This window comes from Haemorhous mexicanus, chromosome 11, assembly GCF_027477595.1.
Source record: "Haemorhous mexicanus isolate bHaeMex1 chromosome 11, bHaeMex1.pri, whole genome shotgun sequence".
In the NCBI taxonomy this organism is placed as follows: domain Eukaryota; kingdom Metazoa; phylum Chordata; class Aves; order Passeriformes; family Fringillidae; genus Haemorhous; species Haemorhous mexicanus.
Genome location: NC_082351.1, coordinates 9821238 through 10091297, shown reverse-complemented (window position 1 = coordinate 10091297; position 270060 = coordinate 9821238). Strand labels below are relative to the sequence as shown.

The 270060-nt window shown below is 55.0% G+C and overlaps 13 protein-coding genes across 22 annotated transcripts; 8 read left to right on the top strand and 5 right to left on the bottom strand.

Annotated features, from left to right (window-relative positions):
• Positions 1-7595: 7595 nt before the first annotated feature.
• On the top strand, positions 7596-21804 carry SLC38A3 (solute carrier family 38 member 3). The gene is made up of 16 exons (XM_059856352.1): positions 7596-7767; positions 15018-15169; positions 15304-15388; positions 15482-15597; positions 16037-16110; positions 16189-16281; positions 16374-16455; positions 17009-17091; positions 17248-17306; positions 17751-17924; positions 18050-18129; positions 18703-18803; positions 18899-19023; positions 19376-19520; positions 19988-20091; positions 20198-21804. Exons 2-16 carry the CDS (start codon positions 15060-15062, stop codon positions 20300-20302), a joined length of 1536 nt encoding a protein of 511 aa, XP_059712335.1. The 5' UTR covers positions 7596-7767; positions 15018-15059; the 3' UTR covers positions 20303-21804.
• Positions 21805-23525: 1721 nt separating this feature from the next.
• GNAI2 (G protein subunit alpha i2) lies at positions 23526-38443 on the top strand. Its single transcript, XM_059856350.1, has 9 exons — positions 23526-23683; positions 32029-32071; positions 32250-32391; positions 32589-32749; positions 35194-35322; positions 36469-36598; positions 36822-36975; positions 37249-37446; positions 37559-38443. The coding sequence occupies exons 1-8, from the start codon at positions 23566-23568 to the stop codon at positions 37437-37439; spliced, it is 1068 nt and encodes a 355-aa protein (XP_059712333.1). The 5' UTR covers positions 23526-23565; the 3' UTR covers positions 37440-37446; positions 37559-38443.
• Positions 38444-39452: 1009 nt separating this feature from the next.
• Positions 39453-42711, bottom strand: GNAT1 (G protein subunit alpha transducin 1). Its single transcript, XM_059856351.1, has 8 exons — positions 42606-42711; positions 41152-41194; positions 40835-40976; positions 40606-40763; positions 40391-40519; positions 40180-40309; positions 39941-40094; positions 39453-39707 (listed from the first exon to the last, which is right to left on the bottom strand). Exons 1-8 carry the CDS (start codon positions 42709-42711, stop codon positions 39517-39519), a joined length of 1053 nt encoding a protein of 350 aa, XP_059712334.1. The 3' UTR covers positions 39453-39516.
• A 3270-nt stretch (positions 42712-45981) lies between these two features.
• On the bottom strand, positions 45982-67534 carry SEMA3F (semaphorin 3F). 2 transcript variants are annotated; one of them, XM_059856348.1, is made up of 19 exons: positions 67411-67534; positions 64268-64431; positions 55763-55923; positions 55551-55613; positions 55014-55133; positions 53542-53622; positions 51419-51512; positions 50975-51094; positions 49920-50059; positions 49716-49830; positions 49460-49529; positions 49209-49353; positions 48871-49093; positions 47952-48040; positions 47573-47614; positions 47260-47417; positions 47114-47181; positions 46544-46677; positions 45982-46470 (listed from the first exon to the last, which is right to left on the bottom strand). In XM_059856348.1, the coding sequence occupies exons 2-19, from the start codon at positions 64386-64388 to the stop codon at positions 46060-46062; spliced, it is 2355 nt and encodes a 784-aa protein (XP_059712331.1). In that variant the 5' UTR covers positions 64389-64431; positions 67411-67534; the 3' UTR covers positions 45982-46059. The 2 variants fall into 2 exon arrangements, with proteins under 2 accessions (XP_059712331.1, XP_059712332.1); XM_059856349.1 differs by lacking the exon at positions 53542-53622.
• An 18639-nt stretch (positions 67535-86173) lies between these two features.
• RBM5 (RNA binding motif protein 5) lies at positions 86174-101239 on the bottom strand. Its single transcript, XM_059856347.1, has 24 exons — positions 101082-101239; positions 100534-100978; positions 100187-100342; positions 98213-98282; positions 97664-97737; positions 95268-95351; positions 94785-94845; positions 94562-94627; positions 94254-94414; positions 93123-93220; positions 92556-92643; positions 92249-92326; positions 92083-92155; positions 91483-91568; positions 91083-91161; positions 90733-90824; positions 90025-90189; positions 89416-89562; positions 89265-89336; positions 88342-88521; positions 88056-88130; positions 87529-87626; positions 87313-87442; positions 86174-86793 (listed from the first exon to the last, which is right to left on the bottom strand). Exons 1-24 carry the CDS (start codon positions 101096-101098, stop codon positions 86668-86670), a joined length of 2721 nt encoding a protein of 906 aa, XP_059712330.1. The 5' UTR covers positions 101099-101239; the 3' UTR covers positions 86174-86667.
• Positions 101240-102197: 958 nt separating this feature from the next.
• PARP3 (poly(ADP-ribose) polymerase family member 3) lies at positions 102198-106818 on the top strand. The gene is made up of 11 exons (XM_059856346.1): positions 102198-102432; positions 102958-103195; positions 103393-103518; positions 103916-104107; positions 104463-104598; positions 104834-105051; positions 105191-105343; positions 105493-105570; positions 105826-106003; positions 106219-106365; positions 106480-106818. The coding sequence occupies exons 2-11, from the start codon at positions 103013-103015 to the stop codon at positions 106647-106649; spliced, it is 1581 nt and encodes a 526-aa protein (XP_059712329.1). The 5' UTR covers positions 102198-102432; positions 102958-103012; the 3' UTR covers positions 106650-106818.
• Positions 106819-108065: 1247 nt separating this feature from the next.
• Positions 108066-109602, top strand: GPR62 (G protein-coupled receptor 62). The gene has a single exon (XM_059856946.1). The coding sequence runs from the start codon at positions 108152-108154 to the stop codon at positions 109379-109381; it is 1230 nt and encodes a 409-aa protein (XP_059712929.1). The 5' UTR covers positions 108066-108151; the 3' UTR covers positions 109382-109602.
• A 1059-nt stretch (positions 109603-110661) lies between these two features.
• Positions 110662-119918, bottom strand: LOC132332255 (poly(rC)-binding protein 4-like). 7 transcript variants are annotated; one of them, XM_059856340.1, is made up of 15 exons: positions 119472-119911; positions 119033-119257; positions 115066-115181; positions 114715-114738; positions 114603-114635; positions 114229-114345; positions 114015-114143; positions 113644-113772; positions 113316-113390; positions 113102-113146; positions 112885-112960; positions 112459-112511; positions 111885-112054; positions 111479-111573; positions 110662-111349 (listed from the first exon to the last, which is right to left on the bottom strand). In XM_059856340.1, the coding sequence occupies exons 2-15, from the start codon at positions 119238-119240 to the stop codon at positions 111258-111260; spliced, it is 1362 nt and encodes a 453-aa protein (XP_059712323.1). In that variant the 5' UTR covers positions 119241-119257; positions 119472-119911; the 3' UTR covers positions 110662-111257. The 7 variants fall into 7 exon arrangements, with proteins under 7 accessions (XP_059712323.1, XP_059712322.1, XP_059712320.1 ...); XM_059856339.1 differs by having other exon boundaries at positions 110662-111573; positions 119033-119344; positions 119472-119914; XM_059856337.1 differs by having other exon boundaries at positions 110662-111573; positions 119472-119910.
• An 86-nt stretch (positions 119919-120004) lies between these two features.
• Positions 120005-121810, top strand: ABHD14A (abhydrolase domain containing 14A). Its single transcript, XM_059856345.1, has 4 exons — positions 120005-120397; positions 120528-120643; positions 120936-121171; positions 121437-121810. The coding sequence occupies exons 1-4, from the start codon at positions 120183-120185 to the stop codon at positions 121617-121619; spliced, it is 750 nt and encodes a 249-aa protein (XP_059712328.1). The 5' UTR covers positions 120005-120182; the 3' UTR covers positions 121620-121810.
• ACY1 (aminoacylase 1) lies at positions 121688-127887 on the top strand. Its single transcript, XM_059856336.1, is given in 17 exon segments — positions 121688-121850; positions 121853-121925; positions 121927-122047; positions 123251-123395; positions 124000-124064; positions 124659-124763; positions 124871-124965; positions 125150-125226; positions 125473-125562; positions 125785-125841; positions 125951-126024; positions 126125-126174; positions 126362-126506; positions 126589-126657; positions 126759-126838; positions 127115-127175; positions 127315-127887. Coding segments are annotated over 17 exon segments (1635 nt in total). The 3' UTR covers positions 127480-127887.
• Positions 127888-129248: 1361 nt separating this feature from the next.
• SEMA3G (semaphorin 3G) lies at positions 129249-141113 on the top strand. Of its 2 annotated transcripts, XM_059856335.1 has the most exons (17): positions 129249-129382; positions 132726-132886; positions 133928-133990; positions 135491-135610; positions 136217-136307; positions 136393-136509; positions 136761-136903; positions 136983-137097; positions 137180-137249; positions 137425-137569; positions 137828-138059; positions 138173-138264; positions 138511-138552; positions 138725-138950; positions 139242-139381; positions 139473-139975; positions 140155-141113. In XM_059856335.1, the coding sequence occupies exons 1-16, from the start codon at positions 129295-129297 to the stop codon at positions 139935-139937; spliced, it is 2310 nt and encodes a 769-aa protein (XP_059712318.1). In that variant the 5' UTR covers positions 129249-129294; the 3' UTR covers positions 139938-139975; positions 140155-141113. The 2 variants fall into 2 exon arrangements, with proteins under 2 accessions (XP_059712318.1, XP_059712317.1); XM_059856334.1 differs by having other exon boundaries at positions 139473-141113.
• A 2867-nt stretch (positions 141114-143980) lies between these two features.
• On the top strand, positions 143981-156005 carry BAP1 (BRCA1 associated protein 1). Of its 2 annotated transcripts, none has more exons than XM_059856333.1 (17): positions 143981-144109; positions 146454-146483; positions 146582-146636; positions 147295-147427; positions 147786-147905; positions 148378-148439; positions 148510-148652; positions 149207-149285; positions 149927-150050; positions 150368-150485; positions 150854-151041; positions 151389-151522; positions 152127-152599; positions 152707-152810; positions 153584-153676; positions 154187-154259; positions 154535-156005. In XM_059856333.1, the coding sequence occupies exons 1-17, from the start codon at positions 144073-144075 to the stop codon at positions 154666-154668; spliced, it is 2100 nt and encodes a 699-aa protein (XP_059712316.1). In that variant the 5' UTR covers positions 143981-144072; the 3' UTR covers positions 154669-156005. The 2 variants fall into 2 exon arrangements, with proteins under 2 accessions (XP_059712316.1, XP_059712315.1); XM_059856332.1 differs by having other exon boundaries at positions 152707-152864.
• Positions 156006-156137: 132 nt separating this feature from the next.
• DNAH1 (dynein axonemal heavy chain 1) lies at positions 156138-223940 on the bottom strand. Its single transcript, XM_059856931.1, has 77 exons — positions 223829-223940; positions 221185-221359; positions 220528-220684; positions 219866-219998; positions 218743-218904; positions 217969-218221; positions 215959-216116; positions 214937-215148; positions 213405-213700; positions 212256-212406; positions 211468-211661; positions 210380-210605; positions 209645-209764; positions 208786-208868; positions 207235-207376; positions 205984-206139; positions 204808-205006; positions 202664-202917; positions 201561-201773; positions 200699-200863; positions 199881-200002; positions 199209-199314; positions 197926-198105; positions 196831-196971; positions 196065-196228; positions 195567-195680; positions 194772-194960; positions 193641-193746; positions 192454-192567; positions 191976-192125; positions 191404-191490; positions 191113-191299; positions 190908-190999; positions 190273-190427; positions 188529-188706; positions 188219-188413; positions 187437-187556; positions 186656-186814; positions 186276-186380; positions 184977-185117; positions 184325-184485; positions 183502-183659; positions 183196-183369; positions 182785-182823; positions 181523-181701; positions 179494-179724; positions 177955-178151; positions 177434-177569; positions 176116-176324; positions 175181-175352; positions 174627-174818; positions 173966-174076; positions 172798-172983; positions 167821-168012; positions 167195-167362; positions 166732-166923; positions 166183-166314; positions 165844-165969; positions 165325-165444; positions 164397-164546; positions 163835-163995; positions 163492-163717; positions 163207-163402; positions 162569-162720; positions 161895-162095; positions 161358-161498; positions 160767-160925; positions 160198-160329; positions 159841-160011; positions 159250-159429; positions 158996-159172; positions 158646-158816; positions 158316-158446; positions 157826-157970; positions 157369-157575; positions 156767-157001; positions 156138-156413 (listed from the first exon to the last, which is right to left on the bottom strand). The coding sequence occupies exons 1-77, from the start codon at positions 223938-223940 to the stop codon at positions 156292-156294; spliced, it is 12498 nt and encodes a 4165-aa protein (XP_059712914.1). The 3' UTR covers positions 156138-156291.
• Between the last annotated feature and the right edge of the window lie 46120 nt (positions 223941-270060).

The following is a 270060-nucleotide window of genomic DNA, read 5'->3' as shown; positions in this document are numbered from 1 at the left end:
TGTTTTTCTTCTGTGACAGTGGCCAGGTGCTGACATGGCTGTGCCAGAGGCTGCAGAGCATCCAGCCGTGAGGATCTATGCCCAAGCAGTTGGCACCAGCTGAGCCACTCCTGCCATGGGATGGGCTCAGGACAGCCAGGGACTCTGCCAATACGGTGCCAGCCCCAGCCTCCCTCCTGGCAGCTGTGACCATGCAGGTGGAGAGGGTCTGGAGCACACGATCCTGGGATGTCAGTGCCACCACAGGGCTGAGCTCCTAGCATGTTGTCCCAGAAGAGACAGTGTATCACTGTGCTATGCCGTGTGGCACCAGGTGAAACCAGAGCTCCACACATAGTGTAGTGGAAAGCACTAGGGTGGCCAGAGGCCTCAGGAAACAGACGGCACCCACTGGAGATGTGCGAGGCAGCACAGCCAGCACTGCCCATGGGATAGACTGAGGGATTGGGGCCGTCCCGCAGAGGGGCAGGCAGAGTTCTGAGGTGCAAGTGGGGGGAGAGGGCTTCTTGGGACACACATCTGGGGTGACGTGGGCTGGACTCACACGGGTGAGACAAGGCAGGGGGTGCTGGGGAAGCCCCAGTGGGGTCTGGATGCAGGCACAGAGCAGGCAGATGTGGGCAGGGTGCGGGCAGTGGGCAAGCAGGGGTGGGAGGGGGCAAGCAGTGGGGGGACAGGCAGGGCATGGGCAGCGGGGTGGGCAGGCTGCAGGTAGGGAGCGGACAGTGAGCAGGCAGTCGGCAGAGGGGTGTGGGCAGGGCGTGGGGAGCGGGCAGGGTGCGGGCAGTGGGCGGAGTGCGGCCAGTGGGCAGGGAGCGGGCAGTGGGCAGGGTGTGGGCAGTGGGCGGGCGGTGGGCGGGCAGGGGGTGGGGAGCGAACAGGGTGTGGACAGTGGGCCGTGGGCCGTGGACCGGAGGCAGGGGGCAGTGGGCAGTGAGCAGGCAGTGTGCAGTCTGTGGGAAGTGGGCAGTGTGTAGGCAGTGGGCAGTGGGCAGTGAGCAGGCAGTGTGCAGTCTGTGGGAAGTGGGCAGTGTGTAGGCAGTGGGCAGTGGGCAGTGAGCAGTGAGCAGGCAGTGTGCAGTCTGTGGGCAGTGGGCAGTGGGCAGTGTGCCGGGGGCAGGGCCGGGCCGGGGGCAGGGCCGGGCCGGGGGCGGGCAGGGGGCGGGCAGCGATCGGGGCCCGGCTGTGCCGCCGGCGGCCGCCAGAGGGCGGTGGCGCAGCGGTGCCGGCCGTGCCGCTCCGCCCGCGCTCGCTGCCGCTGCCCCCGCTGCCCCCGGCGCTCCCCGGCGCTCCCGGTGCTCCCCGCTGCCCCGACGCTCCCGGGCAGGACATCGCCAGCCCACAGAGTCACGGGGCCGCCATGTCCAGCGTGGGTGGTGTGCGGTCACCAACGCCATGCCCGTCCCTCCAGCCGGTGGGAACCGGGAGCGGCAGGCCGGCGGCGGGGGGATGGCGGGACCGCTGCTGCCGTAGCACCGCGCTGACCTTGCCGGCGGCAGAGCGGGAGCAGGCAGCGCTCAGGGCAAAACCGGCGGAGCTGGAGCAGCCGCCCGTGGCCTGGCACCCATGGCCTGACCTTCCCAGGGACAGCTGCAGTGCCGAGAGGGCAGCTGGGGGCTTGTATCCCCATCCCACCCTGGTATGGTGTCACCCTTGTGTCACCTTTGTGCCACGGTGGCTGCTCCTGCTGGTGATGGCATTCCCCATACCCATGCCATCCCAGCACTCATCTGTGCTTCCTGCCACCCACCAGGCCAAGGGCTGGTGGAGCATAAGTGCTGCTGCTCACAGGCTGGGTGGGGGTCCCAGGAGTGCCATGGAGCAGGTGGTGGGACTGTGGGTGGTGTGGGATGTGCCCAGGGGGAATGGGATTGGAGCTGGCCTCAGGTATCCCCCGGCTTCTGGTGGGACTGGAGTGGTTCTCCAGCAGGGGAGCTCTGGGAAGGGTGCCAGGGGGACTTCTGTGAAGCACCGTGCTCTACAGGTGGGAAAAGGTTTCAGGGAGTTGGGCTGTGGGAGAAACATGTGAGGTGGCTAGGCAAGGCCATGGCACGTGCCCTGGGCTTGTGCTGGCCTCCTGCCACCAACCAGCTGGCCCCAGCCAGCCTGCAGCCCCAGGGACTGGCCCAGCCCCATGGCAAACAGGGCTGAATTGGGCGAGCTGACCCTTGGACTGGGCGACGAGGGACGACCCCGCACGCAGGGCCAGTGGTCACAGCACCACCCTGGCTGTGCCTCACTTCACCTGTTGGGGACAGCCCCTCTGCCAGCTCGGTGGGTGCTGATCCTGGTTTCTGTTTCCTCCTCCTGGCTCAACCCCTGCAGCCCCGGGCTCACTCCCAGCTGTGGGGCAGGTGGGTCAGTACCATTAGCCCCCTGGCAGCACCAGGCAGAGTGGTGCTGCCAGCCCTGCCGGGTGGCAGAGGTCCCGGGGACAGGAGCCCTGCTTGGGGGTGCCGGGGCTGGCTGCATGCCGGCGGTGGCAGGAGCCGGCCGGGGCTGTTTTCCTCTCTGTTTGCTCGGCCCTGGGGACGGCCAGCAATGCGGATCAAGGCCGGCGTCCTTCGGGCAGCCAATTGTTGTACAGCTCAGAGGGGAGGGAGAGGGGCAGCTGCCCCGGGGCTTTCCTAACCCTGGAGAGGGCCACCATGCCAGCACTGCCCAGCCTGAAACAGCGCAGGGTTTGGGTTTAGTCCACCCAAACTCAAGGCTGGGTGGTGCCAGCAGGGACCAGGGGTGCCTGCCAAGACCCAAGAGCCGGCGGTCCCCAGGGGCCCCCTGGATGGGGCAGGCACCCCACATCCCACCCCTGGGGCAGCTCAGGAGCCCTGGTGCTGAGGGACATGGCAGCCTCAGTCCCAAGTGCCAGCACTTCCTTTTGTGCTTCTCTCGCTGAATCCTTTCTCCTGATGGGCCATGAAAGGGCCTTTATCCCCTCTCCTCCTGGATCACACCCGGCAGGAGCCTATGGTGGACTGTCTAGCCCTGGGACTGACAGTCACCCCACCTGGTGAGGGGGTTCAGGACAGCCCTCTGGGTGCCTCGGTAGGGAGCCAGAGCAGGCTGCCCTTTCACTGGGGCTGCAGGGACCATATCTGCTCCTTGGTCAGCTCTGGACTGACCACAGCACCCTGGGGAGAGGAGGGACACGGCTGTGGCCACATCTCAATTTTTGGCCCAGTTATATATAACTCTAAACAAGGATGCTACAGTTGTCTGGGCTGGAAGGTGTCCCTGGTCCTCCCCTGCTCCCTGGTCCCCAGCTCCCCAGCCATCTGCCACCCTGCTGCCCAGGCCCTGGGCACTATGCCTGGCATCCCCCAGGGACCTCCCAGCTGGCTCCACACTCCCTGACATCTTGCAGGGAGCTTGGAGATGAAGAGGAGAGCGCCTCCCCAGGGACTGGAGACCCCCAAACACTGCCCCACATTTCCTTCCGCTGCCCCTTGCTGCACTGCTGCCATCACCTTGTGCCTCCTCTGAGGTTCTGGTAGCTGCCTGAGCTCCCTCCCTGTCCTCAGGAAGCCTGGGTGGCTGCAGTGTGGAATACTGAGTTCCCTGAGGCTTGGGGAGCTGATGGAAGGCAGCTCCCAGCCTGGAGAGACTCAGGCCCTGTGCACATGGGAGGGTTCCCCTGTGAGCAGGGGTCCCCCTGCAGAGTGGAGCTGCATCACCGTCCTGAGGGATAATTGCCAGATCATCCCTCCAGCAGCTGATGGCACCCAACATCTCTGCCCACCCAAGAGAAAATACTGCTGGCCTCATGTCTGCCTTTCCAGAGGGATGTGGGGAGCAACAGAGCCCAGCAATTGGGGTCACTGGGGAAACAAGCCAAGACTCAGGGGAGCTGGGCACTGGGTGCTGGATGCTTCAGGAGCATCCTGGCTACCTGGGTTTGTTTGACTTGAAAGGCATTTGAAGGCATTCAAGTCCTTGCTAAATCCTTGCTTAATTACCTTAGCAGCATTTAAGCCTTTGCTGCAGGATTGTCAAGCCACAGAAACAAAGTCCCTGGCCCTGGTGGGGCTGTGGGTGCTGCCAGTGAGGATGGTGGGGACATGGCTGTCAAGTGTGGGTGGCAGAGACGAGCAGGCTGCCAGCAGGTGCCAGCCCTTCTGGAGGGAACTGAAGGGACAGTCTCCCAGTGCCAACAGGAACAGTTTATTCCCACACCTTATGGCTCAGGGCATCCTCCTGTTCAAAAATGCTCCCAAGCAGCCATGGTTCTTGATGGGTTGGAGCTGGGGGAGCCTGTGTAGGTCCCTCCAAACCCCTCAGTGGTGCAGGGAGAAGCATCGGGGTTACTCTGGGGCTGGTCCTGCAGCCCTTGGTTCCCAGATTGTGGCTTGGCAGGGAGATGATTGAGCACAGAGATAACCCACCCTTCAGGTCTGCTGAGCAGTGCTTTGCTTCTGGCTTCTGTAAAGTTAATTGGTTTCGAGGTTCCAGGAACAAACGAAGGAGAAAAACCCACTCTGCGATGTGCGGGATCATTGAATGCTCTCTGGTGAGTTATAATTGCAAATCATGTTTTGAAATCACATTAACCAATTAGCCCGTGTTGTTGTTGTGCCCTGCCACATGACAGCGTGTGCCGCGAGGGAGGTGGTCAAGGGCGAGGGAGGGGGCACCAGCTGCTCCCCAGCACCTCTGTGTGCAGCACCAGGCTGCTTCTGGGGAGGGAGGGCTGCGGGGAGGAAGGCTCCAGCCCTGGACTTGGCCTCGGGCAGGTGTCACTCTGGAGTCCACCCAGCCCATGCTGCTGGCCACAGGCATCCCTCTCCTCTTACAATCAGCATTCCTTTTGTGCCCCACCAGCTTCATGGTTCAGGATGCATAACCCTCTGCATCAAGAGGGCAGTGGGGGGCTTGGAGCCCCTGTGTGTGCTGGCGCTGTGTCCGTGGGATGCCCAGGGATGGGGACCAGAGGCACCCACTGGAATGTTCCTGGAAAGGGCAATCTCTGGGACACTTCTTGCTCAAGAGGTCACAGTGGCAGTGAGGGAAGCACTGCTTGGGCTGCAAATCTCACCATTATCTCTGCTCTATCTTCCTGCCATCTGGGCTCTGGGAGCAGCAGGCAGTGGCAGGCAGCAGCAGGCAGCGGGCTCAGGGGCCGGGGAGGAAGCCAAGCGTGACAAGGAGAGCGTGTCCTGGCCATACACAGCACCCACTGCTTTGTGCCTGGCTCCTGGGCTGGCCTTGTCCCTGCTGTGACATTTGAGGCCGAGGGTTTTATGGGTTCACTTTAATCTTTGATCTCAAAACACAGCTGAAGGATAAGAAATAGGGCAGCTTTTGGCTGGGGGAAATGGTGAGAAGGCAAGCCCCACGAGGGTGTGTTGGGGGCAAGGGCTCTGGCACAGCGCTCGGCTCTCTGCCATTGGTGAGGCTGCTGGAGAGATGAGCCGTGCTGTGCCGTGCTCCCCTGAAGGCTCCTCACATACGGGAATCCGGCGTCAAACTTTCCAGCCAGCTGGAGAAAACCGCACGACTGCAATTTTGCAATCTACTGGAGCCCTGACACCACCAGAGCCATTGGTGAGACTGGCCAGAGCTGCACTGGGGAAGCACTGTTGACCAGAGGGCTCAGGGGTCGAGAGCAGGGTCCTAGCCCACCCCTCTCATGGCTCCTCTGTGTGTTGCCAGCCCGGCTGCAGGAGCCTGCAGCTACCGTGTGCCAAGTGCTGGGACAGGCTTTGGGAGGTTCCAGGGACATCTTCACTCTCTTTTCCTCCTCTCCTCACTGCTTTGAGTTTCTGCAAATCTTCAGCTTGACACGGTGGAGCCCTTGTCCTCTGTCCACCCGGAAAGTGAAAATACAGGTGAGGCTGTCACATACTGGACAAGAGAGGGGACAGTACGAAGCAGACTTGGCTGCATTTGTGCCAATAGCCGGGGAAGGACATTTGGAGGCTGGGAAGGAGCAAACAGCCTCCATATCACTTCCCACAGGTCCTCCAGCACGCTACCCCAGGGCAGTGGCTGCACCCTGTGCCATGGGCCCACACTGCTGTCCCCAGGCCCAGCACCTGTGCTGTGTTTGCTTACAGGGCGGAAGCTCCTGGCTGCCTTTTCCAGCCCAGTGGGACACGTGGCCGCCCATCCCGGGACGTTTCTCCACAGGTGCCACGTGGCTGCACCCGCCTTCACCAGAGCAGGGAAAGGGTTAAACTGATGGCTCGAGGCCAGCCATGCCCATCCTCTGGGTGCCTCTGGCTCCCCCGTCACACTGCCAAACCTGGCTGCCTCCACTCCCCCGGCGTGCCAGCCAGCGCTGGTTCAGCACTTACGCATGCTGCTGTTATTAGAAATTAGTTAATGGATGTATGTCTGCAGCCAAAGGAGAGCGGCAGTAACAGGAGCCGCGGGATTGCCGGGAGCGGGAGGGCAGAACTGCCACTGAATATTTAACATCCCTCGATGTCCAGGCGAGAGAAAGGGTGCCTCTTCTCCCGATGGCGACGCTCACTGCTGGCTGGCAAAGCCGTTTCCATCCCAGGCTGCCCGAGGCTCCGCAAGGATTTATGAAAGATATGCATAACACAAATAAAACCTTCCAGCAGCGTGCGGAGCCATTCTGCCAATGCACAGCAGCTGGGCAGGGTTTACAACTCAGCATGGGAGCTGGGTGGACTCCCAAGCGTGGACCCTCAAAATTTTCCTCTGAAGTTAAAGCTGGGCAGGACAGAGAAGCAGGAGGTAGTTTATGGGTGGCAGACCTTGTAAAGGTACAGGGAGTCTTTGGGGACACAACTGGTGACTCCCCAGAGCTCATGGCTCTCTCTAAAGCATATGGGATGCACTTGGAAGAAATTTCCACTTTGGGGAACTGGGGATTTGTTTCTTCATGAAAATAGACATCTTTCAACTCAAATGGGGAGATTTGCTGGAGACTGGAAGAGGGGGCTGGCCCAGTTACTCTGGGTCTTTTTGGTATGATTTCATATGGGTTGTTTCCTCCCAGTGTGCTGAGATGCTGGGGTGAGAACTGTGGGGGCAGTGGGCACCATGAGCAGAGCAGCCAGCTGGGCAGGTTTAACGTGGGAGCAGCCTGAGCTTCCCAGGCCAGGGAGAGAATCTGCCTGGAGTGCTGCTGGGTGACCTGTCCCTGTCCAAGAGGGGGGAAACGCTGTGCCCACACTCAGCATGTATTGCATTTAGCCCTTCAGGTAGATTAGGGCGACTGCCCCAGCCCTGCTTCTTTAGAAGCAGCCCCTGGCCTCCTGCAGGAGCCTGCTGTAGGCAGGGGTGCCCGGTGGGGTGTCAATACCTGGCAGGATAGGGATGCCCCATACAGTGATCATGCCGTGAGGGGCACAGACACCTGGTGCCGTGTGCGGTGCGTTGGTGATACTTGGTGACTGCCGTATTCCAGGCAGGGCAGCGCTGCCGGGACACTGATGCCCCGAGGGGGATGATGCCTGGTGCAGGGGTTGATTCACTTGCAGGACGTGATGCCCAGTGGACACTGATGCCCGGCGGGGCGGCCGTGCCCCAGGAGCGGGGGTCCCGCCGGAGCGGGGCGGGGCGGGGCGGGGCAGGGGTCGGTCGATGCAGGGCGGTCGCTCCACCCGCTCCCCGGCGCTCCTCCCGTGCCCCGCTGGAGAGCAGATTGGGAGCCTTCGCACTGGGGGCGGGATCGGGTGCGGGTTTAACCTCGGGCTCCGCCGGATTACGGTCGCAGGATAGTCTCTAATCCGCGGCACCGGCCATCGGGGGCTGCTTGCCCCAGCCCGCAGCAGAGGCACCGCGGAGAGGGGGCAGGTAGGTCTCTCCGGTCTCCCCTGCTGTTCGCATTCCCAGGCTCGCTCCGCCGTGAAGCTCTGTGGTTGGAGGCTGCCTGTCGCTCGGACCCCTCAGCTCCCCTAATTCTCCTCCGCACTCCATCCAGTCCTTTCCGACCCATCTCTCGCCGGCCCCGCTTTACTCTCACAGCACGGCTCTATCTCCTCCTCCGTTTCCTCCTCCTCCTCCGGGCGCCGGGCAGCTCTGGCAGGTGCTAGCGCCTCGGGGCTGTTTGCTTTGCTGTACTCCTGCCACTTCGCAGCGGCTGGCACCTTCCCACGAGTGGGGGACAGATCCCGCGAGTGCAGGGGGAGGCAGAGCCCTGCCGTAGCACTGGGTACCCCAACGCCCCGACACTGCCCCTGCCCAGAGTGCGGTCTGGGGGCTTCGGTGTGCATCGTTCCGCTAATACAGTGACACCACCCCCAAACTCCCTTTACTTTCCCTTTTTTCTGCTTTAATTTTTAATCGCCCGTGGGTATGACATATGTTTCTGAAGGCTGGAAGCGGCTGTGGCCAGGATCGGGTGTCAGGGTGCCGGGGTGCCGGGGCGGAGAGCACGGGCAGGGAGAGCGATGCCGGCCGTCACTGGCACCGGGGCTGGCTGGGACCTGCGTGCGGCTATTCCATGGGCTGGGGTATAAATAGAGCCTGTCTGCCCGGGACAGCAGTGTAGAAAGGACACGCGTTCCTGTCGGCCACGCGTGTCCTGTGCCAGCCGGCATGGTGGTCCTCTCTGCCGTGTCAGCTCTGAAAATCCCACTGGAGAGAAACCTTCCCCAAGGGAAACTGAACCACAGCAGGTGGTTGCTGGACTTGGGGCCCCCAAGCCGTACGGTGGCACGGGTGAGACAGGGGACCTGGCAAGTCCCCAACAGGTGGGATGGCAGGGAGGCAGAACCCTGACTGGCTGTGGAGGGCATGGCTGTGCTGAGCTGATGCGGAGGAGATGGGGAATTTTCCACTGGTGTTGGACCAGGCCCAAGATGAGGTGTTAGAGCTGTCTGGTCCCTGTGGCTTCGAGGGGGTAACCCCAGAGAAAGACGTCTGTGCCTCGCAGCGCTGCCCTGTCTCCCAGAACAGAATGCTGGTGTGCCTTGGCTCAGGTGGCCAAGGATGCTAAGGAGCAGCAGGACACTCCATTCCACCCGGGGGTGGCACAGGGGTGCTGGAACTGCGGGGACCCTGGCTGGGGTGCAAAGGGCCCCACAGCACCCGGCCGTGCTGCAGCTGTAATCACACGCCGGGGCCGCGGCCACGGCAAACAAACAAGCACCGGCAGAGCCTATTTTCCTTGGCGCATGGGGATGGGGGAAGGAGTGGAATCCCACGGGCTCCTTTGGAAGTGCAACCCTTGAGAAAACAGAGGCGGGTCGGGGACAAAACGGACCCCCGTGCCCCTGGCTCTCCTCGCCGCGTGGGTCTCAGCCGCCGCGTGCCTCCCCAGCTGCTGACACAGCTCTGGGACTGGCTGGACCCCCATGCCAGTGGGGCACAGCCAGCCCGGTCCTGCTGTCCCCATGGAGCAAATGTCTGGCTGGTCCAATGGTGAGAGTGCCATGGCCAGGCACAGTGGTGGTACCACGGTGCTTGGGCGAATCGTGGCTCCTGATTGCCAAAGGAGGCTGTGCTGGGGGTGCTGGAGGCACGTGGTGATGTGGCAGAGGACAGTCCCTCCTGATGTCCCAGCACTACCAGCAGCAAATGGCACCTTGGAGGTTTTGCTGTTGACCCCTCTGTGTCATCCCACTAAGGCCAGTTCTGTTTTGAGGAGTGTGAACTCCTGGAAAGCATCTTGCTTCCAAGGTGAAACAAAACTCCAGAGGTGTGGTAGTAAACCCAACATGTCCTTTTCCAGGCACTGTCTATCCATCAGTCTCTGCAGTGCCACTACCTGCACCACCACCTTCCCTGGGTGGTCCCGTGTTCCCGGAGGGCAGTGTTTGAAGTTTATAGCAAAACTCATCATACAGCCTAGCACTGCCTGAGATGCTTTGGGCTCAAGCTGGTGTCTCACCCAGACTCCCCAAGAAGCACACTGAGTGCCATCGGCCTCGTGCTGAGCCCACCGTGTCCCCATCCCCACGCTGCCAGCTGTACCTGCCACCTGACTTTGTACCACATGGACTCAAGCTGGCAGGTGACAGCAACAGCCTGGGCTGTCCCAGTGCTGGACATGACTCCCCTTGCCTGGCCTCAGCTTCCTCACTGCTTTTCCCAGCTTGCCTTGGTACTGGTGCTTGGATGTTGGAGGATGTGGCAGGATGGTGATGGCTGATACCTGCAGCCATCCTGGGTTGTGTGTCTGGCAGGTGATGCTGTGGCTGAGCTGCACCATGGCTCTGGCACTGGAAAACCCTCTCCATGGCCCCACAATGATGTTTGGCTCTACCACTCCCTTCCCTGAGTTGCCTTTCCCCTCCCTGCTGTGTCCCAGACCGCATTCCCAGGCTCAGGTACAGCTGTCCCCCAGGTCAGGGGTGCCACTTGTGCTCTTAGAGGTAAGACCCTGAATGGACACCGCTGTCCACATGGTGCAACAGAGATGGCCAGAAGTGCTCAGGCAGGTGTAGGTGCTGCCAGGGCCCTGCTAGCCAGGACAGCAGCTTTCAGAGACACTTGTTCCTACTTGCTACTGCCAGTCCTGCCCTGGCTGGAGCACTGGGGGAATTGCCTGCCCCGAGGCTGAGCCATGGTGTGGTATTTGGGGCTGAAAGAGGTGAGGCGAGCCCAGGAGCAGCGGCTACTCTATCCACCTTATGCTGGGGACATGAATGGGGCTGGTTGGCATGACCAGCTGGTGGGGCTGTCAACTCCAGAGGATCTCAGGTGGACCTATCTCAGGAGAATCTCCCACAGATCTGTTTGGGGAAGGTCTACAGCAGGGCTACCCAGAGAGGTTCTCCGGCCATGCACCAGGCAGGTTGCCTCCAGCTGTCCTTTCCCACACCTACTGGGGTTCCCATGCCCATGTGGGCACCCCCCAGAACATTTGCCCCAAAGGTGAGGTGCCTGGGCCATCCCCTGTATGGCTGGTTTTCCCCTTTGGGTGCCCCTTTCCTCTGGGGGAGGTGGCACACTGACACTGCCTTTGTTAGCTGGGAGGTGGGGGGTGGAACACCACAGGTTAAAACCAGGTTTGTGTTGCTAATTTTAGGAAGACAGGCTGGAGGAAAGCTTTGCCTGTGTGTGCTTCAGGGGAAGGGCAGAACTACCCCCAGGGCAGCCGTGGAGAGTGGTTCTCAGTGGAAGGCAAGGAGAGAGGGGTTTCACTGCTGTGTGCCCTGCTGGGGTCAATTTCCTTGGGTGGGGGTTGCCCAGGGACCGCCCAGGTTTGGGCTGTTGCCCAGCTGTGCCTGTGTGCCCACACACCCTGTGCCGACAGCAGTGCCAGTGGCTGACCAGGGACCCCAGGCTGGGGCCACCCTGGGCTCAGTGCTGGGGCGAACCCCAGGGCTGGGGCTGATGGCAATGGGGGGGACATGACTGGCATCCCTGGCAATTGCGCTTGCTGCCCATCTCTCTGGCAGGGCTCGCTCATCAGCACAGCCTCAGGGAATATGAGACCTGTGTGCCCAGCTCTGCTGAAACCCGAAGAGCCACCTGGGCCGGCGGGCAGGGCCGGGGGGGCTGCCGTGCCCCTGGCACACAGCGGCAGCAGCGGGAGGGATACCTGGCTGCCAGCACGCAGGCCAGCAGCTGCGGCAGGCTTGGCGCTAAAGCCGGATTACCACCCGGAATAGTCCCACAGCTCCTGCTGGGCCGGATTAACAAGGATTCATCTACAAGGAGAGGAGATGGGGAGGGACTCTCTGCCCTGAGGGCGTCCCCGGCCTGGGCGAGCACTCACCTGCCGCCCTGTGCCTTGGCTCTGCACAGGTGGGAGCCGTGGGTTCTCACAGATGGGTGCTGTGGGGACACGGCCCCCCAGGCTGGCGCTGCGTGGCACAGGCAGGGCTGGCAGGCACTGGCCGCCTGTCCCCACGGGTGCTGCTCTCCCACCGGCACCGCGTGTGCTGCTGGGGACTGTGCCGGGCAGGGGCTTGACCGAGGGAACTGGCACAGCGCAGGAGCCAGGCTTGCCCAGGGTAATACACATCCTGCTGGCCACGTTGCCAGATGCAATGGACCTCCCATCCGACATATCTGCTGGCATTGCCGATAGAGCTCCCCTGCCCAGCCCCCCGCTCCCGCCCGTGCCTTCCTCCCGCTGGGATTTTCCACCTTTTAAATGAGGTGCGCGGAAGCGAGATGTGAGGCAGAGAGAGGGATGCAGTCCCTTCCAGGACTGAAACCCTCACCGTGGTGCCCTGGGCCCCGAGGAAGGCTGGCCGGGGGCCGAGGTGAGCCCAGGACTGCCCGTCTGCCGAGCAAGGCAGGGATTTGGGAGCCCTGCCGCCCCACACACGTATCCCCATCGCAGCGAGGGCGGGCGGGCTCTGTGCTGGCCGGGACGAGAGTGCGAGACCAAACGCAGCCTCCCCTGGAGCGCAGACGTGGCCGGCGGGACGGTACGTGCCGTCCCACGCATCCGGCTCCGTGTTCCTTCTGCCGGGACTGCGGGACAGCACCAGGGCCCAGCTCAGGCTGCCTGGCCACACCGCAGTTTTGGTGGGGTGTCACCAAGCTCTGGGAGCAGCCCGGGAGAGGTGGGAGGTCTGACTGCGGCGGGACTGTGGCTGTCCTTGTGTCCCAGAGCCCGGCAGGCAGCGGAGAGGCGCATGCCGGGAAATCGATGCAGCTTGCCGAGCACCCCCAGGAACGTGGCCCTGGGTGCCACAGCGGGGGGGTTCTGTGCCCACGCATGTGGCCAGGGCCACACCATTAGCTGGGCGAGTGGGTGCTGGAGCTGCTGGTCAGGAGCAGGATGATGCCAGGCAGCATGTGGGCTACCCAACATGGCAGCGAAGATGGCAGCATCCCATCTGTGTGGTGGCGCCCTGAGGGAAGAGATCCCTGAGGAGATGCTCTTTGCCCAGAGCAGAGGGTTCCCAACTAAGGTGGGCACACAGTGAGGCGGTGAACCCACCAACCCCACCTGGAGGGGACCCAAGCCACCCCTTCAGGGCCACCCGTCACTCTGTATTTGCTGTTCTGCCTTATCGCAAGGCAAACAGCAGCAGGCAGGGCTCACACTGCCCGATCGAATCGTCTCATGCTCCCTCCTCTTTCATCTCCCCCCTTGCCCTGGCTGCTGCCACCAGGAGAGCCTGGTCGAAGGGCAAAGGCCAGGGCCAGCTGGGGAAGTGGCAGTGAGTGGTGCTGGGCCTGTGCCAGGGTTGTGCCAGGGCTGCCCGGCGGGAGGAAGCGTCTGGGTGGCAGCACGAAGCCCGGTGCATGCTGAATGAGTCCGGCCGTGCCGCTTGCTATTCCGAGAGACGCTTGGGGGAAGAAGTTGGTATTTCCTGAGCTGCCCAGAGAGGTGTAATTATAACCTGGGAGAAGAAAGGGGCTGCAGACGAGAGTGCCCAGCCTTCCTGGCGCCCGTGGGGGAGCAGGCAGGGGAGTGGGCAGATGCTGCCTGCCACCAGCGTGGTGCGGTGAAGCCCTGCCCGCAGGCAGCCCAGTGGCACTGGGGGGCTTAGAGAGGTGTTGGAACATCACAGATCTGGTGTCCCCCCTCAATCCCATGCTGGGTGAGTGGTGGGTTCAGTGATGCCTGCCCTGTGGTGGTGGGAAGGCGCAGAGTTAACGGTGGCTTTTGGACGTGCTGGCAGCCTTGTTCATGCCTGGATCCATCCCAAGCAGAGGCCTAGTGGAGGGGATAAATCATCACCCAGAACCCGCCCTGCGCTTCCCTCTCGTCCCCCGCATGGCTGAACCTGCTCATTTTGGTCCCTGCTGGCCTGCGTCCTGCCTCAGCTTCCCCACCTGGCTGGGTGCTGCAGGTAGGGTGGCCCAAATACGTGCCCACCACCCTGGGCCAACCACAGGGGCTCGGCCCCCCTGGAAGTGCCAGCAGCCAGTGTGTGGCCTGGGATGACCCTGCCAGGTCTTTGTGGCCTGGATGGGCAGGGACAAGCAGGGCAGCAGCTCAGGAGACCGGAGGTGCTGGCACCCACACCCTGACGTGTCATCCTTCCCTTGCGTGCCAGCAGGACTGCTGGACCCAACTGTGCTGTGGGAAGGCTCCTCAGATTTCTGGGGACACCAACCCCCTGGGAGCATAAAGATGGGCATGTCCCCTGCTCACCCCGTGGCGACCCCAGGCAGCAGGGTGGTGGGGCAGCAGCATCCTCCCGGTATTGGGGACCACACTGCATCCCAGCCAGGCCTAACCTCCAGCTGGGTGGCAGCAGCTTCTGGCTGGACCTAGCCCCATTGTGGAGCCCCCTGGCCAGCCGGACAAGACCCCAGCCCCTCGGGGCAGTGGGGGGTGGCGGGACCCTGCCCCGGCTGCCAGCCTGCCCCAGAAAGCCACCCTGTGCCGTTTCCCAGCGGGGCGGGGAGGGCCGGGGCTCGCACAGAGGCGGCTTTGTGCGGCGTGCCAAGGCGTCCCGCGCTCGGCAGCCCGGCCGCCTTCCCCTGCCAAGGAGCTGTCTCCCGGCCCCGCGCTCTTTCCTGCTCCGTTTGTCCAGCCCTGACGTGCCCCGAGCCCCCCGCCTTGGCACCCCGGCAGCGGCGGGACGTGGGTGAGCCCTTCGCGCCGGGCAGCACCACGGGCTTTACATAACGGCGGCTGGGGGGTCCCTGAGCTCCCTACCCCGTCCTCAGCCGCCCTCCCAAACACCCCCACTTGCCTGCTGGCACTCGTCTCCAGGAGGGGAAACTGAGTCATGGAGCTGAGAGCTGCGGGCAGGGGAGTGGAGGTGGGCAGGCGGTGTGGATGGGGACTCTGGGGCTGCGCAGTGCTGTGCTGTGCTGTGCTGTGCTGTGCTGTGCTGTGCTGTGCTGTGCTGTGCTGTGCTGTGAGCAAGGGAACGGGGTGGGCTGTGGGATGTCTGGCTGGGAGAGAGGGCAACCCCATGTTGGGACTCTGGTGGGATATTGGAGCTGGGGCTGAGTTCCATGGGACATTGTGTGCTGAGCAGGCAGAAGGGAGAAGCACACCACCGTGATGCCTGGCTCGGTGACCCTCTCATCTCCGGGCGCCTGTCCCTGCCGTGCCACCAGCGATGGTGCTGAGCCCAGCTCCAGCGTCCCTGGTGGAGGCAGGACTTGTGAGACTCCAGGCCAGCCCCTCTGGTGCTCCTGCCCAGAGCTGGACCGCTGTTGCCTCCCTCTTGCAGAGCCTGAGTAGAGCCCATAGCAAGCCCAGCTGTCTCCCAGCCATGGATACAACGGACGTGCCCCTCCAGGCCGAGATGGTGGAGCTGGTGCCCAATGGGAAGCACACGGCCGCACTCACCGCCTCCACTGTCCCCTCACTGGCGGGTGACAGGTAGGGGCGTCCGGGCAAGTGGCTGTGCCAGGGCCTCGGGGGGTCCTCTGAGCTGCTCCCTGCCCTTGAGATACCAGCCACTGCTGATGGTCCCTGTCTCTGCTTTGGCTTCACTCCTCTTCCTCCACGGACAGATTTGAAGAGAACCAGACTGGCGTGGCAGAGATGGAGGAGTTCCTGCCCCACGGTGCTGAGAAGAAGCAGACACACTTCACTGATGTGAGTAGCAGCATGGGCACAGTGGTGGGAGTGGGATGGGGCAAGCTCCCAGTGTGACTGGTGCATCCCCTCCCTGTTGTGTCCTGTGAACAGTTTGAAGGGAAGACGTCTTTCGGGATGTCCGTCTTCAATCTGAGCAATGCCATCATGGGTAGCGGCATCCTGGGGCTGGCCTATGCCATGGCCAACACCGGCATCATCCTCTTCCTGTGAGTGCCATGGGGGTATGGGGGGGGATGTCCAGGTGTGGGGGGCTCCTCCAAGGGGATCGGTGGGTGCGGGTAAGAAAGAAGTCTCTGGCTTGAGGTGATGCAGGGACCAGTGTCCTGCTGGCTGAGTAATGCCCACTGCTGGCAAAAGCCTGCATGCTCTGCTGAGTGCTGTGCCCCACTTGCGGGGAGGAGGAGGAGAGTGAAGGTTTGCCCTCCTTACTACAAAGTCAGATTTTTAAAAGTAGCTTGAAGGACATGAATGATAGCTTCTTTTGGGTGTGGAGACATGGACTGAATCTGCCCCATGAACACCCAGCTGGTGCCGAGGCAAGGGTGTGGTATCCTGCCAGACCAGCTGCCCATAGGCAGAGCACATCTGGGTTTGCCCCACAGCCCTGTGCTGTGACCCACTGGTAACTGTGCTGTCCTCCTGCAGCTTCCTCCTCACAGCAGTGGCCCTGCTCTCCAGCTACTCCATCCACCTGCTGCTCAAGTCCTCAGGCATTGTGGGTGAGTGCCAAGTCCTCAGCAGGGCCGTGCTGGGGGTCCCACCCTGACTCTCACCCACCACTGCTCCCTGTCCTACAGGCATTCGTGCCTATGAGCAGCTGGGCTACCGAGCCTTCGGCACGCCGGGGAAGCTGGCCGCGGCCATCGCCATCACGCTGCAGAACATCGGAGGTGAGCGTGGCGCTGGGGACACCTGCCAGGGCTGGGGACACGGGGTGGGACCAGAGAACACCAGTGCAGCAAGACCTCCTTCTGCCCTGCAGCCATGTCCAGCTACCTGTACATTGTCAAATCTGAAGTGCCTCTGGTCATCCAGACCTTCCTGAACCTGGAGGAGAAGACCACGTGAGTGTCTCCTGCCCACGCTGCCTGCGTGCCTTCCCCAGGCAGGCGCCGGGGCTCTGGCTCCAGCTGTGCAGCCCGTGGCAGGGATTTACTATCATTAAGCCACTACTATTTTTGATAACTGTCAGCGCTGAATAAGCCCCTGGGTGAGATTAAACCGAGCTGAACTTCCAATCCCTGCTCCTCACATCCCCTTGGGATCAGGCTTTCCTCCTTGAGCAGAACCTGGGGCTGCAGGGTGGGGGTCTGGTTGGATATAGGTCCCCCCACCCCATGCCCACATCCCCACTAGCAACACTAGCCCTTGTGGGTGGTAGGCAGAACCCTAGCTCAAGGGCCCCTAGGGACAGTGGCCTCAGGAGTCCCCAAGCATGCTGTCTCAGGGGTCCCCAGGGATTTTAGCAGAGCAGGAATGTCAGCCTCAGGGGACACCAGTGCCCTTGGGATTTGCCAGCTTAAGGGTTCCTAGGAATGGCAGACAGCGCCCACAGTGGCTGCCTCTGCCCGCTCTGGCCCAGCAGACTGAGGTGGTGAGCAGGCCCTCTGCTTCCAGGGACTGGTACATGAATGGGAACTACCTGGTGATCCTGGTTTCTGTCACCATTATCCTGCCCCTGGCGCTCATGAAGCAGCTGGGTAAGTCAGGGAGATGCTACCCATGGCATTGGGATCTGGCACCCTGGGTCTCCCACAGGGCGATGGTGCCAGCCTGGATGTGCTGGGCAAGGAGGGGACACTTGGCCAGTGCAAGGGTCCCGCCCGCACCCTCCAGCCACTCTCCTCCCTCCCCAGGCTACCTTGGCTACGCCAGCGGCTTCTCCCTCAGCTGTATGGTCTTCTTCCTGATCTCGGTGAGCACCTGCTGGCACGTGCCGATGCCTTGGGGTGCCAAGCATCCCTCCTGCCGGGGTGTGAGGCTGGGCTGCTTGCTGTGGGGACAGCAGAGGCAGCAGGGACAGCGGATGCTTGGGGCTGCAGAGACGCTGTGGCAGGGCTGTCAAGCTGCTGGGTTATTTTTGGCTGAAGGAACCAAATGTTGTGGAAAGGGAGAGGGGGAAGGTGCTGGAGGGGCAACTGCACATGTGGCCCCTCCACGTGCTGCTGCCTTGCTCTGTCCCGCTGCCCACCCCCACAGGGACAGGCTGGGGGAGCCGCATCTCCACAGGGCAGCCCTAGCAAAGGGTGTCCCTAGGAGGGGTCCCAGCAGGGTCACTCCCCTGCTGGTCATGTGGGAAATGTGTGCTGGGAGTTGGGGGCACCAAGAACTGACAGGCCCCATGTCCCCCTGACCCCAGGTCATCTACAAGAAGTTCCAGATCCCCTGCCCACTTCCGGAGCAGGAGGGGAACATCACGGGCATCCTCAACGTCACCACTGTCAGCACTAGTGACTACCAGAATGGCTACACAGTCCTCCAGGCCCCTGAGCAGGACACTTGCACATACAGCTTTTTTACCCTGAACTCACAGGTAAGGACCTGGGATGCAGCCCTGGGTGAGCCCCCAACCCGTGCACCCAATGAAGATGGGTGGTCCCGGTGCTGGCAGCACCTGCCACTGGGCCCCCAGCAGTCAGTCGTCCTCCTCTTGCATAGACAGCGTACACCATCCCCATCATGGCCTTTGCCTTCGTCTGCCACCCCGAGGTCCTGCCCATCTACACCGAGCTGAAGGAGTGAGTCCTGGGTGGGGGCACCCACGGGGAGGGGTGGGCTTCATCCAGCACCCACCCAAAGGCAGTGCCATCCATGTGTGGGACCTGCCCCGGGCCATCGTGGGGAGGTGGGTGATATGACCCTGGGTGGGGGAGTGGGTGGGTGGATGGTGGCTGATCACCTGGGATGGGTGATATCAGTCTCAGGAGGTGGGTGATACAACCTGGGGTAGGTGGGCAGGTGGGTGATAGGCAATATCATCCCTGGGAGATTGGTGATATAACCCTGGGTGGGCCTATATCCCCTGGGTGGTGTGTGATATGACTCAGAATGGGTGCAGGGAGGTGGGTGCCACCCCTGGGAGGTGGGTGCCATGATCCAGGGTTGGTGCTGTGACCCCTGGGATTTGGGTGCTGTGACCCAGAGAGAGTGGGTGACTGGTTGGTGCCACCCTGCCCAGGAAGGGGGACACAGCCCCTCTCTGCACATCTCCCACACACCCCAGAGTGTTTTGGCATCACCCCTCCTCACTGGGTGGGTGCTTGGTGTCAGCGGGTGCCATGGGGCTGTGCTGAGCCCAACGTGTCCTGCAGCCCCTCCAAGAAGAAGATGCAGTGCATCTCCAACATCTCCATCATGGTCATGTACCTCATGTACTTCTTGGCTGCCCTCTTTGGCTACCTCACGTTTTACGGTGAGCCCTCGGGGAGGGGACTGAGGCTGGCACATCTGTGCCAGGGGGGTGATGGTGCTGGGGCTCACCCTGGGGTTCCTTGATGGTGTTCACAGACCGTGTGGAGTCAGAGCTGCTGCACACGTACAACAAGGTGGACCCCTTTGATGTGCTCATCCTGTGTGTGCGTGTGGCTGTGCTGACAGCTGTCACCCTCACCGTCCCCATCGTCCTCTTCCCGGTGAGTGGCCCCACAGGAATGCCAGGTGGCTTCAGCACCAGGCTTTGAGAAGGGAAACTGAGGGAAACTGAGACAGGGATTGGGGAACAGGACATTCTGGGTGGCTGGAGCAGGGCTGGGGCAGAGGCAGGGGTGATGGGGCGGAGGCAGGGCCAGAGACAAGGCTGTGAAGAGGTGACAGGAACCAGTGGGGCATCAGAGTCAGAGCTTGGGAAGGGAAAGGGGTTATGGTGACCTGCAGGGCCATAGGAACAGGGCTAGAGTAGGGGCGATGGGGACCAGCAGGACTGCAGGGACAGGGTATGGGTCCTGGCTCCAAGGATGGAGTGTGATACCCTGTCCCTGTCCCCAGGTTCGTCGGGCCATCCAGCAGATGCTGTTCCAAGGGAAAGACTTCAGCTGGATCCGCCACATCGCCATTGCTGTGATCTTGCTAACCTTCATTAACCTCCTTGTCATCTTTGCCCCCTCCATTCTCGGCATCTTCGGCTTGATTGGTGGGTGGCAGGGCCGGGCTCCTGTCCCTCCTTGATCATGGGGTGTTGTAGCTGCATGCCAGCCCGTCCTGACTGGTGGTCAACTGTGACTGACCCTGCCATGCCTCAGTTTCCCCCTGTCACCATGCCAGGACGAGGAGGTTGCATGGATGGCCGATCCCATCGCTGTTCTGGCAGGCTGGTTCCCACAGCGCAGTGCCGGCACTGCTCTTCCCTGCGTGTTTCACTTGATCCCCCCAGCCAGGCTCCCCCCGCTCAGCACTCAGCTCGGTGCCAGGGCCTGGGCTGTGGGAGGGGTGTGGGGACAGTGCCAGCACACTGCGTCCCTGGGTTCCTGGAAGGCTTTGCCAGGACTGGGGAGGGCAAGGAGGGGGTGGGGGTGGACAGGACCTGTCCTGGCAGTGGGGCTGGCAGGGCTGAGTTGCATGGTGGGAGGCCCCTACCCACTCTGTCCCTGTCTTCTCCAGGTGCCACCTCTGCTCCTTGCCTCATCTTCATCTTCCCTGCCATCTTCTACATCCGCATCATGCCCAAGGACAAGGAGCCACTGCGCTCCACCCCCAAAATATTGGTAAGCGTGGGCAGGGGTACAAGGATGGGGACAGGCATGGGGTTCTGAGCCTGGCTGGGAACCCTGTTGCCCTGGCCATCCCTGAGTCCCTTCCTTGTCCCCACAGGCTGCCTGCTTTGCCCTCCTCGGCGTGGTCTTCATGATCATGAGCTTGAGCTTCATCATCATTGACTGGGCCACGGGTGGGGGGAAGAGCGGCGGCAGCCACTAGCCACTGCTGGGTGCCCAAGCCAACCTCCCCCCCACCCACCCGGTGCCCCAGGGAGAGCCAGCCCTGGGCTCAGCCCCCATGCTGCAGCCCCACCAGGATTCCCTGGGGACTTCCGCTGTTGCTGCCCATCACCTGTGGTGATGGTGAGAGGGCATGAGCCATGGCAGGCATGGAGATTCCTCGACCTGTGTCCGGGATGGGGCAGTGAGCCCGGGGCGGGTCCTGTGCCCCCCAGCCACTCCAGCGGGCACCTTCCCTGCTCTGCGCCTCAGTTTCCCCATCTGTAAAATGGGGAGAATAATACTGCCCTACCTCACCCGGAGCTGGCTGTCAGGTGGAGCTCTTCTGCACCCCAAGAGCCACCAGCAGCAGGCACTGCCAGGGGCGCAGGGCACTGCCTGCCGTGGGGACCGAGGACCAGACACTTCCCTGGCCTCCCCCAGATAGCATCAAGAGCCTGATGAACAGTGTCTGTGGGGGCTGGAATCCAGCGGGGCAGTCGGACCTGTGACAGCACCTGTGCCCAAGCCACCCGCCCTCTCCCCTGCCATCCCCCCATCCCCAAAGAGATGCCACCCACTGCCCTGGCATCACAGGGGCACCCTGGTCCCTGTGGACAAGTGTGGCCCTCATGCTGTGGCTGGCGGTACTTAGCCTGCTGCTCCTAAGCCTGCCAGGGGAACTGTTGGCTTCGGGTGCCTGTGGATGGGACCCTGCTGACCCCTAGGCCATGTACAGGGGGACCAGCTGCATTGCTCCAGGGAGGTGGCATGCACACGCCATGGGCTTTGCATCCACTGGCATCCTGCCCATGCTGTGGCTTGGCTGCTGGGGGCCTGGTGCACCCAAGGGTCATGAGGGGGATTTGGGGGCGGGCTGGGGGCAGCACTCACTGGGGACGAGCTCAGGGCTCTGGATGTACCCCTTGTCTGCATGCCCAGATGCCAGGGTGATGGGCATCCCAGCAACCCAAGCTGTTTCTGCTCGCCTTGCACCCTGGGCCAGCACTCAGACCCCTACAGCCCTCACCCATCCATCTACCCATCCATGCCGCCGGGATCCATCTATCCAAACCATGCCAAAACCCGGAGAGTGGCTCTCCCACCCCCCACCTCCCCTCCCAGTACGGAGGGCAGCCCTGCAGGGTGGGTAGCACAGGGTTGTGGGGGGGGGGGGGGGTCTGTCCTTCAGCAAAGTACTAAGAGATGTATTTTTTTATGAGGTGGCGGAGGCTGGGATGCTTTTTATAAATACTGTACATAAGAGTAGATTTTTTTAACGTGTTGTGTTGCTCTGGGTAGCTCTGTATACTGTACATATCACTTGGGGGGGCACTGCTGCAGACTCTCACCATCGACCCGGGTCTGCTGGTTGCAGCGTGGCCCTGCTGTTCTTGTCACCAGCCTGGCTGCCCCAGGGCCACCCTGACACTTGTAAATTATTGCTGGGGGTGATGCTGGTGGTGGCAGGATGCCAGAGGTGAGAATAAAGATGTGAATGTGCCCAGGTCTCGGGCATCACTGGGGTGGGTGAGGTGTTGGCACGCAAGCTGGCACCTCACACATGGCATCCTGAGGTGGCACACACAGATGGACAGGAGCCACACGGGTGCACAGACATGCGTGAGGATAGCAGGGATACATGGATGCGGATGTGCAGGGACAGTGCACACGGATGAACAGCAGGACAGACAGCATGGACATACAGCAAGACAGCGCAGACACACGGACATGGATGGGCAGGGACCCTCATGGGAGCAGGGCCCCTGTGGGAGTTAGACCCTGGGGAAACTGGACCGCGAGGGAGTGGGATCCCTGGGGAGCAGGACACCTGTGAGAGCAGGATCCCCAGGACAACGGGACATGTGTGGGAGTGCGGTCCTGGGGAGTCTAACTCCTGAGGAGTGGGATACGTGGGAACAGGAGCCCCAGCAAGTGCCAAGGCAGTAGTATCCCTGGAGAGTGGGGCTGCCCTGGAAGCAGGGCTCAGGGAAGTGGCACGGGGGCATCTTGTGCCTGGTGCCAGGGCAGTGGGTGCCCCCAGTGCCCTCAGGGGCAGCCCCCAGCCCTTGCCCATGGCACAGCGTGGAGTGGGGGTGAGCCCCCCCAGCCCTGGCCCCTCGCTCCCCTCAGCTGGCCCCAGGCCTGGGCTCAGTGCCAGCTCGTTAGCAAAGCCTTATTAGCACAGCAGCCCGCTCCCACGGGAACTGCCCTGCTCCCCCACACCAGGCCCACGGGTACAGGCCTGCAGATCCCACGGGGTATCCTGTATCCCTTCCCCCTGCATTTGGAGTTGACAGCATCCCTGGCTGCTCTCATCCTGCTCAGCTGGTGCCGGTGGGGGTGTGTGGAGGGGCTGCAGGGCATGGGCAGGCATGAGGTGCTGCTGTGGGGCTAGCAAGGAGTGAGGATGGCTATCTGGGCATGGGCCAGCCCCCTGGGTCAGTGGGCACACCTGGATCCCTCCTCAGGAACTGTGGGGGGTTCTAGTTCCTAAGGGAGCAGCCTTGGGAGATGGGGGATAGGGCAAGTGCCTGAGGAAGCCCCTGTTCTGGGAGAAACCTGAAGATGCCCCATCCTGCCCAGTCCCATCCTGACCCATGCCCTGTCACAGGCACTTCCAGCGCCGGCACCCGCCAAGGAGCTCCCTCCTGCTGTGGCAGGGGACACGGGACCCTGAGGAGTGAGAGATGCCCAAGCTCTGAGTCATCACCCTGTGACACCGTGTCACCACAAAAGGTAGCCCTGAAACACAGCATCACCCAAACCAGGGCTCCCAGGGCTGCACCCACTGCTCTGCACCCAAAGGGCCCCAAAACGCAACACCCGGACTCCATCTCCCTCCCCGTGAGTGTCCCGGGACACAGCGTGTCCCACGCACACGTCTATCCTGGGACACACCGTGTCCCACCCGCATGTCTATCCCGGGACACACCGTGTCCCACGCACACGTCTATCCCAGGACACACCGCGTCCCTCCTCCTTCCCGTCCCTCATGGCTCGTGTCCCCCCGCCCCTCCCCCGCCGTTACCCGCCGCTGCCGCCTGAGGGCCCGCGCGCCGACAGCGAGCGGCCCAGCCCTGGAAAGCCCCGCCCACCAGTCCCGCCCCTCCAGCGCCCCGCCCATTGCCTACGCCCCATTGGCCCCGCCCCGACGGGCCCCGCCCTGCGCGCTCAGGGGCGGGGCCTGTCGGGGCGGGCCGGGCCGGGCCGGCAGAGCCGCGGGCGCGCGCAGCAGCCGCCGCCGCCGCCGCCGCCGCCGCCATGGGCTGCACCGTGAGCGCCGAGGACAAGGCGGCCGCTGAGCGCTCTCGCATGATCGACAAGAACCTGCGGGAGGACGGCGAGAAGGCGGCGCGGGAGGTGAAACTGCTGCTGCTGGGTAAGACCCCCGGGCCCCACCCCCGGGCCCCCCATCTTGGCTTCTTCGCCCGGGTCGGCCCAGCCCTGCCGGAACCGGGCGGCCTCGCCGCCTCCGCCCCTCGCTGCCCCGGGGCGATCCTGGGTACCAGCGCCGGGAGTGCCCCGCCCCGCCCCGGGGATCCCCCGTCGGTGGGATGCTGGCCCCAGCCCAGGCTTCGGCTTCTCTCCACAGTGAGCTGTCGGCTCCATCTCGGGCCGTGGGGATGTCCCCGGGAACGGGGGCCTGCCCCGCCCCAGGCTTCCGGGTCCCCTTCCACGAATGGAGCGGCAGGCCTTCCCCCGGGCGTCGGGTGTTGATCCCATCCCAGGTCGAGGGATCCCCCCAGGACTGGGGTGTTGATCCCATCCTAGGCATCCCCCCAGGAGTGAGATGTTGATTCAATCCGAGATCCTAGGGATTCCCTCCAGGAGGGGGTTATTGATCTTATCCCAGTTTCCACGGATCCCCCCCCTTCCCAGGAATGGGATGTTTGCCCCATCCCAGCTCCCAGGGTTTCCCCACAGGAATTGGAGCCCTGTACCCACAGCAGATCCTGGGTCCCCTCCACATTGAGGTTCTTTCCCCGCCCCTCTGTGAGTGGGATGCCAGCCCCAGGCATTGTTCCAGGCTTTGGGGATCCCCCTGGCAGTGGGATGCTGGCCCTACAGCAAGCCTTGGGTGCCCCTCAGAGAGGCTGCCACCCCACCCTGGGCTGTGGGGATCCCCCCAGAATTAGCTGCCACCCCACTATGGTACTGTCCCAGCTGGTCAGTCTGGACATATCCCTTTGGGACAAAGATGGGGGCATCCCACTCACCTGTTGGATATCCCCCCCCCCCAGCAAAGGTCCTGCAAGCTCGGGCACTTGTCCCACCTGCCCAGGATCCCTGGACTCCTCCATGGGCTGCCCTTACTGTGGCCTCTGGTTGTGGTGGAGGTAACAGGGCTGACAGGCACCCATTGCCCCGTGCCTTCCCCACTGGAGCCGTGGGTCAGGCCTGAGCCTCTCCATCACCCTGCCGTCTCCGTGGGGGCTTGGGGGGGCTTGGGCCATTCCCTGCCGTGGGCAGGGCCCCCCACAGCCCACAGGCTCTCTGCCTCACGGACACTCGATTTTGGTACTGATAACGGGCCAGCCACTTTCCTCTTCAAGGCACCCTGGTGATGCTCCCATGGGCGTTCACAGCCCTGCCCTGTGCCTGCGGGCAAGGCAGCACTTCGTTATTTTAATTCATTATTTCTCCTAATGACTCCCAGTTGGGCTTTTTATTCCTTTGTGAAATTCCCAGGGAGGGCCTCCCTCCAGGTGCGAGCTGGGAGCTTGCGAGGCTCCCATGGGACCGTGGGGCAGCGGGACAGAGGGAACCCTGACAGAAAATGTCTTTGGACTCATCTGCTGTCTGCAGAGGAAGCTGCCAGCAGCAGGAAGTCACGCTGAAATCCGGCAGGCCTTTATTTGCTCAACCCCTGCCTGCCTTGAGAAATACGTAATTAACGCCTTAAAATGCTCCTTTATCAGAGCGCATCTCTTTTTTGGTTTATTTTATTTTGATTCTTTTTGCCTTGGCACGATTAATGCTGGCAACAAAACCCATCCTGGAGATATTGGGAGGGAGTCTGTGCTGTCTGGGGGGCTCTATGGTTGGGCACACTCGCTGCCCCATTTTTTTTCTGTGGAAGGGAGAGTGAGGGGAGTGGAACCCTGTGGGATAGTGGAGGAGCATGTGGTGGGTCTTTGTAGTGAGCTGCTCCTGTGCTGGCTTTGCTGCCAGGTCTGCTCCTCTCAGCCCAGTGCTTGGTGGGGAGTAATGGGGAGGTTGCTGGCCAAGGAGATTTGGCACCTCCAGCCTCGGGAGGCTCCTGGGACCGTCCAGGCAGTATCACCCTGGTGCTGTGACCTCTGGGTGCCCGGGTAGGGAGAGCTCATGGTGCTGAGCGTCACCGAGGAGCATCTGGGGGCTTGCTGGGTGATGAGGATTATGCTGTAGGCTGAGTGGGTGACATCCCTTTCCTGGGTCTTGCTCTGTCCTGGAGTGGAGGCAGGAGGAGGAAGAGGATGTCCACACTCCCTTCTGCTGGGGCCAGTGTTTACGAGCGGCATTTCTGATCTCAGCTGCTTTCTAAAGCCAAAAATAGAGCAAAATGGCTCTTTTTGTACTTTAAAAAAATGGCTTTTTTTCCTCTTGCAGCTGTTCAGGTGTCAATAGCACCACGGCCTTGGGTCAGCACTCTCCATTTCCGAGCTGAGCCTTGGCCGGAAAATCCTCCCAAGCCGGCAGGGAGCTGCTGGGCAGGTGTGGCCAGCACTGCCCCCCCTGGGGCTTGTGACATGTCCCCTCTGAGGTGGGACAGCAGTGCTGGGGGGATGCTCCCACCTCCCTGCTGCTCACCCTTCGTATGGCTTATTTTTTTTCCCCATGGTCAGGGGAAATTTTGAGGAGACCTGAGGCCTCACATACTTTTTGGTGAGCACCACAGCTCCTCATCACTCTCAGTAAGGCAGAGCTCCAGGGTCCTCCGTGAGGGCTGCAGCCCTCCTGCCTCCTCCAGAAAAAGGGAGGCAAAAACTAAAGAGAAAAACAGCTTCACCCTTTGTGCTGCATCAACGTACAGCATGAAGAGAAAATGTCCCTTCCAAGCGTAGCATATTTTTTGGTGTCACATCATGGTGTCCCACAGCTGAGCTTTGGAGCTGGGGCACTACAGCCAGGCAGGGCTGGGTGTGAGTGGAAGGCACTGGTCTCGGTATGTGGTGATGGCATCAGCAGTGTAGGAGCAGAGAAAGCTTGGGGCTGACTGCTGCAGGTGCCTCAGATCTGTGCTGTGCTCTGTATGTGGCCATGAGCTGCCTCCTGCCTTTCCTCTGCTAAGGTGGGTGAGCTGGGGAGGAATGGACACACTGTCAGTGCACTGGGGACAGCCAGGACCCCCCAGTGGCACCCAGCTCTGCAGGCGTGGGCACAGCACTGCTCCTGCTGTGGCACCTGTCCATGCCTTCAGGTTTTCCTCTGCTGTTTGCTCTGGCAAAGTGAGTGTCTGCCAGATAGTTTGAAGCTCCAGTCTCTGATGGGGAGAAGACCCAGATGAAGCAATACCCCCAGGCATAGCAATTCCCCCCAAACAAAGAATGTGTCCCTCCCTGCTACTGGAAACCACCAGTCTCCCACGGTTTTGGTGCTGGGAGGGGCCAGGAGCCATAACTGACACCTAAAAGCACCTGGAGCATCTCCCCCATACTTCCAACACCTCCTGGTGCCGCTGTCAGCTCCTCACCGTCCCTAGCACACAAAGTCCTGCAGTCACTGGCTGTTTCTGCTGAGCAGCAGTGTTCTGGCCAACCCACCTCCTTGCCTGTGGGAGCTGGGATGCTCCAGAGGGATTCAGAGCTGGCAGCAGGCAAGTGATTGCTGTACTCAAATTCCTTGTCTTTGGAGGATTAGGAAAGTGAAGGGTTTCTCAGCTGTGTTAGAGGTGGAGAAGGCACTGGGGTGATGATGTTAATCCCCAGGGGTCTGCTCTAGGTGCAGACCCTGGGATGAGGACACTGCCCTTGCTGGCATGGTGGCACCAGGGTACGTCACTAAGGAACTGCCTGTACCAGATTCTGCCTGGGACAGACAGTGACCGGGCAGGGCTCGGAAGCAGCTTCTTTTTTTTTTTTTTTTTTTTTTTTTTGGCTTGCATAAAAATAGAGGAAGGGAGGGACCAGCTGTGACTTTCAGAGGTTGTGTGGCTCCAGAATTGCCCTGGGTTCTATGTGAGCCACCTACTTCACTGTGCTTGATCCTGTCTTGGGAGTTGTTTCTGCCCCCACTCCTTCCTTAGTCCTGGCTGTTGCAGGGGTTGGGTCTTCCCTTCACTGGGAACACTGGGAGCCCCAGTGCTGTTTTTTGTGATGGGCTGGGAGGTGTCACAGTGAGGGGGACCAGGGAAGAACTCAGTGCTGTTAGATCCAGAGGGATCTGACATCCAACCCCTGAAGCTGGTGTATCAGCTTGGGATAGGTTGGGATGGGATGGGTCACTACAATGCCCCCACTGGTGATGTCCTAGAGGCCGGCCGCTGCCCTCTGCTCCAAGATGAGCACTTAGACTTTGCCCAGGGGAAGCAGCAGGCTTATTTGTATATGTTTAACATATATTTTTACAGATGTACATTAGAAATGCATTTTATATTTTAATTTTTTTGTGTCTTTGTGTATACACACACACGCACGCACACACACGCACACTATCTTACTACTTTTGTGGAGCAACATATACATTGATTTAAAGCACATATAAATATATATGTCTATCTTCACCTATATATATGTGTAGCTTTATGGTGTCCCATGGTCTGAGCCTGCCCAGGGCTGGGATCACAGTGTCCCCAGGCGCTGTTGTGTAGGCAGGGCTAGCCTGGCCTTTCCGCAGCCACCGGGTTTCCTGCTCCAGGCCGGAGCGCGGCTTTCCGGCCCGGAGACTGCTTGAATCACCGGAGCTGGGGGAGCTGAGTAATTCTCCATCCCTGGTGGAAAACCCAGCCCGGGGGATTCGGGTGCCGGCAGCATCCCGGCTGTGCCAGAGGGTGAGGCCCCATCCTGTCAGGGCAGGGTGGACATGATAATGGCACCCAGGCCTGGGGACACATGGTAGCAGTGGTGCAAGGGGAGAGGGACCACTCTGGCCATGGCAGGGGCAGAAACAGAGCAGCAAAGTTTCAGGATTCCTGGAAAAAGCCCAGCACAAGGATAGTTTTGTTCAGCTTGTGGACACCGGCGGCCCTTGTTGGCACCGGGGGTGCATTTTCCATGCTCCCCCTGGGAAACCTTCCCTAGCCCACCTCCTCCCTGTGTGCCCTGAGCATCCTTTGTGCTGCCAATTTATTTCTGCTTTATTTATTTTTGTGGGGTTTTTTTTTCTTTTTTTTTTTTTTTATCTCTATCAGCTGCCTTGGACAGGGGGTCTGCAACCCCCAAGTTTTTGAGGTCCTGCCTGAGGACGTGGCATTCCACCAGCCAACGATGCATGGCTCCTTCTGGGAAGCAGCCAGCCCTGTGCTGGAATGGGATGGCCCTTGGGAAAAACGCCCTGTGTCACTGTGGGGTTTTAAAAAAATGTGATTATTTTTACAGCAATTTTCCATCTATTTTGGGTAGGAAAGAAAATGCTGAGGGGAATCTCTTTTTGTTATTGGAGTCTTTAGGGTAACTCTGCTTTTAACACACCCCTTTGTCCGTCCCATTTGATGGTGGGGACCCTGCAGGTGCCAAGGGGGGTGAGCTCTGCAGCCATCCCTCTGTCCTGCTGTCTGCTGTCCTGCAGGGAAAGGGATTGGTGGGTTTGTCCAGAGCTAAAACCCATCTGTAAATCCGTGCTCAAGTAATAGCTGCTGTTTGCCAAGTTGGGAAAGCTTGCCAGGACAGCAGCAGGGGATGGGCCTCTGGGTGCTGGGGATAGGGATGGCTCTGGACCTGCTGGCAGATTGAATTCCAGCTTTTCCCCCATAATGAAAATTTTCCAGCTATGCATTGCTTCCATCTATGCCTGAATATTTGAAAGTATGTGCTATGTGGAAAAATGGAAAATCTCCTGTCAGTGATGCGGGGTGAGGTGGATCCTGAAACCTGTGGCCAGCTCCTAAAATACAAGGATTACGTAGGTGCTGCCCAGAAGTATGTGCATATATTGCACTAAATATCTGCTGCCCAGAAAGCATCATAAATCATGGGCTGCAAAATATATATGTTGGCTCAATAAAGTTTTTGCCAGTGGATTAGCAGGGAGTTCTGGAGCCAGGCAGCTGCTTGCTTATTTTAAATTTTTGAATATTATTTTTAACAAAGAAAGGAGGAAATGAGCCCAAGAGAGAGCTCTCGTCCTGTTTTTGCCAGGCACTGCCCTGGGAACAAGCACTGCCTGCAGAGAGGCAGGGCTGGAGGAAGCACAGCCCTGGGGTCAGCCCATGGTACTGGGGGGTCTCCATCCCCCTCCCCCTGATATGCCGGCACAGGAGTCCAGAGCTCCTCTGACACTGCCTCATCCTGCCCAGGCTGGGCTGGAGGGTGGAAACTGGCAGTTGGCATCCCGCCCAGGAATTGTTTTGGGGCTGAATGGGCGGCAGCTGGGGTTTTCCGGGGATTGGAAATCCTTCCCCTCCTCTGCACTCATGGAGGGGGGTGGGGAGGGTCCCCCCTGTGGGCGGGGGGGGGGCTGTTAATTCACATCCAAATTCCTGCTCACTGCAAGTGTACAATATCCTGTGCTGGGCAGGCATCTGATGGGAGGCAGAGGTGCTGACTTGGAACATGGCTGCCTTCCTCAGGGGACTGGGAAGGAGCCAGGAGATGTGGAGGAAGTTTGCAAGGAAATAGCCAGCCTTGGTGACAGTCACCCTGTGACTGTCACCCTGCCCAGGGAAAGCAGGAGGCCCCGGCAGGGTTGTTCCCTCCTGGCAGGGAGAAAATGTCAGGCAGGGTCAGAGAGAGGAGGAGCTGGGGATGGCTGTCTGGCACCTCACCTCAGAGATGCTGATAAGCCAGGTTCTTGCTTGCCATGTGCCTCAGTTTCCCTGTCCAGGCACCCGCTGAGAAAAGATTGAGTGAATGCCACTGGCCACCAGACCCAGTGCTATGGGATGGTGTTAGAAACTAGAGATATTTAATGGAAAAAATGAAGGGCTATGCTAAATCCTTCCCCCCTGCTCCCAGCTCCAGGCAGGAGTTGCCAGCACTGACCACGAGCGCTGGCCGGGCTGCGCCGGGTGCCGCGTCAGCATCCTGGGGGAGGATGGGTCAGCAGTGCTGAGAGCCCCTACTGTGCTGGGCAGTGACCTCCGAGCTGAGCAGAGCCCCTCCCTTGGCACGTACAGCATGGGAACCACAGAGCAAGGTGCCTGAGTGGTAAACACGGGGTCTCTATAGCCTCAGTATGGCCCCAGCATCGGGGCGCTCTGCGCCCTGAGCACTGCCCCCAGTGATGTCCCTGGGGGTGCATGCCTGTCACCTGGTGGTGTTCAGGTCAGCGACATGTGTAGAAGGAGTTTGATCCCTGTCACCATGTCTCAGCTGGCACGATGGGCCCTGTTTTTCCCAGTTAATTTTAGCATAATCTGCTTTTTTTTTTTTTTTTCTGATTTTTTTAAACCTCCTCTGTAATCTCTGCCCCCTGTGTGGCCATGCTGGCACCATCCTGCTTGGGGCCCCCTGTAAGGGCAGCTCCATGGCCAAGGGCAGCATTGGGGGGACCCACAAAAAGGGCTGTGAGAGGACACAGGGATGGACTTTGCTCAGGAGATCCTCTGGGATTTGCACCTGGAGGCAGGGACCACACTTATTGCCCAAAGGGGCCTCATACTGCTGGAGGTCCTGGGGCAAGCCGAGCCAGGCACTCATCCATCTCGTGACACTCCCAGCACAGAGAGGGGACAAGGGACATGCCTGTTTCTTTCAGCTTCCCCTTTTGGCTTCCCCTTTCTTGCAGCCAGGGTGACTTTGCTTCTTCCCTGCTCTCAGCCAGTGGAGGGAGGGCTGGGCTGAGCTGCACATTGCCTGCGTAGGGTGGCGTCCCTAGGGGGAACAGGGTGGGGGAAGGAGAACCTTAGGCACCCTGAATGTCTCGCTGAACTCACAGAACCCTGCATTTGGATGCTGAAAAACAAAACGACCCCAAAAGCCATCGGCTTTCCCTGCTTGCAGCCGCCTCTGCAGCAGGCTGGGGCTCAGGACCTGGCAGGCTGGGAAGTGCACGCTATTTAAGAACCAACCTGGGGGCGGCTGAGCCCGCTGGGATCGCTTGAGCTGGCTGGTGGAGGTGGCAACTTATTCCCGAGTTCCTTATGGCACGAGCATCCCTGCATCCTGGCGGCTGCTGCCTCCAGCTGTGGATATGTACTGGGGCTGGTGCTCTATTGTTCCCTAGCACAGAGGGGATGTGGGATGCAGCATCTCAGGTTCTGCCTGCAGATGGGATGGCAGGTGATGGGCAGAGCTTGGCGCCCTTGTCACAGGGTGTCCCCAAGTTCAGCCAAAGCCAGGATTGCCCATCAGCTGTGGCATGCTAGGATTGTGGGGAAAATGTTAGTGTTTTGATGCCATTTTCCTGGCCCAGAGCAGATGTCATATCTTCCCTTGGGACCTATTGCGAGGGCCCCCCAGGCTCTCCTTTCATTCCCTCTTTTTTGGTCCTGACGTTTCCAGTTTACATCCAGTCATCTGCTCTGGCTAATGCTTCTCCAATGACTGAAGCACCTGCTGCATTCCCTCTCTGGGCTGGGCGGGTGTCCCAGTAGGGTAAGGGTTCCTGGCTTTGCACAGGACCTCATCCCTTCTCATTTCTCCACAGGTGCTGGCGAGTCTGGGAAGAGCACCATTGTCAAACAGATGAAGTGAGTGGTCCCTGCACTGTCACTGTGGCTGGCACTGCTCAGGCCTTGGCCACAAGCTCCAAAACCAGTGGCTGACAGGGAAAGCTCCCAGTCGGTGTTGCCACAGAGCATGGGGTGGGGAGCAGCATCCTGGGGTACCCCACAAAGGGCTGACCTTTGTGTCTCTTCCCTGCCCCAGGATCATCCATGAGGATGGCTACTCAGAGGAGGAATGCCGGCAGTACAAAGCTGTGGTCTACAGCAACACCATCCAGTCCATTATGGCTATCATCAAGGCAATGGGGAACCTGCAGATTGACTTTGGAGACTCCTCCAGAGCAGTGAGTTCCATCCTTCTCCCACTGTGCCTGGCAGGGGTGGGGTTCTTGGTGGCTAAAACAGATGTGCCCAAAACTGAAGTAGGATTAAAGGTGGCTCAGCCCAAGCTCTGCTGTTCCCTGGTGGGCTCCCATCAGGTCTTTGAGTGAGTGAGCTTCAATAAGTCTGTGCCAATGCTCAAGCTGTTTTATCCTGGCAGGATGATGCTCGGCAGCTGTTTGCACTCTCCTCCACTGCTGAGGAGCAGGGCATCATGCCTGAGGACCTGGCCAACGTCATCCGGAGACTGTGGGCTGACAACGGGGTCCAGGCTTGCTTCAACCGCTCCCGAGAGTACCAGCTGAATGATTCTGCTGCCTAGTGAGTACCCCCTCCTCTGCCCCAGCTCAGCTGGGCCCTGTGAGCCACAGTGCTTTTATCAAACAGCAGAAAATCTCCCCAGGAGCTGCTGTTCACCGTCATCAGGCTTAGGAGCTGGTGCTGCCACTTCCCGCATGGTGCTGGGGCTGAGCCCGAGCGGAACTGGGAAGGCGGATGTTTCAAAAGCTGTTTCCTTCTCTGGCGGGGTGCTGTGTACCCTGGGAGGGGGGCACTGGGGCATCCCCCTCCTGCCACTGCTCCGTCCCCACTGCCCTTCCCCAGAAGATGCTCTCCATTGGCTGCCCACTCATAAGCACAGCCCATCCTCATCACCCTTCATGGGCTGTCAAGGCAGGAAAAATTTCCAAGGAAAGCCCTGGGGACACTTAGGTCTGAAGAAGATGAGTAGGATGATCAAGAGTCTTCTCTTTTTCCTTTGACTGTTTTTATACAGAAAGACTTGGCATTACACTTGTGCATTACGCAGCAAATTGGTGTTTAGGTAGATTGTTGCAGCTGGTTGGGTTTATTCTTGAAGAGATTAATGAATAAAGTTAATCTGCCTAATGTACCATTGCTGGAGAGAGCAACACAGCTGAGTCTGCGTGAGCTCGCACAGTGCCCTCCCACCCTCTCCACCCAGAGCCCCTATAGTAAAGTAGTATGGGGGGAGCTCATGGTGTGCCAGGAACACCCCACCAAGCCTGGCCTTGCCTGGGATCTCTGATGCTTTGGACTCACTGCCATCCCAGGGCAGGTGGTTTCCCCAGTTGTCCCCTCACGCACCGCAGTGTCAGGTCCTTCTTTTGCACTGAGATCACTGTGGGGAAGAGACTGCAGGAAAGCTCCTGGCAAGCACCAAACCTGTCAGCTCTTTCCCCCAGCACCCGCAGCTTTCACTTCCTCCTGATGGGCACACACCCACCTTCCCCCTACCCTGTCTGCTCAGCCCCATCACTCCCCAGCCAGCCCTGGCATTTCCCTGGCAGTGGGTGTTGGTTTGGAAGCACAGAACACCCAGCAGGTGCCAGGGAGCTTGCACACACACTTGGAACAGGTGTATCTGCACAGTGTCTGCCAAGTGCCAGTCTCTGTCAGTGCCATTATGGAGTGTTTAGCACATGGTGGGGGTTGGACAACCATTAATTAGGAGCACCTTCAAGCTGTTGCTCCAGCCTTTTTCCAGCCCTGTGGAGATGCCTGCGCAGTGGCCAATCCCTTGCCCATCTCACAGGGATGATGTGCCCATGGTCCTGCTGGAACAGGACAGTGTGGGAAGGAGGAGCCCCGTGCTGTGCCCGACACACAGGCCACCTGTGGCCCAGCCCTCTGCAGCACAGCAGCCCCCATCCTGTTCCTCCTCTGCCTCTTGGGGTTCCAGGAGTTTGGGGTGCCAGGGTGGTGCTCACCAGCACCCTGGGGCTTGATGCAATGTCCGAGAGCCTGTGGTGCTGCGCAGGGCCCTGCTGTGGCGTTTCCTGTTTTTCGTAGCCAGAGGCCATGTGTGTTTCCGGCTGTTTTTGAGCTGCTCTGCAGCAGTAATGTGCAGGTCCTCCACCCTCACACCCACAGCAGGCTCCTGGGGCACCTCCAGCCCTGGCCTTGCCCTGACACGCTGCAGGGTTTCCCCGGAGCTGGCGAGTGGCCGTGCTGCAGTCGGAGCCAAGGATCCCTATGGCTTCGCGGGCTGTAATCTGGCTTTCACCAGATTACAGGGCCGCAAATGCCTTAATTAAGACAAGCCTAATTTGCTTAAAGGAGCCCGTTTGTAGTAACCCAATTAAAGCAATGTGAGCTGGAGAAATCAAAACCTGCCTTGATCCCCCTGGCCAGCCCTCATCAGTCCTGGTGGGTGTTGCACACTGGGGACCCGGCCACCTCCTCTGCCGGGGGCCCTGCGGGCAGCAGGGTGGGCGATGCTCCTGGGGGGCTCGGGACGCCTGCAGCCCCCCCATGGCGCTGCTCCCTGTCTCTCCAGCCTCCTGCTTCCTCCCAGGACGCTGTTCCTTTGTGTTTTTGACTATAAATGGCATGGCGTCATCGATTGTTTCCGCCGGCACTGTGGCTCGTTGCCATAGCACTGAATATTTTCCTCTTGCCATTTCCCCCCTGTGCAAACGGCCAGGGAAAAGGGGTGAGCCCCTCAGCCCCGGCTGCATCCTCTGCCAGGCTCCCAGTGCCAGCACACTGCCCCCAGTCCCTTGGTCCTGTGTGTTCCTGGCCACTGGTGTTCTGCACTGCCTGTATGTGACAGGGACATGGGGTTACCCCCAGGGTGCACATGGGGCCTCTGCTATGCATCCCAGCTTGGCACTGCACACCCCAACTGAACAATGCTGGGAGATGGACAGGGGACTCTGGGCCATCGTGGGGATGTCCCATGGGATCTGGGTGGGTTGTGCCCCATGGTCCAGCTCCCACAGCACCTTTCCTCTTGTCCCCAGCTACCTGAATGACCTGGAGAGGATAGCCCGTGCCGATTACATCCCCACCCAGCAGGATGTGCTGCGCACCAGGGTGAAGACCACGGGCATTGTAGAGACTCACTTCACCTTTAAGGACCTGCACTTCAAGTATGTCTGACATCTTTCCCTTTTGCCTTTTTGAAAGCAACAAAACCCCTTCTTCCCCATGGACCATGGGTGCACACTGTGTGCACTCCGTTCTCCCCACCTCCTGATTTGCTCATGGCGGGAACTGCTGCCTCAGAGAGCGGAAACCGCTGAAATAGCTGGAACAGCCTCAAAAACACTTCACAGAACTCAGCCTGGGGGCGGATCCAGGCTCTGGCGAGGAGGGGAGGGGGAAGGCGTCCCTCCTCCCGCTGCTGTGACGCTGTTTCCGTTGCAGGAAGGGCTCTGGGCGGGAGCTGGGGTCTCAGGGTCAGGCAGTGGCAGCGCTGCCTGCTGGCACCCCGTGGTTGCTTTCCACTGAAAACCCACAGGAAATAATAAGGGCTCCAGTTTCAGAGGCAAAAAGCTGCCATTGTGCACATCCCCAGGGGATTTAGTCCCATGGCAACAGAGCTGATGTCAGAAAGATCTGTTGGGGTCCTCTCTGAATGCAGGGGGCTCGCAGGGACCCGATGCCACCCTGGTAGAATGGAGACACTTGGTTGTGCATTGCCAGGGCAGCACTTCGGGGGTGGCAGTGAGGGTGGTCTGGGGGAATGCAGTGTGTCCCAGGGGAGAAGCCTTCCCGCCAACCAAGCAGTTGCAAATGGGCATGGCAGTTGATGTGGAATGCTACTGCTGGGCTCTTCTCCATGGAGGCAGGGCATCTTCTGCTGCCTGTGGAGGGAGAGGCACATGGTGCATCAGGATCATCCCTGAGCCCTGCTGCTGCTGCCACAATCCTGCTGAGCCCACAGTGACTTGGTTCCCCTTAGTCCAAGGTCTCTGGCAAAGCTCTGCTGTGCCTGCTCTGGAGCAGGTCTCTGGGGAGCATGACACTGACATCCCCTGGGAAAGGTGGCCTGATCCTGCCCCAGCTCACGTCAGGGATTTGCTTTGGCTGGGAAATGAGCCTGGGCACTGTCCTGGCAGCAGGAGCCGGGACAGATCCTCATTACTGGCAAAATCCCTGGGGCAGAGGCACTGTGCTCTGCCTGCACCACTGCTGCTCCTGCTCCGGGCAGCTGGGGACACTGAGACAGGGCATGGGGTGAGGGTGGTGTGGCTGGGAGCTGCCATCCATGCCGTGTCACCCCCCTGCTGCAGGATGTTCGATGTGGGAGGCCAGCGCTCGGAACGGAAGAAGTGGATCCACTGCTTCGAGGGGGTGACAGCCATCATTTTCTGTGTGGCCCTGAGTGCCTATGACCTGGTGCTGGCTGAAGATGAGGAGATGGTGAGTCATGGGGATGGAACCAGTGCCATGAGCCGTCCCCTCTGTGGGGAGCTGGGGGAGCAGCCCCTCCTCTGGTGGCCACCAGTTCCCTGGCCAGGGTGGCCCAAGCCTTGCAGGGCCATTGGCATCCCCTGCCGAGGCAGGCAGGAGCATGAGGGGTAGCAGTGGGGTGGGTGCTGCCTGGGAGTCCCTGCCTGGCTCATGCTGCTGTCTTCCCTGCCAGAACCGGATGCATGAGAGCATGAAGCTGTTTGACAGCATCTGCAATAACAAGTGGTTCACAGACACGTCCATCATCCTCTTCCTTAACAAGAAGGACCTCTTTGAGGAGAAGATTGTGCACAGCTCCCTCACCATCTGCTTCCCCGAGTACACAGGTACCACTGGAACCTTCTGTGCCTCCGGCCCTCCTGGCAGGAGCAGTGGGTTGGGGCAGCAAATGGGGTGTGATGGGTTTTTGGATTGCCCTGGGAGATGTGGGGGGACCCAGCACAAGGGACAGCTGTCCTGAAGGGGGTTTTCTGGGGCTCATTCTGCCTCTGGAGCCTCAGTTTGGCAACAGGACAGTGGCTGTGGATGGCCAAGCCAAGCCCAAGCCCTTTGGTGGCTGTGGGCAACTGTGGGGCAGCCCAGTGTCTCCTCTTCCCCAGGGGCCAACAAGTATGACGAGGCAGCCAGCTACATCCAGAGCAAGTTTGAGGACCTGAACAAGCGAAAGGACACCAAGGAAATCTACACCCACTTCACCTGTGCCACGGACACCAAGAACGTACAGTTTGTCTTCGATGCTGTCACCGACGTCATCATCAAAAACAACCTGAAGGACTGTGGTCTCTTCTGAGGCTCAGGTAGGTGGTGGTCCCAGTCCTGGCTCCTCAAATGGGGTGGTCATGGACCATCCTTCAGCTGCAGGCTGCCCTGTCCCCAGACCCTCCCCTGCTCACGACCTCTCTCTCCTAGGAGCTGCAAAAGAAGGACCGCACCATCTCCCTCTCCTGCTTCTCTTCAGATTCATTCCTCCGCCCACCACATAAAGAGACTTTTTGAGTGTCAGCATGGTGGCAGGGCCCATGTGCCCCCTGCTGGCCGTGTTTGCCCCCCACCATTGTCCTCCTCCTCGCCGGCGTTGCCCTTCCAGGGAAGACAAGGTTTTAATCTTGGTTTGTACCCCCTCAGGCGTTCCAGCCCCCATTTCATTCACTCTGAGCCCTGGTGCTCTCACTGTTTACATTGCAAGTGTTGCTGGCACGGGGTGGCGCAGGGTCCCCTCGGGGGTGCCCACCCAGCCACAAACACGACCGATGACATTCCTTTTAGTAAACCAGAAAAGAGAGAAGAAAGAAAAAAAGGAAAAAAAAAAAAAAGAAAAAACAACAAAACCAAACCCAAAACCATGCAAAAAAAACCACACCACACCGGTTGGGCACAGGTTACTTTTTAAAGAAACCTTTTTACCAAACTATTTAAAAGCATCAAGTGCTACGTGGTGGTGGCATCCTCCGTGGCCAGCCCACCCCCCAACCGTGTGCCTTTGGGGGGGAGGGTCTGCACCCCACCCCGCCTTGCTGCCCCCATCCCGATGGGCAGCTCAGGCAGGAGGGTGGGCAGGGGGTGCTGCCCACTGCCTCTATCCCCCCCCTCTTTCTAAGCCTAGTTTTTAGGGCTAGCTGTTGCGTTGGGCGAGAAGAGCCCGCTGTACAGAGCGGCCCCCGCTGTCCCCCCAGCCCAGGGGGACCCTTCAGCCGGTGCCTGCGGCCTCGCTTTTCCCACAGGATGTTTTACCGAATTGTTCACATGGTTTGAAATAATAAAATGTAGAAAGGAAAAAAGAAGAGAGAAACATTATATATACTGTAACTCCCTGTGTGACATGGGAGTGGACAGGGGGGTTTCACCTCTGTGGGACGGCTGGGGTGGTCCCCAGGGGTGGGAGAGGGACACAGGGTGGGTTGGCTTCCCCCTGGGGTCAGGAGAAGCCCCTGGTTGTGGGAGGTGACAGCAGTGGTGGGACCCTTGGGAGTGTAGCTGGGATGCTGCTGCAGGGTTGTGGGGTAGGGGGGAACAAACCCATGACCACCCCCTCGTTCTGCAGTGGTGACATGGTGGCACCAGGGGAACCCCAGCATCACACAGTCCCTGGGGGCACCCAGTACCCAGGAACACCCAATGATCTGTAGCCCAGGGTGAGATGTAGCACCCCTTGCACCCAGCAGCCCACAGGGACCCCCAGCCCCAGGGATCACCCATTGACACCCCACACCCAAAGGATTCCCCAGCTCTGAGGGATTTGTGGAGATTCCCAGCACTACCAGCTCCAGGGGTGCACCCCTGGACACCCAGCAGCATCCGAGGGACCACCCCAGCACCCAGAGCTTCAGAGGGCACCTGGACCCCCCAGCACCCAAGGGAACCCCTAACACCCTTTAGTTCCAAGGGGTGCCAGGGACTCCCAGCGCCAAGGGGCACCCAAACCCCCCCGTCTTCCCAATGCTCAGGGTCATGTGGGAAACCCAGGGACATCCCCTCAAATACCTAGGGTCACCCAGGACCCCCAAACACCCCTCTGCTCCAAGGGGTACTCAAGGACCCTCAGCACATAAGGGAACCCCCATACCCCACAGCTCTGAGGGTTACCCAGGGACCTGCAGCACCCAAAAGTATCCAGGGTCATCCAGGTACCCCTAGGACCTGAAGCCCCAGAGACCCCCAGCAGAACTGGGGGCCCCACAGTGGGAGAGTTGGTGGGGAGGGGGAGTAGATTGTGCCCCCTCTCCCCCAGCTCTCCCACTTCACCAGGGGTGGCTTTGGAGCTGAGCAGGTCAAACCCCAGGGGTCTGGGGCAAGCAGAGATGGTTGTGGAGGTGGAATGGGGTCAGCAGTGGGGCTGGTCCCCAGGGGAGGGGGTGCTCGGCTGGGGCTCAGAACAGCCCGCAGTCCTTGAGGTTCTCCTTGATGATGATGTCAGTGACGGCGTCAAAGACGAACTTGACGTTCTCGGTATCGGTGGCGCAGGTCATGTGGGAGTAGATCTCCTTCACGTCCCGCCGCATGTTCAGCTCCAGGAACTGCAGCTTGATGTAGTTGCCCGCATCGTCGTAGGTGTTGGGACCTGGTGGTGTGGCAGTGAGCAGGATCCCTTCCTGGGCTGGTCCCCCGCCAAAATGCCAGCCCGGGATTACCCAGTGCTCCCTCGGGTGGGTAAATCTTGCACGCTTCCTCAGCAAGGCTCATGCAGCACCACTTGCATGGGGTGCTGAGGACACCTGGTGGGGGACTCCTGCGGGGGTGGTGGCGCCCAGCCCTCCAGCAGCACCCCACCGCCACCAGCCCCCGCAGACTCACCGTCATAGTCAGGGAAGCAGATGCTGAGATGGGCCTTCTTGATCTTCTCCAGGAAAACGTCCTTCTTGTTGAGGAAGAGGACGATGGAAGTGGTGGCAAAGTAGCGGTGGTTGCAGATGCTGTTAAAGAGGTGCAGGCTCTCATGCATGCGGTTCTGCGGAGGGACACAGCCTCGTGGTGACGCCCAAGTCATGACTGGGGCAAAGCAGAGGGGGTGTGAGGTGGTGAGCGTTCCTCACCACTTCATCATCCTCCACCAGGACCATGTCGTAGGCACTGAGAGCCGCGATGAAGATGATGCAGGTCACACCCTCAAAGCAGTGGATCCACTTCTTCCTCTCTGAGCGCTGTCCGCCCACGTCGAACATCCTGGGCAGGACAAAGGAGGGTCAGCACCCCCCCTCCCTGTCCACCCCCTGGCACCAGCCCTTACTGGGGCCTGGCCCCCACCTGAAGTTGAGGTCTTTGAAGGAGAACTGAGTCTCGATGATGCCGGTTGTCTTGACGCGAGAACGCAGCACGTCCTGCTCTGTGGGGACGTAGCCGGGGGTCACCAGGCGCTCCAGGTCTGACAGGTAGCTGGCCAGGCACGCAGTGGGCATGAGACATGGGTTGGAACGCCCCTGATGCCTGCCCCACCCACACTCCCTGAGCCCACCACGTACTAGCCCGCAGAGTCGTTGAGCTGGTACTCGGAGGCGCGGTCAAAGCAGGCTTGGATGCCCGAGTCCTTCCAGAGCCGCCCGATGATTTCTGACATCTCCTTCGGCATGGTCCCCTCCTCGATGGTGTCCGAGAGGTGCAGCAGCTTACGGGCATCATCCTGTGAGGGACAGGGGTTCAGTGGGTCCTGGGGGCTGCGGGGAACCCCTGCCCAACATGGAATACCCTCACCTGGCGAGCCGTGTCCCCGTACTGGATGTTGAGGGTGGTCATGGCCCGCACGATGGCCAGCATGGACTGGAGCGTGTTGCTGTAAATGATAGCAATGAACTCCAGGCATTCCTCCAGTGAGTAACCGTCCTGGTGGATGATCCTGGCCGGGGAAGATCACAGGCATGGGGCTGAGCTGGGTGCCGTGGAGCTGAGCCACGCCATGGCAGTGGCACGGGGCAGTCAGGCACAGTGGGAGAGGGAATCCTGTGGCTGCAGTGTGGGACGGACACTGTGCATGGTGGGCACGATCAAGTGACCCCACCCTTGGCACTTACTTCATCTGCTTGACAATGGTGCTCTTTCCCGACTCCCCTGCTCCTAAGGGGACAAAACACGGGTCATGGTGGTGCCCTGGGCACTCCCAGCTGAGCCCTGTGCTGGCTCACTGAGAACCTTGGTGCCTGACGTGGCTGTGGGCACTGCTGGCTGTGCTGGGTCCCTGGCTCAGGGTGTGCAGGGGGATTAACAGCCTGGTGCCAGCGGCATTAAGGTTAGCCTGAGCTGCTGTGTCTAATGGGATCTGAAGCAGCTCAGCCAGGGACACTCTCAGGAGCCCAGGGGAGGGGTTGGGGACATAGTGACATCGCAACCTTCCAACCTACACCCAATGCCCCAAACTTGTGGCTGTGCAGGCAGATGTGTCCTGGGCCAGGCTGTGAGGACAGTGATGCCACCCATGGCCTCACCACATGCACAGCACCCCGATCCTCAGGCACCACTGGGGGACTGGGAAGGGCTGGGAGGGACACACAGCACAAGGGGGCTCCAGGGACAGACATGGGGTGGTGGAATGGGCTGCATGGGGGTCCCTAGGAGGATGGGGCAGGGGTGCTGACAGACTGAGGTGGTGATAGGTAGTGTGGGTGAAGGCTCTTAAGATGGGTTGGCTGGGTTTGGGGGACCTGGAAGTGGGAGGATGTTAGGTGGGCTGGTTGGGTTGAGGGATATATGGGTAAATCTTAGGACCTTAGGATCTCAGGATCTCATCTTCTTGTTGAGAGGGTCTGTTGTGTTTGGGAAGCCTGGTAAGAGGTGCTGAGCAAGTTGGGATGAGCTGTTTTAGGGGATCCTGGGAATGGGGGGGCTGTTGGTGTGGCTGGTTGGGTTTAGGGGTGCTGAGGGAGAAAGCAAACATTAGGTGGGCTTTTTGGGTTGGCTGGTTGGCTTTAGGGGTGCTGTGGGGGTCAGAGGACTGCTAGAGTGGTCTGACTGGATTTAGGGGTGCTTAGGAGCAGGGGCCTGGGGACTATTGAACTGATTGGGTTTAGAGTGGGGTCAGGGAAACTTTGGGTGTTTTATTGGGGAGGGGTTGGTTGGTTTTAGGGATGCCTGGGAGTGGGAGGCTGTTTGGGACACTCCTGGGTCGTGATGGTTTAAAGGTGCTGGAGGCATCAGGAAAACATTGGGTGGGCTCTTGAGAAGGGGAGGTTTGGTTGAGGACTGTTGGCAATGGGGTTGATGTTGGGGAGGGCTGCTTGGTTTTAAGGGTCCTGGGTGAGTCAGGAGAATGTTAAATGGACTGTGAGGGTGGGCTGCTTGGGTTTGGGGTCCATCTGGGAGCCAGAGGAATGTTGATTGGCTGGCTGGGTTTGGGGGCAGCTGTGGGGTGTGCTGGTTGGGTTGAGGGGTGCTGGTTGGGTTGAGGGGCACTGGGGTGCATTGGGTGGGCTGTTAGGGTGAGATGCTCATAGGATGGGTATGTCCCCCTGGGGTGTTGTGTCCCCCTTACCCAGCAGCAGCAGCTTGACGGTCCTGGCATCCTTCTCAGCATCTTCCTTGAGCTTCTTCTCCAGCTCTCGGGAATGCTTCTCCTCGGCACTGGCCCCGGCTCCCATCCTCAGCCCCGCAGCTCTGCGGTTCACCACCCGCTCCTTGGAGGTCAGCACCAGGATGGGCAGCGAGCTCCAGCCTCCCGCCGCCTCCAGCGCTCGCTCCCGTGCCCGCCGCCGCCACTGCCACCACCGTCCGCCGATGTGCGACAAGGACGGGGCCAAGGTCCCGCGGGGCCGCCTGCCGGGGGGCTGCGCTCAGCACCCGGGGCTTAAGCTGGGCCCCCCCGATAAACCCCCTTCAATCTGCAGCGGGCTGAGCTCAGCAATCCCGTGGTTCCCGGAGTCAGCACTTCTGCCGGGAGGGTGCCCCAGCCCCACCAGCCCCCAGCTTTGCCTCCACCCGGGGGCTGGGGCAGTGACCCGGCCACCCTGGGGGAAGTGGGACCCCTACATACCTCCAGCTCTGCTGTGGACCCCAGGGGTTCGGAACTGGGGGGTGGGATGGTGTATCTGCCGGGATCTGGTTAGAGTGGCTGCAAATGCCCCTGCTGTCCCCATCTCACCTGGTCATACGCCCTGCTCTGGATCAGTGCCCACTGTCCCACCCCAGTAAGCCATGCCAGTGTCCCCATGGGCCCTCCCCACACTGATAGAATGTCAGCCTCAGTCACCACACCCTGTATCCCCAGGGACCCTTCCAGAACCCTCCACTAATGTCCCCATGCCCTCTGGGTGCGCTTAGTGTGCCCGCCCAGCCACCCACCAGTACCCTCCCAGTGCCACCAGGCCAGCTCAGTATCACCTGCACAGTGTCCCCAGGCCCTCCAGCAACACCTTCACGATGTCCTCAGGGATACCCGCATACCCTCCACAAGGTTCCCAAACCCTCCCCAGTAACACTCCCCAGTGACTACAGAAGAAATCCCAGTGTTCCCAAGCAATTCCATGTCCCGCCCCAGTCCAAAAACCCCTGTCCAACGTCCAGGAACACTGCAGTGCCACCTCTGTGTTACCACCTCAACCGCAGTGAGCCCCCGCAATGTCTCTGCATCCCTCAGTGTGCCTTCCCAGTGCCCCCCTCTTATGTCCCCATTGCCACCCCCATGTGGCCACCGCAACAAAACTGAGTGTCCCAAGGAACTCTCCAGTGTCCCCGCACCTCCGGTGCCTCCAGGCCTTGCCAGGGCTGCCCCAGTGACCCCAGTACAGCCCAGTTCCCCTCTGTCCCCCCATTTGTCCCCAGCGCGCCGCGTCCCCGCACCGCGGCTCTCCTGCAGCGCCTCGCTCGGCCGCCAGAGGGCGGAAGCGCCCAGCGCAGCTCCCAGTACAGCCCAGCGCAGCTCCCAGTATAGCCCAGTGCAGCTCCCAGTATAGCCCAGTGCAGCTCCCAGTACGGCCCAGCGCTCCCAGTACAGCCCAGTGCAGCTCCCAGTACAGCCCAGCGCCCCCAGTACAGCCCAGTGCAACTCCCAGTACCGCCCAGTACTCCCAGTACAACCCAGTGCAGCTCCCAGTACAGCCCAGCGCCCCCAGTACAGCTCAGTGCAGCTCCCAACACAGCCCAGCACTCCTAGTACCGCCCAGTGCAACTCCCAGTACTCCCAGTACAGCCCAGTGCAGCTCCCAGTACAGCCCAGTGCTCCCAGTACAGCCCAGTGCCCCCAGTACAGCCCATTGCATCACCCCCAGTACAGCTCTGCACCCCACCAGTATGCCCAGTACTGACCCCAGCATAGTCCCAGCACACCCTGTACTCACAGCAGTGCCTCTCAGGACTGGCCAGAGGAGCACAGTACCACCTCCATTGTCTAAGTACTGAACTGAGTGCCCTGCTACAGCCCAGTACTGCCCACTACAACCCCCAGCCACTCCCAGCCACCCCTGTAGAACCATTCCCACTTCCCTACCACTGCTCCCAGTACAGCCCAGTACCACCAACTCCTACTAGCAAACCCTAATGCCTCAGTAGTTCTCCTAGCCCTCCCAGTACCAACATCCAGTGTGCCCAGTGCTGCCTCTGATACAGCCCAGGACCTTCAGAACTGACCCCAGTGCCTCCTGGAACTACTCAGAGGAGCTTGGTACCACCCCGGTATCAATCAAGGTGGTCCCAGTATCATCCACTACCACCCTCAGTGCCCTCTGTTAAGTTTCTCCCCTGCTCCATGCTGCCAGTACCAGCTCCCAGTACCATATCCTGGTGCTCCAGAACTTTCCTCAGGGCCCCCAGCACTCCCCCGTGGCCCCAGGAGTAACTCTGAGAGCTCCCAGTGCCTTCCTCAACACCCAGTGGTGGTGTCAGCCACCAGCCCAGCGTACCCCAACACCCAGCAATGCCACCCACTACTGGCACTCTCCACAGCCCCTGTCCTGCCCCTCAGCACAGTGACACAGAGCTCCCCAGGGGCAGCCCCGGCAGGGCTCAGGGGATGTTGTGCTGGGGGCCAGCCCATCCCTTACAGAGCACACGCAGGCGCCCACATCTGTCCCAAAGCAGGCATTTATTTGGGAGTGCCCCTGGCTACAGCAGGGGCACTTACTCAGCCTGGGTCACCCTGTGTTCCCATGTACAGCTATTGACAACCCTCCACACCCACCGGGGTGCCCAAAGAGGGTGGCTGATGGGCTGGGTGCTCCAAACCCCTCTGGGTGCCACGGTCACCAAACTCCAGCAGCTGCTCAAGGTTTTACACCAGTGTGGCCCCTTCTCTTTTCCTTCTCCATCCAAAGACCCTGGGGCCAAGCCCCCACTATTGCCTGAACACCTCAGCCCTTCCTTGAGGTCCCATCTCACCCCTGCCAAGCCCCCAGGGAGGGGACAGAGCCGTCTGCCCTTGCCTCTCCTCCTCAGCTTGCCTGGTGGTCTTATAGCTTCCCCACAGAAAGCACTTGCTCCTCCATAACCCTGTGGGGAAATTGAGGCACAAAACTATGATGGTCATGCCCAGCTTGTAGTGGACAGCCCTTGTCTGGCACTGCCTCCCCCCTGCCTCACCCCCTTGTCCTTCCCAGGGCATCATTCCCTCCCACACAAGGACATCCATGCCCCAGCACGGTGCCACGCCCCAGCTGTGTGGGAGAAGGGCTGTGGTGACCCACGGTCCCCGCACAACAGGATCTGGGGGTCCTTGGCAGGGAGGAAGACAGCGATGGTGGCTGCAGCCACCTTAGGGGTCCCTGCTCCTCCCTGGAGTGGGGAGGTGGGGGTAGCACCACACCAGTGACTATGTACAGTGTACAAATAAATACCACCTCCCGTGGGAGGGGGGAGTGCGTGTGTCTGCGCGCGTGTGTGTGCGTGGATGTGTATATATATATATATATATATATATATTTTTATTTATAGATATTTTTAATATTAAAAGGGGGGAAAAATAGACCACTGTACTAGCAAAGTCCCTGATGATGGTTTCATGTATGCCCATAGGTCTCTGGCTGGTGATTCCGGCGGTTCCGTGGCTTCTTCTGGTCCTGCTGCTCCTTGGCTTTGAGGCCAGCCAGTGGCTGCGGGGGGCTGGCGGCTGTGTGCCGCCAGTAGCCCTGGCAGTACTGGTCCAGGAGTCCCATTTCAGGCTGGCTGAGGAGCTGCAGCAGGTCCTGGTAGCGGGGGGTGGGGGCACCCGGCAGGCCGGGGGGGGTCTCCGCCTGGACCAGCACGGTGTGCACGGCGCGGCTGCTGAGGACACGGAGCTGCACCCTGGTCACTGTATGCTTGAAGTTGTTCTCGGTGGCGGTGCAGGAGTAGAGGCCGCTGTCGCTGAGCTGCAGGGCCCGCAGCAGCAAGCCCTGCTCCGTGCGCAGCACCCGGCCCTCCACGCGCAGCTGGGGGCACAGGGAGCACGGCTCAGCCGCTGGCACCCGGCACCCCCGCACCCCCAGCACTGCCCTGCCCTACCTCCTTCCGCCGGTCGCTGTTGTCCTTCTGCAGCAGCCACTTGATGCTGGCCTGGGGCGAGCGCGGCTGGCACTCCAGAAAGGCTGTGCTGCCCTCCACCCCGTACTGCACGGCCTCCACCGTGTTCTTGTTAGCTGCAGGGGGGTCATGGGCAGCCAGGTCACCCCCACCGCACTGCACATCTCCCCTGCCCCATCTGTCTCCAAGGGTGGGTGTCCATCCATCCATCCATCCATCCATCCATCCATCCATCCATCCATCCATCCATCCATCCATCCCCAGTATATCCATCTATCCATCCATTCATTCATCCATCCATCCATCCACCCATCCATGAACCAACCCATTTCTCTCTGCTTGTTCTCATCCCCAATGTATCCACTCATCAATGCTCATCTTCCTCCCTACAACCACCCACACATCCACCCACCCACCCATTCATCCATGTACCTTCCCATACATCCACCCACAAAACCATCCACCCACCAAGGAACCCCTGTGTCCCCAGTCGGCCCTGGCCCTCAGCCTCCCCTCCCAGCTGTCCCAGGCCTTGCCCCAGACCCCCCTCACCATTGGAGTTGTAGCCGCGGCACTGCCGGATGGGGTTGCCGTGCCGGACGTCCTGCCGCCGGCTCCGCCTGCAGGGAAGTGAGAGCTGAGAGGGGGAGCCTGTGGCTGGGGGATTCCTCCCTGCCCCTCCCTGGCCCTCCCTGTACCTCTTGGAGGAGGCGGAGTAGCGGGTGCAGGCGCTGCCATCCCAGGCACAGTAGGGGTCCCGGGCCAGGCAGCAGTCAGCACAGGCTTCCCCGTACACGTCACAGCGGTGCAGGGCCAGGTGGGTCACGCCTACGGCCGAGGACACATACAGCTGTTGCTGTTGGGAACAAGGAGGACAGGCTGAGATACTACTTCATCCCCAGTACATTAAGGACCCTGCAAACACCCTGTTCCAGTGCTGTGGTGATGCTGGGCAATGCCACCGCTGGGACAGGGATGGGATCTGCCCACCCAGCCTCTGCTATGACTCACCCTCTTGGAAGAGATGGTCATTGTCTTGATGGGGGCTGGCACCTGGATGAGAGCAGGAATGAAGAAGATGGAGGGATGACTGCTTGGACTGACACTACAGCCCTAGGGTGGGCACCCCAGACCCCCTACAGGCAACTGGAGCAGGCAGAGGGAGATGTGAGCAGGAGGACCAAAGCCTGGAGTCCCTCCAGAGCTGGCCAAGAGGTAGCTAGTGTCCCAAGGGACTGGCTGATGCCTCAAAGGGCTGGCTGCTGACCCAAGGGGCTGGCTGCTGTCCCAGGGAGTGGCTGGTAACTCAAGGGGCTGGCTGGTGTCCCAAGGCGTTGGTTGGCTGGGTCAAGAACACTCAGCAGCGGGTGGAGGACATGCCAGTCCTTACCTTGAACACTTCAATCTCCTCCAGCATGAGCTCCTCTGTCTCCATGTCATCCCGGGGGAGCACAATGACTTTCTGCACGGTGCCCCGATCTGCAAGACACCATAGTGCCCAGGTGCTCAGTGCTACCCTGGGCACCCATGCCCTCCCTGTCTGTGAAGGGCGTCTCTGCTGGGCCTGTGGAAAGGAAGGATCCCCCAGGCCCATCCCCATCTCTCTCCTGCTGTGGCAGCTAACTATGTCTGGGGTGGAGTGTGCCAGCTCAGGTAACCAGCTGTGTCTAGAGAGCGCCACCAGAGTTCCAGAGAGTGCCCAGAGCAGCATGCAGACATGCACCAGGGCAAGAGAAGGACCAGGATGTATCATGGGTGCTCTGGGATGCACATTAAGAGCAGGGGAAGCACTGGCCTGGATGGTAGTGCCCCTAGGATGGGCATTGAGGTCTGGGAAGGACAGGGCTGGATGTCAGTGCCTCTGGGATGGGCAACTGGGCAGGAAAGGCACAAGGCTGAATGATGACGGGCTTAGCATGGGCAACAGGAATGGGTGGGTGCTAGGGTCAGGAAAGGATACGGCTGGATGATGAGGCCCCTGTAACAAGCACCAGGACAGGGGGAGGACCAGGCTACATGGTAGAATCCCGAGGATGGGAAGATCATGCCGGATCACTGGCTTTGGGGATATGAGCTGGGCTAAGGGAAGGACCAGGCAGGAGGACAGTAGGGTCTGTGGGATGGCATCAGGACAGGGAAAGAACAGTCTGGAGCCTCGAGGAGGGGCAGGGATCTCAGGGGGGCATTCTCAGCCCCCCACCCTGCTCTAGCAGTGGAGGGCACCGTGCTCTGGCCAGCCCTGGTGGTGCCCGTGCCCTCCGGGGCCGCGCCGGAGCATGCTGCGTTCCCGCGGTGCGCGGCATGGGTACCTGTGCCCAGGAAAAGCACCTCATAGCGCCCGTCTGCCGCGTCCACCTGGTCCACAGCCACGGTGGTGAAGCGGTAGTTGACGTTGGTGCGCACCACCAGCGGCTGGCGGTGCGTGGGGTACACGGCGTGGTACATCAGCGGGTGCGCACGCATGAAGTTGATCACCTCGTCGGGGTAGTCCTTGGTCGACTTCATGGATGGGGTGAAGGTCCCCCCAGGGCACTGCGGCACAAACATCACCAGGGCTTGGTGAGTTGGTGCCCGAGTACAGGTCGGAGGGTGCTGGCTGGCTGGCAGGCACTGGCTCACCTATGCGTGGTGCCCGGGTGGTACTTACAGTGCCTGGGCGGGGGTAGGGCATTTTTCCTGTGTACGGCATCCACTGGTAGTTGGGTCCCTCCTTGTGGGCAAAGGGCCCATTGAAGACCATGCGGATGTCAGCCATCGAGTAGACACACACAGCAGAACCTTTGAAGACCGACCTGGGGGCAAGGACCTGCTGCCACCCTTTGTCATGGCATTGCCAGGACACCCATCCAGCTGAGACCCCCTCCTCTCCTGCACTGTGCCAGGAGGGTCAGCACTCACCCCGAAGCAGAGAACACAGCGTAGATAACAGGGTTCTTGGTGTCCTGAGTCTGCTGGATGAAGACGTCCTCTTGGGACAGAAAGATGGAGGCGTCACCATAGGGAAGGTAGGCAGGGACACCAGGGTACAGGCAGAGCAGTTACCCATGGAAGAGCAAGAGGCAGGGGGCAGCAGGGGTGTCCCCAACTCTGCCCAGGGTGCCCCTCAAGCCTGCAGGGGTAGAGAAGGCTCCCATCCCTTTCCTCGCACACTCACGGAGCTCGTCGAAGTGTGTTTCAATTCCATCGGGTCCCGGCACAGAGCAGACGAGCCGGGCCTTCAGGAAGGTGCTCCACTTGTTCACAAGGCAGCAGTGGCCCCCGTCATCATTCTGCAACAGTGAGACCCCTGTGCTCAGCCCTGCCTGTCCCCCTGCCCACCTCCTTGTCTGCTTCCCTGCCTCTCCTCTGCTACACCTACCAGGCAGATGCGCCCGATGCGGGAATAGACCCCAGGACTCAGTGGGGCATCAGCTGACTTCTCTCGGAAGAAGAAGTAGAGCTTGTCATCATTCCTCTCACTGCTGTCAGGGATGAGCTGGGCATGGACAAAGGCTGGGTCTGGAATGGCACAGCACAGCATGGCACCATCAGCCCAGGGCACTGCTGCTCCATGCCATAGCAGGATGCTGAGCGCCCCTCTGCTGAAGCATCACCTCACTCCTGGAAAAGCACTGTCACAGAGTGAGAGCTACTGGCTGTCTCTTGTGATGTCTAATGCACCAGGAGAGGCTTGAAGCATCTCTGGGGCCCCTGGGAGCATTCCTGAGGTCCACAGGTTGAAGAGATACATCAGCTCTACAAGCAAGGTGGTGGGAACCAGTCTTCCCCAGGAAGGAACCACACAGCATGGAAGCTTCTCAGGAAGCTTCTCCCTGCCATCCATCAGCCAGTGCCCAGGCTGTGCTGACAGCTCCCCCTCTTCGGGTTACCACCCCGCTGGCTCCCCAGCCCGGCAGGATCATCCCATCTGCTCTGCTGTGTTTACTCAGCTGCTGCCCCGCAGGCAGGGGTGCTCCAAGGGGGGCAAATGAACGTTCGGGGTCACCGACTGCAGGCGACACGGGTGACATCTCAGCACTGCACAAACCCATGCACTGACACCAGCAGAGCCAGCCCCATCTCTCACCAGTCTGCTCCTGCCGCCCAGCAAAGCTCCAGGCATGTCTGTCACTGCCCAACACAGCTATCCCTGCTCTTGTATGCCTTCCCATCCATCCATCCATCCATCCATCCATCCATCCATCCATCCATCCATCCATCCATCCTTCATCAATTCATCTATCCATCATCAATCTATCCATCCATGATCAATTCATCCATCATCCATCCATTCATCCATCATCCATCCATCCATCCATCCATGCTGGCTGCTGTCTCTGTTCTGGAGGAGGCAGTACCACATGACAGGTCTCACCTCTAGGCCTGGAGCCATGAGGTCCCCAGGGCACCTGGGCCAGTGTCACTTGAACTCACCATTGAGCCAGCGGGAGTTGTACTGGTCTGTCCTCATGGCTGTCTGCTTGCCCATGGTGCGGAAGATGGCTGCGTCCGTGCCCATGAAGTCGATGTACACACCAGCATAAAGCTCTTCATCTGCAGAGGGCAGAGGTCAGAGGTCAGCCAGGAATCTCCACCTCATCCCATACACCCACCTTCTTCAACTGCCAGCCCCAGACCAGGCCAGTAGCCACCAGGCAACCAAGAGCCACCGCCTGTGACCATCCCAGAGTTCTGGAGGTTGGCACTGGTTTGTAACCACGATCCCCTCCTCTGCTGGGCCAGGTGCCTGGCCAGCTGAAGCAGGCAGAGTGGTGGAGCAGGAACCCTGCTCCTGGTGGGAGCAAACGTTCCATCCTTCCTGCATATTCCCTCTGCCCAGAGCAGGAAGCACTGGCTCCAGGGAGCCACAGGACTCACTTATTAATGCAGAGACAGTGTCTACTTTGGGGTCGTAGGAACATTTTCCCTTGCCCGACTCCAGCTTGTCTGGCTCCAGGTAGAAGATATAATCCTGGAGAAGGAAGCAAATAGAGCAGCTGGTTAGACTTTCACTCTTCCACTCATGTGACAGCTCCCAAGGCCCACCAGGAGAGGCAGCCTCCTCCATGATGGTGCACAGCAGCGAGGACAGATGTGGAAGGCTGCAGGTCTCCTGAGAAGCTGAAGCTCCTGTGAGCAACTCTTCCAAAGATGCTGGGTTCTTCTCCATGCCCTCCACCACTTGGAGACTTGGCTGAGCCATCAGGCTGAAGTGGGGCATCCATCCCCCAGGTCTGGAAAAACATCCCCCTCTGACTGCCTCTTCACTCCAGCTGGCTGTGCTGCGCATTGCCTCTTGCCCAGCAAGGTCACACAGTTCCAGCAGCTTCAGCAGGCAGGGTCTGGCCTGCAGCACAGCTCAGCACAGCTTGGCTGCTGGATCCACTGCACTTCTCTTGCCAGGGGCATTTTCCAGTGCTTTTCTTCACACAGTAAGATGCTGTGTCAGCTCCGTGGGATGCCTCCATACTGTCGCTTCTGCCTTCCCGTGGCCATCCCTGGCACCATCACACATTCCCAGCCAGGAGTGAGACCCATACTGCCTCTGGATGCACATTCAAAATCCTCTGCCAGGGCTGGCTGGGGGCACACAGGGACAGGCTGGCCCAGCCAGGTCACTCCTCACCCTGGCATAGAGACCACCTTCAGCTGAGACAAAGCAGTAGCACAGACATCCACAGGGAGCCTGGGCATGGGGGGGGACCTTAAGCAACCAAATTGGGCAGATGCCCACTGACCCAGTGCCCTGGCTTTGGCACATGGGTGATAGACACAGTGACAGGCACCCTCCATTGAGAGGCCAGCAGGGTCCTGGTGGAGCCCAGGCTCGGGAAGAACAAGAGAGGGTGAGGGGCTGGGATCTCACCGTGGGCATCTCCCACTGGAAGGTTTGCTCACACCAGCTCCTCCTGGGGCACCCAGGCCCAGAGACGGGCACAGCCATGTTTCTCCATCTTCATTGCTGCCCTGTGCAGTCTGTGCCACCATCACCAGCACAAACACCTCTGCCCAGCGCTGGCCCCGCTCCTGAAGTGGGCAAACACCTCACATGGACAACCTCTCTCCCTCCAGCAGAGCCCTGGCACTGGCTGCACCATCTCACCCTCCTGGTCAGGCAGCACAGGAGCCATTGTGGCGCTGGCACTGCTGATCAGCTAAGGCACCTTGAAATGCACCAGAGCTGCCAGGAAGCATGTGCTGGCAAGCCCCCAGGGAGCTCCTGCTGGGACACACACCCTCTGCTCAGCAGGGGTGACCTGAGGGGGCTAAAATGGACACAGCCTTTTCCCAGCTGGCACTGGGGAACTGGCAGCAGGAGCTGCCCACAGTCTGGGAGATGCTCACTGCCAAGCATCACCCTTTGCCCCCGACCACCCGAGGAGCTGGGGGAGCCCCAGGCTGCACCAGGGTGCCCATGTCCCCCATGCTCCCGAGCCCATGCACTGACCCGTGTTAGTCCAGAGGGGAGAGGCTCGGGGGTGACACTGTCAGGGTGGGCTGCACACTGGGGTGCTCGCAGAAGCCGGGGATGCTGTCACCTCCCTGAGTCCACTTGACTTCCAGGATGACATAAGCCCCTCTTGGGGCAAGGTGAAGCAGCTTCTCAGTAATGTTTCTGTAGGCCCTACCCAAACACCTTCTGCATGTTACTTGGGCATCCTCCCCTGAATCACTCCAAGCTCTGTGGCTCTGCCAGCACATGCTCCCACTTCCAAGGGACACAGCAAGCCTGGAGTCAGGCAAAGTCAGCGGTGGGTGGAGAGCCACCATCCCTGACAGTGTCCCCCACGGGGGGGATCCTACATGGACTAGGAGGAAGGAGTTAGTGAGAGAAGGAGAGCCGACGCCAGGCCGGTGGCCGGGAGATGCTGCGCTGGGAGGGAAGGGGGTGGCGCCTGGCCCAGGGTCGAAGCATGCCAGTGGGATGAGGAGCCCGCGGCCCTGGTGTGCCCCTGTGCCAGGTGGGCACAGCTATGGCGGGCTCCCAGACCCGTTCCCACCTTGCTTTGTGCCGGTCTCGGGCTGAGGGGGCTGTCGGTGGAGCTGCTTTCCCGGCCTCCCGGCTGGCTCTGCGGGAACCCCTGGGGAAAAGGAGCAGGGCAGAGAGTTAGCGCCGGCAGGGGAAGGACCCCCAGGGCAGGGGTGAGCAGGGGACCCCAGGAGCTGGGGTGATGGATGCCCATTGAGCAGCAGCACTGCTGTCCCCCTGTGTTCCTTCCTGCTCCAGGCTGGGCTGGCCTCCAGCAGGAGCTTCTCTAGGACAGATCCTGCTCTCTCCCACAGAACTGGGGGGCCCTTAGCATGGAGTAGGAGAGAGTGGAAAGATGGTTGCCCTCAGCCAGCCAGGCTGGGCTCACACCTGGGGGCTCAAAAATGGCACCTGCCACCTTGCTCCTCCTATGTTGATGAGCAATGCCTCTGCATCAAAGCTATCAGCACCATGGGGTCACTGAACACTTCCACACTGCCACTGACCCTGCTGGCCAACTAGTGCTGTCCTCGACTGCACTGGCACCCTAGGTCCCCCTCATATGCTGCTACTCCCCTGTTCAGTCCCACTCCAATCCCAATTTGGAATGGTGTGAGCAGCATCCACCTCTCTCAGTGCCCATGCCAGGTTTGGGGGCTCTGAGGCAGAAGCCCATCCAGCGCCGTGATCCTCCATCACTTTGGGCTGGTGACTCCCTCTCCAGCCTCGGGAGAAGAGACAGCCTGGGACCTGTTACTCCAGTGCAGAGGGGACAGACACCTCACAGGGCTTAGGACCCCTGGGATTCTCATGCTGCTACTTGCAGAGACCAGCTCCCTCCCAAGGCTGTCCTGAAAATGCTCCTCTGTCTGCCACACCTCCTTCCTGGCATCATGCAGCTTTGATGCCACCCTCTCACTGCACGCTGTGGTCCTTGGTGCTGGGTGACATCCATCCGGGGATGTTCCTGACATGGCCACACGAGCTGGCACAATCCCCGCACAGCTCTCCCTGTGCAGCACTGGTGCTGGCATCCTTGGAAACTATGGTGAGGGGCTCAGCAGCCTGGCAGCAAGTGGGAAGCTGGGTTGACATGTCCCTCGTCCCAGTGGAGATCCAGCAGTGGCTGCAGCCAGCAGGGTGGGAGGGCACGTTGTGTGGAAGCTGACATCAGAGTACAGACAAGTTCCAGTGTGAAGAGAAGTCCTTGGTCTGTGGAGATGGCTTGGCCCCTCTCAGCAGCACAACACTGTTAGCCATGGTCACACCCAGACTGCCCTTGCCCACAACCTTCAGCTGCTCCCAACCTCCCCCAGCAGCCAGCAGAGCTGAGCCAAGCACCCACCCCACTGCAGTCCCCTGGTGACTGCGCCAGCACCCCCGTGCCAGACAGCAGCTCAGCACCCCCGTGCCAGACAGCAGCTCAGCACCCCCGTGCCAGACAGCAGCTCAGCACCCCCGTGCCAGACAGCAGCTCAGCAGCCCATCCCTCCCGCCCCTCACCTGGGCTTTGCGCCCGCGGTTGACGAAGGCACAGATGGGGTTGTAGGCGCCAGTGCCACACACGTAGAGGTGTGTCCGGTTCCAGGGCTGGATCAGGCGGATGAAGTTGCCACACTCCCCCTGGGAAGCAGAGGAGAACACATCAACCCAGGGGGCTGTAGACTGCCATGGGGCTGTGTTGGTGCAGGCATGGGATGGAACAGGTCATTGGATGGCACGTGGCACGGAACGGCATGGATCAGGGGTTGGCATGGGCCACGAGCTGGCAAGCTGGAGGACCCAGCCCTGGCTGGTAGGAGGAAGCAGCATGGGGAGCTTGGCCTCCTTCTTGCCCAGAAAGCTCTCCAGGACCTGCCTGGCTGGAACACAATGGGTGACAGGACACTGCAACACCCTGGAGTGCCACCCCATCTCAACACAGCTGTACACGCTAGGGGGTGGCTTTTCCAGAGGAGGATACAGAGACATAAATTCTACTCCAGTGCCAGGCACCAGCCCCACTCCACTACTAGAAGGGGGTTCATGGTGGTTACTCACATTACTGTTCTTGCCTGATAGGATGCACTCCTCGATCCTCTGCTGGGATGCGGGCCAATGGATCTGTGGAAACACCAACCCAGGGGAGACCAGGACTCCCACCTGGCCCCATCAGCACCAGTTATGCCCATCGAGCTCTTGCCCTGGCACCCAAGAGGTCCCCAGAGTGCCCCATTACCCCCTTCCACCTGCTCCCCCTGCCCTGAGCTTACGATGAGGGGCTCGCGGTTGATGTCGTGCAGGTCCAGCGAGAGGACGTAGTCCTTGCTGCCCACGTACATGCGGTCGTGGTCCTCATCCTTCAGCAGGATGCGGTAGTCGCTGGAGTTGAGGAGGAAGTTGAAGAAGTGTGCTGTGCCCGTGGCCTTCAGCTCTACAGGGGGAAAGGGGAAGGTGTCAGTGCCCCAGGGACCCCAGTGTCATCCCTGAGTCCAAGCCTGGGTCCAGCTGGAGGACAGCCCGTGAGAGGAGGTGCCCACTTTCCACCCCATGAGCACCATGATACTGCCACCTCTATGCGGGACAAGGGACAATGACAGAGATGCTCATGGCCAGCTGGGACAACCAAGCGTGGCCAGAAGAGAGATCATCGGAACTTGGGCTCAGGAGATGAAGCACCCCACAGCAATGAGTAGCGGTTGCCATTCAGATGGGGCAGGAGGCCAGAGCTCTCTGCCACCTCAGCCCAGAGACAACAGCTTCCAAAATTTCCAGCATCATCCCCCTCCTGCCCTGTGACCCCATGTTCCAGCCAAGCCTCTGGCTCCTAGGATGGGAGAGCTGGGACCCCAGGGAACCAGCTCCAGGGGAGGTGATGAGCCTCTCCCCCGCACCGCAAACCCCATCCCCCCTTGGAAAGTTATTTTTAGTCTAAGTGTGGGAGCAAGGAGTGAAAGAGGATAATGAGGGTCATGAATATTCACAAGTGCAACGAGGCAGCCAGATGGAAGGCAGAAGTGCTGCAGATGATGTGGGCCAGTGCCAAGAACCACGCGGCAGGGGCCAGGGCATGAGTAAAACAGAGCACCCTGCCCCAACAGGATATAATCTGTCCTGGAGGCCACCTCTTTGGAGATGCCACTCTTTGGAGGTGTCACTCCCCTTGGAGGTGTCACCCCCTTTGGATACCACCCCCAAATATCAGATGCCACCTCCATGGGATGACATCTGCCCTGGATGCCACCCCTTTGGATACCACTCCAAGCCATCAGATGCCATCCCTATGGAATGTCATCTTCCCCATATGCTTCCTTTTGGAGGTGCTACTCTCTTAGGATGCCATCAACAGCCATTGGATGCTACCTCCACGTGATGCCATCAGCCTCTGAAGCCAACCACTTTGGAGACGCCACGTTTTTAAAAGGTGTCACCCTCTTTGGATGCCACAAACAACAATCAGATGCCATCCTCAGCCATTGGATGTCACCCTCATGGGATGCCATCTGCCCCAGATGCCATATTCTTTGGCGTTGTCATCCTCTTTGGATGCCACCAACTGCCATCGGGTGCCACATCCATGATACATTGATCCAGTGAGCACCCTCACCCTGTGGAGTGTGCCCCAGGAGGCACCAGGAGCAGCTCTGGGGACCCTTCCTGGGGAGGAGCAGAGCAGGGTCCTGCAGGTCAGTGTCAGGAAGCATCACACCGGCTTCCAGGCAGCACCAGGCACGGCTCCAGCAGCCAGCTTCCATTCCCAGCACCAGGCCGAGTGCCTGCAGATCCCCTGACCTCCCGGCTGCACAAGGGACTGGAATGTCCCACAGGTGCCCCAGGGTCCCTTCCCAGCCAGGGCAGCCCCTCTGTCCCATGGCTGGCAGCTGTTGATGGTCCCCAGCGCCGCCCCTGCGCAGATCTGGACCCGCTCAGCTCCGGCAGCAAGGCCAGAGCTCACACACGGAGTGGGAGCCGCCGGGGCTGGCTGTGGGAAACTGCGTCATGGGCTGTGACAGGAGCCCCTCCTGGCTTGGGGGCTTGGGGCCTGCCTGTCTGCCAGGGCTGGAGGGCGGGATGAGCACGGTGGGCATGTGCAAGGGCTGGAATTTGGGCTGCAGGCCGGGGAGCCATTTCAGAGGTGCAGTGGAACAGTGCCAAGGATGGGGGGCCAGGCAGCCACTCACCCACCCACCCACTCACCCACCCAGGCAGGCTCCTCCTCCTGCCTGCCCCATCTGGGCTCCAGATGCTTCCTGTTCCTGGCGCTGGCTCACATGCCACCCATGGCGTCCCCAGCCTGTTCTGTAGTGGTCCCTGACTGTGCCATGCCACATTGGGTCTGCTCCCTGCCTGTCCTCTGTCCTGAAGCTGCCCCACTGGCAGGTGTGTGTACAGGTGTGTGCCCCATGCCCTGGGTGTGTGCAGGTGTGTGCTCCATGCTTTAGGTGTGTGAAGGTGTGTGCCCCACACTCCGGGTGTGTACAGGGGTGTGCCCCACGCTCTGGGTGTGTGCTGGTGCCTCCCTCAGTGTCATGCTGGTGTCACAGAGCTTGGGAGGCAGGAAAGGGCAGGGTGGCTCTGGCAGTGAGTGACACCGGCAGAGCAGAAGAGCTCATCCCCAGCTGCCAATGATGGAACTGCACACCCAGCCTTCCGACGCAGGACAGAGACACCTGGACCAGACAGAGATAAGGATGTCAATTAAACTGGACAGGAGCCCCCATGCCAGGACAGCCCCTCATCTGTCGTCCCTGCTAAGCCTGGGAATATCAGCACCAAGAGCCCCAGGATCCTGGAGCGCGGGGACACTGAGTGGTAGAGGGTTCCATGTCAGTGACAGTCCCAAATACCCCACACATCCATTAGGATGGGCGTCTCCAGGGCTTAGCAAGGGACAGGGCCGGTAGCACAAAGGGCCTTGGCCCCCCGCCGGTGGCTCCATTCAACCCCCCACGGCCCAGCGATCAGAGGGGCACTCCCGAAGCAGGGCGGTGCCGGACCCGCTGCCCCGGAACGCCCTCTCCAAAGACAATGGTGGGGCAGCCAAGACCCTGCCACAACCTCTGACCTCCCAAACCTCCACCGCACCGCCTAATCCCCCAGTGTCACTGTGCCCCCAAAGCTGCCCCCAGCAGCCATGGGGTGTCCCTGGGGATGGGGTGGGGCAGGGGCCCCGGCCGGGCTGCAGAGGCCCGCTCACCAGCCGATGCGCCCCGACGAGCAAATTCCCTTCTGCTTCGCCATTGCCAATCCCAGCACCGACAGAGCTTCCCCGGCTGGCCGGGAGCCTAATCCTATTTTAATTGCCGAGCACCGGAGCCAGGAGCCGCTCGGCATCACAGCCAGGGTGGCCTCCGTGGGGACCGTCCCCTCACAACATTCCGCGGAGCCCCCAGCGAGCCCCCCGGGACTCGCCTGCCCGCAATCGTTTTGTGTCCTCGGGCGCTGAGCTGTAATTACCCCGCGCCCTCGAGTGATGCCGGCGGCCAGGAGCCCCAGGGCTGGCAACAAGGCACGATGCTCTGCTTTGCCCGCGGCACCACCGCCCCACTGGATGTTCTGCAAAGCCAAATTCCTCCTGCAATGCCAATTTCGGGCTGCATTCCCAGCTCCGGCAGCTGTCCACCATTGCTGGCTGTCACCACTGGCCCCCATCGGGCAGGGGTGAGTGGTCCCTGTTCATCACCCACTGGCACGGAGACCAGTGCTGATCTCCAAAGCAAAAGGGAGATTTTGGGGGTTCTCGATAAACTGCGTACCCCGTGGGACTCCCCACCCCACCCCAGTCCCCCAAATCCTCCGACTCCCTCAAACATCACCAGGGCACCCGCATGAAGAGTTAATGCCATTACGACCCGAGCGGGTCACCTCCCCAGGTGCACCATCACTGCATTCCCCAAAACCAATTACAGGCGCTCTCACCTAATTAGATTCTAATTATGGGCTTGTAGCGCATTCAACATAATTAGCATGTAAATTACACGGCGTGTTTATATTCAATAACCGCACACCCGCCCCCCCCCAACCACCCCGGCTGGCGGAGCCAGCGCCTTTCGGGAGCCCTTTCTTTGCATGGGGAAGAATGAATTCACTTTAAATGCCGATGGAGAAGCCCAGCACTGATCCCAAGGGAGCCTGGCACAGCAGGGATAAATCCCATCTCCATCCTGCAGCGTTTTATCCCACAAATTTAAAAGCGTGCCCCAAATTTTGATTATGTTCCCTACTAATTTTTTTCCCTACTCGGAATTTGAGATGCAGCTTTTTAGGTTTGCGTCAGAGGGGCAGGATGGGGAGCAATGCCAGGAGAGGGATAGGGGGCTGGATGTGTCCCCTCTCGTGGTTAAAGCATTTGTTGTTATTGGGGCTGATCAAAGAGCTGGGTGGGTCGTCCGATGAAAGCAGAATTGCTTATTTGTTTGAGCGTCACTCTGCTACCCCTTGATGGGTTATTTATGATGTAATTAAGCTAATTACATGTAATAAGAGAGTTTCCGTGGCCCCCAGCCAAGCTCTTTTCCCATTTAACCGATTCACAGGTGGGAGGAAACCGAAGCTGCCTTGCATGGGCTCGGGAGATGAAAAAACTCCTGTTCCCGCTTGCTGCCTTCCAGCCCCGACCATCTCCAGCCCCCCCTGGAGCATCGCCCCGTGCCGGCACCCGCGGCAGAGGACGGACAGGTGCTGCCGCCGCCCGGCTCAAATCCCCCGGGATGAAAGAGGTGCCGGCCGGGTGCTCCCCGCAGCCATCGCAGCCCGGCCGGTTGGACGCAAGCCAAAAAACAAAAAAATAAAAAGAAAACCCACATTTTTTCAGCGGAAACCGCTGATTCATCCCCGGGCCAGCCTGCCCCAAGCGCTGGTGTGTGCATGTGCCCCAAGGAGCAGCGCTGCGAGGGGGACCCCGTCCCCACCGAGCATCACTGCGCAGTGGAGACCGGGCTCTTGGCTGGGTCGGGGGATGCTCCAGCAGCACGAAATCCCCTTCAGGAAAAAGCCTGGCTTCAGAAAAAAATACTTTAATCACCCCAAAAGCAAAGCGCTGAGCGGAGATGCCCCAGCCCATTGCTGTTTGGGCTCTTTTGTTTAATGTTTGGACATGATTTCTTTCCGCAGCCCCCGAGGGGAGGGCACGGTGCCGGGTGGAAACTGCGGCTGCTCCAGGCCCTTTGCTCTGTGCCCGAGCAGCTCTGGAGTGGGGAGAACACCCCTGCCAGGACCCCGGGAAGGGCCGTGCTGTTCCATAAGGAGCATTGTTAATTTGAGGGATAACTGGCTTATTAGATATAGGCTTGGGGGGGCTGAAATTGCACAGGGTTTTTGGGGGAGGGAGGGTTTAAGGAGCTTATGGAGCTTCGCAGCCGGAGCCAGGGAGCTCAGCCCCAGCAGCAGCCGGTCCCAGCGGGTGGAGGGGCTCTGCCGCAGCCCCCCACTGTCCCAGCCAAGGAAATCCTCTTAGGGGTCACAGGGTTCAGCCCCATGTCCCCGCCCCTTCGGGCACGGGAAAGGGGACTGTGGCATCCCCCTGACCTTTATTGGGGTCTGAGGAGCAGCATGGGGCACTCAGGCCAGGGTGGGGACCAACAGTGCCAGTGTTCCCAGCACATTCCTAGCACTGGCTGTCCCTAAGCCCTTGGCCCTGCTCGCACCCCCTGTTTATCCCATCCTGCTGTCACCAAGCAGTGCCCACAGCTGCAGCAGCTTAGGAGGGCGCCTGGGTGGCCCCCAGGACATGGTCCCCTGTCCGGGCTCCTCTCCAGCCATCTGCCACCCCCTGGCCCGGATCAAGCGTGCCAGTATCTCCTGGCCACCAGCAGAGATGCCAGCGGGGTGGGAGGGGAAACTGAGGCACGAGGCAGGCAGGAGCGAGGCCATGCAGGGGGCTGGCAGTGGAGCCCAGAGGAGACTCCACGCTCAATTCATTCTTTTTAAAGTAATTTTTTTCCCCTGCAGGAACTGCCCTGCCTCTCACCCTGCCCCTCCCCGCCGGGGCTGCCCCCAGTTGGACCTCAGCCACAGCTTTTCCGAGAGGGGCCAGCACGGCTGTTCCCCTTGCTGCGGGAGCGGCTCCCGTTTGGAAGCCCCACGGAGAGCCCTGACCTCGAGGGCTTCCCGCCGTGATGCGGGGCCAGAGCCCACCCTTCCTTCCCGCACGCTTTTCCCACGCTGGACAGGGAGCAGGACACGGAGGGATGAATCACCATCATCACCATCACCTCCTGCATCCTCGTGGGGAATGGGCCAGCCTCTCTCGTGCCCGAGCCCCCGGCCCGGAGGAAGGCCCAGAGCAGAGGGGACCGCAGGATGTGTACAGCAGTGTGGGGAGCGAGCGGATTGTTAGCACGGAGATGATTAAAAATATCCACCCTATTTCTGGCCAGCACTGGGCTGGGATCTGGGAAGAGCTGTTGGCAAAAGGGAGCTGTGCCGGAGCCGCTCCCAGCACTGTTCTTTCCATGCTGGTCACCTTCCTCCTGCCGACACACGGACAGGAAAGCCTTGAGAGGAGGACAGACGTAAAGAGACCACGGGGGTGACGGGATGGGGGGAGGACTGACCCTGCCCAGCCCATCACCCTGCACCAGGGCACTGCAGCTCAGTTCCCACCCCTTTCCTATCACTTCAGTATTTTACAGATGTATTTTTTCCCTGCACTCAGACACCGGGGCTCCGTGGAGGATGACGCAGGCCCCGGGGAGCTGCGACAAACCCCTGGCGCGTGATAACAGCAAAGGCAAACAAACCCAGAGACGCTCCCGCAGCTGGCAGCGCTCCAGGCAGCTAAGCCACATGGCCACGGCGCCAGGGGACATGCTTGGGGACATGGTGGCTCCTTCCCCAGCAGCCTGGCCACAAGGCCACCTCGATCCCACCCTGGCATTGGGATGCTTTAGCCAGAAGGATGCTGTGCTAGAGACCTGCACCCCAGCCCAGCAGCTGTGACAAACGGTCTCCTGTGGCAGCACAGCCAACCCTGACAGCAGAGCCCAGCCCAACTCATCACACCAATGTCCCCCAGCCCAGACACATCACACCCAACCCCACTGTCTGCAGCTGCACTGGGAGGTTTGGGGCCGGGCATTTGGATATCATCCCTGCCTCTACAGGCAGGAGAAGGGGCTGGACCATCCACCAAGTGCCACTGCCACCCCGTATCTCATGGTTCTCTGGCTTCAGGGAGGCTGCACACAGATGATCAACTGAGGAAGCTGCTCACCAGCAGTTTGGTGTGTGGCTCCCAGCAGGCCCTCGAGGAAGACCCTGGGAGAATCCTCCACCACTGCCACCCTTGTCAGAGTACAGGCAGGAAAGAGGTGAGTGGCACCCCTTCCCAACCCCAATCTGCTTGGATCCAGCACACCTCTGGCATTTCTTCTCCATGTGCCAGTGCAAATCAGCCCTTCTCCCACCACAAATCCCCCTTCTAGGCAGTGAGAGCAGGGGGAGCCCTGCCACACCACCTCAGGCAGGAGGGAGAAGGACTGCAGATCCTGAGCACAGCCAGGAACTATAGCTCCAACCAGCTGGGGCCAAAAAAAACCAACCCCAAACCAGCCCCTAACTTGTAGCACAGCAAGCTTAACCATGCCTATCCAGAATTAATCTCACTCCCGGAGCACACCATGGCAGTGGGCACCAGGTCCAGCTGGGACTTTGCTGGAGCCTCCCCTCCCCACAGCTATGAGGAAAAGTGTTTCAAGCCAAGGTGGAAAAGCATCTGTACAGCAGCTAAAGTGCCCCAGGAGCCCCCCAAACCCTCCAGAAAAGCTGTTTGGAGAGGAAAGCAGTGCCTGCCTCTGGGGAAGAACTTGCTCACTGCTTTCCAGCCTGGACTTGTCCCCAGACTCTTCATACCAGCCATTTTTTCTGTCAAGACCAGCCTGTAACACCCATGGCTATTGCTGCTTCACCGCATTTGCTGTCAGCCCCCCTGGCCCCTCCTGCCTGGCTCTGCTGTGCTCACCATCAGTTCTGCCACCACATCCCTGGGCTCACCCCTTCAGTAGGTGACCAGAGGGCAAAGGCACAGTGGGACAGCAAAGAAGGGCACAGGCAGCACAGCCCCAGCTTTCCCACAGACCCCAAGGGGAGGCAGACATGAGACTCCTCGTGTCTGTCACCTCCTGACACATCTAAGCAGGCAAGCCCCCAGCAGGAACAATTTCCGTTCCGCTCCTCAAGGTTTGCAGCCCTGGGACCTGCCTCATCAGCCTCAGCCTGGCCTCCTCAGCAACCTCAAAACATGAGCTCAAGACAAACCCCTCTGCCAAGGTGCACACCAAAGCTGACCCAGGGGTCCCCCCACAGCTCCTAGAGTGGCTGGGTGGGCTAAGCAGCCCCGGTATGAAAGGGTTAAGCCCCTTCCCCCCACCCAGCACCCTCCCCTCCTGCCTCTCCCGGCTCCCTGCCAGCTCCCAGGCGTTAATACCAGCTGGGGGGGTCGGGGCGGCGTCAAGCTGCTGTCTGGAATCGGGGTGCTGCCGGGGGGGCTTCCTGCACCTCAGCACCCAGCTTTGCCAGATGGAGGGAGCCACCCACCCACAACAGGAAGCAGACTGGGGGGACTAGGCAGACTACCAGCCCCCCAAGACTGTGTGTGCTTGTGCAGATTGGGAGCTCAGCCACACCTGAATATGGATCCTCGTGGAGGTTTCTGAGGGTGCAAATTGCTGGTGCCTCCCCAGTGAGGAGGAGGAGAAGGAGCCTGTACTGGGGTGCCCGTGGTTTCCTCCGCCTTGGGGTCCCCACCCTGCCCCCCACTCCAGCAACCAGACTCTTACCTTTGAAGGAGAGCTGCACCCTGGGGGTAGCGAAGCCGTGGTCTTTGGGATGGGCAGCCCGCCAGCCCAGAGTCAGCAGGGTGGCCCAGAGCAGGACACCGACCACGGGCATGGTGGGCATGCGCCTGGGCGCCGAGACCGAGGGCAGTCCTGGGGAGCCGAGCCTGCCAAGGAGGGCACACGTGGGAGGGATGTCAGTTCACTGCACCCACCACCCCCCTGAGGGGTACAAGCCCCACATCCCGCTCTCCATCACCGCTGGCACGCAGCATCCTCCGGGGAGGAGTGGGGGCCAGCCCGGGAGGCTGAACCCCGCTCTGCAGACTGGGGGTGGGGGGCACAAATCGGGGGACCACAGCCTCACCTCCCTGGCGAGCACGCAGGGCGAGGCAAGCGTAGTGAGAGCCGCTGCAGCACCCTCCTCCACCTCAGCTGGTGAGCCTTGGCCAGGTGAGGAGCATCCCTCCACCCCTCCTCACAGCCCCCCCTCAGCTGCAGCATCCCCAGCCCCCCACGGGGCTGGCTTTCCCTGCCCCAGCACCCAAAGGGGTCCCACTCCCAGCCCTTGCCTCCCCACCTCTCCTCCCAGCCCCCAGCAAAGCCACAGCAAGCAGAGCTGGGATCAAATCTTTCCAACATGAAGGAAATCTGGACTTCATTATTCCAAGAACGTACAAAAAAAAAAAAGAAAAAAAAAAAGGATTTTTTTTTTTTTCATAAATAAAAGAGGAAGAAAAAGAAGAGGAAAAAAAAAAAAAGCCCTGCCTGTGTGCCAGGCAGCTGGACTCCCTGGGGCTCCGGCACTGAGCGGAGTCCGCCAAGCTGCCTCCAGCAAGCCACACACACACCCCCAGCACGGCACGGGGCACCACGCACGGTGCCCCCCGCGCACCCCACGGCCCCTCCTGGACACACCATCCCCCGGGTCAGGCCCCTCTCCTGAGGCAGCACCCTCCTGGGGGAGTCCAGGGCACTTCAGGCGGGATTTGGGAGGCCCATGGTGGGAAGCCCCTCGGGTCCCCAGGGAGCTGGACGCCTGGGTGGGATGCACTGTGCCACAGCACCCGGGGGGGCACAGGCATGTGGGGAGTACCCAGCCAGCCCAGCCAAAGGGGGTCAGCTATGTGGGAATAGGGGTCCCCACCGTGACACCCCAGTGAAGCCATGCCCTCCAGGGCTCTGCCAGCTGCCTCCACGGAGCCCCACAGGGGACAGGCACACCCAAAGAGGCTGGACGGATGGCTGGGAACCCTTTGGGGCACCCCGGAGAGAGATGCTGAGCTGCAAGGGGGGCAATCCTGCACCCCACCCGGGTGGTCTGGCTGGCCTCTCCTGCAGTGCACAGCACCCACACCCCCAGCCCCAAGCAGGGCAAGGGCAGCAGCACTGTCACCAGCAGCAGGGCAAGACCCCGCGTGCGGTGGCACTGCTGCTCCCTGGGGCTGTGTATTTTTTTTCTCCTTCTTGCCTTTGGGGTCAGTAAATATTTCAATTTGCTCCTCTGTCCCTGAGCACACCCAGCTCTGCTCCATTGTACTGGTATTCGGTCCCTTTTCAGGCTGCTTTTCCCCTTCTCCCACCCATTCCCAGGCTCTGCCCTTCCCATCAGAGCCAGGCCGGGACAGCCTGCACCCCCAATTCCTCCACCAGCCAAAACTCCAGTTGGTTGCAGTTAAATAACCCCCCTCCATCCAAACCTCCCCCCTCTCCCCGGCAGCTTTAGGAAATAATTCTGGCAAATCCTACTATTGCATTTGGATGGAGCGGCGTACGCGTCAGAGACAGGGAGCGAGATGGCAAACAAAGGAAAAGAGGGAGAGGAGGGGAGCGCAGCGAGCGCAGGGCGAGGAGAGGGGAAAGGGCCGGCGGTGAGTGGGGGGCACATAGACCCGGCTGGGAAAGGCAAATTCCAAGGAAGCAAAAAAGGGAAACGGGCCACTGGAGTGCACCTTGGCCAGGAAATGTCCATTTCCAGGGTCATCCGCACTCGGGGGAAACGGAGAACTCCAGGGGAGAGCGGCCACATTCCTGCCCTCCAACCCCCGGGCCGTCTGGGCTTGGAGGAGTTTTTTAGCAATTAAAGTTTGGCCATTGCTTGTGCTGCCGCAGGAAGATCAAAATCCTACTCGGCTTTATCCCCCTTTCCCCAGGCTGGTCAGCCCAGCGCCGCCGAGCCCAAGCAATTAGGGAAAGGTTTTCTCGTCTGGAACAGGGACTCCTTTTGGGGATCGAACCCCCAAAGAGGGCTCAGGGGATGCCTCGGGAGAAGCCCGGGGGGACCCAGGGGTTGAGCTGCCTGCACGCCTGCTCCCCGTGGCCTCGGGAGAGAACAGGAAACATTTTGGGAGGGAAAAGCAATAGAGGCAGGATAGGCAGTGGGAGGGGAGCCTGGCCCACCTCCGGCCACGGCGCGCGATGCCATCAGTGGGAAGGGGGGGAAAATAGGGGGAAAAAAAAATAACATAACATAATACAATACCGCTAAATGCCCAGCGCGGCCCCGCGCACACGGGAAATAACTTTGCACAACTTTGCGCTCTGGAACGCCTGGCCTGTCCCCAGGGAGCGCCGGCTGTCCCCTGCGCCCCCCGCCCGGGCGTCCTCCGCGCAGCCCCAGCGCGCCGGGGCGCGGGCTCCTGCCGGGGCTCGGCGTCCCACCGGGGCGGGCTCCGCCAGCCTGCTCAGGGTGCCGGGCGTTCTCCGGCGTGTGAGTCTCCGTGTGTCTCCCCCGGCACCCCGTCCCTGGGCACCCGCTCGCCGCCGAGCCCTGCCGCAACCCCCATGCCCCGGGAGCTCCCTACCAGCCCCCGTCCCCTGCGACAGTCCCCCCGCCCCGAGCGGGACCGGGGCGCGTCCCCCCAGCCGCGGCTCCCGGGAGCAGGGGGACCGGCGGGGTCCCCCCACCTCGGTATAACCCCGCTGCGAGGCGGAGAGCGGGGGTCCCCAGCGCACCCGGCGCCGCCGCCGGCTCGGGGATGGGGTCCCAGCACCGCACCGCCGGCAGCAGCCCAAGCCCCACCTGCCCACTTCACCGGCAAGTTGCGGCGGGGGGGACCCACACGCGCGAGTTCCGAGCGGCGGAAAGTTTTCCCGGGGCGCCCCCCGCGCCGGGCATCCGCTCCGCCGCCCGCCGCCGCTCTTACCTCCGCGGGGGTCCCGGCGGCGGCCGGGCGCTGAGGAGGGCGGCGGGGCTCAGCGCCGCGCCGGGGTCCCGCGGCCCCCCGCCATCTCTCGGCCGCGACTGCCGCCGCGGCCCCGGCCCGTGAGCGCCGGGCGGGGCGGGGCGGGCACCGGGCGGGGCCCGGCCCCCACTGGGCCCCGTTGCGGGCCCGCCGCGGGGGGCGTCCTTCGCATGGACGCGCCCCCGGCCCCTCCCACCGCCCCAGGCTGCAGGTTCGAGCCCCGGCGCCGCCCCCGCGCTCACCTCCTGCTCCGGCCTTTTGTTGCGGGGTGCAGGCGGTGCTCCGCCGCGCCGTGCCTGCCCGCCGGTGGCTCGCCGCACCTCCGCAGCCCACCACCCTCCCGCCGGTCCCGGGAAGGAGGCGGATAAATAAGTGCCGTCCCTCCTTTGTCTGCCGCGGCGGGGGGCGGCCCGGGGCGGCGGGGTCTGCGGGGAGCCGAGCCCCGGCGAGTCGGCGGCTTTGTGAGAGCTCCGGCTCCGCTGAGAAACCAAAAGCGTCTCCCAGACACGACATCTCCAAATGCCGGGAGTGAGGCGCCGTCCCTAGCCCCACCTTGCTCATTCTGCCGCCCCCACCCCGGGTACCCCCACGGGTGACCCCCGGCCCTCAGGCCGGAGCAGGCCGGTGACCCCTGCCCCCTCTGGTTGCACAGCATCCCGCGGCCCTGGGGCTTGCTGGCACCTGGGGGATCCCCGCTCAGTACCTGTGCCTGGCATCCAGGATCTGCTGCTTCCTGGCTATCCCTTCCTGGGACCATTCCCTCCTGGGCTGGCACTGGGTGATCCCTGCCCGGCACCGTCCCCCCTGCACACCCAAGGCAGTGACTGGCAGATGCTGTGCAGCTGAGCTGGTCCTTCCTGCCTGAAGGGGACACTTTGGACTCCCCCAAGTGCCAGGCGTGTGTCTCAGTTCCCCTGCTCTGTTTCTGCCAAGCTAGTGGCCTCTGTCAGAGCCTCCTCACCCAGATATGGGTACAACCCCCTGCAAGCACCACAGGACTTGGCCCCATGCCCCCCAATCCCAACAGGACCTTCCCCCTTGGCCTAAGAGGACTCATGCAGAGGTTTGCAGCCTCTCCTTCTGCTTACCTGCTCCCAAATGGGGCAATGAGGTGTTTAGGATGCTGAAAAACTACAACAATGCATGCTGGAGCAGAAGGTGCCCTGATCTAAGACCTGTCATTTCCTCTGAGCCAAGGCTTCTTGGATAGGAGCAGGGCAGAGGGAGCCAAGGCATTCCAGCACAAAGACCAGGGAATGGAGAGCAGCAGCCACCCACAAGCAGATATTGCTGCTGGAAAATCCCCTCCCCTGAGCACAGACCCCTGCCCTGTCCCAGTGCCCCTCCATTGCCCTAAGTACCCCACAGGAAGAGGGGAAAGTTTGCAGGGCAGGGTTTCCCCCCCGGCAGGGTCACCTTGTCCCGCAGGCACTGCTGCTGCTTGAGGAGGAGGCAGAGAGGGTGTCTGCTCCCAGCCCCACTGTGATCTGCCCCCTGCTGCCTCTTCTTTTTCCAGGGATGGCTCCACAGAAATAAGCTGGCGCCGTCCTTCACCCTCGCACATCTGCTCTGTCTTCCTCTGAAAAATGAGGAGTTTGTCGCCGGATTCTCATCACCAGGCACTCTGTGTGCGGGAGGGCAGCAGCAATGGCCTCAGTCAGCAGCACAAATAAATGGCCCGAAACACGATACGCGGGAGCTCCCTGGGATAAAAGAATTTCTAAGGAGAGGTTTTATTTTCCCCTCGGAGCCCCAGTCTCTCGTGATCTGGTCCAAACACAAAGACTGTCCTGAATTTCCAGTCTCACTTTCTCTCCTGGCAGCTGGTGAGCTGGTGATGCTTTGGGGCACCTTGTCCTCTGTGCTGGCGCCTCGGCACACGGGGCTGTGGTGGTGGCAGGTCACCTGGCCCCCCCAGGCACTCCAGGGCCACTGGGCTCTGGTACAGCCTCCAGTCTCACTTCTGGGGGTGGTGACACACATTTGGTAGCGAATTAAAGTGGGGCAGCCACAGCCAGAGGCTCTCAGCGCCCCTGCACTCCCTGCTTGATGCTGGGGGGGCTGTGGGTGCTCCCCCCGGCTGCCTTGGTGTGATGCCAGGCAGGAGAGGGAGTGCCCACCCCGGGTCACCCTCCCAAGACGTGGCCTCCAGAACAGGTGTGGGTGTCCTGGAGACCCAGAAAGGAGCAGCTGGGTCCCCACCATCCCCTCTCATCCCCATGATCCACGGCTTGCTGGCACGGAAAGGGTCCCGGACCTCCCGGTGTATCATTAACCCAGAACTGAGCCATTAACTCTCCCAAGTCCCCATAGTTATAAATCAGCCTTCCCGTAACTTCCTTCTCCCCTGCTGCAGTTTAAGCCTGTGGCTTCCTGTCCTAATTAGCCAGTGAGGTTAATTGGCCCCCAGCTTCTTTACACTTCCAAGCCTCTCTGAGGGGTGGGTCACTGCATCCTCCATTCGTGCATTGACCCTTGGACCCTTCCCCACTCCATGAGCTCTTCCCCCAGCACCAGGGATGGGAAGTGCTGATGTGGCCACATCCATGCCATGTTTGAGGGTGACCGCCTGCCTATTCCAGCTCCTGCAAGCTCCTTTTTGCCTCCTCAGCCCTTGCCAGGCCTGGGGTAGATAGTCACTACCTACCCAGCACCCTATCCCTGTCTTCATTCCTGTTCCTGTCCCGATTCCTATCCCCATCTTTATCTCCATCCCCACCCCATTGTCATCCCTATACCCGTTCCCATTCTCATTTGTATCCCTTTTCCTGTCCCCATTCCCATCCCTATCCCTGTCCTCATTCCCATCTCAGTCGCTTTTCCTGTCCTCACCATGATTCCTGTCCCCATTCCCATCCCTTTCCTGTCCCAATTTCCATTCTCCTCCCTATCCTTGTCCTCACCCCTGTTCCTGTGCCCATTCCCCCATTCCCAGCCTGTCCCTGTCCTGGCCCTGCTGCATGGTGGTGCAGAGGCCCCTGGCAGCTCTCGGATGCCTCGGCTCAGCCCGTGCCAGCTTCATGCTCTGGCCATCTGTCCCCCACCTGCCTGTCGTCTCACGCCTCCTCCTCGAGGCCAGGGGTCCCTGTCTCGCCTGCCCCAGCCCGGGGATGCCAGCGAGCACCGGGGTGGGTGTCCCCAGGGAGTGCCATGATGCCGGGAGGGAGCGGGGCAGTGCTGGTGGCAGAGCAGCCCAGATTTGGTGCCCCTCTGAGCCAGCCTGGGGACCAGCCCACTGCCACCCACCGCAGGGAGCCTGCAAAGACCTGAGGAGCTGCTCAGCCCTTTGGGTGGTGCCTCGGCACCAAAGTGTCCCCCAGCACCCCGGGCGCCCTCGGTGTCACCTCCCGGGCGGTGCCGCCATCCCCTGCCGGGCTGGCAGGCATCGCCTGCCTTGTGCTGCTCTGGGAGAAGCATTCCTGCCTTTTATAACCCTGCTGAGGCTCCCCAGCTGCCAGCCCCGTGCCAGCCTCCCTGCCCTCCTGCCTGCTGCCTGCGCTGCCTCCCTGCCTGCTGCCTGCCTGCCCGGGCACGGCCGGGGAGGGGGTGGCGGGGCCGGGGGCTGCAGGGCCCGTCCGACCTGCACAGCTGCATAGCTTGTCTCCAGCTATTAAACAAACTCCTCCATCTCCCCCCTCCTCCCGGTCCCCTTCCCGCCGCCAGACGCTGCTTAACCCTCTGCTGCCCCGCTCCTCGTCCCGCAGCAGCAGGAAGCGGCTCAGCCCCTCGCTGCCCGCCGCAGGTTTGACTGCCAGCAGCGACCCCCGTACTGCCAGTGCCCCCAGGGCAGGCTGGGCAGCGATGGTGGCCACCCAGGTCCCCAGGGTGCCCGCAGCCTGGCACCATCCTGGGCACCCACCCTGAGGCAGCGCAGGAGAGCTGGGAGCTGGGGCTGGGGAGGGCAAGGGGATGCAGGCTCTGGGGGATACAGGCAGGGGGTTGTAGGGAATGGTGGATGCAGGATGGGAGAAGAGAGGAGCTGTACTGCAGGGCAGGCATGCTGCGAGGGCTGCGGGGCAGGCAGAGGGGTGATGAGGGGCTGGACCTTCCCTGACCCATCACCCTCTGCCCTTCCCACCCCTATGAAGCCGTCTGCCCTTCCCACCCTACTGTAGGAAGCAATGCTGGGGGGTCTCCCAGCCCCCGGGAGAACTCCAGCTGCAGATGTCCCCTGCAGATGGGGGCCAGTAAAGGAGGCAGGAGGGCTCAGCGGCCCCGGGATTCCCCCCAGGGTGGCTCCTGAGATGTGCACACCTCGGTGCACAGAGACAGCAGTGCCACAGCCTCCTCTTCCAGTCTGGCTTAGTCTGGAAATGCCACGAGAGCAGCCTCCATCCCCCAGTCCCCACCAGCTGCCTGTATCCCCCTCTACAGCTCTCAGCGACATCAGCTTCTCACGAAACCTTAGCAGCTCCCAGCTCAGGAACAGTTGCAGGGGATGGGATGCGAGGGAGGAGCAGGACTTGCCCCTCCAGGCTGAACTGAGCCCTCTGGAAGGGTTGACGTGGTGATGCCACGCTCTGCTACCACCATCTCAGGACACTGTGGAGAGGACAGACCCTCTCCGGCCCCTCCAGGACCTCCCTGCCTGCCCTCTGCCTCCCACGCTCCCTCCCCCAGATGTTTGGGATATCTGGTCCTTTCCCGCTCCAGCCCAGTGACAAATGCTTGCCTGAGCTCGGTTTATTATTGTAAGAGCCTGGAGCTGGCTCTGGCCAACTTTCTGCCTGGGGCTAAGCCAGCAGCTGCAGGGCACCCTCTGGCACAGCCACCCCAGGGACGAGCTGGCCCTGCCCGGGCACTCTCTGCATGCCCAGTGGTGGGGACCGACCCCCTGGCACTGCCCAGCACCTGGGGGCGTCAGGAGCCCAGGGCAAGCTCCAGCCCCAGGCAGGGTACGAGTGTGGATTCTGCACCCCTCAGCTGGCAGTGCGGGGAGAGGCGTGGGGGGCTGGTTGAGACCCCCCCAAGCCCCCTCTGCCCTGCTCTGCTCATGGATGGGATGCTGTGGGCTGGAGCACGGCGAGCTCGGTGATCGATGGCCGAGGCGGGGGCTTGCCAAGCCCTGCGTGTTTGGAAGGCGCCGTGTTTGTCTTGGCAGGAGCAGGGATGTCATCTCCTCTGCCTTGCACCGTGACGAGCTGGGAAAACCACCGGGGGGCTGTGCCGGAGCGGGTGCCCCAGCGGGACCCCTGGCAGCAGCAGAGGGGTCTGACCCCGAGGGGCAGAGTGAGGTCCCAGTGAGGTGAGAGGTCAAGCAGAGGCACCCAGTGGGTGTGTCGAGGGTGACATGGGGACAAACAGCCTGCCATCCCCTGGCAGAGCAGGTTTGGCCATCCAGGTGTGCCCTGCACCTGGCAGAGCTGCTCCCAGTCCTGGCGCTGAGGTGGCGCTGCCCGCAGGGTCACCAAGCTCTGAGCTCTGCTGCTGGGGAAACTGAGGCAGGAGGGTGACACCAGCTGGCAGCAGGGCCATGGAACTGGGGGCTGAGGGGCCGTGAGTATGGCAGGCACTGGGAAAAGCAGCCTCTTGGGCAGGGAGCAGCCCGGCGGGAGCTCTGCCGGGAAGGAGGTGCAGTGGGGATATGAAAGGTGGGGGGCGATCGATGTCCTGCCCAGCGCCGACGGCAAAGGCGTTTGAAGAGCAGCTCCTGCTGATGGCAGAGAGGCGCTGGGCGGTCGATAGCCGCCTGCAAGGGCGGGGTCACGTCCTGCTGGGGTCCCCAGGCACAACAGGAGACCGTGAGGGGGGGAGATGAATGCCTGGTAGTGTCTGCAGTGTGATGTACTGGTGAGCATGGGCTGGGAGAGTCTGATACTGAAACGGGAACTGCTGAAGTGAGCACTGCCCCCAGGACTGAGGCTTTTCACTTCCCAGCTGCAATCCAGGATGCCTGGGATGACAGTGCTGACACACAAGCCCTTCCCAGGACCGTGGGCAAAGGGTGGCTGGTGCTGTCTGCACCAAGCCTAACCATGGTACCCATCCTGCTCTGCCCCCATGATGGTTTCTAAGCCAGAGGGACAAGTGGGATGCCCACTCCTAGCATTCCTGCAGTCTGGTTGGCAGTGCTGAGGTCATCCATCCTCGCAGCTCTCCATGCTCCAGAGAAAGAAGCCATCACCTGCCTTTGGATGAAGCCAGCCCCACCTCATCCATCCTTCAGCCTGGCCCCACAGAGACAGCCCCAGGCTCTGCAGCAGCAGGAGCATCATGGTGCCCATGCCTGGCCAAGACTGAGAATTCCTGGTGTCCTCTGGCCCACATGAGCCACGTGGGACCATATCTGTGTCACCCCACAAGCTGCCATGGAAATGGGCAGGAGCTGTGCCAATGGAAAACAGACCTGCACTGGTGGCTCTGGGTCCCAGTGAGCCAGTCCCAACACCCCCACTTTGCCATGGGGTGCTCTGTGCTGGGGGGGCTGATGTAGAGGGACACTGGGGAACAGGGGTGTGCACAGGATGGCAGGGATGTGTCACAGTGTGGCTGTGTCCCCTCCAACACATCCCCATGCACACCAAATTTATGAATACCACTATTTTGGACACTTTTCCTGTTTTAGGGAGAGACTGGGGTCATGACTGGGACCACTGTCCTGTGGCTGCAGCGGCCATGCAGGAGGTGGCACCAGGAGCCAGGCCAGTGGGCCAGGAGGAGCATTATCCTCAGATCAAGGGCTGCACTGGTCAGCATCCAGAGGGGATGCTGGACTGTGCAAGCCTGGACTGTGCTTCACTGCTGCCTGGAGACATTCCCAGCCCCCACAAATATAGGGAGATGCTCAATGTTGTCTGTGTGGGAAGGATAACTGAATAACTCAACAGTTTTTAGATAACTTCCTAATTTTCCGGGGTGTCCAGGGGCTTTCATGACATGGGGAGGGAATGTGGGCAGAGGGTGGGGGCTAGCAGCTCTGTGGCACAGCCCTGACGTGCCGGTGTGCCACATAAGTGGGTCACTGGTGCAGCTGTGGGCATTGGTGTGCACAGAGGAGCTGGAAAGGACAGGACAGAGGCAGCTGGAATGGCTCAAGGGCTGGAAGAAACTGGGACACGTCCATGCACGTGGGTCCTCCCAAAGAAGTTGGTCTGGGAGCTGGATCAGCTCACAGGGATAAGAGAGCACCAGGCAGTTGGAGAGGATTTTTGGCTGCGTGACTCAGCGATCGCTCAGCTCTGAGATGCTTCCCTGGGATGTGTCCAGTGGTGGCTGCCTCATTCCAGCAAGGACAGAGAGATGGATGGTCACCGCCTGGCATGGCCCAGCCAACCCCAGCATCCCTCTGGGCTGGAGGAAGGATGGTCAGCCCAGCCCAGACCGGGTGTGTGGTGGGAATACTGGTGAAAGGGTTCTCTGTGGAGACTGAAGGAATTGGGAGAGCCCCATGCTGACTCCCCAGCCGTCTACGAGAATCACAACCTGCCTCTCCCTTTCCCAGCAACATCCCGTGGAAATGATGCTCCTGCTCCCGGGTCGCCGTGGCAACCAGCAGGCCCAACAAGAGCGGGATGCAGGATCTGAGCCCCATCCCTCCCTTCACCCGGGACCCTTCCCAGCACTCTCACAGCTCCATCTCCCCAGGGCTGGGTCCTTGCCAGGGGGCTGCCACCTCTCCAAGGTCAGGCTCCAGCTGAGGGTCAAGGGAGGCTCAGGCAGCTGATGCTGATGCCGATGCCGGCACGTGCCTTGTGGGAAGCTGTCTCCCTGCCTTGCCCTTCACCACATCCCTCCCCAGCTGCTGCCTGAACTTCAAAGCCAGTAAAGGCCACATGGCCTGGAGCATCTTCTCCATATCACTTCCAGGGAGAAGAAGATGCTTTGAAACCCCCTGGCCCTTCTCCCCTCCTCTGCAGGGTAATTTCCATTTTTTTCAAAATCCTGCAAAAAAAAGGAGCCTTTTTCCTCTTTGTTTCTCTTTTCTCTCTTTCTTTTCCCCTTGTCTTTGTCAGCTAAAAATATGCAACCCACCAGGGAGGGCGAGTGGGGGGAGCTGCTGCTGCACCGAAGGTTAGTGCCAGGCTGGGCTGGAAGAGCCACTGGAGGGAAATGCAGGTGCTCCCCACCACCTCTGGGAGGGCTCCTGCCCTGGAAGGCCCCCTTTGCTCAGGCTGGGGTTCAGGGCTTTGCCCCCAGTGTGCTGGGCATGCCTGGGAGGCAGCAGCCAAGTTTGAAGGCAGCAGCCTGCTCAGGACTTGGTGTGACACAGCATTCAGTGAAGGGGGCAGATCCAGATCCATCTGTCCCGGCTGCTCCCCGGGGAGCTGGGAGATACCGGGGATGCCCATCCAGCGGGGGCGGGATGTCCAGGCACCCCGCGGGGACGTGACCCCGCAGGGCAGGGATCAAAGCAGCCGGGGGCAGGCCCGCAGCTCCGGGCTGGAGCGTGGGAGGGAGGTGGGCGGCCGTGGCAAAGGAAGGATGTGATTTACCTAATATTCTCCTCCAACCAAAGAAGGGATGGAGGAGAAAAACATCCCGGGGGTTCGATGTCTTGGGGAGATGCTGTCAGGGGCTGAGAGGCACCGAGCAGTGCCAAAGGCAGCTGGGAAATTAAATTGGGATGAATCACCCAGAGCCGGGAGCGTTCACCTGAGCTACAAACTGCCACAAATTCAGAGAAAACACATTTCCCAGCTCCCAGCATTGCTATCTTAAGACTCGTCCAGCTTTGCAGGAAGGTGACAGACTTCAAAACTGGCTTACTATTTCTTCCCGCCCCCCCTTGCTCGCCCCCTCAAGCACGGGAATGTTGCAGCAGGATGTCTCGGCGTGGGGGTAATGACCAGCCGCGGGCTCCCCTCCGGAGATGGTGACCCGGCAGCGGGATGCCGGAGCCAGGGCCCGCAGGCAGGACCGATCCCCGGGCGTCCTGCAGGGCTGAGGGCGGGCGCTGAGAGAGAGAACGCAGGCAGGAGACGGGCTGGGAGTGGAGACCGCGGAGTCAAACGTGTTGAGAAGGCAGGAGACACAGTAGGAAAAAATTTCCAGGGCAGCTGTGGGTCAGGGGATTTACTGGCGCCCTGGGATGGAGGTGTGAGAAACAGGGAGGTGACAGAGTCGCTGCTGCTACTGAAGTGGGGAGACACCGACGCAGGGTGCACCAGACAGTGCTGCTTGGGCTGGGGGGGGCCTCCGTGGCTTGGAGGGCTGCGGGCAACTCTCTTCAGAGGATGTCTTGGCTACTTCAAACAAGCTGGCAGACCCCAGACCCGCGGGACAGGTCGGGGCGGGGGCTGTGTGTGATTTATGGAGTGGGGGATTAGGCGGGAGGAGGCGGCGGCAGCGGGACACACATGGCAGGCGCTGACGGAGGGGAAAGGGCTGCCGGAGCAGGACGGGGGTGAGTCCCAGGTGGCCAGGACAGAAATTTCTCAGCCTTCCCTCGAGCTCGGATTTACCCCCGTGGTGATGAAGATGGCCCCGCCGGGCGGCAGGCGGCTTGGGGCATGTCTGCTCTCAAAAAGCACGCTGGTGCTCAGCGGCAGGGAGGGAGCAGGGTACGTCCTCACTGGGGGCTGTCTGGACAGGTTTCCCCTCTCCTCCCACGGCCCAGGCATCAACGTGCCCTCCCCAGAGGAGACACCAGGGAGGGGAGGCGTTTGGCGGGGGGTAAACTGAGGCAAGGTGGGGGTCGCCTGCCCCGGTTTCATGGCTCAGGACGTGGCGGCTCTGGGATTCCCAGCCACAGCTCATCTGAGGCCCCAGGAGCTGGTGGGACCAGGCGGTTCCTGTGCTGCCTGATGGGCACCCAGCGTTCGGAGAGCCCTCACCGCCTCCGCCGGATGGCGATCTGCCCGTGGGAGCAAGGACATCCCGGATCCTTCCCGCGCGCCCGGGCAGGTGGCGTCGGGTGTCCGCAGCTGCGAGCCGCCTTTCATCCCCTTCCAGGCCGGGGCTCGCTTTCCGTCACCTGCTGCCCTCCCGGACGGAGGCCAAGAGCCCGCGGGCAGGGCCCATGTGCGAGACGTGGCCGCTCTGCCCGCACGTCCTCCGGCTGGAGGGGGGGCAGCGGGACGCCCGAGGCAGCATCCTGCCCCATGGCAGCTCCTCGGCTCAGGGGGGGCAGAGCAGGGACCTGGCAAAGCCCCAGCCCAGAGAGAGCAGCTCCACGCACTTTCCCTGTAAAGTTTCCATTGCCTTCGGTTGCTGCAATCAGCGGGAGGGGTGGGGGAGCAGGCGATGGGGTGTGGGTGCCGCTGTAACACGCGTGGTCAGCAGTGTGTGCGTGTCCAGGCACACATGTACGTGTGCCAGCATATGTGTGTGAGCAGGAGCGAGTGCATCTGTGGGCAGACACACACACACACACACACACACACACACACACACAGACACACAGACACACAGACCTCCCTGTGCATCTCTGAGCGGGCACTGCACGCCTGTGAGACTGCAGCATCCCTTCTGCTGCAGCGTTTCTCAGCGTGTGCAGCCTAATGAGCCGGCACAGCAGAGTTAATTGGGGGGACAGGCAAGCTCGTCATTAAGGAAGGCACTGCAGCAGGTACCAGTGACAAGATGCTGCCTTGTCCCCCCGGGCTGATGGCAGCCCCTGCAGGGGACAGTGACAGCCTGAGTCCCCAGGAAAGATGGCTGAAGATGAGCATCCCACGTGCTGTAGCCCTCGCCCAGGGCCAGCTCCATTAGCAAAAGCAGCCAGGGAGTGGGAATTGCTGTTGCTTGCACGGAGGAATGAATCTGTCAGACTTTACAGTGGATACCCAGCCCTGGAGATGGTGGCTTGTCCACAGCCCTGTTTGTATCCTGTCCACAGCACCTTCCAGCAGGAGCACGTCCCTGCTGGTGCAGACTCGCACTGGCTGTCAGAGCTGCCCCCTCAGCTCCCACCATTAGGTTCTAGAGTGAACATGCAGCAGAGGGGACAGAACAGCCGGCTCCCAGCAGCATAGTGAGACTGTGCCAACAGCCCACAAGGACGGGGAGTCTTGCTCAGGGCTGTCAGATTCTCGCTCAAGAAACTCAGAGAACTGGAAAGGAGCCTTCCCCGCCTTCGTAGCCAGGAGCTCCCACACTCCGCCTCCCTCCCTCTTCGGCTCTCTTGCCGGTCATGCCTTTCCCTGGGGGCCATGTCCTCACAAGACATGTCCACAGGTCCCCCCCTTGGAACCAGACTGCTCCTATGGGCATCTCCTTCTGGAGGGCTGGGAATGCCCCTTCTGTTCCTTCCAGTGGGTGATCGCTCTGAAACCTAATGGTGGGCCAAGGGCAGGCAGGAAGTGATCCTGCTGGAGCAGAATCCAACCCTCTGCCTTCTGCCTCTTCCTCCCATCAGTGCATGCCCTACCCCAGCCACCAGTGCCACAGGCAGAATAAAACCTTCCGGAGTGAGCATCCCCCTGACCAGATTTGCTCTGCTCCCCCATGAGGGGCTCAGTCAGTAACTGCTGGGCTCCTGTCAGGGGGACCTGAGTGTTTACGAGTTGATAACCTTATCATAGACACATGCCTAATTAAGCTTGTTAGCTCTTTATGATAAACAACATATGGGCTGGGGCCAGCATGCTCCTCAGGCCCATGTGCTCTCTGGCAGCCACGCAGCCCATGGGGCAGTGCAGGCAGAGAACAAGCAGCCCTGTGTTCGTGCCTGCCTCTGCCTCCCCTTCACAAAACGGACCTTCAACCCTATGGCTTCGCTGACCCTCCAAACCATAATATTAGTCCTGGGTTTCTCCTCTGGACTGGGGTAAGCAGGAGGGGGCTGGGCTGGACAAGGCTGTCAAGGCTTTACCAGTGCTGCAGGATCCCCTTCCTACTGCTACAGGGTCTGGGGCAGCATGAGAGAGACCTAGTCTGCTGAGGGCTGGGAGATGAGGGCATGATAGAGAACAGCAGCTCTACTCCTCACAGGAAGAAATAATGGGACAGCAGTGCAAACTGCTGGGGTTACACAGGCCTTGTGACCCACCCCAGGATTGTTTCTTTGTCCATTATCTGGTTGGTAGCTGGAGAATCCCATCCATTCATCCATCCATCCATCCATCCATCCATCCATCCATCCATCCATCCATCCATCCACACCGGGAGAGCAGGGTGCTAGCAGGGTACCCTGGCATGACTCACCCAGGCATCCTCCCCACCATTTATCCTTGTCTTCATCCCTCCTGCTCCCCTATCTATCCACCAGACATCATCCCTTGCCTTCACTCCTTCTTCTGTCCTATCAACCCACCTCACCATCCACCCTTGCCTTCATTCCTCCTCCTCTCTCTCACCCATCTCCCTGCTCTCCCTAAGCTCAGAGCGCTCATCACCTGCCCCCCCAGCTCATTAATTACCAGCCTACGTCTCTGGGGCCAGACCTGTTAATGGGGTGCAGGGGGAGCACCCGTTCGCTCCCCCTCCTCACAGCTCTGCCTTTCTTATCTCCGAGATCCCACCTTGCTGGCGGAGGAGTGAGGCAGGACGCTGCTTCCCTGGGGAATGGCAAGCCAAGCGATAACGAAATCGCAGCGCGAGGAGAAATTACCTTGACTGAATTTTAAAAACTTCTCGCTGAGGTTGCCGTGGTAACTGAAAGGTGCATCACGTTGCTCTGACAACCCTGAAACAGACAGGTTTTTGCCTGGCGGGCTCCGAAGCGGCAGGTTTTGGGGAGGGAGGAGCCCAGTGTGCTGGGGAGCAGGGTGTTCAGTCCCAAGCACCGGAGGCAGAGATGTCTCCCTCCTCATAACCACCAGCTGCATCACTACCCCACCACAATTTCCAACCTCACCCCATCCATCTCTCCTCTGAAACAATGGAGGAAGAGGAATAAGGAGCTCCAAGCCCAACCATGCAGTCCTTTGAGAAAGTGGCAAGGTGGTGGGATGGGCTCCAGGTTGGTCCACCCTGCTGTGGGCATCCCTGGCACTGCAGGAATTGCCGGGAGTCCCAGCAGGCAGCCTGGGGACCTCTCTGCACCCTGTTTGGGGAGTGGGTTGTGCACCCAGCATTGCCTTGGGCTCCAAGACCCCAGGAGTGTGCCAGCAGCATTGTCCCAGTCCGTGTAAATCACTCTGCCACGGAAATAGCCCCAGTGGGGTTGAAAAATAGCAGGTGACTCACACAGAGCAAAGGGTCCAAAATAGCCCCTCCGGAGCACTCCTAAAATTAGTCTCCCTCCCGGGAGGTCCCAAGTACTGTGTCCTTGCCAGGGCATAGCCATGGTGTTGAGCCTGCCTGGCTGCTGCCACCATGGCCTCTTCCCCCTGGGGTGAGGGGCACAGGGTTCCCTTTGCTGGTCCTATCCCTCCCATATCTCCTGAAAACCCACCCTTGGGTGTGACTGAGCCGTGCATCTCTGAGTCTCTGTCAGAGTTATGTGGCTTCTGTGGCTACAGGCTGTTCCTCGGGGGATGCCCATGCAACACTCGCATACACCCGGCAAGATGCAGGCACCAAAAAACTCCAGCCTTGGAAGCTGTGAGCTAGCAGGGCACCAAGGACTTGCCCCCCATTCCTGCTCCCTTTACTCGGATTTCGGTGGGAGGGATGCCGAGGCAGCAGATCGGGTGTTTTCCAGCCACAGTGAGTCCCACAGACACTCGGGTTTTCCCGCACCAGCTCGCCCACCTCGTTGTTCCACCACGGAGGGCAGCACCAGCTTGCTGCTCCCACCCGCTGCCGGTGCTGGGAGGCGTGGGGGGCCTGGGGGGACACTCGGAGGGACCTCGGGAGCAGCATCCGCTCTGCTGGCATGGCCGGGAGTGCTCCCCATGCCGGGCCATCGCTGCTGCGCGGGGGAGCTGTACCCAGTTAATTAGAGGAAGGGATGAATAATTCCTTTTTATAATGCAACGTCGCACGGCAGATGCCGTCTGCCTCGGCGCGCCGCGCGCGGGAGCCCGCGATATTCTGCTCTCAGCAGAGTTATTTATACACTGGGACATTTTTCAAAGCGCCGCTTTGATGGTCTTCCACCAGCTCGGAAAAAAAAGTAGTCCATCCCAAAATAACCCGAGTGAAAGTCACAGCTCTTCATTACGCAGAGCTTCAACCGGGGGGCTCGGAGAACAAAAACCCGTCACATTCCTCCCATCAAATCCACCCTTTTCAAGTGCATTTCAAACAGGTTCAAACCGCCGCGGCGGCGACCAGACGAGCGCTAATGATGCTGCGGGCACATCCCGCCGAGGAGACGGATGGGGCTGGGGCGGTGGGTTTTAAGCAGCTTCCAGAGCCGACAGATGTTTTGGGGCGCCCAGGACAGGGTCCTGGGGGGACTGCAGTGGGATATGCTGGGAAAAATTCAGTCCCTGTCTCGCCTGGTTTTTCGTGCTGCAGGAAGCAGCTTTTCTCCCCAAAGCAGGCTTTGGAGGAGGGGAACAAGCACCAAATAATTTTTTTCTTAGGAACTGGAGCAAAAAAGGCCCAGTCTCTGTTTCTCAATTGCACCTGCATGCACACACCTCTCAGGTCTGGTTGCTGCTAAAGGGAAAAAAAAAGGTGGAGGTAGAGATTTTTGTAGGTGGTGACAAATTCCTGTGAAAACGTTTCTGATATGAAATCGTCTCCCATTCAAGCTCCCTCCCGGCGGAGACGGTGAGCAGCTCCCCCCCCCCCCCCCACCCCCCCCATACCTGGCAAAGGGCCCTGTGTGTGCCCCACGGGGGGTTCGGGTTTTCCCCACCGCCAGGCTCTGGCTCAGTCCCTGGATTCCCCGGGCCTGCCTGCAGCAAGGCTGACACTGGCCAGCCCGCAGCCCCTCGGTGCCACCGCCCAGCCCCCTCGTTCTCTCTGCTGCCGGGGCTCAGTGCGGCTCGGCTCGGGGCTGCCTGGCTGCTGATGGACGGCTCACTGCCGGAGGCAGGGAATGGTTTCTGCTGGGAAAACCATTTCTTTACCCTCCAAATCTGCATGTTCCAGCATTTCTGCAAGGCTGGAGCATCTCCCCTGGGAGAGCCTGGCATTGGAAGATGCCCAAGGGCTCAGGACAGTGTGAGCTGCCTGGGTAGGGGATAAGCATGCTGGATGCAGCCACAGGTCCCAGGATCCAGGATCTCAGCCCCCACCTGTTTTCAGTTTTTTCCAACAAGAGCCCCCACACTCCATCCCCCAGGGATGCAAATTGTGTCCACGTTGCTGCAGATGGTGAGTCAATTAAAACCATCCTTATTTTCCACCCCAGCAGAGAAACCTGGACCATGCAGTTCCCAAGCCAAAACAGGTCAAAACAGCATCTGAGTAGCCAAGGGAAAAGGGACACACCTCCCCTCCTTCACCCACCCTGTGGGGCTGGGGAGGAAGGGTCCAGGATGACATGGCCACTGGTCTAGGGCTGCAGGTGTTCCATGCCAAGGGACAGGAGGAGTGCTGGTGTAGTGAGCACCTGGAGCAGGGTGCTCACAGCCTTCCCAATCCCCTTTATCTGTGCACCCTCCCACTCAGCTGTCCTTTTCCTGCCCTTTGAGCATCCCAAACAGGCAGGCTGCCAGAGTGCCACAGCAGTACCCATGGTGTGCTGGCAGGATGCTGCACCATGGCTCTGCCCATCCTCCCACCAGAGCCCAGGTGGTTGTGGGGCACCTGGCTAAAATAGGGAAAACTGTTCCAGGGCAATTCCAAAGTAGTTAGGACACATTCAGTAGCTCAGGAGAGGATGGACCAACATGGTGGGGAAGAGAAAGGGAAGCAGCCTTGTTAAATCCCCTGTGGTGCAGTGGGGAAAGGCACTGGAGAGGAGCACACACATGGACACACAGGTGCATAACCTCACACATGTCTGTGCCCCCTGCCCCCCTGCCTCAGGCTCTCCCATGGCAGCAAACACCACCTCTCCCTTCAGATGCCCCTTTGACACCAGGATACAATCCCCATGGAGCTGTGGGTGCCTGGCTTTGACTGACACTCAGCATGAGCACAGCCCGTGGTCCCAGTTCTCTCCATGCCTGTCCTGCTGGGCACAGGAGGCTTTTTGGCAGGGAGAATGCAGGAAAGCCAACCCAATCCACAGAGAGCTCTGGGGCCTCTGGCAGCCCCAAACACAAGGATGTGTTCCTGCCTGCAAGCAGAATTTCAGTGACAGTGCAGGAGAGCCAGGCAGGCCTGGGGCTGGCCATGCAGAGTGCTGAGCTCTGCCACGGGTTGGTAACTCCAGCGATTAAGGAACACTCAGGAGGAAAGCTGTTCACACTGATGGTTTGGCTGCTTTCCTCGCTTCAATTAGCACGCAGGAACTCCAAAGGCCTCCTGGAAAGCCAGGGCATAGCAGGCTTGGGAGTTTTAATATTAATAATGCCGAAAGCCAGCCAGAAAAATCCCAAACTTTGTAACTACTCCAGCAGGGGCCTTAGATTCTGCATATTGTATGTGCTGGAGGGATCTGCAGGCCTGTCAGAACCAATGCCCTAAAAGTCACCCTGCAGCTGCCCCGTGTCTGGAAGGAGCCCCCGGCTGCAGTCCTGCTCCCATGTACCTATTGCCCATGGCAAAGGGCACAGGGTCCCTTTGAGTGTCCCCCCTTCCTTCCTAGCCTGGGATCTCCACCTACTCTGGGTGGAGACTTTTACTTTTCCATTGTCAGCCACAGAGAGACCTTGTGGCTGCTCAGTGATAGAAAACTGAAGCAAAGGAGGGCAGTGAAGCTCTGCCCATCCAGGAACTGAGCTGCATCTCCTCCTGCCCCTGCCTGGCTACACAAGCCTCTCTCCAGTACGCTGTGTCCCTCTGCATTCCTGGTGGGACCAGCTTCAGCCCCCCAGCACTTTGACAGTGGCCCAACACCTTTTTGGGGCATCCTGGCTCAGGCTCAGCTGCTCAGCCCCAGCGGGATTGGCGCACTGGCAGCCCTGCAAGCCATGCCCAAGGCAGCTCCCCCCTTGCTCCGAGGGGGATCCTGCCTTGTCACTGCACACTTCTGGGGCTGGCCCCATCCCAGGGCTTCTCCTCCCGCCCCCAGAGGTCGGTCCCCGGGGAGACAGGGACACCATGTCCCTCTGAAGGCTGTGGGCCACGGTGCATTCAGTCACGAACAGCCGCACTGCGCTGCCTAAATTGGAGGCGCGGGTGCTGGCAGGCGGTGGTGCCTCCATGCCCTGCTCCAGTGCCTGGCATGGGGTTCAGGGGCCTGCCTGGGAGAGGGGGGGCTGCAAACTCCCCTCTCCCCAGCTTCTGTTGTTCCCTGGGCACCCAGCAGCAGGGCCTTAACCCAGGAAAGTGGGCTTTAACCCATCTAACAAGAGCAGGTGGCTGCAAGCCCAGGAACCCATTAAAGCCTTGCCCCAGGAAGGGACCCTGCTTTGGGCATTCCCTTCTAGCAGTTATCCCCACCAGCAGATCCCTGTGTCCCCATGGCATGCTCCTGGCTCCCCACTGTTCTTCAGGAGGTACCAGCTGGGGCTGGCTCAGCTCCTGGCACTGGGGCAGCACTTGGCTGCAGCAAGGAAGGAGTGAATCTGACAGAACACTGCCGTGCCCACTGCAGGCCCTCCCCCCGTGCCCGGAGCATCACCCCTCGTCAGGAGGATGCACTGGGACAGGGATCGATGGGCTGGGAAGAAGCTGAGCTACACAAATGCACTTTATCGATCCATCAAACCCACCTGCTGGGAAACAAACCCCCCCATTTACAGCCCAGAGCAGCAAAGCACTTCAGTGGGGCCAGCCGGGACACACAGGGAGTGGGGGGAGGCTGCCAAGGGCACACGGGGCCCCATCGCAGTGCACCACGGCTGCCTTCCCTGTCATTGCCCTGGGGGGAAGCTGGGGCAGGGAGCCATCACTTCTAGGTTGTTTCAAGCCACCCGGCTTCCTCTGTGCAGCCGAAGAGGCAGCCGGGCACAGACTGTCAAGCTAGGCCACTCCTGCCACCTGGTGGAGCGGCCCGGCCACTCTGGCAGGGTCCCCAAGCCCTGCGGTCCCGGTCCTGATGCAGGGGTGGGGGCATTCCCCAGCTTGGCTCGTCCCAAGCCAGGCAGCCCTCAAAAATCAGGCAGCAGCCTGACAGGGCAACAGGGGCAGATGTGCAGCTGCAGCAGCCGGCAAAGCAGGATTCACCCATCCCAAAAGCAGCCAGAGGATGCTGGCCTCGACCCTCAGAAGAGATTTGCACCAAGCACGAATGGTGAAGCTGCTTCTGCTTCATCCTAGCCCTTCCCATATCCACCTGGACAGTAGGAAATCCCACTGCTGGCTCAGCTTTGTGGGGAGGCTGAGCGAGACCCACAGCCAACAGCATCAGCAAAGGCAGAGCTCAGAGCTGAGATGGTCTCTGATTATCGTGGCTCTTGTGAAGAGGAGTGTGAACAAGGCACAGCACAGGCAGAGAATAGAAAGGCAGTAACGGGACAGCTGCAGGACACCTCTGGGGAACCTCATCCTCCCATCACCCAGCCAACCCAGCCCAGAAGCCGAGGTGGAGCACACAAAGCTGCCCAGAGGCGCCACACATCACCCCCCTCCATGCCCACCAAAGGGCCAGCAGCTAACACCCCTGGGCTCCTGGGCAAGTGCAGACACTGCTGCTGTACCTCTCCTGCTCCTACAGTGATGGCAAGAAGGGCTACAGAGAGATCTGATGCTGCACCAGCCACCATCCATGCTGGAGCTGTGAGAAAGATGCTGAGAACAAGGCACAGCACAGGGATGAAAGGAAGGAGGCGAGTGGAGAGCTGCATGGAACGGAGACTCCAGGATGAAGTCTCATCAAGGAAGAAGCAGAATGACAGAAAGGACAAGTAGCATTGGCAACTTAATTCTTCATTCACCCACTGAGAAACAGAAATAGGATAATTTTTGGATGTATTTCATTTGGAAATGAGCCAAATTGGCAACTAGAATCAAAGTCTTCAAAAAGTCTATACAAAGATGTATCATACAAAATGTACAGGAAAATTCTCCAAAAAAACACAGACAGACAATACAACAAAAGGAGAGCAGAGACAGTTTGAAAGCACAGCTAACAGGTCCTGCTGCTGCTCCAGGGGGCAGGAGCAGCACCTGGACAACATGCTAGAACACAGAATACATTACACTATATACACGACCATATAAAGATCAGCCATCCCCTTTGGTCTAACCAGGAGCTCTCCAGCATGAAGTTGAGTCAGTTCAAACAATCTGCTCATGGAAGTGTTTGTTACATGCTGAGCAGGGAACAACGTCCAAGGGAATGAAATGGTCAACTCTAAACCAAAGCCAGGATACAGCCAGGTCACCAAGGCTATGGAGTTTAACAGTCAGTTCTTGCTAACAAGAAGTGCTTTGCAGGCAGAGGGGTCACTCCATCTCCGTGAAGCGAGCGAACATGGCTTTCCGCACGGCGTCTTTGTATGAATCCGCCGTGGAGACGCCATAGGAGCTGCCCTTGGCTCCCAAGCCAGCTCCTCTCATTCGTACCTGGGCCTGCAAGGGAAGAGAGATGCTTCAGCTCTGCAGCAAGTGGCCAAACCACCACGAGGGCACCACCAAAAATCCCATCAATTCACCCAGCCTGCCAAGCTTCCCTGGGGATCTCTACAGCCATAAATACCACCATTGACACCAACAGACTGAAGCACATGTAATACCCCATATCTCACACTACTCTGGCCCCAGTCCAACTGCGCAGAATAGCTCCTAAGAGCACAAACTGGAGCACATGCAAGATCAGGAAAGGCAACAACTGGAGGGAGGGCAGCCCCTCCTGGTGTATTGGGGCCACAGGGCCTCAGGAGTCAAATGCCAAAGGGAGGAAGGCACAGCCATGCCTCTGCTTCAGCATCCAATGGGACAAACATGAGCAGGGGAGAACATAAATAGAGGCAGCTTTGCAGTGGCTGGCAGTTTATTCCTTCAGAGCTCTTAAGCAGCAAGTGCTTCTGGTTAAACAAGAAAAAAACAAGGGCACCAAACTTCCTCAAGGAGACATCCCTCTTTACTTACCTCAATGGGTGCTGTGATGCCCTGGCATTTTCTTCCCAAGCCCGAACCTTCCCTCCAGCCCATGGCCTGCAGCATCTTGTTCCCAATATTACTGTTGTCAAGGCCATCTTTGGTGGGCTGCTCGTAATTCCTGCAGGAAGAAGAGAAGAGTTAACAAGCCACCCCCACTGCTCATGGTGCACTGAGGCAGATGCTGAGGAGCTTTCAGATACGTACACTGTGCCTGCATCGTAGACCTTCTTGCGCTTGGGCTCCGGCGGCTCGGGGATGCCATACTTTTCCCGCCTCTCTGCTGCTCTGTCTCTGTATTTCATCTACACAAAGAACTACAGTTAGCATGGATGTCAAGAACTTTTGTTCAGCTTTGAGCTATGGGAATCAGATGAATGCCAGCTACTACAGAATGCTGTAGACTGCAGCCTACTAACTGTAGCACCACCAACAGCAGAGCCCAAGACTCAAGTCCCTGGAGCACCATCTGAACCAGCACTGGGGCAGGAAGAGACTTGCAGGTTTCTAGTCCCAGTTTGGCAGCCCTGAGCTAGACGTGGAATGAGCCTTCCTTGCTAAGCCAGATCTGTGGGACATGGGACACTTCTCTTCATCTAACAGGGCAGCTCTGAACCTTGACTGGAAAAAGGGTTGGCTTACAAGGATTATCTCGAGTGACGTGTGTCAGGATAAGGAGAGCTCAACAGCTCACCTGCACGGGTTTTCCATTAGCTACTCATCTCAACACTGACCTCTCTCTCACGCAGCTCCAAGGCTTCAAGTTCCTGCTCGGAAAGCTTTGATCTCCTATAGATATCCATGTTTTGCTGAAACAAGAAGGGAGATTCACTTTAACAACATGAAACGCACAACAGTTCTTCTTAAACAAAGTAGCTGACTTTTGGGAGAGCAGAAATCCACCTGCAGATTTTCGTTTTAAGAACACCAGTTTTCCAAACAGCAACATGCCTCACGGTTTTGGTTTACACACCGAATTATGACAACCCGAGTATTTTCCTCACTACGTAGTATAACTACCTTGTGCAGGTCAGACAGCTGTTGGTGACGAATCAGAGCATCTTTGTTTGGGAACTGCCTTCTACACAGCAGACAAGCCATCTTCTTCCAGTCAGTCAGCTTCTCCTCCTCATTCTCCATTCTTTCCAGCAAGTCCTCATCATTATCACTGTCACCACTGTAGGCAGCCACAAGGCCACGCTGAAAAGCAAAGGCAGCATTAGGGGAAAGTAGCAGTGCCACAGTTCAGAGAGCACCAAGAGGGAACAAAGGCTGCAGATGTGTATCACAGGAGGAACAGCATGCTCCCTTTATAAGGATGAAATCACAGAATGCCTGAGGTTGGATAGGACCACTGGAGGTCATCCAGTCTAACCCTCCTGCTTAAGCAAGGTCCGCCCCTAGCACATACTGCTTGGCACTGTGTGCTGATGACCTCTGAGCATCTCTAGGAAAGGAGACTCCAGAGTCTCTCTAGGAAACCTTCCAGTGCTCAGTCACTCTCACAGTGCTAGCTCTTTTTCTCATGTTCCCTTGGGTCACGGATTCATAAGGGCTGGCCTTGGCAGTGAAGACTGAAACAAAGGTGTTAAGTAGTTTAGCCTTCTCTGACACCTCTGCTGCAGGGTCCCTCTTATAATTAAGTACTGGGCCCACACTTTGAAGCACTGCAACTCAAAACAAGTACATACCACAGCAGCTGCAAGACAGTTCCAAACAATTAGCCAAACAATACTTCTAAGTACAGCCTATGTAGAAACCTCAAAACCCCAACTGAGCTCAAGGCTAAGAAGAATCACAGCTGTCCTCAGTGTATCTCAGTCACCCAACCTATTGCACTTGCACCACACCGCTGCAATCATCAGCACCACTTTTTACATGTAATGCCATGGAAATCCAGGTCTGAAAGCAAGTATTGGCTAGAGCTCCTCTACCATACTCACCTTTAGTGGATTTTCATCGTCCCCATTTTTCAACACCTCTGGCAAGATCTGCTGCCGCTCAGACAGAGCTCCCTGCATAACACAAGAATGCCATGAGCACAGAGCTCTCTGTCACAGGAACCCCACCACACACCACTGCCAGCACCTTCACCTTTTTCTCAAAGAGGGCAAAGCCTGCATCTGCAGCTGCTGACTCCTTCCGCTCCTCCTCCCTGGTACTCAGTGGCTGGAAGCTGTTCTTGAAGTTCTCTTTCTGCTTGTTCAAACTCTTTGCCCAGCGCTCCATGTCTTTAGCAATCTGAAATGCAGAGTGGTTTGCTCACAGAGCTCCTCTCAAAGATATCAATCTTTTTTGACACTCTTTTAATCTCACATGCAGTTTCAGAACAAGTCAACCCACTACTTTTTATTTTTAAACCACAGAACACTGGATGCAGTGCAGGTGTTTCCCTGTATACAGCGTTCAAAGATAACACAGCTTGCTGCTTTTACTGTACAAACCCTTCTTATCAAGATAATCCTCTATGTGATGGCTCAGTTATACTCCCACTGATCCTGGCAGGATTCCATAAGCACTCCTCCTATGCAGAGCTTATTTCTGCACTGAAGCCTTGCCAACTCCACCTCTCCTCAGCCCCCCACAGTGCCTGCAAACTGAAGTCATGCACCCCACAGAATAACCTAGGATTTCCTTTCTCATGAGAAAGGAGAAATATCCCGTTCCACAGAGAAGACTTTATCCCAGTTATGATCCCATTACCTGTTGGGCTGTTTTACTTTTAGGCTTCTCTTTCTTCTCTTTCACTTCTTTGGTGGTGGTTGTGGTAGCTGTCTGTTGGTACGTGACACCTTCTGCTGCAGGCATGTAGGTTTCCTTTTCGCCATCCCAGTACAGGTACTGCTGGGTTAAGGCATTGTAGTAATACTGCCAGAGGAAAGGAGAGGCAGACAGTTAAACACCTCACACAAGCTCAATGTCCACGGGAGAACCCAAACAAGCTGATTCACACTACTGCACCACACGGGAAGGCGTTTTGTAGAGTCCAAACAAGTTTTGTAGACTCCACAGAGGAGTCGAAAGGCAGGAAGTGGCTGAAGCCTCTGTCCCCAAACACAGGTGGTTCTGCCCAACAGCACTATGGAGAATCTTTTGCTTCTCCCAAGAGACGACCCACAAGAGCCCAGACCTGGGTGCACTTTGCTGGGCACTCCGCAACGAAATAGCTCAGTTACAGTGGCTGTGACAAGTGCTAATCCTATATGGGCCAAATGTGGAGGAAAATTAAGGAAAAGGAGAGAAAAATGCAGGACTATACCAGAGGGAAATCAAGTCCCAGCCCTACACACACTGCTGAGAGTTATCTGCAACATTTGGTATGTTGTGCACCTCAAATGTCACTCGTATGATGAGAGATAAGAAACTAATGGACCTTAACAGTTAAGACATGTGGGAAGAACTTGTGTTTACCTGGGAATTAGGATCATAGTAGAGCCCTGTTATAGGATCATAATAATATCCTGAAGATTCATCATATTGGTAGGTGGAAGTATCAGGGACAGCTGTAAAAAAATTAAAGCGTGGGACATGGTCGTTCCAGACGAATTCAGACAGGTATCTTTCTACATTTCAGGTAAAATTTGGAGATTATAGCAGCCACAATGGCAGACACGTCTGTAAAGGGCTCTTAATCACCCATGCAGCCAACGCTCTCCAGGGGCAGCTTCACCATGACAGGGTGATGGAGCACTTGGCCAAAGCCGAGTTTTATTGCTACAGTGACAGAAACCTGTCCCCAAGAGCAGCTCCCGAGCACTTACCGTACTTGGTTCCAGGCACCACGCCAGTTGGAGGAGCTGCCTGTGCCTGAGTGCTAGTGGTAGGTGGTGCTGATTGTGTCTGAAAAAAAACCCAAACCACAAACCTCAATTAGAAAATCTGTCACCAAGAAAACAAGGACAGCGAGCCAAGGCGTGAGCAGCACACCCTACGCGTAAGACAGCTAACTCCTCCTCACCAGCATGCTTGGCACTCACCTTTAGCAAAGAACAAAACCATCCCAGAGAAGAAATGGCAGGTGACTTATGACCACAAGTACTGTGACTAACCCACGGACACTCAGAAGCTTTGCTGTATCACCCACTTAAAAATCAAAGGCTACAGCTAAGCCACATATCCCCCCAGGCTTTGAAAGCAAGGACTCATCAGTGCTGTAATTACCGGAGAGTCAGGTGAGTTTGTCTGCTGATTATACAGCTGAGGACTCTGGGATACGACTGCAGCTGTTGTTGTAGTGACCGGAGCTCCTGCCAAAAGAGAGCAGCAATGCATAAGCGAACTAATTTGTAAAACGACTGCATCCTAGGGCTAAAATTACTTTGTTTATAGTTTCAGCTACTAATTCCAGCTCCAGCAACCAAAGAAGGCAATAAACATTCTAAAGGAGATAGATGCACAGTGGGTATCTTCTACCCAGACAAGGAATAGTTTCCTTTTCAGGAGGAAACATTCTGCTCCCAAAGTCAGCAATTCCTGGCCTCTACAGCTCTTAGTGCTGAACATCAGCTAGAGCTGCTTACACCGCTAGCATAAGTTCAAGGCCTTTGTCAACAGCCTGAAACTAAGGCTTCTCACTCATCTTGCATGAGATATTCCACTTCAACAAATATGTTACAGCTCTCTAGTAATGCATCCTCATTCAGACATCCTGAGAGCAAAATAAGCCAAGTCTTCTTCTGTGCAGCAAAACAACAAAAATAGGCATTACTACTGCAAAATTATAATTACAAACAACTGCTTCTAAGATGCTGGAAGCACTACCTGATATGGTAGCTGTGTCTGTGTCCAACACTCCTCCTTGATTTTGGTAGTACTGCTGATAATCCTGGGAATACTGTAAAGGGAAATGAATGACAACACAAGGTGAGTAATCTCCATACCCAATCTATGACCACCTACTACTTACAGCACCATCTCTACTACTAACCTGAGCATACTGTGAGTATCCATCCTGTCCTGACTGGAGATAGCTGTAGTCAAGGGTGCTGCCCTCTCCAGTCTGTGGCTGAAATTCAAAAAGATAATATTTGTCAGGGAGAGGTAAACAACTTTATTAAATAATTTCACGCAACCTACTGCCTAGGCTCCAAACTGATTGTGTGTAGACCAGATCTGTCATGGCTGAATCTGCCATCAAACAACTGAACCAAGCAGGTGGTCAGCAGGGCAATTACATGGTCTGCACTTTAATGCTGAGGAAAGCAGGACTATGAGTAACAGTCTCCAAATCATACCTGAGTGGATGACCACTGAGCTGCAGCAATGGCTGTACTTGCCACAGAGAAGGCGCTGACTCTGTTACCGTCTGGGAGAAGCAGGTCTCTGCAATCACAAAAATCAGGCACCTGAGTAAATACTGCTTTTTACTACAGTGTCTCCCTAAGCACGGAGGTGGAGTCTGCCCCTTGGCAGTTATAAAACTTTCGGAATGTTTTATAACATGAGCCAAAACATTGCTTGGCAAGTTAAGGAACTTCAGGTTCATTGTTGCAGAGTCAGTAACAAGTCAGAAGGTCTCCAAGGGAACAAATGTGCTGTGCACACAAACAGTTACAGTGTTATCTTAAGATGATGGAAGCAGGGGTGTGGGGAACACTGCTCTGACTATCCTGGTTTGCAGTGAAGAGCAGGATGCATGCAACACAAATGATTTATGGGAAGCAAAACTTTGGAGTTAGAATAAGCTTAATAAAAGCACAGGTGACAAGAAGAAACCATCCAATATAAAGGGAAGAGGTGGGTAGGTGAATTAAAAAAAAAAAGCAAAAACCAAAAATGCAATTGACTGCTGTCACACTCACTTTCTGGCACTCTTTGCAAAGTCAACACCAATTGTTTTGCCATCAATTTTTAGCGGCGGCTGAAGACTTTGTAAAATCTGTAGCAGTTGAGAAGCATCCTACAACAAAAAAATGCTCATTATTATGAAGGGCAGTTTACTGAGGGGGATTCAGAAGTCCCCCAAACTCCACCTTTTCATGTAGAGCCATTGAAAAGAGGTAAAGATGTAAAAACACCTCCATGACCTCACATTATACACATGCAGAAGAGCACAGTGAGACCCCTAACTGCCCATGTGAAAATACTGAGCCTTTCCCTGGGTCACAGAGTATTAAATATGTTCCAGAAGCTTAGCTTCATCAAGACACAAACTACTCCAAATGGGACAACAGCAAAAACTGAGATTAGGCATCTGTTCTAGTCCAACCACCTTTCTGCTGATCAAAAGCAGGTCCAAACAGATCACACTGCTGCTTGAGTTTGATGTACAGACTTAATGAATCATTCAGGTTGGAAAGGACCTTTAAAATCAAGTCCAATGGTTAACGCAGCCACCACTACACCACTTCCCTCAGACTCACATCCAGGAACAGAGATTCACTGCCCTTAATGGATCCCACGCCAGCATATGACTTCCCTGAAACTTAGGAGGCTTTTCTCATACCTCTGCAATTTCCTGTGTTTCAATTTATGGCTGCTCCCTATTGTCCTCTCCTTATGTATCCTTGAGAATGTTTCTGCTGTTTCTTACACCCTCCCACTGGATGCTGCTAAGAAGAGCAACATCTGTCTTCTCCTCTCTTCTCAAGGTGGAAGAAGCCTAACTCTATGCACCTGTTCCCACACTGCATGCCCCAGATCTTAGAATCTGTCAACAAAGCATGATCCCACACCAGTACTTCTGCAATCAAAGCATGAAGCTAGGCTGCAATCCAGAACAGAACTCTGCTACCAAAATAGACTTTTAACGAGTTCCCAACATCCCACCACCTTTCAAACTGCAGCTACATATTATGAGCTTTGACAGACTGCATCCATCAACACTCCTTGAAAGGGGACAGTCCTTCAAACAGCTCAGGGCTCTATATGCTGCAAGGGAAAGAGGGAGGTTAACCAGCTGTTTCTCTCCAGAACAGCAGTAAAGTCCTCACCATGGCAGAAGACAGCTGCACAAATGCAAAGCCTCTGTTCTGCTGAGTCTGCTTGTCTTTGATGAGACGAATATTATTGACTGCCAGAGATGCATACGGAGACAAGGCAGTCATGATAGATTCCACCACTGTGTGAGGAGCAATGTTTCGAAGAATGATGGCTGAGGAGAAAAAGGATGACATTAGCAATGCACACCATGGCTTTGCAGAGTGTTTCAAGTCCTTCAGCTGGCAGGCTGAGGTACAGAAAGGATTTTTAGTATGTGTGTTTACATTTCACATTCTAGAGTAAGTCAAAGATCACTTACTATCACAGTAATAATCCACAGACTGAACGGCTTCTGCTGCCCCAGGTGGTACCTCCTGTTCTGAATCTTCATATGAAGAGAAAATATTTCAGTCAGGACATGGTTCATTCACTCCAAGCTCAGTACTTCATAAGCCAGTCTAGAACCTACACGGAACTCTGGTTCCTACACAGGCCAGAAAGTTTCCCACAGACCGCACATGAAAGAGATGATGGTAACGTACCAAACTTGTCCGCTCCACAGCGGAAGCATTTTAGCCTCCTTCTGAAGTTGTAAAGGCAGCACTGTGAAGAACAAGAGAAGCCTAGTAAGAACTTGGGTAATTTTAATATGTGCATTTGCTGTACATTGACAAAACCCAGACATTCACACAAAGTAACACAACAAAGCTAAACCCACCAGAATAATCCAGAACATCAAAAGCCACCCTTATCTGCACCACAGCTACTTTTCAGAACATCCCAATTACTTTCTCCCTAGTCATCCCCAATTAGTTATTTAAACTGTGTAGTCTTTGTTTTACAATCCCAAGCATAGTCACAACATAATCACTAAAAGCTGTGTTAGAAGGAAACACATGCTGGGAATAATTTAACTTCATCGGGAGCAGGAGCAGGTTTGATTTAGGCATCACTTTTTTGAAACAACTGAGCAAGTGGTGAACTCTAGAGCAAGACAAACTCTCATGCAGAAATATGTGTTGTACCTTGTTGCAGAGCCAATCCTCAAATTTAGGCCTTGGGTTGCTGTAGTGCATTGCAATCTGCTTCCCTTGGATCACCAGCTTTTTCTGCAAAAAAAGTAGTTTCAATTATTCCTGTATCAAGACACACATGTCCATTTTCCCATGGCAGAGCACCCTTCGGAGGAATCAGTGCTCCTGAATTAAATGGACAACATATGGGGAGGATGTGGAGGACAACCACCGCCACCTACACCCTGCCCATCCAATCCTGCAGAGAGGAGGACGAGGGCAGTAAGAGAATGGGATGTGGAGCAAAGATAAACAGAATCAGGGAGTGTAGAAAAAGCTGCCAAACACTAAACGCTGACATGGAACCAGAAAGTGTCTCGAAGGAGACAGAGTCCTAATCTGCTGCATTCAGATTAACACATTTTTTAGGAGTCTCTTTGCCCCCACATTTCTATTCACTTCTGGTATAGCACTGAGAGACTTTTTAAACATGTCCTTAGGTGACTGCTTCACTTCGTCCCCTACTCCGAACACCCCAGACCTTTTAACCACACTTGGATTTACTTTTCCAAGCACACTTCAGAAGTGTCCCCTTGAAAATTGAGTAATTCCTCCCAAAGGGACCCTGCTTAGACTTCTTGAAGGCTGGATTACAAGTGCCATCAACGGAAACATAACTCAAGAGTGGTTTCATTTCACTACTGCATCAGTTCAATTGGAAGCCTGCACAAGAGGTTTGTGTTCTTCATTCAGGCAAGAGCTCTCCAAAATGAGTAACTAGACTGCACGTGAAGCTTCTCCAGGGGTAGGAAAAGTTCATAATGCTTTCAGCATGTCCTCTCACTCTGACTTCAGAGGAGTTAGGAATTTACAGCTATTAAGAAGCCTTGACTCTCAGCCTCACGCTTTGCCAAGCGTGGGTATGCAGAATGACCATTCAAAATATGGCTCTTAACATATTTTGGTCAAACAGGTGGAAGCACATGTGAGGAAGTGCATATTAGAGGCCACACCCCAGACACTGCAATGGCAGAACCATTTTTATAGCAGGTTGGCTTTCTGCAGAGGTACCACAGTGTCAGGACCAGTGGCTTTTCTGATAACAGGGTCTGACACAGATCTAGCATGTAGCATGAATAAGGCTCTCACATTCTGCACGACTGAACAGGGCAAAGCCATTGCTCCTACCGGCAGGAGGGAGGGTTGGAGGGCCCAGCACTCACTGGATGTGCACACATAGAAACAAGGCTGCTGGCATAGTTGCAATACATCGTTCTGTCATCTAACAGTCAGCAACCCGGCTGCTGGGGACAGGCTATGTTTTCCCTACTACTAAGGTGGTTGCTTACTGGAGTGAATTTGAGTATATTTCAATAAATTATGCATCAGCACAGCTTTGTATATATTAAAAAAAATTAATTTCTGAAAATATGCCTACCATTTCTTCATATTGGTCTTTCCCCAGTAGCCACGTGCCCTACTGAGCAGCACGTCAGGAAAACAGAATTTGAAAGCTGCTCTCTGGCTGGGGATCTCACCCATAGTGTGGGACATATGAAACACTATTCCAGCACAAGGCATATGACAACTTCCATCTGCTGGAACTGCCATGAATCCCATGATGGTGCCTTTTCTTTATTATAACATCAACAGAGCAGAAAAAGTCATAATGTTGTCATAGGATTGCTGCATCAAATACTCAGGTGCAAGAAAAAAATCCATGATTTGCCACTTTGCTCACTTTGAGAGTATTTTTAAGTTCTGTTGTTAAAATAGGTTATGAATACTCAGAAAAGTAGCAAAAGCAAGTGAAACTGCTTGCAGTGCTACAGGAAAATCTCACAGGAAAACAAACCAGAGGATTCTTACTGCATTTTGGCTCCTTATCAAGTCATAGTAACAAAGAAGCCAAAATACAGAGCCTAACAGATGCGAGATCTCACTGTCTGCCTAATTTAGTTAAAATGAATATGCTTTTTTCTCTAGAAGAGCCAGTTCCCCCTCTTTAACTGGGGTAACAGATTATTGCCAAGAACTGACGCTTCTCTTTCCGGGTTAATACCAATGCAACACAGAGATGTGTTGTTTCACTGATAACAGAGAAGAAAACATCAAGTGGAAATAAGCTAGGATTTTTTAACAAATACCAGCCAAATCTTCATAAGCCAATTAAATGGAAACCAAGTCATTTAAAACAATGGCACCTTTTACCAAAGTAGAACTTTCTCTCCTAATTTTATCTTATATGTTACAAATTTTAATATATACAAAGCTTTTATTCTTTAAATCACTGTTATGGAACAAACCACTCCTTCCACCTCTATGTTTTCTTTTTTTTTTTTTTTCTTGTTAAACTGTACAGACTTGTTCCATTTTCAGGAATATCTAGACTTGGTGAGTGAAGCAACCTGATTGGCTTCCATCCAGCTGGTAGCATCTTGAAAGTGATAAAACTCCACGAAGGCGAAACCACGGCTTACACCTAGAGACAGCATTCAGATATAGACGGGATACTTGTGTTAGTCAGTTCCTTTAAAACAGGTGAATCTCTCTCCAACTGCTTCATTACTTCATGACAAAGCAGCTTTACAAATGCGACGTCAACTGCTGGGATCTGCTGGTTTTTTTGCCATGGCAAGGAACCAAGCTGCCTTAACTGGCTACATTTCACTCGATCTGAATCCACGTTTAAGGGTAACCATGCAACACACTACATACTATTAAATGGGTTTACACTATTATTACTTACCAATACCTGTTAACAAAACCCCCTGTAGACAGACTTCTTTTAACATGTTGACCAGCTATCTAAGTCTTCCAAAAAGCCACATTCCTTAGCCATGGCAAACCTTTTTTTTTTTTTATTGCATGTGCTTGCAGTTTGGGGACAATTCTGGATACTCTTTTGGGCTGGGGAAGAGGAAGGTGATGTCAAAAACTGGATTAAGAGCTCTCACCTGTCTTTCTTTTCATCAGCCTCACGTCTGCAGGCTGAGGACCTTCAAAGGACTCAATAAGCTCACGAATCTGCAGGAGATTTTGATCCAACAGTTAAAATTTTCATAGCTTGGCAGACAGAAGTCACAGAAACCACCTACCTTGCAGTACCATGAAAGAGATACACAAAACAATGTTTTCAACACTATCTCAAAGACAAAGAAAACATTAACTGAGAACCCAACGGGGGACTAATGAGCATCAAAGTCCACATCATCTTTTGCTACATGCTAAACCAAGTGTAATCCTCACTCAGGACATGGAATCATCCACAACCTGAATCCCCACGATCGTGTGTTCTCAGATTATTTGGACAGTATTTGGCAAAGACTGTGCATGATCCCAAGATTTTAAAAAGAACACTGCTGGTATCCCTCTTCCTGCATGTCTAGAAACTCTTTGCTCCTAGCAATGAAAATCAAGAAGCCTGCACTGCAAGGCTCCATGATAAATGTATTTCTAAGCCTCATGCTAAAGATCTCATCCTCTAGCTGACTCCCATCAGTTTTTCAAGATAAAGTAGATTTGTGACGAATGTGTCATCCTAGAAAAAGCTGAAGACATGTCAGTTCTTCTGGTTTAACAAAACTGCTGTGGCACAGGCAGTCTCAGCCATTGTGCAGAGGCATGGAGGAAAAACAAACACTAACAAATTTTTTAAATCTAGAGCACAAGACACAAGGTTTTTCAGCAGCTCTCACAGAATTCAAACTACATTACATGCAACAGGGCTGCTCAGCAGAACCAAAACTTATCTAAAGCTGCCCATTTATATGCTGACTGGAAATAAGATCAGAGATGCAAGTGAATTTTTCTTACGAAAAATGTAGAAAAAAAAAGAGAACTGTGTACACAACCAAAAGTAACGTTAACTTAAGAACTCAACTCTACGTTTCAAGATGCACTGTCTACAGTCTGAGTCCAGAATTAAACATTCCTATAAATTATGCTACAGTTATTGCACAGCTGTAGAGCTACACCATTATCTCAGAAACAAGAACTGTTCTAAAGTGTTCTGCGTAATGTCTGACTGGGCTGCCTCATCTGTATGCAGGAACCTACACTTGATTTCAAAGACTCATGAAAATGCTAGAGCAGTATACAGTGATTAGGAACCCTCAGCATCAGGAGGGTAACAAGTAATAACGAAAAAGCAAAGGAAAAAAATCTGCATTGTAGAAATGGTGCAAATGTATTCTCTGTGTTAGCAATTAAGGCATATACACATTGAAGGCAGAGGCGGAGTCTTGACTGAAAACAAACTGGGATAGTTCAGCTTTTATCCCTCAAATATCACTTGTGTGCTTATAGCTTGGTAACCAAAATAACCCAGTAAGAAAAAAAGCCCTAAAAAGTAACCATAGATAAGAAAACTTTAAAGTTTTAACATCTTTTTAAATAAAAACGTCAGACAAGCAAGCACCAAGCTCGTTAGTACTTGCTCCCTCAGCTCGGCAGCAGCCATTTTGACTCCCACAGCTGTGCCCACACAAAGCAGCTTTGTGCGGGGCTGTGCTCGGCTAAGGAGCTCGGTGACTGTGTGTGACCCCATCGGTCACAAGTTCTGGCCTCGATAAAGACCAGAAAAACTGGTGATTGTCATCTCTTTGTCTCTGTCCCCCTCCCCACCCCTTGCAGTGGGGCGAAGCAGCAGAAAAAAATATGCCTCTTCCCTCCCATACAGAAAAGCAGCAATGAGCAGATAGTTTAAAATCCACTCTTAGGGAAAGCATCCGTGAAAAAAACGAGTATTCACAGCTCTGTTTTAAAGGGACTGATTAACATTGAACTGACCTCTATTACTTAACACTGGGAGTTTAAATGCTTTCAGAACTCAAAATGGCAGCGCGACAGCGCTGGAGAGGGGCCACCATGATGCAGCGCTCAACAAAATGGCAGCAACCGCTCCGGCACGGCCCTGCCCGGCTACTCACATCGTTCTCCGTAACCGTGATGGGGAGCCCACGCAACATGATGGTCTTGCTTTCTTTTTCATCGTTAATATCGTTCCTGTAGTCGTGCTCGCCGTAGTCGCCATCGGAATGGTACCCGTCCTCCGATTTGTCGCTGTTCCTGCGCTCCCGCTCCCTCTGGAAGCCAGCGCACAGCATTAGCCACCGCGATTCCCCGCAGCGTGTCCCCAGAGTACCGCACGAACGGACGGCGACACCGACACCGCCCGCCGGCCCAGGGCTGCTCCGCACGGCCCCGGGCAGCGCTCCAGGATCCGACCCGCTCCCGGTGCCCTCCGCCCCGCAGCGCCGGCCCCGGCCCCCCTCACCTCGGGGCTATCGTAATCGCGGCTGTCGTAGTCTCTATCATAGTCTCGGCTATCGCGACTGTCGTAGTCTCGGCAGTCCCGACTATCGTAGTCCCGACAATCGTAGTCTCGGCTGTCCCGGCTGTCGTAGTCGCGGCAATCTCGGCTATCGTAGTCTCGGCAATCGCGGCTGTCGCGACTGTCGTAGTCTCGGCAGACTCGGCTGTCTCGACTGTCGTAGTCCCGACTGTCGTAGTCGCGGCAGTCTCGGCTATCGCGGCTGTCGTAGTCTCGACTGTCGTAGTCTCGACTATCGTAGTCGCGGTAGTCATCATAGCGGTCACCGCGGCGCTCCTCACTGGACCTCTTGTAGTCATCCCTCCGCCGGCTGCGGGACTCCCGCTCGTCGCGGTCCTCCCTCTCTACGATGGAGCCGTAGCGGCCGCTCCGTTCCGTCCTGCTCACCCTGCGCGGCACAGCGGGCCGAGCTCAGAGCGTGAAACGCCCGCCGAGACCCCCATCACTGCCCGCCTCCTCCCGTCTCCCTTCGCCCTCCCGCCGCCCCTTACCGCTTGTCCGAGCCCATGCCGCCGCCCAGGATCCGCAGGCACCCGGCACAGCACGATCCGGCACCACACGCCAAGCACACCCGCACAGTCCCTCTCGCTGCCTCGCCACAAAATGGCGCCTAAGGGACCGCCCGTCTTCTACCCAGAAGCCACCTCGCGCCCCGACTGGAAGCTTCCAATCGGGGCGCAGGCGCAGCTGCCGCGCGGCACGCCGGGAAATGTAGTTGGGGCGCTGCAGCCATTAAGGGCCCCGCGGCCCGGCCTCCCCCCGTCATGGGAGCGGGATGCTCCGAGCCCCGTCCAGCTTGACTCAACACTGCCAGGAATGGGGCAGCCGCAACTGCTCTGTGAAACAGGTCCCAGTGCCTCGCCACAGTGCATTTCTTCCTGACGTCCAATCCAAAACTGCTGTCAGTTTAAAGCAGATATCCCTTGTCCTATCACCATGTGCCCCATCCAAAGCTCCTCTCCAGCCGACCTGGAGCCCATTTAGGCATCGGAAGGGGCTCTTAAGTTCCCTCTGGAGTCATCTTTTCTCCACAGTGAGGAACCCCAGTTCTTTCCCGCTGTCAATAGCTAAATAGTTGTCATGGCCTATGGTCCCTTTGGGGAGCCCCTGCCTCAGATAAAAGTGAATAATTTCTGCCCCCAAGGGAGGATGTGGGGCTGTACCCCTGCCTGTACTGCTTGGGCTCACAGGGTCAAGCCCAGGAGCTGCAAAGCCAACAAGACTTTGGCCCCAGCAACATCATCCTCTCCATATTCCCAGCACCAAGGGCCCCTCTGCCCCCTTCCCATGGCACCAGCACAGCCCCTGCTCCTGCACAGCTGCTCCTGGACCTGGACCCTTCGGAGCACGGCAGGAGCAGGCAGAGGCTGCTGAGAGCCCTTCAAACCACATTCAAATGCAGTCAGGTCCTCCTCACTGCCTGACCCTTAGCCCTGAGAGTTTGCTTGGGACCCAAGAAAAGATATTTAACACTCAAAAATGGTGCCATCTTTATTTTTTTCAAGACAGTTTTGTTAGTCTAAGAGCATGGCGGAGTGGGGCTGGCTGGAGAGCAGGGTGGGGTCAGGGTCACACCTCATCCAGGGACTGCTTGGCAGAGGAGGCAGTGAGGAGCAGTCAGGCAGGACAGACAGTACAGGCAGTACAGGTAGACAGGCAGTGGAGTCGAGCAGCAGGCAGCTCTGTCACAGGGTGCATGCACTACCTGAAGGCATCACAGCTGTTTCTACTGTCATCCGTGGGTGCTGCCTAAGGAAAAAGGTTCTCCTCTGGGCAGGCTGCCCGGTTCCTCTGAAGGCTCTCTTCAGCTCCTCGGCAGGCAGCCCTGGGCAGCAGGAGCAGGTAGGATATGGCTGCTGCCTGTACCTCTGTTCCCACTGCTGTCCTCCTCAGGTGGGACTGGCAGGGGCACAGCAGACAGGGGCTGTCCGAGCCCCCTCCTGCCCAAATAATTTCACTGGTCTTGAGAGCGACTGGGGGGATGCATTTCATGTCTGGTGGTTGCATTGTTTCCTGTCTTGCATGTTCCTGGGGGCACAGAGCTGGTTGAGACTTGGGGACACACTCCTGTGGATTGGGGGTTCCTGGTGAGGGGAGGTGGGGGCACAGCTCCCCTGTGCTCTGCCTCAGCTGTGTGTCACTGGGCTCTTTCCACTTTGGGGTCCCTCAGAGGCTGAAGGGTGCTGAGAGGCTCTTCTACCCACGCTGAACACAGGGACAGGATTGAGACAGTTTGTGGGCAGAGGTCCCATCCCCTCCTCAAGCCCTGCTGTGGGCTGAAGGCAAAGGGAAAGCAAGGCACAGCCCACTGGACTTTCCCAGAAGGGCAGCATGGCATCTCTCACCTCTCCCTCTCCTGTCTCCAAGGATTTTTCTGGGGGATTAAGGCTGTGCTGACCGGCGCCAGTGGGAGGGCTCAGTCATGGCTTCCAAGCACCAAGCTTCTTCCTCGAAGCAGCCAGACAGCAGGGAAAAGAAACCGAAACTGGAAGAGGAGGACCACACCTGGAGCTCCACCTTGGCAACCCTGAAAACTGCTCCCAAGGAGAAGCCGCCTGCCAAAATTGATAGGCTGTGCCCCCTGAGCTCAGCACTGGGTGCCCGGGTGAGAGCAGGGCTGAGCTGCTCAGAGGGGCAGGGGTGGGAGGCTTGGGGCAGTCTCAGACCAGCCCCTGCCCTGGTGACACAGGGGCAGCCCCAATTTTCCTTGCAGACCCTGTGTGTTCCCACTGGGACATTTCTGCACCCTCTCCTTCCCTGAACGCTCCCAGGTGCCAGCCCAGGCCATGTCACTTGCTACAGGTCTATGAGGACTATTACTGCACCCTGAACCAGACCAACATCAGTGCCAACAACAACAAGTTCTACATCATGCAGCTCCTGGAGCACGATGGTGCCTACAGTGTCTGGAGCCGCTGGGGCCGCGTGGTGAGTCCACCCAGGCATCGCTCATCCCCTGCACCTCAGCTGTCCCCACCCTGCCTTCAGAGCCTCAAACACTGAGGGTGAACCTGGTGGTCCCTGATCCCTAAGCAAGCACCCAAGGGTCCTGCTATAGCACTTTAATGGGGGGGGCTTCAAGGACTTTTCCCCACACAACATAGTCAGCCTGTCTGTGGCACGTGGCACCTGTCCCTGCAGTGAATGTGTGTGACAGCCCAGCAAGGGGTCCTGGGGTGTCTTTCTGAGCTGGTGGCTCAGCACATTCCTGCTCACTGCCCCACAGACTTGCTATCCCCTTGTTCCTGCCTGCCTGCTTCCACTGGCATGGGGCTGCTGGAGCAGGGGTGCAGGGGAGGTCCTGACCACTGCTGTCCACTGCCAGGGAGAGGAAGGCCAGCCCAAAATCAAGCCCTATGCCTCCCTGGAAGCTGCCAAGAAGGACTTTGAGAAGAAGTTTCAAAGGATGACCAAGAACAGCTGGGCAACAAGGGAGAACTTTGTTGCCCACACAGGGAAGTATGCGCTCATTGAGGTGCAGCCAGGAGCTGGGCAGGAGGTGGAGGCTACCCTCAGGGTGAGTACTGAGAAGTTGTCACCATGGTGGGATGGTCCTCATTGCACTCCTGGCCCACTGAACATGAAGACATTCAAGAGGATCAGCAGGATGGGATGGGTTTTGAGGGCGGTCTTGGTGCTTGCTGAAACATCTTGCTGGTAGAGATTTGGGGCTAATGGGTTAAAATGGAGTGGAAGGGCATCCTGAATGAGAAACATGGCTTTGTGGGTGGCATCAGCCATGGAAAGTGGAGGCAGCACCTGCCCATTGCTCTGCTGCCCCAGGACCAGGCTCTCCTCACAGAGGTGGGCAGCCCTGGTGCTGTGCTCCCACAGCCCCTTTCAGGCCCACAGCTGATGTGGGGTGTCTGCAGGTGGATGCCATGGATGGGGGCAAGGTGTGCAAGCAGCGGGTGCTGCCCTGCACCTTGGACAGAGCCACACAGGACCTGGTGTCCCTCATCTTCAGCAGTGACATGTTCCGGGATGCCATGCAGACCATGAATATCGGTAGGAGGTGGTGGCTGATGGATGGCATGGGCTCTGTCTGGGGGTGCAGGTGGGGAGGTGAATGGAGCACAGGTGCTGATGGATTTTAGGGCATGCCCTCTGATATCCTGGCACCTGATGGGATTGTAGGCACCCCATGCTGGGTGCCCACACTTGCCCATGGTGATACTGGAGGTTCTTGGAAGTAGCTGCAGGGTGAATGGGGTGGAGGGGTTCACCTTGTCCTCCCCCGTAGATGTGAAGCTGGGGAGGCTGAGCAAGCAGCAGATTGCAAGGGGCTTTCAGGCATTGGAGGAGCTGGAGGCAGTGCTGAGGGAGCAGCACCCCCAGGCCACTCGCCTGGAGGAACTCTCCTCACGCTTCTACACCATCATCCCACACAACTTTGGACGGGCACGGCCACCCACCATCAACTCCCCTGACCTGCTGCGTGCCAAGAAGGACATGCTGTTGGTGAGATGCCAGAGCATGCAGTGCCTGACATCCCTTCCTGGTGGGGCAGGAGCTGCTGGCAAGAGGCTGGGCTTGCCCTGGTCCCCTGGCACAGTGCTCAGCACTGGTGCTGAGGATATCACTGCTCTGTCCCTGCCAGGTGCTGGCTGACATTGAGGTTGCACAGAGCCTGCAGGCACAGAAAGAGAAGGAGGAGGAAGAGGAGAAAGAAGTTGCCCATCCACTGGATCAGGATTACGCCCTGCTCTGCTGCCAGCTCTCCCTGCTTGACCCAGCTTCCCGGGAATACCAGGTGCCGCTTGTGTCACAGTGTCCCATACTGGGAAACAATTATGTCAGGCCTGTGGGCACCCCAAAGGTTCCTACTGTCCCAGGGGGACCGTGGGCATTGCTGAGATAGCTGCCTGGAGTGACAGAGCTTTTTTGCCTCCCCCTTGGCAGCTGATCCAGACCTACGTGACGCAGACTGGGCACAAACTCCACATCCTCAACATCTGGCAGGTGGCCCGAGATGGCGAGGTGAGGAGGAGGTGATTCTCCCATGTCACAGTGGGGAAGCCATGGTTGCACCCCAGGATTGCTTTAGGGCTTCTCCCCCCAGGAGGGGATTCAGCCCAGTTGGCCAAGGCTGAACAGGCACCAGTGCCTGGCTGGACAGTCTCCTGCCCCTCCAGCCAGGCACTGGGGCTGGAATGGGGAGATGGGTGGCAGCCCTCCACCCCTGGGCACCCATGTGTCCCTCTGTGGACAGCCTTTAGCTCTGCATCTCTCCAGGATGAGCGTTTCAAGGCCCATGACCTGCTGGAGCACCGGCGCCTGCTGTGGCACGGCACCAACGTGGCGGTGGTGGCGGCCATCCTGAGGAGCGGGCTGCGCATCACGCCCCACTCCGGCGGGCGTGTGGGCAAGGGCATCTACTTTGCCTCTGAGAACAGCAAATCAGCCTGCTATGGTGAGGGTCCTGGGATGGGCTGGGCTGCTTGTGATGCCCACAGGGTCTGTGTGAGCCTGGCTGCCTTTGCATACCCCGTGCCAGGCAGCTGTGGGCTAGCCGAGCCCCTTCCCTGCCATGATAATTGGTCCCTGTGGTCCAGCGTGGCCTGGGCACAACCAGATGGGAGTGCCAGGGATGGTGCTATCATTCCCATCCCTTTTCTCCCATGGCAGTGGGCTGTACATCTAAGAATGTTGGCATCATGTTCCTGACGGAGGTGGCCCTGGGCAAGCCCTACCGCATCACCTGCGATGACCCCACGCTGTGTCAGCCACCTGATGGCTATGACAGTGTCCTGGCCTGTGGCCAGACAGAGCCGGGTGAGCTGGGGGCAGGAGGGCTGTGGCAGCTCTGGGGCTGTGGTGCACACAGGGCAGGGGGGAGAGAGGCCAGATCTCAGGTTTCATGTGGCGCTGGGGTGTCTTCTGGCCCAGATCCTGCACAGGATGAGGAGGTGCTGCTGGATGGCAAGAAGGTGCTGGTGTGCCAGGGCAAGCCCATCCCCATGCCCGCCTACAAGGACTCCTCCTTCAGCCAGAGCGAGTACGTCATCTACAAGGAAAGCCAGTGCCGGATCCGCTACCTTGTCCAGCTTCGCTTCTGAGGGTGCCTGGGAGCACTGTGGCCCTGGCCCAGCACCAGGAGGTGACACCCATCAGCCCAGAGCAGAGTGATCTGGACTCTCTGGCCATCCCACCTCGAGCTGGGCAAGGGACGGGCTGGCATGGGGACTGAGCTTGCTTTGACTGTCAATAAAAGCACTGTGCCTTGCACTGGGTGGTGCTCTTGCTTTCCTGCCCAGCAAGGTGGGTGTGCCGTAGGGAAGGGTGTCAGTGGGTCCCTGAAAGGATGGCATGGGTGGCTCTTGAGGGGCTGAAGCCTTCAGTGAAAGCTGGTGTCTTTGAGAACCAGCTGCTCTCATCACCTTAGCAAGGCACACTGCTCATGCCCAGCCTGTGGCATCAGAGCTACAGAGGATGAGCAAGATCTGCTGCCCTGCCTGGTCATGGAGGATTTCATTCATCCACCCTGAGGGCAAGTACCTGCCCTCCCTCTAGTGCCATGCCTCATGCCGTGTCTGCTGTCCTGCCCCAGCCTGGCACCCATGCCAAGCCCTTCTCTGTGCTCATATGTGTCCCTTGAGCACATGTCCGGGTGCTCAGGCTGCCAGGGAAGGGCAACTCCCAGCTGTGCTACCCTGATGCCCCTGGGTATCAGTTACCCTGTGATACCCTGTGCCATGCTGCAAGCATGCCTGTAGCTCTGTTCTGAGCCTAAGGAACTTGAGGGCTGAGGTGTTCCTGTGGAAGGACCAGCCTGGTGCAGTGGGTGGCCATTCTGGGGGGGCACAGGGCTCAGGAACCCCGATCCCCCCTTCCTGAGCCCCTGACGGCTGCTAGGACCCAGCAGCTGTCCCCGTGGGACTGCCACGGGTGCAGGCAGTGCAGGCAGTGCCGGGAGTGACAGCTGGTGCCATCCGCAGCTGGCGGGCTGCAGGCAAACAGGATGACGAGTGGTGACGGGAGCGGGGAAGGGCGAGCCTGGCCTCACACAAGGCCGGCAGCCCCGCTCTGCTGTGGGAGCAACAGAACCAGCAACACCAGCAAGCAGGATCCCAGTGAGGAGAGGAGCATCACCCATCTCCCCGGGAGCAAAGGTGCGCTGAATTCCACCTACCCTGGGGTCCCTTGTGGCCAGAGCAAGAGGGTTGGGACCGGCAAGTTGTGCTGTCCCACCTCAGGACATACTGGTGCCATTGGAGAGGGGGGATGGGGTGTCAGCCTGGCATGGCTGCCCACAGGACCTAGCTATGTTATCCCTGGCCAGGTTGGGGATAGCCTGGGTGGCAGCTCTGGGAGAGCCAGGGTGATTTGACTTCACTGGCTACCTCTCCCTCCTCCGGCACCTTGGAAGTGTGCTGGTTGTCTCTGTGTTTCTCTGTGGCTCTTCTGCATTTTGGTTCATTCCCTTCACACCTGGCTCCTGATCCCAACAGGCAAGGAGAAGGTAGCAGCCATGGTTGTGGTGGGGTTACCCTCTCTGGGATGCAGGAGAAGAGCCCTTGCTGCCCAGGCACCAGAGCTGCTGGCTTAGCCCTGGAGGGGGATGCCGAGGTGGACGGGGTCAAACACCACGGACAGCCTAGAGCTGCTCTCCATTCCTGAGCACTCCATTGGCCAGGAGGTGGTGGGCCTCTTCTGCATGATCCTGCTCACCCTCACCGCCCTGGTGGCCAACATCGTGGTGATGGTCATCATCCTCAAAACACCCCTTTTCAGGAAGTTCATCTTTGTCTGCCACCTCTGCGTGGTCAATCTCCTCTCAGCCATTTTCCTCATGCCCCTGGGGATCATCTCCAGCTCCTCCTGTTTCAACTGGGTTATCTACAGCATTGCTGAGTGCAAGGCTGTGATATTCCTGAACATCTGCTTCATCAGTGCCTCCATTCTCACCATCTGTATCATCAGTGTGGAGCGGTACTACTACATTGTCCACCCCTTGAGGTATGAGGTCAAGATGACCATCAGGCTGGCAGTGGCAGGAGTGGTTTTCATATGGGTCAAGTCTGTTCTCATCACTGTCTTGGCACTAGTGGCATGGCCTCATGGCAACGGGGCCACCAGTGCCAGCCGCTGCACGGTCTACTGGAGTCCCGGGGCCCACAAGAAGGTTTTTGTGATCCTCTTCAGCATCACCTGCTTTATTCTGCCCACCATCATTATCCTCGCTGTCTATTCCAGTATCTACCGTGTGGCCCGGACTGCGTCCCTGCAGCAGGCACCCGTGCCAGCGCAGGCAGTAGCACCCAGACACCGATGTGACTCCATTGCCAGCCAAGTGACTATCCTCACTGCCAGGATCCTGATGCTGCCCAGGCTGATCCCAGATCGCCTTCTAGGAAGCAACAAGGCTATCCTCACCTTGGTCCTCATTGTGGGACAGTTCTTGTGCTGCTGGCTGCCTTTCTTTGCTTTCCACTTGCACTCTTCTTTCCCTGTTGGCACCATGGGTGGTGGGCACGGGGAGATGGTGGTCACCTGGATTGCCTACTCCTCCTTTGCTGTTAATCCTTTCTTCTACGGGTTGCTGAACCGCCAAATCCGCGAGGAGCTGGCCCGGCTCCGGCGCAGCTGTCTTAACCATCCACTTGGTCAGGAGCTCTGTCTTTCCATCTCAGAGGCTTCTGTTCAGGAAAACTTCTTGCAGTTCCTCCAGAGAGCAACTTACACACTGGAGACACACACCAGCTGCATCAGCCCCAGCCCCAGGAACAGGCTGGACCAGACCACAATGGGCTTCCCCACCCCAGGTCAAGTTCCTGAAGAGAGCAGCTGAGAAGGAGGCTCTGTGCCACTGTGCTGGGTAGGAGACCTGCCAGGGACCCATCTGACCTGCTTGGACCCAATCTCTTGGATTTGGAGGAGTCCTTGTGAAGGTTTTGCCTATTCTCTGAGCTTATGGCAAAAGATGTTTTCTCTGCTGGGAGAAGGTAGCAGATCTGAGGAAGTCCCACCTCTCTTCTGCAAGCTGGAATTGTCTCTGGCTCCACCAGCACAGCCCAGTTCCAGGGATGGGCTCTCTTCAAGACATGGAGGGCCAGGGGGCTCCTGCACAGGGACAGGGGATGAAGCACCTCCATCTCCATTGCCCCGGTGGGAGCATGCCTGGCTGGCGGGGAAGGGCCGATGTCCCTTGCACTCTGTCCAGGGGCAACGTTCCAGCTAATGCCACTAACACCAGTAACACCAGGGCCCCAAGCCCCTGCTGAGCCTGGATGGCAGACTCGGAGACTTCCATCCTTGGCTGCTTAACCCAAAACTAATGTCTGTGTGGAGGAGCTCCTGCTCCCTGTGACACTGATCGGGGAACACACCCACAGGGCTGGCTCTGGCTGTGTCACTGTTTGTCCTGCTGGCATGGCAGCATGCAATGCCCATGGCCATGCCTGGCCATGCCCTCTGTCCCTCTCATCTGGCAGTGATCACCCCCCCTGGGGGGGAAGTGGCTGTCTGGGGGTCCATGCCGGGCTGTTTATGGACACAGCTGCCCAGTTTGAAGCCGGGTCAGCAGTGCCACGTGCCAGCCAACTTGGGCTGCTAGCCAAGGGCATGCTGGGTTGGACATGGTGACACGGGGCGGTGGGGGATGGCTGTGTGGGCTGCCCCAGGGCAGCAGCAGCCAGAGGGGATCAGGACCTGCTGTTCCTCTTCAGTCTCATTGCTTTTGAAGGGCTTGGGGGCTCTCATAGGGTCCCCACTGCTGGAAAGGGGGCTGGACCCTTTTGGAGAATGCTGCAGGGGTACATCACCCTCTGCCTGCCCACAAAGGGATGGTGTTGGCATGGTGGGTTGGAGATGTCCTACTCCAGTAGAAACTGAAGGCCTGAGGGAAAACTGCCCTATGGCCTCTCTAACTGCCCTGTGGCTTCTCTAACTGCCCTGTGGCAGAGAGGGGCTCCAGGAAGACCCCCAAAGAGATGGGGCTGAAGGCCAGCATCCCCCCCTAGACACAGGGATGCTCTTCCAGCCACTACCCAAGTACCCAAGAGCTGGAGCCACCCCTGCTCTGGCGGAAGTCTCCACCCAGGGTGGGGAATATTATTATTATTGTTATTTTCTTGTAAATTTTATCTTTTTATTAAACCATTGATAAGTTACAAAGGAGGAAAAAATATAGACTCATATATATACAGCATTTCCAAGCCAGCAGGGACTGGCTCTTGGATGGGGTTGCTGGGAGGCGATTGCCCCAGGGTGGCCCAGGGAGGGCCCGCCACCAGAGCCAGTGGAAGTGGGACTCCTGGAGAGGCCAGGCAGTCCTCATCCAGTGGGACCTGGCTTTTGTGTGCCAGATGGAGTGTGGGCATGAGCAGGATGGCAGGGGAGGCAGGGTGAGGAACAGGAAGTAGGGGTCCCACACCAGCACAGGGCACTGGGAGAAGGGACCCTAGGCCAGCAGGGACAGCCCCCACCCAATACTAGGACACATGGTCTCTGTGCAGAAAATCAGGGAGGGGCGCACAGTGCTGCTGGGATGGACAGCAGGCAACAAAACAGCCCCTTCCTCCAGCAGGCATCACCACCAGGAAGACCCTTCCCTGGGGTGGGGGATATGGGGCACCTGGCTGAGGCTGAGATCAGGGTGGATGGCAGGAAGGTGTCCCTGCTACCAAGTAACACCCTGGACCCCCTGGCCCACCCACCAGTGGGGTTCAGTAGGGTGAGAACTTCTGCCGGTCAGCTTTCTTGGTGCCGTTGGCCGCCGAGATCTTGGTCGTGTAGGTGGTGGTGCCACCATTGGGACCTGCCATGGAGGATGGGGACAGTGCCAGGAAGGACACCGGCTTGAGGCCGATGAAGTTGGAGAGGGAGATGGCGTAGGGGGTGCCCAGCAGGGCCGGGGGCGCTGGGGCGACGGTGGGAAGAGCCGCACCGGAGCCTGGGGCGAGGGGCTGGGAGAAGCCCATGCTGAGGTCCATGGAGCCAGGGCCTGGTGGCACCTGGGAGGTAGATTTAGCAGTCTCTAAGCTGGGGAAGAAAGAGAGAAGGATGATGGTGAGTACCATGGTGACAGAGTGGTTCTCCCACCACAAGCTTAGGATGCAGGAACTGCGCACCCCATCCCTTCTGGCACAAGTATCCATGGCACATCCTGGGTTAAAAAACTGGGCATTAAATCTGGTGCACAGGTCCTGCACCTACCACCTCAGGATCTCAAAGCACCACCAGCTCATTCTTCCTGAGGATGCTGTGGATCCTCCAAAAGCTGCTTTGGGGTGCTGGTGAAGAGCCACCCCTCACTAGCACCCAGCATGAGTCCCCCCCAGGCTGACACCTACCAGGCTGTGATGAGGTACTGAGCCAGGGTGATGCTGACAGGGGTCCCTGTGATGGTCACATGCCGCTCACTGGAGCCCTCAGTCTGGTTGCCAATCTTGATGTGGGCACCTGACATCTGCCTGATCTCGCTGATCTTGCTGCCATGCCGGCCGATGATGCAGCCGATGAGCTGAAAGGGCAGGGATGGGATGGGCTGAGCCAGGAGCAGCCAGGGCATCTTGCCAAGCAGGGAGCTCCAAGAGTCTCACCCAGACACCACCTACACCTCAGAGGTGAAACTGTGGAAGGCACTGGGAGGGCAGGACAATGCTTTCCTTGGGCAAACCCTGCTTTTTGGTCTCACTCAAGACCCTCTTGCTGGCATTGTGCCACATTCCAAGGCCTTTCCTTGGCAAACTCTTCCCTCTGTCCTGTGTTTCAGTTTCCCCTTTCTTCTGCCCCAGCTACTCCCTCCTGCTATTAAGCTCTGGCAGAGCCTCCACTGTGTGCATCAGTGGGTGCTGGCCTCTGCAAAGTGCCACATGGGTGGGGACAAGCTGTGGTCCCCCTCGTCATTCCCAGATCAATACATACGTCATTGGGCACCAGGAACTCCTGGGAGCTGCTCTGGGAGCTGGCATCCAGACCTGGAGAGAGAGACAGGGATGTCAGCCACGAAGGGGCAGCTCTCCAGTAGCTCTGTGTCCCTACCCCAGCCTCATACTGGGACAGTGAGAGGCCCTGGAGACAAACCTGAAGGATTGCTGGGGAGAGGAAGGGAGGACAGGACATAGACATAATTTGGTGCTGGTGCTCTCCCACTGCAAGACTGGGGAGCACTGGTGGGTGCAGTGACCCCAGGAAAACAATGACAAGGTTGTGCTGGAGGGGCAGATAGACATGCTGGGGGGGCTGGGATTGGAAAGGGTGCAGAGGAGGGAAACCCCTTCATCAGGGCCAGGTGTTAGGGTGGATCAGGAGGGACACACCCAGCCTCGGGGGAGCATGGGAGATGCTCACCTGGCACCATGGTGGGTGCATGGCCCAGGGGGGCAAAGGGAAGCGCATGCCCTGACAGCTGCTGCAGCTTCGTCACCTGCCCAGACAGTGTGAAGAGGAAGGTGGTGTTAGGGGTGATGGCAGAGGTCAGCTGTACCCCAGTGCCTCCCAAGACAGGCATTCCCAGCAGCACCCATCCTGGTGGGCACAGAACCCATTGCCACATGGGCAGACTCACCTCTGCAGGAGAGACCCCGCTGTACTGGCCCTGCATGGAGAAGCCCTGAGGAGAGAAAAAAGGGGCATCAGTGGGGAGTCAGGTGAGGACCATTGTCTCGGGTCACTCCCCCCTGGAGTAGAGAGACTACCCTGAGCCCACTGGAGTTGCCCCTTGCTGGTAGAGGCTTCCCTCCTGGCCACCTCATGTCCTCGGAGATGCTGTGGCCTCTTACCTGATTGGCAGAGAGCAGGATGGTGCCCAGGGAGAGACCAGGGTGGTAGGGTATGGTGGCCCCCTTCGGAGGCGACTGGAGACAGAAGGAAGGAGGTGGAGGAGATGAGAGATGAAGCTGAATACCCCTGTAGCCCCAAGGACCCTCCGCCCCCTTATGCCCCCAGCAAGCTGGGCACAGCCCCCAGCACTACGAAGGCAGGGTGCTCCTATGGGTTTCCACACAGGGGAACCCTGGTGTTTGTGTCCAGATGGGCATGGGAAGCCTTCGGGAGTGGGGAGGTGGGTAGCAGATGCCCCCTGGGCTGGGCAAGGGGTTTGGCAGGTACCTCCAGGATGACAGCGCAGATCTGCCTCACGCACTGGATGATGGTGTCTGGCACCCCCGAGACTGTGACAGCCCGTTCAGTGGAGTTGGGCAGCAAGTCACCAGCCACCTGCACCTGTGCCCCTGTGGTCTGCAGGAAGCAGAGAGATGCTGGCATTCTCCAACCACTCCCTGCCTGGGCTCAGCACCTCACACCTCCCCTGTTCCCCTCCTGAGCCCCCAGGAACCATTGCAGGACCTGCAGTGTGGAGCGATGCTCCCTCTCCTGCATCACCTCCCTCAGCCCCTGTGGGACTGTGCCAGCCCCGACACCCAGGCTCTGTGCCCCAGGGGGAAAAAGGGATCCCACCTCCAGGCTACCCTCAGGCTCACCTCCCGGATCTCCCGGATCTTGGCTCCCGCCTTGCCGATGAGGGAACCGCACTGGCTGGCGGGGATGACAAGGCGCAGGGTCACCGGTGCTCTGCCTGCTGACACCCCATCGCCCCCTGCTCCCAGGTCCTGTGAGGGATGTGGGATGCAGGGTCAGACCCCAGGATCCTGCAGGTGTGGGGGCACCTGGCAGGGATTTAGGAGGGCTGTCTACCTCCTCCAGCTTGAAGGCGATCATGGACACAGCACGGAAGACAGCGTCGGTGGAGCCGGTGATCGTGGTGATGCGCTCAGGGCAGGACCCTTCCGAGATAGTGATGCGTGCAGTGCTCTGGGGACAGTGTCACACCCCGTTAGGGACGTCACACACCCTGTGCTTCATGACTTCCCCCAGGGATAGCCTCACAGGGGGATACTGGTGCCTTTGAGCCTGAGCCTTGCCCTTCCCACCTGCCCCAAGCAGCCTTCCCTGGGGTGCTGCTTTTTTTCCCTGGTTCCACCTGGGATTTAGGGGGGCAGGCACATGGGAGCTGCCAGGTACAGGCATGGCAGGCAGCAGGACCTGGCAGCCCACCAGCATGCCCTTACCTGCTCTCGTATCCTCTTAACAGTCTCTCCTTTCTGCAGGTAAAGCAACAGGGTGGGTGGTCAGGTCCAGGGGAGCCCAGTGCTGGCAACACACAGGACCCCCAAATCTTACCTTGCCGATGATGCTGCCGATCTCCTGAAAAGGCAGAGAAGAGTGACCCTGTCAGGAGGTGGCTCCCTGCATGCCACATCCCTCCTCTGCCCACAGCCTGGCAACAGGCAGACCCTGCCCCAGGGACCCTGGGTGACTTAACTAGTGACACTGGGGCATGGAAATGTGCCCCTCCCTGGCTTAGGATGGGAAAAGAAATCCTTCTGGGAATGCTATTCCCAGGGGAGACTGGGAGCATGGGAAGAAAGCAGGGCTCATAAAACAGGGCATGGTGAGGAGCTGGAGCTCCAGCATGGCCCCTCAGCCCAGGCATCGCTGTCCCCTCAGTGGCACTGAGCCCCCTGCCATTACCTTGCCGTGCATGAGCATGCGGAGGGTCAGGGTGATGCTGAGCTCCGTCTCCTCGGGACTGCCGCCCACGCCACTGGCTCCATCCGGTGATGCCATGGCGGGAGGGCGAGATGAGCCTGTGAGACATGGGGGTCTTCAGAAAGGGGGCATGCCCCAGCTAACTCCCCACCCCCAGATCTGCAGCTTGAATATCCTATGCCTTGTAAACAGTCAAACTGAGGCAGAGGCAGCACTGTGCCCTCCTCTGGCAGACGAGGCTCACATGGCCCCATGGCACCCCAGAGGCACCCTGCACCCCAAAAAGGGACCTGCTGCTATGTATGCGCCTGAGCTGCCTCCAGGCTGTCCTACATAAAGTCAGGAACTGGATGGGTACAGGGGGAGGAGGCAAGGTGTGTGGAGCATCGCTGTGGGATAGGGTTCTGTTTGCAAACGCTTGCTGGAGTGGGGAGAATAGAGGTGGCCTGGGTGGTCTCACAGGCTATGGAAGCCACCTTCTTTCTCCTCCTCCCTTCACCGTGCCCATGCACAAAGCCCCAGGGGACACTGAGGCAAGCTCCCTGACGGGGACCACCCCAACCAAACCACAGCATGATGCCTGCTGACTGACGCCTCTGCACCGTGTCCCCTCCTGGAGCACCCCAGGGCCCCCCGGACCCTGTGCCCTGGTGGCCGTGGGCGGCCAGGGCCCCTGGGAGCCGGACAATTACTGTGTGTCCAGGCCCGGGTGGGCGGCTGCGGCACCGCTGGCTCCCGGCAAGCTGGGCGATGCCAAGCAGCTTTGAAACAAAGCACCCGTGTTGAGGCTGGGGCCGCGTCCGCGGGCATGGCGGGGGGGGGTGGCTATTTTAGGTGCTGGCAGGACTCGTCACCGCTACAGCACATCTCCTGCATCAGGGGAACGGGGGGGCGGGGACGCAGCCCCTAAGCGCTGTGCACTGCACCCCCGGCGTGGTTCGAGCACCCCCCCGTTACCGCGGGCTGGAGAAAGGTGGCGAGACTGGAGAGAGGGAATATTCCCGATCCTGGTGCGGGGGAGCCCGAAGTGGGGCGGAGGGGGAGGGAGGGATGCACCCTGCCCGCGGCATCCGGAGATGTGTGGGGTGCCGGTAGGGACGCGCGGCCGCCAGGGTCCCCAGTCCCCCGGGGGATGAATGGCAGCAGGAATCCGCCAGGGACAAAGACCCCGCCGGGGGAAGAAGGATGAGGCTGGCGATGGGACGGGGGAACGCAGCAGGGCCACGGGCCCCAGGGACAACGCCTGGGGGGTCTGCGGGCAGGGGGGCTCTCCCCCAGGTGAGGCAGGCTGGCAGGGACGCCAAAGGCCCCGGTGATGGGCACAGGCCACCTGCCATGGCTGGCATTGGGACAAGCCACCAAGCTGGGCACCGCCCGTCCTTCGGGGCACCTTCGGGTGACAAAGGGAGGGGGGACGACAGGAGGAAGCCCCCACCCCGACCCTGGGGAAACGTCTCTCTTCTCACCCTCCCGGCTGCCCCAAGCCCCCTGGTCCCCGAGGGAGTGGGGCCTGGCGGGTACCTTTCCGTGCGCCTCGTCCCTCCACCGCCGGCCGCCCCTCTCAGTGCCACATTGTCCCCGGCGGCGCCCAGTGACACCCGGGGCAGGAACAATGAGCCGCTTGACAGGCCAGGGCCAAGCTGGCAGCCCCGGCCCCCACCCCGGTCCACGCCGGGGCCCCCCTCGCTCTTCCCCTCTCCCACATCCCTCCCTCCGGGATCCTATTACAGCGGATAAGAGACACTAAAAGGAACAATGCACCCTGGGTAAGGCCATCTGCCACCGCTGGGGACATTCCTGGCCCCCCCGGCCCCCCTCCCTTTGGCTCACACATCGCCCCTCTTTGTAATTGCGTGGTTTTTTTTCCTGGAAGCCGATCAGCTGGCAGGGCTCGAGGGCTCAAGGACACCGAAGCGGGCAGGGATGGGGCAGCTGGCACCCCAAGGCCCATTAGCACCCCGGGCTGCTGCTGCGAGGTGGTGCCTGGAGGGGCAGGAGGCACCCCTGTATGGGGGGGGGGTGGGAGGGGGGGGGTCAGGACAGCAACAGGGGACCTGAGCCATCTGGGGGATCAGGGATGCTCCAGACAGGGGTCCTAGCAGATTGCCAGGGAAGAAACCAGCTCCTGCACCCTTGGCACTGCCTTGTGTCCCCCACATGGGGGGACAGAGAAAAGTGTCCTCGTCCCCCCCTCATTACCTCCCCCACTAAATCCTCCTGGGCCCTGGCGTAAGCAGCTAAAGCCCAGGCAAGCTTGGGAAGGGGGGGCACTGGGGGGGCACCCTGCTGCCAGCTCCATCTGTGCCCCCAAGTGCCCGGTGCAGAAGCACCAAAGGCAGAGCAGGCAGGTGGAAGGCAGGGGTCTTGTCCCCTGTCTGTCAGGCCTCCCTGCCCGCCCCCTCATCTGTTCATGGCAGCCACTCTTTGGTAAATCACCCCCCACTTCCCCAGGGGTGCTGGGGGAGGCTGCTGTGGGCAGGAGCCTCCCAGGGCAGGCAGCTCCCTTTTAAGCCCCGGTGGATTACCCTGGACTTGGCTGCATGCCAGAAGGGGTAGGAGGAGGAAGAGGAGCATGAAGAGGAGGCTGGCCAGCTGGGGACACGGATGTCGCTACCTTGGGGGCCCTACCTGTCCCTGAACACAGCCCCAGGGCTCCCTGGGCACCCTCTGAGGTTCATGGGGGTCCCATCAGGAGTGATGGGTGGGCTCTACCAAAGCTGGCACTCACCCATCCACAATCCCCAAATGTACCATCCCTCAGTGGCTGCATCTTCCCTGCTGTCACCCCCCAAGCCTGTGTGCAAGAGCAGCCATGGAGGTAGGGATGGGGGAAGGAGGTGGGAAAGGTGGAAAAGAAGCAGGATGAAGGTGGCAGGAAAGCAGTGGCAGAGCTTGGGGTTTTATTTGGTCTCAAGAGAGGCTGGGTTCTGGTGTGGGCCAGTGCAGCGTGAGTGCCTCGGTTGGCACAAGGGTGCATGGGCAGGCAGAGGGGTGGGTGGGCTGGTCACATTCTCCAGCTCTGTGGTCCCATCCTGCTCACTTCAGCTGCTGCAGGAAGGCCAGGAGTCCACGGTGCCACTCATTGGGCTTGTCCAGGTAGCAGGCGTGTCCTGCACCCTGCAGCAGCAGCACCTGGTGCTCAGGGAGGTGCTGCAGGTTGTTCAGACTGGTCTGCCCCAGCTCTGCATCCTGGTCCCCGTACACAATCAGCGTGGGGGTCTGCAGAGGGGAAAAGCACCCTGAGCCTGCAAGAGTCACCCAGGCACTTGCTCCTCCTTGCCAAGGACACCCTGGAGAGGGGTCACTTGCCTTTCTCCCCCACCCAGTATGACAAAGGGAAACTGAAGCTCAGACTCCTGGGTCTCCAGCTGTCCCTTCTTTACCTCCCATTACCCCACATTTACATTCCTTCGTCATCAGGTTCTCCTCTTTCAGTGGCAACAGGGTTTCTGGCCTGTTTGGCCTTTCCCCTGCTCAACCCCAGTGCCAGGATCCCCTCTGCACTATCTCCTCCCAGTTCCCTGCCCTCCCCAGTGCCCTTCCAGGCCATACTTTGATCTGGGCATACTGCTCCGCCGTGAATTTCTCAGTGCAGATAGGTGCCACAGGTACATAGGCCTTGAACAGCTGGCTATGCTCTAAGAGGCAGGGCAGCGAGTACATGCCACTGAGCGATGGGCTGATCACCACAGCTGGACTCAGGTCCAGAGCCTCTGAAACTGCCTTCAGGAACGCTGCCGGTGCTGGCTGGCCCACGGGTGCTGGGGCCACAGCATCCTTTGAGCGTCCCAGCCCTGAATTGTGAGACACAAGTGGCCCTGTCAGGCTCCACACTGCCTCAACGACAGGGAGAAGCCAGCACAGCAGAGGAGGACACCGGGGTTGCCATCCTGCCACCACAAACCAGTGGCTACCCCGCCTGACTAGGGCTGTGCTCACCACACCTTACCCGGCAGGTCGATGGCCAACGCTCGGTAGCCATTCTCGGCCAGCGTGGCGAGTGTCCCCACCTGCAGCCAGGTTTCGGAGGAGAAGCGGATGCCGTGCAGCAGCAGCACTGTCAGCCTGGGCACAGCCTGGGCTGGCTCAGCTCGGCGGTAGAAGAGGCTCTGTCCTTGCACCGTGACGGTGCTCTCGGTGACCCGCGGGGTGGCCATGCCTGGGGGCCGGGGCGCTGTTAAATGGGGTGAGACGTGGGAATGGGACGGCTGACAGGCCTTCTGCCCTGTGGAGGCTCGGAGGTGGCAGGAAGGCAAAAGGGCTGTGAAGGGTCACACCGGCATCATCTTCACTGTAGTGGCACCACCGGGGTCACTGATGTGCCAGGCGGCTCACGGGCCTGCCTCTGCCTCAGTTTCCCCATCCATCGCTGGGCCTGCAGCCCTTACCTGCTGCTCCGCACACGGGGCCGGCCGCCGTTCGCCTCCTCCCCGCCGCACCACGGGACTGGGGGTGCCGCGCCTCGGGACCAAAGACCGGCGGGGCGGGCGAGAAAACGGCGGCACCGCGTCATGGAGCGTAAGGTCCGGGGCGGCCTCGGGAACCGCTGGGGCTCCGCCGGGCCGGGCCCTGCCCCGCCAAGCGAAGCCGAGCTTTCCCGAGCAGAGCCGAGTATTGCCGAGGGGAACCGAGCCCTACCCGATCTCTACCGAGCCAGGCCGAGCGCTATAGACCAGTGCCCGAGCTCTGCCCTGCACTACTGAGCCCAGCCCGAGCCCTGCCCGAGCTATGGCGAGAGCCGCCGAGCCCTTGACGAACATAGCCGAGTATTGCCGAGCTCTGACAAGCTTGGCCGCGCCCCAGCCGATCCCCCGAGCCGGGGCTCCGCTACGGGCCCCGGCCGTTGTGTCCTTCGGGGCTGTAGTGTCGCGGGCTGCCGCCAGGCGGGGCCCGAGGGCGCGGCGGCGCCGTGCGCGGCGGGCCGGGGGCGGCAGGGCCGGGGGCGGCAGGGCCGGGCCCGAGCGGTGCCGGCAGCGCCTTGCTGGCCTCGGGCAGGGCCGGAGCTGAGCAGAGCAGCGGGTACCGGGACCTGTTTCCCCGCAGCAGCGGGGCTGGGGTCCCGCAGCCCCGCGCAGCCGCTCTCCTCCAGCGGAGCGGAGATGCTGCTTGCCCGCAGCCGCCTGGGGCTGCTGCTCCTCGGGGCGCTCCTCACTCTGCTCCTGTACCTCTTGCTCCCGGCCGTCCGGCGCTCACGGCCTGACGAGGGGAAGCGGGCTTGGCGGGCGGCCAACGGCACCGTGCGGACGGGGATGGCTGCGGGAGAGCCCCCCGTGTTCTACAGGGAGGTTACCGCAGCAGCTGTGGGCCCCGGGAGGTGGGTCAGCCCGCCCGCAGGCGGGGGCTGGAGGCCCTGGGGCCGGTCTTCACCAGCCCCCGTGGTCTCTGGACGCTGCGGGCATGGCAGCTATCCTGAATCCCTTCCCGCCTGTCTTCCCTCCCCCCAGGCCTGATGTCCTGTTCCTGCACGGCCAGGCGTTCACCTCCAAGACATGGGAGGCCTTGGGCACACTGGCATTGCTCGCTGGAGAGGGCTACCGTGCTGTTGCCATAGATCTGCCTGGTAGGAGCATGGCACTGTGCTTAGCTGATTTCTTTTATGCAGCTCCTGTCCCTTGCCTTAGTCACTGCTGGGCTCTGGATCTCTTCAGGGAGGGCTCTGGATAGCTGCTGGTGATTCCTGGGGCAGTGCCTGGGATTTGTCTGTGTCCTGGGGCATCAATGGCTGTGATTGTGCAACCCTGGGGCTTGATCAGGGGTCCATTTTTTGCCAAGCCATTGAAGCCTGGTGAGGAGAGACCTTAGCAGGCTGTACAATGCCCCCTGACCACCCCATGCCCTCTTCCCCATACCAGGCTATGGGGATTCTCCCCCAGTGGAGATGGCGCTGACAGCACAGGGCCGGAGGGCTTTCCTGGACCGTGTCCTGCAGGAGCTGGGCATGCAGAGGCCTGTTCTCATCAGCCCCTCCATGAGCGGCCGCTTTGCCCTGCCCTTTCTCCTGGCTCACTGGGACCGGCTGGCCGGCTTTGTGCCCATCGCACCCGTGGGCACCAAGGACTTCACTGCTGAGCAGTACCGCAGAGTCCAGGTGGGTTTTTGGGCTCTTGGGGGCTGTGTTGGGTATTGGCGAGCCTTGTGGGCCAGCTGGCTGCAGGATGATGTGGAGGGTGGCACTGTTTTGGGGTGAGTGAGGCGGACCTGTGACCCCCATCTCATGGGGGTGCTGGCACCTGCCTCCCCTCTGCTTTGCAGCCCCCCGTGGTGATGGATGGAGGTGGGCACAGCCCAGAGGGAGTGCGGTGGCCATTTACCCCTCTGACAGCTGCTCTTTTTTTCTCTCTCCCCTTACCAAGACGCCCACCCTGATCCTGTATGGTGACCGTGACACTGGCCTGGCTCCCCAGGCCCTGCAGAACCTCCAGCACATCCCTAAGCACCGTGTGGCCGTGTTGTCTGGTGCTGGCCATGCCTGCTACCTGGACAAGCCGGAGGACTTCCACCGGGCCCTGCTGGGCTTCCTGCGCCATCTGAAGTGAGCACCGCCTCCTCCCTGCCAACAGAGGGGCTGGGGCGTCCGAGGGGCTGGGAGGCACAGACAGCTAGCATGAGGGAGGCTGTTTCCTCCTGGGGTATCCCCAGGGTGGCGGGAGGGTGGGACTGGAGGTGTCCCTTGCTGGCAGGACAGGGTGTCGTCTGTCACGAGGCCAATAAACTGATGCTGCTCTGCTTTTTGCGTGTGTCCCGAAGCGCCGCGGGGCTCCTCGAGCTCCACCCCATCTCTCCGCCGCCAGTGTGAGGCCAGGAGGGTGCCCTGTGCCCCTTGCGTGCACCCTGCCCCTCCTGCGCCCCGCTCGTCCCCGGCCCGCCCCTGCCCGCCTCCTGCCCGTTGCTGCCGGCGGGGCGGAGCGGAGCGCGGCGGGCGGAGCGGGGCCGGGCGGGCAGCGCCGGCGGCGGCAGCGCTGAGGTAGGGCCGGGGCGGCGGGGGCCGAGCAGCGGGGCCGGGCACCCCCCGGGTGGGTGCCCCGGTGCCTTCGCCCCTCTTAAACCTGGGCCGAGGTACCCTGCACCCCCGCCCTTGCACCCCTCCTCTACTGTCCCGCACTCCCTTGCCGCGCTGTTCTGCCCCCCTAGCCATGGTGTCTTGCACCCCCTGCACTCCTAACCACACTATCCAGCACCCCTCTGGCCTTCTGCCCATGCTATGCCTGCACCCCGGGGACGCAGCTGCTGCAGCCCTAACCACGGTGTCCTGCCTACCCTCTGCTTCACCCCGTACCCCCCTGGCCACAGTACTCCTGCAGCTCTGCCTGTGCGCCCTGCACTGCCCACAGCTCTAACCATGGTGTCCCTGCATCCCAGCTGCAGTGCCTCTGTACCCCACCTGTGCCCCTTGGCACCCCCAGCCACTGTACCCCTGCCCCCCTAACCACAGTCCCACTGCACCCCTCATGGCCTCTCTGCACCCCCTGCTCCTGTACCCCCTGTTCACCATTCCTGCTGAACCCCCATGTGCCCCTAAGCACCCCACATCCTCCTGCTCCCCCAGCTACCCAGCTTCCCTCAAACAGCTCCCACAGTAGCCTGTCACCCTATTATGGTCCCCCAGTACCTCGATCCTCTGTTAACACTCAATCCCCCTTCCCCATCCCCATTTCTCTGCACCCCCAGAGCCTTTCCTTGCAGCTCTCCTGCACCCCCTAGCCAGGCAGTAGCCCCCTTTCCCTACCTGCACCCCCTTATACCAGCATCCTGCTTTCCCTGCCTGCATGCCTCAGCATTCCCACAAACCTCTAAGCCCTGGATAATCCCAACTACCATGTCTCCCTACCCAACATACCCTTCTTCCCCTTTACCCTTCTTCATACTCCCCCACCTAGCTGCCCCCCTTTCATCCCAGCTAGCCCTTCCCTGGATTTCACCCCTTGCCTGGGCATCATAGCCTGTCCTGGCACTGTGTTTGGGGCAGGAACATGTGTTTTGGGGGAAGAATGAATGATGGGCACACCCCATCCTGCCCTGTACCCAAGTGGGGGGGATTTCTCCCATGGTGGCAGTGTCCCAGGAGTCACGTCGGGGAGACCTTTGCCCCATCTCCCTTCGGTTTCTGTGACGACCAAGCATGCAGGCGGACTTTGGAGGGGCTGGTGGGTGATTAACCATCTTGCAGCTCTTTCCTCAGAGCTTTGCAGCCCTGCTCCCAGACATGGCACCTGGGAAGCCTGGGAAGAGCACGGGGGCCTCAGAGAACCCCTCGGTTACGCTTTTCCGGGAGTACCTGAGGATTGACACTGTCCACCCTAAACCTGACTATGGTGAGGATGGGGGGACAGGATGGGGAGCCGTGTGGGGACTGGGTAATGCAGCTTTGCAGCTCTGATCTTTGGACCCAGGTGCCCAATTCCTGTACTGGGGCTGTTTTGATTGTGGTGTTAAGGAGCGAACTCCTTTGTGCCTTATCTCTGCTGGTGCCTTTGGCTGGGGCAGGGACATCTCAAGTGCCCTCAGAGCTACTGTTTGCTTCTTCTGGCCCTGTGCCCCTTGCTCCCCTTTCCGTGCTGCCCTGGGATGGGTGATCTCCTTCTGTGTAGATCTCCTTCTGTTAACATTTATGTCTTCCCACTAAAGTGCATTTTATTGGTGAGGAGCTCCCTAAACCCCACTGGAGAAACATTCCCCCAGAACTCAGCTCCATTCAATTTTTATTCTTTTCATATTTCCCAAGTCCTCACCCCAAAGGGATGGTGATGAGCTTCTCCCATCCCTGTTCATGGCCACTTCTTGTGTCCAGGACCTGCAGCATCTGTCCTCTTTTGTCACCTCTTTCCTTGGTCTGGGAACCCCACAGAGCCTTGGGGTGCCTGGGGGTTTGCAGTGAGAGACCCCAGTGTAACTGTGGGCATCCCCACTCTTCCCCAGATGCGGCTGTCCAGTTTCTGGAACGTGTTGGCACTGACCTGGGCTTGGCCTGCCAAAAAGTGGAGGTGAGCAAGCCGAGAAGCAGCCTTCAGTCTGTCCGTCCATCCATCCATCCATCCATCCATCCATCCATCCATCCATCCATCCAGCCCTCCATCCATCCATCCACCTATGCTTGGGGCCTTAGTAACAAAGATGTTCCTCTGCCTGCACCCAGAGCTAGACAGGAGTGAATCCCCTCTGCCTGTAATCCTCTGCTGACCTGAGCCCTTCCTTAAGCCAGTATTCCGGCTGCTCCCTGCTGACCTTTGCAGCTGCCTGTGCTATGATTAGCAGGGGACCTGGCAGTGTTACGTTGCCTGGGGCCATGGCTGTGCACTGGCTGTCCTGGGAGACTCTCCGGCACCAGGGGAAGATGCTGGGTTTGTCTTCCCTCCTCTGAATTTTCAGCCAGGTTTGGCACCTGCAGGTGGGCTCTGTCTGGCTGTGGGGGTTCAGGCAGCCCTGCTCCTGCTGCCTGTCCTCTCCCTGTGGAGAAAGGGATGGCAGTTGGTATCCAGAAACTTTTCCCAGGCTGATGCTTTTTGGCTCCAGCTTGCTGGCCCAAGCCTTTCTGTCCCCATCCTGGACCCTGGTGACATCCTGCCTTTGTCCCACAGGTGTGCCAGGGCCGTGTGGTGCTGATTCTGACCTGGCAGGGCACGAACCCCCGCCTGCGCTCCATCCTTCTCAACTCCCACACTGACGTTGTGCCTGTCTTTGAGGTGCTGGAGCAGAGCGAGGGGTGGGAAGAGCACAGAGAGGAGGACAGGGTGGTTGGGAGCTGGTGCCTTCTGTGCCCTTCTGTCATTGTGGATGCTCTTCCCTGCAGGAGCACTGGACCTACCCCCCCTTTGAGGCAGTCAAAGACTCGCAAGGCAACATCTATGCCCGGGGTGCCCAGGATATGAAGTGCGTCTCCATCCAGTGAGTGGAGGGCTCTGCACCTGCTGGGTGAGCACGGTGCTGCTGGTGTCCCTGGGCAATGCAGGACAGGATGCCACTATCCCCAGGGTCCCTGGGGCCAGAGGTGCCACCTCTGCCCTGAGGTGGCTCAGAGCACACAAGGCCCTCTCCTCTGCAATGACCGTATACTACCTTCCCTTGCAAGGTACCTTGAGGCCATCCGGAGGCTGAAGACAGAAGGGAAGTCTTTTGCCCGCACCATCCACCTCACCTTTGTGCCTGGTGAGTCCCCAGGCTGTCCCCCCTCCGGAGGTACAGAGGGGCTGGCAGCTGGGTGGTGCTGTGGAGTCTCCCATGGCAGCCAGGCACCACCCAGCCAGGCTCCCCAGGTTTTGACCTCCCCTAGCTCAAGGCTGGAGAGGACATCAGGTGTGCTGGTGGCGTCCAGGCTGGCATGGAAGGAGGACTAGGGGTGGTGGGCTGGGGGATGCCCCAGTTCCTTCCTCCATGCCAGGCTCTCCCCCACAGATGAAGAGGTGGGCGGACACAAGGGCATGGAGATGTTCGTGCAGCGCCCTGAGTTTAAAGCTCTCAACGTGGGCTTTGCCATGGATGAGGGTGAGTATTGGTAGGGAACACTGGAATGTGTCTCCTCTTGGCATCACTCCCCAGGCACCAGCACCCCACATGCTTTCAGGGACCCCCTTGGGGGATCCTTCCCCTGGGCAGTGGGGAGTGGACACGGTGCCAGTCTGGAGGAAAATGCTGCTAGGACAGAGCAGAGGGGGCACATCATGGTACCTCCATTTCCCACTGATCCTCTGTCTGTGCCCACCACAGGCCTGGCCAGCCCATCTGACACCTTCAGTGTCTTCTATGGTGAAAGGAGCCCATGGTGTGAGTATCTGTGCATCCACTGCCCTGTCCTTGGCTCTCCAGGGTGCTGGGGCACCGATGCTATCCCAGGCTTTCTGCTCAACTGTTTCCTCTATGCCTACTGCTGCAGGGATAAAGGTGAAGTGCACGGGTAGCCCTGGGCATGGGTCCCGCTTCATCAGCAACACGGCGGCTGAGAAGATGGTAAGAGAGGGGGTACGCCCTGTGCACCCCCATGCCTGCCCTGGGCTGCCAGGTCCCTGCCCATGGGGCTGGTCCTCACCTGCTGCCCTTCCCTCCCCAGCACAAAGTCATCAACTCCTTCCTGGCCTTCAGGGAGAGCGAGAAGCAGAGGTAGGAGATGGGCTGCAGGATGGCAGTGGCTTGGTTCAGTCCATGAAGGGGGCCTTTGGGATCCCAAGCCAAGCTGTGATCTGGTGCCACTGCCCTATGCCTCAGTTTCCCCATTTTGGGTGACAGCAGGATAGGGAAGCACTTCTCCCCAGGTGGCAGATAGTGAGTGTCCCTTGCATCCCCCAAGGCTCAAGTCTGACTCAAACCTGACCCTGGGTGATGTCACCACTCTCAACATGACCATGCTGGAGGGGGGTGTCTCCTTCAACGTGGTGCCCTCCGAGATGGCTGTTGGCTTTGACATCCGCATCCCACCCACCGTGGACCTGAAGGTGGGCACCATGCCGGCCCCACCCAGGAGAGGAGTGGGATGAGGGTACCCTGCTCACACCCCTCCTCTGGTCTCTGCCCCAGGCTTTCGAGAAACAGGTGACCACGTGGTGCCGCGATGCTGGGGAAGGTGTTACCTGTGAGTTCCACCAGGTGAGAGAGCTCAGCTACCTGGCCTCCCCTGTCCCTCCCCTGGCCCTCTCCTGCCAAATGCCACCCCCTCGCCCCTTCATCTGCCCTCTCCCTCTTGTCAGAAATGCATGGACCAACACATCACCTCCACTGAGGAGTCAGACCCGTGGTGGAAGGCCTTCAGTGGGGTCTGTAGGGACATGTAAGTAGTGTCGCTAGGAAGGGCAGGACCCTGGCAGGGACATCCTCTGCTGGAAGCCAGGTGGTCCCTGGGGGTCTCTTAGGTCATGTCAGGGGCTGGTGTGGAGAGCCTGTGATTTGCCAAAGCATCTCCCTGTTGTCCCCTAAAAGGGATGGGACTGAGTGTCCTGCAGGGCTGAGGGATGTCCTGGCACAGTCTCTTTGCCCATGGGGTGTGAGTAGGACAGGGGACTCAGCTGGCCGTGTGTCCATGCTGACACAGGGTCTATCTTGACAGGAAGCTGCAGCTCAAGCTCGAGATTTTCCCAGCTGCCACCGACAGCCGCTACATCCGAGCGGTGAGTGTGATGCCAGCCTGCCACAGGGCCCTCACCTGGGGTGAGACCCGCAGCCCCAAGCAGGAGCTGTGTCCGGGTGAAAGGGGGCATATGGTGCCCGTGCCAGCTGTGACCTCACTCTCTGTCTCCCCATCTCCAGGCAGGACACCCTGCTATTGGCTTTTCACCCATGAACCGCACACCGGTGCTGCTCCATGACCACAATGAGTTCCTGAACGAGCAAATCTTCCTGCGGGGCATTGAGATCTATGCCCGCCTCCTGACTGCCCTGGCCTCAGTGCCCCCGCTGCCCGCTGAGGGCTGAGTGCCTGGCGAGGGGCAGGGAGTGCCAAGCAGAGAGACCCAAGGCTTTAAAAAGAGGGGCAGGGGCTCTGGGCACAGCAAATACCTGCTACGGTGCTGGGATGTAAATGGCATCATGCCATGTTGGCTATGTTCAGGGATGGCCTGATGGTGACACCTATGGGGTTGTGTCCCCCTTGGTCAGGTGCCAGTAGAGCCTCGTGCCCAGGTGTCTCCAGCCTTTCTTGGTGTTGTCAGTGCCTCCCACTCTCCCTGTGCCATCTCTGGCTGCACTGGCTGGGTGGTGAGGGGCTGGCCAGTGCCCCACTCTGCCTCCCCATGCCTTGTCCTGCCTCCCTGCCTGCTTGCTGGGGGAGTTGGGGCCAGTGCTGCCCACTCTCCCTATCAATAAATCTCCCTGGTAAGCACAGCCTGGAGCGAGGCAATCTGTCTGTCCATGCTGGTGCTACCCACGGGGTCTCACCGAGGCACTGTGGATTTCCTGGTGCAGTGCCGTTTGCTGGGGTGCTTCTCCTGCCCTGGGCTCATTGCCTGCATGACAGCAGTGCGGGCAGGATCCTGCCCGGGCAGGCTGAGGGCCTCTGCTCCCGATCAGCCTCGGGGGACAGGCGCTGGGGCCCATCCTGCTCCCTCCCTCCTGAGCTTCTGCCGCTTCCACAGACCCTCTGGTCAGGGCAGGCAGCGTGCGGGTCTGGGCAGGCACCTCTGCTCACCTGCCAGAGCTGCCATCGGCTGCAGCTCCTCCTCCCTGCTCATTCCCAGCCCTGTGTGGCTCCCAGCGCCCCAGGGTGTGGGATCTGTCCCAGCAGTGCAGCTTCCTGGGGAAACCAAGGGCCTGCCGAGCGAATTGGGGTGGTTTTACCCTGCTTGGGAGACCGACAGAGCTGCTTCATTACAAAAGGTGGGGGTGAGCCAGGGGTCCCCAGCCTCCTGATCTCCGTTTTCATTAAGAAAGCTGCTGGAACCCTTGGGGGGCTGGGGATAATGAGGGCTCCCCATGCCGGGCTGGGAGAAGAGATGAGGCTGGTAGTGGTGAAGCACTGAGGGAGAAGCCACCAGCTCCTCTGCTCCTTCCCCTCCCTCCATCCAGTGCAGGGGAAGTCCAACATTTTTGGGTGTAGGACACGCTGTGTGATGAGGCTCCCAGGGGAAGCCAGCGTGGATTCTCTGAGGTGTCATACAACCACACCAGTGACCCAGCATCCCTGGGGGAGGATGGCATGGGAGTGGGGTGGGTACCGTGGGGTCTTTGCTGGCCAGGATCCTTGCCCAGGGTATTGGAACCTTTGCTTTCCCCTGCCCTGTCGTTGTGCCAGGGCTACCTGTGGCACCCTATGCCCCCCCTCGGCCCTACTCAGTCCCCTTCCCCAGCTGCCCTGCTGTCCCCAGCTTGCCTGGCACTGAGATGGGACCAGCCGTGTGTTTGCTGATGCTGGGAGATCACAGCACGCCGAGCATCCTTCCCGGGGGGCAGGTCTGTATGCCCTCTCCTACTCCTCCAGCAGTGCAGGCTGGGGGACCAGAGCTTCCCTGCCTTGCTCCCCATCCTCAGCGATGAGCCCGAGGTGCTGGCAGGGTCACTTCTGGGGAAGGGGACTGCAGTAAGGTCTAAAGCGTTGCTGGCAGGAGACACTTCGGGGTGTGCAGAGCTGTCAGGATCCCCCCGGGAGATGGGGCCGTCCCCCCGCGCATCCCCGCCGCCCGGGGATGGGGTTTGGCGGGGCCGGGCCGGGGCGGGCCGGGGCGGGCCGGGGGCGGTCGGATGTCGGCCCCATAAAAGCTCGGTGCCACCGAGGGCCGAGGGCGCGGCGTCGGGATGCGGGCAGCGGTGGCGGTGTCGCTGTCGCTGTGCTGGCTCTGGGCAGCGGGGCACAGCCTGCCCCGGCTGCGCCTGTCCTACCGCGGTGAGCCGGGCCGGGGGCACCTGCTGCGGGCCGGGGAAGGGGGGCTGTCCAGGGAGGGGTGTCCTCAGGGTGCCCCCTTCTGGGACCGTGTGGGGAGCTGGGGAGCCTCGGCTGCGGGCGCTGCACCCAAGTGCGGGGTTTTGGTGCGGTTGGTGGGAAAATTGTGCTGGGGGCTCGAGCCGGGCTGGGGTTTCGTGGGTGGCTGCTCTGCACCCTCCGCTCCCCACGCGGGACGTAGGGGCCCCCCGAGGAGGAGGAGGAGGAGGAGAGGAGCGGGGTGACGGGGACAGGGGACAGGGGATGTGCCGCCGGGCTCCGCGCCAGGCCCGCCGCTGCCCACGGGGGATCGTCTCCCACGCGGCGTGCAGGGAAACTGAGGCACGGCGGCGTTCTGGCCCCGGCAGGCTTTGGCTCGTGTGCCGGGTGGGTGCTGCGGTGCGCGGGTGGTCCCCCGGCGGGGTGGGTGCTCAGCATCCTGCCCCCGGCTGCGTGGGGGGGTCCCGGTGCACCCTCCGAGCCCCGTCGCGCTGGGGTGCGGGTGCCGGGGTGCCGGGGCCCCTCGGGGGTGCGGGGGCAGTGCTCGGTTTTAATTAAAACTCTCCTTGTGATCCTGCTCTGGCTCGCCGCATCCCCCGCTCTGCCAGCCTAATCCATCGGCTGCTCCAGCCAAACCTGACAGAGCCTGGGGCGCCCCAATCTCCTCCCGGCCTCAAAGCAATGAACCTGCTGTAAAAAATTCAGCATAAAATAAATTGCATAATGTATATCTTCCCCCTTCCTTCCCAGAAGGGGGAAAGATCTGGACAGCTAGCACTTCCAGAGCCTCGGGAGCTGCAGTGCCAGGGAAAGTTGCTCCTCTGCTGCCTGGGTTTGGGGTTCCCGGGTTTTTTGCATCCCTTGATCTGTCCTGGGGCACAGCAGGTGACCGCAGGGCTGCCTCCCTGTTGAACGGGAAACTGAGGCACAAGTGCCGCCCATCCCCTCATCCTGGGAGCCCAGCATGGCTCATGGCTCTGCCCTGTGATGCAACCTGGTGTCCTCAGGTTGGCCTTGGCAGCAGGGTGAGGAGATCTGGGGTCTCAGCAGGGGTGAATCGTGGGGCTCAGTGTCTGGCTCAGTGTCTGATCCACTCCAGCACAAAGTCCAGCCGTGCAGGGCCGTTTCCCAGGTGCGAGGAGCTGCCCAGGGCGGGGTGGAAGCTCCTCAGCCTCCCACGGAGAGTGAGCCACCTTTGGAAGCTTCTTTTTCTTTTTTTCTTTCCTTAAGCTGATTATTCCATTCGTTTTCCAAATTGGAAACAGCAACTGAAATTTCCCATGAAACAAATTCTGCCACCGCCTTCTCCCCGGGGGAAGAAAAAAAAAAGAAAATTTCAATTAAAGACATTAGAGTCTCTGAAATTAAAACCGTGGTGAGCTGAAACTGTTTGTGCAGAGCTCCTCGACCGGGGCTCTGTGTGGCTGCTGGCTCTGGCTGTGAGGGACTTTGCGGGGTGACAGGGACAGGCTTTGTGCTGTGGGTGCAGTAGTGGCCGTGTACCCAGCTCTCCCTCACACTTCCAGCCACACTTTTCCTTTTGTTTCAACTTCCAGCAGTGGCTCATGTGAGAGGGAAAGAGCATTTTGCTATTGTGAGGATCAGAAACATTGATTGCCCTGTGCTCTTTGCTGTCCCTCCCGAGGGACCCCCACCCTGGGGTGAAGGTGTCCAGGGATGGATGAGGCACGGCAAAGGGCTGTTCCCTGGGGACTTGGAGGGGAAGGTGCCCTGAGCCAGTGTAACCCGAGGCGCAGGAGGAATCCACCAGGTCTGGGGGAGAAGGGGAAGCCTTGCCTGAAACAATAAAAGGAGCCTGCCGACTTTGCCAGTGTTGTTTTGAGCTGGGAAAATGTTATTGCTGGGCAAGAATAGAAGGAGACGACAGCGTTTTCCTGGGCTGGACCCAGCAATATGGGAGGACATGATGCTGGAAGGACACAGGGAGGAGGGTGCCAGACTGGGTGGAGGGACCACCACTGCCTGCAGCCAGTTCTGCTTGCAAGCACAGGGCTCTTTCCGATGAGGATGGAGCCACTGGGGCTGTATCCCCCGTGCCACTGGCATCACCAGTTGGGGCACTGGGACTGCCCTTGAGCAGGGATAGGGTGTGTGGTGGGGTGAAGGAGTCTGTTGTCCCCTGCTGGGGACGGACCTTGTCTCCCTTGCAGGGCCTAGAAGAGGCATTTCCCACCAAAATGGGAATTATGTTGCTGGCCACCTCCTTGCTGGAAGTGACAAATGTCCCCCCAGCAAGAGCAGGACTTGGTAGCCCAGTGTCCTGACCTGTGGTGACTGGGTTTGTCCCAGCACCAGCTTCCCTCTTCTGGGGACATGTGTGGGAGATGCTCGGGCTGGGTTTTTCCCTGGGGTCAGCTGCAGTGGCTGGCAGTCTTCCGGGCTGGAGGGTGTTTGGGGACAGAGCTGTGCTCATCAATGGTGCTTTGTCCTCCCCTTCTCTGTCTGGCAGGCACAATGGCCTGGCCTGGGGTCGGGATGGGTTCTCAGAGCCCTGTGAAGCTGAGCCATTCCCTCTGGCAGCTGTGGCAGCTCTGTGGGCACCACTGTGCTGGCTCGATGACCCTGAAAGTAATTTCCTACTGGAAACCAATCGAGCCACTGCCCTCATGTCATCGTAACTGTGAGGCATTGCATGAGATTCAGGCTTGGACTTGCTCTGGGGGCTTTGACTGTCAGATCCTGTTGTTTGGGATGTGATGTCCATCCCAGGGATGCAGCCTGTCCATCCCTGGGATACCCCCATGCTGGTGCCTCTCCCCAAGTACCTTGTGTGTGCCATGGAGGAAGCCATCCTGTTGGTGAGTTCTGGTGGCCCTGGCAGCAGTGGGCTTTGTGTGGCAGTTTCCCCATGGCACTGGCTGGGTGCCTGCTATTGTGTCCTTGGCTGGCACCCAGCAGGGACAGGACCTGCTTTCCACCCACCCCGTGTCCGGTCTCGCCACCATCCCAGCCTGGGGCTGATGGCACTGCCCCACTTGCTGTGGCACGGCCACAGTGGGAGTGGTTCAGCCAAACCATTCTGGGGCTGGGAACCTTTCCTGGGACCCTGCTGCTGATTGTTGGCTGTGCAGCTTTGTCCTTGGCTGGCAGGGAGAACAGCACTCCAGCCAGGTTGAGGCTGGGATGTCCATGCCTCCAGGAAGGGATGGAGACATGCTGCAGTCTGGAGTGGCTGTGAGCAGCTCTGCTGACTCCAGGACAGCTCCATGATACTCAGAAGCAGCAGCTCAGAGGAACCCTTGGGGCTGGGTTGGCTTCTGCTGATGCTTTCATCTCTTCCTGGCAGAGCTTTTAGGCTCCAACCGCTCCGTCCTCTTCTTTGGCCACCGCGGCTCCCTGGGCTTCCGCTCCCTCTACCTGGATGAGTACCGTGACCGGCTCTTCCTCGGGGGCAAGGATGTGCTCTACTCCCTGCTCCTGGACGGGGCCAGTGCAGATGCCAAAGAGGTGAGCTGGGTGCTGCTGAGCATCTGGGATGTTTGTCCCCACCCTGGCCCCCTGTGGACCTGTCAGTGTCCAACTGAGCCAGGCAAAGTCACTCTGCAACAAGGCCTGCCCTGGGGATGACCTCATCTCAAGTGCCTCGAAATTATTCTGTAAACTTGTAGTGCCTGGCAAGGGCAGGCTGGCTGTGGTGGCTGGAGGGAAATTAGCTGGCAAATAGTCATGATCATCAGCCTAGAAGACTGGTGGTGCAGCTCACCAGTGAGCTGGGCACTGAGCATTGTTTTGGACCCCACTGCTCTGAAAAACTGCCATTGGGAGATCGAGGGATGCCCATCCCCATCTGGGCATTCCCTTCACAGGCCAAATATCCAGCTGAAAGCCTGCACAGACAAGCAGTTAAAGGGATCCATCACTGCAAGAAGTTGTGCCAGGGTTCACCTGGCAGTGCTCCCAAATCTCTCCTGGTTCCTTGGTGGGAGAGGTGATGGACCAGAATGATGGTGCTGGCTCCCCTCCTATTTCACCCTCTCCGCTTTGACTTTTTGTTTTCAAACACGGCTCTGGGCTGTTTCTAGCTGAGGAGAGAGGAGGAGGAAATGAAGTGCCCCTCAGCGAGCTGGGTCACTTCAGTGGGGTCAAGGGCTTGTGTACCCAAGCTGCCCTTGGTCCAAGAGCTGCTAAAGGCTGTGGGGGACATGGACTCCATCACTCCTGCTGTCCCCTGGGCACCCTTTCCCCAGGCCATCCACAAGCCCACCCCCTTCCAGGCCAGCTCCAGCCATTCCCAGCATGACCACCCAAATCCAGCCCAGCTGTGGGCTGTGACTGCCAGGATGCATCTGTCCAGGAGGAAGGGTGCTGCTCGGGGTTGTAGGGTGGGAGTCCCGGGCTGGGTGGGCTCCAGGGAGCTGTGGTCTCTCTCTCTACCTCTCTCTGTCCCTCTCTCTATCTGCTTGCCATTGGCAGCCTGGGGATGTGGATTTGCAAGGCTGGGTGCCTGCTGTTCCCCCTCCCTGCTCCAACAGACCCTTTGTGTTCCAGATCTATTGGCCACCCCACCCTAGGCAGACGGAGGAGTGTTTTCAGAAGGGGAAGGACCCAGGGGTGAGTCTCTCCCCATGTGTGCTCTGCTGTGAGCTGGGGGGTGCCAGATGGGTCCCCTTGTGACAGATGGCTCCCCCATGTTGGACCTGTGCCATGTCACCTGGGGCTCAGGGGCCAGTTAAACCTCGTGCAAGAGGGAAACTGAGGCAGGGAATCTGTGGCCAGTCCTGGCCACTCAATAGGCTTGCTCCAGGCTCTGGAAATCCTTAGTTGCTGTGCTCAGCCCTATGGCCACAGAGTGGAGGCCAGTGTGTCCCAGTGTGGCTGCAGCAGGCAGGGATAGCTGGGCTCTGGGACAGGAGCTTGGAGGGACCCAAACCCCTATGCTGTGCTCCAGACCCCAGCAACACTGCCTGGCCCATCCTGGCTGTCCCCGATGGTGGGAAATCTGTAACTCTCCCAGGTTTGGTGACCTTGTTCCCTAAACCTTACCCCTCTTTGCATCCCCCTGCCCCGATATGAAACAGGGCTGTGGCGGGGAGAAAGTCCCCAAGGCTCCCCTGGCCCAGACAGATTGCTCCCAGGAGTCCCTGTTCTGCTCTCTGTGTTTATTTTACCAGCTCTCACCGACAGATCCAAGCCAGGGCAGGCTCAACTTCTTATTATTCTTGAACATACATTTTTTTTCCCTTGCTATTTTAGAGGCTCTTTGCGAAGGGAAAATAAACAGCAGGAGGCTGGGAGCCCCCGGGGCGGCTGGGCAGTGGTGTTCCCAGCAGAGGAGGGGCCTCGCATCCTGCTGTGGAGGGGACAATGGAGGGCAGGCAGGGCTGGTGCTGGCCAGGGGGTGCTGCCAAGCTAATGGTGGAGAAGGATGGGAGCCCTTTTCCAGTGGGAACTGCCAGGAGAAAATGCACAAAGTCAGAGGTGGCAGGTCTCCAGCCCTGGGAATGTCATTGCTGCCGTCCCTCAGAGAAGGGGACAATTCCAGACGGCAGCGACCAGGGCTGTTCTGGAGGCAGCCCAGGATGCCTGTGGGTCTCTGTCTGTGTCTCCACTGTTTCCTCCTTTTGTTTCATCCCTGGCGTAAGTAGGAACATGACGGGGAAGGATGTCCCTGCATCTGGTCACGTCCTGGGCGCCAGGGGTTTGGGGCAGGGTTTGCAGCTTGCAGGGCAGGTGACATTACTCCCCTGGCCAGCGTGGACTGTGCCACAGGGTGAGTGCACAGGTGCCTGTGGGCAGGAGATGCCCAGGTGGCAGCTGGATCCTGTGTAGTTCCCCTGGGATGCTCTGGGCAGCAGGAGGACCAGTAAAAAGCCCTGTTGTTTTGCAGTGGGCTGGGGCCCACCCAGATGAAGTCCATACAAGCCCTGTCAGTGGGCACAAGCTGCCACCCCAGATCCCTGGCACCAGGCTGGAGGCAGGGAACCTGGGTGGAGCCCAGGGAGCCAGGGCTGGGGCTCACCCACTGTGGCAGGGCCCCAGGCAGAGGCAGGGAGCTGGGGTGGGCAAAACACCAATACCCAGTAACCTTTCCTCTCCCTGCTGTCCCCTCAGACTGACTGTGCCAACTATGTCCGTGTGCTGCATCCCTACAACCGGACACACCTGCTGGCCTGCGGGACAGGCGCCTTCCACCCCATGTGCACCTTCGTCTACGTGGGGCACCGTGGTGAGGTAGGGCAGCATCCCCAGCAGGGCAGCCCTGGAATGTAGGTACCTAGTGCCTGCCTCTCTCCTGAGAGGCCTTGGGGCTCCACGGGGATGCTGAATGTGCAGTTTGCTCTAACCTAAATACTGGTGGGGGAAGAGTGTCAGAAACCAGCTCCCTGTTGTCCCTTTGTCCTTCTGCTACTCCCTGTCCAGCTTTCCCACATCTCTGGCCTGGGATCCCCTTTTATAGATGTGTCCCCAGAGGCTGGTGTCCTGGCTGGGGCTGAGGTGGGGATGCCATTTTCTCCTCTCCAGCTCACTGCTCATAAATCAGGTTGGCTGGGGTGGAATGCAGGATACCCCTCAGAGCCCTCCCCACAGCCTGGCCCTGTCTGGGCAGCAGGAGCCCTGTCTGTGCCATGATGACTCTGACCAGGCAGACAGGCAAGCAACCAGGCTGGTGGGTCCCCTTCAGCTGCTGTGCACCCTCATGGGATCAGTCTTGCCTCAAAAAGTGTGGATGCTGCTTCCAGATGGTCCTTTGGGTGCACTGAGTGAGGTGCAGGTTGGGCAGGGAGCAGAGCTGGCCACTGCATGGCCCAGGGCTCACCTGCCTGCTCCTCTCCCCAGCACACCTTCAGCCTGGACCCTGCCAGCGTGGAGAGCGGCCGGGGCAGGTGCCCGCACGAGCCCAGCCGCGCTTTCGCCAGCACTGTCATCGGTGGGTTGTCTTCCTCAGGATGTGGGAACCTCTGGGGGGTGTCCCAGGGACGGTCCCCGTGGCAGCCAGCTGGGTGTGTTTGCAGGTGGGGAGCTGTACGCCGGTCTCACAGCAGATTTCCTGGGGCGCGATCCCGGTGTTTTCCGCAGCATGGGGACCCGCTCCGCCCTGCGCACAGAGGTGGACCAGCGCTTACTGCACGGTAACAGCTTCCCTCTGCCCCTCCATCTCCCCCAGCAGGGCTAATGCCAGGGACCATGAACCTTATGGTGGCCAGAGCATCTGTGGCCATGGTGCAGCATCCCCCATGCCAGCTAAGAGCAGGGACAGGCACCAGGGCAGCAAGGTCTGGGGGTGGTGCTGGCTGGCACCAAGCCCCAGCATGGACTGGGGCTCTGGAGGTGGTGGCCGTGCCCTCTCTCCCCACCTGACATGAGCGGCTCTTGCTTGCAGATCCCAAATTTGTGGCAGCCCACTTGATCCCAGACAACGATGACAGGGACAATGACAAAGCCTACTTCTTCTTTACGGAGAAGGTGGTGGAGGCAGACAGCAAGGAGCACGCCATTGTCAGCCGTGTGGGGCGTGTCTGCGTGGTAAGATGCTGGTGGGGACCGTGGGGGACAGGGATGTACCAAGTCACAGCAGTGGCCCTGATACTCCCTGTCCCTGCAGAATGATGCTGGTGGCCAGAGGGTGCTGGTCAACAAGTGGAGTACCTTCAACAAGGCCCGGTTGGTGTGCTCAGTCCCCGGCCCTGGTGGCATCGACACCTACTTTGATGAGCTGGGTAAGGAGTGCATGGAGCTGTATCTCACTGGGGCTAGTCACTTAGTTGGATTTCAGGAAAAAGCCCATGCTTTCATTTCTAGAGGATGTCTTCTTGCTGAGGACGAAGGATGGGAAGAGCCCAGAGATCTATGCCCTTTTCAGCACTGTCAGGTGGGTGGTCCAGCTCCAGCCTCTGGGGACATCCAGCTGCAGCTGCCCATGACCTGCCCTGTCACTGTCACCAAGGGTTGCTGACTGCTCCCCATGTCTTTTAGGGATGTGGGTGCCCCCGCTGCCAGCAGTGACAAGCATGGCTCTGCTCAACCCACTCTCTGTCCCCTTGCAGCCACGTTTTCCGGGGCTCTGCTGTCTGTGTGTACCGCATGGCTGACATCCGGGAGGTCTTCAACGGGCCCTTTGCCCACCGGGAGAGCCCCCATCACCAGTGGGGTGCCTACGAGGGCAGGGTGCCCTACCCACGGCCGGGCGTGGTGAGTGACTCCCTGGAGCTCCAGGTCCCTCCCCTCCTCCAGCTGCTTTTCTGGGGTGGTGATGGAGCCATGCCCATCTTCTCACCTGCTGGAGAGGTCAGCTGGTGCTTTGCCAAGGTCTGGCAAAGGGGTGGAAGAGATGGATGCCAAACTGGAAGGCAGAGAGGAACCCAAGACATCTCTGAGGGGCGATAGAGGGGGAAGGAGTGATGGGTGCTGGGGTGGCTGGGCTGAGCTGGTCCCCTCTTGTCCCTGCAGTGTCCCAGCAAGACCACCAACCAGCCCCGGCGGCAGTACGGCACCACCAAGGACTTCCCCGACGAGGTGCTGCACTTTGCCCGCACCCACCCCCTCATGCACCAGCCCGTGCTCCCCCGGCACCGCCGGCCCCTCCTGGTGAAGACCGACCTGCCCCACCGGCTGCGCCAGCTCGTGGTGGACAGGGTGGAGGCCGAGGACGGGCAGCACGACATCCTCTTCCTCGGCACAGGTGAGCAGGAGGAGCAGAGTGCAAGAAGGAGCCGCAGAGCTGGGGGTCCCAGTGGGCCCCCCCTGGGCTGTGAGATGCAGGGTGCTCACACCTCCATCCTCCTCGGCCCTCAGATGCTGGCTCGGTGCTGAAGGTGGTGGTCATGCAGAAGACAAGCTCAGCTGTGACTGAAGAAGTCATCCTGGAGGAGCTGCAGGTTTTTAAGGTGACATTTACTGCCCCACTTGGAAGGGAGGGGGCAGTGGGATGGGCTCATGTTGGGGACACATGGGGATGGAGGGTCAGGGCTGTCACTGCATTGTTGGTCACTGGAAGGTCTCAGGGCTGTGAGGGCAGAGGCTGGCTGGGGGTTACATTCCTGATGCTCTGCCAAGCCCTGGTGGCTCTAGATGAGCCAGGCTGTCTGTGGTGAGGATTATGCCAGCCTGACATCCACTCCCCTCCCCTACAGATGCCTGTGCCCATCACCCAGATGGAGATCTCTGTCAAGCGTGTGAGTACAGTACACAGGCTCAGTCACAGGGCTGGGGACCAGGCAGGTGTCCAGCTGTGGTCACCGGCCTCCTAAAGCCATGTCATATGTGCCCTGGGGTGTCCTGGCTGGGCCCCCAGGTGCCAAGCCCATGGGGGTTGCCAATGTCACCACCTTGGTGCTGTTCCCCCAGCAAACACTCTACGTGGGCTCCAGCCTAGGCGTGGCTCAGGTACGGCTGCACCAGTGTGAGTCTTATGGCACTGCTTGTGCCGAGTGCTGCCTGGCCAGGGATCCCTACTGTGCCTGGGATGGCACTGCCTGCACCCACTACCAGCCCCCCGGCAAGCGCCGCCAGCGCCGCCAGGATGCGCACCAGACCAACCCTGCACACCAGTGCCTGGACCAGAACCTGACCGGTGAGAGTCTGGGGGCCCAGGGCTGAGGGGCTCCTCCCAGTGCCCAAGGATGGCCTGACATGCACAGCCCTAGAACACAGAGGGGCTTGTGGCCATTCCACGTGGGCACCCTTATCTGCCCATCTCAGAGACCAGGGCATGCCCCAAGAGAAGGTGGGTGCTGCTGGGGCTGGGGCTGGCCACTGGGAGAGAAGGGGATGAAGCCACACAGTGGCCAAGGGGGGCTGGCACCTGGGCAGGTGGAAGCCTGGCTCTGCCCTCCCTGTGAGTCTGTGCCTGTCTTTTCCCTAGTGGATGATTTTGAGAGTGTTGAGGAGAAGGTGCTTTATGGGGCAGAGGACAACAGCACCTTCCTGGAGTGCGTGCCCCGCTCCCCGCAAGCCAGCGTGCAGTGGTTTGTCCAGAGGCCCCCTGACGAGCAGCGGGACGAGGTGAGGCTTCCCAGCACCCGCTCCCGTTGCGGGGACACGGGAGGGACACGGGGCCAGCCCCGGACCCTCCCAACCCCCTGGTGGCCCGCAGGTGAAGACGGACGAGCGGATCCTGCAGACAGAGCAGGGGCTGCTGTTCCGCAGGCTGCACCGGCACGATGCCGGCACCTACTTCTGCAAAACGCTGGAGCACGGCTTCACCCAGACCGTGGCCAAGACTGCCCTGCGGGTGATCCCTGGCGAGCAGCTGGCACACTCCTTCCCCCGGGGGCAAGGGGACGAGCTCCCACACCTGCTGTGCCCTGAGCCCCGGCTGGTGCCACAGGCTCCCAAGAGCTGGTTCAAGGACATCATGCACCTGGTCAGCTCCCAAAGCCCGCGGCGGGTGGAGGAGTACTGCGCCCGCCTCTGGTGCAGCAGCCGTCCTCACCACCGCAAGAACAAGCTGGCCCAGGCCAAGCTGGTCCTGGCTGGTGTGGACGTGGCCAAGAAGGGGCGGACAACCAAAGCCCACAGTGAGAGGAACCGTGTGCCCCGGCATGCACCAGCCACTTAGGGAGAGCAGGGGAACGGACGTGGAGCAGCCGTGGGCAGGTACCAGCTCCCTGTGCTGCTGCTGGGGCCTCTTGACCTGCTGGGTGGCTTGCAGTGCTGCCAGCCTGGTCCCCCTGCCCAGAGTGAATGGGCAGGTCCCTGTCACCCTCAGGGGCTGCAGGGTCACCTCACAAACAGGCAGTGAGGTGGGACACATTGGCTCCCCCTTGCTCCTGCAGGTGATGTAGCAGGTGGGGACCATAGTGCCTGGGTGGGCTGGGGCACAGTGGCATGGTGCCACCCAGGCCATGCTGTCACCCAGATGCTGCCTGGATCCCTCTGTGAGTATTGGGGCCATGTGTGGTGCTGTGGGGGACGGTTGATGGCTCCAGGCTCTTTCCACACCAGCACAGAGCCTGGGGAAGATGATGCCTGCTTGTATGGGGGAAAGCCAGCATCATCCCAAAAGCCTTTTTGTGCAGGAGGAGCTCTGTCACCTCTGTGCCTGGAGAGCTAGAACTGTGCTGTGCCACCCAGGGTATATCCTTAGGGACAGAGCTCCTTCCTACCTTCCCTTGGCACTGGGACACACTCAGCAGTGCCAGCTGTTCCTGGGTGCAGCTCCCCACTTCCCCTCTCTCCACCCCACAGCCACAGTTTTAGAGCTGGACAGGGCTGGAGAGAAAAGCAAACGGCTGCGGGCAGGTTAGACCTGTTCCTGGGTAAACACTGGGAGAGGCACTAATGCCACTGCTGTCATGGTGCTCAGGTGGGAGCAGGGACAGGCAGAAGGCAGCCCCAGCAGAGTTTGGGGGGCTGCACCACACCTGGCGTGGTTTCTGCTGGTTGGTGGCCCTGCAGGGCTGGGTGGGACATGGCTGGTTTGGGTGGGCTCCTGCTGCCTGGCGGAGCTAAACCAGCACCCAGGGCCACCCCCAAACACAGGGGTTGGGGGTAGGTGCATGGAGGGCACCTCCAGGCTACCAGCAAGGTGTTCCTTGCTTTCCTCAGCTGACATGAGCTCACTCACTCAGCCCGGGGAGATAAAGATCTGCCCCTTCCTGAGGCAGGGCAGCCCCACACAATGGTGTGAACTGTGGCCCCGCCAGGACGGGCATTGTTCAGAGCTGGAGGAACGGGAAAGAAAAATAATAATAATAATAATAATAATTAAAAGGCCCTAAATAGCTCACACAAAGCCAGGTTGTGATATCATCTCTCCTCCCTATGTGTGTTTGTGCTGCAGCAGCGGCTCCCCAGGCAGCACTGCCCCATCCCACGGAGACAGGCTGGGGGTCCTGGCCCTCTTCTCCTGCTCCCTGTCCCACCTCTCCTGCAACCTCCTGGGATGGGAGAGCTGAGGTGGGGCTGGCAGGCTGGGGCATTTTCTGCAGGGAGGGGAGTGGTGCGGGTGGCGCTGATTTATGGGGCCAGATGGGAGCCAAGCACGTGGATCTGGATAATTGCAGGCCTGGGGGGCACAGGTGAACAACAGCCAGCAAGCAGAGACAAGGAGGGACCGGGGTGAAAAGCCTGAAATGAGACAGGAGTGTGATTGCTCAGGGCCTGGATTACAGAGTTCTGCAGTGCCTGCATTGACCCGTGCACCCCTCTGCCCCGAGTGACCCCTGTGCCCCACGGAGCAGGGGCTGGGCTGCCCACGGTGGGGGAGCAGCAAGAGGGGCCCTGAGAGCTCTGCTGCCTTTGGGACCTGGCCCTGAGGTGAACTGTGACAGGCTGGAGGTGGCACCAGGGCCAGCAATGCTTCGAACTGAGCAGGAACAGAGACCAGGAGCAAACAGTTCCCTAAACAGTCCCCCCTTTTGGGGGTGCTTTGTCCCTGCTCCCAGTAAATCTCTGGGGTGGCTAAGCCTGGTGCTCCTGGGTGGATTTACCACTGAGGCTGGAGCAGGAGAGATTTTGTCAGGGCTGCATTCTGCAGGCTTCCAGCCTTGTGTCTGGTGATCAGCAGCCAGCTGAGGTTACCTGTGTGCCTAGGAACTTCCAGGGGCTGAGCAGCCGTGAACACACCCACATGTGTAAGAATCCGTGTGCAATACAACACACATGCAGCAGGGCTGGGAGGAGGCAGCACCCCGGGCAGGTCCAGCACCGCGGGCAGGTCCAGCCCCGTGCACCCCGGTTTGTGCAGGGGGAGCAGTCCCACCTGGGCTAGGCACTGTCCCAGGGTCAGGGTGGGGTGAGGGGATCCTTGGGGCCGGGCAGGCGTGGGAACGGCCCAAGAACAAAGCCACTCCTATTTTTATCCCGCTTCCCAAGGAAGTGCAGCGAGGGGCGTGCGCTCGCCCTGGCAGCCTGCCGGCCTCCCAGGCAGCCACGGTGGAGCTGCTGGCCCGGCCAGGGCTCACACCTCGGCACACCACAGAACCCGAGGGCTGGAAGAGACCCCTGAGACCAACCTGTGACCTGGCACCACCACTGTGTCACCAGACCATGGCACAGAGTGCCACAGCCAGCCTTGCCTTGAACAGCCCCTGGGACAGTGACCCCACATCTCCTTGAGCAGCCTGTTCCAAGGTCTGATCACCTGTGCTGTGAAGAAACTCTTCCTGATGTCCAGCATGAACCTGCCCCTGGTGCAGCTTAAGACTGTGTCCCTCTCATCCTGTCTTTAGCTGCCTGGGAGGAGAGGCTGGGCAGTGCAGCCCCTCATCAACAGGGCAGCCCGGGCTGCTGAGCCTGAGCCCCATCATCATCATCATCATCATCACCAGAGGGGCAGTGCAGCCCCTCATCAACAGGGCAGCCCAGGCTGCTGAGCCAGAGCCCCATCACCATCACCATCATCATCCCCAAACAACCCCACAGACAAACAAAACAACACCACAACCCCACCAGGCAGATGCCCCCACATTATCATTCTTGCTATTTCTTTCCACCCAGCATGCACCTTTCCAGAGCCCCTCTTAGGAGCACCGGGCACAGGCTCCACCCTGCAGCCCTGGAGGTTGCTGTTCTGCTGGAGGCCTGTCCCCCAGCAGTGCTGTGGGGTGTCACAGTGAGCAGAGGGTCCCTGAGGCACAGGGCAGAACAGAACAAGCATTGAGTACCAATGTCTGGAGAATTACAGGCATAAAGTTAATGAGCACGTGCCAAAAGCTAAATTCCCCAGACAATAAAGGGAAGTAGCAGCATACAGGGAGGAAAGGGAGAGAAGAGAGGCTGGAAATCAGTCACTAGAAAACACAGAGAGATGTGACAAACCCAATTGCTTTGGAGGCAATAAGCTCCAGACATCCATCCTTCCTGCACACCCTACACCAGAAAAAAATGTGAAAAACACGTTCACTGTCCTGTGAAACTTTAAACAGTTTAATAAAGGCCAATAGGAGACAAAGCCCATAAAGCAAAGATTACTGTGGCCGGGTGTGTCTCAGCCAAGAGCACACCTTTATGTACCATTTCTATGGCATCAGCCTGTTACATATTCATAAACAATTAAGCATACTAAACTTTTCCCCAAACTATTTCACATATTCCAGGAACTGTTTAGCATGGCTCCTCCTCGGTTCCACCTTTTCAGGGCACGTGTATTCCTTGGTTGTGGTTTTGGTCCTTTTTATCACCACCTGCAGTTTTGGCCCCGGCCCACGCTGCCTTCAGACAGGGAGTGCTGACGGCTGGCACATCTGTACAGGTGTCCTCATCCTGTGTCCCTGGGATGCTATCCCATCCCAGCAGGGAGTTTAACACGAGCACACTTACATCAGATATTTCACTAAGCTCAACTGACAGCAGAAATACAAACTGTGTCTTTACAACAAAGTTGTTTTAACACCACACATATAAAATCCATTTTAATATTTGCGAAAAACCAACATTGCAGGATGTATCGGTAGCAGTAACAACTCCGGGCCCTCCTCCTGCTCGGAGCAGTTTTCCAGGGAACCCCGGGCCATTCCCGGGCTCTCCCTCGGAGCAGTTTCCCAGGCCACTCTCGGGCCATTCCCGGGCTCTCCCTCGGAGCAGTTTCCCAGGCCATTCCCGGGCCGGCACACGCCCCCACCCGCTCCGCCCCTACATGGCCGCGTGTCGCGGCCGCGTGACGTCACCGCGCGCGATGACGCAGAGGGGCGAGCGACGGCGGGGCCCGCAGTCGGGGCCGGACATGGCGGCGCGGCCCGGCCCGCGGGAAGATGAATAAGGGCTGGCTGGAGCTGGAGAGCGACCCCGGTGAGCGCGACCATCGCACCGCGCAGCGGGCGGGGCTGGGGGCCGGCCGAGGCACAGCTCGGGGCGGCGAAGGGGCTCTGAAGAACACGCGGGCAGCGGGGCCTGGGTGGGGGGACGTGGCGGACGGCTCAGGGGGGCTGCAAGGGCAGGCTGGCGGTGTGGGGGCACGGGTGGGGTTTTAGCGGTGGGACTTGTGGTGCATGGGTGGAGTTTGGGGGGGCTGGGGATGGGAGGTGAGCTGGTAAAGTTCGGAAGCGCTGCGGATAGGGGGTGTGCAGGTGCAGTTTTGGGGGGCTGGGGCTGCGGGAGCACCGGGGAGGCTGCGGTGGTGCGGGAGCACCGGTGAGGTGGTGGTGCGGGTGCACAAATGGAGTTTGGGGGATGAGATGTGCGGTGCAGGCTTGCAGGAGGGCAGGGCGGGGGCTAAAGAGGTCGGCAGGGAGAAACTGGGAGCAGGACAGTCAGGGGTGTCCCCTTCCCGCTGTCCTGGGAGTGGATGCTGTGAGTGATGGAGTTGTTTAAGGGGTGGGAATTCAGGGCCAAAGCTGGTGTTGTTTGAAATGTTTTTTTAACTCTCTGAGTCGCTGTAGTGTGGAATGGGCTTGTCCTGTGCAAGGCTGGGAGCTGCTCTCTAGGATGGGGTGGTGAGGTTTTGGGGCTGTGGGTGAGGAAATTTGACCTCTGGAATTGTTCTTGTCTCTTGCACTGAGCAAAGGATTCTGTCTGGTGTCAGGGTCCCAGTCACCCCCAGTTTTGCTGCTCTTTCTTCTCTTTACTGGTACTTGGAAAATGCTGAAAGCATTCCCCTCCTGGCCTTCATCATGGCAGAAAGTCTCAGGACCTGGTTTGGATTCCCACAGCTGGGAGGGAAGGCTATTGCTTGGGGGACAGTCTGTCTGGGCAGAGGCAGGTTTTTGGCCATGTGGCAGTTTGGATGCAGGGGTGGCAGCTGGGACAGAACTTAGGAGTGACCCATGTGCTGCTCTCAGCTTCCAGCACATCCCAGTAGCTGAATCTCTCTGTACTGGCCCTGCCTGGGGTGGAATCTCTGGGTGCTTTACTGGTCAAGAAGGGTTGGTGGATCCAGGTTTGGGTGGGGAAGAGAGCCTTAGGACGTGCAGGCTGCTGGCATAGTGCTATGTGAGCTTGTGGACACCAGAATGTGTCCAGCCAAGCCATATAATGTGCTGTGGGTGTTGGAGTGTTCCAGGAGAGGTGTCAGCAGCAGGGCTGTGCCTTTTGTGGATGCTGAGGTAAGATGAAATGCTGAAATATGCCAGAGAAAACAGTGGGGTTGGAAGGGACCAGGAAGGTGATGGGGTTTGGTGTAATGGCCTGGCCTCCCACTGGTTTGAATCATGTTATTTCCACTGCATACTGCTTCTCACTGACCATTTTGTGAGAAATACAGTGTTTTCTGCTAAATTAATGAAGACTTTTTGCTCCCAGGAGTTTCCTCCCTGTTTTAATCGTTTCAGCTTTGGTGTGGAAGCCCCTTGGGCTCTTCCTAATTGAGTCACATACATCAGGGTCCTTAAATCCATTGCTTACAGGGATGTTTCTCTGGATTTAATCCTTCTTATTGGTATTCCCTGGACTTCCTCCTAGGCTTTCAGCAGCCTTTCTAAGGGAGCTAAAAAAGCAGATTTGTTATTCCAGTCTCAAACATGCTTACTCCACATGCAGAGTGACTGCCTAACAATTGGGCTGACTGCCCTTGCTCCAGCATCAGAGTGGCAGCTGCTGCTCAGTTGCTGCTGTCTGATAATCCTTGTTTTCTTGAGGTTGTCTCTGTGTCCCTGGTTATGTCCTCCTGAATTTTTTTTACTAGCCACTGCAGACAGGCTGTTGGATTTGGTTCCCCCAAAGACCCAGGGAGATGAAGATTAGCTTCTTTCAGCCCTTGGACTTCCCTGCAGCCCTGTTGCTGTGATCTGGATTTCCCCTCACTGACTTTGACTAACATGAACAGAAATGACAGGGTTTTTTTTTTTTAAGTATCTTGTGGTATCTTCAGTCATTTTTCTCTCTGGTTACAAGTGTGTGTGTGTCGTTTAGGTGCTCCCTGCTCCTTACTTGGCAGGCCAGCTGCAGGAAAGAGTTGGTTCAGGTCCTCTTGAGGAAGAGGATGATCAGTGGGGATGGAGGGGTGAAGGTTGTTGGAGCACCTCTGAGCTTAGCAGCCCCGCTGCTGGGACTCGGTGTGGTCCTGGTGCCACTCTGCTGGGGATTCTCTGGCTGTGCCTTGGCCTGGGACCGTGTGGGACTCTCAGGGGATGATAACAGTGGATTTCCTCTCTGCTCTCTTCAGCCAGAAGTAACCTGTTGGTTTTGTTCCTTTCAGGTCTTTTCACACTCCTGGTTGAAGATTTTGGTAAGTCCTAGAAACCTTTCTGAGAAGTCATTTTTGTGCCTGACATTACCCTGTCCTTTCTAGTGGGCCTTACACCAGCTTCTCTCCTTTGTCTGCAGGGGTCAAGGGAGTGCAGGTAGAGGAGATTTATGATCTGCAGAGCAAATGCCAAGGGTGAGTCAGAGGTCTGAGAGTGTGAGTTGTGCTAAGCAGAGTGCTCTGTGGGTTTGGGAGCTCATGGCCAGGTGTTCAGAGGGGCCTGTGTGAGCTTGTCTGACATGGAGATCAGAACTGTAAGTGATGGACCAGGAGGGCTTCATCACGTTTGGGGCAGCTGGGGGACATCCTCCAGGGATTCAACTCTCTGTCACCATGGAGAGGTGGTGTGGTTGCAGTGTGGTCTTTCCCCCTGTCCTGGTGCTGTGAAAAGGCTTTGAGGCTGTCGCTTCTTAAAAGCCATTGCTGAATTCCTCTCAGAAATAAATCCAAGGTAAGTGTAAAAGGAGGGTCATTCAGTGGCCAGGCATGTTCTGCAGTCAGTTAGTGTCCAAAGGGGATTTTTCCATTTCTTTGTCTTCAGCCTCTTAAGACTTGTCAATCCCCAAAGTTTTCAAGCTTGATTGTAAGCAGAGCTTGGAGCATCAGTGCAGGAGTGTCCTCGGTAGTGTCGGGCTGGGGGATTGTGGCAGGGATGGTCACTGCCAGAAAGATGGCACCGGTCGTTCTGCTTTTCCTCTCTCTTTGCTGTGCTGTGAAACAGAGCGTTTCTGATGCTGGGCAGAGCAGCCCAGTGGTGTGGTTGGTGCAGAACTCTGCTGCTTTCTCTGTGCAGCCCCGTGTATGGGTTCATCTTCCTGTTCAAGTGGATTGAGGAGCGCCGCTCCCGCCGCAAGGTCTCCACGCTGGTGGACGAGACGTCGGTGATCGATGATGACATCGTCAATAACATGTTCTTTGCTCACCAGGTAGGCTCCAGGGTGGGGGAAGGTGTGTGTGGGGTGTCTCCTGTGACACCTCAGGGAAGCAATGTGCCACTGACAGGCTGCACTGATCTTGCTGGTCATGAGGGCAGCTCCTCTTCCCTGAGCTCCAGGTTGGAGGGAATCCAGTGAGGGCTGGGAGACTGTGGCCTGCACTGTGAGCAGATGCTCATGGGGCATGGTGAGGCTCACTAAGTGATACTGATTTCCCTCCTTCCTGTGAGAGCTGAGGTCAGGTCGCTGTTCTCACAAGTGCTTTCAGTTGATTGTTGTCAATACTGAGGAGTTGTTGAAAGGCTGCCTTGTTCCTGCTGGTTAAGTTGGTCTTTGTGTTACTCTCTAGCTGATCCCCAATTCCTGTGCCACCCATGCCCTGCTGAGCGTCCTCCTGAACTGCAACAATGTTGACCTGGGCCCCACCTTGAGCCGCATGAAGGATTTCACCAAAGGCTTTAGCCCTGAGGTAGGGGCAGGGTCGGGCAGGGCTGTGCAGGGGTGGCACAGGTGGCTCTGCCTCTTGCTCCCCTCTTGGGGTGATGCTCTTCATGAGCTGGGTCCTTCCCTGCCTCTGTGGCTGCACACTGCAGCAGGACTGCCTCTTCTCTCTTGTATTCCTGCCTTGCCTTGCTCAGAGCCTTGGTCCCCTTTAGGCTGGGCACAGCTCTGAGCCTTCTGTCATGTTACTCCCTGTAATCAAAAGTCCTCTTCCCTTCAGACCTACTGTGAAGTCTGTTTTTTTCAGCTGTAATTTATTCAGTAGAAATTGTGTGCTTTTTCCATCTGGGACTTTACCTGTAACTCAGAAGAGTAGAGGATGTGCCTGAGGGTTTCTGTCCTGGTCCTGTGGGTAGATGGAGGGAGGGAGTGGGAAGGTGAAGCATTTTATTTGTTTCCTGTCGCTTCTCAGCGTTCTCCTCTCTTGCTGTTGGCTGCAGAGCAAAGGCTATGCCATCGGCAACGCCCCAGAGCTGGCCAAGGCCCACAACAGCCATGCCAGGTGAGTGAGAGTGTCTGCAGCTGCCTCCATCTGGAGGAGGCAGGCTCTCCATGGCCTCTGTCCCTCGCAGGCCAGAGCCACGGCACTTGCCAGAGAAGCAGAACGGGATCAGCGCCGTGCGGACCATGGAGGCTTTTCATTTTGTCAGCTACGTCCCCATCAAGGGGCGGCTCTTTGAGCTCGACGGGCTGAAGGTCTATCCCATTGACCACGGTAAGAGCCACCTGGCCCTGCTTGTTGACACAGGCAAATAGCACCTTGGGGTGTCCAAATGTATTGTTTTTCATTGCCTCTTAGTGTTGACTGGCGTTAGTGGAGAATCACTCCAATGGCTCCCAGATTTGTCCTGAGTTTTGACAGCTAATTTTGGAGTCTGTGTGCTGAAGACTGTGCCTAGAAAGCAGTTATTATTTCTAAATGCACTGCTTTTGTTTTTCCTTTTCCTCCCAGTTGCTCACAGCCATAAGGTCTTTCAGCTCTGAAATAACTTTATATAGCAAGGAGGATTTATCTCCTCGCTCTCTCCTTGTTCCAAATAACTACCGTGTGTTGAGACAACTGGTCCAAAGAGATCCCACTGGGCCACCCAGGTTGCCCAGGTTACTCTGTTCTCTTACAACTTGACCCCTCAGTTCTGTCATTCAGGTAGTTATTTATCCCTGCCAGGTTTCTGTCAGTCAGTCCTTTGGTCAGGTACCCACTTCCTGTACCTGGTTTAGTTCAGCATGGCCTGCTTTGCTAAGTCCAGCTGTGTGTTGTTATCCCAGGGCCGTGGGCAGATGACGAGGAATGGACGGACAAAGCCAGGAGAGTGATCATGGAGCGCATTGGCCTGGCCACTGCAGGGTAATGTCCTGGCCCATGGGGCAAGCACTGGCCCCTTGCCATATTCCCCTGGATTATTTGTTGTGTGGTTTCTGAGTGGCAGGTTGTGGAAATGGAGGTTGCCTATGGAGAGGTGCAGGTGCCCTGCCTCTTGCCTTCTCTTGCCTGCAGAGCATGCATTCCCTGTGTGATGCAGAGTCCCTGCAAATGCTGCACAGTGTTAGGAGTGGCCTGGTTAGGTCTGTGTTAGCTCAGGTCCATAGGAGAAGAAGTGGTGCTTCTGGTCTTGAGCTGGGCCTCTGAAATGCTTGGGTATGAAGGTGGCAGCACTGGCATAGGTTGCCTAAAGATGGAATCTCCATCTCTCGAGCTATTCAGAAGCTGTCTGGATGTTGTCCTGTGACCAGCTCTGGGTGATCCTGCTGGAGCAGGGCCTGGAGCAGATGAGTCTCATAGGTCTCTTCCCACCTCAGCTAACCTGTGACTCTGAGAGTGTTTTGTGTGGTAGCTGAAGAAACCTTGTACTGCTTCATTGGCCACTGTGAGGTTGACCTGGTTCTGGGGAGAAGCCATGGGTGTGTTGGTGTTAAATGCCTGGGCAGGAGGTGGGGATGGGGCTGTCACCATGATCCTGTGGCTGAGGGTTGCTGCCCTTCCTGCAGGGAGCCATACCACGACATCCGCTTCAACCTGATGGCCGTGGTGCCTGACCGGAGGATGAAGTACGAGTCCAAACTGCACATCCTGAAGATGAACCGCCAGACTGTGCTGGAGGCCTTGCAGCAGGTAGGACAGCCCAGCCCCTGAGGGAGTGCAAGGCTGCTGGGGGGAATAGGCTTTTTCAGGGCATCTACCTGTGCTGCCAGGGCCCTGGAGTTAGGGGTTTTGTTTGGCCTTGGGAAAAATCTTGTGGGAAGAGGACATAGCCAGCCTCACTGCCTGGCCATTGCTGCTCACCTGGGAGGTGGTTCACCTGTGTCTTTTGTGTGCCTGGGCACTAGGTGTTTGCTCACCCTCATGAGCTCTGCAGTGCTTGAGTGGGAAGGATGTGGTTTGGGTCATTGCTGATCCCGCATGCAGCTTCTATGTCATTTGCTTTAAAGCTTATCCGAGTAACTCAGCCTGAGCTGATCCAGACCCAGAAGTCTCAGGAGTCTCAGCCTGGTGAAGAGGCAAAGCCAGCCAGCAGCAAGACCGTGACTCCAGAGAACACTCATCCAGGTAGGGCCTTGTACCACCACAGTGTTGTCAGCCTGGCCTGCCATGGAGTGAGCACAGGATGGTGAAAACAGCTGGCTGACCTGGGGCATGGGGCAGTTTTATTGTCTGCTTCACTTTCTTTTCTGTGAGCCCTGGTCCATGTGCACTGTGCTGGGGTATGGTGATGCATGTGTGTCTGAGGGTGTGTTGGAGGATGTGAAGCTTGAAAAGTGGGAGGACTAGAGCCTGGGGACACCAGTGACAGATGGAGGTGGTTGTGGTGGTCTGGGAGAGTGTTAGAACTCTTCTCTCACCTGGGTGAGGTAGAGGACATGGAGTAAAAGGTGACAGTGCTGGTGGTGAAAGGCTGTGCTGTGCTTGTGTGGTAGATGGCACCGATGAAGCCACCAGCCAGGGCCACCCCACGTCCACGCAGAGCCCACCCAGCAAATCCAAACCCGTGCCAAAGACAGCAGTGAGCGGCATCAATGGGGCCCCTCCAGCAAACCCCAACCCCATTGTGCAGAGACTGCCAGCCTTCCTGGATAACCACAACTATGCCAAGTCCCCCATGCAGGTAGGCTGGAGCACCAGGCTAGCAGCACAGCTGATTCAAGCTGAGCTCTTTGCCTGCAGTCCCTCCCCTCTGTGGGACCACAGCTGTCAGCTGGCCTAAGCCTGGCTCTGCCTTGCAGCCAGCCTGGCCCAGCACTAACCCAGGCTGGGAGGGGACAGGGTATATAAAAGACTGACCTGACAAAGGAGGTTTACCTTAATGTGGGTAAACTGAACAAAAATGGGAAAGGGTCCCTGTTTCCTCTCGAAAGAGCCAAGTCCTGGTGTTGGGCTGGACCAAGAACAAGTCCATTGGGTTCTTCCTCCTTGCCCTGCTGCCAGCAGGCCTTCAGCAGTGGTGTGTTGCAGGAGGAGGAAGACCTTGCAGCAGGAGTGGGTCGCAACCGGGTCCCAGTTCGACAGCACCAGCAGTACTCAGATGATGAGGATGACTATGATGATGATGATGAGGAGGAAGTTCGTAACACCAACTCAGCCATCAGGTGACAGCTTGAGCTGTGGGTGGGGGGCCGGGAGCTGACATTTGCAGAACTGTCAGCGAGGACTTCCCTAACCTCCTTCCTTAGATCTTGGTAGTTCCGTTCTTCTCTTCACCTGCCATTTTACTTTTCACTCACTGGGTTTTGTAAAGTCCTTCTGTAGCTCTTTACAGCCAACTCTGAATTTCAGCTGCCCTGAGAGTAACTCTGTATTGGCAGCAGGCTTTGGGGCTTTGAGGAACCTTGGTTCCACAGTGCTGATTGCCAGTTCAGCTCCTGGTGACAGTGTTGGGTGTGCTTAGACTGCTTCTTAGGCCAGGAAGGTGGGGTCACAGCAAGGGAGCATTGGGGGCTTTGGAAGAAGAGCAGGGGGTACACAGCACCCTGTGCCCCCCAGTAGTGTAGGGATCCTTGGGGCTGAGTGGCTCAGTGATGCTGAGGTGCTGCAAGAGAAGCTGGTGGTGCTGGGGGTGATATTGAAGTGTTTCAGACCTTGTTTCATCCAGGCAGGCAGCCTGGACTGCTGAGCACAGAGCTGGCAATGTCCATGGTGGGCCCCCACCTCTTTCCACCAGCTACTCACCTTCCCTGCTGTGTTTCTGGGCAGGTACAAGAGGAAGGGGCAAGTGAAGCAAGAGCACGTGGCAGGGGCTGCAGATGGCCAGCTCTCTGTCCTGCAGCCCAACACCATCAACGTCCTGGCTGAGAAGCTGAAGGAATCTCAAAAGGATCTTTCCATTCCCCTGTCCATCAAGACGAGTGGCGGGGGTGCTGCCGTGGCAGTGGTCACGCACTCCCAGCCCTCCCCCACGCCCAGCAACGAGAGCACAGACACGGCCTCCGAGATCGGCAGCGCCTTCAACTCGCCGCTGCGCTCCCCCATCCGCTCGGCCAACCCCACGCGCCCCTCCAGCCCCGTCACCTCGCACATCTCCAAGGTGCTGTTCGGTGAGGAGGACGGGCTGCTGCGCCTCGACTGCATGCGCTACAACCGCGCTGTCAGGGACCTGGGGCCCATCGTCAGCTCCGGCCTGCTGCACCTCACCGAGGACGGCGTGTTCTGCCCGCTGGCTGCTGCAGGTGAGTGCCTGCTGTAGGGGGGTGCTGCTTTGCCTGTGTCCTTTGACTTCAGAGGTGGATGCCAGTCCTTTGTGGTGGCTCCTAATGCTTCCTTCCCTTGTGTGTAGATGGGAAAAACTCCCCCTCTTCCATCAAACCCGGTGAAGAGGCCCCGGTTGTGATCAAACTGGAGGAGAAGGAGGGCAGTGAGGCCAGTGACAGCAAAGAGAAGGTGGGACTTGGCAGGACCAGTGATCACCCTGGGGGGGAAAAGTATTCTCCCAAGGTGAGTTTTGTGCTGCGACAGCCCTGGGAACGTGGAGCTCACCCGGAGGCGCAGCAGCGCTGGCAGTGACTGAACTGCATGTGCACGGTGTCCCCTCGCGTGTCGTCGCAGCCGTGCCCCGAGGCACAGGGCAGTGCAGGTTTTGTGCCTTGCGTCATCTCGGGGACCTTTGCCTTGGTAGTGGGCACAGACCCTGTCTCTGCAGCTGAGATGTTCAGCTTGCTGTGCTCTCTTCTGGGCCAGGAGCTGGTGAGACCCTGCACCCCAAGTCCCGGCTTGCTGGTAACTCACAGCCTGTCTGTGCCCTCCAGGTAGGAGCACCACCAGGCTCAGGCAGCACAAGGGCACCAAGGGCTGCCTGGAAGAGAGCTGGGTAGAAACTGGTATTCCAAAAGGAAGTCTTCAGATTTTGTTTTTGAGGGAAAGCAGGCCCTGGTGATGGGGGGTGGGGGGGTGGATTCTGGGACACAGGCAGCCCTTCTCCTGTCCCAAAACCTTGGAGCTGGGGCAGAACCCACCTCCCCTGGGGTTAGCCATAGTGAATTCCCTTCAATGAACTGATTTCCTTGTGAACTGATCTCCTTGTTTTCCTCTGGCAAGTGTTTTTACTTTGAATCATCCCTTTCCTAGCACAGAGATGAGCACCTGCCAGCTCACCCTGCTGGCTCCTGGGCTGTGGCTGGGTCTGTGCTCATGTTTGGTCTGCTTGATCCCGGTAGGAGCTGCTGGCTCTGCTCAAGTGTGTGGAAGCAGAGATTGCAAACTATGAGGCCTGCCTGAAGGAGGAGGTAGAGAAGAGGAAGAAATTCAAGGTGTGCTGCTGGCTTGTTTGCACTGCTGATTTAGCTGCCCAAAGGCTTTTGTCTGGGGTGGTTTTATGTAAAAATGGAGGGAGAGTGGTTCAGCTGAGAATGTTGATGAGAAGCATTCAGTGTCTCTTCCCTGTTACCAAACAGCCCAGTGGGGCAGAGCTGTTACCAGCACAGACCACAGCCCTGGGCCAGCACTGGCAGCCTGGGGGAGGGTGATACAGTGCTGGGATGAACATCAGCACTGATAAGAGGCAGGGGAGAGTCAGCAGAGCCACCTTCACTTCTTCTGAGCTGCTCTTTGTGGAACATGCTGGCAGCTGAACTGGGATGGAGACAGTCCTGATTCTGCACTGGCCCAAGATAGGCTGGGATGTGGGTCCCTTCCTGCTTCAGTCTCCTTAGTCTGTGGGCTGGGCCAGGCATGCCAGTTCTTTGTTCTCTATTAACCTTTTACTCTCCCTTCTCCCTGCCCCCTGCTTGTGGATTATTTGTGGATTTGTCTCTTTGTAGATCGATGACCAGAGGAGAACCCACAACTATGATGAGTTTATCTGTACCTTCATATCCATGCTGGCCCAGGAAGGTGAGCTGAGCTCATGGGGCAGAGGGTTTGGGGCACTGAACGTGATGGAGCAGCAGCTGGGAGCCTGGGCTGCTCACCTTGCCTGGCTCCCTGTTTAGGCCAGGCCTGGGGCACAGGCTGACGCTCCATCTGGGGAGCCACAGATTTCTGCTTTCTCCTTCCAGTTTATAGTCCCAGGAGGTGCCCAGTGATGACTTTTGAGTGAGAGAGGCAGGGCTGCCCTCTGGCATGGGTAATCCCAGCACTCCAAGCCCGTGTGTGTGCTCTCCCTGCAGGCATGCTGGCCAGCCTGGTGGAGCAGAACATCTCGGTGCGCCGGCGGCAGGGAGTCAGCATCGGCCGCCTGCACAAGCAGAGGAAGCCGGACCGCCGGAAACGCTCCCGCCCCTACAAAGCCAAGCGCCAGTAGCCGGGGGGCCAAGGCTGGGAAACAGCAGTTGGGCTTTGTGGCTTTGGGCACTGGCACTTGGATCTATGTTACCTTTTGCCCAAGGAAGAGGGACCACAGTGACAAGCCCTTGCCCAGGTGGAGCCTGGGGACAAAGGGAAATTGGGTTTTTCTCTGCGCCTAAGTTGTGAAAGGCAAGAACCTGTCTGGAGGAGTCCCTGCAGCAGAAGGGAGTCTGGAGTGCTCAGCTGCCTGACCATGCCATGGCAGCAGCCAGACATTGTCACCTCTGTCTCAGTGCCCTGGCTGAGGACTGTGACTGGAGGGAAAGAGCCCACCCAGCTGGGGATGGGTCTGGCCTCGTGGGAACGCTGGCAATGCCCATGTGAGGCTGTGCTGGCCGCAGCTGGCTGTGGCTTGTGTCCTCCTGTGTCCAGGCCTTCAGCTCTGTGCTTCCCTGGGATGTTCTTGTTCCTGTTTTCATGATGTTCATGTTTTCTATCCTTCTTCCTCCTTTCCCCAAACTGATTTTTGGTCCTAACCCAGACTCTGGCCATTCTTAGCAAGGTGGCTCCAGGACAGAGCCACTTCTGCACCCACCCCACACTGCACTGCCCAGTGCCTGGTGCTGGCTGAGCCTCTGGGGATGGTGACACCTTCCCCATGTAGTTTGGCTCCCTAGAGGTCCATGGCAGCTCTGTTGCTGGATGAGGGTGGGTAGGCTCATCAGTGGAGCTGGGCCTTGTCCCCAGCGCTCTGTGGCAGTGCTGGGAGTGGCCTGTGCCTCTTGCTGCCCTGGCTGCTCTCCCTGGGACCAGCTCTGTGGCCCTGGCAATGCCTATGGGTCACACAGCATTGCAGCAGGCCTAGGCCCCAAAGAAACCCTGTGAATTGTGAATAGACCAGGTGCATATAGTGGCCTTGGTGGTGCTGAGCATGGCATGAGGGTGGACTCTGGCTGTGGCTTGGTAAGCCTCTTGGCAGGGGAAGAGGTGGCTGGTTGCTGTAATGGTGGAGGCGGGATGGGGGCAGCAGCAGAGGGAGCCCACATCGCTTCCCCCTGGCTGGCTGCTAACCAGAGCTGGTTGGTACAGCCTGGCTGCCTCCTGCCAGCCCCCAGGAGCCTAGCAGAAATCTGAGATATCAGAGGTGGGCACTGCTCCTCAACACTGTCCTGGGGTGGAGCTGCCACAGGAGAGGACTGAATTTTTTCAGTATGTGTGCAGATCTTGACTATGAAACAGTTCTTTTGGTATTTGTTGAAGGAAAGAATATCCTTCTGTCTCTTGCTGTGTCTAATATCAAGTGCTATAAATAATGGATCTGTCTGAAGGAATAAAGCTATCCTGTAATGGCCAGCCATGGAAGAGGTGTGTGAGGGAAGGGGGTGGGGGGCAGTGGGGCTGGGAGCACCATGTGCCAGCTCCAGGCCCTGTTATCCCTGCTGGCAGCTCTTCTCTGGTGTAGAGATTTGAAGTAATCGTGGGGAGTGCAACAATACCAGGCTCCATTTATTGACACACCTCAACAGGGGAAGGGCAGGACTCACCTAAACAGAAGGAGGGAAGGAGGAGAGTGGGGCAGCAGCCCGGCTCAGGCCCTCAGCTGCAGTGGGCTCCTGGGCTGGCTCACTGCATTTTCTGGCTAAAAGTCCAGAGCACAGATCAAGGCTGTGCCCCGTTTGATCCAGTGCTTCTCTGGCTTGTCTGTAGGGATCTCCACAGCAATCACGTAGTTGGTGGAGTGGCCCGTTGTTGACAACGTGCCTGTAATAGGGGAAGCAAGGGTGAGAGGGTGGTGCTGCTGCACACTGACCCCATCCAGGAGCCCTTATCACCCCCCTAAACCAGGTGACTGGCTGAGCAGGGCTGGGGCAAGCAGGCTTGTGGGCTTGAACGGAGCCTGCCCATGGGCACTGCTGCAGAGCCAGGGTGCCTGGCTGCTCCATCTCCTCAACCACAGCAGAAGAAATCTTTTCTCCGTGGATGGCCACTGCCAACAGTGCCTTCCCCATGCCCATGTATGGCAGGAGGAACTCCCTACTGCCCCTCCCGGGCTGCCCCTCCTAGCTGCTCCTGCAGCTCCCCTGCTTCTGGAAGTCTGCCTTTAGGGCACCTACCTGCGCGAGTCAGAGTCTTATAGATGGGGCACAGGTAGGAGCCGGATTCTGGAGGCTTGCGGTTCGCGACAGGCAGCAGCCAGATGACAGCCATGTCCGTGTAGAGCTCCTTGGGGCGTGACTCCGCCAGCTTACCCGCAGCGGCGTCCCAGCGGGCGCCCTCCAGGAACAAGCCGTGGATGTAGCAGCCCACGTTGGGCTGCTGCGTCAGCTCCTTCACTGACTCCTTCATGACCTGCCATGGGGAGGGGCCGCCGGGCCCTCGCTCAAGGCGTGTCCCTGGCGGCTCAGCCCCAAGAAGCCTCTTAAGCAGCTCTTAGTTAAGCCAGTGCTGCCAAAAAAGAGCGTGCCACAGCTCTCAGAGGGGCGGCCTGGGACAGAGCTGGTGGAGGGGGATGTGGGCAGGTCTGGAAGCAGAAGACTCTGCCAGCCTTGGGGTGGTGTCTGGCAATGTGGGTGGGTGTATCCAAGCACAAAGAGGATGATGGAGCCATAGGCAGCTGGATAGCCTGGTGGCTTCACCTCTTGGGCAGGTCAGGGCCTTTGTGACTTTCTAACAGGAGATTCCAAATAAATTCAGACTCTCCACCTGATTTACTGACCTGGAAGCTAAATGAGATAGTGTCGATGGAGATGACAGACTTCCTAGCAAAGTTCTGCAGCGTCCCGGTGAGGAAGGCTTGGGGGAAGAAGAATCCACTGATCCAGAAGACAGAGGGGATCCCATGGCTGATCCAGTTCTGCAGGAATTCAATCCGCTGCACCAAGTCGTTCACCCACGATGCCAACGGCTTCAGGGATGGATAGGCCTGTGGGGCACCACAGAGGGAGGTGCTGAATGCAGTCAAGGACAGCCTAGACCTTGTGCCTCAGCTGCTGAGAGCTGCCCAGAGCCCGGGGGCTGGGAACAACTGGGAGCTGCACTAAGCAGGAGACACCTCCATGCCAGGGGACCAAGAGCCAGCTCCATGGGAGACAGCCCAGTCCAGGACCAGCTGATAACCCATTCCTCTGGTTTGGGTGAGCTCGGGCAGCAGGTGGGCTGGCTGGGGCACATACCTTGGCATTCCATATTTCAGGAACAGTGTTGTTGTACAAACTGCTGGCCATCAGCTCCAGCCGAGAGGACATCACGACCAGGCCCTTGAGAGCTTTCAGCAAATCCTTCAGACTTGAGGCAACTTCCTCCAGGAGCTTGTTGTACCTACAGAGAAAGGGCAGAGGGAGCAGAATGACTCTGTGCAGCAGTTTATCACCCATTGCCTGCCCAGAGGGGGTGTGGATCTTTATACACAAGTGAAGCTCCTCCATGTAACTCCCAGCCCCAATCCTCTTCAATAGGGTCTCACAGCTGCTCCCCCAGCCTTAAACTGCTGACTGTTAGAGATGAGACAGAATCAGCCAAAGGTCCTGGCTGGGACAACACAGTTGTTAGTGTGACTGCCAACCCCAATGTTGTGCTCAGTACTGAGGTTCCCCAAAGGTGGGTGGCAGCAGGGGCCTGCACATCTCTGCTGTTCCCTAGGATGTGATCCCACAGGAGTTTTACCTGATCACCTCCTGCACCAGCACTGTGTTCATGGATTCTTCATAGAGCAGCGGGTATTTCTCGATCACTTCCTGCACGTTCATGGGGTCAGGCAGCTTTGCCAGGATGTCCTTGGAGGTCTCCTCCACAATCTGGAAGGAAAGCAGCAAGTGGCAGAATCCTTCTAATCCAGCCCCATGGCTGCTGAGAAGGGGGAGAGCTAACGCCGGCACAGCAGTGCCATCACTGGCACCCAGCGGGCAGGGTGGCACCTGCTGAGAGCTGGTGCTTGTGCTCTCTGCCCACACTGGACACTGGCTGCCAGAGCACTGTCAGGACTGGGGCCCCCACCTCTTCCCTGCTGCGGCCTCCCAGTGAGATGGTCTTGGGCTGCAGCTGTGAAATGGCCCCCAGCAGTGCAAAGGTCTCATTCTGAGCAAAGGTGATGTCAGCATTGTCATGTAAACCAAAGAGCTCTGGGCTGTCGTTGAGAGGCAGGCCCTTGACGTATTGGAGGTAGCCCTGGAGAGGAATCCACAAAGACTCTGAGATCAAGACCAACTGAAAATCCCTAGGTTCTTACAAACTTATATTCCCCCATGGACCTAAAAATGCAGTGGGTTTCAGAGAGGAGAGATCCCCTTTGCACTGTGACAATTCCCTTGGATCTATGAGCTGCAATTTGTGACTTGAGTACTTACATTGAGGTCAGAAGAGGTACTGATCTGCTTGTAGATACCTGATTCGGAATAGGCAAAGTCAGGACTTAAAACCTCAGGTTTGTAGAAATCTTCCAAAATGCTCATGATGCAGCGCCGGTCCCAGTCGTCGGTCACGCGGCCGCCGTAGTTGATCTCCCCAGCTGTGTATTTCAGAACCTGCAAGAGACCCCACCATGGTTCTGATCCATGTCTGCATCATGAGCCTGTTCCCTTGCAGGAGGGGCAGTTCTCACCTTGTAGGGAATTTCTGCATATTCATTCAAGAACATTTGCAGCTGACTGATGCAGATGCGGAGGTCTCCGTCTGTGAACTCATACGGGATATTGAACCCCAGAGGCCCAAACTTTCTCCTCTCCAGCATGTTTCCATGGAAGAAGCAAAGTGATAGCAACAAGGATTTAAACTCTGTGACCTGTGGGAAACAGGGAGAGTTGCTCAGCTTGGGAGGAGACATCCTTGGAGGGGGTTGGGGCCTGCTGGAACCTGGCAGAGCAAATGTGCCAATTCAGGAGGGCCAACTGGAGCTTGAAGAGGGGAAAACCTCAGTCACTGGTGCTGTGCTGGGGAAGGCCATGGCTCATTCCTTGCTTAAAGAGAGCTGCAAGTGCCTTATGTCAGGCCTCCAAAATACTGTTGCTTCTGTTTCTCAAAACTTCCAAGTGTCTCTTCACAGGTGTGAGTTTATGATAAACACCTCCTTTAGCACATGGATTCTCTAATGGGGAGGAAGATCTATGCTTGGAGAGGAGCTTTCCAGGTGCTGTCCCCATTCTGTGCCGGAACAGAATGGGGACAGCAAGCCAAAACATAATCTGTGTCTTACCTTGGAGCAAGAATTCAAGAAGTCATCACTGAAACTAATGTAGGACTTGAGCAGGTTGGCCTTGACCCCACGAGGGGGCTCAATGGTCATCTTGGAGCCATTCTGGAGAATGGACACAGGGAAGTGGTTGCTTGGTAGACTGGTGAGCCACAGGCGAAAGTCCGGATGCACCTGGAGGTCCAGAAGGCAGCAAGTGCTCAGAGGGTGCAGGTACAGCCCCTGAAGCTGCTCCTGCACTGACCCTCTGGCTCTATAAGGAGCCTATGGATGGGTCTGAACTAGAGCTGGGCTCCTCCCAGGCTCCAGCCTCCTGCCTGCTATCCTCAGAGTGGGCACCTGCTCAGTTAAACATCTCACCTTGCTGGGGTCAATGGCCTCGATGAGTCTCTCCAGTGAAGGCATCCAGCTGGGGGCCAGGTGGCAGTTCTGGAAGAAGACCCAGTTGCCCTGCTCCATGGCACTGTGCAACATGGCTTCAGCACGGGGGCCCTGCAGAGGCAGAAGGGGAGAGCTTAGAGACCCTTCCTGTGGCGGGCTGTGCTCTGCTGAGCAGGACAGGGAGGCAGCTCCCTGGAGCTGGCTGGAAGGACCTCTGTCCAGAGCTATGGCCTGGCTTTGCCCCCACAGCTCAGTTGGATCTTTGCTGTTTGATGGCACAGCAACATTTTTTTACAGCTTTTGCAAGCCTGTGAGGGAGGGTGGAGGGAATAGAAGGACTGCAGATGGATTTGAGAAGTTAGAAGGCACTGTAGTGCAAGCTGCTGCAGCTCCCACCCCAAGGTGGTGGAAGCAGAAGGTTGGTGAGTAAGGGCCCTGGGGCATGAGGGTATTTTCATAGTGCTGCTAGTGTTTGACCTAGTTAGAGCTTGGTGAGGTTGATACGAGTGCCAGGACACTGCTGTTCCAGGTATGCACTGACAGCTTACCTGTCCTTGGCCCAGAGAAATGGCAGAGAGCTTTTGTGTGAACTTCATTTCTTCAGCAAACTTGTAGAGGTCAGCAGCGGGGTCAGTGCCTGGGGACAGCACAAACACCAGGGGGGTGGTGGCAGTGGACTCCTTAAACACGACTGAGAGGTCAGTGGTCTGCAAGAGAGAGCTGGTTAGAGTGGAGAGGCTGTAGTGGAACACACCTCAGCACCTCCTCAACCTTCCTGGCCTCTAGCTCTCCTCCAAGGCTCCAGTGTCCTCTTGGGTGCCAAGACCAGGAACATGATCAGTGAGAACCACGTACAGCTCTCCTCTGGCTGCATTATGGTCAGGCCATGAACCACTTTCCCATTTGTCATTCAAACTTTTCCCTTGTACACCTGCAGTATCTGCCCCCTCCTAGTGTGGTTTAACTGGCGGGCATCAGAAAGGCTATCCCTCATCCGAGACAGAGGTATTTCCCCAGCTGTGGGTGGAACACTGTGGCTGTAGAGTGCCACCTCACTGCAATTGGTGGCCCATTTATCACAAGCCTTAGGCCTCCTGCTCCATTCCTGTCCCCACCAGCACCTGCTCTTGGCTGGTTACCTGCGGCTCGATGAAGCGCTGGTCCAGGTTCCGCACCACGAAGTCCTGCATGGCGTTGGTGACCTTGTCTCCACGCAGACACCGCAGGACCAGCAGCTTCTGGAAGGCGTCAAGCTCATCTTCCCACTTCCCGGGCAAAGGCTCCCTGCAAAGCAATTAGGTGCATTTTGGGGGGATGCACCAGATCCCACACTCCACAAGAAGTACCCAAGTTGCCTGCAGCAGTCATTGGGGCTTCATAAGGGACAAGGACCTTCCAGTCCCTTGGCTGAGGTTGTTGTCTGTAGCTCTGAAACCATCAGCAGGCAAGCCAGAAGTGCTTCCACTGGGGAAGCAGCAAATACTGCTGGGATAAGGCATTGGGATAAGGCTCTGCCTTGGGCAATGGTCAGCCCTGAGGAGGCAAGGCAGTGCCTCATCCTTTCCCTTGCATGGCACTGCATTGGGAGCAGAGCTGGCACTGTGGCTGTATCAGCTGCTCTTGCTCTCCCAGGGATGTCATGTGCAGTAGAACTAAGCTGACAAAGCAGGGGACACTTGCCTGTGAGGGCTCTGACTGTCAAAAATGGTCCTGAACCCTTCAAGGCTGTTTGCAAAATCGTTGTCAAAGCCAGAGAAATTCTTCAAGCTGCTCAAGGCCAGGATGTCTCCCCACGCTCTCTCATTCAGCCAGGCTGGAGCTGGGTTGTCCTTCATCTCCTTTATGGCCCCTCCTGACAACAGGTACCGCCACTCATCCTGAGGACAGGATAGGATTTGGTCATGGATAATAGCCTACCCACCTGAGCCCACGGCACAGGGTGCCACATCCAATTAAAATCCCGTAGTATCCTTCTGGCTCTCCTGCCAGGTGTGTGTGTCAAGGAGTAGCTGAGCTGGAGGGTCTGGTGAGATAAACATAGTGACTGCTCAGCTGCTACTCTCTGCTAACCCCTGCTTGCTCCCTCTGAACTCATTAACCTTTGCAGCAGTCAGGCAGCAAACTGCAAAAGCTGCAGGTGATTCAGGCAGCTCTGCATGTAGACACAGAGAACAGCTGGAAAGTTGAATAAAGACAGAGTCCCTGTGTTTGTCCAGCAGGCTGCCAAGCCTGTTGCTAACCCCAGGGACCAAGGCTCCTTTTCCACCCAGCACACAGTTCTAGGACCTGAACAGGCTGTGCCTGAGCTGCCCTGATGGGATCCCCTCAAGGACTGAGGTGACTTGCTCACCATATCGATCTTGCCCTCATTCATCAGGATCCGGGCACTGACCAGGAAGGCAAACATGAGCTTGTGCTTCTCGAAGAGGCTGCGGCACACGTTGCAGTACAGACTGAAGGTGATGTAGTTGTTGATGTTCTTCACCCGCTCCGTCACCTCGTCTGGAAAAAAGGCAACAACCAGACAAGGATGGCAGGTACCGTGGGGGATGTGGAGGGTGCCCTCCACGTCACCTCTGGGCTCCTGGTCACAGTGGCACACCCACACCCTGCCCGGGAAGGACAGATGCTGCTCTCACACGCAGACTGGGTGCAGATGTGGGCTGAGGGAGAGGAGAGAGGAGAGAGGAGAGAGGAGAGAGGAGAGAGGAGAGAGGAGAGAGGAGAGAGGAGAGGAGGAGAGGAGGAGAGGAGGAGAGGAGGAGAGAGGAGAGGAGAGGAGAGGAGAGGAGAGGAGAGGAGAGGAGAGGAGAGGAGAGGAGAGGAGAGGAGAGGAGAGGAGAGGAGAGGAGAGGAGAGGAGAGGAGAGGAGAGGAGAGGAGAGGAGAGGAGAGGAGAGGAGAGGAGAGGAGAGGAGAGGAGAGGAGAGGAGAGGAGAGGAGAGGAGAGGAGAGGAGAGGAGAGGAGAGGGCTGTTCTGGACAGGCACCTGCTTTCTCAGAGTTACGGATCCCCAAGAGGAAGATGTTGAGGAACCACTCGAGTGAATACTGGTACATGGGGTCCACGTTGGACAGGTCTGAGACACAGAAGTAGAGGATCTGCGAGCGGACAGCCACAGGCACATACTGCATGCGGGTGATGTTGATGTCCTTCTCTGTCTGCTCTGCCACCACCACCTTGGCCTGGAGGACAGAAGCGATGTCATGGTTAGTGGAGTGCTGGCATGGGATGCACAGCTGCAGGGGGGACAGCACCACCTCTCACTTCTGACCTGGATCTCTCCTGCCTTCAGCTTGGATGCCTCCAACACTTTGATGAGCTCCAAGTCATCTACAGGGTTTCCTTCAGAAGTGCTGAGCCGATAGAGGATCTGGTCTTCTATCACCTTTAGCTCCTGACGCATCTGGGCATTGCTAACAATTAGCTGGTTTCTATCTTCTTCTAAGTCAGGCCGCTCTGCAGCCACCACTTCTCCCAAGAGCTGGTCCTCCAAGCCACTACAACAAAAGCCACGGAAGTGAGGGTGGCAGGTGAGGGGGCAACATGCCTGAGGGTCTGAGGACTGCAGAATGAGGCTGAGCAGCATGGTCAACTAATAGGGTAAAAGCAGATACCTGGGTGAGAGGGTAAAGTTGATGAGGGTGAGCTTTGTGGAGACCTCAGGGCTGTAGTGAGGGTTGGGCAGCTTGGTGGTGATGTACATCTTGAAGTCGTCATGGTAGGGGATCACTGTATCCCCCAGCTTCAGCACGGTGCTGCCTTGCTGTTTGAAGGTCTGTACCAGAGAAGGACAAATACAGGAAGGCTGGGATGGCTCCCTCTTGTGAGGGAAGGCATCCTGCTCTGCCCTGGGCTCTGCAGTCAGGAGAGTCAGAAGGCTCTCAGGACAGAGGAGCTCCAAGCTTCCCTGTGGAACTAAAGGCATGAACGTGAAGACAGCAGCTGTATTTCATGGCCCTGCCTCCCAGGCAGAGATGCCTGCTGGCAGAGCACCAGTGTGTGCAGGAGGCTGTCAGGGTGTTGGAGCCCTGGCCAAGGCATGGGACTCATCCATGTGAGTTCTGCCTGCCCATGGAGACCTACAAGCATACCCTACCCCATGGTACCCTGGCCAGCTGGCCCCTTACAGCTCAGCCAGGCACCCCCTGCCCTCCTTGCCAAGGGGAGACACTAGACCTCTTTCAGCAGGACAGGCTCAAGGACCGGATCCAGCTCCTCGCCGACATTCTCCAGCAGGAAGGGCTTCCCAAAGCTAATGGTGTTCTCCAGAGTGGAGAGGAAGTCCCGGTCGTTCAGCTTGGCCACCTCCAGGCTGTTTTCCCTCTCCTGAAAGGCAGCAGGGGAGGGCAGGGTTTCTGTGGTGTTCTGACACCTTCACATCCAGCTCTGGTGCACAGTACACCTCTCACTGGCCTGATTTAGCTCCCTGAGGCAGCAGAAATAATAGCTTTTCTTGCTCAGCTAGACTTTGGCTATTTTGGCAGTTTATCAGCAGGCACTAGAGACAACTAAATGAGACAGCAGAAAGGGGTGGGGGGGGGCAGAGAGGGACAATCTTCACAGAGCCATACCCCTCTGGAGCCCCACACTACTAATTCAGGGCAGAGCCTACAAAGTGAGAGCAGGTGGGTGGGAAAAGCTCTCAGGGAGCAAAGCAGGAGCAGCTGCCTCAGCCTCCTGCCTGATCCTTCAAAAGGGCAGAAGAGGCACTGGTCACTGTTTTCAGCACTTTGGCAGAAGGGAATATACTCAGCAGCCAGGTAATGCCACCCTAATCCCTCTGTGGTAAAAAACCATTATAGGAGATGCTGATGTTGTTTTGTGAGGTAAAGCCTCCCAGAATGTTAGTGGACACCCATCAGAGTGGGAATAGGACTTGCTTGCTTGTATGAGGGCTCTTCCTGTCCTGTGCTGCTTTCCCTGAGAAGGGAAATCCACCTGGGATGAATGTGGATGTGGAGACTGGTGCTGGTTGGGTTGGGCTGGCACAGCATGGGGCTTTGCAGCTCTAGAGCCCAAAGCCTGAGGTTGCTCTGCACAGCTCCTGACAGAAAGCTGTTTCCTCTGTCCTGGCAGATCTGGCTTTCCTCCCCACAGCTCTTACCAGATTCTTGATCCACTTGTTTGCTTGTCCTTGTGGGTCTATGTAGTGATTCCAGCGCAGGGAGAATCGGGTTATTACCCCGTTCTCCACAGACAGGGCATCGTTGGGTAAACCAGCAATCTAACAGGGTAGAAAAAGTTGTTGGGACACCTGGTAGTGCACATAGGTGACCAGAGAGAAGCCCTTGCTGCCCTGGCCCCTGAGTGCTCCCAGTGGGTGGACAGGGGATGGTGGTGAAGGTACTTGGCTTGGGCAGGCTATGGCCAGAGCTTGGCTCTGGGCCTGGCACTGGTAAAGGACAAGCCTTACAGGGCAAGGCAGGATGGCATTTTTGCTGCTGCCCAGGTCTGGCAGCAATTTCAGTTCTGCAGTGTGACCATTATCCAGCTGCTTGGTGTGGGGGCCTGTCCTTTGGTCCAGGGAATCCTGGTGAGTGCTGAGCTGACAGCTTTGGACTTTACCTGAGGCCCCTTCTTCCTCAAGTATTGTTTGGTTTGGGGTTTTTTTTTTGATACTTGCCTGCCAAGAGCGGATTTCCACGGGGTCTCCAAGGGTGTTGATGAGGCTTGCATCCTCGCTGTGGGGAATGTTGTTTTTGGCCAGCTCCTCCATCCACTCTGTGGACAGTGCTGCACGGTAGTCTCCCTGCCATGAGAAACACCATCACAGCCTTTCTTTAAGTTGCAGCTAGTCTGTTGTGAGTACCTAAACCCTCTTGTTCCCATTCAAATAGGTCCTGTGCAGCCTTTTGCACAAGTGGACAGAGATCCTGGAGGGATCTTGCACCCTTGTGTCCTATTCTTTCTCCATGGCCAGGACAGCAGAGCTGCAAACTGGTGCTGACCAGTGCACACTTACTGTGAAAGGGCCCAGGTAGGCCACAAAGCCAGCTGCAACCAGCACATCCCCAGAGCTGTTGTTGATTTTGTCATCCAGGCTCTCCACAGTGTCCTGCCAGCGCACCTTCTCATCAGCCAAGCTGTTGATGAGCTGTGGGATAAGTTGCACATGTGAGAGGTGCTGTGAGGTCTAACCTTGTGTCCTGGACCTGCTGCTCTCTGGGTAATGGGGCAGGTGACTTTGGTGACCAGAGGCTGGGGTGGACCTGACATCTTCTGAATACTGTTTGGCTTTAAGCACTCAATCCTGGGATTACTGGGCTGCTCTCAGATGTCCTGGAGACCTATTGTTAGCTGAGGAAGCTGTGCACAGGAGGACAGCAGCTTTTTACATCAGTGCCTGGCTAGCTTAGCTTTCCAGTCCTGTTGAGCTGCTGAGATCAGGGCAGGTAGCTTTAGTCTAGGATTGTCATGAGCTGCAGGCACATGGATGTTTTCACTACTGTGCTGCTTGATCTGAAATTGAGTTGCCTCATATAAGCAGGCAGAAGCTAGCTCTGTCCCTTACCACGTCAGCACGGGCCAATCTCTCCAGACACTGCTCACACTTCCTCTCCAACTCCTCCTTATTGGCTTTGCAGGTCTCGTACTTGGCTTGCAGTGCAGCAATGCCATCTTCAACCTCCTTCAGGCGTTGCTTAGCTTCGTCAAGGACCAGCTGGGTGGCACGCAGGTCCTCCTCTGCCTCCCGCAAGGCTTTCTGGGGAGATGCCCAAGGAAACAGTGGGAATGTGGTCAGGCTCTTCCCCCAAAAGCCAGAGATCTTGAAGCAAGAGTTAGTTTCCCATAAAAGCTCTTGCTGATAAGTACTAGCTACTGATATCTCTATCTCAGTCAATCCAGTCCCTGGATGACAAAGGCATTATGTCCTAACATGCAGAATGTAGTGATTCCCAGCATCTCCTGCAGAAGGGAGCTGCCAGTACTGTGTTCCTGAACACCGAAGGCAGCTGGGTCACACAGTTTCTTACCCGCTTGGGCTCCACGACCTTGGCCACAAAGTGGTACTTGTGCATGGCACGCACCCACTGGCAGATGGAGGTGCAGGCTTTGGAGACCTTGGCAATGGCAGCTGGCTGGAACTCATCATTGTCAATGTAGGGCTGGATGGCCTTAATCACACTGTCTGGAATGTTGTCCTGCAAGGAACAGTGGGAGAGAAGGAGACTCTCCTCAGTCAGATCTCTAGCATGCTCATCACTGATCTCCTAAGGGTTTCCCCAAGAGGCAGCAGCACCCCAGGACCTGACAGGATGGTCAAGGCATCAAACTGAAGCAAGAGGAATCAAATCACTGCATGTTGAGGTCTGGGAGACACAACTGTGGGATTGGGTAAATCCCTTCCCATACCACTTCTATCTTGCTCCTTCCCACAAAAGAGCAGGGGGACAGAATGTGAAGACTTGTGTGTCTGGGTCCCATTGCCCAAGGCAATGAAGCACCCAACTCACATAAGGGCTTCCACGCCAAATACACCCTTGTCCTTGGTGGTGCTGAAGGGTGCTGCCCACAATGAGCTCAGTTTGTTACTGCTGTGAGAAGATGTCTGTGAGACAATACCTCATCCCAGTCACAGCTTCCTTCTGCCACTGCTTACCTTATCATAATCATACAGGCTGTTCAAGAACTGCACTGGGTCCTGGAGAAGGGCCCTGCCTGGCTCCCAGTAATCATCCACCTTCGTGCCTATCTTTTCTCCTGCCACCTTTTTGGGCTTTTTTCCATGCATAATGCAGACAGCTTCAATCACAATCTTCACACCAGGGGGAGGCCGCTGCAGGGCTCGTACCTGTAAAGCCCAAATGGAAAATGGGGTTAACCTGATTCTCTGGGAGATGGGGTGCTCATCCCTCCCTCAGCTGGGCCAGAGGAGACTAGGAACAGAGGCAGGACTTCAAGGATGCAGTACACAGGCAGGAAGGACAGAGGCATTTGAAGGGAAAGCTGGTTATTAGAAAGGGCATGGAGCAAACTAAACATAGGCTGCAAAAGCCTGCTCTGCTACTCTAATAGGTGTGTCCCTATGGCTGAATATGTCTTGGCAAAGGAGATAAATCTGGATGGCCTTAGGGAGAAGGCTTTATGGAAATGGGGCACAGGCAGGCTTTCTCCCTTGTTCTGTGGGCTCCCATTTGTCTTGTACCCCATCATAGCAATGAGCTGGTCTTCAGTACTCGTGGAGGGACTGCTTGAGTCACGCCTCAAGCAGGCACCTAGCAGTGCTTTTGCAGCAGCCTTGAGATGACTGTGGGTGTCAGGACCCCTGAGGATGACTCCCTGCTGCTTTTTCCCTTCTAGTGCTGACCATCCTTGCCATGTTCAGCTGGAGGTATTCCCAGGCCTTCCCACTGGACACTGTCAACAGAGCAGCAGACTTTATGGCAAAGCTGAGGCTGATCTACCCCCATGCAGACACCCTCTGTGAGAAGGACTTTGAGTGGCTCTTTGACTGCCCTGAGACAAAGCAGTTCCTTGAGTGGTTCTGCAGCACAGTGGGTGAGGAGAACGTGCTGAGCCCAGCTGAGGTGGAGGCCTATGAGGCCCTGCTGGCTGCAGGTAAACCCATCTTGGAAGGTGATGCCTTGGAGGAGGCCCTGCAGCTGTGCTGCCAGGACCTGCAGCTCCCAAGCACAAGAGTGGATGAGGGGCCCTCTCAAGAGGCCCTGCAGCAGGAGCTTCAGGAGCTGAAGCACCACCGTGACTGCCAGCTCTGGAGGTACAGGAAGCTGTTGGCTTTGACAAACAAGCTGCAGCAGGAGCAGAAGTATTTGGAGGAAGAGGAGAAAGTGGTGAAGCAGGAGTTGAGGGTGGCTCACATGGACTTGAAAGCAAAGATCTCCAAAACCAGAGCTGTCTTGAGCCAGGTGGGCAAGGCTGCAAAGCAGGTGTCAGAGTCTCCTGGGAGCATAGGGATGAGCCAGCTGCCAACACTGCTGTGCCAGATGGATCTTGCTCCTTACCTGGAGCAAGAACAACAGGCCACTGATGCATTTGAGAGCTTCATCCAGCAGGTCCTACCAGAGAGTGTTCAGGCTCCAGATGTTTGGGAAGCAAGTGCACAGGGAGAGAGCAGCCTGAAAGAAGGGCTGGAGGCTGAGACACAAATGGGCTCTTACTGTGAAATACCAGAAGAAAGAAGAGGAGCTCCTTATCAAGAATGCACAAAAACACTGTGTGGGGGGGAACCAGAAAACTGGGGAAAATTGGTTCAAGGCTCAAAGGCAGAGCTCCTAGCAGAGGGAGGGAATGAGAAAGACATGTTGAGCATGGAGAGTGAAGAGAGAGATGGCAGCCAGGAAGTCACAGAGAGAAGGGACACCAAGAAAACATCAATGCCAAAAAATCTTGGGACTGATGAAGATGAGCTGCTGGAGGACCAAGACAGCTTCTGGAAGGAGCTGGGCCAAATAGAGACAGCTCATATCTGTGCCCGGAGGGAGGTTATAGTCACAGCAGCAAAAGTGGAAGGTGCCCGTGCTGCGCTGGAGTGGGCCCAGAGGACTCTGGAAGCTCTTGAGGATAACCAGGTAGGCCAGTGCCCCCATTCCTCCACCATCCTCCTTGGCAGGGTCTGCCTGTGCCTCCTGCTAACCACTGGAGCCCAGCTGACAAGCTGGGAGGGGGTGGCAGGGGCAGGCAGCACAGTGCCACCAGGCTGTTTGTTTGTGTCCCCTGCCCAGCAGGCTGTGGAGGCCGAGCTGCAGAGCCAGGCTGCAGAGCTGCAGAGGCAGCTTCACACCCTGTGCTCAGACATCGCGTGCATGCTGGCACAGCGGCTGCCGCCCCTGCTGCAGGCAGAGGCACGCCGCCTTTGCCTGCCCGTCCTGCACAGGCACTTCAGCCTGCAAGTTGCCCGGCTCCAGGACACTGCCAGGAGGCAGGAGGAGGCGGCTGCATGGCTGTTGAGCCAGCACAGCCGCCTCGACCTGCTGGAGCTCCAGCTGAAACAGGAGAGAAAGGAGCTGGAACACAAGGCTGCTTGGCTGGAGAAGATCGAAACCGTCACAAGGGAATCCCAGACCAGGCTGCAGAAGCAGCAGATCTACTTCAGAGGTGCCAGCCCCTCCCAGAAGGGTCATCCACCCAAATGGATAGACCCCAAAGACCTCACTGCTGTACGGTAAGGGCCTGGGGGCTCTGAGCTTGAAGAACAAGCTAGGTGTGGGGACAGTGGCACGGGAATGGCTGAAACAGGCAGCAGACCCAAGCTACCAAATAGACCAGCAGTGCTCTTCTGCCAGTGCAGAGCCACTGTGACTCCATGGTGGTGTGAAATTCCCCAGATCTGCTTCTTTCTGGCTGGCTTGGACTGATGAAGCAAAGTATTGGAGGATGCAATGAGTACAGAGAACAGAAGTTTTTTCTAGATTATTAAGGTAGAGAGTGTAGAGGCAAGTCCTCAGCCATGGAGAAGGGTACTGGGCCCTAAGAAATCACAAGCTGCTTAGAGCAAGACCTTTCTCTGACTAAGTGTCTTGCATTGACTGGGTCTTCTCAGTCTTCCTCACACAGTTCTGGAGTAGCTGGTGCTGGTGTCTGCCAAAAAGATATCACACACTGGCTCTTGAGCCAGCCTGCTTCTTTATGGAGCTCTTCCCAGAGCTCTTCCCAGAGTGACATGGGATGCTCACCAGGAGCGGCTGTCTTCTCACTGCTGACACACATCAGCTTGTATCCCAGTCTTATAGTGCACAATAACCTCAGAGCCCTGTTTTTGCTCAGTACTGGTGCTGCACTCACAGCTCTGGCTGGCTGTCCTCTCTCACAGGCTCTGGGACATGGTGGTGGGGAAGGACCAGAAGAAGCAGCAGCCCTTCCGCAGCTATGCGGCCTTGGCAGCCAAGTGCTTCCAGCTGGTTCAGGACAAGAGGACACTGGAAGCCCAGCTGGAAGCTCCTATGCACCAGGTGTCTGCCCTGGAGTCCTCCATGGAAATGCTCTATCACCAACTGTACAGCAGCTCCAACCAGCTGCAGCTCTCCTCGCCGGTAAGGCAGCACTCCCCCTCCCCTGGGCCTTGCTGGGTGGCAGCAGGTCAGCACTGGGGACCCCCTGCCATCCTCCCTGGGTGCAGGATGGTCACCTGGCTGCCTCTCAGGTCCCTCAAAGGGAGGGAAGCTTGGCCTGATCCTTGCCTTGTCCCAAAACCCTCCAGTGAGGCAGTGTCTGGCTATGGGACAAAGGTGATTCTCACTGTGTCTCACGTGTGCTGTTCAGCATTGAGATTGGAGTGCCTTAGCCAAGGCGTCCCAGTAAGCCATCTCTGCTCCTTGGACTGGGGGAGAGTTTGGAGGCCAGACCTGGGTGGGTAGTTTGTTTCTGGGGGGTTGAGCTGTTCCACAGGCATTAGGAAAATCCCCTTATTTCTCCATGCTCACATGAGTTTGGGCTCTTCCTTAGGAGATCTCTGAGCTGATGCAGCAATTGATCATCATGCAGGATGACCTCTATGAAAAGCTGACAGACCTCCTGAGTGACTTGGAGGTGAAGCGCAGGTCTCTGGAGAACCCCATCGTGCAGGCAGAGCGCAGCCTTTATGTGCATTTTTACTGCAATGAGGACAGGCTGAGACAGGAGGTGGAGGAGCTGGAGAAGCAGGCAACAACTTTCTCCAAGGGACCTTCAAGGGAGCTGCCCTATGGAAAGGAGTAGGTCAAAGGGATCCTTGCTCCCTGCCACAGTAGTGGTGTCCTCTTTTTGCTGGGCTGGGTCCCTAATTCTGGACTGGGAAAGAACTCTGGTGGTCTCTGCTCTGGTGACAGGTTACTTAGGTCATGACCTGGCAGCTGGATTTAAAAGAAACTAGGAGCTTAATCTTTAAATACAGAGTTTCTGGGGGCTGGTTTAGATGATGTGTAAGAAATTGATGCATTCTGTGGCTTTGGAAGCCTTGGCCAGACAAGACACTTCTTGTGCCAGCTCTACAAAAGGATGGGTGCTGGGGGCAAGTGAACCAACACTGTCTGTGTCTTTCCCAACTTTCTGAGGAAAGGGGTTTTGTGTGTTTTTGGGAGAATAAAAAGGTCTGTTACTCACAACTGCAGAGCAATAAGCCTGTCTCTGTGTGGTGAAATCTGTATTTAGAGTATGCTGTCTTGGCTGTGATGCTTGCAGGTTCAGAATCACCCTTCTTTCTCCCACTAGCCTATTTCAAGCCAGTATTCGTTGAATTCAGCCTGCTGCCTCTTCTCTGCCTTTGGTGGACTCCTTTTCAAAGAGCCTGCAGGTTCAGGGTGCTGCCAGCTCTGTCCCTGTATTACATAGTCAGTACTTGGGGTTGCTTGGTGGTAGCTGCTGCCTACCCCCGTGGACAGGCATGTGGGGTGAGCCCTCCTCTACAGCCTCTCCAGGACATGCTAGAAACACCCAGGGGCCACTTACTGTCTTTTTCTGCCCTTCAATCTGAAGGAGAGAGGGTGAGGAGCTGCTCAGGGTGAGCCCATGGAGATGGATGGATGGACGGATGGAGGGAAAGGCTGGGGGTGTTGCAAGACTATTGAAAGGGAATTGCTGCAAAGGAGATGCTGTCCTTGAGCAGACCCAGCTCTGCCACCCTCTCCCTTGACACAGTTACCTCTGTAACATCATTTCTGTTGAGGTTCTTCAGGCTGGCAAGAGCAGCATCTAGGGCTGGGAGGGCTTCAGCCAAGTCCTTCTGAGCATCATCTGCAATGGCTTGGGCTGTCTGAGCTTTCTCATTGGCCTTTGCCTCCTCAGCCTGCACAGCAATTCTTGTCTTTTCAGCCACAGCTGTGTCCACCTGCAACAGAGACAGCCTCAGGAGCATGCTGGTGGCAGAGCTTGGCTTGGCACTGCAAGGAAAGGATCACAGCTGTCCTGGCAGCTTGTGTGTCTTCTTCCAGCAGACCTCAGGGACCTAACTGCTGCAGGGAATGCCCTTCCTGCACCATACTGGGAGAAGGTTTTTGTCAGCCTGTATAAACCAACCACAAGCTCCAGCTCTGGCTGTGCCTGAAATGATGTTAGTCTTGCAGGAATTAGCTGCTTTGCCCATTTTCCTATTGGCACAAGTAGAGGATGCATAGAGTTACAAATATATAGGGAGATGGAGGAATAGGAAGATCTGCTTAGAGGGTTGTTTCTAAAACTGTCACTTCTGCATACCCCAAGGGTTAAAAGACTACCAGGAGGCATAATGTGGAATATAGCAGACTCTTTCCACTCTGCATGCAGAGCTGTATTATGTTAGTGTACCTGTTCCCTGTCCCAGTGTGACCATCCCACAGTAGGAGACAGGCAGGGAGTGACATCCAATACAAACAGTTCCCTCTTCTAAGGTGGCATGAGTGACTGTGTGATGGTCCTTGAAGGCTGGGGGGCAGGCTGCAGCTGGGGCAGCTCCCTGGGGATGGGATGTGGAGGAATGATCCTGTTCAACAATGAGCCTGGCTTAGAGCTGCTCAGGCCACCTCAGGACTGTGTTAGTGTTGCTAGACTGTGCTTGCAAGTGCCTGGGAGCTCGGCTAACCGACCCTGGGTGGTGCTTTCAGACAGGAGCACGGGAGCCATTGCTTCTGCAACAACTGGTGCTCACCAGCAGCAGAGCAGGACCCCAGCAGGAGGCAGTTGGTGCTGTCACTGCAGCTCTGAACAAATATCTGCCATGCCAATCTGAGGCGTTTTTACTTCTGATCAAGCAGAATTTTGCACAATCCCTGCCAGGCCCCTCCAGCCTGTGCCCAGTCTGAGCAGAGTCAGTGCAGGGCTGCCTGCAGCAGTACCTTTATCTGTTCGATGGTTGCCTCGGTGTCCTTGGCTGCCTGTGCCAGGAGAGGGCGGGAGGACTCCAGCTCCTCCTGCATCTTCGCTACATCCTCTGCTGTTCGCAGGAGCTGTAGGAGCAAATCAGACTTCAGAGCAGGGGCAGCAGCCATGGAAAGCCCTAGGACAGGGCTGTGCTGCTCTGGAGGGTGCTCCCTGCCAGGCATTGGGCTGTGCAAAGCACGGGTCTTGCCCTGGGTCCTGCTTAAGCAACAATCTGACACTGGTGTGCTTATTACCAGTAGTGCCTAGTGCTGCCTGCACGTGTTAGGCATTACTTCATAAGCTCGTGGCAGTGAGGCAGCAGGACAATGTTTCTGTCAGAGGCCTTTCAATTACAAGGTTAATAAGGAACATCCTGAGAGCCAAGCTACACAGAGGTCTGTGGTCCCCAAAGACTGGGGATCATTATTCTTTAGAGCTGTTACAGACTCAGACCTTCAGAAAGCCTCGCCCTGGAAGAAGGCATAGTTCTCCCTTGCTTTAGCCTGATTTCTTCCTGTTACACAGGACGCGTGTAGGACTCTCACTGCATCTCTGCAGCTGTAAATGCACTGCTCAGAGGGTGGCCTCACTGCATAAGGGATGGCCCCAAAACTTTCCTAGGTATGAGGGACAAACCTTGTCTAGGCCACTTTGCATCCTGTTCTTGGCTGTCTTCAGTTCCTGTTGCTTCTTTCCAATGAGGGAACTGAAGATGCTGAGGAACTCCAGGTAGCTTTTGGGAGTGATATAATTGTGTCTGCCCAGTTCTGCTAGGAACAACTGGCACTTCTTTGCCACGCTCTGGTGGATTGCTACACATACTTGAATCTACAAGGAAAAAGGAAAGGAAACAAAGGAAAGAAACATTCACTACTGAACATGTGAAAGGCAAATCTATGTGATGCCCAGAGAGAGCAAAAGGGGCTTATGAAGAACCAAACCATACAGCCACAGCAGTGCTTAAGTGTGTGTGGGGGCTTTAGTGCCTCAGAGGGCTGACAAATGGCCAAGCCCGTTTCAAGACGTACAAAAGCGATGCAGCTCTGCATTTGAATGATCCTGCCATGGAACATTTCTGCTGTAGGCTAGGACAATTCTGAAGGTGAGCCCTGCACCTGTTGTCTTGGCGTATGCAGAGGCACAGCACACTGAACATGTGGGAGCAGAGTACTCTCGTGTGTGGCACGTACCATCCCGCTGGTGTCCTCATTGCTGCTGCCAAGGAGTGGGAGCTCATTCAGGAAGGAGGAGGCCACGCTCTGCAGGGCTTCAGCAGGCCACTCATTGAACCAGTCAATGGTACAGCAGTTCACCAGAGAGGGGAACTGCCTCAAGCGTGCACGGAACACTTCTCCGATCGGGCTGAGGGCAAGGCGTGCAGAGAAGATGTGTTACAGCTGGCTCTACATCCAGGACAAAATATCCTTCCTTCTACAGAACCACCCTGATACTTTGTGGAGCAAGAGAGACAACAATACACCCAGCGAAGGAGAGAAAAGAGGAACGACAGTTCAGGCAGTGAGCTGCGTGCCCAAAGGTGTATGTCTGAGCTCATTCCTTGGCTCAGGAGATTCTGGAAGTATTAAGATGGTAGTAGGGTGATGTTTTATGGGTGCCTCTCTAGGGACAAATTTAAGGGATAAAAAAAATAGATGGGTTCTGAAGTTTATTTCAAGCAGGTGCATGCAGAGATCCCATCAACAAACCATATCCGTGGCCCTGATTTTTCTACTTGTTCTTGCACTGAGAATGCCCTGTACCTTCTGGTATCCCTCCTGCAAGGGAGCAAGCTGGTTATGGACTATGCATTGGATTAATGAGTAAAGATGGTGCAACTGAGCCCCAAATTCAATGGTGCCAAGAGGAGGAGGCACCTTTTGTTTCATCTGAATCACACATTATCATACTCTTGAAAAATTCAAACTTCATCTTGAGACCAGCAAAGTATAAAAAAAATAAATTCTAGTCCTAGGGGAAGGTGTTATGCAAGCCATACTCCTATTCTTCCTCCTTCTCCGAAGGCTGAGGCTTGGAAATAAAGATCCCATTACACAGTGATGAAAGGCAAAGGATAAGGAGGGAATAATTAGCATTAAAAGCATGGAGGTGTAGGCCTGAAGTGTACCTCATGCACAGGACCATGTGGATATTGCTGCGAACCCGCGCTACGTATGCAGCCATCAAATTGGCTTTGGTGGGCTGCTGGCCCAGATCTCGAACAATGGGCTTCATGGCTGTCATGATCTGGTCTTGTTCCTCAGGATTGTAAATGTTGGGAATGTCACCAGAGTTGAGCAAGTTGTTGATATCTTCGAGGAAGGATTCACTTTTAATCTAAGTAGATAGTAAAAAAAAAAAAAAAGGCAGTTTCTTAAGTCAGAAAACATTCATGTCTCACGTGCCATGGAGATAATTTCTGCATAAATACAGCCCTCAGCCTCAGTTGAAACAATTTTTGTGATGGTTTGGCTCTTGTCCAGCACTTCCAATTAAACAGCCATGTTTCAGCCATTTCAGGGGTGGGAAGGTGTATTTGAGAACAAACATCCTTCTGCCCATTCCCTGTCTCCTTATAGATAAATTGAGCTCAGGCTCTTTTTCCCTGCCTCTGCAGCCAGACCCCAGACACCTTGGTTCCTCCAGGTCTTTGTTCCTCCAGCACAGAACACTTCATTATTAGAATAAAGCTTATCAATGTGGGAGACAGAGTAATTGTAGGGATGTGTCACAGGCTGTGGGATGATCTCCCTCCAGTGCTACATTCACCTCTCCACCTTTGCTACATCAGAAATATACAGCATCCATCTCCTTGACTAAACGCATCCTCCTGGGCCCCTTTGCTCCCACATATGCTTCTCACTGCAGGGAAAAGGCTGCAAGAACAAGTAGCATTTGACTGATGCTCATCTCACTGCTTAGGGCTCTGCCACAAGGGAATGGTTCCTATGATAATGAAGGCAGTAAAAAAGCCTATGGGGAACATAACTGTGATTCCAGAAGTGGAAATTGGCCTACTCATTAGCAAGTTACAGTTTACAGCTAGCATTATCCTGTGGAACCAGCAGGTGTAAGGTCCTAAATCTACTCTCTTTTTGAAAAGGGAAAGAATCATTTTACCTAGGACTACTAATATCAGTGGCCAGTAGTGGTTAGTTTCAGAGAGCTGAAATCTGTGCCTACCAAACCATTGGATGGAGCTGAAAGAAGCTTCCTTGAGCAAGAGAGAATCCACCCACTCACACACAGCTCTACAGACCCTCTAGCAATTAATGCACCACCTCTAGTTTCCCTGGGGCTATTTTATAAGATGATGATGATGAAGAAATATAAGTTGTGTCTGGTTTTGTCAAGTTCCTTAATACCCTGTAGGGGAATTTAGTGAGCTTAGACATGTGTTTCTGACTCTTTCTGAGATGGAATCCACCATGCTAATAGTCCTGTACCTGTGTGTCTACAAAGAGGAAGGTCTTGGGTAGACTTTGAAGGCCTGCCTTCATCATGATCTTCCTTACATCCTCTCGCCATTCGGCCATGCCATAATTTTTGGACAGTTCAATCTGGAAACATTCATTTTCTGCCCTAAAGGAAAAAGAAGCCTGTGGAGTTACATCAAATTAAAACATTCTCTTCTGTCAATTCCCAGTATGTCTTGTCGACTCAGGGTGAAAGGACTCAAACAGGTTGTTCTCCTACAGCGAGTCCTGAGCAAATGCTTGTCCTTGTTCACCGATGACAGCCACCAACCCAGGAGCATGTTTTACACAAAGCAGAGATACCTGAGCTAGCCAGAAACCCAGTGCAGATGTGCATGTTAACTGAGTCCTAGCTCTTGACTCATTTGAGGAGTCAGCAGCCAGAAAAACACGCAACTGGCAGTGGGGAAGGGCAGAAAAAGAGATTCTCTGAAGGCAGCCCCAATGGAGCTGCTCCCCGTTCCATGCATAGGTGGGAGTGCATTACTTACATGTGAGATGCCAGTCTGGTGAGAGACTGTCTCCCACTTCCCCCAACCCCCAGGAGAAGGGCATTCCCCGGAGCCTGCCGCAGGATCCGGCTGATGCGGCAAATGTGCTGAATGGCATCCATGAACAGTACCAGCTTCAGCTCTGGGTTGTGGCTTTGATTGTACTCCTCCAGGTAGTCCTCAATCACCACCTTTAGCTGTGGGCAGAAACACTCAGTTGTGGATACCAGATAAAAGCAACTCTGTGTGTGGGGTGGTTACTGTCTGCTGGCACAGCCAGGAGTAGGGGTGGGCAGAGCCTGGGGCTTAACAGAGTCTGGGAGCAGCTCTCCTCTGGGCTCCTAAGGAACTGCCATTGGATGGGCTGAATTTAGTTAGTGGTGGTGGCAGCAGCTGCTCAATGGTGACCTTAAACTAACTCAGGCAAGTGACTACAGTCTGCTGTTCCCAACTGTGCTGTTTGCCTCGAGAAACAGCAGGGTGTAGTTCAAAATAAAAGAGCTTATGGCTGCCTGATCCATACTGCTCCAGGGCCTCCCTCTGGGTTAGTTTCCTTGCTCTATAGCTGACCACTGCATGCTGCTGAATCCTGTGGTTATGATTCTGGCTGGAAAGCACAGGTGCTGGGGAAGAAAACAACACTGGCTGTAGATGAGTAGAGGAGCACACTCCTCTCCCAGCCCAGCCATCACATGGAAGAGCTGCAGGAGCAGTTTCTCTTGCCCTTCCCAGGGCTCCCCTCAACAGCACCCTCAGGCCAGAAAAGGAGATGAAGCATGAAGACATCTGGGATTGGATCCTACCCCCTCAGCAATCTCACTGTGAAGCTGGGAAAGTAACACCAGCTGGAATTCATACAGCGCTGAGATCCCTGCCTAGATGCCAAAGTCCCGTGTGCATCAGTGGGGACTGTGCAGCTGCCTCTATGTCTGGCTGTCCCAGCTGTGCTCACCTTGGTGGGGGACAGGCCTACCTACTTTGCAATAGGGGTTGGAAAGCTCAGTTAATTACCAGCCCTTGTCACACAGCTATCGCAAGAGGAGAGACAACAGAATAATCATCTGTTTCTGATAATGAGTGCAAAACGCACCACTCATTGCCTTTGCTTAATTACCACTATCCAAGTACTCCCAGTATCTTCTCCAACAGGGAGTCTGGCAGTAACATTAATTACTTGTAAAGGTCAGTTGTGAAGTCTTTAATGGCGAAAGTAGTATTGTTTGGGGGTAATGTGCCATTTCTTTCCAGCAAATTTCACTTTTCAGTCCCAAGTGTGACTCATTTGGGAGATTTCGCATAGCAGGCTGCCTCCAGGATTGCAATGCAGAGACAGCTTGTTCCACCTCAACTGCCCATCACAACTAATACAGTCACTATTCATATATGTGGTAGGATTCCACAGGAGACCCCTGGGATGGTTTGTAGTTTCAGACACCTCTAATTAAAGCACCACTCTTGTTACTATTACTGTTTTCCTTTCTTTGTAGAAGACTGGGAAGATGTGAACGTAGTTCCCAACATAATTCCCAGGGTCCTTACCTTATCCTGGCTCTCGATTGCTTGGTACACTTTGACATTGGCACCTGGCTCCATGAAGTCTCCAAACAGAACTGGCTGTGTGGGAACGACCTCCTCAAAAGTGGTTCCAAACTCCACCATCTTCTCTGTCATTAGGTTGTCAAACCAGGTCCGGTCCTCATCACTGACCAAGCGGTCACGGAAGACCCGGCAGCTCTCATGGTACCACAGTCTCAGCAGGTGCTCTTTGTTCTGGTAGGAAATCCCAGCAAAACAGCCCCCGTGAGAGAAGCAGAGAAGTGTTATGAGCATTGCTGTCAGCAAAGCCAGTTTCTGCCCAGCGTGTTGCCAGCTCCACTCCCATTACAAGGCAACTGGAGCAGAGAAAGAACTGGGCGGAGGAAGCTGCTTTCCCTTCTCCTCTCAGAAACAACTCTTGTCAAAACAGCTGCTTTGCAGAGAGCTCATTACAGCATCAGTTTATCCCCCTCTAGTTGTCCATATGTCGGGCTTTCTTTGAGAGATTTAAATTTTATGTTCTTTGTTCTTATCTTTCACCAGTTTGATTCAATTTGTATGGTTTTCTTGTGTGTTTTTTGAAAGATCCTTTTATTTGGCTGATAGCACAGAACCTATAGTACCTAGGGTCCTAAGTACTTCCTGTGATAATTCAGTCTCTATTTGCCAGACTAGAGCCACAGCAAGGTCCTCAGGAGAGCTGAAAGGGCAGAAGCAGGTAATAGGACAACACCTCTGCCCCTACTTGGTCCCTGTCTGATCCCCCATGGTTCCACCCAGCCCTGAATGTGTGGGCTATGTCCTACTGACTCCCTGTGGCCACTCACCTGCTTCCATGCCAAGGAAGGACTGTGATGAAGGGGGTGTCTGGCTGCTACTGGTATCAGGCAATAGTAAAAGGGAAGGCCAACACACCCCTTGAGCAATATTAAAATGCATCTTCAATGGAAAATTGAAGCCTGTTTGCAGGCCTGTGAATGAGGCCTCAACGAGAACATTTCAGTCATCAGTGGTGTCCCGCAGGGGTCTGTGCTGGGGCTAGTTCTGTTTAATATTTTTATTGACAACATGGATGAGGGTATTGAGTAAATTAGTAAATTTGCAGATGACACTAGGCTGGGACTGTGTGTCCATCTGTTGGAGGGTAGGAAGGCTCTGCAGAGAGACCTGGAATGGTTGGATGGATGGGCAGAGTCCAATAGGATGAAGTTAATAAGTCCAAGTGCCAAGTCCTAAATTTTGGCCACAATAACCCCCTGCAACATTATAGGCTGGGGACAGAGTGGCTGGACAGTGCCCAGGCAGAAAGGAACATGGGGGTACTGGTCAACAGTGACTGAACATGAGCGAGCAGTGTGCCCTGGTGGCCAAGAAGGCCAACGGCTCCTGGCCTGTGTCAGGAATGGTATGGCCAGCAGGAGCAGGGAGGTCATTCTTTCCCTGTATTTGGCACTGGTGAAGTCACACCTGGAGTGCTGTGTCCAGCTCTGGCCCCTCAGTTTGGGAAGGACCTTGAGATGCTCGAGCGTGTCCAGAGGAGGCAACGAGGCTGGAGAGGGGCTGGGAACACAAATCCTGTGAGGAACCACTGAGGGAGCTGGGGGTGCTCAGCCTGGAGAAAAAGGAGACTCAGGGGTGATCTTATCACTCTACAGCTCCCTGAAAGGTGGTTGTAGTCAGGTGGAGGTTGGTCTCTTTCTCCAGAGACAGAACCAGAGACAGAGAGAGAGACAGAACCAGAGGTCACAGTCTTAAGCTGTGCCAAGGGATAGGTTGGATATTAGGAAAAAGTTTTTTATGGAAAGAGTGATAAATACTGGAATGGTGTGCCCAGGGAGGTGGTGGAGTTGCCATCCCTGGATGTGTTTAAAAGAAGACTGGATGTGGGACTGGGTGCCAGGGTTTAGTTGAAGTGTTAAGACATGGGTTGGACTCTATGATCTTGAAGGTCTCTTCCAACCTAGTCATTCTGTGACTCTGTGATTTCTGGTCCTGCCCTGGGTGGCAGGGCTGTGCTGATGGGAAGACTCACCTCGACCTTGCCAGGCTCAGCCATGAGCATGCCCTGGAACACCTTTGAGAGGTCTCTCAGGTTGAAGGTGTAATGTGACTTTGCTGGTGTGGGCAGCAGCTGGGATGTGATGGTCATATACACGGAGATCGTGGCATCGACTAAGGGCTCGTTCAAGTCCCTCACTGCATCTGCTCCCGCTGCAGAGACAGAAGTAGTCAGAGAGGATGTTAAGATGGTAATTCTGGGCTGAGAAGGCCTTTGTGGCGCAGGAAGGTGGCACTGAGTGGCAGAGGTGCTGGCTAGCACTTGGGCAGGAACACACTTTTTTCTGCTTTTTTCTGAGAGACAGTGAGGGACGTGTCCAAGCACCTGCTCACTGCAGCGGACAGCTGCCAATGGTTTTATCAACTAATGCGAACCAGATTTGGGGGTGGAGGAATGCTTTACAGTCATTCTGTGGTGTGAAGACTTCATGCCCCCCAGGAACAGAGGAGGCACTGCCAGACAGGTAATTGATGCTTACCTGAAATATTCCAGACAGGTTTTCCTTCTCCTTCCTTACACTCCTGCAGTGAAATCTCAGCTACTTTTAAGCTAGAAGGTGTGAGTGCCCTCTTAGCTAAACTCCCTGCAATTCATTATGCTCAGCAAATGCAAAGCCACTGAGGAATAATTTCTTATGCAATAGTCTGGCAAGATTTAAACACAGCTGCCAGTTTTAGAGCATAATTATTTTTTTCTCCCAATGAAGTTTATTACAAACACTCCTGGAGAAGTAGAGCCCTGTGACACCCCAGCATTTTGCACTTTTTTGCATGTTTTCAAAAATCTTTTAATTTCTTTCTAAATCACAGCTAGATGTTTCAGTGTGCCCCTGAGATCACAGTCAGGTACTGGTGCTTCTGAATATTGCAAGCACTCAGAGAGCTCTGCTTTGCTTCTCCCATAGCTGACTATTCTCACTCCTTTCTACTGGCAGATTTGCAGATGAGGGCATATTTGCAAAGATGATCCTCAATTCCCACCCTGTCAAGTATGAGAGGACTCATTTCACTCCAAATGAACCCTTTTTTCATGGTGGCTGTAGCACCATGCTCAGATCCACCCTGCTCAGCTGTCCACAGGCTGCAGCAGATGGAGAGTAACAGAAGGCTCTGCTTCCACAGAAGGCTGTTGTCTGGACAAGTGTCTGTCTGCTGAATGCACAGGTAAGCTGTGCCATGCTGTGCTCACCAGCTTGTTCTGCTCACATTCTCTCTCATCTTTCTGCTCTTACTTACGCACTGGATTTCTGTAACTCTTTTCTCCTAGGAGTCCATCTAAAAAAAGACAAAAAATTAGTTCCAGCTTTACCTGCTGAGGTTAAGAATATCTGCATCACCCATCACAAACAAAATCCTCTTTGAAAGGCCCAGGCTATATGATTACGTTTTGAAACTGTCAAAGGCAAAGCTGAAGTTTGCTGATTTGCACCAGCAGAGTTTGGCCCTGAGACTAAATAGGGTATGAACTCTCTGTTTGCTAAGCCTCATAAAACACTTTCCCTAAAGCATCTTTGAGTGACTACTGCAAGTTCCAGCTTTCAACACTTTGATCAGATCATCAATATTAATTGCTCCCCTTCCAAACTCCATTGTCATCAAGGTGACTTCCAACGTGAGAAGAAGGTGACAGTTTTCTGCAGGACTTACCCATCCAGCTGCCAAGGATGGTGGAGAAGATCTTCCTCTTGCTGCTGTCATCCATCTCAGTGAAGGAGAGGTAGTTGAAATGGCGAGTGAGGCGTGGAGTGACAGGATTCCTTCCCCCTCCAGGAGGTCCCATGGCACAGACAAAATTAATATCTACCAGCTTCTTAAACGTACCTTTGAGAGTGCAAAATCAGGAATGAGTGCTGAGTTGTAGCTAAAATCCCTCACCACAAATCTCCAGGGCAGGTACACATCTCTAACAGGCCAAGTGTTGCCAAGAGCTCTGGCCAGGGATCTGGGTCGTACCGATCTGTTTGCGGTCGTACCAGCCGTGGTGGTCCATCCACTGCCGCAGCAGCTCGATGGGAGGCTGAGCTCCATACTGCTCCAGCATGGGCATGTTCAAGTCGTCAATAAAAAATATGAAATACCGACCAACTGGAGGCCCATACACTCCCTTCCGCCTGCAAGGACAGAACCCGTGTCAGGACACAGGAAAGGTACTTCTAACTTGATTCAAATGCATGTTGTTTTTCTCCAGATGCTTTCTGAGTCAACAGTTTCAGCTATTTTTTACACTTGATACAATACTTTGTAAGGGCCTTTGCACTGAAAAGATCTGGAGCAATGTTCGAGGCACTGGCTCCTCTCCAAGTGAAATTTTGTCTGCTTATGCACAATGCCAAGGAGTAAATGGGTGCAAATAAAAGCAAAGCTTGAGCCCATGAATCTGTTGGAAACTTCAAACCAGTGGCTGACCAGGGAGGTGAAATGGAAGCTGTTTACTGTGGGGAGTGGGACTGCGGGTGGGCAGCCACATTTGCTCCCTTCATCACTTTCTGTAAAGATCCCACACCAGGATTTGCAAACACCTGTGCTGTGAAATGTAGTATTTCTGGAATAACTAGAATTTACCAACCCTCACTAATCCTTCTCACTTTCTTGCCATTATAACAAGCTATTATTGGCTCTCACAATCCCAGCTCAGATGTGCTGTGTGTCCTACATGTTATCCACAGCTATATGTGCTCAGGGCCCCTTCAGGTCTTGCGGTGAAACGAAATAGTCAAGTTGATAGAAACACTGAGCTCAGGGATACTGCCTTTGCACACACAGAAAGGAATCTTGCCTCTTATCCAGTTTGCTGTCGATGAGATCCTGGGTTTGGTTAGAAGAGGTGCGTGCTGAAAACATCAGGAAGTGGGCGACGTATTTGTTAGGCAAGTTCTTCAAGAGCTTGTCTGCAATTGTGAGAGTCTTCCCTGTGCCAGTGGGACCAATGCAAAGAACCTAGAAGCACAATCAGCAATGCAATATAATCATATGCAAGCAGCCTGCATTTCCCAGAACTCTGAGACTGGCTGGAGGAAATACAGGTTACTGCTCTTTTAAGCTTTTGAAGGTTGGGACAGGACTCTTGGGCTTGCTTCTTCAATAAGGTCAGCTGCCCAACACCAAAATCTCTTGGTGTGGATGGAATCCAACCAGAGAAGTACAAAATGGAACTGTAGGAAACAGGTAAAGAGGAATGGTGATGGGCTATCTAGCAATTGCTGTATTTTGGTTGAACAACTGCATGTTGATATCCCTTTGGGGTGTTGACATGGTGCCTGGGGACTGAATGGATAACTCTTAGTGCTTAAGCACAGATTTGGCGCAGAGAAATACAAATCCATGGAAGTGGGAAATAATCTCAAAGTATTAGGCAGCTGTAAAGTTCTGACTGCACTGGGACAAGAAGATGTTGAATCAAAAATTCAAAAACAAGGTTGGGCACGTACTGGCTTATAGTTGGTAAGCAGCAGCTCCAGCAGATAGGCCATTCGGACTGTGTTTATCGTGGGCACAATAACGTCACAGAAGTTGGTGTCTGGAACCATGGTGAACTTTGCTGAAGCATCCAGCCACACCTCCCAGTGCACCTGAAAGATTGGAGTCTATTTAGAGAGAGCATCTATCCCTTCTAAGAAAAGGAAAACTCTTTCTGCTATTTTCCCTGTCACTGCTCCTCGTGTAATAGCTCAGATTCTGATGAGAAATTCAGGTTTCCAGCCCCTCTGTTGAGCCTTGCCACCCTTACCTTTCTGTATGGAAATGCTGAGAGTGTTTGACTCATTACTTTTGGGAGGGACAAAGCCCAAGACTTAGAGGTCATTGCCACCGGAGCAACATACCTGCCCTCCCTTCTGAGAATTTGGATCAAAGCAGGATGGAGCACTTGTGATATCTGCAATATTAGGAATTCTGCCCATGGCAGAGGGCCAAAGGGGGCTTATCTGGGCTCCTGTCTTCCTGTTCCATGCCATCACCTGTCACATTCAGAGGCACATGAGGTTTTCTACTTGTACAAGATATGGATCTCTTGTGCTAGATTGAAGCTGCAGATGAGCCTCCCAGAGGCCACTATACAAATGAGATAGAGCTTCTTCCAGGCCAGTGCTGGAGAACACAGGAGAAAATCTGCATTCCCGACCACCCCATGTGGCCTTCCCACAGAGACCACACTGGCACCTTCTGTTAAGCATCTGACAGTCATGTCATTCTTTGTTTCATTTCAGGAAGGGGAAGCATTTTCCCTCCTCCTTAAATTCCTTTTAGCCCAGAGTCTGGTGACTGTCAGTCAAGATGACCCTGACATGCCCTACATTGCTGTCTCTTGTGAAAAAGATGGAATATTTATCTGCCTTGCTGTTATTCCAGACTCTACTGCACATAGCTCTTCTGCTGTTGTTCACTGCTTTCTAACAGACAGATCTATCCATATGAGCTCATCCCTGACTTCCAGAAGCCACACCTGTGCCACCCCTCACTTTTCTGAGCACTCTCAGAGACACTCAGGTCTCACCTGACCAGCTCTCAGCTCAGCTTTGAAAGATCTGGTTCACAACTCTGAAGGCAAGAAACTGCCTTCTTGATTCAATGAAAAGCTTAATTTTGATTTAAACATTCCTGTTTGCTTCCTATAGGCCTTTCTTCTTTGCCCTTAATGAGAAAATCCTACTATATCCTGTAGGACTGTGTAGATTCCTGGTCCCTCCTCCTAAATTACCCAGCTTGGAATTAAAAGTTAAATATTTTACCTCTTTACGGACGTCCTCATCCAGATCTTCTTCAGTACTGCTAAGCCCAGCATCATCCAGTTTATAGTCATAAACCAGTCCTTCTTCTGGGAAGAGTAAGCGGATCTGTGAGAATAAAGCTGTGATGAACCTGGCTGCCACTCACCTGAATTCACAGGAGGATTTGCACCACTTCAAGGAAAACTTTACTTATGGGATGCTACCCACCAGGAGGCTCAGGTCTCTCCCAGAACTTCCAGCTCCAGGGGTCCCTCTGAGAGAGGGGCATACCAGATGCCCACAGGAAGTCCATCCAAAGCCTCCAGGCATTCAGCTCTGGTCCCCATTCCTTGCTACTAATTTCTCTATAATGAGAGAAGATCTGCTTTTCCTTTACTCACCCTTTCCTTTGCCATCTTCTTCCTGAGCCATGAGCTAAAGGCCTCACGACCTAGGGAATCTCCAGTTGCACCCACACTCCAGATCAAGGCAAATATAAACCAAGGTTCAATCAGCTCTCCCATACGAGCAATCTTCTCCCGGGGAATCGTCTTAAGTCCCTTAGAACCAGAGACAAGCAGAAGAAAAGTTCACAGGTATAATTATGGCACGCAAACCCCAGACTCTTCTTAATTTGCTTATAATTCTATTCAGCTTCTATGTAGTTTTTTCTAGCCAGTTTTTCAAAGCCCTTGTTAATATATTATGTGGATTAAAATTTGTTGTTTCACTGGTGTACTTGAGAGACTCCCTTTGCTGAACTAACGTCACTCTACAGGAGATGGGAGAAGAATTTAGTCTTAGGTTTTTAATTTGAAAATTGTCCAGCCTTCTTCAATACTAATTCTCAAAGGACCTGCAATCTGAAGTGCATCACTGCTCAGCTCTGATCTCTGCTTTCCCCTTGTTCTCCAATTCCCTCTGCTATAAATAAAATTGAATCTCTACCCTCCAGCATGGTAGGCACAGAGCTTATCTTGTGTTCCTTCAGTGGGCAGAGCATAATCCTTCCAGGTTTGCCTGTGATTTGCTGGATGCTGTATTACCTTCTGCCATGTGGATGAGCTACAGCATGCCCTTTCTACACCAACATCTTGTTCTATGGTGACTAACCCTTTCCATGACTTAGCGTCCTTTAGAGTTACAGACACAAGGAACAGCGATAGAGGTAGCAAAATCTACCTTAATGGGAATGAAAGGCTGATACAAACATTCCAAGAGCACGAGGAGACTCATTGTGAGGTTACCATCTGTAGAAGTAATTATCTCCTTCACAGAGCTTCGTAAAAAGTCGATGGCCTCCTGGAAAGACAGGCAGGGACAGCTCAGTGTCACCATCCAGCACAGTCATCTTTGGTTTTACCTTCTTGTTCACCTCCATCATGTTATGTTTAGAAGGGAGACCATGACTGAGAATGCTGCCATTTCCAACTCCATCCCAAGTACCAGCATTTTTACTGGAGAAAAGCAAGACGAGCCCCTTGGTACAGTCTTAACACCAAGAAACCTCTGGGCCTCCCTTTTGGTTCTCTGCAATGGTTACATGAATCTTGTGCTATCACTGCTGTTAAATGGTTTGCTCCCTTTAGAGTCTTCCTTTGTAGCTCCAGGTTCTTCATTAAAATAATGGCTTATCAGCAGAGTAAAAATAATAAGACTTGTTTGCACAACCTTCTCCCTGGAGGGACTCCACTCTAAGCTATGGAACTGCACCAGGGATGGTTTTATCCAGAAGATAATTTTGAAATGAAATAAAACCAATTATAATGACCAATAAGATGATCACATCTACAGAGATCAGTGAGTAACCTCTATTAAAGCCACAAAATTCACAGAGAAGTTTCCATGATAGATATTATAGTAGCAAGTGTTCCCACAATGTCATTTAAATCCGGGCCTTGACATGTCTGGGCTGGTTGACGATCAAGATGACATGGAAAGGCTGGAACAGAACAGTTGCTCACCTGGAGGAATCTCCTGAAGAGAGATGCCAGCTGCTGTGCAAAGCGGTGCATGATTTCTGGCATATTTTTCAGCCAGCATTCAATGAAAGGGTCCAGCCCCAAAATGCTGGGTTCCAGATAAACCATGCCACAGCGGGAGACTGTGGCAGGGGAAGCAACAGCCAAATCCTGGACTTCAAACATCATGGTCATGCCCTAGAAATTAGAAAAGAAAAGAAAGGATAAAGACCTGCTCAGTTTTGATACATATTTCAGTGTGGGGAGGAAGAAGTACAGACTATATGCAGCAAAAGTGGGAGGGATTAGTTACCTCTGTCATCTTGATGATTTCCCCTGAGCTGAGACACAGCTTCTTATTGTCATCAAGTACTGTGTTCATGTTCTCAATCCACAAAGCATCCACTGGCCCATCAAACATGTACCACTTCTTGCTGGAGTCAGCGGCCACGGTTCCCCGACGCATGAGTGTGGAAAAGATCCCGTCTGTCCTGAAAGGCAGGAGGAGGGCAGGGCTTGGCCCATTCTGGTTTTGCTGAAAAAAATGGCAAAGTTCCCACCACAAAAGGCAGTCTTATCCTGCTTCACGTGTCTCCCTTATCCATGAGATGCAGAAAGGTTCACCGCATTCTTTTTTTTACTGAGACACACTTCAGCCTGAGTGACACCACAAAACAATTTCTTTGGGCATCAGGATCTGAAATTCATGTCATTTAACTATAAGATGTCAAGCTTCCCTTTAACATCTCTGCCCTCAGTGAAGAGTAAGGAGGCCTTGCTAACATCCAGTTCAGGTCACAGGCAGATTATCTGCTCTTTGGAAGTGCCTCTTTTTCTCTTTTTCTCAAGGTTAAAAGGATAAATCCAGGCTAAAGAGCATGACCCTACCCTCTTCATAACTGAAGTTCCCCATACTCAGCTGCCTGTGAACCTGGGTGGTCCTGGAGCTGGTGACCAGGAGAGCAGACACAAGGAATGCTGGCTGTTGAGAGCAAGAATTTAATCTGTACATGGAAACCTTGAGTTTCCATTCAGACCCTGGACTCGACTCCTGCTATTAAATAATTATTTGTTATTTTTATAGCACTAGTGACTTCCAGGGTATTGTTACTGAGATCAAGGCAAAACAGTCTGTTCTAAAGCTCAGCTGATTAAAGCAGATGGATTTGTCTGTAAATATATTTTACACAATTGCTGTATTTTTCTTTATTGTCACATTGACATGCCCATGTAGAGCCACATCATAAATAAACTGTTGAGCTTAATTGGAGCTCCTATAAAATGTCCTTCAGTAAATACGTACCACATCCTAAGCTGGGAAGCTCTGGTCACAGAATCAGTAATGTTTAATGGCTTGCACTTTTCCTAGAGGTAGTTAGTTTTATATATGTTTAATTTCCCTCATTTTACAGAACACAGTCTTTAGTTTTGCCCTGAGACAAGTGCTGGCTGACAGGGCCAAAGGGAGAGTCACACTGCTTCTCACATCCTAGCTTATGGATAAAGTGGGCTGCAAAGTCAACCTCAGGTCACATATGGAAACATAAGCAGTAGGACCTGGCTATAAAGAGGGCAAGTGGGCTATTGGTTCTTGTTTCCAAACCATGTAAGCAAGCAGGAGCCCTGGCAACAGGAATGAAATTTCTCTGTATGCCTCAAAGTCATTCCTCATCACTCAAGGATACCAGAGTATTCATACAGAACAATTCAAGTGCGCAGTACAGAGGTCACTTTTCTTCAGAAGCAAAGCAAGTGTTTTTAAGCTGCTGTATCTTAGGAGCAGGGGCATGTGCTCCAAAGCTATTGAATTATTGTAATGCTGCAAGCTGAGCTGCAGGAACTGTCTGGGCATGTGCTGGCAGTCGGGCCAAGTGCATAATGAGGGATGTCAGCTTAAATCGCCGTGACTGGCTATTGTAGATTGGTGGGGATAAGGACTTGATCGCTTCTGGTTTTATGCCACCACCCCAAACGGTTCTCAGCCTTGGAGAGAAGATGCTCAAGACCAGAAAAGTGTTTTCTGTCTGGAAGAAAGGAAAGAAGGTTTTGTACTTTACCATTCATGCGTTAGCAAGTTGAACTCTCCATAAAGCTGGCCCATTGTGATGGATTTGGGATTCAGTACAAAGTAGCGGACTTCTTCGTAATTCCCACCACTGGCTGCAGGCTGACCTTTCAGTGATGTCATTGCAGCTGCCAGGACTTCATAACTCTGCAAAAGCAGGACAGACAGAGACTTAACTGCCATGGCTCCAGAACAACAAACCACTTGCTCTCACAGCAACTGCATTCAAATGCAGTGAGAAAAGACACATAGTGAAGGGTAATATCATAGTACGGAGATGCCTGGCTGAAATAAAAGCACAGAAATTAAGCACTCTATATGCAGCGAAGGAGGAAGTTAGATCTTCTGTGCAAGAGGCCTGAAGCACCTAGAGAGGTCAAAGTATGTCGCAGCCTTAGAAATGTGCAGCAGAACTAATGAGCCTCAATCTAATCTCACAGCTCAAAAGCAAACCAGTAATATACCTCCCCATGCCTATAAATGATTACTAACAGTCAGCATCTTTGTGCCCTGACTTCTATCTGAGAGAAGCTTTAAATGCCAGTATGGGTCTTCTGTGAAACTTAACCCACTGCATCACTAGGTAGGTGATGGTTTGCTGGGGCCAGCAGAGTGTCTCACTCATACCTTTGTCTTCCCAGAACCTGTTGGTCCCACCAGCATCAGGCCATGACGAACTACGGTGGTTTCGTACAGCTGGATGCATTTAGTCACAAAACCTGTACAGGAAGATGATGCAGAGTGGGCCTGGGAACACATCTCTTTCCTAGGGCAGCATGCTGGACTAAAAGCCCAGGTCCAGAGGGAGCTTATGGAGAGCCTTTCCCCTCACCATCAACATCCTTCAGATTTGCCTCGATGCAGGATTTGCGGATGGCTTCTTCCAGGATGCCATAATCAACAGGTGTTTCTTTGATATTTGGAAATAAATCTGAGACAATACCATTGAAGAGCTTGAGGTCGTCCTGCAGGAATTTGGGTACGTTGGCATCCCTAATAGCTCGCAGGCAGATCAGCTCCTGCAAGGATTTGAGAACTCAGGACTTCAGAGATCTTTCCTCTTCTATGAGGCTGCAGAAAAGGCCCCATAAACTATGGAAGTGTGAAATACAAGCACGTTTACCTCATCCATATCAGGATTCTCTCTTTTGAGATTGCCAGCTGTTGAGATGACAGTCTTCACAGCTCTCATCCCAAAGTCATAGTGATCCTGAAAAAGGCACAGAGGAAACAATATCATCAGATAGAGGAGCACCATCTTAAAAAGTAAACTTAGGCATGCACTCAGCTAGCAGGCAAGAAAAGAAAAATGAGAGAGTTATGCCTTCAGAACAATTCCTCCTTCATCCAACTCTATTCTCAGTATCCTTTAACCAACTAATTAGTCCTCAGCCATACAGTCTATGAATGAGGAAGATGACAATAAGTGAAAAATGAAAAATCCTAGATGGCAGGAAAAGCAGGCAGGGTTGTTTAGCTCAACTGTCCCGCCACTTAATCCTAAACAGGATTTAAGGTGAATCCAAGTCCAGCCACAGGAGCAGAAATAGAAGAAAAAAGGACTATGTAGAATGGGTGTAGTGACCTTTCTGAGATATGCTATCACAAGGGACCAAGAAAACCATCTGGCTACTTCATGCCTAGGCTGAGAAAGTCTCACATTTAAAAAACAGTCTTAGACATTAGGGCATCTACCTGGGAGCTGAGCTGTTCTGACAATAGTTTGAATGTTGTGGTGATCTTCTTTGCAAGGACTTTGGCTTCATTAAACCCAAAGGAGTAGAGTGAGATCTCAGCAATCATAGAGTAATCTGGGACCATCATAGCCACTGGACGAAAGAGAGCCTGGAACATACACATCCAACACAATGTTCAAAACGCTGTTGTTTCTTGCTTTTTTTCCCAGCAAACTGAAAAGGCTGAGTATCCATTCCAGACTGTTTAGAGGACACAAGATGAGTGTGCCTGGCAGCTGTCACTGCAGCATCCCTGCAGACTGCAATCTGAACAGTGCCATTTCTTTACACATGTGGTTCAAATCTCCAAGCGATCCTGGAGACTCTCCAAAATCATCACACCCTAACTCTTGTCATGGACACATTGGTGGGTCTAGGTAGCACCCAGCACCTTTATTGCCCCTCTTCTTTCTGTCTGTGCAGCCTGCCCTCCTTACCTTCAGGTTATCAGGCAGTTCAGTGCGCCCAGCGTACCCTGGGTTCATTGTGATAAAGACTGCACAGGATGGGACCAGTGGGATCTCTGTGCCTTCAAATATGAAGGTTTCCACCTGGAAAATTAAAAATATGATCATCCTTGAAGAACAGAGCCTGACCTGCAAACTAAATAATGTAGCAGAATCTTCCAGGAGGAGAATAGTTTTTAGTTGTTAAATTATAAAGTACAAACACACACAGCTGCCCACAACAGTAGTGACTCAATCTGGTCCCACTGCAGAAACCCAGTATTACCAGCAATATTTTTCCCTGTACAAAAGACTGGGCTTGTGGAAGATTTACTGATAGGTTAAATTTTCCTTTTTTTTCCTTTAAACTCTTGAACAGACTTCAATCCCTTCAGCTGTAAACAAACGTCTTCCCATTTATTTTGCACTAGAGATCAGACCTGAATTAATTCATGGCAAAGAGGGCAAAGAGAAACCTAAATCCTTTTTAAAGCTGTGTAGGTAGTAATTTCAGATGGGGGATAAAGCAATGCAGAAGAATTTACAGAGAGCAAGTTTCTAATTCCAAGCCAAAGTCAAGGAGATTCAGGTCTTAACCCTTCTGGGCCTCCAGAGAACAAAGCAGAGGCTGGCTGCTAGACTGGCTGACAGCTGAATCTCCATTGAAGCCAACAGTTCACAACAATTCACTTCACAATACAACTCTGTGTGCACCAATATGTGTTTTTCTGAACATACTGGGTTTTGTGAACCCACCAAAGCTTGGTTAACACATTTAGACAAATTTGGTGCTGAGCAACTCATGTCAGAATACTGACTGCCTTTATCACAGCTCCAATTTTGATCAGCTTGGTGGATCTGTATCAGAGTGTCTCCCACACCAAAGCCTGCTGGCACTACAGCTCAAGCTGAGAGGTACTTCAGTCTGTGAGAGTGTGGGCAACTCTGGCAGCATAGACTAAGGTGAAGTTAAAAATTCCCCTGAGGATGTTGACTGTAATGGACTGATATGATGTGCCATAGTTAGGACATTTTTCAAACCTCTCCTCAAGGACGTCTGCTAAGAGTTGCCCCTGAGAAGTGAAGCTTGAAGGTGTGTGCAGAGACAAGGGCTTGCCTGAACTAGCTCAAGTGGAGATTTTTTTGCCTATCTTTGCATTCACATGTTCCTTACATACCCTCTGCTGCTGTGCTTTCTGGATGGTTGTGATCTGCTGGGCCACCACAGACAGCACCTCGATATCGATGCGGTTGAACTCATCAAAGCAAGCCCAGGCACCAGAGCTGGGCAAGGAAGGAAGAATGAAGGGAGTCAGGAACAACATACAGGAGCAAACTTGCAGTCAGAAGTTCAGCTAGATCTAGAAGTTATATATACCCACATATTGGGTAAGCATAACAGAGACTGGAAGTGAACACAAAAGGGCCCTGATGTCCTGATGTCCCACGGCAAACAGTGACACAGCCATTGCGTCCTGGTTCAGTGGACACCCAGCTGTGCATCCCAGGCCATGTGATGAGTGCCCATGGCAGTATCCAATCCTAGAGCTTGGGACAAATTCTCTATTACACATCTGAGCTTTAAAGAGGTGTCATGTTGAATTCCTTGTTTGTACCTGAGCTGTAAGTGCAGCAGATACAGTTTAGATAACACTTAAGTCCATTTTTCATAGTTTGGAAAACTACATATAAAGCTGGAAGCATGCATATGAGGAAGGTGATCTTCCCACAAGGCATGGCTCAAGAAAGAAGTTAAACCACTTACAAAGAAAGCATCTGAGAAAAGAATATCAGCTTTTGTTGGACTAACTAATTCAGATTCACCAGTGTGCAACAGACTAATTGGACCAGCTCTGTTTGAAATGTAGAGAAGAGACAAGCCTCTCTCAGAGGATCCCTCAGGGCTTAGAGCAGTCTCTCTTGGCTGCCCAATTTTGAATACTCTCAGCAGATTCTCTTCTTCTTAAGATTAAGCAGCTTGTGGGCTGAATCTCAGTCCAACATGGATGATATTAAAATAAAGGCCAAAGCTGCAAACATTTGCACAGGTGGATTAGTACATTGTGGATTAGTGCAAAGCATTTTAATTTTGTCTTAAATGAACAAGGATCTCTTTTTATCTCTTTTTTTTTTATAATTGGATCAACCGTTCCTCCTTTCTGGCTGGAATTTTGTAACCTTGCTCATTCTGGAACTTAGTAACCCCCCTTGCTAGGGCTTTTCTTGTTCTTTTGGGCTGCTATGAAAAATACCCACCAACTCCCAGTGTGCAGCATCCCTCAATAATGACACTCAGCCTGTCACTGTACCTGGCTAGTCCCTTAAAAAACTTGCCCATTGCCATAAAGTCAAGTTGGTCAGAGCAGTTGAACACTACAGTTTGGATTGCCAGTGCTTTGCCCAGGTCTTTTGTTGTTTCTGTTTTGCCTGTTCCTGCTGGTCCTGCAGGTGCTCCTCCAAATTTCAGGTGCAGCGCCCCTGTAAGTGTCAGATAACACCTACAACAAAGATGAGACCAGATGATGAAAAAAAGCATTTGTACTACTGATTTCAGCAAGGAGACATATGATCTATACAGCTGGAGACAAGGAGGAATCCATCATTCATTATTCTACAAAACTGCTTAGATATGCAGCATTCTGCAAAGGAGTTAGAGCTATGTGGCCTTGATTAGTATTCATGGTGGCCTGCATGGATAAATCCTTCTGCCACTGGCTACAAATTCATTCTGCAGAAAAAGGACAGTTACAAAAGGGTAAAACTATTATTTCTGCTGCATATTCTAGAGTACTAGCTGGTTTCTAGAAGAGCTCCTTAGCTATCAGGTAGGCATTTTATATGAGAGCACTACATTAAGAATTAGAAGAGTGGAAGCAATCAGTCTAAGCACTGACCACTTGGAATACAGTAGCAACCAATGCCAGGGTGCTACTGTGCACTTGTCTCAAGTAGTCCTTTACTGTACAAATGGATTCTATTTACCTACATTAGGATGTAGGACCTGCATGGTCAGATCCTTGATTTAATCCTCTTCATCCAGAAGAAGAAAAATAAAGAAAAGAGAAAAAAGAAGTGCATTTGTACCCAGAAAACAATGTCTTTACCTGTCAGTGAGGGGTGTGATAACCAGACGGCCAGTGTTGCCCAGATACTCATAGCCATAGATGAACTCAGCATTGACTGCTCTGATGTACAGATCTCCCCTTGTCCAGTAGTATCTAATGGTGAGTGAACATGACATCAGAAAGATAAACACTGCCTGGCAGACAAAGCAGCAGCTCACGAGACTACAGCCTGCAGGTTTGGAGACCTGATTGTCAAGGGATTTCCCTCTCGAGAGCAGAAAGGATAAAGTAGCACAACAGGGTGGACAGGAGCTCTCACAGGGCCTGGGATCAAGCATTGCACTCCTTGGGCAGGAGTGTGGCCATTCACAGTGACACATCATGGTATGGGTTAGTTTATATAGCCAAAGAGGATGCCATTAAAGCTAGATCTGTCTCATACCCTTGTTTCCATTTGCCATGGACACAGCTGATGAGTAAGGAGAATGGAGACTGGCCAGGGAGGCCAAGTGAGGTTCAACAGCTGGGCTCTCTAACCTGAGCTGGGAGATCCACTCAAAATCGTTCATGCTTGTTACATTCTCCTCAACCAGCTTTGCTGCAACGTCCTTGGCATGCACCTCGATCACAATGAGAGCTGACAGCACTGCTCTCTGCATCCTGGACAGCCTCCCGCGGACCAGGGCCACCAAACCTCCCAGCTGGGAACAAAAGGAAAGTACCCTAAAGCAATGCACTCTGTACCAACACAATGCAATCAAACTCAGGGAATGCTGAGTCTCAGATCGCTCAGGCAACTTCTGCCTCTTCTCTTTTTAGAAGTACAAATGGTTGCTCAGAAAGCAAATACCACTCAGGGCTGGCTCAGAGCTGAGTTTTGCCTACACCATTACCATGTTCAGGTGAAAAGAATGAGTTAGAGCCACTATGAAGTCCAGAGCTAATAACTCTCAGGTATTAGGTGTAATTAGATGCACAGAGCTGATATGAAGGATGCAGTTTCCTCCACTGTCCATCACTTCAGTTCTTTGCCTTCTGCTTCTTGGGTAACCCCGGAGAAGTTATCTTTCACCTTGTATAGTGTTCAGGTGGTGATCATATTATCAGTCCTGTATTTTATTATGACAAATACCCTATTAATTAAGAAGACAACCTGTTTTATCACTTGTTTTGAGCAGTGCTATGCAAAACTGTCTCTGTGTTCCCATCAGTATTGTCCTGGCTGTATTTATAACTTGTCTGAGGTCTGATGACTGAAAAGCCTCCATCTGGCAAAATCTCACCCTTACATTCATTTTCATACCTGAGCACTCAGCTGTGGGTAAAGCCTGCTGGACAAATCTCCAGCCTCTAGAGCTTCAGACACTTCCTTCGTCCAGAAAATCTGGCAGCCAGCAATGACCACTTGGCCAGGCCATTCCAAGACCCATGTGGTACGTGGAGTCTTAAAACAGAAAAAAAAAAAGGTGTGAGAAAGAGGGAAAAAAGGTGGTAAGACTATTTATTTATTTATTTATCTATTTCTATGTCCTCTTGCTCTGAGAGGCATGAGTAACAAATCAGCACTGAATTCTTGTGTAAGAGGCTTTCCTTTTCTTTCCCTTCCACTTGCTGTGAAGAAATCACCTCCAGGCACTGGGTACAGCAGGTACCTTCTCTCCACTATGCCATTTGCAGTAACACTTACAAGTAGCCATTAGCAGGTGAAGAGCAGGAATCTGTGAGACCCAAAAGAATGTCTCCCCTCCTCTGATGTATTCTAACTTTCCTACTTTCAAATTTTCAGTCTGAATAAGAAAAAGTAACAGAAATATCTGAGGCCTCTTTTTTTTTCAGCCTTTCTGAAAAATAGATTAGAAATAGATTACCTAGATTAGAAACTTCAATTTTACACCAGCATAGCTTTTGTACAGAAACCAGAGCCATGATGCATCCCCTATGCACCGACTGAAACCAAGAGTTTATGTGCCTTGATTACTTTTACCAGCCCCTAGCATACTGTGTGAGACACAAGAGCTTTCAAAGAGGAAGCAGTCTGGAGAGATGAATAGATATGGATTCATACAGGGTTGTTCCATGCTGCAGGAAAGCTGTGAGGGCGTGTGCAGGGTTTGCATTCTGCTGGACCATTAGCTTTTTGCCCAGCTGCCCATTCTGCACTTACAGGCACACAACTGTATTAAAGGCTGTGTTTTGAAAGTAGAATTGAATAGAGTAGAGTAGAGTAGAGTAGAGTAGAGTAGAGTAGAGTAGAGTAGAGTAGAGTAGAGTAGAGTAGAATAGAATAGAATAGAATAGAATAGAATAGAATAGAATAGAATAGAATAGAATAGAATAGAATATGGCAAGCCTGGAACCAACATATCAGAGACCTGCCAGTCTGTGATAAAACTCTTACCTCTGGATAAACACCAATTGATTTTTCTATGTTGTCCCGAACACTGGCCTTCATGGCTTTCTCCACTTCCACCAGCCAGTCCTCCACATTCTCAGTGGGAGTGATGGCAGAAGACAGCTTCACCTCTTCTCCTTCACCAGAGTACATGTGTGTGATCTGTAGGTCTTCCTGGAATTTCAGCTAATGGAAGAAGCACAACAGGAGATATGAGTGGAGGTTTTATTTTCGATCCCTGCTTTCCCGCCCTGGGGGGACAGCCAGCCTGCACCAGTGTTTGCTCATTATAAACCTGGTGCCAAACTTGGTTGCCAGTAGTGATAATAAAGTGTGAGATAGATGTGCAAAATGACCTCTCCAAAAAATGGAAAAGGATTGTATGAAAACAAGAGATTCACATTGCTGGTGTGACTTGAGTGAAGCAAATCAAATTATAGGTAGGATGAACATTTCTCATTGCCTGTCTAGGACTCAGACCCTTGACTCCTGCTCAATTCTGTAGATTCAAATAATTTCCCTTGATGTCACAGTGCCTGGTTTTAAGAGTAAAATTTTAACAGCTTATCTGGTGCCCCAGCATATCACTGAAAGTCCCCTTATTTATTCCAATGGCTTTGCACCATGTTTCCAGTTCAATTTCCTTTCTATTTTTCCAAACTAATGACTAGGAGATTGGTTTTACTGTATGAGTATTGTGGTGGCTTGAGCTGTGACTAGCTATGGAGTCTGGAGTCTATTAGAAATAACAAAGAGGAAAAATAGCCAGGTTAACTCCATCTCCTAAGTAGGGATGAAGGCAGAAACTTAATTCAGCTCAGGCTTGCTCAGTCCTTGTCCCTTCTGGGGCTGTCAGCAGGAGTGGCATTCGATCCTAACAAGGTGCCTGTGAGTAGAAAGCTAAGTCAGAGCTATTTCTCCTGGCCTTCGTGGTGAGATGGACACACATCTCCAGAGGGAGTGTCCTCCCCTCCTAGGATGGCTATCTAAGTGAATTTCTCTAAGTCACCCCTGGCAGATGCCTATTTGGCCCCATTGTCTGAAGGACAACCAAGGGTACCCAGTTCATGGGCAGATGCCTGGCTTTGAAATGTGTAAAGTGAGGTTGCTGGAATCCCACTTCAGGACAGGCAGCACCTTCCAATGCCTATGTACAGGTACAGGTTCCCAGGAGACACATTTCCATAGAGCAGAATGTGAACATTCCTCCAGACCTCAGAACACCTCCAACTCCCATGACAAAGCTTCCCAAAGGCGGGCCAAGCCACTCGTGTGCTGGCTGTGCCTACCCGTGCAATGTTCTCAAAGCACTTGTGGAGGTGAGGCTGTACAGCAGTGGGGTCTTTAGTCTGGGACAGGATTTCCAGCAGCTCATCATCTGAAAGGAAGTAGAACCTACAAACACAGAGAGAAGTATGAGGAGAGGCTCTGCTTACTGCAGCAGCAAGAGCTAAGTGCTGGCATAATGGGGAACAAGCCTTTTGCTAAAGACACTGTTGCTGACTGCTCACTGATCTCTTTGTATTTGTGTAGATGAGCAGCCACCACCCAGCCCTCTCCCCTTCTATAGAGACAGACTTCTGCCTCTGCAGAAGTCAGTTATTTCCAAGCAAAGAGGGTTCATATGAGTATCAAAGAATAGAAGTCTTCCTTCAGGGAATAAGAGACAAAGTTACTTAGAGATTTTCATTTTACCCCATCCTTTCTACATAAATCCTGAGGCACAGATATGCAACAATGCTACCAGACTGCCCTTAACTCACCACATTTGTGTGTGCCTGTTTTCTCCCCATGAGATGGCAGCATTGAAAGGCACAGCTTTCCTTATGTTTGCAGGCCATGCATAAATCCTAAGCTTAGGTGGTTTTGCTCTTTCTTGGCAGAATGAACAGCAGTGAGCCTCTCCTTTCATATTTTCTGAAAGAGGGAGGGCAATCTAGTCCAGTGAAATTTGGAGTTACCTGGGAAAAGCAGCTCTCTTTGTCTCCAGATATTCACTCAGCCCTTTCTGCACAAGTTCAAGCAGTTCGTTACACTTTTGCAGCTTTTCCAGTAGCTTTGGATTAGGGCACAGAGAAATCACCTACAACAGAATGTGTAACAGAGGAAGCATCAGTATTCTGAGCATGTGAGAGATAAGGCAATGGAGATAATTGGGTTGCCCAGTGATGTTACTGATGGGATTTAAATGACTCATTCACAGGAATTCTCAGGGATCTGGAGAGGTGTATGCTTTGTGGGTAAGGAGGGTAAACAGCCGTTATGGAGACAAGCATTTCTGGCTTCCCCTAAATACCAACATTTGTAATATGGAATACAAGCAGTGAAGGAGTCCTGGGAAGTGGAGACTGGAGAATAGAAGAGAGCAGAGCACTGCCACCAGGACACAAAAACAGGCAAAAACAATGGTTCTAAAAAACTTAGGGAATCAGTCTTGAGGAGGAATTGAAGGAGTTACCTTATGGATTACAACCACTGCAGGTTACAAGAGTCATTAAGAGGCAGGGATTCTCTGTGTTGAGGAGGAGGAAACTGCTGGGGTGGAGACTTTGGTGGAAGGCACTACAGAGAATGGATCTGTCCATTCAGGCATCAGAAAACAAGGCCAAGTTCCAAGAGAAGAGACCCAGCACAATGTGCTGGGCAAGGCTACACAGTTAACACAGTGCTGCTCATGTCCATGCCATTATGAAAACAATGACTCAAAGACACAGTCCTTGTGTGAGCACAGCTCCAAGGTGTTTGAGACACCTGCACTGTCTTTCATCAAGGCACATACCTCAGGGTTTTTATTAGCACTCTTCATGACTTCCCTCCAATCCTTATCCACAATGTTGTAGCGCTGGCTTTCCACTGGGAGCTGTCTTTTGATGTCCTCTGAACTAAAGATTGGCTCCAAGTAGAGCCAAGAGCGCTGACAGTTCAGCCACTCCTCTAGGACATCCTAGTGGGAAGCAAGAAAAGCATATCAGGACACCATGCTATGAACCTGTTCAACAAAACCATTCAAACTGTGAACCAGAACATGTTTAAAAAAAAACAAGAAAGAAATAAAAAAAGAGGTGATGCAGCACTTACACCGTCCATATTTCTAAAATCTACCTACAGGGTCAGGAGCTGGAATTTCCTTTCCAAATAATTAACAACTTCCTAGCACTCCTCTTTCCAAAAGTTTTGGAACTTTTCTCCTGCAGCACTGCTATTTTGCTGTCAGAGTCCTGCTGGGCGCTCCTGGTTTGATGAGCAAGTGCTGGCACAGTCTGGCAGATCCTGCTTAAACAGCAATCTCCCATGTGCTTTCCAGCACTGAGATGTGGATGATTAGCATGGATTTCACAGGGTCTGTAAGAATCTCTAAGGTCCACTCAGTACAGTGTGATTAGAGAGACCAGTAACACTACTCACAGCAATAGGCAAGCTCTGGCCCCATCAAAACATGTTGCAATAGGCACCAAAAGGGCTGCATTACTTTCCTAGAGTCAGAGGGCTTTCACAGGCCCTATTCTTCTCTAAAGACTGACACTCTCTTGATAACTGCCTTCCCAGCTGCCAGCAGCAACTGCACAGTGTCCATGTCCAAGCATGACAGCATAGCCCAGCTGCCTGCCTCCACCACATGTGTGTGGGTAAAAAAACAGTACCTGTGTCATCTTCAGCTTAGTTTCCCAAGAGTTCATCCTCTCCTCAAAAGGTTTCTTGAAGGGTGAGAAAGACATGCTCTGAACCAGGACAATATGATCATCTAGGAGCTGAGAAATGTCATCGGTGCTTTTCAGTATATAGGTATTGGTGTTTTTGTAAAGCATCACAATGAATGAAACAGATTTCCATTCAGCCTCTATCTTGTTGAGTGCCTGGAACAGAGGGACAAGCAATTTAATTTTCATATACAACTTCTGCAAATGGTTATTCCAGCTTCCACAACTCTCTTAATGCCACTCTCTAGAAAATGACAGATTTTTGCTTTTGGAATCCACTGAAAACTGCAGCTCTGTATTTTATGCATGACACAATCAGCAACAGCACATTTCCTCTGCATTGCCCATAGGTTCAACACCTCCACACCAGTGCTGAAACAAACACCTTGAGGGGAAAAAATGGCAATTTCACCTCCAGGCCTGTTTACACTCTAGATGCACAGAGGCTGCCAGCAAAGGGCTTATTAATGACTATGATTAATGACAGCTTTGACAAAAGGGGAACTATCCATTGGGAAGTTGCCTGAGATTTCAGAGAACAAGAGCTGCCAGAAGGTCAAGACCATCTTAGATCACATCTGAACTGATGAACTGATGCTGAAAGGCTATTTAATCTATGAATCTCCAGAGCTAGAAGAGTTTCCCTGCACGTTTACTGGTTTAAAGGATTTGCCATCTCTGTTTCCAGTCACTGCTAATCCTTCTGACATAACATTTGAATGGCAGAGTGCAGACAATCAATTTATTTTAACTTAACCAGTCACTAATCCCACAGTGATGAGTGAGACCCTAGCAGTGGATCAACATAACCATAAGGCAGTGCTGTTAATGCCACAACTGAAATTCTGCACAAGACAGAATAAGTTCTACTGTGTGGAAGTTGTGTGGTCATCACTCCCTTCTGTAATGACAGCAACCCTTTTACTTGTGCTGCAGAATGTCTAACACTCTGGGACAACAGGAACATCACCCAAGGCAATGACTGCCTCCTCAGCAGAAACCCATTTGAGAAGCAAGCAGAGACACAACAAGTCCTCTCTTCTCACACTTTCGATGGCGTATTCCTTGCTGGCTGTCTCAGCCACTTTGAGAACAGTCTCCATGTGGTCCTGCAGGTTCAGCTCCAAGCAGTGACCAAATGTCATGCTGGGGTTCAGCTCCTCCTTGGCCTGGACCTGGCTGGACAGCATCTCCCAGTGCCGGCTCCTCATGCCAGGGTTGCGCAGCCCCTGAATTAGGGGCACGTACTGCTTGAAATCATCCATCTTGTCTCGAAACTCCTTGGCGACACTCTGGCAGTCTTTCAGGGAGAGAATCAGAACAACAGGGAGAAAATCAGCAACAACAGCATGTGAGGAAGTTGCCTTAAGGAACTCCTAGAAGCTGTCTAAAGCCTGGTGTGCATCTAGTCACATGGTATAGGTAAGCAGCAGGTGAGAGCACTGGAAGATGCAGGTTGAAGTAAGGAGGATATGAAGGCTATCTCTACATGGCCACTAAGCCAGGATTCAAGCCTGCTCCCAAGAAGCAGATCTGCCTATTACCAAAAGCCTGTTACAGGCAAGCCCATGCTAAGCTGAAGTGTGCCTTAGGCTACAGCTTACCAGAAGAAGAGAGGCAGACAAATTTAACTTCTTCAAATGGACTGAAGCATGATCATCTGCCAGTAGATATTTTGGAAGTTACAGTCATCATTTCAAGACATTCACTTATTAACAAACCTGCATTTTAAGTTATCTCACAGCACAGCTCAGGTCACCCTCAATAGAAGATGGACACTGAGAAGATAGAAGCAGGCTGGGATCCCAGCCTGGAAATAGAAAGTGTGCAGAATAGGCCCTGCCAGCCTATGGTCATGCTACAGACAAATGTACTTCTGCCTCATAGGAAGGACAAAGTTAGGGAAAAGGCTTTTTTCTCTGGGAGCATCCTAGAAAGCCTCTGCACTGTTCACATCATGACTTTTTTTTTTTTGGCACGTGCTACTGTGAGTAAAACAATGGGTAGGTAAAGAACATGGGACTTGCTTCCATTCCAAAATCTGGCTATAGCATGTGCTTCCTTTTATTGCACCCTGCCCGGTTGCACTGCGTGCTCGCAGCAAAGATGTGATCCCCTCGTGCTCCCTGCTGGGGATATGCAAAGGACAAAACAAATATCCAGGTACCAGAGAATATTGCAACGAACTAAGCAGGTATTCTTAGTATTTCTGTTTATCATAATGATTCATAGTTACTCATGCATCCACTCATCACCTCCTCCATTGGGGCTGATTCATGGCATTGTTTAAGAGCAAGTTCAAGTTAAAAAGGATGAATCAAAAATCACCCACAGCAAAATATATTTCAATCTAAGCCATCTGGCAGGAGATTTTAGAATTAGCTCTAAAGATTGACCAACACATCTCTGAGAACCAGGGAATGGCAAGTTAAGCTACAACTGAAGTCTCAAATTCAGCTTTATTAGGAGAAATGGTCAAAAGACCTTCATGTGAATTGCAAGGGCTGAGCGCAATCATCTCAACTTCATACACATTCAGGCAAGAAGGAAAATTGTTATTATATTGCAGAGATCATTTCCAGATTTTGCAATTTCATTTTATTCATAACAAAATCAAGACCTCTTCTGGCTTTCCATTAAATGCATTGGCTAATAAAATAAGATTGGCCCAGAAAATAGCACCTGCAAGACCCATATTCAAGTTCCCTTGTTGCCTGACTTTGCACTTTGCATGAGGGCTTAAACCCACACGTCTAGCCAGTGGGCTATATAGTAACTCTCTGTGACTAGCCTGCATTATTGCACTATATATATATATATATATATATATATATATATATATATATATAAAATACACACACACACACACACACATATATATATATATATATATATATATATATATATATATATATATATATATATATAAAATACACACATATATATATACTTAGTAAATACTAACTGCAACATCAGAGGGTGGCTGGTACTTCAAGCCTGTAACTAGTATCTAGATGTGAATCATCATAGTTTCAGGAAAATAAGCGGAAAATAACTTTGTTAGCATTTTCCCAGCTGTCTCTAATACACATGTGACTTCCTGATACTCCCTGTTTAGAGCACTCTGTGACATGCTTCACATCAAAATGCTGATGTTCACCAACTTCCTCTCCCCAGACTGTGCATCTACCTGGTGAATCCTTGAACTGCTTCACACATCTCTGCATGGTCTTAACAGAGTCAGTGACATTCTTTTCTAGCTCCTCTGCCTCAATTTTAAGGAGAGAATCATTCATCCAGCTCACATTCCACTTTATCCAGTCTGACACTGTAGTCCAGAGATCATAGTATGGCTGGAAGTCCTTAAGCATCTTGTTCAGCCCACTGTACTTTAGAAAGAAATTAAAAACAACGTAAACAAGTGTATTCACCTCAAACAACAGCTACATGTCAAAAGGCCACAAAAACCCACCTCTTTTTTGAATCTGAAGCCAGCAATGAGAAAACATGTATTCCAAGAGAATATATCAGACTACCTTCTCCTGGGCCAACAATACGTATTTCAAGGGAGAGCAACCAGCAGAGCTGGGCTTGACACATTCAGGCCAACGTACATCCAGTGGAGCTGTGCCTGCACCATGTGTGTGGCATGGAAAGCACTCTTTCCACTTGCCTCTACCAAGCTCTCCTGCAGAATGAGGAGATTTTGATGGACAGGCCACACACCATCAGAGAAAGCACACACCATTATCATATTAAAACTTGGCTCCTTACAGGGAAGGAGAAGTAACCAGAGAATGAAGGGTAGGAAAGGATCATCATGTGAACTCCACTTCTGGTCTGCAGCCAGACTTGGCTGGATGTGGATGACAATGACTCACTGGCAGCTGAGCAGCTACAAGCAAAATGAGTGTTTACAACTATATAAACTGTTGCCTTAGGAGAACACCACGCTCCAAGCCCAGCCAGCTGCCAGCACCCACTCTGCATTCACACCCATAGACCTGCAGCAACAGCCTTACAGAAATGGATGCATCCTAAGTGCTGCTTCAAGACCTTCCCAACAATGTCTCCTCATGAACATCCCTCAGATCTCACTGTGGGCACCCAAAGTCTCTCACAGAAATAGTGGAAATATCAGACCCTGAGCAGCCTTCCATGTTTGTCTGGGATCAGCTTCTCTGCAGCCCAGTGGAGCGATGAAGCAGTGTAGCCAATCTACAGGACTGAGTAGCAGTTCCCCAGATAAACCAAAACAGCATGAAGGATTTCTTCCTGAGGAACTAAGTCTCATTATTTGCTCTACCTACCACCTAGAAATCCCAGCAAAGATCAGAGTCCTGCAGGTACAGGACCTGACACTTACATCGGTAACTCTGATGCCAAAGAGTCTTTCCCTGTTGTTGTAGAGAACTGCCAACTCCTGGAGCTCCTTCAGCTGCTTCCGGACATCCCTTGCATCTTCAGCCAGCTCATGGGCTTGGTTAACATCTGACTGGACAGAAAATCCACCTACAGTCAGCTGGAAGAGAAAAGGCAGGCACAAGTTGGGACTCTGAAGCTGAGTGCTGCTTCTAGAGATAACAGCTTCCTGGTGTGCTCTTTGTTACGTTCAAAGGCGAGATTTTTATGTTTGTGATTTCACCCCCCACCCCCCAAACCAATTTCACTTCTTTTTAGACTGTGATGAAAGTGGTGAGGAGAAGAAATAACCACTGGTCAGGTGGAAGAAACTGCAAATGTGATGACAAGCTGCTTGTCCTCTTTGTGACAACAGTTAATCCCCAAGGAATAGGAACAATAAGTCTGTGCCCAGATTTGATGCTGAATTTACACTGATATTTGCTACAGAACCAGTAAAGTGCAAATGATAGCTCTACTAGTCACTCAGTTTGTTTCCAAGAATTGTTTAACAACACATATCTAGAGCTTCTCTAATAAATTTCGTGGTTTGCTTCGGTGGCTTGGGTTTGTTTGTTTGGTTTGGATTTTGCTTTGGTATTTTGTGTGGGTTTGTTTTTTATTTGTTTGGTTTTTTTGATCCAGTGTTGGGGTATTATCATTTTGGGAACCTGTTTCCAAGAAAATCTAGGTCAGTGATTCCACCTTTCTAAAATGTCTTTCTTCCCCCTGAATTTAAGAGTTTCTGAGGAAAAAATAAAATTCAGACTGTTTTAGCAGACACCAGAGATATCTCAGCTCCAAAACTCTGCAATTATTTCAGGGTCCTTTCCCACAAGATGAGTTCCCTGGCTGAATGCTGTATTTTCCCCCTTGATGGCAGCGCATCACAGGAGATGCTCTGCAGGGAACTGAGTACACAAAAAAGAAAAAGGAGGTGCCCATGTTGCCTGAGCACCAAGAATTGGAACACTGTATAAACACCTTCTCAATGAAAAATGAGTATTTCCGCAGAGTCTTGTCTTTCACACAAAAAGGAAACTCTTAATCAAAAGCCAACAAAACACCAAGGGAGGGTGCATTAATATTTGGTCTAACAACACATTCACCTCAAAACTCATCTGAGTAAAATCTCATCTGACAGTTTCCCTCCTGGCTGATGACAAGAGCTTCAAGATGCCCTTCTATGGACAGTTCATTGTCAGGAGTTTAATACCTGCATTTCCTCCAGTTTCTCTTGAAATGCCTTCTGATCAGAAATCTGCGTTTTGCGAAATCTTTCCTCATCGTCTATGTGCTGGAGTCGAATGGACTCTGAGTCCATGGACATTTTCACTGGCCAGTAACTGGCAGTCCACCTGCACCCACATGATACAAAGAGACAAGCTTTTTGAGCATATGTTTGAAATGCTGAAAATCACAGAATGAGAAAGCCAAATCCCACTAAACAAGGAGGCTTTACAACAACAGAAACACATGTGGTTTCAACAAAACATTTTTTTCCAGCTTGTCTTGTTGATATGCAGTCCTTGTGACTAGGCTATTCAGCTGGAGAGAGCTGGGGAGAAGTGGAGGGCCTTTTTAAAAGGAACAAATCCACTATGCTGCTGAAAAGCTAGGAGACAGCAAAATAACAGTTGGCATCCAGAGGGAATGTCTGTCTTTGAATGTATTTGCAAGGAACTGAAAAAAATGGGGTCAGAGTCTCGGCTTATGGCTTTTCAGGGCTACTGAAAAAGCCAGTCTCCTGTTAAGCAGGGCAGTGAGGGGCCAGCGTAACCCAGATACAGGGAAGCCCTGGATTCTGCAGAGTGCCCTGGGGAGAGCGTTGTAGATCCAGGAAAGGCTGCACAAATTGGCTGCTCACGCCAAGGCAGATTTCTTGGTTCTTGCTCAGCCATAGCCCACCCATTACTGCCTCCGTTTGGACCCTCAGCCTGTGTGCAATGCCAGTACAAGGTTTGCACACTACACTCACAGGGGGTCACACCCCTCCAGCACCTGGGGATGCAGCCATCTCCTACCAGTCCTGCCTGTGGCAGGTCTGGGCAGTGGGAATACAGCCACGCCTGTTCCAAGCTGGCCTGAGGCTGAGCTGCTTTCCTGCAGCTTCTGTGGGGTTTTTGCACCTTGCATCCCATGTTTCTAGTTTCAGGAGCACTCTACAGAGACTCAGGTTGCAGACATACTGGACCAAGTACATGTCATAAGAGAAGTGCTTCCTGGGCTCAGCAAGCTTTAGAAGCCTTGTAGCTGAGTTTGTCTCTGCTACTGGGGCATAGTCAGGCCACAACTGGAATGATAAAACTAAGAGGAAGATGCTTGGAGAAGAACTGCAGTAATAACAAGGGTTCAAATTTCTTCCTAGTCTTAAGAAAACCCTGGGAGTGTTCCTATCTTGGAAGTGTTCATTTAGTTTCAGGCACAGACTAAACTATGCACTTTGAGACTTTGCAAGTATCTCAAACCACCCCCCCTCCAAAAAAAAAAACCCAAAAAAAACCCAAAAAAAACCACCCAGAGAAAAGGGCTTTACTATGTCAAACAGGTTAATAGCTACCAGTTTGCCTTGCCCCAGGCCAGAAGGCAGCATGAACTCACACTTCTTGTCTACAAACTTCATTTCAAGAGTTCAGTGCTCATATAGCCTGAGAGACACTTAAAAGTTCTGCAGGAACCCTTGATAGACACATGGCCCCTGAAGCACTGAAAATGGTAATTGCTGAAGAGTCCCACTTTGACAGTGGGAGAAATGCCTTGTGCTCACTTGTCAGTGAAATCTTCTTCGGTAAGATTGTAAAGGAAGTCTTCCATGACCTTGTAATCTTCCATGACTTCCTCAATCAGTTGCTGCACAGGGTGAGAGAAAGAGAAAAAAGTAGACACCTTCAGACCATGCTGATTCCAAGTCTCTGGTGTACACCTCATTTTCATGAGGTGCCTTTGAAGAGTGTTAGTCACACAAGCTTAAAGTGATGTGGGCTGCTTCTGTGCTGTGTGAACAGTGGGAATGGATTTACAACCCCTTGTTCTGTGAATGATCATACTATCATCACCCTTTGTTCTATGGGAATGAAAAGAAGTGTGACCTAGTGGATAAAGTGCTGGACAGAAATTGAGTGTTTTAGGTTATCCTCCAGGTTGCCTCATTGGCATGGACAAGTCAGCTTACTAATGCCTTTGTTCCCCATTTGTTCAGCTGGGAAAAGACACTTCAAATAACTTTGAAATAACTCAGTGCTAAAATGTCCTATTAGAAAAAATATTTTAACAGCAATTTCAGCACTGGGTAACAGAAAGATTTTCTTGAAAAGAGGATTCATTTTTAGAAGATAGCCATTCGGTACACAAACGCAGAATGGATCATGAATACGGTAAAATGCATACATAAGTATTTTAGGCAAGATTTTTAACTGCTATTTTGTTTTGCAAAGAGATTTAAATTTATGATATGTATATTTAAAAATACAAATCTTAGGAATTATAAAAATACAAAGCCAGGAATCTTGTGGCATTGCACACAAAGATATGCCAGTAAAAAACTGCTTCTGAGACACCACACATTGCATTGACAAATTTCCTCCTCACTTCCCCAGATCTGCTGTCCCAAGGAGAGTGTGCCCCACCTCCTGCACTGCCAGCTGCTCGGGCACTCCCTTCAGCCAGTCCCGTAGCTCAACCAGCTCCTCTATGTTCATGGGTCTCTCATGCATTTTGGTGCTGATGGCTTCATATGCCTCACAGATCTGCAGCAGGACACAGCAAACACCAAAGAGTCACCAATGGTTAATAGACAAACTGGGAATCCTGCCCCAATCCACCCACTTCCCATTCTAAAGGTGGTCTAAGGGATGAGTACACAGTACTGTTCTGGTTTTTTCTTTTCCCATCCATCTCACCCATTGCAGCTTAAACTGAATGAGACTGCCAAAAAAAGAGGAAGGGGAACTGCAGGTATGTAGTGAAAATGATGATAATAACAGATTTAGACAATCAGCCGGCAGAGGCAGTTGCCTATACTCCAGTTCTCCTCAGATGAAGCAGAAGGGCTTCTCAGTTGTCTGCTAGACAGATCTTTTCAATTCACCAACATTCTTTTGTAAAATGGCAAGGTCTTGAAGAATTTAATCTCAAGAGTTACAGTTTTCAGCCATGTAATTTATTAAATATATTTAATTCTTCATTTGTTTGGGTTTGCATATGTCCTCGATAATTTCAATTTTAAGTAATCAGCTCAGTGTGATCTTTAAAATATCCTCATTAATGTGGCCTTCTAGTCATTTCACAAAAACACAGCAACTTCAAAAGCAGGAGGACAAGACAAGACAGAGAGAGATAATACATTGAACCAGTTAACTTACTTTCTGCACCTGTGAATGGAGGGTTTTAGCCAGCATGTCCAACATGGCAGTGGCAAGGGCTTTGTGTTTATCAGACAGACTAAGCCTAATATGTTCTATCCTGACTTGAAAGGGGCCAATGATAATAGAACTAGGTAGAAGGTGGTCCAGGGTCTCCTTTTCAGACAAATATGTCTCTACTATTTTCGTCACCTCCTGAGTAGGTGGAAATTGCTCTTCATATTCTCTGTAAATTAAAACACCAACAAAAAAATGGCTGTGTAGACCTTAAGAATATTTGAGCATCCAGGCTGTTTGTGTCCACTCAAAGGATCAAGACATGAAATTAATAAAGCATACATTTACACAATAGGTGCAGAGTGGAATAAGAGTACAGATATTGTAGCTCCAGAGTAGAAAAAAGAGATGAAAGAGGAAATATGGCAAGAAGAGAGGAAGAGACAAAATGAAAGCAGTAGTGTAAACAGGGCAAGATCAGGAGGCACTAGAGAGGAGGGTAGGCACTTCAGTGTATTCTGGGGAGAGACAGGAATTTGTCAGATGTGATTTGTAAATTGATTAAGCTGGAATAAGAAAAAAGAAAAGGGATTCATTCTCACTGTTTGGAGAAAACATAAGACCTAAAGAGAAGTCCATTAAAGTAACAGAGGCTAAAGGACAGAATAGGTGGAAAGAGTTTTGGTAATGAAAACAATGAGGTTGAAACAAAAGAAAACATTACTTTCTACAGAATGCTATCAGCCTGAGCAGACACTATAGGGAGGAGGTCAGAGTCAAGTATGCTAACTGGATTCTCAAACAGGATGATTCATTTTTAGGGCCATTAATATCTCCAATTACACTGACGAGCATGACAGGAATGTGACTGCTGTCAGAGACAGGAAGAAATTCCCAGTGCCACCACCAATGTCCTCTAAAAGCATGGACTGTCACCCATGACTGAAGGCAGCCTCTGACAGGGGCCTGATCTCACATCTGAGGCACGTGGTTTCAGAACAGCCCCACACTCTCACATCAGCACATCCACACAACAGCTTCCACAAAGGCTTGTCATTGGGGTCACAGGGGTTTTGTCAGAAGCCACTTACTTTAGGAAGTACTTGATGTCATTGTTATTTATCTCTAAGAACTTCTCGTATCTCTTGCCGTAGGCTTGGAGAGGGATCCGAGTCTTTCGAATGGCAGAGCGCAGAGCCTCACGTAGCTCTTCTACTTTTGGCTCTTGCAAACCCACTGATTCCAGCATGGGGGTGCCTGGGATATCCATGTTCTCCAACACATACTGCAAGAGGAAGGGGAGAGGTCTTTCAGGATAAACAGAGCTAACTGTGCCTCCTCAGGTGAGGGGCAAAGCAACCCCTGGTGGCACCTTCAGGAACTCTTGCAGTCCACACTTCTACATTGTGTCAGGAATTGTTTGATCAGTTTTATGTGCCTTCCTCCTCAAAGAGCAAGGATCTAGGAAGACAGGGCTTTCACAGCAGCAGACAGAAGGATGCATATGCAGAAGGGACTTGCATCAAACAGAACTGGAAACAGTGCTATTTCCTTTATGAAAGAAAGACTCCTTTATGAGTCTGCTTTTACCAGCCACCAGCCACTCGGGGCAACCAGAGTGTCCATGTGTCCACAGAACCTGCAGCACCAAAGCAGAAACAACCACCAGACAAAAGAGCTACAAGGTTGGGGAGATTGAAGAAACCCTGCCAGAATGGAACTGCATTAGCTCAGTGCTGTGCTCAGAGTAATTTAACTGAATTCCCAAGTACCCACTTCTGCACCTCCCTCCCTCAGTACAAGCTCAGGGGTGTCTGTGCTGAGCTGCAATGCACTGGCACATGCACAGCTGTATTCCTGGTGATGCAGAAATGCTCACCTGCTCCAGCTGTGGGATGGTGTGGGTCGCCAGGATTCCATTGTCAAACAGAGAGATGAGAGATGTCTCAATGCTCTCCACAGAGGGGCTGAAGAGGACACCACTGCTGTCTAGCTCAATGTCTGTTACAAAGAGTGGATTCCTTTGAGACCTGTGGTGGGAAGAGATAAGAAAGAACAGGGATGCTTTTTGAGAATATGATACACAACTGTATTGCTCTGGTGCTGATACTAAAATGCCTCCTGGACAGGAAAGGAAAGCAGAGGAGAAGAGGACTGTCTCATGCAGATGAAGATATAAAACACTGCGTTCTCAATTTAACAGTAAAGACACTGAGAACTCTTTTATATCAAAGGTGAAGGAACCATCAATCATGACATATCAGGATCCCCAAAAGTCATAACCTTATCTTGAGAATTGGAGCTGCTTTACAGAAAAACTGGAGGTGTTTTTCAAATTCAGTATCTCAAATATACTCGTAAACAGCACCTTCTGGAAGTTATATTAGTATTTCTAATCTTGCATGTGACCAGCCTGGCTCAGGATTAGCTGAAGTCAGTGTCAGGACTTCCACTGACTTAAAGGCAAGAGGCCTCATGCGAGTGGCAGGGCTTTTTTTCTTTTCTTCTGGCTTTCCATTTCTAAACATTCCTTCTTTAATACCACAAAAAGCAAAAATCCTTAAATCAATATCCAATGGAATAAAATTTTAGGCAGTGTGATAACTTAAATTTGGTATTCTTTAGAGATCCCAGGCCAGATTTTAATTCTGAGGTTTCATCTAAGAATAGAATTAAGCAGTCATGCTCCTGGTATTCTTCCTGGCTAGAAAAAAATTAGCAATAACAATTTGCTCCCCCAAGAATGCTGGAGGTAGCTATCTTCAGAACAGTACATCAAAACAGCAGACCTTGGTTCTGATGGGCTGCTCCATATCACTAACTGCAGCTGGAAAGCTGTGCTAACAGAGCAGCCAGCTCTGTGTCCTTCTTCCATACTCCAGTGAACATGTCAGGTGGAGGATTAGGGAAAACTGCCCAGCTTAAAGGCCCCACACAGAGCAAAGCTTGATTGCAGAACAGCAGTTAAAAAGACAACAACACTACACTTTTCTGCTCTTCCCATCCCTTATTTTTCTTTCTTTCTTACACATAGGGACTGTTGGTGATGTCAGGTCCCCATTCCATGTCCTCTGGGCAGTTCAGGACACTCTGGCAAGCATCCAGCACAAACTGGGTGAAGCTGATGAGCGAGTTCTGGACCAGGTAGCGCATAGAGTCCTGAAGCATGAACCTGATGCGCTCCATCAGCTTACGCAGCTTGGAGCTCCGGTAGGCATCCCAGTCACTCTCCTCCAGGTTGAACCATTTGCCTGCATCTTCAAGGCTGCTCTTAATTGCAGTTGTTATGGAATCGATCCAAGTACCCTTCAGAAACTCCTGAACCTAGGGCAAAGAAAGCAGCAAGCTGAGTAATCCTCTGAGGGCTGATGGGAAAACAGTATGGCAAGGTGAGCTACTAATGGGGGCTGTTGGAGCTTTCTCTGCTGGGAAAGAAAACTGTTCTCTCAGAGCTGTGGTAGCTAAAAGTAGCTCTCAACCCCCCCCCCCCCCCCACCCCTTACACATATGACATCTGAACCTGGTCATACATCTCCTGCACTGACAAAAGACCCACAAAAACAAAGAATGGGAGTTCTCTGTTTTACTCATAGTGTTTCCTTTCCTTCCTCTTTTCTATAGAGTGGTATCCCTGGAGCTGCCTGTGTCAGGGTCCCTCACAAAAAGTTGTGTAGACAGTGTGATGAGCACGTAAAGGACAGAATGTTGTCTTCTCTTGACAAGTGAGAAGAAAGAGCAGAAGAAGCCAAGGGCAGCAGCAGTTTGCAGTATTTTAATTTATTAAAATGCCACCAAGTGTCACTTCTGCTCCACAGGCAGCTTGCTGTTTGTGTGTACTAAAAGAACCTTAGTCACTGACGGGATGACAACACTGCCTAGCTGAAACAGCACGGAACTGGGAAGGACCAGCACTTTCTCTACCACTGATTTAGTGTGCAACCCTGTGCAAGTTACTCCATGTGGCCACAGCCAGGGTGCAACATGCTGCCCTCAACCAGAGGACATGAAGATCCTCTGGTGGGAATCACCACAGAGCTGCAAATTTTTGTCCTACTCTCTCTATTGGCATTGCAAACAGAGTAATTTAATTAAGTATATAAAGAACATAGAGCGTAGAAAAGCATTATCCCCATGAGTGTTTCAGGAGGAATCAAGGATCTTGTGCCTTGTAGCTGGATGGATGGGGAAATGAAGAAAAAGAAATAAAAGGAAAAAAAATAAAAAAGAAACTTGAGTGCCAACCAGGACCCTTATTTGTGTATAAACCAGGTGGAGGAAAGAAGGGCTGCAGCCCTATAGGGGCACCTGTTTAACACATTAAGAACATGGTCAGCATTGGCTGACCCTAACCAGGGCACCATGACTCTTTCAGCCCATTCTCCCCATATCCCAGTAATTTGACAGGCACATGGAAATTTCTCCCTGCCCCAAACATGATGCCTCCTTTGACAGCTCATCAGTTTCCAGAAGATCAAACTGCAGCTGCTGCATCTGTCTAATACACACTGACAGCACTGCTGCCTGCTCAATGTGTTCACCCCTCACACCTCCTCTGCTCACCTCAGTGAAGGCCTGAGTCTGGATCTCTTCAAATTCCTCCAGAGAGACAAGTTTGGTTACAGTTGTGTTAAACAGAGACAGGACAGCTGCCTTGTTGCACTCATCTTGTACCTGTGCAAGGAGATGGATGGCTTCTGGCCTGGTCAGGAGGGAGAGGAAGTTGAATTCTCTCCGTCGTTTATGGAAAGGATAGTCTGGGATAGGAATGATCCCTAGCACCAAAACAAGAAATAATGTCATTGCCTGCAACAGCCATTTCAGCTTCTGTTTTTAGAGTACAGGTCCCTTTGGGAAGCACTTGTGAAAAGGACTCTGCTCTAATGCACAGGCCTTATCATGCAGCAGCTTCAGCAGAGGGCTGGATGAAAGAGGGAGTCTCTGCTCCACTGCAGAGACCTTTGCAGCCTCCCATTAGGGGCTGCATAAGGTGCTGTCTTGGTGCCTGACCTTCCCAAGGCTTTGGCTCATGAAGTCTCCATGTGATAGAACATTGGAACTCAAGAAACTTCCCACTGAGGCTCCAAGGCACAGCTGAGTCATCTCATCTGTGAGAGGCCACTTGTGAAGCACCTCAAGGCCTTCCTGCTTTTGGAAGATTGCAGTGCACAAAATGTGCTCCCCTCCCCCCTCCCATCTTTTAGTGGGGACGTTTTCCTCCTGTTTGGGACTCTGAAGGAGCCTGAGCCCTCTTCCACACCTGAGGCATTTCCCAGCTGGGCACAACAAAGGCAAGGCAGTCAGCCCTAGCACAGTGGTAAGCCAATCACACTGCCAAACATCTGGTGCCATTAAGGGTACACTTGCAGAATTACTGCAGCCTAGCTGATGAGTTCTAATTATACTGAGGTAACATGAGCATGGAAATATACCCTAAAAAAGAGGAGACATACTCAAAAGTCTCACATAATCTCCTGTTGCTGCCCTTTGGAGCTCTAATCATTACCATGAACCTGAGAGTTCTTACAGCAAACCACAAATCCTATCAAAGACAAGAAATCGAACTGTTTCACTGTGTCCCCTACCTTTGTCTGGTGCTTCCCTCTGCTCTTTGTCTGGAAGGGTAACAAAAGAAAACATCTCGGGTTTGGAAGAGACGACTCTGTCAAAGCTGATCATGTTCATGGTGTGTTTATAGTCTAATTTCACTTCTTTCTCCAGGCTGCTTATTTGGTCTAACACGCTGTTACAAGACACAGGAACACTGAGAACCCATGGCATTTGAGCACCTGCATGTCTGTAGCTTTACTGCAAACTCCACCCCTCCTTCCCTCCCTCCCTCCCAAATGTGCTAACCCAGAAGCCCACCTACCACTCAACAAATCAGGAGAATTGTGCAGACAATGAAGCAGCCAGCAAAGGTATCAACTGGACTTTTAATGACAGAGGCAAGCATGGAGTGAGGACTACGACTGTAGCCTTTTTAAGTGTCTTTTCAGTTCTAAGCAACATCTCCACCGGGTAGAAACATTACAGAGGGAAGGAGAAATAACCACCAACTAAAGAAAGTAGCTGGCAGTTCTGGAAAAGTTGGGCTATACAAGCTGGCCTCCCATTTGCCTCCTGTTGTCCATTTCCTCAGCCAGAACACTCACATAAGTGCTGAAACCCTGCTCCATTTGCCTTAAGAAATCATCATCCTTTACCTCGAGCAGGCAGAGTACTTTTCTTTGTCCCTGTAGTTCTGCTCACAGAGACTAATTACTCTCCTACTTTCCAGTTCAGGCCGGCAGACCATGCAGCTCCTCACACCTTCCTATTTCTGAGCAAGGCAATCAGTCACGGCTGATTCCCAGCAACACCATCAGTGGCTCATGATTCATCAGCCCAGGGACATTAAAATGCCTCCCCAATATGAACTGCATTACAAAGAGATACTCCATTATATTCAGGTGGAGATCTCCTGTTCTGTTTGCCTTCCCCTGTGCAGCTCTTCTTTTGATTTGTTTTAGCAGCTTTTAATAGGTAAAAGGGTCATCAGCAGACAACAGCCACGTCTCTGGAGACAATGGGTGGTCTGCAGATCAGTACAGCAATGACTGATCTGTTCCTCAAAAGCACAGGGGGACAGCAAGGTCAGCCATGCCATTTTTTGTCAACCTTCTTGCTGTTGAAGGCCACTTAATTGCAGTGGGGTCTGCATATGGAAACTACTTCAGCTGGCAACACTGACAGCCCACCCATCCTGTACACGTGTCCCTGGGGCTGCCATCTGCCTCCTTCTGATGCCACTCTGGGTAACTGTGTGGTGTGCTTGTGCACAGAATGGAAGTCAGGTGAGACCCATGGTCTGTGAGTTGGCTGCTCAAGATCTGCCTCCACTGCACTTGTTTTGTAGCCCTATGAAGTCCCACAATGTTTATGGATGGAAGGCTGAGCCCCCAGACAAGTACATGATGCTTTACTGTCAGGACCCAGAACATTCCTCTGGCTGCTGTGGGTGACTTGAGACCCTGGCAAGGGGCTCAGAGACCTTGGCATGGAGTCAAAAACACCTGGGCCTTCGATTTTAGTCCACGGAAAAAATTACCAACTACGAGTGAGGATTTACAAGCCACAAGAGTTTGAATAGAATAATAGATAATAGTTAATTTGTCACAGGGTGAAAAGGTAGAATTTTGGGGTTTTAGAATGGAGGTTCAAGAAGCAAGATGGAAGAATCTAGGCATGTCCTGTCCTTCTCCTTCTTCTTGTCTTCCATCTTCTGCTAAGATGGTGACACTTTTTGATTGGTTTAGAATAGAGACAGACTATCTAACATAGGTGATAGGTATTGAAAAATTATTGTAAATGAAGTACACATAGTTCTTAGCATAAAAAGTTAACACCACCCCAAGGGCAGAGGCTGTGCCACAACCCAACCTGCTGGACAAATCTCAGCAGGTCAGAGAAAGAAGTAATAAATAAGAAAAAATAAACAACCTTGAAAAGCAGAACCAACAAATCTCGACTTCTTCTTCGGTTGCGGGGCTGGGAAAAAAGAAACTTTCTAATACCTCAAAAGTCATCTCAACCACAAAACCCCAAAACTTTACCTCTTCTCGTCCTTCAGTTTGGGAGTCTGTACAGCCAAGCGCTTCACCCTCTGCAGGCTTTTCTCGTTGATGGTGTCCAGCCCCTCTGTGGGCATGCAGTCCACATACAGGTGGTACATGAGCAGCCCCTGCGTCCTCTTGCGCAGGCTGTCGGCATACGCCACGCGCTCCGCAAACACCTGGGGATCCTCGGCCAGGAACTGCAGGCACACCCGAGGCACCCAGTACTGACATGGCAACAGTGGAGCTCTTCCTGGGAAATCAAAGTACAGCTTACAAGAGGCTGCAGGGAAAACAAAACTCAGAATGGCTTGCAGTGCTGACAGCAGCTTTTTGATAGACAGGATAATTGGGCTGCTTGCGGGAGATCAAAATGAGGGACCAAAGCTGAGGACAGCAAGAGATATGGAGCATCTCTAAACATTTCAGGAGAAGGGTACTTCATTTTAATCTGTCCACATTCCCTTTCAAAATGGCATTGACCCAGAAAGCCCAACATTTTACTTTTCTTGAAGGCAAGAAGGATGGGAGAAGGAATAAAAAGAAAGGTGTCTACAAAGGGAAAACCTCAAACAGGATCAAATTAAGATGTGGAGTTCTCTTCCCTGGAGGTCTTTTCAGATAAGTTTAACAGACACATATCAAGAGAGATAACGGTGAAAGGGATTAAATGACTTCTTGGTGTCCTTCCCATGTCCAGCTAGGACAAGCATGGGTAATGAACTGGCTCTCGGACTATATGACAGGTTCCAAAAGACCTTATTTGAAACACACCTTCTGGAGTTATTCCTCCATTGAGGATGGGTCTACCTTCTTCGTCACGCACCAGACCTTTCTCATCTGTTTTATGGACCAAGTAGAGGTCTGTCTCCTTGTCATAATCCAGAACACCGACATCAATCCACTTGTAGATCAACTCCTGGCTTTTGGGGTCCTCTGAGAGAGCCAAGGATTAAAACAGGGTTAGTCCATTCTCCTGGAGGCTACAGCAAATGGACTTTCCTGATCTAAGTGGTGATGCCACAGTCAAATCCATTTGCTTGTTTGAATCTCAGTCAAGTCTCACAGGGCTTCTGCTGTGACCAATTAAATAATGAATTTAGGTCTTACAGCTTAGAATTTTCAACGTTTTTCACACACCAGACAGACAGGTATTTATATTCATAACAATATGGACACAGGTCAGGACAGCATTATCTGTCCATTCAACCTGAGGAGTGATCAGGTGTGGAATTCCCCAAGACAGCTGCAGGCAGAACTCAGCCATCTTGTGCTGGCTGCCCAAGGATACACAGAGCTTATGTTTTATGCTTCAGTTTTGCAGACAGTCAAGTCTCTGGAGGCTGCTCCAGAGCTGCAGATGCTGGTTCCCATGCTTTAAAGCTACTGCAGATGTGTTAATGTGAGCTGCACCCACAGCTGGACATCAGTACAACTGTACCTAGTAATGCCTTCCCATTGAGAAGGCTACAAATGATTGGAAAACAATGTCCACAAAACTTAATCTGGCCCAGCTTTACTACTTGTATGTTCACTGTAGTCTGAACTCATCTTCTGCTCCTGCAGTTGCAGAGAAATTCAGGCAGAACATACTGTGCCCTAGGAGTTAGAACACCCTAACTCCACGAAGATAGCTACGCACCAATAAAGAGAAATTTTGTCTGTGCTGACAGAAAGTCAAAAGGCAAAGGCAACTTTTACCAAAGTGGAAACGGTCCAGGGCAGGACTTGCAGTCAGTGAGATCTCTGGTCTCTGGCTCTGACTGCCTGAGCCTGGCCAAAATGAGATACGGCTTTTCAGAGCTACACTCATTAGAATCTACACGTTCCCTTCTGCTGAAAGGGCCTGTAACTGTTAGTGTTGCCCTGCTTGAGCAGGAACTGATTCAAGTTTTACCATGTCCAAGTACATCATCTGTAGGTAAAAGTGCTTTTCCAGGCACTGGCTTTCTATCAGAAGATCCTGGCTCCAGCCCTAGTGACATCCACTCTTCTGGAGTTCGACAGTCAAATTCATCATTGTCAAATACCTAAAAAGCAAGGACATGAGGGAAATTAAAATTTACTCCAGAAACAAGAAAACACCCAATAAAAAATTTCATGAGAGGAAAACATTAACATGCACTTCCTAAATGGGCTACAAAATATGGAAATCAGTCCAGGTGCAAAAGCTGCGCTGATATTTGGCTGACAATTTTCTCCCAAACAGCAGTATTTGTACCTCCAGTCGTTTCCTAGGGAAAACAAACCAACACCTGGAGAGGTTTCCTGCAACAATACTGCTGACTACTGCATTCAGAAGGAAACATGAGACACCTTTCCTTTTGGACACACAAAGGCCAGTGAGGAGCACTCTCAAGGACTATTAGTTTTGATAGAAGTCGTGGGCATCCTGCAGAGGATGCTCAGCATCTTGCAGAGACCGTTCAGTGCCCGAGCCAGCTCAAAAGCTTTTCCTTGTTTTGTCGCTTGTTGTGTCAATACTGGCTAAGTGTCCTCAGAAACCTCCTGTGGTATAAGCAATGAGACAGATCACAAGTACCAAACGTGCTCTCTTACCTGTAATGGGAGGTAGATGGGAAACACAGAATCTTTTGTCTCCTCAATAGGTGGCATATTTTCAGGGTCATAGTGCCTTGGCATCAGCTGATTGGAGTCTATCCCCTTGCTGGCCAGGAGCTCAGCAATGTCAAAGGCGAGATACTGCCGTCTCCTCCTGGATTACATCAGAAGAGGAAATAGCCACTTAATGTGCCTATAGGCATTCCCATGCCTGCAACTACACTTTCTCACTGTGCACCCCTATCAGTAAAAACATTTTTAGTACACATTGCATACACGTCTATTTCTTCCTTTATAGGACAAAATAATTCAGTGGAAGTGACCCAGAAAGATCAGTTACTCCAATCTATAAATTATATACTGTACTATGGTACTAATACATTATAGAGCATACACAAAACCAGAAATTAAAAAAAGAATGACAAAAAGATGACATAAACACTATTAAAAAACAATGTTTTCTTCCCAAATCCCAGTGAATTATCTTCTGCACCCTCTGCAATTCATGCACACCCCACTTTGGAGACTACTGTCTTACAGGATAAGGTTTTCTTAAGGATTTTTGACATGTTATGTCTTGAAAGCAAAAGTCAACCCCCTAATCTGCTGTGTCCATTCCACAGTGACGCCTCTAGCCACCTTCTGGTTACTTACCTCTCTACTTCAACCTTCCGAGGGTTTTGCCCTGGAACACGTTTGAAAGGAATCTGCACTTTGGGCTTAAATGATTGTTCAGGGAAATCTGACTCAGTGAGGATCTCAGTGGATGGTCCAACCGTTTGCTTCTCCACGAGACCTTTAAAGTTCGCAGGCGTCTTGAATTTTGTGACTAAAAAACAAAGAGAAACACATCTGAAACCACCAGGCATCACTTTGCTTTACATTCACACACAAAGGAGGACTCTGCTGTCTACTGGGTTGTCTGCAGAAGTCACTTCACTAGATTTGTAAGAGAAATCAAGCAGACATCAAATTAGAAACAGAAATAAAGACTTTTTTTTTCCTGCTACAATATGTGATTATGGTTTTCCAGTATCAAAATAATGGCATAGAAGAAAACTCCACTGAGAATTACTGTCATGTAGATTTTTGGGAGCTAAGGCACTGACCTGGCTCTAAGGAGCTCTGTTTTGTTCCCAGCTTTGCTACAGACTCTCCACATGACAGTGGGCAATTCCTGTCTCTAATGCACAGCTTCCATCACCCTCAGAAAGGGATGGGATCCCCCTGCCTCTCTGGGGGGCCCTGAGACCAAGAGTCAGTTATAGCTGAGAGGAGATTGGTCAAGGTGGTGATAAAGGGTTTATGAATATTACAGGGGAAAAGAAGCTGCACAGGTCATCTTTGTCTCCTGAAGTGCCTATTCACACCTTGGGACAAACCTCTCTCTTCTCAGCTTTTGCTCAGTCAAACCACCCACTCACATCAGCAACGGTGTGAGAAAAAATTGAGTTAAACAGCCAACAATCTCACCATTTGGCCAAACGTTTTCAACAGAAATTTGGACTAAGAAAAAAGTATACATTTCCAAGAACTGGCAGAAATTAAACCATGTCATTTACCCCATAAATAAACCAAACTGTTTATATTGCTAAACAAGTTGCAAATAATAGAACAGCAGCAAACTGGGAATTTGAAGCTTAACCTAAATTAAGTAATTGCATGCAAGCTTTAAAAAGCACTATTCCCTAGACAGAGCTAAGCATTGAACTAAAAATAGATTTCAGTGGAGTGAGAGAGATTTTCCTTTGATGAACTTTCACACTCTATCAAGGAGAAACGTAAGGTTCTGGTTTGCAATTGGGTATTTTGAATGTCAAGCTTTGAACCCAATTGTTCACTGTGCTGCATGTGGAGTCATGGATGTGACCCTTGATTTCAAAGCAATTGTGCAGAGCAGCCAATAATGCTAAAGCCAGACATGTTTCAGGATGGTTAGGTATAGGAAGGGTCCTCTAAGAGGTCATTCCCTTGTCCTTCTAAAATGGCCCCTGGCTCAACCCTTGTAGCTGTACGTTGTCTGCTTAGAGACTAAAGGAAATAGCCACTAACTGGCTCCTCTCTCTCTACTTCCCTCCCTCAGGAAGGGCAGCTAGCCTGGCATGAATGTGCTCTTACACACTTGCATGGTCCATAAAGTGAGGAATCCCTAAAATGCAGCTCTTCAGCCTTGTGTACATCTCTTGCTTGGGGTCTTTACAGAATGGCCCTGATTTGTATTTGTTGTCAAGGAGCACAGCTGTTCCAATTTAGTCACTTTATTGTTGCCAAATCCATGGCACCATCCATTAGGGCACTTTGTGCACTATCAACTATTTATGTCAATACTTAGTGTTTCATTTACATTTCCAACCTGATGGCTTCTTCCCCCTTGAAGAAGCAGCAGATCATAAATAGAGTTCTGTCTCCACTTGTTAAAGATGAGTCTAGCTTGTCAAGATTCACTTGAGGAAACAGTCATTTGTCCTCACTCATGAAAATAAATGTCACATCTAAGCACAGGAGGGTGGTATATACAGTTCCCATCTTTCTCTAAAATCCTCTCACACACACACATTCTTCCCACCCACTGCCAGTCTATGATCCATATCCCCAGGAGTGCTCTAGGGGCCAGGAGAGTGCTGGCAAAGCTTCAACCATTCTCTGTTCCTATATTTGAGCATCCATGACACAAGTTTTTGTAAGCAGGTGGCACCAGCAGCTCTGTACACACACAGAGTCCTTGAATCTAGGGAAAACAATCTGCTCTGGGGTGCAGCTGGGTACAGAATAAATAAATGAGGGAAGGCCAGGATTTTGGCTATATCTAAATCCCAAAAACAGCTTTCACAGGCAGGTCTCATTTTTGGGGTTATCATGTGCTGGGCCAGCAGTTTAACTAGATGATCCTTGTGGGTCCCTTCTAACTCAGGATATTCTATGATTTTTCACAGGAAAAGGACACTGCTGGCTTCATGCACAGTAAGAACACATGCAAATTCAGTGTTCTCCTGGCAGCAGGACCAGAACTCCCACAGGCACCAGCACAGTCCACCCTGAACTCTGGGGGAAGTGGATCTATCCATGAGAAAAGGAAGCAGGGTTTTACCACCCACTCAGATCACTTTGCTGCACCTCTAAATGAAATTCACTTTTCATGGGGTATTCAAACAGCTCAGCACCATCCCTAAGCACTGAAAATGAAAGCAGAGCCAGAACCCAGAGGCAGCAGCCTAATTCCCAGCATGCCCACTATAGGCACTCTGAACATTTATGGCCCACTTTCCTGCCTCACCTTGTTCCCTCTCAGCGTATTTACCTTTAGGGGTGTGCTGCTCCTGCTCTGCCTGGTTCACCAAAGACTGGGACACGTGGGGGCCAGCAGAAGCACCCTGGAATGTGAGGGAAGTGTCAGAGCACAGCCGCAGCATAGTGTGAGTGGGGATCATAGAGGTACAGAGATAAAGTGTGACTGTAAGACTGACTTTACCAGACTTTAGGGACAGCTGAGACTGTGAGTAATGGTCAGAAAAGGCTCAGAGACACAAATACCTGAAAAGTTCAGCCTAATGCACAGGGGCAGGGGATCTTCCAGCAGCATGTGGCCTGATGTCAGCTAAGGATGTTGACTGGGGGCTGATTAGGCAGCCAGTCATTAGGGTTTTACTGCCATATATCACCACAACCATAGGCCTGCCCTGCCATACTGGCATCCTGAACCAGGCAATCATGACAGTGCTGTCACTGGCTACAGAGGAAGGTAGCACAACTCTGACCAGGATGAGCCTTATGGCTTCACTTTGTACAGATCAAGGCCTTGCACAAAGGCCTCTGAGCAAAGGAAGGGTTAGGACCTGGGGTGAAGCCTGTATGTGTCCACAAGAGCTGTACCATCAGTCTTTTCCTTTCAGGACAGTGCTGGAGAAAGAACTGCTCTATGCACTTACCCTCGAGCTACTGGAGGGTCCTGGAGTAGGGACATCAGCAGAAGCCCCACTGCTGGTTCTAGGATTGCTCCTACTCAGAAAATTCCCCAATTCCTTCCTTGCTTTCTCCATCTTCTCAGGAAAACAACGCTGTGACGTAACCCTGGACTTCCTATGAGTGGAAAGACATTGAGCCTGGCACACACTGTATCTTTGGCACTCCTCCACACCCTCCCACAGTGCTGGATATCCTTGACTTGCTACAATGAGTGGGTAACAGGAAGGTTCCATCCCCTGATTCCATACCATTCACGACCTGGGGGCCATCAGACTCATGTGGCTGCCTCAATGGCTCACTAACCCTGGAGAAACAGATCGCTTTACTATTCCAGATGGGGTTTGGAGTGGGAAAACCAGCAGCATACACAAGAAAAGCTGCTTTTCTTAAGCAGCAGGGGCTTCCCGGATCTGTGGCAGCATTCAAAAGGCTGCCAGGAGAATTTGAGTAAAGTGGGACTACAAGAGAAGTACTACTTTTGCTGCACCCAAATCCCTTAAAACCTTGGCTCCAGTGGGAGTATGCTACAGCCTAGGATACCAACACAGCTACTCCCAGGTGTAAGTCTGCCTCTTTCATTTAAATAATTCATGACAGATGTTTAAGCATCACCTAACACATATTAAAATATCGCCAGAAGCTTCCCTCTTTCACGTCCTGCTGGGGGTATTTTTTGCTCAGCTCACAAATAATTTCTGCTCTTCCACCTTGGGAGACTCAAGTCCAAGCAAATATCACAGCTGTACAGCTTTATTTTATAAAAACCTTTGTGCACTCAGAGATACCAATTAAGAACAGCTATCAGACTTCTGGCAGGAGGATAATGCAGCCCTTGGTTTTAGGCTTGTCTAAACACAGAGATGACTATTGTAACTAATTACAACAGCGAAAGTGACACAAACCCCTCCAGCCTGCACATGCATGCACTGATAAAATAATGTCCACATACCTGTGTAGCTTATTCCTATAAATTATGAGTCAAAGCTCTCCATGGCATCTCTCAAAGGTACTCCAAGGCCAATACAGCTAACTGACCAATTCCTGCTCAGGGCTAGACCCAGACTCCTCAGCCAGCCCTACCTGACTAGTGGTTTGTCTCCTGCACCCTTGCTAGGACCTTTCTTACTTCTGGTAGCCAAGCCTCTGCAGCAGGAGTCTTATAGCTTTCCACAGCTAAGTTCTGGAAAGACCTTGCCTGGTCTTGAAGGCCACAGCTAGCACAGTACTTGTCTGAAGTCTCATCCTGACCTGGAGACAACGACCCTGGATCCCTTTCTGCCATGCCCTCTGTGCTCTGTTCTTAAACGGAGTGAAAACTCTGCTTGCCCTACACTCCTGATGAGAGAGGGCAATCTTTTCAGAATTTCACCTTGCTGCCTGTCTGTGAGAATGAATCGGGTACAGCAGAGAAAGCATTACATGCATGCCAGAGATAAGAGGGAATAACTGTGCTGGTTTATTACTGCAGGTTCAACCCAGTGAACAATTTTGAGAGGTTGAATCAAAAAAGAAATCAGATAATAAATCAAGGTTACCATGATGCGAATCTTTTAAGTGAAATGGAGTAAACGAACAGATTGGAAAGACCTGGGAGATGAGATCAATAATACCCCCTCCCCTCCTTCAAGCTAGAAAATCTCCAATCTCTCTCCTCTCAGCTTTGCTTTGGCATGGCAACTGGAACCTCACACCCTGAAGAATGAATTTTCCATGGAGGATTTTGTTTTTATTAGCTATTTTATGCTCTGGCCATATCTATTTTAGCAGCCCAGCAGGACTGATTGGAATCAGCCAAGATCCAAGGATTCCTGATGAATCACTGCTGGACTCTTTGGTGCCTGCTGCACTGGCTCGGAGAACAGCAGCCGGGCGGAACGGCCCTGCGGTGCCTCTCCTGATGTGTCACCTGAGCATCCCCTCCTTGGCAGCAGGGGACACATGCCAACATGGCTCGCTGTACTTTTCCCTCTTACCACCAGAACCCTAAAACCATCCAATTAAAGAAGCCAGCTTCAGGACACAAGGTTCATCTGAACCTTTAGTAGGGGTGAGGGACTGAACCCATTCCCAATTTAGCAGGACTGGCAATCTCTGCCTGGAACCAAAATAACATGGCTGCTGCCCATGACGGACAAGTTTCCATGACTGGGGAAGAGCATACCAAGATAGCCCACAGCAAGCCTAATTCTTTGCTACTTTGCTTGCTGTGTACTCATTCACACCTCTGTAAAGTCAATCCTGAGCGCTTATATCAAAATAAAACAAACGCCTACTCAGTGTCCAGATCAGAAACATCCATCATGCTCTCCCAGCTGCCCAGAGGGGAGGTCTCTGTGTTTGCAATTGCAAAAAAACCTGACACACCACTTAAAATAAGGAATAAAACCAGGCATCCAAAGTTCTCCCAGTGATTCCCCAAAGAAATCATTAAAGCATCTTGGCTGAGAGCACTAAAGCTGATGTGGATATGGGAGAACTGCTAAGCACAAAGGGAATCCTACTCTCCTGCCACCCCAGCTGCTGGGATGTGTCTGGGTTTTCCAACAAGGAGGTTCCCAGAGGAGGGGGGGGAGCTTGCTTCTGTGCTAGCCTCCAGCTAAGTGGTATGGCTGGTGCCATCCACATCTCAGGAATGATCTCCAGGCTGGTTTCAAAGATGAGAAGAGACGCTCTCTCTTTTACTCAGCCTAACTGCTGAGCCAAGAAGTTTACTGCATAGCAGTTCCTTCTTTCCAAGCTTCCAACACCAACTGCCTTGAAAGAATGTGCAGCATGCAGACCTAGGGCTGTCCTCCCTCCCTCCATCCAGGGGACCCCAGACCCTCATCCCTGGGCAGCAGAGCTTGGCATGGATTGCCAGGGTGAGAACACCTTCCATCCTGCAGAGAGCACACAATGGCAGTTCAAGCTTTCAGCCAGCAATTGCTGATGGTACCACATACCTTGGGCTCAAGGATTCCCTGGTTGTCTGAGGGATCCTGAAAGGAGCAGTGAAATTGCCCAGTGCCCCCTCACACTCCAGCTGGGGGCAGGAGACTGGATACCTGCCACATTCACAGCCTTCAGTCCTTTCCTACTTGGAGCACTTTCCTCAGGACTGAGGCTCTCCATTGAAAAGGAGGGGCACAAAGGTGGAGGAAACAGGAGTCCAGTTCATCTTTTCTTCCTGAAAGCAGCTTCTCTGCCCTCCTCAGTAACCCTTCTCTACCCTTTGCTCACCTGGGAGCATCTCCCTGCTCTTTGCTGGCAAACATCAGGCTGCCAAAAAGCTCTCCCAGCTTTAACTATAAAATCTTTTCCTGACTGCTGAGACACCTATCTCTGCACTAGTTTAGTCATGCTCCCTCACACCTGAAAAGCATGTTTCCTAGATATACCAGGTACAAGGTATTATGCTAAATTGAACTATTCAAAGTGAGAGCATATTCTTATGGCACTGCTGACACAACATTAGTTACAGCGTCTGTGTGTCATTGTGGCAAAACTATAATTACAATTTCTCAGTAAATCCAGGCTTTACACATCCAAGAGTCAAACTCCCACATGTCTTGCTCAACGTCTGGTATGAGCTTTTTGATCTGTTGCCTCTACTTCAATTCTTTGATCCAAAGCTTTGACAAAATGGGACTCTTTTCTTTCAAATAAGGTTTAAAATGGCTAAAAATTGCAACAGAACTAAAGAATAGTACTTTAAATATCATCTAACCCCTAAGCAAAACCGCAGATTGAAATCTAGTATTTATCTAAAATCTATCTATCTGTGCATAGCCAGAATCCCAGCTACTAGACCATCTGGACACCAACACGCAGAAATTCCCTCTTCCTATAATTTAAGCTCTACATATAAGCTCAGACAAGGTGATGCGCTCTCAACAAACTGCTTTAAACATTATCCCGTACTTCAAAACCCTTCTACTCTAAAAAGAGAGTTGAAAGTAATTTCGAGTTTTATAGCAGCCCATTCCCTCCAACAATTTGCAGAGTTTTAAAATTGATTTTCCTCTGGGTTTTTAAATGCATTCTTTTCTCCACGGGAAAGCAGCACGCAGGCACACCCGCCCAGGGGGGAGCAGCGCAGGCGGGTGGCGGCCGGTGCCGCTCGTTACCCCGGGGCTCAGGGCACGGCCTGGGCCCACAGCCACCGCGGGTGCCGCAGGAACCCCGCCAGGCATTTACACCGTGACTCCAACACGGTTTGTGTCACTGACGAAGCACAACGCAGGTGAAACAAACGCTGCTGTAGATTTCATTTCTGGAAGCCCGCGGGGTGCGGGAAGAGCAGCCCAGGGGCTGTTAACGTGCGACGTGTGGGGATGGGGCAGCGCCAGGAGCGGCTCCCAGCGCCCACCCTGGGCACCAACCGTTCCCAGTGCTCCGAGGAACCCGGCCCTGCCCGCCACTCCCAGGGTGCGGAACGCACCGGGGCACTCCCTCACGATCCACACCTGCGCGCCCGCCCGTCCGCCCTCCCGGCCCAGCCCTCGAGCCCCTCCTCGGAGCCCGCAGCCCCCTGCTCAAGGGGCCGGTGGGACCCTGCCCGGCCCTGCCTGCGGGCGGTACGCACCGACCGACCCGAGTCCGCCCCGACCGGCCCGAGTCCGCCCCGACCGGCCCGAGTCCGCCCCGACGCCGCAGGCGTTGCCACGGGAGCAGGGGCGGGCAGAAGGCTCCGGCCCGAGACCGCCGCTCCCCCCGCGCGGGCCGTTGGACTGGTCCGGAGGCGGCGCGGGGCAGCGTGGGCTCGAGCCGCGGGCCATACCACGCCCGAGCCCGGGGGGGGAGCGCTCTCCTGGGGAAGCGGGGCCTGCCCCGAGCTGCAGATGCCATCGCGGGCCTGTGCGGAGCCCCCGGTGCCACCCCAGAGCCGGCGCAGGGACACCGCAAAGCTCCCGGTGCCACTTCAGCCGCCGCCGCACGGACATCGCAGAGCCCCTGGAGCAAACTAAGAGTCACCGCTACGGAGTTGCCGCTGGCGTCCCTGAGTTGCCACCACGGGGACCGCCGGTGCCACTTCAGAGTCACCACTGAGTCACCACACTAGGTCCAACGCGGAGCTGCCACCAGAGGCTACGGCTGTGGAGCAGTGCCACCGAGCCACCACCAACCCGTGCCTTCCAGGGCTGCCAGCCCCAGGGTGCTCGGCATCCCGGCAAGGAGCCGCCGAGGACATCCCCCATTCGCCGTGCGAGCAAGGCGAGGGGCTGTGTGACTGCTGTCCCAGTGCCATCTCCCACACCAGCTGGCTGCCGACCCTGCCGGCCACTGACCAGGAAGGTCCAGCAGATCCTTCCTCCGTCCCATCCCCAAAATGAGTGGAGGCAGGCAGGGTGCTGATGTAGAGCTGCACCTTGGCTCGTCTAAATAGACCTTGTGTGCCCATGAAAGTCTTGAGCTAAAAGATCATGTTGGGTGGGGATGGGGGACTTCTGGCCCTGCAGAACATGTCATCCCTACAGAAGGAAAAGTGGCACTGAGTCCTGTTGAACAGGCCCTGACAAGCTGGTCTCCTACCGAGGGAATGGTGGGGAAGGGACAAACAGTGCCAGCCCTGCGGGGGAGTGAGGAAGAACAGGTTTGGATTATTTTGGGGGAGAGGAGGGAGGTGGAAAAGCAGAGAGGAAAAGATTTAAAGAGAAAAAAAACCCCAAGCCATAAGAGATCTACTGTGAAGGAGTCCAAAGAGCGGAGGAGGAGGAGGGAAAGATGAAACAGGAGATGAGTGGAGGCTCCTGCAGCAGGAGAGCTGTGGCAGGCGGGTGGGCAGGGGCTGCTTCGTAGCTCTTTGAGACCCCCAATGCCTGCTGGTCCAGTCCAGACTGACAGTAAATCCTGCTGCTTCCCAGCTGTGCACCTGGGAGAGGTGCAAGTCCTAGAAAGCAGGGCCAGAGGGGCAGGACATCACAGCTGGCAGGCTGGCCCAAGGGATGCCTGCTGGGAGCAGAGAATTAGGCAAAGAGGCACCAGGATGGGGGGCATGCCATGGGAGGCAGCAGAGTCAGGCCAAGAGCACTGGCACGTCTCTCTGCCTGGGTACCTGCCAGGGGTAAAGGGCCTGGTAGTTGAGGGTGGTGAGGCATTTGTGCCATCTGAAAATTTGCAAGTGAGGGGATGTGAGGTTTGGACAGAGAAAGGTGGGGCAGGCAGAGCCTCAGGCAAGAAACACAACCTTCTCCAGATAAGCAAGTTCCCTCACAGCAATGCTCAGCTGCTGCCAGGGTGTGCACAGGATCGGCCCCATGCAGCAAGGAGGTCTCTGGGGGGGTTTGCACTCCATGCTGAGCTGCTCCCACCCCACTGAAAGCAGCGGATGCTGGAGGAACTCCCAGGTGTATGTCCTCTGTCATATTGCTGGCCTCATAGCTTTACTTAAGTAAGGAGTGCTGCTGGCTTGCCTCAATTATGTTTGATATAATTACAGCTCTTGCTGGAGTTCCCTGGAGTCACATCCCAGATGGCTTCTCTGATTGAGAGGAAACAATGGTGGAGCCCTGTTGCCCTTTGCATGGGAAAAATATGCATCCATTTTGTGCTGGCTTCACCCTCCTGCAGTGGGCTGGGATTCACAGCAGGTCTTGCCCATCCTGTGGTCAGCTGGGCTTCATTTTGGACCAGGCTTTCAAAGTCCACCACAAAATGCTTCAGCAGGTCAGGAGGTGAAAGCCCCACTGATTCAACTGGCTGGGCCTTCACGAACCCACCAGGCCAGAACAGAAAGCAAACAGGTGTGTGAGCCACCTGCTCTCCATCCACGTGCTGCCACCTGATCTGCCTTCAAAAGGCCTTTCTGGTTCTCCAGAGCCTTGCTGCAGGACACAGTGCTGTGCTGGCACTGTGTCCTGCTTCCATGGGTGCTCCTTTAGCCCAGGAAGACCAGGCAGGGGAATGTGTTACCCGCTTGCAAGGGCAGGTTCAAAGTGGCAGTGGTGATGGTTGGCACAGCTGAGCATCTCTGTGCTTTCACCTTCTTGTATCAGTCTGAGCTGAGATCCAGTCCCTGGCTGGATCAGCACAAAAGGTTTAGTGTTGTCTTTCTTATGACAGTTTCTCTTAGTTCTTCTTTTCTTCCATGGGCTCTTTTGAGGCCACAGATTTGATGCTGAGTTCCCAAGAAAACAGTTCTCCAAGAAGAGGTTCCTGAGTCCCTGCTGAAACACACTAGTCAGTGACTTACCCAGAATTTTCCTTAGTGCAAGGCTGTTTTGGGACAAGGAATACACTATTCTCCCTGTCTCCTGTCACACCACTGGAGTGAAAGCATGAACAAAGGTTAGCAGAGTCTGGACTCACAGGGAGGGAGAGAACTCTCACATGGTTACCAGACATGAGAATCAAACCAGTTTCAGTAGGTGCTAGGATGTGAGCTGGCACTGGAAAGGAGAAATATGTGAAACAGGCAAGTGGCTCATTCTGTCTCTAGGCTCTTTTCTGACTGAAGAGTCCAGCTTTTCTTGAACATGGTCTGAGTTATTGGAGGCACTTTTCCTGCTCTGTACTTTCACTCATTTGGCTCTCCTGCATCTATCCCAATAGCCCAGAAAACCCCATATTACACAAAATTTGCTTCTACAAACAGCCTTCCCTTAGTTATGGGAGGAAGAATAAAATAGCAAAAATCCTGACTTCTGTGGACCTTGGAGATGATGTGCTGGTTGTTTTGTTCCATCACTTGCACCTACCCCCTACCGTGGGTGGCAGGCCCCATCAGATTTAGCAGTGTTTCCATACCCACCCCACACACATTTTGCTGAAGGTGTAAATGATCCTTAAAGCACAAGGCCACTAGAGAATAAGGCCCTAGATTTCTCTGTCTCCACACCTACATGTGTTCCCACACACAAGATACAGCATTAATCTGGAGTAAAGCACCACATGTTGACAATGCTAACAGTACATTTGACAGAAAGTCCTCAGATTGAACCCCAAGACACAAACCCCTGAGAAAGTCATAAAGCAGGGAGAGCCAGGACAAGGTCTGGCTTCTTGTTGCCTCAGCACTTCTCCTGAAGGGGCAGGTTGATTCTGAGGAGGTGGTATCGAGCCAGATTCTCTTTATATTCCTGCTTCTTTCAACAGCTCTCTTGACACAAGGCTGTTACCTTGAATTCAGTCAGGCTGGGACCAGGGAACAGTTTGTAGCTGCAAGTTCTGTACTTTCCAGCCAGTTTTTGCTTCAGAAAGTGAATAAGACTTTGGCTCTGACATTCTTGTTAGCTAACTTTATCCTTCACCTCCACCACTATGCCACAGTACATCATCTCCCCAGTGTGTGTTCTCTCACATTGGGGATCATACCATTAACCCAGCCAGAAGGCTTCCCCAGGGAATTTGCAGGCAGAGGTTACTGCCCCAGGAAAGACACAAAAAGCACGGGGCTGTCCAGAAGGAGGAAGATGACAGTGAAGATCCCCAGGGCCAAGCCTGAGCAGGCAGGGAGCAGTGGGGATAGAGAAGATAAACAAGCCTCAGTGATGAGATCCCAGCAGTGGTGGGCAGAGGAGGTTGCAGTAGCCATTTTCACACAATTAGCTCAGCTGATTTGGCCAGAAGTGCCTCAAATGCAATGCTCTTGTTCTCCATGGGGCTGCTGACAGAAAGAGCTTGTCAGCAGGAAGCTCCCAGTAAGTCGGGAGATTTTTCCAAGAAGAGCCCATATGTAGTTTCTAGGAACCTTGATTCCCAGCGAGGGTTAGTGGCAGAGGTGCTCCCAAGTATCCCACCCTCTGGCTCCCAAACCCCCTGGAGCTAGACCCTTACATTCCTCAGAAGTCCCAACAGACCAATGGCCAGATTTCATGCAGATGACAGGTCATCTGTCAGAACATACACAGGAGGTTTGGAGCTCTGTAGCTCCACAGCAGATATGGTGCAGCTACTTCCCCATTACTTGCCTCCTTATAGAAAGGCTGGAAAATTTCCCTGAAGCTTCCAGAGGAACTTCCAGCTTTTCATGAGAGACAGAGGCATCTTGGCTCCCTAACGTAAGAGAACTTGCTGGGGGCTGTGGAGAGTTCTGGTTCAAGTCTGAGGTCTGAACCAGACCTGTCAGGCTCAATGTTAAATCTCCTCTCAGCAGGTAAATGCTGAAATGATCTAGCTTTGAACAAAAATTCCAGCCTTTGCTGACAAACAGCAACAGACTCCTGTGAAAAGCCTTTCTTTCAACCAACTGGCATCTGATCAAGGAATCCCCAACCTGTTCAGATTTTTTCCACTAGGAAGCATGTGCCAAAAGCTGGAATAGATCATCATGTGAACACCGCTGTTTCACATGCTGTACAGTACAGGGCCTGAGCCAGCAGGCTGAACAGAGCAGCAAAACCAGTGCATGTCTTTGCACCAAGAAAGGACAGCCTAACATTTTTTAATTTAAAATGCCTTCAAAACAGAGTTTCTCGAACTTGTTCATCAGCTGATTTATTGCACCAGGTGCCAGCCTGACTTCCTGCCATCATTGACACAGGGCTGTCAGTAGTTGAGCATTCATACCATTAGTCTGGGTGGTCCATCTACCTTGAAGTACCTCTCACTTGGCAGGGAATATTCTCCATAAATAGCTTTTTTAAATACCAGAAACAATTTTAAACCATTGGTGGAAAATCAACAAAAAACCAGAAACAAACAAAGCCCCTCCAAAGCAAACAAACAAACAAACACCCCCCAAAACCAGAGCAAAAACCCCAAGAGTTTTTTTGCTATTTTCCATCACATTTTTGTATTCAACTCGTAATTGTAGAAATGTAAATATGAATGCAGATGAAACCCAGAGGAGATTGGGAGCAGAATTTAGGTGTGACCTTTCGTTGCCTCTCAGCCTGCCTGCCCCACACCCAGTGTAAAGGGAATTAGTGCTGTGTCCAGTAGACAGAGAGCAGGTGACATTTCTGGGCATCTTAGTGGGAAGGAGATTCCTGAAGCTTAAGGCTGAGCTTCTTCTGCACAAGGAAATTGTCACCTGCTTAGTGAGTGCCAATCTTTTGCCTCGGTCCAGGGAGCAGAGCTCAGAGAAGGCAAAATATGAAGAAAGCTGTGGTTGTGGCATTGCTGTGAGGAACTGGGCAACCAAGTGAGAGGAATTATAGCTTCCAAATGTGTACCGACATCCTGCTAATTCCCAGATCTCCCCCTACTCCCTCCTCTGCTGACGTTCCAGTCCCCACTTCAATACCTGCCAGGTCCTTTTAGAGAGCTGACATTTCCATTCCTGACATTTTCTGCAGCTCCATCTGGGAATTAATGTCCGGATATTAGCAGCGATGGGGCCGTTTATCATAATTAGTCTCATGAAGCTACTAAGCATCCAACTATTTTTCATCAGCGCCGAGGAAATAAACTGCAGGATCCAGTAGACGAGACGGACGATTTATTTATTGATTGATTTATTTTGGTCTGTCAGGATGCAGCTTTAAAGTTTGTTGAGATGAGCAATGCTCCTCGGAGGCAGTGACGACAGTAGGGCTGGCTCACCTTGGGTGTGCAAGCTGCAGAGAATAGGTCCCCAAACCCCCTGAGACAGTGAGGAGGCATTTGTTATCCTATTATTATCCTGTTATCCTAGGCTCTAGCCTCCTGCACTTATAAAATGACAAGTTGTGACAGGTTGAACCTTGTCTGGACAAGCTCAGGAAGAGCCAGCTGCTAGCCCCATGATGGCATTATGAACGAAAGCCATCTCCAGGCATGGGTTTTCTTCTCTGTCAGGAACAGAGCCAGGGTGCTGTGTACCCTACAGGAGGTGGCACAGAGGCCAGCAGCTCCAGGACTCGCATTTGGCTGGGTGTGCACGGTCCTGCTTGGACCTTAATGCTAAACAGAGGATGCTGCAGGCAGCACATGTGTCTGTCACCTTCCAGAGGTGCCTGGGAGCAGACGAAGCCGTTTTCTCACTTGTCGTCCCAATTGGAGCAGGGTGAAGTACAAGCTTGTTGTTTTCCTTCCCCAAGGATTGGGATTGAAGGGCGGGAAAGCAAAGTGCCACACACACGAGATCTCATGCTGTGTCCACTACAAGCAGGGGAAGGTTCTTTGGAAGGGTACTGTGGGTTGTATCTTATCTCTGCCAGAGAAGGTGGCTAATGCTTGCTGTGGTCTCAATCTTAGTTTTTGGGGGCCAGTGCAATAGGTTGTCCATGTTTCTAGGAGTTTGGCTCCAGCTCCCTGCTCTCCATGCTCAGCTGGTGCCTGAGCTGCTGAAACCTAACAAGGGGTGTTATCCATCCTGATGGCTGCTACTCAGGGCAAGGAGCCTGTATTGATTTCAGGAGCTCTTCTACCATTTTTCAGGCTTCAGTGACCTCCTGACATGTTCTGAGTGGGAAGAGGTGGGAGATCCCTGGCACGGTCATCTGCCCTGCACCACACTGCTCTGCATGGCTTGCAGCACAGAGGCCTAAGAATGAGGATTGTAATGCTGTGTGGAGCTTCTGCCCAGAGTGAGGCATGAAGGGCTTCTGAATTCAGTGCTGCTCTTCTCTCTATCCCCATAAAACCCCACAAAGCCTTGCTACATCCCACACACCTCAGTGCTCACCTGCAGCAAGCCCACCTCCTCCCTGCAGGCTGATTATCAAGAGCTTTCCATCCTGAGGTTTGCTATGCAAACATCAAACATTTGTGTTTAAATATTACACTCTTCTGCTGATGTGAAGCTAGTAATTACAGCCAGATGGGACCTGGCTCACAGGCAGACACAGGGCCCACACGCTGCTCAGTGGTGGCTTTTTTTCTTTTTTTTTTTTGCAAAACCATGTGGCCGACCACCAGCAGAAATATCAAAAAAAGCTGAATGCAATTAAAAACAATGAAAAAAAAAAAAGGCTGTCTAAATATATCATGCAATGTATTCCAGGTGAGCACTAAATGTTCTGGCTGCAGTGCCTGGCAGCCCTAGCACCATACAAGGGACATGATCCAAGCCAGTGTGCTCAAGCCATACATCCCTCCAGGCACAGCCTGGTGATGACATGCACTGATTTGGTGTCAGCACCTCCTGCAGCACCAGCAGATCTGATCCTGCAAAGCCTCCCTCGGCTGAGGAAGAGCTTCTTTTGCACAAGGGCCTGATTCAGCCCATGCTCTAGTCCATCAAAGTGGCCCCTACAAGGGTGTCACAATCCCAGGGCCACCATGCTGCTGGCATGAGTTTACAGCTGCTGCTGCCTCCTCAGCTGCTGAGTGGAGGGATCGCCTTCCCTGCACCAGCCTGCACACATTTCTGCCTCCACAAACTGCCCAGGGTAGGAAATACTTCATTTTCTACCACCTCCAGGATTTCAGATCTGCTTCTACTCAAGGCAAAACAAAAGCATTGCAGTGAGTGCTGGATTTTTTCTCCCCTGGATCATAGCCCACAGTCCATATTCACATTCCACATCTGATTGTGGTTTTAATAGATAATCCTCTTCCCATTGCCTCTCCCCTGCACATCAACCAAAAGGTGAGCAGGAACATACCAGTTTAAGCAAAATGCCTCCATTGCTTGTCCTACCCACCACCTGTGTTGTATATACACACCACCAAGTGCCCAGGAAACAATCCCCTCCTTGCCCCACACACCTGATTGAGTTCCAGCAGTAACAGTGATGCAGATAACAGCCACCACTGTTGCCTGAAAGAAGGACTAGAGTTGCCCATCATACACACTTTAAGTAGCCCCAGAAACCACTGCAGGTGATGCCACTACAAACTAAAAAGGCTACAGCCCTTCCTCTGCAAATCAATCCTGCTCTGTGGGTCACCCTCCTTTTTACTCTCAGGATGCTTCCAAGACAAGAAGGGCAAAGCCAGAGCCCAGTTTCCTGTCCAGCCAGCCAGGGATGTTTAATTCCTCAGGACAGCTGCTGGGATATGCCCTCCATGTTGTAACAGTCAGCATTACACAGGTACCTGCTCACCCATCCACCTGCAAATGGTGTCCCACAGCCAGCCTGCCAGACAGGAGCCAGCAGCTCTAGTTGCAATGAGAAAAAAAGAAAAAGCAGCAAACAGGGAAAAAAAAAAAAAAAAGAAAGAAAGAATCTTTGCTTTGTGGGAAATCAAACCACAGAGCCATAGCAAACACGTGCTGTCATTTGAGACAAGCACCAAGCACTGATAGGTTTCCCTGTTGAGGAAATCAGGATCAGCCTTGGTGGGAGGCAGAGAACCTTAATCTCACTTGTCTGTTGTCTCTCTGGGGTCTGCTTCTCCCTTCTCCTGTGCTCTACAGGTTTCTAACTTCCCAAATCTTCCTCAAAGGACGACGAGTAGAGCTTTCCAAGGATTCTTGTTTCTGATGTCATATACCCCAGGAGAGTGTTATCTGCTGGGAAAGGGAGGGAAAAGAAAGGAAAAGGAAGGACTCAATGCCTCTTTCTTTCTACACCCAAGAAGCAGAGCTTTGGCATGCCATTACCAACCCTTGTTTCTGCAGTAACCTTATCCAGCTCTGCATGGGTCTGTGCAAGCTCTGTTGTACTACTGTTGCCTTCATGAATAATGGATCCCCTTCACCTTCCCTCTCCTCTTCCCTGTTGGATCTCATTTCATTTTGTATGAAATGGTATGTTTGCTGCTTCCCTGTTTTGGTCTGAACATTCTGATTCCTGGCTCCAGTTCCCCCTCTTCCCTGGATGTAACCCCTGACTGGTGAGGACAGAGCCTGTACTGGGGTCACCTTTGGCTCCTGGCTTGCCTTCTGCTAGGAAACAGTTGACCCCTGGTATTCCTAGAAACCTGTAACTTCTCTTCTGGAATATTCCATTTCAAAGACTAAAAGAAAAATTCCAGGAAAAATATTCTGATTCTAAAAAGTCAAGTCTCAATGCCTAAAAAAAATTATATCTACAATTCTACACAGGTTTGGGCCACAGAACATTGGGGGTCACTTCTACAGTGCAGTCTGGAGAATTTAATTTCCTTTGTTCTTGGAAATACCCAGCTTTATTGAGATTTATCTGGTAAAGACCAGTGTTTTTATTCTCCTTCAGGAGTCTCAGGCTCAGCAGTGAGGTAGCCCTAGTTTTAGCAGGGAATATGTTGTGGCATATAGCAGCTTCATGGGTGCTCTTGCTCTAGGTCCTGCTGCAGTAGCACCACGATCCAAGGTGAGGGCTTGGTTAAGTTCAGATAAAGCTGTTTTGAGTGGTTTGTAGGATTTTTAGGTTTGTAGACATGAAGGTCTGTCAAAGTTGTGTGCTGATCCCAGTTTCCCAGTCTTTCTCCTTTAGTCTTGGCATTCCAGATTACAAGCAGCACCAAGTTCACATGCCCTTCTCTGTGGCTGTGCCTTACCACTGTGTCTTCTGCCACCCTCACCAGCCCAGTTTTTCATCTCTGCCACACTTCACTTGCTGCCCCTGCAGATCCACCCACTTCGGGGGTTTCCACGAGGAGAGCCCGTGTCTAAAAAAGAACTGTGAGGATCTGAAAATCGAAGGCAAGGATGTCAAAAAACCTGCAACCAGGAGAGTGGAGTGCAATTTAGGTGGAAGTGTAATACTTACAAAGGGAAGGGAAGAAAACAGGGTCCTCAGTGAGAAACCCCACTGCCAGAGGCCTTTGGAAAGACACCAAATCAGTTGCCTGGAAACTAATGCTGCCCCTCATTATTGTCAGCAACAGGAAAAACCCACAAGTGCCATAATTCAGGCCACCACTGCTGTCTTTTTCTCTTGGCTGAATGGAAGAAGCAAAGAGAAGAGGCTTTTCATGCTCTGTGGGTAGCAGGGTGTCTCCTTGCCCTCAGCTCAAGGGGTTGCAGGTTCTGTGCTTTTGCATCTGGATGGTCAGTTCCCATGACAAACTTTGTGTGCTGAAATTTAGAGGCTAAATCATCCTTCTACAGCTTTTTAAAAATTAAGTAACAGTTGAAGTTGGCAGGAGCCTCTGGAGACCTCATCCGACCACCTGGCTCAAAGAAGAGCCAGCTCAAGCAGGTTAATTTGTACCTCATCTCATCAGGTTTTGAGTATCTCCAAGGATGGAGACCTCTCAGCCTCCCTGGGCAGACAGTTCCAGTGTTGGATTATCCTTCTGGTGAAGTCTTTTGTTTAAAGTTTAACTCAAAAACTCTTTGACAAAAAGGACTGTATAAGTGACTGTTATAGAACAAAACTTGCATAGACACATGAAATTGCCCAAAACAATCTGGTTGCAGCAAGTTCAGTGTCAATTTCACAGCTGAGATATTTTCCAGAAGACCCTTGTCCATCCCACACACAGGACAGACTTTTCACTGTTAGCAAAAAGTCTCACAAGGCTTTTCCACAGTGTTGTTCAGTGCACGAAGCCTGAGGCAGGATTTACTGCACATTATTCAATCTCTGCTAGGGAGGTAGGATTATTAGTCTCCTAAAAAGCTTTTCAATTGAGTTCACTGAAATAGCTGAATGTTTCAAAACTGGTAATGTCTTTAGCTTTGCAAGTTTCCTACCAGAGGATGGGTCTATGCCATGGCTGTTTCACAGGGGACAAAGCTTGAGCCCAGAAGGGATAAAGGGATGGGGTGCTGCATGGACACACCAACAGGTAGGACATTACAGAGCACTTAAAAGGTGTGGCAACTTCCCTTCAGGTCAAGAGGCTTTAATAAAGCCAGTGTCCCATGACAGACTGAGCTGCTGCACAAGGAGCAGCTCAGTGCCTGGGGGGCAATGGCAGGGTCTGTGTTTGCCCTGTACCCAGCATTGCTCTGCCTTAGTGTGCTCAGCACACCAAGGCATTTCCTACAGCCCACAGTGAAAGAGGCCTTGGGCTGTGGGAAAGAGGGAATGGGTCAATTCAAATTAAAAGAGGCTGAGATTGTCCAAATCTGGGTCTAGGCAAGTCTGGCTCATCCTAGCCTAAGCACTTTGCATTTGAGGGGGGCAAGCTGAGAATAAAGAAAGGACCTTGAGAGTCAAGCTCAGGCAGACAGGTAGCACAAAGCATCTGCCATGGGCCCTGCTGGCCCCAGGACTGGAGACCTGTAGCCTTTTCACACAGGTGGTGGCTAATCCTTCTTCCACAGCTGTTTCTATAATCCATGGTGGCACTAGCCGCTTGTCTATAGACCAAGGAACCTTTTGTCTTCAAACCGGAGACCACTGCAGGGACCCCTTTTCCTGATTGCCCCTAGGAGGGAGATTTGGCCTTTGTTTGAGTGAATGCTTTGCTGATTCAGCATGGGAGCGGGGAACAGGACACACGTTTCAGGAATTAAATCCATTGCAGGAACTGAAAAGATCCTAGTCCCCCAAAAGCTGATCCACAATGTCAGGTGGGGGGAAGGAAGGAAGGTGGACAAAAAAGACTTTGCAAGGAGCAGACCAAAGGTAGGTCTGAGTTTCACTGTCTGTGGAGGAGAGCAGAGCCACCCCCCTACCTCCCTCCATTTCCCAGCCCTTCCCTCTTACAAGCTGCAAGTCCCTGGGAGGCCCCTAATCTGCCTTGCTGTACAAAAGCCCCAGTCTGCTGGCTTTCCTTTTCTTTTTGCCTATTTAGAGTTGAAGTGGGGATCAGTTTCCAGGCACGAAGGCGAAGAGGGGGAAGGAACAGCGTGCAAAGGGTCTCTATGCAAAAGAGATCCTGTGGAGGGCAAGAGCTCAGGTGGTTTCAGGTGGGCAGGACACACAGGGACATGGGGTGTCTGGGGTTGTCAGAATCCTTGCTTTCTAATTGCTGAGATTTTCTGGTGTGCTTGGATATCACTAGCAAACCGATGGAGAAGATAACTCCTTCCATCTTTTGTTTTATTTGTGAAACAGGATCTCCAGTCTCTTGATCATATTCAGAGAATTTTTCTGCACTGCTTCTGGCAGCATTTCAGCCTACCTGTCCAGGACTCCTACCCAATGCTAGATGAGGTCTTGTCAGTACTTCGCAAATGCTATTAATAATTTCCTGCTTCTACTGGCAATATCCCAAACCCCTCGGGTCTCGTTCGCCTTTTTGTGCCTTTAGCTCATTGGTGGTTCATAATCACCCATGACTGCTACAACGAAGTTCACCTCCTCCTCAGTCATGTCCAACTGACACACTCCCTGTCTAGCACAAAAAACCCCAACCCTGTGATTAGTCTTGCATTTCGTGCTCTTGAATTTCAACTCGTTCCTGCGTCTCCATGCTCAAGGTTGTCTGCTGCTTTCTGTTTGATCTCCTGTCTCCTCTGCATTCACAATGCCTCCCCCTTCTGCGTCATCAGCTGGCTTAACCTAAGCGCTTCCACTTCTTATGACAACATCATTCATGGAGAGAATAAACAAGATCAATTCCAGGATCGATTCCAGAGAAACTCCAGTGGTGAACTCTGTCCAGAGGTACAGCTTCTGTGCCCGACTTCTATTTCTTCCCACTAATCCCATCATCTTCAGTTTAATTAGTAATTTCCCTGTCACTCCATTGAGCACAGCTTGGTGCATTTGTCTAGAAATTTGTCTAGATGAATTGAGATGAGCAGGCTGTCTCAGCCGAATGCTTTCCACGGCCTGCTGAGCTGGTTCTGCTCCAGCCCTTTAACCGAGCTGGCCTGCAAGTTTTGTTCCAGGTCTTTGCATGCTGCTGACCCATCCTACACACTTCCCAAGCCCCACAGTAAAAACATCAAGCAAACCAGGAATGGCTACTACATTCACGATATTCAGTGTGGTTCTTTCTCTTCTGGAAGAAGTTCTGCCTCTGGAAACCTTGCCGTCACACCTGCATTTTGGCATTTGGCTTGTTTGGAAACCAACAAATACCTGCTTGTCCTGGCTGTAACACATCAACGTGTCTGACTTTTGTATCTTATTTTGTTATTCCATTCAGGCTTTGTACTGTCATTATCTTGCATGTTGACCCTACACCCAGCATTATCATCCTCTTCAGACTGACTGGGAGCCACATCACGAACACCTTTGCTATCCAATAGAGCCACTGTACTGAGTGGGTGCCTGAATGATATTTTCCCTAGTGTCATAACACCCTTTGTTAAGATTTAGGTCAGCCAGTTTGCTATGTTGTCCATACCGCTTCCTGGTCTCTAGAGTATTCTTTTTCTTGGGTGTTCTGTTTCAAAACTGGTAGTGGAGGACATGAGTCCAGTTGGAACTGAATTTCCCAGAGCCGAACTCATCCCTTGCAGCATGAGGCCAACACATCCCAGATCCAGTCCTCATGGGCTCAGGGAGCTTTAAGGCTTTGCATTAGCTTTGCTAAATGCTGTGCCGGGGGACCTGGTAGTCCTGCTTCTTCTGACCCTCAGGCACTGGGTTCCAGATGTTCCCACTGCAATCCATACCTGTCAGAGGCAACTTTGATGCTCTCTGGGTGTGGACCAGATCCTCTTGAGTGCAGAAAACACTTGGCCTAGAAATAAGGCATGTTTTCCATGCCTTCATCTGGAAGGCAAATGGCAAAGCCTGTCTGAATTAAACTGTAAAACCCTCTCTGTCAAGCTACTAAAAATCTAGTTTTCCCCAATTTAACCCAGCCTGCCAGAGTACTGGGATTCCAAGCAGGGAGAAGTCCATCCTCAGTCAAGGGAGATTAATGGACTCTGAACAGAGGGATGAGCAGACTCCCTGTGTTGTAGAGGAGGCTGAGACAGAGCCCACACCCAGTAAGGGGCAGACTGGACAGACCCCCCTGGAGGGTCACCACTCTGTGATAACCTTTGCAGGACACTCCCTGGGCATTGTTGTGCTCCCCAGGATGCTGTTTGCTCTCAGGGTTCCCTGGAGACTGCCCTGGCTGCTCCCACCTCACCTGCCCTGCTGCGAGCACCAAAAGCAAAGCCAGACCTCACCACGCTGCCCTCCAAAGCCTCTGTCTTGCGGTGGAAATAAATTGCCTCATATTCCCGTAACTCAGGCAGAAAACCCAGGCCCCTTGCTGATAAAACCAGGCAGCCTGGACAGCGTTGCCCTGGCAACCTGCACTTTCTTCCCCATCCTTTTGTTCGGCCTCGGACCCAGACTTTTGTACCCAGCCATAATGGGGCCAGACTCTTGGGATGCTTACGGGGTGAGGTGAGAGGAATTTCATTCAGCCGTGTCTTGCTTGGCCCGTCTCCTTCCGCAGGGTGAGGGAGGAATGTTATTGACCAAGGCCCCATGCAGCGACGGAGGCACTGAAGAAAGGCACTTTAGACTTTCCCGACAAAGAAAAGAAATTCCTGCCCTCCCCCATGCAAACATACCCCCCCTGCCCCAACTGGCCTTTTGTTTCCTTATTTCTCTTTTGGTAACTTCCCTGCTCACCCACTCCTGCCCACAGCTGCTCTCACCAGGCACAAACAAAACCCTTCAGCATGCCCCGTGTGCCTGCCAGCTCCAAGTTGTGAGGCATTCAGTAATCCTCCTGGATCCTGTCCTCCGAGGCACCTTGACAATAAAACAAAGCTGGACGTGCACTGAGTTTGCAGGAGCAGCAGTGCTGTGCAGCTGAGGCCAGGGCATGGAGCAGCCAAGCACAGCAGGGAGCTGGAGCAGGACCCCAGCCCACTCCTAGGCCCTGCCATGCTCAGTCCCTCACCCTCTGGTTTGGGCTGGAAAGGGTTAAGCACATCAGGTCCAACTGCCTGCTGAGAAGACAAAAGTCTGCCTTGACATCCAATATTGAAACTCCCAGGGACACCAGTGAGGAATTCCCATTAGCTGGTGTTTGTAGAAAGCCTTATATCAAATGCCAAGGACAGCCAGTTTGCTTTCCTCGTGCCAGTGACTGGGAGAGCAGCAGCACCTTCCTGGCACTGCATTTCAGGGAAGAAGCAATGTGGACACACACCAAGGGGTGCCTTTATGGAGGAAAGACAAGTAAATCTTTCCCTTTGTCCCCCTGCACACCTAGCAGCTTCAGCATTGGCCAAACCACCCTAGACAAACTCCAGCCTGACTTGACCAGACGTGTACCTGGGTTCAGGTAGCTCATTTCAGAGGAGAACCCCAGAGCACCACTCTCTTCCTGGCCTTCAGACTTCATAGTGTCTTGGGAGCAGCCAAATCAACCCACAATTTAGGCAGAAGACTTCGAGGACCCGTTCCTGGCAATGTAGTTGTGTTTCCCACTCACCCTGCCCCACTCTGCTCTGCTTTCAGGGCACCTGAGCAAAGCCAAAGGCATGGGCAGAGATGGGATGCTGGGAAGGATGGCCACTGGGTTTTGTTCAGTTCTGCTGGGGGCATAAACAGAAGATAAAGCCCAAGCTGGTGGTGTTTGAGTGGATAAGGACCCCTTCAGAAGTGAGTGGCTCCTGCTATGGGCAGTGTCCCAGTGCTTGGCCATCCTCGGGGACTTTGCCCAGCAGAGAAGAGCCTGCAGCTCGTAGCAGAGACAATGGATGTCTTATGGACAGTGAGAGGGACTGCCAGAAGCTTTTCTTTAATCCTGAATGGATTGTTATGGTATTGCTCTCTCCCAGCTGGATCACCTGATTAAAAGTGAGCTCATACATCACAGCCTTTCACTTCAGCTGGCGCTGCAAGAAGATGGAGGAAAAAGGTCCGGACACCAGTTTTCCTAACACTTGTCTTTGAGACCCCTACTCTTCCATCATGTCTACTTAAAAAAAAAATCAACTAATAGATTTAAAAATCGATTAGTGAGCTGGACAGCAGAGAGGAGAGGCGACACATATGATGGAGGACCACAAGACACCTTCTCCTGGGACTGTCGCCAGCAAAAACTAAAGCCCAGGGTATGCCCAGTTGGCTCTTGACAAAGGACTGGCACCATTTCAGTGCTGCTTGCCTCAAAGGCATGAAATCCTAGTGAAAAAGTAGGCTGGGAACCAAGAGGAAGCAAAATGCAGACCAGCCATGAATAATGGGGCAAATGTGTCAATGCTAACAGAAACACACAGCAGCCCTTCCCATTGTGCAGCCTTGGCACAGTCTTTCCAAAAGCTGCTGCTGAAGTGAGCCTTCCTGGATCAAACAGAGAGTGCCTGCAGGCGTGATCCCCAAGCTGGGCTTGATTTATGTGTTTAGGGTTAGTGATTCAGCCACAATGAGGGATCACACACTGGAGGCACTCTCCCGTTGCTCTTCCATCACCTGCACCTCCCCCACGCCAGCCTACTGACCCCTCATTTTTGGCCATGTTGCCTCAGCATTGATTTTCCTTTTCAAAAGCACTCCAATTTGAAGTGCTGAAAATGGCTCCTGAGGAACCCTGAGATGTGAAGCCACACAAAAACGTCCCTTTTCTTGCATTTGCAGGCGTGTTGGCATTCATGTTTTTAATGTTTCTGTGTTATGGGACAGAGATGAGGTCAGGGCAGGTAGGGGAAGCAGGCTAAGGTGCACTTACAAACAGATCTCTGTTAGGAGGTGCAGCAGAAGAAAGCTGCTTGTGGACCACAAGCAGGAGCGAGGACTGCATTTCTCACTACTGAGGATAGAGGAACTTGGGCAACAAGAAGCCAAATGCCCAAAGCAGCTGAACAGGGAGAAAATCTGTGCTTAGGTATCCCTGCTCCCCCACTCCGCCTTCGTCCCTCACCGCACCAACCCTGAGGAAACCAGTTTTGTTTCTGCATAGTTCACAGCTATCTTCAGAGGGTTACAGGCTCCCTTCGAGGTCTCAGTGAGAAGATGTGGTGCAACATCTTCAAATGGTGCCTTCAAGAGCAGCTGATGGGGGACATCGGAACTGTGGGAGTGGGAATTGTGTCAGGCTGGCACAGGAAAAGCTCTGCCACTAATGTCTCATCAAGCCAACGCGGCCTTAACCTGTCAGGCAAAACAAGAAGTGGTAGAGACAGAGTACCAGTTAATAGGCTTTAGGACATACAAAGCAGCAGGAAACCCATTTTTCTCCAACCACCCACATTCCATACGGATGTAGCTTTGAGGGTTTTTTTCAGCTTTGTGTTGGTGGAAACAAAAGCAAGTCCCTTCTGCAACCCATTTGAGCAAGAAAAATGAGTTAGAGGCTCCTGGGGAGGCTTGTTCTATCAGAGATGCTGGTGCTGAGGGGGTAGTATAGAGACCAGTGAAGTATGAATGGTGCTCTAAATTTGGGGCTCTCAGGGACGTCTCAGATGGGACAGTGACAGTGTTGCATTTCCTCTTGCCTTGATCCAGAGGGGTTTGTCCTGTCAGTGCCACAGAGTGTTGACAAAAGGTTAGCTGTAATGCTGCCCGCCTCCTTTTAGAGGGCAAATTAGGGCCAGTTTGTCACAGCAGTGAACTTTCTGCATCCAGCCTTGCCCAAAAGTTCCCAGGAGAGGTACGAGACAGTTCCTCTCCATGGGGCCTGCAGCAGATGTTCAATGCAGCCAAAGGTAACTTGTTTGTAAATCTGATTAAGTCAAGTTGGGGTTTTCTCCTGTTTCAAATATTAGGTACTTTGATGTGCCTAAACACCTTGAATGATCTGTAAGTCAGAGACTTTTGCCTGGAAATACTTCCCTGGGATCACTTCTAGAAGAGAGAAGAGAGAGGGGGAGGAAGAGAGATTTTTTCTGAAGTTGCCTTTTAAAAAACAATCCATAACTTCAATTTTCAGATCAATGTAAAAAAAAAAAAAAAAACAAACCCACCAAACTAAAAATAAATCTATCAAATTATTCTCTTCCTACATTCTTCTTACACTGCTTTTCTCATCCCTCTCCTCCTCCCAGCCTGTTAGCTGTAGGAGCATTACAGGGTGCTCAAGGTGACAGGAGACGATTTGATTACAGCAGCTGAGCTCTGAGTGCCATCGGTTCCTGCCTCATCCTGCTGTTTGGGGGGAGCACAGCAGCCGTGTTTCCCCTCCAAAGGTGGGGTTCCATTGCATTGGTGGGTGACAAGAGATGGAGTTTGCTTTAAAAGGCAAACTGTCGGTGTCATTACTAATGAACTTGAGTTGTGTTAGTGAAGCAACAGAAAAAAAAAGGGAAGCAAAGAGAGAGCAGCTGAAGAAATTCCTAGATTTGCTTTTCCTGTCTGAAGAACAGAGACAAAAATGTAAAGGGGATCAAACAAATGGAAAAGGCATCAAGACAAAGCAGAAAGGGTGTCAACTTTCCAGCAAATTACACACTCGGCGTTGAGAGACCACAACTCTGATTTCCAGTCCTCTGGGATATTCCAGCGCATTGTCTTCAAGCTGGCTTCCTCATTCAGCTGCAGTTGGGTCTGAAGCCTGGTGTGGGCTCTAAAATGGAGAGAGATTAGTGTTAATAAAGGCAACAGCCCCCCCACCCCTTGCTGTATTTTAGGAATGGCCTTGTGCTGGAGATGGCACATTGTTTCCCTTCTCCAACCATCCATCAAGGACAGTTCATCTCAGACTCCGATAAATCCTATTATTTCAGCCGCACATTCCCACTGCCTCCAAATCAGCAGCTGATGATATGCAGAGTGTTGCAATAAATGTTTATGGCTCTGCTTCTCCTCAGCCTTTAATTTCAATGGTTTGATGTTGATCAGCCCCTTGAACAGCCGCTCGTTCACATCATTACTGGTGTGTGCAAACAGCCCGCGCCGGGGACCAGCGCCAGCTCCGCTGCTGCGCTCATCTTGGCGTGCTAGAGTTGTTTCCAGATATGATCTTATAACTCATGGAAACGAATGGCTTCCTCCAGCCCTGAGCTAGCATCCTCTGCTGTAGCACAAGCATATGCTACGGAAAGTATTTATGCATGGCTGAATGCCCTGGGTGTACACATAGCTGGGGATTTTATTAAAGCCTGAACCCACCTCGGTGTTTCTGGGCAAATTCACAGCCGAGGCACACCGTCAGCTCAGGAGCCACACACCGCCTGTGAAAAGCAATAATTAAACATTCCCCCAAACCAGCGAGCGGCCGTTTCCCTGCCAGCCTCCTGCCTTTGCCCACGGAGCAGACAGATGCAAGGGAGGATGCTGCTGCTCTCCCCTGCCTGAAGTGTTGCAAAGGCCAGAGGATGCTGCTCAGGAGGTCAGGACCTGCTGTGCAAACATCTAAGTTTTTGCCACATTGTGGACTCGGCAAGTCCAGCTGTGAAGCATTGGTGCAGATTTGGGGCAAACAGTCTGTGCAGTGAGTCTGAGGCAGAGCTGAACCTGCACCCTCAGGTCCTTATGCAAGGTGACCATCCTTTACAGATCCCAGTGTGGACTGAGAGCCCAGCACTGACCATGTCTTGTGCCCCACTATAGACTTTCTCAGTCTTTCAGGCTTTCTCAGACACACAGGTCAAAGTTCTAGGCCACCATGGTAGCCAAGTTGACAGTATTTCATAGCTCCAAGGAGACAACAGCTCAGAAGTTCAGAGCAACAGCAAAACCTGTGGGACCTGAAGTGGAGGCACTTCTAGGCTGCTCAGGACCAGGACAGTGCTTATGGGGAGGAGGAGACAAAAGGTACATCATCAAGTCTGCAGATGACACCAAAGTGGGATGGGTTTGGAGTGGGGGCTGCTGCTGCCGGCTCAGCAGGGTGGCCTGTGTGTGACTCAGGGTTAGAGTTCCTTGGAAGATGCTCCAGTTCTGGCACAGCTAGGGGTGTCACTGTGCAGAAGGTCTTGCTCAGAGGTGGTACATGCAGCAGGAGGTGAGTGGAGATGGACCTATGCTCTATACCAGGCCCAAGGCTGTGGGTGACAGACAAGGGAGACAAGAGAGTGGTTTCTTCACACTGTAGCTCTTTGCAGGTGTCACTCCAGGAGAAGACACAAGTCCATGAAGCTCAGTTGTGCTGGGATTCTAAAGGACATGAGCCCAACAGACCTCAGTGCTTGCAGGGACACAGTGGTACCAGGTGACTGCAGCTGGGGAACCACCTATGTCCCACATCCCCACCATGGGATACTGACTTGCACCTGTGGCAAAGCTGGTGCTGGGAGGCTCAGGTACAGCAGGAGGATGCAAGGGAGGACCAGGATCTGGGGATGGGTGACACCTGCAGATGGTGCTACCCAGCTGGTGATTCCACCATGAGTGAGGAGTGATGCCCTTGAGGAGCAAGAGGAAGGCCCAGAACAGGTATACCTGCTGGCCCAAGCCTGGGGAAGGGGAACAGGGAAGATGAGCCGGGGCTCTGCTTGCCAGAAAAAATGAAGTTCACAGCTCACTTGTCAACACGGAAAAGGGAAGGGGGGGCTTCCTGGGAGCGGGATGGAGCCGGGGAGTGCAGGTCGTTAGCCTTCTGCTCACATCGGCGGGGGAAAGCAGTTTCATTTGCTGGCCTGATTGGACTGATGAGATTTCCATATTCTTCATTAAGGGGCTGCCAGCAAGCGCGGCTGGGCTGCCATTTCCCATTACTCACAGCCTATCCATTATGCAAAAGGCGAAAGGGAGAGGGATGAGCCCGTGAGCCCAGATAGCGGCTGTAATGATCCTGTCAGCCGCCCCGGCTCCGGGGGGACGGGAGCCGAGGGTGCTGCAGAGCCGCCGCGGAGCGCTGCCTGCCTGCTTCCCTGCCTGGCCGCAGCTCTCTACTGCAGGTGACGAGTTGGTGGCATCAGGCTTATCCAGGCCTCTCCATGTCCAACATTCAGCTCTCCTGCCCTGCCCCACTCTCAGCACTGCAGCAAGGGGACAGGCGAGCCAAGTCCCACTGCAGTGGGGCCCGTGCAGAGGGAATGGGGGATGAGTTACCAGCCCCAGGATGGGCCCACCAGCCTCCCAGCCATTCAAGGGGGCTGCAGGACCTCCCCACCCCAGCCCCTTTCTCATGGCAGATGAGGTGGGGCTGCCTGGTGCTCCAGGTATCCCTGGATCAGGAGGCGGGGGGGCAAGGAGCAGGAAGAGGAAGGTGAAAAAGCCTCCTATGGTCATGGGAGGATAGAGGGCAGAGGCAGATCTATCTGCACCCTACTGACCCCCAGGTGGGCACTGCTCCTGCCTGGGTGCTCTCATCACACCCCATGGGAGCTCCAAGCCTTCAGGCTGGGCACCCAACTACTCCCTGTCCCTCCCCAGGGATCACAGCCCACATGTGGAGCTGTGTGATGGGGCCCTGTGCCCTTTGAAGGCAGGGATGATGGAAGGATCATCGCCTGAACCTGGATCCACCCAGAGACAGCCTGTGCTAGGGAAGATTGGGAAAATTACCTCTCAACCCCAGTATTGAACTGGGCTGCTGCAGGGAGGCCTCGGAGCCGGGAGCTCTTCCCAAGGTATCTGTCATGCCTGACCTCAGCTGTCACCAGCAGACAATTATCTCAGTGCTGAGAGATCACAGTGGGGATGCAAGGACCCAGCTCTCTTCCTGCCTCCCCTTCAGCTCCCTATTCCCCATCTCCTTGCCACAGTGGTGCAGGCAGCCAGAACTTCCCATCGGATAGAGGCTGCAGGAAAGGCACCCCGAGAACACCGGCTGTGCTCCCCAGCCTCCATCCCAGCTTATGGATGGAGCTCCCTGCCTTGCTCCTGCCTCACTGGAGGTGGATCAATGCTGTGGGGAGAGGGACGAGTGCCTGCACAGCCTCTCCATCCCCTCAATGCCTTTCAGCTGTATTTCACAGAATTGTTTACAAGCCTTGCCTCCCTGGAGGGAGTGTGGGTCAGTTCCAAGTGAGGCTGCTACCGCCAAGGCTGCGCTTGCAGGAGGATGCAAAATGCCCAGACGCTGGAAGGAACAGGAACACGTGTCAAGGGAGAGTTTCCATTTATTAGTGACAGTAACCTCAGCAAAAAATAGCCTGGTCTTTGTCACATCTTCATCCCTTCAGTGTCTCTGCGGGGCACAGGCAGAGTAGCTCTAATTGCTCCCAGGTGCGGGAAGCAGAGATCAGAGCCCAGCATCTCTCTCCTCACCCTCTCATGCTTCCTTCTTGCCTTTTCCTCTTCCTCTCCACCCTTTTCTCCACCATCCCTCTTTCATCTTTCAGCACCAAAATGACCAGCATACGTGGCTGTGTTTGCTGCTCCATCCCTGCCCTTCATCCCATCCTATCACCTTCACACATCTTTAGAGGTCTTGGTCTCGGTGCTGGGTCCCTGGGAGGCTGTCCCCTGCCTTCCTGGCTGCTTTTGGGGACTGCTATGGCACAGCCTCTTGTCCATCCCCTGCGTGCAGGCAGGAGGAGCACACCAGAGGGACAGGCAGGAGCAGCAGTGCTGCCCCACGGCCAGGCCCTGGCTTTGGGGTGGGAGAGCCGCTCGGGGGGCACGGGGACAGAAGGGTTAACTGTCCCTGGTGCGGTGCCATCGCTGGGTGCCCATCAGCTGCCCCGTGTTGCACCAACAGCGGGCATCCCTTCCTTGTTGGCAGCGCTCCAGCCCGGCGGAGGAAGCTGCTGAGAAAATGCAATTACAGCAAACAACAGCCACACGCGCAAGCGCTGCAATCCACACCTGGCACTAATTAACTTAATTAGCCCTTAATGAGCTACACTGGTCGGAAGGCCTATTTTTACTTAATTATCCCCTAATGTGCTTAGCAGAAAGTGGGGGCCCTGATGGATGGAGAGGTTTACCTGGCTTCCTCTACTCCCGCAGCATACTCCATCATCCCGGCATTCCTGTAACGAGCTGAGCTGCCCGAGAGTGGACCAGGGATGAGCCTGGGGTGCCTGCCAGCCTGGCACACAGTGGCCCCTGCCTGGATGATGGCAGGATTTGGCTACACTGTGTGGCTTGTCCCACCTCCTGCAGGTCTGGGTGACATTTAGGAGAGCCTGTGGTGGTGCACTGGTTGAGTGAAGTCGAGGTGCTGGTGCAAAAGGCTTTCCTGGGATGTGGTGGCCTGAAGCTGCCAGGCTGTGCCATGCTGTTCCTGGTGGGATGGCTGGATCTGGTCCTCAGGTGGCTGGAGGAGAGGTGGTGGCCCAGGTCCAAAGCATTTTGTTCCACCCCAGGGAGCCCCATGCAATGAAACACCCTGTGCATGACATACACAGGGTGACAGGGGGTGAGCCCATTGGTCCCTGGGGAAAATGGGATGGGAGCAGACTGGGGCTGGGAACAGCCACCAGAACAGCTCTCCTGCATCCTATGCTCTCCAGCTGCAAACTAGGTGAGAGGAGCTGGTCCCAGGTGCAGGAAAATGCTGCAGACCCTGGATCCGGCCCTGCTGTTTCCACAGCAACCAGCATCCTCCAGCCCGGCCCTGGTAGCTGCAGCATCTCTGGGGGCTTCCTAAGAAAGCCTGTCCCGAGCATCTGAGTTAAAGGTGTGGGAGTCACCTCCAAACTGTGTCCTGGGGAGGCTGCAAGGACCTGCTGTGGCAAGCCAAGGAGGCAGTGACAGGGGAGGGAGGGGGATGCTGCCTGCCACTGGCCCTTATTCGTACCATGCCTCAATGTAAAGAATTTTTAAATTAAAAGGAGGGCAGGAGCCAGGAGGGCAGTGCTGCTCTCCTAGGCCTGTCAAGCCACCTCCCAGATGGATATGCCTGTAAATTATAGATGGAATCTGCCATGCTTTCCAGCAGCAGTGGAGCACAGAGCTGATTACGTGCTTGGGAAGGAAGTGGCTGTGTCCCACAGCATGGCACGGCTGGACACTGTGGGGCTGGTGCTCTTCTCTCACCTGCCCTTCAATAACACCCCACAGCCAAGCCTGGCCTTGCCAGCAAGTGGTACTGGGCTGTGCTGAGGCAGCTGGGCAGTCCTTCCTCCTTCCCCTCCTCCTCATCACCTTAGCAGACTCAATGAATGGTGCCATGTCCTGATAGTCCCTTCCCTTGGGTTTGGTCCCTCCACCTTCCTTTGTTCTTCAGCCCATCCCTTTGGTGAGGTGCTTTCCTAAAGCTATTTTAGTAAAGTTTCTCTTGAATTTCTTCCTTGTTAAGTTTTGCAGCCCAGACCTCAGCAAAACACTGGCTTGTTGCTTTCCCAGGGCAGGCTGTGGTGGAGAGGCATGGTGAGTCCCTGGCTGCTGGGGTCACTGTCCCTCTGTGTCTCTCTCAAGACTCTCTGGGCTGATGGATCCTTTTGTCTCTGACTCCTTTGTTCAACAGATTTGGAACCAGTGAACTGGCCTTTATTGCCTTTCCTGGGTCTTAAAGGACTTTGCTGGGTGCAGGGAAGGTGTGCAGGGTTTTAGGAAATTTCTTCCCCTCTAGAATTTGGTTAATTCACTCCATTTTTCCTGGTTACTCTAATCAGAAGTGTGAGACCCTTTATTCATACACTGAAGTGTGTTGAGTGTTTAAAGGAGGGTTTAGAAGCAGCTGTTGAGGGGCATCTGAGGGTCCTTGCTGCTGCCCTGGCAGCAAAGGGCCTGGCTTGTCCTCTGAGGGCATCCTGTCTGTCCTTAAGGGGAACATCCTGCCCAAAGGAACATCCTGCCCTGGATGGGACTCTTGTCCCAAAGAGGCATTCTTATCCTGGAACAGGGGATCCTGTTCCCAAGGGATGCCCTGTCATGTGTGGGGTCCTATTCCCAAAGAACAGCCTGTCCTAAACTGAGGTCCCCTGCCTAAGGATCATCCTGTCCCAAGGGTTATTCTGACCTGGATGCATGTCCTCCCTCCAAAAGGGTTTCTGGTTCCATGGAACAGCTTGTCTCCAGGGGTTGCTCTTTCTCCATGAGGTGTCCTGTGTGAGGAGGAGCTCCTGGCTGCCCAGCCCAACTTCAAGGGATGTTTTCCACCTTGCTCACACCATGGCACAGCTGGGTATCCATGAACATCCCTGGCCACCCAGCTTTCTGTAGGGGACTACTGCTCACCCAGCCTTGCCCTCACTACACCCCTTCCCCACGGGCAGGGCTCCAGGTGCAGCTCACAGCTGGATTACAGCAATGATTTGGTGCAGTAAAAAGGGGTCTTGGGCCACTCAGGGGAGCCCTGCTGGGGGGACTGGCAGTCATTCCCAAAACTGGGGCTGTTAATTTGTTGTTTGCAGAGAAAATAGGGCACTGAAGTGCGTTTGAAGGTGAGCTGATACAGGTTTATTGGTGGTTGGGCCTCTTTGGGAGGGGCATTTAAGTACTGCTAAAAGGATGCTGGGAGAGGGTTTCCAGCAGTGAGATCTCTCATTTGTCCCTAAAGTACAGTGGGGGGCTCCAGCCATGCAGCCCACCTGGAAGGCAGCTGCCACTGCAGCAGCGTTGCTGTTTTAACCACGGCCTGAAGCCCCAGCCATGTCCCCATCCCCTCCCATTTGCAGCTGGGTCCAGCATCCCTGCCTTTGACCCCTGTCCCTGCCACCAAGCAGCATTTTAGCATCCAAATTCAACAGAAAGAAGCCTTTTCTCAAAGACACCTTGCTCCTGGTGACCCAAGGGTGCTCCCTGGGGACAGCATCCACCTCACCTGAACACCACTGCCTGCCTCCCGGGAGAGGGAAAACCCCACGGCAGGGCTCAGGCATCGCCCCCACTTGGGCTCTATGTTTGTCATTATATTAATCTCTCATTTGAAATGGATACAAGGAGGGGGGGAGAGATAAATTAGTCCCATTCTTCTGGGAAGAATGAAGTGACCCCGCGAGGCGAGGGACGGCCGTGCCAGCCCCACCGGCCCAGGCAGAAATGCAAATTTCTCCTTTCCTCCACCAAAGCCGGAGTAAAAAATGCTAATGGGGCTGACGGCGGGCTGCAGATAAAAGTCTGTGTCTGCTCGTTCGCACACAGATGGGTTTGAGCGCCGCGATAAGCTGGCAAACAAGGTAATTAAAATAATTAAAATGCTAAACAAAGGGGAGGATGGAGACAAGCGGTACAAAGGGCTGGGAGAGACGAGCAGCTCCTGGGAAATGGTAACTGGGTGCGGGCAAGGAGGAGGGCAGAGGGATGGAGGTGGGTGGGCTGGGAAGGAGAAGGGCTGTGGGGTGCACCAGGTAACCATCCCACAAGGGAGCCCCATCCCTGGGCTGCAGCTGGCCCTGGCCACGGGGACATCTGCCTCTTCCATCCCCTGCCTGCCCCAGTGCCCCCTGCACAGGTGACTGGGGGGAACCCAGGAGCCCAGGGAAATTCACACTGCCTCGGCAAATTTTTCCTGTTTAAAACAGACTGCCCCCAAAACAGGCATGTTCTGCTGCTGGAAATTGCTATCTCAAAGTCTCCCTTTTATTAACAGCATCCATTAAAATACAAAAAAACCCCACCAAGCTTGAAATTAAAATTAATTTTTGTTTCAGGCCAAGAGAAACATTGGATTTGAGTGAAGCAAACTTTTATTTAAAGCAAAGTCCTCAGGTGGCACAGAGCTTTCACCTGCAAGGAGAGCTGGGGTCTGGAGCCAATCTAGAGACCTCTGTGCCATGCTGAGGCCAAATCCCAGTATGCCAGCTGCAAATCCACAGTGGTGCAGCACTTGGTAGGGGTGTCCCTGATGGTCTGCCACCACCTCACAAGGGGCAGCATGGACTTGGGATGCCCCTGCCAGGCTGTGTTGCCCCACACCAGGTTCAGAATGCCCCAGAGCACTGCACTTCTCCCTCCCCGTGGCTGTGCATCCATCCCTGCTGCTCTCCTGGTGGCCCCTGGAGCTGGAGCAAGGAGCCTGTGAGACAATTCTAGCAGGAGCCACGGAGGGTGGGGAACAGCAGATGCCCTGTGAGATGCACTGGGGGGGGTCAGGGCTGAGATCCCCCCTCCGAGCTTCCTGCTGTGAAGGAGCTGTAGCCAAAGCAGGCCGGGGGCTGGCAGCCTGCCCGCGGTGAGCTGAATCTCCGGCTGCAGTTTGAAGCTCGCAGACAGCTATTTAACACAAACAGCCAAGCTGTTATCTTTTCCCTTAGGGCCACCATCCCTTTCGCTTCTCAAATGCCAAATTACAGCCTACATTTAATTTCAATGCCACGGGGAGATGCATGTCAAGGGAGGGCAGCTTCGTTTAAAATTAGCCACATTAGATTAGTGGTGATACAGCCAGGGAGGAGGGCTCGGAGAGAGGAGAAGCGTCCCCGTGAACTTTGGGGGGATTCCTCCAGGAATTTTGAGGATTTGGGGTCCAGCAGAGCCAAGTCTGCCCCATCTGCTGCATCGCTGGCTCCACATGGATGCTGGTTCTGGCTAGGGATATCCCATGTTTCACAGGGTCAGGGAAGGGATTTATGGTGTGGCAGGCACAATGTGGAGCTGGCACAGACAGATAAAGGGCACCAAGTGTGTTTCCAGCCATCAGCTGTGAATTATTTGACCAAGAGAAATTGATAAGGATCTTCAGTGAAAACAGTATCCTTTTTTCTGCACAGCACACTTATGGGAGAATGGTGTGAGGTGGTGTTGGCTTCCTGACCACAGCATTGGCATTGGTAGGACTCCTGTGAGCTTTTTGCCTGGGTATGGGTTGAACAAGCAAGGGGGTAAAGACCAAAGGGCCTCTGCTAGTGCACAGCTGCGTTTTGCTCTGGTCTGAGCCCCCAAAATGATGGTTTTTGGTGAGGGGACAATCAGAGGAGTTTGAAACCAGCCGTGCACACATGGAAAGTGTCAGCCCAAATCCCAATTTCTTTTTCTTTACATTGAAATGCAGAAATGCTAAAATTGTGGGCAATGCTTTCATGGGGAATAGTGACAGCCAGGAAAAGAAGAGAGAGCCCATAATTGCAGGCTTTCACTGACAGCAAAACAACCCTTTAATAATAACTAAATACAAGGAGCGCGCAGAGAGCAATCTTCTCAGAAAGAAACAAACACTGATTTTTCTTTTTTTTCTCCTCACCAGAAACATCTCTGCTACAAAAGGGCTGGCTGGCATCACCCACATCTCCTTCCTCCCCAGGGATTCAGTTTTCCCCATCAAGGCTTTCCAGGCATGCTGGTGTGCGTGGGGCAGGATGAACCCTGGCAGTGCCCCTGTTCCCTCCACGCCGGTACCCAGCTGCTCATGGTGGGTATGATGGGTTCATGGCAGGGTCCAACATCCCTGTGCTCTGGGAACCAACCTGTTAGTTTTAATAAAACTATTAAAGCCTCAAAATCCCCTGGGGTAGAGCTACAAGGGGTGGACATGGGCAGGCATTGGGAGGAAGCAGAAGGAATATGGAGAAGGTCCCAAAGGAGGTCCCTGATGGAGAGGGGGGAGTGGTGAAATGGAGCAATGCCACCCCTGCTCCAGCTCCATACCCAGGAGTAATTGGGCAGCCCTATGGCACAGGAGTACTGCTGCACCTCCCCATGGCAGAGCTCCTTCTGCCTGTGCCCATCTCAGGGCTGCTCCTCTGGGCGTGCTCCCACAGCCCTGGTGCTGACTGGCTGTGTCCCTCTGGGCAGTCACCTCACCTCACCCCAGGTGACACAGGGACAGTGACAGGCGACACAGTGTGGCTTCAGCAGGGGCAGAGGAGATGTTGATGGGTCCGTGGCTGGTCCCGTGTGGAATTCAGCATCTGCCTCTCACATCAAGCCAGTCCTGCAGCACTCCCAGTTTTAACAGATCGCTCTGCCCTGCTCTGCCTCACCAGAGTCCCTGCCCTGTACAGCAAATCCAGCACCTTGTTGAGGGCAGCTCTTTCCCACCCAAAGACCACCCAAAATCCGGTTTGCCTTCCCATGTCACCAGCCAACTATTTTTACAGCAGGTGAGGAAGCGGCGGCGGAGGAAGGGGGGGAGCAGGGCCAGGCAGAGCCGAGCCGCAGGGATGCTCCATCAACATGCAGAGCCACGTGCCAGTTCGACGGTGGCCGGACAGCGTCTGGCTCATCCAGACAGACTGCTGTGGGGAAAGGTGGAAATTCAGCCCCAGAAATAATGGTGGAGAAGGAATCCTCTCACCTTGAGCCCAGGACAATGGGCTGAATCCCACCTATAGGAACGGCCAGCGGGAGCCCTTTGTGGCCCTTAATTAGGCTGTAATTTAGGTGGTCGCTCCGTTTAGAGGAGCCAGGACAAGCCTTCAGCTTGTACAAATCAGTTGAGAGCAGCCGGTGCCACCCCCCTCTGTCCCCTCCTGCTCTCTCATGGGTGGCGTTCGGGGTGGGAAGCTGCTGTGCCAGGGCTGGGCTGGCCAAGCCGCCGGGGCCAGCCCTGGTACTCAGGAATCTGCCGCCTCGTGGGGCTTCAACTAATGTGACTTGCATCTGTAATTTACTTTTAAAAGGGGATTCTTGCTTTCTCTCTCAATCCACACTGCCTGCTGGCTGCTCCTGGATTTTCCAAGCAAAGGGAAGGGGAAGAGGGGTATGAATAAAATATCATCATGACAGCTTTTATATATATATACATGAACCCGCTCTGTCAGGCTGCGAGCTTCATTTTTAAATAAGAAGCTCAGCTCCGTTCCCCAGAGGCCAGGGGAACGCAGCGGGCTTTTAAGGGAAGGGACCAAAACAGAAGAGCATTTTCCTCTTCCATCACATCAGACTGGAGCTGGGTTAATTACGCTTCTCTGTCCTGATTTAAGCACGGGAGCTTATTCAGTACAACTGTTCCTTTATTAATGAATTGCAACCCAATTTTAACTGGAGGAAGCTGGCGAGGAGGAAAAAAAAAATTGGAAACCCTTTTGCCAGCATGCTCTGTTTGCCGCTGCCTTTCATTTACATAACTTCAAAGTGATGCATTTTTTAAACCAACCTATTTTCAGGTCTGGCCGGACTGCATGGGTGCATGGACATCCATGAGGATGTGGCATTTCTCTGTGTACGCCCACTGCTGCTGCAGGGTGCAACAGCTCCTGGGCAGGGCTGGGATCCACCATCCTGCTGGGCTGGGACATGGCTCTCCACACCCTGCTGCTGCCTGAGATGCTGCTGGCTCTGGGTGAATGTCACCATGAGCTAATGACCTGGTGCCAGCCAGTCCCTGCAACATATCCTGGGGTTCCCGTTCTCCCTAGGGTGGCCCAAGAGGTGCACGGAGGATGCCCCAGGGAGCAGGGATACGTGCTGCTGCAGTCCTGTGCTGGTCCTGCAGGGCATCACTGGCACCTCGGGGTCCCTGTGTGCCTCCCCCAGCATCGGGGGAGTCGCGGGCATCGGCGGCGCCGCCACGCGCCGGGGATCCAGGGACATATGCTGCTTTTTCACGCCGAGGAAACACCACCTGCTCGGCTTCCTGCTCAGCCCCAGGCAGGGAGGGAGGGGAGCCCATCACCCCAGTGCCCCCCAGCACGTCCCCACAGCCTCCTGCACCTAGCAGGGCTTGGTCTCTCCCTCCCAGCTGTGGGCACTGGTGAGTGCCCTGAGCTCTGGAGTGCCGAGGGCTGGCACAGCTGATCCCCAGTGCTCTGCAAGCAGAGAGAGCTGAGAGCAACTTCCCAGCCCTGTGCAGTGCCAGGACCCAGCCCGATGCCAGCACCCACCACTGCCCCCTCCATCGGCTCGCTCCACACACGGGAGAGGTGCTGGGGTAGGGGGGAGCCTCATGGATATTCATGAGCAGAGGGTTTGCTGATCAAAAGGCGCAATCCTGTTTTCCTTTATAATATATCTGGTTAATACAGACTTAATGAACAAATGAATAATAAATTAGACCAATTTTGTTTTCTTTCTTCTTGGAAAGGCGGGCGCGAAGGGGGACTCTGTGCAGGTTTGATTGATAGCAGGGGCTTGCTGGGAGATCTGCTCCTCAAACCCTCATTAAATATGGAACAAATAATGGTGCAATTGGTTTAATCTTGTTGCAGCGGTGGACGCTGGCTGGGCAGGGAGAAGAGGAGGATGATGGGGAGAGAGAGGGATTTTCAACTGCCTTCACCCCACACCAAGGCAGGGTTCAGGTGTCTGGGCAGGGTGCTGGGCACCTCGGTGCTGGCTGCACCATTAGCCAGAGCACAGTGTGGGCACAAGCTACAGGAAGCAGCCAGCACTGCATGGTACCATCGTAGCACATGGCCCAGGGTGATGCAAAGGCATCTTGAGGGAATGAAGCAACAACATCATTGCCCCAGCTGGATCAACACAGGGGCTCCTGGGCTCAGCAGGCTCATGTGTGAGGAGCTGCCACCAGAAGGAGGATGAGATGATGAGCTCCATCAGAGAGGTGAGTTGTGGCCACCCTGTCATGGCTGTGAGCCTGGGATGGCAGGGGCCATGGGTCCCTGCATGGCAGCACAGCTCACTGATCACTGCCACGGCTCATTGCAGCCTCCGGGGGGCCGTGTCACATCCCACCTGCTGGCGTGAAGCACTGGGAGGAGGTGATGAGTCACGGGCCACTGGAGCATCCTCCACCTGGCAGGACTGGTGGGAAGGCAGCTGCCCGGGGCAGCCCAGGGTGTTTCTCTAGGGAGCACTGGGGCTGGCATGCAGGTCTCCAGAAACACAAATCCCTTCAGAAATACCCTCCTGGCTTTTAAGAGGCTCCAGGGTCTGGGCTTCATCCTGATCTATCTCCACAATGTCCCATTGAGATGCCTGAACCTCCTGGACTCCCTGCAGAGCCAGTGATGAGAGCATCCTCCTGGCCTAGGATGGATGTGGGTGTCATGGGTGGCTTTCCATGCCCAGCACTCCCTGCCAGGAGGGCCAGGCAGTGAGGGACTCCAGGTGGGTGCCAATATCCCAAACCATCCAGTGACACCTCAGCACACACAGCTCCAGCAGTGCAGAAGGTGCTTCTTGTGGAAGCTGCTCCTCTCCAGGTAGCTTCCCCCTGCCATCATTTCAATGGAAAAAAGAGAAGGAATTCCCAGCTGCTGTGAGCTTAGTGCTGCTCCAGCTGCCTTGGCCCAGGCTTGCTGCTTTTCTTTGAGCTCAGAGCCCCTCACTGGAGTCCTGGCCGTGGTGGGAAGCTGGGCTGGGGATAAAAGTGCCGCTTACCTGCTTACTTCTGCTCCAGCGCCCAACGAGCAGCAACACATGGATTACCAAAAATAATTCCCCCTAGAAAAGGAGGGAGGAAAGGGGCGGGGGGGGGGGGGGGGGGGAAGGAAAAAAAAAAAAAGAAAAGAAAGCCTGTGCTGTGGGAACAGCCAGCTAACCTCGAAAGCCTCTTACCTGGCTAGATTTAACTGCCTTTGTTGCTGCATCAGCCTGAAAAATCCCCTCTTGCATGGTGTCAGTGCTGCTGGCAGCTCCGAGCCGCTTCCCGGCCCTTTGTAATGAAAGGCGGCTCTGTGCGGCGCGGCAGCCGCGGCTCCGCTCTCCCCGCTCCGGCTGCTCCCCCGAGACCCAGCTCAGCTCTCACTCTGCTCGTCTTCGCGGGCCCGGGCTCGGTGTGCACGGGGCTCCAGAAGTGGCCTGGGCAGGAATTGCCTGTATTAAACACTGGCCCTGGTATTAACTTATCTTCTGCCTTCTTGAACCTGCTTATCGCTGTGATCCCAATTGCAGCACTTCCAGCTTGCTCCAAAGTGGCGTTTCTGAGCCATATCTCCAATCTACTAATTAATGGCTTTATTAATGCTTGAGGAATGGCATAGCTTGGAACAGGGGGCATGAGAGGCTGGGGAGCTTGGGTGAATCAGGCTGCTAAGGTAGAGCCTGAAGCTGTCCTGGGGAGTTGGTGCTGGTGGGACACAGCTCCCACACACTCCCATCCCCTCCTTTTCCAGAGCAAGCCCCAAGGCCACCTTTGCCACCATGGTTCAGAGCCTGGCATCTGTGCCACACTCCAGCCAGCAGCACTGTGGGGCTGGGAGTGAGCAGGGGATGAATGCGACCAAGCCTGGGTGCCATCTGCACTTTCCCCTTGGATTTTTCTGCCACCTTGGCCCCAGCCCTCAGAGATGAAGAGGGAGCCAAATCAGTTGCGAGGCATCAAAGGGGGATGTGTGGATGTGGATGGGGTGCAACACCAACCCCAATGTCCCCTTTGAGTTGGTGTCACCCAGGATGGTGGGTGACAGCCACCTTGCCCGGAAGCATTTGGCAGAGGTGGCAGTAGCCAGCTGGAGGACACAGAGGGGTGTTAGTACGTGTGTGGTTTGTGGGATTTGAGTGCACCTCGGGGCCCAGAGCTGCATCATCCATGCAGCATGGACCTGCAGCACCCCACTGCCATGTGTGTGGGGACAGTCACATCCCCTTCTCTGGACCTGCCACTGCTCAGTAGGAAGCCAATGGGAAAGAGGACGGTGACGATGCTCCATGCTGCCTGAGATGTTTTGGTCTGTCTCCCAGGGTGGGCACCCCAGCCCCGGGCTCCCTCTGCCCACATCTGGGCCGTGACCTCCATCGCGGGCCGCGTCCCCATCCCGGGTTGGGCTCCTCCTGCGCTCAGAGCGGTCCCGGCCGTGGGGGTCCCGAGGGGATGTCGGGCGTGGGGGGGGGGGGGAGGGGTAAGGCAGGGGAGGCTGCGGAGGGGGCGGGGAGCCCCGGCCGGACTGGGGGCCGGTGCCGGGCAGGGCCGGGGGCGGGGAGGGGGCGCTCGCCCCCCCTTCCCGCTGCCCGCCCCCGCGGCAGCGCGAGTCGGCGGCGGCTGCAGACGGGGACGGCGGCGCCGCGCAGGTAGGACGGACACCGGCAGCGGCACCAGCAGGGCGGCCGCTCCAGGGGGAGCTCGGTGCGGGGCAGGAGCGGGCGGCGGGGCAGGTGCGCCAGCCTCGGCTCGGCTGGAGCGGCGGGAGCGGCGCCGGGTGCTGCCCGGCCGGTACCGGCCCGGGGATGGGAGCGGCGGAGCTCGGCGCGGGGGTGTTCCCGCTGCTGCCGCTGGCCGGGGGCGCTGGGCCGGAGCCGGGGTTGGATCCTGCCGGGAGGGAGGCGGCTGCCTGGCCGGCCGGGGCGGAAAGGCTCCGGGATGGAGGATCGGTGGTCCTGGGGACCGCTCGGGGTGATGGGGCTTCTCGGATGCCCACGGAGAGCGAGGCCGGGGGATGCCAGGGGCTGGCGTGGGCGTGGGTCGGGCGCCGGCTGCCTGGCGGCAGGTGGATCCGGGGGAGGGACACCTCGGGGGGACCCCTCGGCCGCTCGCTGTGGCCCCCCATTTCCCCAGCGGTCACTGCTCTGGCCACCTTGGTGGGGCCAGGGGCGCCTGGGGGAGAGCCCACTCGAGCGGGGAGCACCCTGGGAGGCAGGAGTTATGTCCGGAGGGGCCGAGCCCTTGTCTCCTCTCCCCGCAGAGCCCCGGCCCGCCAGAGACAGACTCCCTGTAGGTTCACTGCATCGTCCCGGGTGGCCTCGGTGGGCTGCCGGGGTGGCCGGTGGCTCTCCGGGGATATGATACATGTGACACGGCTGAGCTCCCTGCTCCTTTCCCGGCTGCCGCCTCTTCCCTCTGCAATTTTTCATCCTCCCATCTCCACGTCTACCTCTGCAGCCTCTGGTTTCTTTTTTATCCTTCCCTCTTGTTTCAAGATCCGTGGGTTTGTGTGGACTTTTTTTTCAGCCCACTCTCCTCCCCCCCGCTCCTGTTTTCTCATCCGTGCTCTCGCTCGCTGGAGCCCTCGTCTTTGTTTCAGCAGGGAAAAAAAAAAAAAAAAATTGCATCCCTTGTAAAGTTGGCCCTGGCAGAGCGAGCCCCTGGAGAGCGATGCTGCCCGGGTGGCGCGGGAGCCAATGGCAGCCCCTGCCGCCCGGAGCCGCGGTCCCCAGCGCGGGGGGACAGCCGCTCGCCCCAATAAATACTTGCCACCTCCCAGGCAGGGCGGTGTTGGGATGGCCCACGGTTGGGGGGCACTGCCGGTCTGACACAGGTACCTCCACGGAGCTGCTTTCCCCAGGGTGGGTTTTTCTCCCGGCATGATTTTGATCACGGGCCCCGTGTCTCGGTTTGGGCATCTCTGTCACTCAGGTCTGTGTGTGGTGCTGGTCCCCGGCGGTCCCGTGGGGCTGGGGGCCTCTCAGCCGGCCTGGGGTCTCAGGGGGCTTGGGGTCTCAGGGGCTTGTGTTTCAGGTGTGTGCTGCTATGCCCAGGTTTGCCTTTGTTTGGAGCAGGGACGGGGATGAGGGACGGGGGGGGGGGGGGGGTTGGTCTTTTATTTTCCCTTTTGCATGTGTCTTTGATACCGTCCCCAGGCGGGGATCCCATTTCCCCGAGCCGCCTTTGCTCTGCGTGGCTCCTCCTGCGCTGCTGGGATTCACAGCAGCCCCAGGTAAAGGGAGAAGCCAGGACTGCTCTGTGCTTCCCGCTCCCGTACCGCGGGCAGGCTGCCGGATCCGGCTGCGATCCCGGCATGGAGCCGCTTTGTGGCTGGCTTTGGCCTCGCCGGCTCGGGTATCGCCTGCCGGATGCTGGCGGCAGAATCTGGCCCCTTGTTTATAAGCGAGGGAGTAGTTTTGTCCTTATCTCCATCTGCTACGGAGGCCGGAGCTAAAATTTCAGTGGGATGCCGTGGATCACCCCGGGCGGCAGCCGGCGTGGGCGCTGCGCCCAGGGGAAGATGTGGGCACCCCGAGTGGGCAGAGCAGCGATGGCCTCTGCTGAGCCCGGAGTTGGGCTCTTGAGAACGACGGGTTTAGCCATGGATTTATTGTCTGGTGTCTCTGTCTCCCCTCTGCTCTGTCTGGTTCCTTCTCCATCCCTAGGCTGGCTCTGACAGGCAGGGAAGAGGTGATGCTCGGCGGGCAGCACACAGAGGGCGTGCGGGGTGTTTCGGGGGCACGCACACAAAGCGCCCGCTCCCTTGTCCCCAGGAAGTTTGTACAGGATGCTCCCGTGGCTTTGGGCACCCGATGGCTTTGATCAGCTAAATAAACCCGGGCGGAGCGGGAGCGGAGTGTGAGGGCTCCGAGCCCCGTGGGGAGCGCTGGCCGGGCCCCTCCGGCTCTCCGGTGTCGGCACGGCCCCGCCGGCTCCATGGGCTGTGTTTGGAGGAATGACGTGTGCGGTGACGGGAGGGAGGGAGGCGAGCAGGGCACGATCAGGAGCCGGAGCCTGGCCGCATCCTGGGGCTCGCGTGGACATCCACAGCACGAACAGAGTGTGGGGAGGGGGATGAACAAGGGATGGCGTCTTCCTCTGCTCGGCCCTCCGCCTGCCTCAGCGCTGCTGAGCCCAGCACCGCTGCTGCGAGCCCCTGCTTGCCCCTGCCTGCCCTCTCCAAGCCGTTTGAACTCGGCCACAGGGAAAGAAGGCCGGGCGTAGGGTTTCCTCCCACCTCCCCCCCTTTTTTTTTTTGTGTGCTTTTAGACATGAGACATTCCTGAGTGGATATTCGTTGCCGGGGCTGGAATGCCTCCTGCCAGACAAAACTCATGAGAAATAGGGGAACTGGTTTGGGATTTTTTCTCTGGTGTCTTGACCCTTTGAGTTATTGAAAAGCCAGCTGCAGCTCAGCCCTGCACAGCGATTCCCATGTCTCCAGCCAGTCATTTTGGGTCTGTAGGTGGCTTGCAGAGAAGTCCTTGTGAGTACAGAAGCAGCAGCTCACAATGTTGTGGTTTCTGTGGCAGGTTACATGGTTTTGTCTCTATTTCCTCCCCTCACCAGTTCAGATGTGTAACAATCAGAATCATCAAAATGTAAATTATAAAACAAAAAGCTGCTGTGACATGGTCATAACTGCCCTCAGTGAGGTCAGCCTTTGGAGCTGGGAGGCCCAGAGGAGCACTCTGCCACTGTCCCATCTCCTGGCCACCATCCCATCACCTGCCTGGCCAATGGCAGGGGACAGAGAAGGGAGATGCAGTTAGGCAGGCAGGGAGTGGGTGACCTTGTGAGGTCCCCTTCGTCCTGCTCTGCTCCACCACCTCTCGTTTTTGTCCAGGCACTCACTGTAGACATCTCTGAAAGCTCTAATCTGCAAAGCCCTGGGGGGCTCCACACTGCGCTGGCTGCTATTATCCCCGAGACAAAGAGGGACAGGCAGGCAGATTACCTTGGCCTTTATTTTTTCAGCTGGGAGCAAAGAAAAGCCTTAAATGAGCTTGCTGCCAGGGAGGGATTGATGGGGAAGAGCCCCCAATGCCCTGCACTCCTTCCTCTCCCCAGATGCTGGGACCCCATTTCCAATCCCTGGTGGTGTCCGGTCACTCCCTGCTCTGCTGCCAAGCCCCAGGGCGAGGCAAGGTTTTGCCTCAAGGCTGGGCTCCCCTGCAGTGTCTCAGGCCATGTAGCATCTGGGGCTGGCGTGGCCAGGACCAAACTGATGCTCACACCCACCCGGTACCCACCATCTCTGTGCCTCTGGTTACATTTCCAGGCTGGAGGGGCGATGGGTTCCCACGGTCCCGTCCCGCGGGCTCAGGGGCTGTGTCCCACCCAGACTGGCCCCAAGCCAGACGGCACCGCCACAGTGAGGGCCAGGTCCCCTCCATATGGTGCCCCTGGCCGGCTCCCAGCGCGGGGCAGGTGCTCTTGTCGGGGCTACACAAAACCCCATTGTCGGGTTTCCCTCCCGGGACAGGGCCCGGGCCAGCCCCAGCCCTGCCGGGCGAAGGCTCAGCCGGCTGGGCACGGCCACCTCCTCCTCCTCTGGGTGCCCTTCAGAGGATGCTCCCCGTGCAGCCGCTGTCCCCCTGCCGTCCCCAGCCCTGCTGGGTGGGCTGTGTCACCCGGCCGCTGAAGTGCTGATGGTTTTATGCCCAGCACTTAATTATTTCCCCGATTGCCACCGCCATGTGCTGGCGGGCGGCGCTGGCTGTGACCCCGCCGAGCCTGCCGCCGCCGCTGCAGCCTGGGGAGCTAATGGCAGAAGCACACCGCACGTGGAGTTTAATTATTGGCTTTCTTCCTCAACAGAGTACATTGGCTGACCTTAATGCAATTAATTAGGGCTTAATCAACTTCTGGTGGCTCAGCACAGCACACAGTGATTCCTGCCTTTCCAGGAGGGTTTATAAGAGGTTAAAGCAGTAAAGGGGAGGGTGTGGTGTTGTTTGTGGGTTTTGTGGGTCTGTGCTGATAAGTAGAGTTAGTCAAGTATTGGGGTAGACCTTGTGTCTTCCCAGGCTGGGCTTGTTGCTGGACATTCTGGTGAAGGTAGGGGAGAGGTGAGCTGGACTCAAAAGCTGTGTCTGAAGTGATGCCTCTGTGCAGAAATGCTTGTGTTCCTTGTTTTTGGCATCACACTGAGCTCAGGAGTGGCTTGTGGTGGGACTGTGTCTGGGTTGTGCATTCAGCAGCTGCTGGTGGGTGGCTCTTAGGGTTGCACCCAGAGTGCTGGAGGGGATGTGTGGAGAGCCCCTTCGCCTCCTTGAGCAGCTGTCAGCCCTGGACACAAGAAGTTGTTGGTCACTGACTGTTGCTGAGGAAGAGGGAGGCTCCTTCCCCTCCCTTCCCAGCAGCATTTAAAAATTAATAGCTCTCATTAATATAACAGACTGTCCCCAGCACCCCTGGCATGGTCCCTTGGCTCTGTACCCATGACTCCTCCTGGTTTGCCTGCTGGGTGCCCCAAAAGCTTTTGGAGCCCCTAAAAAGGGGCTTAGACACAGATGCCCAGCATAAAGCCTTAGTTGCACACCTTGTGTTTCCAAGCCAGCAGGCACCTGTTGGCACAGCTGGTGCCCATGGGGTGCCCTGTCCTTGGGCTGCTGGGGATGAAGTGACTCAGCCTTGGCCTTGCAGAAAGTCCCTGGCAGGGGAGGTGGCCCTGTGCAAGTGGTGGCATGTGCTGGTGGTGGTGGCTGAAACCATGGCATGTCTAGCTGTGTACCCTCACATCCTGCATGCTTTGCATCCTCTCTGTGCCATCATCCCATAGCAGTTCCTGAACCACAGTGGGATGTCCCCCCCTCTGGTGCTGTTTCTTTGGGTCCCCACGTCCCTGGCTGTGCCACCAAGGCCCCTCGTGCAGGCTGCCCAGTGCCGGGACTGGGATGTGGCAGCAGGAGCTATGCCAGGCACTGTTACTGCCTTGTTTGCTTCAGTGCCAATTCATTAATATCAAACAGCTAATTAGGATTCCACAGCCCTTCCTACCCAGCCCTCTCCTTTGGAGGCTGGAGGACACTTGTCTGCAGGATTTTGCTGCAGCCCTGTGTTCAAAGGAGTCAGTTCTGCTCTGTCCCATCCCGGTGCTTTGTGTCCCTCTCTCTGTTCCTGGCTAATCCATGTGGCTAAAGCCCCTCGAAGCCTGGCAAATGGGAACTGATATTTGCCAGTAATCCCTGTGCTCTCCTGGGCAGGCTTCTCATATTACAGGTTTATTAAAAAAACCAGAACCCAGGCAGCAATAACTGTGGCCCCAGGGAGAGCCCAAGCACAGATTGTTCCTGGTCAAACCCCACCTAACAGCAGAGTGCAGGCCCAGCCCCATCTCCTGGAGCCTCTCTAGGCAGAGCCCAGCCCCTCTTGCAGGCACAGAAGGAGTGAGCCACAATCCTCTTTCTCCCTAGGGAACAAGCAGGATTCCCATGAGTCACAGACTAAATCCAATTTTCCCCCTGAAAGTCTATGGGATAAACCCTGCTATTGCTCACCAGGGCTCCCCAGTCCAGCACCCCCTGGCCTTGGCATCTTCCCCACTGCTGGGCTGGGCAGGAGCAGATCCTGCACTGGCATCTTGCAGGGACAGGACAGAGCCAGCACCACCTGCCTGGCACCTGCTAGGACAAACACAGACTCAACTGCTGATTTTTTGCTTTGCTTTGCAAAGCTTTTGAGGAAGCTTGCCCAGCATCTGGGGATGCTGTTTGCTGTTTCTTCCAGAACAGGGTAGTGATGTTGCTCCATCCTTTCCCAAAGTCTTGCCTCCTTGAGATGGGTTTTTCCTGTGGGAAATTCAAACCACTAAATATGTGTAGCTGGGGGTGGGTTTTTTTTTGTTTTTCCCTGCAAAAAATATCAATTTCCCTGCAAGGAGTCTCACTTCAGCTTGAAACATTTCATTGCATGGACTGGGGGTTTCCTTCTGGTTTTAAGTCAACATTTCCCCTCAAAATGTCACTCAGGGAAAGCTGCTTTTTTTTACAGCAAAAGTCTGTGATGACATTTTAAGTGGAGAAGAAAATTGCTGCTTCGTTTCAAAATGTCAACTTTGAGTGGGGTGGGCTTAGAGTTTCGTTGGTTGTTTTTTTATTTTTTTTCATTCCAGTGTTTCCCTGGGGAAAAGCAAAATGGTTTCATTAGACTGAGTAACTGTTGCCCCCCCCACCCCCCAATCATATCCAAAATAAATGTTTGAGTTTTTTTTTTAACCTGTTTGCATTTTTGTAGCAGGGAAACTTTTGCCTAGAGAAGTTGTGCTCCGGTGGGATGCTGCCTTGGGAAGGGACAACCCTGCTACATCCAAACCTGAGCCCTCTGTAGCAAATTCTCTGCCACCAAACTCCAGTGAGGACTTGTGGGAGAAACTCCACTGCTGCTGGCTGGCCTTGGTTGCTGTGGGGAGGATTAACAGCACATCCAGGTTTTGAAGCTCTCCTCTCCCTGCTTTCCCTCTGCCTTGTGCTCCTGCTTTTATTTCATAGAGCTCTCCTTGAAAATCGCTTGTTCTAGATTAGGCTAGAGACTGGAGTTATCTTCCTTTTATTTATTAGGGTAATTATACCTAATGATTCACATGCTCGGGGAGAGTAATTGCTCCCAAATACAGCGCTGGCAGCGTTCTTACCCAGCCGGGGTGCAGTGATTCACAAACACATCTTTTCCTACAATTCATCAGCTGATGATCCCATAATTGCTGACTTGCTTTGGAGCAGTTCAGGAGCGATCGCGGACCCCGGACCCGGCGCTGCCCTCCCGGTGTTGGGTTCCCTGCGGTGGCGCGGTCCCCTGGGAGTGTCCCCTCCCTGCTGCCCTAGTGCCCGGCACCATTCGCTTCCTGTCTGGGTTTTGCTGGGGATTTCGGCTGGGCCAAGCCCCTCAAACTGTGGGATCTGTGCTTTTGAAAGAGTCACGGTGCCTAATCTGGCAAATTCTGTGGCACAGCCTGGCCGAGGCAAAGCCAGGGCTGTCCCCGCTCCGCAGTGGGAATGACCTCTCCATCCTCCCAAAAAGTGGCACAGATGTGGTTTGACTCTCACCTCTTCACAGCTCTTGGTGACTTGGAAATAC

Bases quoted from the DNA above. Each gene is read 5' to 3' on its own strand.
- BAP1 (XM_059856332.1), top strand. From the start codon at position 144,073: ATGAATAAGGGCTGGCTGGAGCTGGAGAGCGACCCCG. The intron at 146,637-147,294 runs GTGAGTCAGAGG...TTCTCTGTGCAG, and splicing joins CTGCAGAGCAAATGCCAAGG to CCCCGTGTATGGGTTCATCT. The intron at 151,523-152,126 runs GTGACAGCTTGA...GTTTCTGGGCAG, and splicing joins AACACCAACTCAGCCATCAG to GTACAAGAGGAAGGGGCAAG.
- GNAI2 (XM_059856350.1), top strand. From the start codon at position 23,566: ATGGGCTGCACCGTGAGCGCCGAGGACAAGGCGGCCGCTGAGCGCTCT. The intron at 32,750-35,193 runs GTGAGTACCCCC...TCTTGTCCCCAG, and splicing joins CTGAATGATTCTGCTGCCTA to CTACCTGAATGACCTGGAGA. The intron at 36,599-36,821 runs GTGAGTCATGGG...CTTCCCTGCCAG, and splicing joins TGGCTGAAGATGAGGAGATG to AACCGGATGCATGAGAGCAT.
- SEMA3F (XM_059856348.1), bottom strand. From the start codon at position 64,388: ATGCCCACCATGCCCGTGGTCGGTGTCCTGCTCTGGGCCACCCTGCTG. The intron at 55,614-55,762 runs GTAAGCTCAGGG...GTGTTTCCACAG, and splicing joins TCAACCGCGAGCCCCTCATC to ATCCATTGGCCCGCATCCCA. The intron at 48,041-48,870 runs GTACCCATGCCG...GGTGTCTTGCAG, and splicing joins GGTGCTTTTCCTGGGCACAG to ATCGGGGCACCGTGCAGAAA.
- GPR62 (XM_059856946.1), top strand. From the start codon at position 108,152: ATGCCGAGGTGGACGGGGTCAAACACCACGGACAGCCTAGAGCTGCTC.
- RBM5 (XM_059856347.1), bottom strand. The intron at 88,522-89,264 runs GTGAGTATGGTA...TTTGCTTTTCAG, and splicing joins ACGATGAAAATCCACTAAAG to CGTGGCCTTGTGGCTGCCTA. The intron at 87,627-88,055 runs GTCAGTGTTGAG...TTCTTTGTGTAG, and splicing joins TGGAGCTGCGTGAGAGAGAG to ATGAAATACAGAGACAGAGC.
- SLC38A3 (XM_059856352.1), top strand. From the start codon at position 15,060: ATGGATACAACGGACGTGCCCCTCCAGGCCGAGATGGTGGAGCTGGTG. The intron at 16,282-16,373 runs GTGAGCGTGGCG...TCTGCCCTGCAG, and splicing joins CACGCTGCAGAACATCGGAG to CCATGTCCAGCTACCTGTAC. The intron at 20,092-20,197 runs GTAAGCGTGGGC...TTGTCCCCACAG, and splicing joins GCTCCACCCCCAAAATATTG to GCTGCCTGCTTTGCCCTCCT.
- LOC132332255 (XM_059856339.1), bottom strand. From the start codon at position 119,240: ATGGCCACCCCGCGGGTCACCGAGAGCACCGTCACGGTGCAAGGACAG. The intron at 113,773-114,014 runs GTGAGCCTGAGG...TGCTTCCTGCAG, and splicing joins AGATCCGGGAGATCCGGGAG to ACCACAGGGGCACAGGTGCA. The intron at 112,512-112,884 runs GTGAGCATCTCC...CTCTCTCTCCAG, and splicing joins TGCACCCACCATGGTGCCAG to GTCTGGATGCCAGCTCCCAG.
- PARP3 (XM_059856346.1), top strand. From the start codon at position 103,013: ATGGCTTCCAAGCACCAAGCTTCTTCCTCGAAGCAGCCAGACAGCAGG. The intron at 104,108-104,462 runs GTGAGTACTGAG...GGGTGTCTGCAG, and splicing joins AGGTGGAGGCTACCCTCAGG to GTGGATGCCATGGATGGGGG. The intron at 104,599-104,833 runs GTAGGAGGTGGT...CCTCCCCCGTAG, and splicing joins CATGCAGACCATGAATATCG to ATGTGAAGCTGGGGAGGCTG.
- GNAT1 (XM_059856351.1), bottom strand. From the start codon at position 42,711: ATGGGAGCCGGGGCCAGTGCCGAGGAGAAGCATTCCCGAGAGCTGGAG. The intron at 40,520-40,605 runs GTACGTGGTGGG...GTGCCTGGCCAG, and splicing joins CTCAACGACTCTGCGGGCTA to CTACCTGTCAGACCTGGAGC. The intron at 39,708-39,940 runs GTGAGTCTGCGG...CCACACCACCAG, and splicing joins CTGCTTCCCTGACTATGACG to GTCCCAACACCTACGACGAT.
- DNAH1 (XM_059856931.1), bottom strand. From the start codon at position 223,940: ATGCTGCGGCTGTGCTCTGACACTTCCCTCACATTCCAGGGTGCTTCT. The intron at 161,499-161,894 runs GTGTCCCCTGCT...CTTTGCAGGGAG, and splicing joins GTCAGAGCCCTCACAGGCAA to CCTTTGCCCGGGAAGTGGGA. The intron at 158,447-158,645 runs GTGGGGGCCCCA...CTTTCCTTCCAG, and splicing joins GAGGCCGCAGCAGGGAAGAG to ATTGTGGAGGAGACCTCCAA.
- SEMA3G (XM_059856335.1), top strand. From the start codon at position 129,295: ATGCGGGCAGCGGTGGCGGTGTCGCTGTCGCTGTGCTGGCTCTGGGCA. The intron at 132,887-133,927 runs GTGAGCTGGGTG...TTTGTGTTCCAG, and splicing joins CCAGTGCAGATGCCAAAGAG to ATCTATTGGCCACCCCACCC. The intron at 133,991-135,490 runs GTGAGTCTCTCC...CTGTCCCCTCAG, and splicing joins AGAAGGGGAAGGACCCAGGG to ACTGACTGTGCCAACTATGT.
- ABHD14A (XM_059856345.1), top strand. From the start codon at position 120,183: ATGCTGCTTGCCCGCAGCCGCCTGGGGCTGCTGCTCCTCGGGGCGCTC. The intron at 120,398-120,527 runs GTGGGTCAGCCC...CCCTCCCCCCAG, and splicing joins GCAGCTGTGGGCCCCGGGAG to GCCTGATGTCCTGTTCCTGC. The intron at 121,172-121,436 runs GTGGGTTTTTGG...CCCCTTACCAAG, and splicing joins AGCAGTACCGCAGAGTCCAG to ACGCCCACCCTGATCCTGTA.